At 39.3% G+C, this 288,358-nt stretch overlaps 1 protein-coding gene across 1 annotated transcript; it reads right to left on the bottom strand.

Moving 5' to 3' along the window:
• Positions 1–58,349: 58,349 nt before the first annotated feature.
• Positions 58,350–190,662, bottom strand: FIGN (fidgetin, microtubule severing factor). Its single transcript, XM_032234030.1, is given in 5 exon segments — positions 58,350–62,821; positions 62,823–62,889; positions 133,350–133,403; positions 188,868–189,064; positions 189,950–190,662. Coding segments are annotated over 4 exon segments (2,319 nt in total). The 5' UTR covers positions 188,893–189,064; positions 189,950–190,662; the 3' UTR covers positions 58,350–60,648.
• Between the last annotated feature and the right edge of the window lie 97,696 nt (positions 190,663–288,358).

Genomic DNA, 288,358 nt, shown 5'->3' with positions numbered 1-288,358 from the left:
CTGGAACCTCAAAGGGTCCATAAGTCGCCTGGGGCGGAACCACCTGGTCGGTTCCTCCTCCCTACGGTGGGGGTTTGGCCTCCGGAAGTCAAGCCTCAGTAGGCAGTGGTCTGACCACGACAGGGGTATGATCTCATTACCCCTCAGACCAAGATCACGCATCCACTGCTCTGAGAGGAATACGAGGTCGAGCATGTGACCCGCTGTATGAGTTGGGCCCCGGATTACCTGGGTCAAGCCCATGGCTGTCATGGAAGCCATGAACTCCTGCGCCCCGTCAGAGCGTTCACCGAGCGATGGCAGGTTAAAGTCCCCCAGAACTATAAGCCTGGGGAGCTCAACTGCCAGCTCGGCTACTGACTCGAGGAGCGAAGGGAGGGATGCTGCAACGCAGTTGGGAGGCAGGTACGTTAGCAGCAAACCCACTTGACCCTTGAGGTCCAACTTTATCAGCAGGGACTCACACCCGGCAAGCTCCGGAGCAGGGACCCTACGAGGTAACAGAGACTCCCGGATAATAATAGCCACACCGCACCCCTTCCCTGGGCTCTCGGCTGATGAAGCACCTGAAATCCCTCTGGGCACATCTCTACAAGGGGGACTCCTCCTTCTGTGCCCAGCCAGGTTTCAGTAATACATGCTGTATTAGCAATCACAGGCTGTGCTTCGCCCGACCAATTAGAACGCAGCACAGGCTGTTGCTGGGCTATAACACTACTGATTAGTAGAAACCCATTCAAAAAAAGCCCAGGGAGAGGCTTCCTGGGGGCGTGGCCTGTTGCCGAGGAGGGCTCCACCGAGCTCCTCAGAGATCTGGTCTGTATATCTAAATAACATCATAGATAGCACCCCTTTTTGGCTAAGAAAGGGGCAGGGAGGGTAGCTCCGTAGACTAGGGTCTATTCGTAAACCACAGCCTTTTTTCTTTTTTGGCTGTGGAAAGAGATTAGATCCAGCCGAAGCGGAGCGTTTATCTCCGGCCATTTCTTCTCAGCTGCCTTTTTTTTTTTTTGGCAGCCCCAGACAGGCTAGCCCCCCCCAGGACAAAACAAAGTTTTTTCAAGCTAGAATTGATACGGGCGGGTCCCACCCCTGTGAGATTTATGCTTTCATTACTATCGTAAATACCAGCACCATTCGTCTTAGAGACTTCTTTGTCTAAATAGACTTTAAAATGGCGATTTCTCTCCGTGGATGATTGATGTACTCAGCCGGTGTTATCTTCTTGCAGACCGCTCCTTAACAAAATAACTCTTCTTCTTTGGAAATAGAGGGGAGCGAAGCTCTGCTTACTTGCTTATTTATTATGCCACCCAAGTCAAAGAAGCGTCTTGCTACAAATGTGTCTAAAGAATGTAAAGAATTTTTATTGGAAACACAGCCTTTGTCTCCTACGCCCTCTACTGGAGAAATTTTAACACAGGAATATCTCTTTAAAATCTTTAATGCCTTTAAGCAAGAACTTAAGGAATTTGTATTGCAACTTTATGATGATCTAAAATCTAAAGTTAATCAAATGAAGGCGAATACGTTTGCAGCCGTGTCTGCCTTGTCAGATTACTCTGCTGAAATAGAGAACAAATTGGAAAGTCTGGAGAAGGCTAATTTTAATTTGACTACCAATATTCAAATTTTACAAGAAAAAATTAGAAATAACGAAGAACAGCTTATGATGCTAAATTTTGATAGGAAGGCATTTTCAATAAGAGTTAGAGGATTCCGTGAAAAGGAACAAGAGAATTTGAAACAGACTTTTGCTGAAGCCTTCAGCCATGCGCTGGGAAGCCCGGGACTTAACTTTGATTGGCAGATTCGGAAAATCTATCGCCAGAACTCATTGATAGCGGAACAGCGACAGCTCCCGAGGGACATAATTATACATTTCTCTACAAAAGAATCTAGAAACGCGATTGTGCAAAAGTTTTATAATAACAGTCTCCGAGTTGATGACCAAGACGTGATTGTCTTCAAAGATATACCTTTCCACATGTTGAAAGCAAGAAGGGAATATACTTTTTTAACTAAAGAGCTTAGGAGTCAACAGATTCGATACAGATGGGAGGCCCCTGCCGGCATCACGGTTACATTTGAGAATCAAAGATTTCGTCTTAACTCTGTTTCGGAGGCTCAAGATTTCTATTCTAGGATTCTGAAGGCGGGACTTCCTGACGCGCTTGGAAGAGAGGAGAGACAAGCGGAAGGAGAAAGCAAACGGCTGGCCATGCGGCTGCAAGATGGAGGGGGCAGCCCCTCCTCCCTCGGAGAAGCAGAAGAACGCAGATCGAGAATTTAGATACTTCAAAAGACTTCCTAAAGTTGAGGACTGAATGGGGGTTTGAGACCTCTCTCCGGTAGAAAAAGTGGACTAATTTTTATCAGAAGGGAAAGCTGGGTGAAACTACTTTGAGCTAGATTCTAAAGTAACGTTAGCATAAATTTGATAGTGGTTAAAAGAATGCGGAATGATCTATGTTGTTTAAACTTTGTTAGATGGGACTATTTTAAAATAGAAGGTTAACTGACTCTTGCTGAAAGTATTATTTAAATATGATCCATGCTATTTAACTTTTATTTGAAGGGAAAGTTGGTTGTAATAGTTCTGAGTTACTTTTCAAATAAACGTTAGTATAAATTTGATAGTGGTAAATATTAGACAAGCAAGAGATGAGGGTAAAATGCATGTGGAATGAACTACGTTATTTGTGGTAAATATCAGACAAGCAAGGGAAGAGGGCAAAATTTACGTTGTTTAAAGCTTATTAGAACAGGAAGCCGCTTGGGATTATTTTAAGATAACTGTAAAAAGAATGCGGAATGATTTATGTTGTTTAAACTTTGTTAGAAGCGACTACCTTAAAATAGAAGGTTAACTGATTCTTGCTGAAAGTATTATTGGAATATGTGGAATGATTCATGCTACAAATCGCTCTGAGTTATATTTTAAACAAATGGTAGTATAAATTTGATAGTGGTAAATATCAGACAAGTGGGGGATGAGGGTAAAATACATGTGGAATGAACTAAGTTATTTAAATCCTATTAGAAGGGGAAGTCGGTTGGAATTATCTTAAGATAGAAATTGATTCCTGTGTAAAGTAATATCTGATCTACGCTGCTTAACTTTACTAAGAAGGGGAAATCTGGTTAGATTATTTTGAATTACTGTTTGAAAAAGGGGTAAAGAAAGATCATTTACGCTGTTTAAATTTTACTAGAAGGGAAAGTTTGATTACTTGTCTGTAAAGTTATATTTGAATATATGGCATGAATCACGCTGCTTAGATCTTATTGGAAGGGATCATGAGGTTTAGGAAGGGAACGGGAGAGCCTACAGAAGGTCGGGGTAAATAGCAAAGAAGTAAGAGATGAGAATAAAATATAGATAGAATGATTTATACTATTTAAGCATAGATAAAGATGGGGGGCTGAGATCAACACAAAGAGTGGTTTCTTTTTTCTTTTTTCTCTTTTCCTCTTTTCTTTTTTTCCTTTTTTTTTTCTTTCTCTGCTTTTCTTTTTTTTTTTTTTTTTTTTTTGATATATTACTTTTATTTTTTTTAATTCATATGTATACAAGATATTTTAGATAGAAGGTAGTGCCAGGTGTGGGCCCTGGGAAGTCGGGAGGATTAGGGATGGGGATTGTGGGGGGTGGGGTGGGGGGGTGTTAACATAGTCTTAATAAGAACAAGAATGTATTTATATACGGTGGTCCTTTTTTTTTATTATTATTATTATTATTATTATTTTTTCCTTGGTTCATTTTACTTTTATCAGATCAAACAACATTCGAATAAAGGCATACACCAAGGAGGGAGGTAGAGGGAAGGAAGAGGGAGGAGTAAGGAAGGAGTAAGGGGAATGTAAGGAGTAAGGGGAATGTAAGGAGGGTGTCTGGGGAGTAAGGGGAAAGGTTTGAGGGGAAAGGGAAGTAGGAGGGGAGTGTTAGAGGGAGAAAGGAAAGTTGGAGGGGGTAGATGGGGTGTATGGAGGATGCAAGGGTTAGGTGGGGTTGTGAATGATGAGTTGTGTTTCCTTTTTACTTGTTCGTTTTATTCCCTTTTTTCTTTTCTTTTTTTTTTCTTTTCTTATAGTAAATACCCTGTATATAAATGATTGCAAATGGAATGTGAAAATTGAATAAAATATTTTATAAAAAAAAAAAAAAAAAAAAAAAAAAGCCCAGGGAGTGTGGCCAGTGGTGGGATTCATTTTTTTTTACTACCAGTTCTGTGGGCGTGGCTTGGTGGGAGTGGCTTGGTGGGAATGGCTTGGTGGGAATGGAAGGGGAAAGATACTGTAAAATCTCCATTCCCTCCCAATCAGCTGGGACTTGGGAGGCAGAGAATAGATGGGGGCGGGGCCAGTTAGAGGTGGGATTTACCAGTTCTCCAAACTACTCAAAATTTCCACTACCGGTTCTCCAGAACTGATCAGATCCTGCTGAATACTACCTCTGGTGCTGGCAGGCATTTCTAAACCAATGAGAAGGCTATGTGATTTTGGTAGTGAAACCCAAAGGTGTTTTTTTTTAAAGAGGCAACTGGCCTTTATGGATTTTCTTTGAAGGAGTATCAAGGAGAATAAATCCTTCCAATCTTTACCAAGGAATCCATCCAACCAGAGCTGAAGAAGCTTCTTGGATGAGAAGTGAAACGTCTTCAAACAAAAAAACCAGAAAATCCAGTAGCCTCTTGAAAAAAAAGCACCTTTGGAACAACCATGACCTGGTTGGCTGAGAATCTCCATAGACATTTGGCAGTGAAAAGTATTGAACACAGATCTAGGGTGAAATCAGTGGTGAGATTCAAACAATTTAACAACTGGTTCTCTGTGCTGATTTCTTCCAACAACCAGTTCACCAAACTGCTCAAAAAGTTAACAACCGGTTCTCCACAAGTGGTGCAAACTGGCTGAATCCCACCACTGGGTGAAATGCAAGTCGACTGTTAACATGGAGGCTCGGGAGTGACTTTTAACAATAGCAATAGCTCTTAGACTTACATACCGCTTCACAGTACTTTACAGCTCTCTCTAAGCAGTTTACAGAGACAGCATATTTCCCCCAACAATCTGGGTCCTCATTTTACCCATCTCGAAAGGATGGAAGGCTGAGTCAACCTTGAGCCAGTGAGAATCGAACTGCTGAACTTCTGGCACTGGCAGTCAGCAGAATTAGGGTGCAGTACTGCATTCTAACCACTGCACCACCACAACTTTTAGGCAATCAATATGCTTTGCTCCTGCCTATTGGGTTGTTGCTGATATTATTTGCCATACTTTTGAAGGAGGATATTTGCATGTTTGTACAAATAAGACATACATGGTTCTGTGAACCATATGACTGTATTAGGTGGTTTGTGTCAAAAGCTTTCACCTTAATACATTAAGCTGAGAACCCAGGGAAATCAGCGTGCATATAGCTCAAACTATATAATGTTAGGATTCTGCTTACATTTCTCAAAATCCAGTTTCTGGATTTGCCTCAGTAAAAACGGCTGCTGATGGAAACATGTGCCTTAAAATATTTGTTGGGCAAGAAAATAAAGCAATGTTTCATGCAGCCCATTTTCAACACCCAAATAAAGCACTCAGGTTTATATTTCTTAATTAAGTCCAAGTTGGTACATTATGTCTTGGAAGCGGGGAACTGTGGCTCAGTAATTGTGCTAACTGACAGTGTCAACTCTGTAGGAGATCAGATTATCTGTTAGCGAAGTAAAAGGGAAAGTTTCCTTGGAAAAAGGCCAGCTTCAGATGGTCTGTGTGCCTCTTTGTGTGTGTGTGTGTGTGTGTGTGTGCATGCACGTGCTTAAAGCCTTGGAAGTTACTGTAGCAATAGAAAAGATTAATAATTTGCACATGTGAGATTCTTGGCAAGCAGGATGCAGCTGTAAAGAATTAGCCCCTCTTGAGAAATGTAAAAACACCCAAGCAGCTGAGGAAAAGAAAAAAGAGAAAGGATAGGTTAGTAGAAAGTGAGGCTGGGCTAGTACAGATGTCCTGGAAGAGAAAATATGTAAAGTGGGTTTGGGGATTAGAATGCAACTGAAGCATGAACTCGGCCTCAATAATATTCTGGATGTGGATAAAAAGAACAACCAAAAGATGAAATAAACTGACTGGCTGTGATTCGGTCTTCAGAACTGTAAGAGTAAACATGTTCTACCTCAGCATTTCCTTGAGAAAGAGGGGCTCGGGCAGTGTGGCTTCCACTTAACATCAAACACCAAAGGCTTTACTTTGGAGAGGCTACAAAATGGCCTCCTGCCCTTCTTGAATACTTACAAGGCAGGTCAAGTCATTCTCAACGTACAACCACAGTTAGGACTAGAATTTTTGTCGCTAAGCAAGATGGTTGTTAAGTGAGTTGTGCCTGATTTTATGACCTTTTGGCCATGGTTGCTAAGTGAATCACTGCAATAGTTCAGTTAATCCTCCCTCCCCCCATTGATTTTGCTTGACAGAAGCCGGCCAGGAAAGTCGTGAATGGTGATCACATGACCCTAAGACATTCCAATTATCATGGATACATGGCGGTTGCCTGACTTTTGACTACATGACTGTAGTAAATACAGTGGTAGAATCACCAGTCTGTGGGCCCTGTTGTACATCGCTTTTTTTGACATCATTGTAATTTTGAATGGTCACTGAATGGAAAGTGAAGAGTTATTCAGAGTTTGTTCTTATTGAACTCTTCACTCAGAGAGACAAGTCCTCTGGTATATTTATGATTTATCATATGACTTATAATATTTATGATTAAGATTCCTGGCCATGATTAAAGAGCAAGTCATCTTGGTTCTGGTGTTGTCACAGAAGAATCTTGTGCACATTTATGTAAAACCAAGCCCCTTTCAAGAATGAGCTTTGTTGACAGGTTGACTGTGTGTGTCTGTGTGTGTGTGTGTGTGTGTGTGTGTGTGTGTAAAAGGGGAAGATAGTTTATTGCTTTTTCTTTTCTTTAGCACCCAGCCAGGATGGATCCTACATGTTAAATGTTAAATTTAATTGACTACTTTTTCCTCTTCTTTTGTACACTATTTCCTTTCTTTGTTGTTGTATTGCTTCATTTAAAAAAAAAAAAAGACTTTGGGCTGACTTTTTTTTCTTCTAGAGGCAGAGATAGCCCTGTTCCCAAACAGATCCCAAATCCTTGCTCACTCCTTGTAACACACTATAAGTGTTACAAGGAGGAACTCAGAAGAGATTTCTGATCTGATTGTGCAAAAAAATCCAGCTTGCACTCACACACGGCGAGAACTTTGCAGATCTCAAAGTTTAGGAATAAGAGAAGTCCTAGCTAATACACTTACGTGTGTTGTCATCATGCAAAAATTGAAGGGTGGTATTTGAATACTAACATCCTACATATTGGCATTATTATAACTGGGGATGGACACCTACGAGGCAAAGGTGTCCTCTTACCTTATTCAAGGATTATTCCTTGCCAAACATTAGTCTGAATTCTCCTTGTACTGCCTGGGACTCCTAGCTACACAGGATACTTTTGCTCTGCATCCTCCCTATATCCCTCATTGTACTGGGGAAATTCTCTCAAATTTCCAAACATGTCCATTAGTTAAAAGATTGGGAGATCCTAATTTATCTCAGAGAGCCAATTGAATGAAAGTTTGAAACACGTGCACACACACACACACACACACACACACAGAGGTCTTGCAAATGTATATATCAGAGAAGATGTCTAAAAATGCCTCTCTAGGCATGTATACACTCCTCTACTTGACATGACCCTGAAAATCCTCTCTTGATTCCATTGTGGCTCCAAGAAGGGCCTAACAGAGGTGTAATAGATTTTTCTTTAATTAGAAATGAAAGGAATTTAGACACATTGTTGAGGAGTCAGCATATCCAATTAAAGTGGAAGGAAACATTTGGTGTTCCCTTGAGATGGAGTGCAGGGAAGATCATTTGTGATTATGTCAGTTTCCTCATCTGATTAAAAACTGTTGGCAAACATATTTTAGAAGAAGTCTTTCAGAAACATGTATAACTACAGCCCTAGAGAGTAAATCGTCTCTTGAAGACATATAAGATTAGAAATCTTGTTTGAGTCAAATTTGATTCCAGGTAACTTCATCAATGTGTCTATTTAGGGCAGTATTTCTCAACCTTGGCGACTTTAAGTCCTGTGGACTTAAACTCCCAGAATTCCCTAGCCTGGCTGGGGGATTCTGGGAGTTGAAGTCCACAGGACTTAAAGTCACCAAGGTTGAGAAAAAGTGATTTAGGGATTTGTTTGGGGACTTTTAAAAAAATTCAACAATAAGGCAGTGGCTGGCTATTGCCTTATTCTAGGAACTCAGGGCTTCTTTATCTAGGATTTCTTGCTAATCTTCCACCTACGCACTAGTCAGGTCATCTGACCCTCTTTAGATTTTGAGGCCTGCTCAGTGCTGCCAACTACCTGGGGAATCAAGAGAGATTAATCAGTTGAAAAGTCAGAAGGCATTTCCAAAGAAATTCTTTGCCAATGTTTTAATCTTTTCTCCCATTCTGCGTGACGTCAACTGTCCTTGAATAGGCCTTCTTTGGCCATTTTACCCAAGTCATAATTGACCTGGAATCTTTTGCTGGAGGAGGGGGGGAAGCAGTCAACCTATTGACAAAGCTCATCCTTGAAATGGGCTTAGTTTTACATCAACATGCACAGGATTAGCTTAGCGAAATGGCACAGATTCTGCTGTGACGACACCAGAACCAAGATGACTTGCTCTTTAATCATGGCCAGGAACCTTAATCATAAATATTATAAGTCATGTGATAAATCATAAATATACCAGAGGATTTTTCTCTCTGAGTGAAGAGTTCAATACGAACAAACTCTGAATAATTCTTCACTTTTCATTCAGTGACGTGTGTATGTGTTTTTGTGTGTGTGTGTGTGTGTGTGAGAGAGAGAGAGAGGGAGGGAGAGAGAGAGAGAGAGAGAGAGAGAGAGAGAGAGAGAGAGAGAGAGAGAGAGAGAGAATGAATAACCTTAAGAATATATTCACTATATAATAATGATGAGGCCTGCAACTTGCCTACTGCTGGAGGCATCTCTGATAAGTTGATATTGGTGCCTCAAATCTGATGGTGGCATGATGCAAATTGGCATAAACAACTGGTTGGGTTATAATCAGTGAAATTCAGCAGGTTCTGACCGGTTCTGGAGAACAGGTAGCAGAAATTTTGAGTAGTTTGGAGAACTGGCAAATGCCACCTCTAGCTGGCCCCATAGTGGAGTGGGAATGGAAATTTTGCAGTATCCTTTCCCTACCATGCCCATGAAGCCACGCCCACAGAACCAGTAGTAAAAAAATGAATTCCACCATTGGTTATAGCTTAAGGTGACCAGATTTTCAGATTGGTAAAGAGGGACACCTTGACCGGGGGGGGGGGGGGGGGGGGCTTGATTAAAAATTTTATATGGAGCAACAAAAATTTTCATACAACGCAAAAATAGTGTTGTAATATTTTTTTATTTTAACATAACTACAATTTACAAATATAAATTGTAACTGTTGCCAAACATCAAACTATACCACCTTTCTTGCCACAGTTCTTAAGTCAATAACTGCAGCTGATAAGTTAGTAACATAAGTGAATCTGGTTTCCCCATTTGACTTTGTCAAAAGGTCACAAAAGGCAATTGCATGACCCCAGGACATTGAAACCATCATAAATACGAATCTGTTGCCAAACATCAAAATTTTGATCGCGTGACCATGAGGATGCTGCAACGGTTGCTAAGTGTGAAAATGGTTGCTAAGTGTGAAAAATGGTCATCAGTCACTTTTTTCAATGCCATTGTAACTTTGGTCACTATATCACCTTTCTTGCCACAGTTCTTAAGTGAATAACTGCAGCTGCTATTTTCTATTTTGGATAGAATCTTTTTTTAATTAAGACAATTTAAAAAAAGAATCCACACAGAATAAATTGAAGTAAAACATTTCAAACTATTCTACACAGAATAAATTTAAGTAAAACTATTTTTAAAAATTCTATGCACAATATATTTCAAAGTATTGTGCATAGAATTTTTAAAAATAGTTTCACTTCAATTTATTTTGGATAGAATCTTTTTTTAAATAGTCTAAGACAATTTAAAAAAAGAATCCACATAGAATAAAACTATTTTAAAAAATCCTATGCACAATAAATAAAATATTATTTTAAAATACATTAAAAAGTAAAAGAAAAAACCCAGCTCACTTACCAGCAGGCAGGCACTCCAAGTCAATCCAGAATGATGTAGATGTTAATGCAAAGAACTGAGCAAATTAAAATGGTGAAATTAGTCCCAGGGAAATATTTTTCAAAGAAACTTTGCCACCTTTTTTTCCACACGAGCCGACCTCCAACCTCCGTGCCCCTCCCCTCCGGGAAAGCCAGGAAGAAACAGTCACTACTTCTCTAGCCAAAGTATTTCCTGGAGCTCTATGGTACTGGGTCAACTTTTCTTATAAAAGGAGGTAAAAAAGGTGGGGGGGTTTTCCATTTTTTTGCTTTAACGTTTTAATATCTTCAATGAAAGCACTGAGACGTAGAGAGAGGTTAGACAGAGTGTCTTTTGTCTTGCCCTGGTTAGGCTTTCTTAAGCAAATCCACTGGGCTTTCAACATGAAGCCAGAAAATCGGGACTTTTTTAAAACGCCCCGGGACAAATTGTTAGAAATCGTGACTGTTCCACCAAAATCGGGACATCTGGTCACCTTATTATAGCTACTGAAAATTACCTACCTTCCACCTTCTTCATTCATAATATTGTAGCAGTTTTATAGAATCATAAGGCCACTCTAATATCTTCCCCACATCCTTCTTTTCCCCCTTGTAGATTAAAGATATCCAGCTCCTACTGACCCAGCTCATGCTTTCGTCATAGAGCTTAGTTTCCAGACCCCTCATCATTTTGATAGCCCTTTTCTAAACTTCTCCGATTTGTCATGGTCCTTTTTGCACTCTGGGGCACAGAGTTGTGTGCTAGATAAATGACCACTAACCAAGGCAGAGCATCACTTCCTGTGATCTGGACTCAATACGCATATGAATGCACCCAAAGATAGCATTTCCTGTTAAGCTGCCGTATCTCCCCTTTGACTTGGAATAAACAATGATACTTTTTCACACGTTTTACTGCCACATCTTCCCTATACTTGTGTCTTATATTTTTCCTATACAGATTCTTTATCATTTCCTATTAAATTCCATCCTACGCATTTCAGTTCAATGCTCCAGAGCTTTGTGAATCTTCTCTCTTTCATCTAAAATATTAACCATCTCTCCTAGTGTTGTATCACTTGAAAACTGTGATACTCTCTCATTTAAGTCATTAATAAAAATGTTGATACACAAACAGGGTCTAGGAGAAGACCACAAAGTATTTTCTTGATAATTCATTCCAAACTGAAGTGGAACCATTAATGAACATATTTGAGGAGAGATCAGTCAACCAAATGAGAATTAATCTAGCTCACATTTTATCAATTTATGGAAGAGAATATCACATTTGTTCCCTCAACTTATAACCAGTTGCTTAATAGTTGCTTGAAATTACAACAGGCCTGGAATGAGTGTTTTGCAGTCTGCAAAACACGTCTATCATTTATAAAATCTGCTGTTACCCCTCATTGTAATTTTGGGTACTTGGCAACCAGCTCACCTTAATTATTAGTTGCCCCATCCAATGGTCATGTGACCATGATTTTTCAGTCATTTGGAAGAATGGGTTTACATTTACAACCACAGTTGTAAAAGTCATTTGCTTAATGACCTTGGATTCAGTTAACCACTGTAGCAAAAAATCTCATAAAATCGGGTCTGTCATGGGGGTGCCTTGACTTGTGACCATAATGATTTATGACTGGAAATCTGATCACACCTGTGATTTTAAGTTAAGACTACCTGCAAACTACTCTGACAAATATCATATCACGGTATCCTATGTCTTTGGCCTTCCCACAATCTACTAACTTAGACATTCTATCAATAAGGTAGTAAGAATAATCTGGCATAATGTCTTTGTGACCAATCCATGCTAATTCCTATTAATTCTAACATGTCTAAGTGGTCATGAACTGCTGAATAATAAACTATATAAATTTTGATCAGTATAGGTGTCATAGGAAAATTCCAATAGGAAACAAAGACAACAACACAAGGAATAATTCTTACTTTAAGATCAGAGGTTGTATCTAATAATTTGGAACATTAGAAATGAATAGATATAAAAGATATAATAGCAATAATACACTGCATTAACAAATCATTGCAGTGGGCAAGTGAGAAATAGCAAGTCCTACAAGGATTGCTATAAATCAAAGAGCCGTGAGCTGATCTTGAACCCTATCTTTTATGCTGTTCTTCTAACCACATACATGTTTCACAACTTTGCTAACTGTCACTTTCCATGAACACCTGTGTACATTACTTTCAATTCCTCATTTCCAACAGTTTCATTTGTCCTGTTTTAAACGATTCCATAAAAGTGCATATTTTACAAAAAAAACATATTTCACAGTTAGCAACAGTTCAGCAGGATTACAAATATTTCTGGTAAATTTTGAAATCATCCTCGCAGAAAACGTTGGTTCAGATCTCTTTCTTTTGGGGCCTTCTATTATTCATAGGACTTATTGAATCTAATACATCAATAGGCTATATTTCTTGATTCTCATAAAGGCAATATGCTGGCAGGTCTGTAGATTCCTACAAAATTCTCCTTTTATCCCTCTTTGAGGGTGGAAATGATATATGCTCTTCTTCAGACCTCAATAGTCTTCCCGGTGTTCTCAACAATGACCAAGGAACGTCTCTACCACCACCTCTGGGTTCTTTTAGTAACCCAGAATATAAACCAACTGTATTGGAGACTTGAATTAATTTACCTTAGGTAGCAATAGCAATAGCACTTGGACTTATATTCTGCTTCATAGTGCTTTAACAGCCCTCTCTAAGTGGTTTACAGAGTCAGCCTCTTGGCCCCAACAATCTGGGTCCTCATTTTACCTACCTCGGAAGGATGGAAGGCTGAGTCAACCTTGAGCATGATGAGATTTGAACTGCCAAACTGCAATCAGCTGGCAGTCAGCAGAAGTAGCCTGCAGTACTGCACTCTAACCACTGCATCACCTCAGCTCTCTAGAGAAGCCATAAAGACTTGCTTCTCCTTGGCTATTCAAAATTGCTGTTCCCTCATTCCTCATTCCTTTCATGGCATAGTTTAAATCAGCTAGGGCTCAATTTTACTTCCAGGGGAGGAGAGACACAAAATAAGGAGTTAAGAAGCTCTCCCTTCTCGTTATTCCCTTTTACTGGATCACCAATTTCTCCCTGCCATGGGTCAATAATTTCTTTGGCTTTGCTTTTATTTCTAACATACCAAAAGAGCTCTCCCTTTTGTTATTTTTGATATCTCTCACAAGCCTCAGCTTTATTCTGAGCTTCAGCTTTTCAGACCCAATTCCTCCGGTGACGAAGACTATCTTGCATTCTTCTTTGGCTGAGCAGTCTCTCCTTTTCCCATTTTCTGAATGTCTCATTTTCTGTTCAGCATTTTAGAAAAACTCTACACCATGTATCCATACTGCTCTTTTTTTTTTAGATATCTCCCATTTCCCCCCACCCTCACCCTTCTTGTAAGGATTGCTAATGATTGCACCTTCAGTATCTCATTTTATAGACATTCCCATTCCTCCTGGACACTTCACAAAGTATTTTTATAAGACACACTATGCTGTTCTGTAGGATTATTTCTGAATGGATTGTAGCTATTGTTGTGGGGAAACACATGCAGAATTCTACAAATCTCTTGTTGCCTGAATTGTTGGCAGTATGCCTAATATTACAATCTTACACCTCGTTCTCGTCTTATTTTAACTCGTGTTCCTTGTGTCATCAATATACCTAGTATTGCATCATGCTCCTGGTGAAAGTTCCAAATAATCTTTCAAACACTACCATTGTGAAGAGAGTGATGAGCTGCCGATGATAATCCTCAGGGCCAGGTCGCCTAGCCAGGTATTCCATTTGCTTTCTTTTCAGTTAATGAATGGCAGCAGGTACCAGCAGAATGTGGGAATTTATTCGCTGAGTAGAACTGTGTTTAGGGTCCTAATCTCGTCTACGACGTGCAATTAGGATGTGTCTTTTGACATCGCCATGATGAATATTCAAATGTGAACCAGTAACCACTGTGGAACAGATGGGCAAATTCCTCCTTATCCACTAGTACGGAATAAAAAGCAGCCATGTCTCCTTTGCATAGCTGAGCAAGAAAAAAATAATAATGTTGGTAATTCTTGCATGCAATTAAACTCTGTATTTCTGCTTCAAATATCCGTTCGATGCCATGCAGAATGAAGCATTCCTAGTCCTGTAATCATGTGTTGTTTCCTTAAAGGGGAAAAATGAAGGGGGCTGGAATAGATTGGAAGTGCTGTCAGTTTGATTGGCAGTTTTTTTAAAGGAGCAGATATTTGTAAATGGTATGCAAACATAAAATGCCCAACACTTTCAATCAAAGCAGCATGAAAAGCATTGATGTTGTCTTAAAAAGCAATGCCCCCATTCAAAACAAGGATTCCCCTCCCCCATAGAAGACATTGGCCTTAAATGATTAGTATTTAATCGTCTTGTCTATTAGATTAGACAGATAAATAAACAGTTGTACGTTGTGCTTCACGAAGATTTGGATACGGAGATTACTTGTTGGCACCGTGCAGTACCTATTTTATTTTTCTCCCTCCTGCTCAGCTGCTCTTCTTAAGACCCAAGAGAGGAAGATAGTTTTGTAAAAGCTCTCTCATATCCTTTCAGCTCTTGAGACAGATAATCATCATAAAGTCACTTTCTTCAGCAGACAAAAAACTGTCACAAAACTGACCCCGTCACTTGCATCTTTAAATGTATCATATTTATTTATAAAGAAGAAGGCTGGAGAGAGAGAAAAAAACATCTTACCAGGTAAGAGAGAAAAAAAGGAAAGCACAAGAGGGACCACTTCATTCAAACACTTGTATATTCCCCAAAGTTTTATTATAAACTATAAAAATATACTCATATAGTTTAGAAAGCTATAATCAAGCTAACGCAATGCATTCACAAGCTAACGCAATACATTCAATTCTTAAAATGTCACTCTATACCAGGGTTGGTGAATCTTTTCATCACCAAGTGCCGAAATGGGAGCATGTGTGTGCACGCATGCTGGAAACCAGAAGAGCAGCCACCCCTTGCGCATGTGCACATCGGGAAGATGATCTTCCGGTTTCTGGTATGTGCGTTGGCCACCTGGTCTTCCAGTTTCTGGTGTGCATGCGCACGTGAAGACCAGCTGGCAAGTGCACATGCCCATGCCAGAAACTGGAAGATCATATTCCTGGCAGGCGCATGCCCACCAGGCGACTGCTCTTTTGGTTTCTGATGCTCCTGTGCTGACTAGCCGGCCGGTGCGCTGGAACTCAGAAGAGCAACGAGCGATGGCTCACATGCCCAGAGAGATGGCTGTGTGTGCCACTTCCGGTATGCGTGCCATAGGTTCACCATCACAGCTCTATACCATCCATAGCTCCAGATGCAGAATCTGGAGATTTCATTGTTTACTACTTTGGGTATATACTTATTTTTTATTTGCTAATATTTCCATGGAATATTATTGCAAGAAATACAGGCAGTCCCCACTTGCCAACAATAATGGGAACTCCATTGCTAAGTGATGTGGACGTCACACGATTGCACTGACTTACCATGGAAGTTCTGGAAGTCCCAATTGCCCTTATTAGGCAAATCCCATATGGTTGCCGCATCTTTCAGTCACATGATTGCCTTTGGTGACTTCTTGCAGCTTCTCCATTGCCTGTGCTTATATGAAGTTGTCTGTAAAATTTGCAAATGGTGATCAGTGGGATGCTGCAATGTTGTAATTGCGAGTTGGTGGCCAAGCACCTGACTTGTGATCACATGGCCCATAGAGAAGCTGTGATGGCCACAACTAAGAAGAAGACCTATTGTATGTGCCATTTGTTCATTGCTATTGTAATTTCGAATGATCACTGAATGAATGGATATTAAACAAAGACTATTTGTTGTTGCTAATTATTATAAAATAATACTACTATCATTCTCTTTCTTTCTCAATATAGAATAATAAGAGTTGGAAGGGACCTTGGAGGTCTTCTAGTCCACCTCCTTACTCAAGCAAGAAACCCCATACTATTTCAGACAAATGATATAGGTATATACAGTTGTATAGGTAATATACACTGGTAATAATATATACAGTTAATGTTTACTCTCACCCTCTTTCCATTATGCTTCTTTTTTTAATTCTAACTACTTCTGCTGAAAGGAAGGAGAGAAATATGTGTAAGTACATTGTATTTCTGTGTGGGACAGAATGGATTGAAGAATTAATCTTGTAAAATGAAGTACTCAACTTTACTAATGACAATAATTTTATTTGGGTTTATAGAAATAAAAAACCTAAAGCAACAGCCGCAGGTACCTTTTAACAAAAATGCTAGTCATTCAGAAATATATTATTTCTAAGTTAATTCTGCCATTTATTTCCAAATCTTATCACAAATGTGTAAATATTTCCTGTTCTTTAACATATATTTTGAAATGGAATTGGAAAACATTCATACTATGTAAAGGCACCTGATGTCTAACCACAGAACTAGAAGGAAAGATGGAAAGGAGGAAGAAAAATTTCAAAATAAGTTTTTCTTTAAAAAAAAGAACCTGTCAGGTAATGAAAAATGCTAGACTTGCAGAAGTTTTCAGAGTGACATTTTAATTTCATTAAGTTGTGACTAAAAATGAATCTGGATTTGCAGCAAATACATTATGTAAATATTAACCACTTAAGCAGAAATTATCCAAATTTTGTGATCACACTAATGACTTCTCCCATGTTAAGGGCCTTTTCAATATGTTTCTAAAATGCTAAGCAGAAAAAGGTAACAAAATTAAGCCATTACAGCATGAGTAGAACAGAGCACAGGAAACAGCTGAACATAAAGTAGAGAAAGAATTTGGAGGCAGAAATGTTCCTTCTTAAAAACAATCTAACCAGCTATGATCATGACAGGTAGAAGAGAAACCTTTTCTCCAGCCAAGGGCCTCTGAGATTTGCAAGAAGAGAGGAGTAGCGGCCATAAAGATATTTGTACACGAGATAGAGTGAAAATGGATTTAGTGAGCTCAAAGCTGTCTTGCTCTCAAAAGAACCTTGAGATAGTACTGTATCTCTGCTCATCTGGAGAAGCCATTGGTATTTTTTTTTAATCAAAGTACCTTTATTTAAAAATACAGGCCCTTCACCCCCATTATGGTTCCTGTAAGTTGACAAAAATGGTAACAGCATCCCACTGATGCACAGGAAGTGCTTGCCCTTGTTTGACTCCCATGTTTCCTCAAAGCAAGTCCTGTTCCTACAGTAGCTGGATATCTGTGCTCTGCTATGAAACTATGTGACTGGGCTTGATAAATTGACACTTACAGCTTGAAAATTAATGAGTAGTTACGATTGGCTTCTCCTCTCCCCTTGTCTCTCTCAGACTTGCCCCACAGAAGCCTTTCCTATCTTATTCCCTTCTCTCCCTCAGGCTGGCCCCATTATCTAAACTCCCAGCCCACAGGCCGGATGAGTCACGTGCTGGCCATGCCCATGCCCAAGTGGCAGTTGAAGTAGAGTTCTTTTCAGGTGGGGAGGGGGTGTAGAACGTCTAACTCCTTAGCATCAGAGCGTGTTAATATAATACTGTATAAAAAATACTAATGATCTGATGGTGATTTTGAAAAATCCTTTCTTAGCAAGCACCTAGAAGCCAAGAGGAACATCTATGCTGAATTTCAAGTTTGTAGGCTTTATGGTTCTGGAGATTTTGTGATGAGTGAGTGGATTTGGCTTTTATATATATATATAGATTTAGGTAAATTGAGAGGAGATTGGGGGTTCATGAACAAAAATGCAGACCTATTGGACTATGGCTGTGATCTCATGTTGTGGAACATTCTAGAAAGTCATATGGAATTCCAGGCAGTCATTTTTCTTCCATGTTTTGTTTTGTGTGGCATGTGTTTTATAGGTGTAGTTTGCCTGATTATGGCTTTCTTTTTTCTCCTGTATTTGTATTGTTTTTATTGTTTGCATGCTGCCTAGACTCTAGAAATTGTGGTGGGTTAAGTTACAAAAACTGTAAATCAACAAAAATTACAGAATATATTTTTCTTTTCATGAACTTTACCCTGAGAACCTGGTTACAGAGTGGTTTGCAAGCTATACAAGAAATAATAAATGAATGCATAAATGTATCTGGGCTTATCGCTCAGAATACAAATGTTGATGAGTCCACTTGAACCGACTTAAGTGGTACATGAGGATGTTATGAGACAACTTCCTCTGCTTTAAGCTCCCTGCAGCAAGAATAAAGTAATATGTTAAACATTTGGATTCACTAAATGATGCACACAGTATTTTTTATATATTTTCACAGATATCTGCTTTTGTAACCACTCAGACATCAAGGTGAACAAACGGCACAGACAGTGGGTCTTATGCAATGCATCTCCTTCAGATAAGGAATTTTTGAAGGCTGCTAGAAAAAGAGGCCATTTGGTTCATTAAGGGCCCAGTCTTAGAAAAACTGGGGTTCATAATCCACAACCAGAACTAGAATTGTTTATATGAGAGCAGCATTATGAACTGAAGCTAATTGTCACTCATATTGGAGTAAAGGAGCAGAAGTTTCAAAGGCTTGCAAAGATCTGTACATTCAGTTGAGAGAAGGAGATTTGAGCTATGTACTTACTGGCATACCTAATATCCTCAATATATGTGTGCAAGTAGAAACAGTTCTCATTTAGTGACTGCAATTGGGCCCAGCAGCTCAATATTAACTAAAACAGTCACTAAGTGAAACTATGTGTGCTATGATCTTACTTCAGCATTGCTTTGCTTTACAGGCCTGTGAAGGCAGGCATCGGTTGCAAAGTTACTTTTTCATCAATGGTTGCTAAACAAGGTGGTCACTAAACAAGGACTACCTGTAGTAGCAGCAACTGAATGTAGTGCTTGGAAATCTCATCAATCCTATGTGCCCAGTGACCAAGTAATCTTCCATAATCCAGTCCTGGATCTGGCAGAACAATATGACTAATTGGTTCACCGACAAAACCGTGAAGCCCTTTTCCACGCCGACATAACCATGGAGGGCAAATCCGCGCCGTCCGAAGCGCTAAGCAAAATGCTTTTACTAGCATTCAAAAGCTAACCCTAACCCTAACCCTAAATGTAACCCTAAATGTAACCCTAAACATAATGCTAAGCCTAAACCTAAACCTAACCCTAACCCTAACCCTTACCTTAACTTAAATCGGCTTTCTGCTGTTTTAAAGCGCCCTTCTGTCGCCGCGCTGTTGTCGCCGTGGTGATGACGTCGCAGTTTTAGCGACGCGGTGTTGTCGGCACGCTTTTGTCGGGCGCACTTTTGTCGGGTCACGGACTAATTGACTCCTTCTAAACTTCTATATCAAGAGCCAGACAAAATTCGTGCATCTATACCCACATATTTGAAAAACGCTGAAGAATTATTCTTACAGATTTATAGCTTTTGAGGTTGCCACATAACAGAGTAGAGCACTAGGCAGGGTTCCACTTTTTATTTTCAGATAGATTAGATGTGTTAAATCATCCATTCAGAGGGGCTGCCCAGGACTATATTGGTATTATTTAACATTTTGTGTGCGGGGATGCAAACTTGGCATTTCATGTTACATAGTCAAAGCTGCGCATTGCCAACCCAATGTAGCTAATGTCTATGGAGAATCTTAGCCATCCAGGTCAGGGTTGTCCCCAGGTGCTTTTTCAAGAGTCAGCTGGACTTTGTTTTTCCTTGAAGACGTTTCACTTCTCATCCAAGAAGCTTCTTCAGTTCTGAAGAAACTTAGTGAATCACAGAAGCACTGATATAAATAAGCAAGTGGGATTCCACATGATTTTCGATCTCTTGATTTGAATTCTGAAACCAAAGTGTTTGCCCACGTGGCCAAGGTTCAAATAAAACATTGCTGGTGCCACATCTTCCACTTGTAACACGTCAATTATTTGTGGTATTGAATTTACAACCAAATCACTATAGCTCCCCTCTCTCCCCATATATGTTAAAATGCCTTGCTTTTAAAAAAAAACAAATCTCAAAATATTTGGTCTCTTCCAGGGATGGGCTTCAAAAATTGCAGCAATGGGTTCGCTGCCCAGTTGTTGGGTGGGTGTGGCCTAGTCGGCCTCCTGCTCCATGGCCGACTGCGGGGGGCACGTTTTTCACCCTCCCAAGGCTCTGGAGGCTTTCCTCGAGTCTCCAGGAGGAGACTGCTTCCCCAGGGCTCCGGGGACCCTCCAGAGGCTGGCAACAGGCTCATTTCCAGACTTCCGGAACTTCCAGTAGGCTCGTTTCCCCCCCTCCCTGAGCTAGCCCTGCCCTTACCTGGCATGATGAATGGGCCATGTGGTGACTCCTGGGAGGGGAAGGGTGGTCTGGGAGGGGCAGAGCAGTGTGGGAGGGGAGGGGCAGTGCATGGTCAGCAAGGGGTGGCATCTGGGGGTTTACTGAACTGGGCAGAATCCTAGCTAGAGGATCACCTGAACCCATGTCAACCTCCAGCAGCCCACCCCTGGTCTCTTCCCTTTGTCCACATTTGAAGAGCTCTGTGGCTGTTGTGAAATCTCGAGTACAGTGGAGTGGAGTGGCAATCCATTATTCCAATCCACCATTCTCCATCCAATATTTGTAATTCTGTAACCTTTCTAAAATCTGGTTGAATTGTATGTGGTTCACAAAGGTGCTTTTTCAAATGGCAACCGGACAGTCTCTGTCTTTTCTTGAAGACATTTCGCTTCTCATCCAAGTTCAGAACTGAAGAAGCTTCTTGGATGAGAAGCGAAATGTCTCCAAGTTGCCATTTGAAAAAGCACCTTTGAGACAATGGTGACCTGGATAATTGAGAATCTCCATAGGCATTTGTTCCAGAGGTGGACTTCTGCCAGTGTTTCTGCCGGTTCGGTGCGCGCGCAATTTGGTCCGCACGCATGTGCAGTTGCCTATAAATAGGTCTGAGCATGCACATAACATTAAAAATGTCAAAAACAAAAAAAAACCATGCTGCAGCAACCAGGTCGAATCGGTTCAGGGGTGTGACAAGCCTGCTGTCCCTATCGGTTCGGCGACCCAGTCGCAATTTTCACTACCAGTTCGCCTGAACCGGTAGCAACCCACCTCTGATTTGGTCCATAATAACTTAACTTTTGGTACTTCTCCATTTCCAAACTCTATGTAAAGAAACCTATTGCTTGGACATAGCAACATTTAATAGAACACATTCTGCAAGCCATGACAGGAAATCATTATACAACATGAATTACATTAAAATGAATCTTTCTTTACTGGGACAATTTGTTTGCTTAATATGTTGATTTCCATGGATGAACACAAATGGATGGATTTTCTCATTTCCTAATAGCTGCTCCCTCCATAAACTATTGCCAGGGTTTTTTGTTTTTTTTTAGGAAATGTATTCTTCTTTTATGGCTTTTACAGCCACCCAATACGTTTTGCTGTTTCTTGGAGGTTTTAAATGAGGAGGGTGAAATATATTTATTTGCATTTAACCATACCAATATCTTTAGTATCATTTCTCCATTGCTATATTTTGCCCAGAGATATTCTTTTTAATACATCTTAACGGACTATAAACCCCAGGGGTGTCTCTCTCCTGCAATGTAATTAATTTTTATTGTATTGCAGACACTTCAGATTTGCTAACTTCTGTTTTCTGAAGGGAGAGAAACAGAGAAAACATAACACGCTTACTAATTAAGCAACTAAAATGGGAAAATAGTTCAGAATATTTTAGAGTTGGAAGGAATGTACCTATTTTCCCTTTCATTAGACCAGCTTTAACAATTAAAGTTTTTCCCCTTTAAAAAATGGGACGGAGGAAAGCAACATCTTAAATGGTGAATGTTTATAAAGATCCCTTGAAATATAAACTTGTGTTCACTGTTAAATGTGTTTTATATGTCCGAGAGAAGCAGACCAAATTCCACATTGTAATAGAAAAGTAGGTCCTTTCTGTGATCACAATGTCTTTTTAGTATTCAGCCCAAAGGATTCAGAAAAAGATTACATTTACCATAATTAACATATATGTAAATGGAGATCATGGCTATGAATGATAAATTTTCATAGCAATTTAAACCTTGTTCAAATTAATCAACCATACAGACACTTGATTAATGAAAGGCAGCATCACTTTAAAATGCAACATGTTAATATATATTTCTGTTATCACTGATCAAAGAATCTTTAACATAAACCAATTAAGCTCAGGGTTCAATCTACATTTTACTGGTTTAATTCCTACATAATTATAACAGAATCTGGGAGTGGAGGGAGCATTTTACCCTATTTCATATTTATCACTAAATTGACTTGTAAAGCAGAGACATGCAATGCCTTAATAAAATTTATTCCAAAAGTGTAGAATTGATACTGCCACCAAACCAACAGCTGAGAATTAAAGCAGCCTACAGTTTTTCTGGTGGGGTTTTTCTTTTTGCATTTTCAAATAAACTTTTTTTGAAAGGGGGGTGGCTATAGTTGCCAGACATTCGTTTACTATTTCTGAACCTTTAACAAGAACCCTGTGTGAATAACTTAAGCAGAAGGAAAATCTTTGTGTTTTAATTTCCATGCATAAGGTTATAAGGATATCTTTACTACAGGGTCAACACATAATAAAAATATAGATAAATACAGATCTAGCTATCTCATATCTAGTAAATCAGCAAAGTGGAATGCCACTGTGACAAAAAAAAGGAGGGGTTGGAGAGAATGAACAAGAACTCCCTGTCTGCCAATAGTAAGCAGAAAAGACAGTTTTGCAGTAAGAGTTCATTCCCTAAGGGATTCTCACAGGAATCCAGGAAAGTTCTTTGTTCTTCTAAGAGTCAACAGAGCGGAAGGTGTATTATGTTATGTCTTTCTTAAAGTTACTGGTGGGGTTCTCATCTTTTATAGAGTAGGGGAAAAAATCACATCTGAGAGACAGGCTTCCCAAGAGTCAAGAATACACAACTTTGTAGGCTTTGGGGAAGAACAATTCCATGCATTTAGTGTAGTCCCCATTCTATAAAGAACACTATTATTACCTAAGAGCTTAGAAGTGCTACTTCTAAATTTATTTGAGCTTTGTTTATTCCTCATAGCTGGGTGGGAATCAAAAAAGACTTGATTCCTGAAATAAGAATTCTATTCAGATGACATTCCTGCTGACAAGTCTACATCAGTGGTGGGATTCCAAAAAATTTACTAACCGGTTGTGTGAGCATAGCTTGGTGGGCATGGCATGGCATGGTTTGGTGGGCATGGAAGGGGAAGGATACTGTAAAATCTCCATTCTCTCCCCACTCCAGGGGAAGGATACTGCAAATTCCATATTTCCTCCTGATCAGCTGGGACTCCAGATGCAGAGAATAAATGGGGACACGGCCAGTCAGAGGTGGTATTTACTGGTTCTTCAAACTATTCAAAATTTCCACCACCAGTTCTCCAAAACTGGTCAGAACCTGCTGAATACCACTTCTGGTCTAGATAGAAAGGGAATCAGCAGAAATTGCCCCATGCTTTCCATCAGCAAGAGCATCTATTAGATTAAGCATCTACAATGAGTAGAAGGTTGTCCAAATTGTTGTACTGAATCACTTGGTTTAGGCCTCTGTACAAAAATTATATAATGTCCCTTAAGCAAAAATATAATGTTTTATATCTATTATTGGCTGTTAAAACTTAGAATTAATAACAAAATATCTTCTGTTCGAACTGTATATATATTCATTCCAAAAAAAAAAAAAAAATCAATGGAGATAACTTTATTTAACTTTATTATATGCCGCCCTTTTCCCTGAGGGACTCAGGGGCGGGCTCACAATCCAGATAAGATTTATATATCAGCCTATAAACCAAAGTTATCTGTGTGGATCTTCAAGCAGAGGTGGGTTCCTACCCAGTCGCACCAGTTCGGTAGAACCAGTTCGTCAAATCTACCGAAGTGGCTACAAGAGATTCCACCAGTGGACCCGGAAAGCAGGCCACACCTACAGAAGAGGTTCCAAAATTTTTTGAAACCCACCACTGACACACACACCACACACACCACACACCACAGAGAGAGACTCACAGAGAGAAAGAGAAGGGAAAGAAAGAGAAGAAAGAAGAAAGAAAGAAAGAAAAGAAGGAAAGTAAAGAAAGACAGAAAGAAAGAAAGAAAGAAAAAAAAGAACAGAAAAAGTGAGAGAGAGATGAAAGAAAAAATGAAAAAGGGACAGAGATACAAAAGGAAGGAAAGAGAGAGGGGGGGAGGGAGAAAAAAGAAAACACATGGCCGGCAAGCCACTCCCACCCAGGTCACATGGCTGGCAAGCCACTCCCCACAAGGAGGCCACACCACAGAGTAGGTTCGAAAATTTTTTGAAAACCCACCACTGTCTTCAAGTTAGGAAACATGTAAAATCAAAAATATTTCAGTGGGCCATATTGATTTGATTATTTCTTCTACATATGATCTCCATATACCATATATTATACACTATCATAGGAAGGAACAAAGTGTGCTGAAGTGTCATTTATTACTGTACTGACATAGAACCAATACAAGGTGAAAGCTATTTTTCAACTTTGATTGAGCTATATTGATATTAGTGAAAACATAAATGGCCCTGAAGAATGTGAGTGGGGAGGAATTGATGAGCAGATTGCAAGCCAGGCAGTTTTACATGAATAGAAATCCATCAACTTGTACTTATAGATGGTTGTTTTACTACTGTATCAAGGTAAATATGTTCAAACGCTGTAACAACTTTTGTCAGTTAATGGGGCACTCTTAGCCAATATGATCACCCGCAGTCATGAATATTTTTCTTCCTTAAGTCATAACTACAGAAAATCAAGCTCCACATTTAGAGGACCAATGGAATACACTCCAGCCTTTAGAAGACCATTTGCTGATCCAGGTTATCTAGAGTCTAGACTGAACACTATTGATTCATAAAGGGCAAAGGGTGGGTTCAGAGTCCAACAGAGTCTCTAGTAATATTATTTCTGTCTCTTCTAATCCTAGTATACAAGCCATAAGATGCTCTTTCAGAGTTCCTCCCTCCCTACTATATGAAATTTTTTAGCCAACTTCCTTACGTGAATCAAAATTGCTAGAGGTGAAAACGTGCAGATTCTGGACTTCAGAAGGCAACTTTTTAGATGTTTCTGCTGAGGCTCAATGGAGTAGAAAGATTTGCCTATTGGACCAAATAGGAGTAAATCAGGAGTTGTCAATGTTCATACCCGTGTTCTCCGAAAACAAGACAGGGTCTTATTTTCTTTTACCTCCGAAATAAGCGCTTGGCCTTATTTTCAGGGAGGCCTTATTATTTTTGAGGTGCAGGAGGCAGTGAGCATGATCACCACATGGGCTGCTGCTGTGTTGCAATGTTTTCAGGGAGGGCTTATTTTCAGGAGAGGGCTTATTTTTAGTGCATGAGTTCCAACAACCCGATTGGGCCTATTATCCAGAGAGGTCTTAATTTTGGAGAAGAACGGGGTAGTTCTCAATTGATTAAAATATAAGCCTCAATATTATTTTTTTATCATTGAACTCCCTGCCGATTGTCTTAAGACCATGCTTCCTAAGGTGGCTCATGTGCTTAGGATGCCTGAGTGGAGGCAAGCCCATGTTCTGAGTGCTGTTGTAGGGCAGGGTGAACTCCCCACTTTTACTCCAGCTTCTTCCAGGGACATGGAAGCAGCCCCCAACTGTACTTCCTTCAGGCAAGGATGATATCACTAATTCTTCCAACCTGGAAGTGCCTTGGTGCTTCCAACATGCGTGGGAAGTTATGTGTTTTAACACTAGACAAATATTTAATCATTGCAATATCATCACTTTAAAAAATAAGTATCACATATTCTCCATAATCTTAGTGTGTTTAAAAAATAACACAATTATTAGATTCCCATCCCTCTCCAAATATTTGCAAGTCTATTATTACTTGCCAGTAATATTAAATAGAACACTTGTTGAATCCATATTATGAATGATTCCTACTTGTATCTCATCTTCGCTCAAGATAAATAATCTAAAATTTCTTTCTTCTGTTTACCCATACCAAAACATCCTATGTAGGAAAATTTGGCAGAGAAAAACAGTGACTGGCCTCAAATCAACCACTTCCATGGTTGATTTGAACCTGGATCTCCCTAGACCTAATCCAACAACTTAACCTCTACATTATACTATACTCTATATTAATAATTATAAACTTGTCAATAATTTGCAACTCTTATTATTATATAGGTAGACCTCACTTAGCTAGTGCTTTGAGCAGCAAGTAATTTAAATTATGACAGCAATGAAAAAGTAACTTTGTGACCAATACCCACATTTATGACTTTTATAACACGTATTCACTATTTCAATCAGTTAATATGCATTGTCCTATGCCTCAGCCCGTTTTCCCCCCTCACAGAGGGGAATTTACCTAAATAAGCTACCTCTTCTTGAGCTGCTTTTCTCCACCACACAGTGCATCACTAAAAACTGTAAGTGAACAAATTCAGTTCTGGCTGCTGCCTCTAACTGATAAGACTTTAATCATTTTCATACCTTTGGATTTTGTTTGTCTCCTCAGTGACTCTCAGCTGCAAGCATACTAGGCAAAGCTGGTGATAGGCAGAGCTGGCACAATGGGAATACACATCGCTCCTTTCATGTGTATTCCCCATTTTGCTGGCTACTCTCTTCTAATCCCTTTCTCTCCAATAAATGTAAATACAATTATGAATTCCCTTACTCAGCGGGAAAAAGAAAAGTGAAGTAAAATCATAAGCACAGTCACAATTACATGCTTTTCCACTTAATTAGCAGGTCAGTTAATGACTATGCTACTAGTCCCAATTGTGATTGCTAAACAAGGGACAACATGGGCACCTGAAGGACACTGAAATTGCTTCCAACTTTGCAGAAAATGTCTATTTCGGATGGTAGGTTAGTGCACCTAGGAGTGTAGCTTCATCCTTTCTTCCACACAATGTCAAATGCAATTGAATTTAAACACCACCAACATGCATCACATATAACATTACTGTCACTATCTGCTAAGATTGCATGCAGGTCAGCCCACTGCAGCCAGCCCACTGCAGTGAAGGTGCTATGTTAAGATGGATAACTGATTAAAGCTCTACCATGAGTTCGTTCACAACTGATATTTGAATTGGGTTTTCTCAGTCTTTGGAGGGCTAGGGGAAATTTGAAATGTTGTTTTGTACATTCTCACCAAAATGGGTACCTGGGGAGGATCTTACCCAGTTGTAAATAGCTATGGTAGTGAATCTACTCTCAATTCCCTCTGGATTTCCTAACTTAAAACTAAGAACAATTATCAATTAATGCAATATGTGTAAGAAATATAGTCTTACTATATACTTTAGAATAATTTTCATACAATCTACTGAAGGAGCAGATGAATGTTTAGTTTTTTATGCCGACAGTGATAAAGTTGTACAATAACCTGAAGTTCACTAAAATCTCTGAAAATAACAGTCTTGGTTTGGAAAATCTTTGCTTTAACTTTAGAAAAAAAATTGAACATTTTTACGGATACAAGGTTCCTAGAACATTCATATAGTTCTTGTATGTGAACTTTCCATCTAAATTGAACTCCAATTGCTCAATAGTACAACACTAATCAAGAAGGTGACATCGCCCTATATGTAACTCATGTCATTTTTATAAACCTAAGTGAACAATTTAAAATTGCATCAGTATTCAAGATGGTTTTCTGAATAAACTCTCTGATATGTGCAGGATTATTCCCCCTCCTGTGATTAACAAGGATTAGCAAGCTTTGTTGGTGGCAAGAATGTTAATTGTGGATTTGGAAAACGTCTCTTTAAATATAGAAAATAAATAATATTGTAATAAGAATTAGGCTTTCTTTCTTTTTCTTTCTCTTCCCTCTATAATCACACAGAATACTAGTGAAAAATAGTCCATAAAAGCCTAATAAATCATGAGAATAATTGGTGTAAAGTCATAATACTGAAATATCTTATCTACAGGACCAATAATACTAACTTTCTTCATTTCCTGAAAGCTCTCCAGAACAATTCTGTCTCTAACCAGTTTCTTGCACCTTATTGTATGACAGGGGTGTCAAACTCGTTTCGTCATGTGACATATCGGGGACTTTTTTCCCCTTGCTAAACCGGGCAGGAGTGGGACCAGCATGTGATGCATCCGGTCATGGGCCATGAGTTTGCCACTCTTGGTATATGAGGCAGTATTGTAGTAAGCATCCCCATCCCTGAAAAAAAAAAAAAAATTAAAAAAAAAACACATTCATTTAATGGAAGGAAATTACTCAGATGCTTCTTATTTCCTCCTCGAGTCATTTTTTAATGTTGCCTTGTTACAATTTGTGTTGCATTTATTTATTTATCAGCAAAAATGCAACACACACAAACCCATACACACACCACACACACACATCCATCCATCCAACTTTTATTATTTTTACAAATAAGATGATGAACATATCCATCACACCTTTCTTCTCTTATTCCCCCCCCCATAACCAGAGGTGGGTTCCTATCAGTTCGGCCGAGTAGGTAGTAACTTGGCCTGCCACGCCCCCAAACCATTTCTCTCGGCAGTGCTGTAGGCGCCACCATCTTGTTTTTTGTTTCTGCACATGCGCAGAAGCATTTTTTAGTACTGTGCATGTGCACATAGCACACTTCAAGCACGCACGCACGCACGCCCCTGAGCAAACCAGCAATAGCAGCAGCCGGAACCCACCCTGCCCATAACAATTCACAATTCAATTTTTCGAGAGCTGTTTGGTTATTCCATGTGATCTTTTGCAGTGACGCGGTGAGGTTTATGGCTGGTGAGGCAGTCCTCTCCCCCGACACCCACTGACTAAACCTGGTTGGCCTCTCACGTGGCAGGTCTCCGTGGTGCTGAGCTTGTGAGTCCCTGGAGGAGCTGGGGGGCTGCAAGGGCTGCAGGCTGGACTGAAGCTGGAGGGACGCCCCTCTGCTGGGTAAGTCAGGCTGCCCTCTCTTCACTCAAACAAATTCTTTCTCAAACACACACACACACACACACACCACACACACACACACACACAAGTTGCACCAGGAGGATTGAATTCCTTTCCCTCCCTCTGACCCACACATACCTTTTCCAGCGGTTTCAGAGAGGATTTCAACTCTGCTCTTGCCTGCTATCATGAAAGAAAAAAATGTAAAAGGAAAAAGGCAAGAGCTGAGGTCAGGCTGGGCTAGTTGCTGTCAGAGTCACCCTCTGCTTAACTGTTTAAAAAAGCCTCTTAAAAAACGCCCTCTACAGGAGGAGGCAGGAGAACGACATGCCTCTTCTACGTCAGGAACTTTTCAGCTTTTAACCCTTGCTTAACTCTGCTCGAGTGATCATAAAGTCAGATTACATGAGGCACGTTGTCTCCTGCCTCCTCCTGTAGAGGGCGCTTTTTAGAGGCTTTTTTAAACAGTTAAGCACTAAGCAGAATCATCCATGGTGACTCTGGCAGCAACTAGCTCAGCCTTTTTCCTTTTACATTTTTTTTCTTGTCATGATGACAGTGGTGAGGCTCTACCTCCCCTGACTGCACGTCCCTGGTTTTTTGGTGCGCTGAAACAAAAAATGACCTCCCTTTTGTCATAGAATATCATGTTTCCTGACAATTTAGGTAACTATGTAAATAAGGCAATATCTCAAAATAAATGGCAATACTTATAAAATTAAAGTTTTATTACAATATTTTCATGAAAATCTTTTTTTGAACTGAAATGAGCTCACCTACACACACTGAACTCGATTCTTCTTCCTTGTGAGGCTCCTCTTGGTGCATTTATGCTTGTGAGTAGCATCTGGAATGTCTCTCTGAAGCATCCAACAGTAGTCTGCCATCATTGTAATGCTCCATTTTCCCTGGTATCTTTCCATCTCTTTAATGTCTTGGTGGAATTGTTCACCTTGTTCCTCACTCACAGCTCCCAAATTTTCAGGAAAGTAGTCAAGGTGGGACTGGAGGAAATGCACTTTCAAACTCATCAGGCACCCAAAGCTTGAAATGCTTTCAGCATTCTTCCGACGATCTTTTTGTAGTGAGGATCTTTGTTATTGCCTGTACGACTTCTTTCCACCCTTCTTTTTGAGGATCCGACATGGTATTGACAAACTCTTGATCAACATAAGCCTTCTAATGTCTGGTCCTTCAATTTTGCCTCCGACAGGCGTGGAAACTTGGTGACCATGTATTTGAAGCATTCTCCATCTCTTGGAAGTGATTTTACAAATTGCTTCATCAATCCCAATTTTATGTGGAGAGGTGGTAGAAGAACTTTATGGGAAGGTACCAAATTTCTCAGAGGACATTTTTTTCACCGACTGTTAGCACCCTCGGCTGCCAACTCTTCTTGGTCCAGTGATTTTGTCAGTCTCGACTGTACCATAGACACAGAAAACAAGAGTATTTGGTATATCCAGCTTGTTGCCCGAGCAGCATGCACAAGACCTTCAAATTCCCACACACTTGCCAACCATGGACTTCATATTTAAGTTTACGAAGAACCAATTCCAAGTTCTCGTAGGTTTCCTTCAAGTGTACGGAATGACCTACAGGTATGGAAGTGTAAAAACCGTTGTGGAGTAAAACTGCTTTGAGACTTCTTTTTGAAGAATCTATAAAAAGACGCCATTGCTCTGAATCATATTGGATTTTAAATTGGCCCTGTCAGATCTTCGACATCGATGCAAAAACCAACTTGTCTTCCTGGGCAAAGTAAGGAACGAACTCCTTTTCACGGTGTCTGAACCATGAAGATGACACTCCTGGCAACAATAAATTCCTGCTTTTCAGCCTTGATCTAAGTAACTCAGCGGCATCTTTGGGAAGATTCAAGTCTCTTACCAAATCATCATCCTCCTGAGAAAACAATTTTGGTCTTGTATCATCTTCAAAGTCAGAACTTGATTCGTCATCTGGTTCAGGTATGACTTCACCTTCATCAGAGCTAGGTATCTCTTTCAAGGTAGCAGGGGGCTTGGGTACTGGTATATCTATGGCATGGGGGATGGGACGAATTGCTGAGTGAAGATTGGGGTATGAAATAGAATGCTTCCATTGGAATTAAACCCTTTCACATTGCATGAACAAAAATAACAGTCATCACTATGGTTCTTTTGGTCTCGCCATACCATAGGAATCCCATAATGGAAATATTTTTCTTACCCTTGAACCAGTTTTGGAGGTCTTCAACACACCTTTACACACTTTATGAGGTGCCCAAACTTTATCTTGATCTCCAATTTTTAGTCCAAAGTATGCAACAGGGACATGCAGTCACTAGAGGCAGGGGAGGCGTTTTCCTCATGACTCACCAGTCATGAGGAAAAGGAAAGAATTTTAAAGATTTTTTTAAAAATAATTAAAGCCAAGGTAGTTGCTACCAGATTCACAGTGACTTGGAACAGTGCTTAGTGTTAACTATAGGAGGAAGCCAGAGAAATAGGGGCCTCCTGTGCATAAGCAATTTTTCGCCTTTTAAGAGTTAAGCAAGGGTTAACAAGGAAAAAATTTCATATGCAAAGGAGGCACGTGTTCTCTCGCCTCCTATAGAGGGCATTTTTAGAGGCTTTTTAGAGTTCTCTGGGAGCAACTAGCTCAGTCTGACTCAGAGTTCTGGCCTTTCATGAGGGCAGGGCAGGCAGAAGCAGAGTTGAAATCGTCTCTGAAACAGCTGGAAAAGGTGCGTGTGGGGAGGGAGGAGGAATTCAAAAAGTTTGATCGGAAGGCAGCAGGGAAGGGGGGTATGGCAGAGGAGCTGCTTTCAAGCCTTTGGAAAATATATCTAATCCAACTTCTGTGTTTGTTTTGTTTGAGAGTGAGTGAGTGAGAGAGGGATCCAATTTCTCTGTGTCCATGTGTCTGTTTGAGAGAGGGGGGAGGGAGGGAGAGAGGGAGGAAGGGGGGAGGGAGAAGAAAAAAATGGGAAAACTTATTTTGCAAGGGGGAAAAATGCTGTCGCTTTAAATCAGAACTGAGCATGCCTGGCTGTGGAATTCGGGAGTTGAAGTCCACAAGTCTAAAAAGTGCCTCACCAGCCATAAAGCTGACCGCACGTCACTGGTATGCAAAGTATACTTTTTTCACAAAGTCTGTAATATTCTGCTGTTGCTTCAACACTGTATATTCACCACAGATGAAACAGAAACTGTCTGGTGAATTAATACATTTTTGCGGAGCCAAAACATAACGGTTGAAGAATGACGAGCTAACATGAATTGCAATGAAAAAGTGTGAACAGCCTAGAGCCAAGATGATGATTCGTGCACAAGTGTGGCATGCAGGAGAGAGCAGCTCTGTGTCTGTACACGAGACGTCACAGTGCTGGCTACGCCCCCTGCACTGACCGGAGATGCTGCTATCTGCCCTGTGTCTCCCTCCCACTGGATTCTTCAGGAAAGATTAACGCCTTCTACTATTAGAAGCACAGACTTAAAACTTGCTTAGCTTATGTATATATGCTGACCATCAGATTTACAATGCTATATTTTTTTACATAAACCTTTAAGGTTTTTTTGCATTTTATATCTTAAATGCACTTATGTGAATTATTAATAGTAATTTGGACTTCAAATTTGGTTAAAAACCCATAATATTAAAAAATACCAAAAATTAAATTTGAAGACAATTTTGCATGTTGTGGCAAATCATGACATCTAGGAGTTTTTTCAATATTTTATTTGTTTTCAGCACACCAAAATACATGGAAATTAGATGAAAATAATCAAACAGCTTTTTAGTCACAGACCTGTGAAAGATGGGTTGGGCTACCTGTGGGCCACTTGTACAAGCTAAAGGTGTACTTACTAATAAATATGATGCTTGAGATTGGTGTTTTGACTTACAGCATCTAATGTTATTGAAATCCAAAAACCATCTATTTTCTTTAAAAAAAAATTCAAACACCAGATTGAGCAAAGAGCCTGGCAGTGCCAAGATCGGTGTCCATGTGCGCATAAATGAAAAAAATTAATACTGGGAATCACAGCATGAATCACTATATTACACAAATTGGCCATGCATAGAAGTACTCATTCTCATTTTTTTAAAATGAAAGTTGGAGTGGTGATGAAAAGGCAGCAACTCGTAAAACAATTGTAAAGCCGACAATAAAAAGAAACACACAAATGCCAAACAGTGGCAAAGATTTGACAAACTAAAATTTCCTCCTAAGAGAAAAGCTGTAATATGTTACAGCTTCACAATCCATCTTAACGGTGTCATTTAAGAATCTAATAAAGAGCTAACTTTTAAGATCCATGGCTACTTTGAAGCATCTTTTTCTATTTGTAAGCAATTTAGTTTTCTTTTAGGGGCTATTTGATTCTTGATTGCCTAGCCAGAAAGACCTGTATTAGCAGAAAGTTCTAGTAACCCTTGTAGAATCTGCAACTGAATGTATCTGTAATGAAGCTTTTGAAACAGAAATATGACAACTGTTTATACACAACCAGTCAAGACAATGATTCTTAGGGCAGTGACAACTTGGCTTGACACGCCCCAATGAAAACATACATTTTAATGATTCTCTGGATAAAAGACAGGTTCCCAAAAATGTTTTTGACAAAATTGGGGATATATATCAATTTCTAAGGTTTATACCTTAGTAAACACAAGCAGGAAAGGTGACTTAATTTCATTTTCATGAGATGACTTGAAAAATTCCGGTAGGTTGCAACATTTGGCAAGATGTCAGAAATGCTTTGTTCTTGCCTTTTTCCTAGGGCTGAGAGAGAGTGACTGGCCCAAGGTCACCCAGCTGGCTTCATGCCTAATGTGAGACTAGAATTCACTGACTTCTGGTTTCTGGTGCCTTAATCACTACCCCCAAACAGATCATGTATAATTGTTTATTATGGTTATTGGGCAGTCTAAAAATATATGAAATAAACACATTCTGCTTTCTCCGAGCAGCCCTGAAAAGTTGTTCTTTCCTAGCTCCATGATTGACTTGAAAATCATTGGAGAGGCTCCAGTAATTTTCAAGTCCAATATAGTTCTTTGCCCTGTTTTGACTGCTTGCTGAAACAGAGGAGTGTCTTTTGGGAAAGCAGCAAAAAGGAAGGGGGAAAAATGGGCTGTAAATGTCCTGTGTGACTGACCTTGCTATAATCAGCATGGCTTTAAAAAACCAAAAATAACAAAGCTTTTAAAAGTCCTGACATTTTTGTGGGAAGGGCGGGGTAGTGTGATTTAATCTTGAACATATCGAAAAATGGCTTTTGAACCTTTTGCAAATTTACCACTTTTGTCCTCTGAAATTATCTTTCCTTTCAAAAAAAGCACACTTGCTGACATGTTATCACATTGTTAGCAATTTACTCCAAACTGGTAAACTTTTAGCTATCTTACATTACTGACTTTAGTCCTAACTTTATTAAGCCAAGATCGGGAGTACACGTTTTAAAGTTTTCCTATACTTTACTACAAAGTCTCTTTCAATAAAGAATGGGGATGCCATATATGAATCTGCCCACAGAAGCAGAATAAATTTTACAAAGAAGAGGGGAGGAGGAAGGTGGGAGGAGTAAGAGAAGGAGAGGAAGGGTAAGGGTAAGGGTAAGAGGAAGAAAGAAGGAAGAAGACAGAAAGAAGAGAGAAGAGAAGAGAAGAGAAGAAGAAGAAGAAGAGAAGAAGAAGAAGAAGAGGAAGAAGAAAGAAAAGAAAAGAGGGAAGAGAGAAAAAAAAGAAGGAAGAAAGAAGAGAGGGAGAAAAAGAGAGAAGAGAAAGAAGAAGAAGGAAGAAGAAGAAGAAGAGAGAAAGAAAGAGAAGCAGAAAAAAAAGGAAGAAAAAAAAGAAAGAGAAAAGAAGAGAAGGAAGGAAGAAGAGAAGAAGAAGAAAGAAAGAAGAGAGAAGAAGAAGAAGAAGAAGAAGAAGAAGAAGAAGAAAGAAAGTTTGGCAATGTACTTGGTCTTCTTTGATGAGTAGGAATGACTAATAATTCTTGAAAATAATATGCTGTCTTTCTTAATAGCAATCCAGTTGCTTGGCCATCAACTCTTCTTCATTATGGACTTTGGGGTGTCTATTCTAACTTCTTTGCACACAGTTAACTTCATTCATAAGAAGGTACCTGGAACCATGTCCATTGGTTTTATAACACTGGTCTGTCTAACAGACCAACCAACTGGCTTAGATTAAGCAGAAATTGAAGGAACCTTGGATTATTATTGGCTTCTTATTCAGATGTGATGAACTCAGTCACTGTTACATTTGGAATACAGTGGTACCTCAATACTCAGCATTAATTGATCTTGGAAGGCATGACAGGTACTAAAAAGGACAAACCACATAACCACATAACTTAACATAACCCTTTGTTTCAAACTTTCTATCTGTCCCTTTTCCTATGTCAGTGACCTTTCCAACATGGCCTACTTCCTGTCCATTCCCCACAGCCACCCCTCTTCCCATAGCCACACATCGAGTAATGAACAAAGGCCAAGTACTCAGATAATATTTTCACGTCTAAATGTATCGGATACCAAATTCATCAAGTTTGAAGCAGTCAATAATTGAAGTACCACTGTAGTACTTCTGCTGGCTGTGTCTCATCAAAAGGTCAACTAAAATTACTGTAGCTAAGGCTGTTTCCCATGGATCAGGGATTCCTAATCTTTTTATCATTATACTTCTCTTTAGTGTAATCATAATGTACACACCTTCCAAAATCCAAACAGCCAAATGAGCACAAATGAACAATGAAAAAAAAAATGAAATTTTGGAAATGAGGGTTTATTGTAACATTGTACATCTAAATGATTCTTCACACCTCCCCTGGACTCTGTTTGCACCAAGGGAGAGGCACCTCCCATTTTTTGACACCTTGTTAGAGACAGAAACCAACTTCTAATCTACTGAATCAAGCAGGCATTCAAAACTTATCTTGGTAGGACCAGATATGGCCACCCTGAAGAAAATGGAAACTCTGGATACATGAACAGAAGCTGGCCGTGTGAAGAAGCCACCATCAATCCTCCTCAATAGGAGAAGACAGCACTGACAAGGCTGGGCCAGTGAAAGTGGCTGGGAAAGGATGTCTTCATTGGGAAACAATGATGAGGAAAATATCTGCAGAGCAGCCCCATTCTCAGCAAACCAACCACAAGGATGCCAGAGGAGGACTTGGGAGATCAACCAAGTTTATGCTGTGGGCTTTGATACAAGCTTGAAGTGGCCCAAAGCTCTGTTCAACTCAGTCAACCCAACTCAGCCAGAAGTGAAGGATCACAAGCAAACAATTATGGAGGTGTTTTGATATTTATTTTATCCCACTTTTATTATTTTTACAAATAACTCAAGATGGCAAACATCTCTCATGGTCCTTTCTTCTCCTATTTTCCCCAAACATCAATCTGTGGGTTGAGCTGAGAGATAGACCCACTGACCTAAAGTCACCCACTCAACTTTCATTCCTAAGGCAGAACTAGAACTCACAATCTCCCAGTTTCTAGCCTGATGCCTTTATCACTAGAACCAAACTGTCTCTCTTACTCACTGTTTGAAATGTCTGCCAGGGTACCAACCACTACTTGTTCTCTGGGTGCTGGTTGATCTGCCTCTGGTACTCAGTGAGCAGAAGACACGTGTCCTCCCATCTTAGCCCTCGGTGGGGAAGGGAGCGCGCACTCTGAAGAGTCACCCTGTGTCAGAGTAAGAGCATTGGAGTCAGCAAGTTGACCTGGAGAGCAGATGCTGACAAGTTGAGAAGCCCAAGTAGACACCATCAATAAGAGGTTGCAGTTTCATTGCCTTGCTGAACACAAAATTTGTGGCCACATGTAACGTGGATCACGGAAAGAATCCGCCCGCTGTTGCTAGACCATGCGTGTTTCCCACATTCATTGGATTAGTGTTTTTTTCCCCTTTTCTTCAAATGCTAGGGATGTATTGCTCACTAAAGGAACTCCAGTCCCCAGCAGTCTTGAATATAAAAGGCAAGTCTTCCCACTAATGAACAGTTTGTCTAGTGTCTTAACCTTATCAGCAGCTCTGAAGTGATAAAGGCTTAACTATTATGCACTGAAAGGTGTGTTAATTCTCAATCTTCATGCAGGGAAAAAGAGAGAGAGGCTTTTTTTTTTTGTCACATTGGACTCTACTGTTAAACTTTGCTGGCTGCTTACAGATTATCTCGCCTGCGCCATGGAGCAGACAGGGGAACCCGCTGGTGGATAAGCAGCAGGTGAAGCTTTTTCTAAGTCAGGACAAAAAAGATGCCGACTGCTTCGTAGGAAAAGAAGCATTTGAAAATTAATGAGACAGAACCGTCTCAGGACATTGGGTGGTTCAAGTGTGGGTGATGACGAAGCAGAGGGTTGGAAGATGAGGACGGGTGGGAGGGGGGGTGTAGAATAGAAGAATTCAGAAATGCTAAACAAATTAAACAGGGGAAGAAGAAGAAAAAACCACACAAGATAACATGACACAGTAAAGGGCTTCCTCTCTCTCGCCCCCATTTGCCTCCCAAAGTGCTGAGTTTAGGCCGAGTCTTTTGTCAGTCCTTTTGAATGAAGAACGTGGAGCTTGGCAGAGCTGTAAGAGGAAGACAATAAAAAGCTTGATCAGCTAATGCTTAAATATGGCTGAATGTTTGATGAGATGAAGATGTAATTTTGTCTTGCATTCCCCAAGGATCTGGATTAAATATGTCTACAGGGCCTAATCAAATAGCGAGCCACCGAACAACAGCCCCAACTGCATTTTTCATTCCACGCATGCCGTTTGCCTTCTCCCTTCACCGCCCACCCCCAACTTCTGTCCATTACTTATTCACTGGTTTGTCAGCACTGTGCATTATTAGCGCTCGAGAGATAAAACTTTAAGTGTTGCTCCCAATTAGCACAACAGTGACCATGCACCATGCTCTGTGCTTAATGCCTGCTCTCAGAGAGGAGCTGGTTGGAAGGTCTGAGGTGGAGGAGGGAAAAAAAATGAAACAGCTTAAGCATTCATTTTGAGTGGAGAGACAGCTCCTATTAACATTTAACAGCATTTGTGCAACTTGGTGCGGAGGTTATGATGCAAATGAGGAGGAATTAAAAGTGGCCAGGGGTTTGTCATTGATGGATTGCAGTCTGGCGGTGTTCACACTTCTGCCGTGTCCATCAGAAGCGATTACTGTGTAATTAAACCTTATTTCTCGACTCTTCAGCGCATAATTACTTTGTGAATGTAACCATCATCGGGAAAAAAAATGCTACCAAACCGCTTTAGCATTTAGTCTAGCAGTCATTTCCCCTTGCTTGTGTCAGATATAACCATCAGACAGTGCAAAAAGAACTGTCACTTTTAATAAGAGGCAAAAAATTAAATGAAACAGTATGCTTATTACAGGAAAATTAGGCGTTCAAGTGGTAGAGTCCTTTTCCTGTTATTTGCATTTATTCTCTTTTGTCCCTCGCACCAGAAGCTTCAGGCAATTTTCCCTCCCATTTAAATAGATCGCACATTTAAGGCTACTTAAGGAAAATTATCACTTTGCATATTTTAATTGTTGTGAAGAAAGTGAATAGAAGAGGTCTGCAGCTTGGACTCCGGAGTGGGTCAGATGCTCAACCGTCTGATCCTGCAGCTCCCCACTGTTCCACTAGAGATAACCCGACGGGTTCACAGCCAACCACTCGCATTTCATCAGCATGCAAATGGAGCTCCAAGCACTGTAAGAAGTGGGTCTTTGATATTTACAAACTAGCCGCTAATAACCAAAATGTAATTTGTTTGACATAACTTTAGATTCCCTTATCTGCCTTGCTTTAAAAAAAAAAAAAAGAAGAGGGAACCTTGATAAGTCCTTTAGCATTACGAAATCTGAGATATCATCCATTCAAACCGCAGCTTGCCCTATTAGGTCTGGCAGCATTGTGCTTAGGAAAATTGTATCAGCTACTGTCTTCCCTTTCCTTGCAGCGAGCCATCCCTTCCCTTCCATTTCAAATTCTTTTGTTTAATTTTCCCCTCCCACTTCCCCACTTTAATCAAATGAAATGAAATTCAAATACGATTAAAGCGAGAAACTCTTTCCATTTACCTGTAGAAACATATCTCCTAGTTTGATAGCACGCGCGCGCACACACACACACCACACACACACACACACACGGGATATTTCAGACATTACAGAAGAATATAATATTGCAATTTGCTCCTTCATGTTTCTGGCAAATAATTGGGGGTGGGGGCTGTGGGGAGGGAGAGATAGTCCTGTGTTATAGCACATCATGGAGCTGCAAACAGTCCAAGGATGGCACACATTTGGTTAATTATCAAGATAATGAAAAATTTCGAAGGAGATCTGATGAAAAATGTGATCCTATATTACCCAAATTGCTATTACATTTAATTAGATAGTATGGGGGGAAAATGCTCCCCAAGGTATCAATTTGTGTTAGACAAATTTTTAAATTTATCAAACCTTGTTATACCTGGTTTTTAAATTTTACCAAACTAGAACAACCAGCACACGCCACCAAAACCTAACCAACAAACTACTTTGCAGCCCGATGCCTTGAAGCATGTCAAGAGGAGAATTTGAATAGCTCAGCATCACTTGGCTAAATTACAAATAATTATGTGCTGCCTTTGGCTGGTCTACCTTTGTCTGCAGTTTCCAAACACTGGGCTGATTGAGCTCTTGATGTGCAGTACTCATGATGTGAGAAACTCAGGGCAATAGTTACGTCTTTACCAATGAAAATGCATCCATCAATCAACTGAAAAGTCACAAAAGAATTATTTCAGTACCTGCAAATTCTTAAGTAGGCAAAACTGTATTCATTTCTTTTTTATATATTTTTTTATTTTCATACAAATAACCACATGTATACCATTACATCATAATCAACACTATTTTGTAATATTCAATATTATATCAGTTCCTCTTACCATCAACCCCCAAAGACTATCATTTGCTCTTCTGCTTTCCATAGACGATATTTATACCCTATCTTGCCTCTTCTCGCTCTCCTCCTCCCTATCTCCTTTTCCCCTATCATCCTTCGCTTCTCTACCTCCCCTTCCTCTCTCCTTCTCTTCTCTCCTTTCCACTTTTCTCTCCTCTTCCCCCCACCCTCTCCTAACCCCTCTCTTCTTCCTCTTGTCTCCCTTCTCTCTTCCACTCTCTTCGTCTCGCTTGCATGGTGCATTCATTTCTTTATGTAATATATCTAAAGATATTCCTCATAGCAGACTTTAGCAGCAGATAAAAGCAATAGCACTTAAGACTTATATACTGCTTCATAGTGCTTTTACAACCCTCTCTATGAGGACCCAGATTGTTGGGGGCAATATGCTGACTCTCTGTAAACCGCTTAGAGAGGCCTGAAAGGCCTATGAAGCGGTATATAAGTCTACTGCTATTGCTATTGCTATTGCTCTAAGTGCTTTACAGAGTCCGCATATTGCCCTCAACAATCTGGGGTCCTCATTTTACCCATTTTGGAAGGATGGAAGCCTGAGTCAATTTTGAGCCAGGTCAGAATCAAACTTCTGGCAATGAGCAGTGAGTTAGCCTGCAATACTGTCTTCTAACCACAGCTCTAATACACATGGCTTGCAAACATTCCTATCATGAGCTCTGTCAGTTTCTTCTGCCACTTGTATATTTCTCTCTGCTACTTGTGTTATTTGGCCTTTTAAGTTCGATATTTCTCCACCAGATAGACTGAGAGCTAGAGACTTGTTTAAGGTTCCAACTTGAGATTCATGGAAAGCAGCCATTTAGACTGGAGTTTCTCATGCCTTGATTCAGGTAACAGTTGGCTTGAGGGAGCTGAATGAAGCATCCCAAAGTTTGGATGCAGTTCCTAGAGACCTCTCACTGCTGGGATCAAAATGTAATATTTAATAAGGTGGTAGAAAATTATTCGACACTGGAGAGTCATACATATTTACACTGTAGTTATAAGTAGTTATACTTAATTTGCTTTTAGCCAAAGACTTTTGCAATGGAGTAATCATATTACCTACATTTAATTTTAATTAAATGAAATCAAAATTAGGTTCTATTCTAGCCCCACCTTCTGCTTTTTCAACTGCAGTTCCTGGCTCACCAACCCAAAGTCGAGGGTGGCCCCTCAGCCCAGGAAAAGGTGTGCATCCCTGGTGTGTTCACTCTATTTTGAAGCCCCGTGTTTATCTTCTGCTTAACCCTACACTGGGAGAGGTTCCAGTTTTCATAGGTCACTTGAGAGAGAGAAGAAAGGTTCAGTCTCCAGAGAAGAGTCATGACCCCAACATTTTGGGCACCATGAACTGGTACCAGGGATGAAATCCAGCGGGTTCTGACAAGTTCTGGAGAACCGATAGTGGAAATTTTGAGTACAGAGAACTGGCACATGCCACCTCTGGCTGGCCCCAGAGTGGGGAGGGAATGCATATTTTGCAGTATCCTTCCCTGGAATGGGGAAGGATGCTGCAAAATATCCATTCCCAAGCCCACCAAGCCACACCACACCCACCAAGCCATGCCCACAGAACCGGTAGTAAAAAAATTTGAATTTCACCACTGACTGATACCATACAGAGAGGTTTTTCCATGGACTAGAGTGGGCATGGATTTGTGTGTGTCTGCATCCTGCAGATTAGGTTTTGTTTGTTTGGGTGGACATGCCCAGTACTGGTACATAGATTGGGTGCTGGCACACAGGCCGGGGTTGGGGACCCTTTTATATTAAGTCCAATTCATTATTTCAAACTTCTGACAATGGCAAGTGCTGAAACTCAGACAGAAAGGGTGATTCATAATTTGTGATCCTTTCTATCTGAGAATGTAATAGTAATAGTAATAGCACTTAGACTTATATACCACTTTACAGTGCTTTACAAGCCTTTTTAAGCGGTTTACAGAGATGGGCCCTGTCAAGATGCAGAGGCTGCAGGCTGAACATCCCCATCACATTTCCCACTTAGGGATCTCTCTTCAGATTTTAGCTGCAAGCCTTTCTATTTCTCCGGCCTGGGTTTTTTTATTGTTATGATCTGGCAGTATCAGCAGTATCATAAGCATTCCATATTTTCAATTCTGGATCAGCATCTCTCTGCAGCCTTTGGATGCTTCTCAATTCTCCACCTGTGGGATATGTGATACAGGTAGCCCTCGATTTACGGCAGTTCGTTGAGTGATTGTTTGAAGTTACAGCAGCACTGAAGAAAGTGACTTGCATCCATTTTTCACACTTATGACCACTGCAGCATCCCCATGGTTACACGATCAAACTCAGCTGCTTGGCAACCAACTCATATTTATGACGGTGGCAGTGCCTTGGGGTGGCGAGTGGTCATGAGATCAGCTTCTGCGATCTTCTGGCACGCAAAGTCAATGGGGAAACCAGACTCCCTTAAGAACCATGTTACTAATTTAACAACCACAGTGATTCCTTTGGAACGAGCTCCCCGTGGAGATTCGGACCCTCTCCACCCTTCAGGCCTTCCAGACGCCGTGAAGACCTGGCTGTCCCAGCAAGCCTGGGGTTGAGTTCCCCCCGCTACTCGAATTTGCTGTGTCTGTTGTGCTTTTAAACTGTTTGTATTGTTTGTTTGTCTTTGTCTCACTTTTTGTAATTTCCCCTCCCTTGGCTTTGTTCAGCCGCCCTGAGTCCCTTCGGGGAATAGGGCTGCCTATAAATTGAATAAAATCCAAATCCAAATCCAATTTAACAACTGTGGCAAGACAGGTTGTAAAATGAGGCAAAATTAACTTGTTTTATTTATTATTATTTTAGGAAATTTACATTGCTGCCTATTCTCACATGGTGACTCAAGGCTGCTTACAAGAATATAAAAGTTTCATATAAAAACAATAAAACTAATAGAAGAGAGAATCATATAATACATTAATATAATAATAAATTTGTAAATTAATATGATATAATAAAATAATCTCCCGCCCCGTGACAACACATCACATGAGCCATTTAATGGGCTCCATTCCGCTCTGTGTTCCCAAGGCCCTTAACAAATGTGCTGGACCTTCCCTTAAGGCCCTTTTACTTAGCAACAGAAATTTTGGGCTCCATTGTGGTCATAAGTCGAGGACTACCTGTACATTTACCTGTTCTCAGCAGATCAGAGCAGCAGCAGATCAGTAACCAGATGATGAGGGGATGCGCAGTCTGAAGCTGGCAGAGAGCAGTGTGCAGAGGAAGTGGTGTGCCCTAGTCTGACCTCCTCCTTAGCCTATAGCATGGACAATCACACAGCAGAAAAGGACCCAGGGCATCAATTTATCTTCTACAGGCTGCTTACCCATGCAAGATTTAAAGGAGATTGCTGACATGCATGGGAAGAAAAACAGGTCTGGGATTGTATCACCAATACTACCACAACGGTCCCCATTTTCATGAAATTTAATTGCTTGCCACTGGCCTCTTGCCAGTCCTGATATTCAGAGATACGGGAGTTGATCCAACATTAATATGGCTCCAAGACATCATATTATAGCTGTGTTCATGTGCATAAAAGAATCTAAAGAAATAAAGCACCGATGCTAGTTTTTCCATTAAGGAACATTTCACAATCTACTGTCCAAATATTTCATAAGTGCTACTGCTTCCAATGACAGATAAACCGTGGATTGTGAAAATTCACAACCTATAAAAAGATTCCAGGTAAATTGATCCCAATTCAAAACCAGGCATCTATGTACTTATTTAAAAAAACCTTTTTTTCTGAATAAATATAATAGCAATTGCCTTAGTTGTACATGTCTGGTAGAAACTTACATCCTTCTTGACCATTATATGACCTCACCCATCTCCCCCAGAAGACCAAAATTTGGGCTTTTTTTCACGATCCGCTAACCATTGCGCAAAGATCCTCATGAATCCTTTTCAATTGGCAACATTCTTCTGATTTTTGCCTTTTTTGTCCTCGACCAACAGCAAAAAGGAGCTTTAAATTGCTTTCTAGATTAAACTTAATGTTTTCCCTCTTCTGTCTATACTATTTTTGCTGTGGCCATTTGCTGTGGCTACAACATTTCCTCCACAACATGGCTGATGGTCAGGGTTGGAGACCGGCACTTTGGAACATGCAGGTCAGTCATTATCCGAGATTTCATGTGTGTTTGAAGGAATACTAGCTTGCCTTTTATTCATGACTCTAGTTTAGATCCGTAGTTAGGCCTAGAGTTTTCTGGAGAAACTACCAGTCCTGTGCTGTATAAAAATTCCATGAAACTGGAAACAGACCCTGATTTTCTTGTGTGGTGCTTGTGTGCCAAATTAGGATTTTTGCTATTTCTGCTGACAAAGGGTTCCGGACCCCTATACTCTGGGGGGGGCTGTACTCCATGTGTTACTCCATGATACTGTCAGCCATGAGGCCATAATAGCAATAGCAATAGCAGTTAGACTTACATACGGCTTCATAGGGCCTTCATCCCTCTCTAAGCGGTTTACAGAGTCAGCATATTGCCCCCAACAACAATCCGGGTCCTCATTTTACCCACCTCGGGAGGATGGAAGGCTGAGTCAACCCTGAGCCGGTGAGATTTGAACAGCCGAACTGCAGAACTGCAGTCAGCTGAAGTAGCCTGCAGTGCTGCATTTAACCACTGCGCCACCTCGGCTCTTCACTCAGCAAGCCATAATAATGTCATTCAACAGCATGTTCAATTACATGCCATTCCTATCATATCAATCGTGGCTAAATCCTAGTCAGAAATAACTTGCCTCTAAAACATAAACCCAGAGCAGGGATACTGGGCGAAACAGTAAAGGGGCCTGCTGATCGCCCCTCACAACTCCTCTGCTGTGCCTGTGACTTGTCAGTTGATCTGTTTTGAGGCACGGATCTAGCAATTTTCCAGAAGAACACTGGAACCACAAAAGACCATCTCCATCCCTTGGGCCTAGCACTGAGGAAACAGAAAAGACAGCTAAAATCTGTCCCAGGCAACCAGCTACACTTGCTCAACCTTCCTCCACCAGAGCCCTGCTGCTGCTGGTTTTGAGTACTGATAAAGCAAGGGTGTCAAACTCAATTTCACTGAGGGCTGCATCAGGGTTGTGTTAAATCTCAAAGTGTGTGTGTGTGTGTGTGGCCAGGGTGGGCATGGCCAGCTTGACGTCATTCATGTCAAGGGTATCTGTGGTGGCCTGAGCACTCGGCCAGCAAAAACAGGCTCCTGAGTTCCATTTCCGGCTGCGACGGTTTCCTGCAACCTTCTGCCAGCAAAACCCGAGCTCCATTTTTGCTAGCAGAGGCACCGCTGGCTGGTTCCTTGCTTTTTCCAGGGTGACCCTGCGGTCCAGACCTAAAACCCCGCAGACCAGATCTGGCCCACGGGCCTTAAGTTTGACACCCCTGTGATAGAGGATGACTGATGGGAGATGAAGTCAAAGTGGGGGAAACCACTCTTCATCTTCCCAAATTTGTCTTGGGTCAATTCTATAAGAGCAGCATCCAGGTGCCAGCCTCAGCATTCAGGGTAGAGCCATTTATTTTGGCATCCTTTTCTGATGACTCAAGGATTGATGGAATGCATATTGATAGAACTGTGAGGACAAGTGTATGAATAATTTAAAGGGTACAAAAGCAAATTTCTTCTGATTTTTAAATATGACAAATGGCATAGGGCACACTTTGTTCAGATCTGGTATGTCCTCTCTTGTCAAATATTTGCATTTTTAATGAAATACACACTTTTATTCCTTATTTCATAGTTCTTAATATAACATGGAATTTCTAATATTCATGTTGGTCACTCCATTATCAATTTGAGATCCCTCATGGTAACCCCTGCTTTGCTGAGACAAATTCAGTAATAACTAGTCTAAGTAATATTTGCATCTCATTTCTATCACACATACCATTGAGCTCTAAAGGGGATCCCATGCCTCTCCTACTTTCTCTAGCATTTTTCTTGTACAATAGCTTGTCTTCTTTTATAATTTACTACAGCTTCTGTGTACATCTTCTATCACAGTACATCTTTCACAGCATGGACGTAACGGTGTATCGCAGATCAGAGCCACATTAAGGTGGGATGGAAAAAGACTAAATTTCGCAAATAAATCCCTGAGGAATTGTCACTTGTGAGTTGTTGGTCTTCTAAAATTGGAAGAGGCGTCAGTTCTAAAGCAGACAAATACATGCTATGATGACTCATCTCTTTGTTAAGTGAGACTAAGGATGTGAGGTTTTCCAGACATCTTCAGTCTGAAATTTTGAATCTGCATAGACAATGCTTCTTTGACTGTGGTGAACCATCTAGCTTGCCATCTTCGAATCCAGACAGTGCCCCAATTGCACTTACCAGTGTATTATATCTAGCAGAAATTTAATCAGTGCTCCGTCCCTGGGCTTGCCTTTCACATTCTCCTGCCTTGCAATCTTGTTCAGTTTTCACTGATGGTAACTGCAAATGGTTTCATTACTGGAGATGAAAAATAACGACAGAACTATAGAATCAAGTACAAATTCTCCTAGCTGGTTCCATAGGAAGAAAGAAGAAGAAAAAAAAAACACCAAGAGAAACAAGTGAGAATGATGATGCAGTGCCAACCTCATTGGAAAAGAATAGGAACGAATTTGCATGTTTTATGAAGACAAATATTAATTTTGATTGCCCCATTCTTCTCTGATCTAAATTAGGCTTCAGAATGCGAGGCAGTATGTAGCTGCTGCCCCCAAGCCCCCCTTATATTGGTCTTTGATTGTAATAAAGATTGGTTTGAAATAACCACTGTGCTTGTTGTAGTTCTTTTCCGTTCTCTATTGATGATGGGTCCACATCTGTGGCAAAGACATGACATGATGGCTTTGCTAAATAAAGTTGCTGCTTTGAAGCAACCCTCAATGGGATCTCCATCTCTTCTTCTGCATCCGCACAGATTCCCCATATCTACTCTGACAGAGGTTGTGGGGGCTGAGGAGGACACACACATTCTACCAGCAAATAACACTCTAACAGCAGATTGATACACATGCACACAATCTTTTGTTTGGATCACCTAAATTTCATCAATCAGGTACAGGAAATAATCACATATAGAATTAGTACGATGGTATGTCCCGCATATCGTTCCTTCACCGAAATTGGCAAAATGGCTGTTTTAAAAGCTTAAAGTATCAAATGTTTAATTTTGGATAGGGAGACAGATTTTATAGTTTGTTTTGTTTTTACATTGCCCTTACTACCTTTGTTTTTAGCATTATTACATAGAGGATTAAAGGGGAAAAATACAAAAAACAAGTACAGGTTTAAAAGAATATAAAGAGTTAATACATTTTTTTAAAAGCCTGCTCAAATTCAGTAAAATATCGGCAGATAAATCTAAAATATCACAACTAAAATTTTCCACTATGCCATTAAGAACTTATAAGACACAATATATCCATTTAAAAAAATAAAATAAAACATGTTTGTACTAAACTTCAAAGATGAAATGATTAAAGAAAAAGAAGAAGAAACTATCAACGATGAACTCTTACTACTGTTAACTTCCCTGCCACCACTTTTTAACATATTTCACCGACATACCATGCAAATATCGTGCAAAGTTTTCTACTACCAACAGGACACATTCTAATCCCCTCTAAGCATTCTAAGCACATTCACTTCAAAGGCTGAGATGGTGCACATGTCAAAATTAGATCATTCAGAGAAATAGTAATCTAGTTCTAATGTTAAAATGTCTATGGAGATTCCCAGTCATCAGTGAAGAAAGAATTCACATTGGTTGAATTTCTAATGTTACTTCCACGACACTTGGACACTCTGGGATGCTGAATGTACTTCCCATGACAATTTGATGAAAAGTTGATGATTGTATGAGCATCCTCCATGTAATCTTTCAGCCTTACTGAATAACTGAGGAAGAAATATACTGTAACTTTTCAATATAATATGGAAAAAGCTCTACGTTAGATGATCCATAAACAGAAACTGAGATGTGCCAGGGCAGAGTGCTTTCAGCTGTGCCCCCTTACTTCTTGCCTGTCTTTTGGAAAAAGCTGGCAGACTTTGAACTCTGTGAACAAGTACCAGAAAGCTGTATTGATTTATCTTATCCACTGAACTCAAGGTGGAAAATATACTCACAGGATTCCAACCAGTCTCATGTCCATGCACTGATCAAACTGAAAGTGACTTAGCTTCATCAAAGTTGCTATTGTGTCTTCAAACAATTGCTAAACAACATAGTTTCTCTGTAAGGATGGCAGTTTCTTCTTACCTGTCTTTTTAAATTATTGCTTCTGGCCGATGCAAGGAAAAATAAAGTTGCAGCTATTTTGCACCTGGTTTCCCCAGGGGGTGAATGATCCTTAATGAATAAAGAGTTTATTGGTTGCCATTTTTCTCATTACTTAATAACAGAGCAATTGTAAAGAGTAAGACTTCAGCCAAATTTCTCCTTCCGGAAATTTTACAACTCACAGCAAAAGTGTAGTAGTCTTCCATCTGTCCAATTCTCATAAAGAAACAATAGATTGCCCTCCTTCCCTTGAAAACTATATTTATGGAATCTCAAAATAACCTTTGTATATGAAGAAGATCTTGATAAATAGTTGTTCTATCAGAAGAAAGAAGAAATACCGGCAATAATGTTAAAACAGTTGATCTGAAAGCATAGTAGAGAATACAGAAAATTATACAGGATATAATGAAGCCAGTTTTAAAAGGTATATCGGACAGTTCTTATGAATGACACCCGATATTAATCCACTTTTGAAGGCTTATTATTTAAAGGATTAAATTTTAAACCAAAGACAAATTGTATTTTAGGAACTGCATTTCAGAGTTGTTGTAACAAAGTCACATACCTTTACACAAATATATTCAGAAATTTGAACCAAGGGGGCAAGCATGGGCGATATATAACAATACATTTTTCCTAGTTGAAATATATACTATTGTCATTTGTACCATAGACAATGTAAAGAAAAATGCTTTATATAATAACACAAATGAGTCACTCCTTGAAGCAATATTTCTAGTTACCATCCTTCTGTTTCGTTCCAAAACCTAAGTGAAGGAATTCACATTAGTTGAATTGACTCATTCTAGTCAAGTATAACCTTGTTGAGGGTACATGGTTGATAACTGTTGCCTCTAAGTAGGCAGGTTATCACCTGTAACAGGATCAATGGTCATTGCTGGGTTATTGTCCCTACTTCAGTCAATGTGTTGGTATATAATGAAGTGATGGTGAAGATGATGCAGAAAGTTTGTTGTTATTCATACAGCATGCCTTAATTCACATTGTCTTTATGCACCATTCCTTATATATGTAGTTCAAGAATAGTGTAATTAACAGGGCAACAAGTAAGTTGCAGAAGCTGGCGGCAACAGCATCACAGTTATAGCTTTGGAACTGACCTAGGATTGTCCTATTCTGCTTAAAATATCCAAGGGTTAATTTCCCTTGAAGAAACAGACCAATGAATTTCTTCATTACCTGAATAGAAAACAACCTTTTCTTCCATTCTGTTGGAATAGCCAGTGGAACATGAATTTCAAAGTCCTTGGAATTTCTTGTATCTCCTCTAGAACCAATAAAGGTTTCTCGGATATCTTCTTCTTGTAAGCACTTGCCCATTAATGACAAAGTAAAATGGCTTTTTGGAAGCAAAATCTTGGCACCTTTAAAATAACAATTGAATGAATAAATTTCTCACACATTCATCAACATTGCAGATAGGTTCTGCTTTAGGATGAAATTGTCTTGGAAAATGGTAACTTTTGCCACATTTAAACTTTTAGGTGTCATCATATTTGATACCAGTTTTCTTTCAAGAAGAAAGACTAAAACTGATGTGACTGAGAAGAAACTGGTAAATTTAGAGAAAATCTGGGGCCAAATTGTTAAGTCCTGAGCCAAAAGAAAGTTTGCAAGGAATTTTAACTGTAAACTTGATATTGGGGAGTTCTGCATTACTTTAAATATACATATTCCACAGGACTGTAAATGCATCAAGTTTAAAACTATAACATGGACAAAACTATTTTGAAAACATTTTAGTTTTGTTCTCCAAATTGATTTAAATTGACTTCCCGAGATATTGAAAGAAGAAATAGATTCTCCTTCGTGAGTTAAAATTGCAAACAATTTGACACTAGCAAATTGGAGCGGCAATTCTGAGTTAAACTAGCAAGAATGTTCCAGAATAAAGCCGGAAATGATTCAGCAGTCTTGAGATCTGTTTCCTGATTAATTTGTTATTCTGCCCTTCTCAGAAACTAATCCATAGGTTTTCATTTATCTTCTAATGTTAGACACCAAGATGTTTATGGCGCTGAGATAGAAATTATGTGGATTTGACTTAGATGTGGTTCCTTTTGATTAACTTTACAAGAAATATCATGTATTTTGAGCCTGAAACCCAGTTTCTCAGCAAGGAAAGTTTTTTAGCACTGGTGGTTACAAGTGGAATTTCAAAATGTATTTCAGAATATGAGTTGGAGGGTGGCTTTTGATTTTGTTGTAAGGAATGCAACCCACTCACTGCAGTTTTCAAATGCTCATCCACAAATATTAAAGCTAAGACAACATATTAGGAAACAAACCAACGCTCCAAGTTCTTTCCTTTGTAAAGGTTTCAGAGCAATATTTCTTTGCCACTAATTTTAAGTGAAAAATAGCCCTGCCTGCCCCAGAACATATACAAAAGGCTCTTGCTTCTTCAATTCAGGTGCATTCTTCAGCACAAACAAGGAAAACACCTGGCCTATGGGTTCTACAAATTCTAAGCAGAGGCAATTTCTGGGAGCTAAATTCATTCCTGGATACAAAAGAGAGAGAGAGAGAGCCTCAATAATAGAACTTGTTTCTTTCTTTTTTCCTCTTGTGGCGAAAGCGTGGAGTCTTTGCATTGTCCTATTTTTATTGGCCTTGCAAGGATAAGATTCTGCCTTCCAATACAATGGCAAATTAAGCTTTAGTTATTAGTAATTTATGTACTTGCACTAATGTATTTGCTGCCTTGTATCTGTGTTTACAAACTCTCCAAAAAGAGAAAGCAACTCTCTTTCACCAAAGACAAGAGCGGGGAGGGGGCTCCTTCCCAATCACAAAATAGGGATTTCTAGTGGATGGTGGTGAGAGAAACCTTGCGCACTGATAGGTGCTAGGCTGCAAATAGTTCTTGTGTCGGCACGGTAACTGTGACTCCTGCTGTCAGAGAAGTGAAAAGAAAACCGCAGTCAGCAGCTATTCAGCAGCAAATCATTAATTAATTACATTTTAATGAACCTTAAGCAGCAACTGCAGGTGCCTTCAGAAGTTTATCAAAAATGAAGAATTGCCTTGTGTAAATCTGAAGTTGACTGGGGGGGGGGAACCCAAGTAAAGGTATGAGCCAATCTAGTGTAATTACCAGACGTTCCCTGCAACCTGGAATTTCAGCAATGCTGTTTGTTTTCGCTGCAAAACCTATGAAGATGGGAACTTTTAACATCTGTTTGGGTTTTTCCCCCCTCCTTGGGAAAGCCAATATTTTTCCTCTGTTAATCTGCTAAGTATGTAGATGAAAAGCACGTGGAAGTGCGGAAAAGACTCCAGATGTTAAATGGTCTCTAAACAGTGCAATTATTTACACAATAAAAACCTCTTCCGAGGAGTTAGGGTAGATCCCCCCCCCTATAAAAATATGTTGTGGTGTGTGTGTGTGTTTGTATGAGAGAGAGAGGGGGGAAGAAGGCAAGAGACTGGGAGGGTGGGAGCGGGAGAGAGAGGGTGAGACTCAAATAGATCCAACTTGCATCTAGTTTGAATCCAGTGAACATAATCAGGTGATATAGGAGTATTTTTTCCCTTGAACCCTCATAATGTAGGAGTGGGAGTCTCTTTAGTCTCCCCTATCCTCAGCACATCTTGTGCTGAATTACACAAGCTCTACATGACAGCAGTTGTAGAGGCTGAACTGAAAAAAGCTTTCCTGAATCCTCTGAAGATTCCTTTGTGTATCTTTGCAGAGAGAAAGATCATAAGTTTAACCCTAAGGAATAGGGATCAGGGTGTTTATTATCTTTTCTGTGCCATTCACAATATTCGGGTTTGCAAAACACTTAACAATACTGAAGGGGGGGATCTTTTGAATAGTTGCACTGGTGGATTTAAAATGTAGGCTGATTCAAAAGGTAGCTTTGGAAAATAAAAGATAGGAAGGTAAATAAAAAAACCCTTAAGTCTGCATATTTTTTTAAACTCAGAATTCTTTTATTTGAGGTATGCTTGTTCTTTTTCGTATTCCATGATAGTAGCATAGCCATATACAACAAATTTTACAATAGAGAAAACTTTTCATAAAAATATCTGCCTTGAACCACAACTTTATTTTAATTCTTCAATGATTACTACTGAAACTAGTTATTCTATATGAAAACTTAATTTCCCTGTGGTAGCAAGTATTTATGAAAAGGAATATTCAGTAGGGACAGTTAGTTACAATACTGAGCACTGATTTTTTTTTAATATTTCAGTGCTAACACCCAAGAAAATGAGATGCATGGATTACAATTGAAACTGTAACAATGAGGACAAAAAAGCATTTTCAGATCTCCAGGTTAATTGTACAGCAGCTTCCTACACACATATGATCAACCATATAATGATCCCATCAAAATAATAAAAAAAATTCCAAGCAGAAATGTCTCATTTACATTAATAATGTTCACAAATTATATGAATTCAGTTTGCAAGTGATGGATAATTTAAGCTTTCATCATCTAAAGCTTGTCATTTTTTTTCTTCCAAGAGAAATGGATCATTTCACTTTTTTTAAAAAAAACGAGTGCAGTAATATCACATTTAGTTTCAGAAGATGCAAAACAATGCACAACAAAAATGATTTCAAACTTGATGAATAGAGAAGCAAAAACAGAAGAATTCAAAGAAATATATACCATAGAAGTCTTTCTCTCCTTGCGAGAGGTCAAAATCTGGTCAAACCCAACACATTGTTTCAATTTAAGCAAATAAAATCAATATGGCCAGAAAGCAAAGTGCACCAAAATTTTAATTTAGTTGGGCTTTAACTGAAAGGGGAGGGGGGAGGGCTGTCCCAGACAAGGAGTATTATTTGATGAGAAATATGGCATCCCACACAGAAAACCAACAGAAATAATTCCCCCTACCTCTTAATCATTCCACTAGGCAATGGTACTTCTTCAGGGAACTGTAAAATAAAAGATCTGAGGCTACTTATTATTGAACCTTAAAGAACAGATTGTCAGGCATACCAAAAAAAAAATTCAAATGCATTTCTGCATTAACATCTGTGAATGTTGTGGATTGTCACAGTTCATTTGCTTTTTTGTAAAAAGATCCAGAATTTGCTGACAAGCAATTAGAAAAGTCCATGCATTGATTTGGGGGTATTTTACCCATTCAGTATTTTCTTACAAAAGGAAAGCAAAACCCAAATGATAAGAGACACAGAGAGAAATGCATTCTTCTCCTACAGTACTGTAATGCAAAGCTAGTGGAGACAAAGGGGAGGGGTAAATGATGCAAAAATAAATAATAAAATATAAAATACTTCATACAAAGTACTTCAAATGTGCCATCTGTGTACAATTACTTCCAAAAAACAAACATGTTTATAAAGCAGAATCAACAAAAAACTATTTGATTACAGAACATATGAGCACCTTCACTCTATGGGGCTAGTCCTGGGCACACTGTTGCACATGTCGGTAAACGGTAATGAACGTCAGACATGCGCAATTGTGTGCAGGATTGAAGTCCATATTTAAAAGTCCTTTGGGAAGTGCCTCTTTTTTATTTCTATTTTTGGTTTATGTTTAAACCTTGCACAGACTCTTACAAAATGCGTTGTGTTTCATTTTAGTACGCAGGAAGTGAGAAACTTACAGCCTTAACAGTGTGTGACACGTTTCTTTTTACATCACTGAAGATAAAAATAATCCTTAAGTACTATAATTTGTTTTGAGTTTTAAGAGCCAAGTTGGACCGCATGTCAGTTAACAGTAATAGATTGTAGCCAGATTGCCAATGCAATAATAATAATAATAACAATAATAATAATAATTCTTGCGTCTAACCATGTTTTCTTTCTCCCAAATCAGGGTGCCTACTAAAGGGGGATGTTCCTAGAGCAAGCCCCAAAGTGGGACACTGATCAAGATTTGCACAGTGCATGATTTCCTTTAAGTTCCCTTAAGCAATCTTGTGTTACAAGAGTACGATTAAAAGTCCATCAGTATGCCAAGTCCCCATGAATTATCTGCCCTGCCACACTCTGCTAATGCATCTTATCGTCCTGGTGGGTTAATACTATTCAGTGTAGTGACAGTCTTTCTGAGGTAGACTGTTCAAGTTCAAGGACACGTCTTTCTTACAAAATGCATGACATTCAAAAAAAGACAACAAATAAATACTACATGTACAATATGTAGTAATGAGGTAGAAATGGTTTCAAAGAACAATGTCTGAACACAACGCACACACACACACCCAAATGTGGTGGTGGGAATCTATGGAGACAAACAAAACTACTTGGGACTGCATGTAAGCCACAGGAACCATTTGGGGGCGAGGAAAGATGTACACAAGCAAAGTTTTGGTTGGGAAATATCTCCTCTTTGTGTATCGTGAGACCACAAGAAGGAATAGACTACATTCCCAACCTTTAGTGGAGAACAGAACCATCTTATAAATATTTAACATTCTATAGGACTGATTCATATACTCTCACAAAATTCGGTTGCAAGGCTGACTCACACTGCCGACATTTTATGTATCACTGAGACAGGGAGGTGAAATTTTTCTGCTTTCAGTCTAATTGTCTTTGACAATGGCGGTGCCTGGTGCTACACTTCTTGTGTTGCCTTGAAAAATAGGGAAAAGAATAGAAGCTTGTTCATTAAAGATACCAGTATCCCTGGTTGAAAAAAACCGTATCTGGCAGGTTCAAAATCGAATGTCAACCAAATCTTTGCAAAGGGGAAGGGTCAGTTCATGGACTGACTAGTCCCCAGGGCAGCAGCGTCTTTGGGTCTAGGAATATTACTAGCTCCGTGTTTACCGATGTGCTTTGAGTATAAATCTGCAAATGATTAAGGAAAAGGAAGCTTTCATCTTTTCCTTGAAAGAGAAAACAAAAACGGCTTCATATTATGTGTGTATGTCCATATAAAGATTATATAAACACATGCACGCATAACAAGATGAAAGGGTGTTACAGCTGTGAGAGATCTCATGTTGTTCTTTATGGCCATCTATCCACAGTTATATCCTTGGATTTTGGGGGGAAATGAATGGGAGATGCACAAGGGACTCTTAGTCTCAAAGGTATTTTTTCAGAGAGCACTTGGACTTTCATTTTTCCTGGTAAACATTTTGCTTCTCATCCAAGAAGCTTCATTGGTTCTGGCAGGATGGCGAGAGGAGAGGAAGGATCCTTCCATCCATTTCATTTCATTTCATTTCCTTTACTTTACTTTATTTGTATGCCGCCCTTTTCCCTGAGGTGACTCAGGGCGGCTCACAATTCGGGGGGAGGGAAGGACAAACAAGTTACAAACATTAAGACAATACATCATCCCCACTATCCTGCCGGAACTGATGGAACTTCTTGGATGAGAAGCGAAACATCTTCAAGAAGAAAGTCCAGTTGCCTCTTGAAAAATAACCTTTGAGATATAACCATGACCTGGATGACTGAGAATCTCCATAGACAGGGGAATCTTAGGCAATCACATCAATGGAACCTGTGCACATGACCCGCCTAAGGAAGGAAGCTTAAACTTTGAGAGGTTAGGTACATAGGGATAGTTCCACCAAAACAAATAGACTTGCACAGATGTTTCTGCAAAATTTACTCAATTCTAGCATGTATTTCTGAGATTTCACTTTCTAAAAGATGCTTTATATTTTTAGATTAGAATGAAACATATTATGGAACTTATAACTGTTCCTCTACTCAAAGTTGCACACAATTTCAGGCAGTAGAAACCTTTATTTGCAGCTTTTGACATGTAAACACATTACCATCTACCAACATCTGTTGGAATTAATTGGGGTTTTTACACTAGATTATCTCCTTTTGAAAATTGCCTAGCAAAGTATTATGCTAACCCATATAAAATGACCTTGTACTATTTGCAGAGCATAGCCCCTGGACAGATGAGCTAGCTTTCCCAGATGGTGCTTTGCCTATGTGTTTACTGGGAGGTTTTATTTTCTCCTTGATGGGTTTGAAATGCACAAGGAAAACCATTTTGCCCATCTATCTACATTTGAATAGAATACAAATTGACTAATACAGAAATATTTTGTAAAAAAATAAATAAAAAGTAAATAGCCCCAAACTGCCTTCACATTCCATTGATCAGCTCAGTCAGCAAATTTTTCACTACTATCCTTAATGGCCTAAATATTTTGGAGAGAAGCATGCTAGAAGTGAGGATTTCTTTATAAATATATAGAAAAGGTTACCGTGCCCTGATTTCAGTTGGCACTGTTAATTTGGTTGGCAGAAACCAGTCCCTTGCTTTTTCTTTTGTTATTACAATTGTTCATGTTACTACAGAAAAACGGGGGGGGGGGAGAGAGAGGGAGGGAGGGAGGGAGGAATGAGAATAAAGTCTTACCTAATAAAAAATTGTCTCAAGTAGAAAGGGAAGCATTCAATTATTCCTAGAATTTTCCAACCAACAATGAAGCCAAGCTATATGCCTTATTACGTCTTGCAGTGAAAGGAGAATTGAGCTGATGGAATTTTAGCCATCATAAAGATGTAATGGTGGAAAAGGCATAACAATTGATATTCTCCCTTTTATTAAAAATGTAGAATCTGCATCGTGTGGAATCTGTCCATACAACCTCATCATTTTATGCTCTACTCAGACAGAATCCTGAGTCCCAATTAAATGAAAGACAGGGCAGAACCATTTTACTCCTTCAGAATATTAGTATATTTCAGCCATCTCAAACTCCCTATCAAAAGCTACTCTTCTCATTGATAGAACAGCCAAATAACCCAGAAAGGAAATTCTTAGAAGGAGTTTTGATTGTAATGAAATGTGTATGGTTGCAATTCCATACAGGCCTAAATGTAGCAGCAGAAGGAACAAATGGTCTTATTTGTCTAAAAAGTGCAAAAAAAAATCTCAACAACACCCCGATGGCAAAAAAAGAGATAGTATTTGTAGCTCAGGGTTGAACCAGTGGGTTCTGAGTGAACCAGGCAAAGTCTGACTGATTCTATTTAACAGGGGATCTCCATTGGCAGAGAGCCGAGAGTGGGCTATAGCTTGCCTTAATTTTGTATAAGAGCTGTACAATAAACAACACTATTATTTTCATGTCAGGTAAAACATTACATTTCACTAGTTGTAGTTAATTACCATTTGGGAGAAAATGGCCCGATATTTTCAGCAGCAAATCCACAATATAAAATTCAAAGCATTTGGGAGAGGATAAACTCTTTGAAGTTTCTTAACCTCACAATTAAGTCTTTTATTTATGAGGCTCACTGGAAGAATCATTTGCTTTTTTCTCAAGTACACAGTGGAAAATGTGAGCTAAACTGAGCAACTGCTGATTCCAAAGCCAACTTAAACTGAAGTGCTACTGGGATTATTATATTGTAGCTATATACATGAATGTATTTGGTGTCACCTTAAAATTAGATAATTTTAGTTTTAAAGGATGTGTAGACAGAGGTGATGCAATTGTAAATTTAGTTTTTCAAAGCATGTTTGAACCTTTCAAATGGATGGCAGCACAATAGCATAATGTGATATCTAAAAGTCAGAAGATTGGTCAGCAATATGCATCAGAAAGCCATCTGCAAATCAATATGAATCTGGCGAAGGAGATTGTGGCTCTCCCCAAATGGAAAAGATACAATGGAAGAAATAGATGGGAGAGAGAAAAAACGGAAAAAGAAAAACCTTTGCTAATTGAAAATGCAAAGCATTTATTAAGACTTATTTTACTATATCCTTAGTGAAAGGCACTGTTTTACTTTTTAATGAACTCCTCTGTCTTTTAGATGCAACCCATAAGTTTAGAATGAACAAAAGGACTTCTAGAATGTGCATTTTGGTTTATTTGCTCAGTTTTTAGCCGTGAAAATTAGCATTTTAGCTGAAGAAACGCCAAGTGTAATAATTGGGCAGTGGCTTTAAAGACAAAATATAGGTGACTAATTGGTCTTTTTCTCATTAGAGCTCTTCAGTGCATTTATTTCATGGATTTGAAGGTACATTACATAAAAGTAACATTAAATGCCAATAATTTCTAATTGTTCTGCTGCCGTTTCTTTAAAGTAAACAAAAGATTACATGGGGGGAAAAAACCAGAGAGGGAAAGAGAAAAGGAGGGAGTGGGAGAGAGGAGAGGTTGCTCTCTGCTTGTGTGCTGCGAAGGTTTGAATTGCTCTACTGTTCAGCGACATTACAGCATCAGTCAGCTGTCATGAAAAGAATTGCTCATAAAAGCATTAAGGAATAAAAAAAGGGAGACAATGTGGAGCAGGGGCACAAATAGAGTAAAATGCCACACATCCTATCTAGCTTCTCTTTCCTGAAGGAAAACAGTCACCATTTCCCCTGGTTGGGCAAAGGGAGAAGAGGCAGAAGGATCCCCTTCCCAAGTCTCTTTTCTATTTGACTGCAATTCTCCACACACACACACACACACACACATTTACTTGGGAGAAAACCTCACCCTACACAAAGCTGGTTCTTTCCAAAGAAGCCTGTTTAGGATTATGTGTTACTAGGACCTTCCACAGCTCTGCATGCTAGTGGTAATCTGGCTTGTCCTGTTCTTTATGTGCCTCTCTAAGGGAAATAAAACAAAATCTGAGGTAGAAATAAAATGGTGGGCATTTTCCAGCTGGGCGAACTTCTAATGACCATGGAACAATCACATTAAAAACAAACAAACAAAAGGCATCAAGAAAACAGAGAGAGGCAACAACAGCACACATAAAACAAAGGGATAACTTTTCATTTGGTGGTGAAAATGCAAAGCAAAGAGGAAGAGATGCCATTTGAGGGTTCAATTTTGTCTCTTTTTTGTTGTTGTTTTGGTTTGTTTTGTTGCTCTCTTCTGCATTGCTGTACACAGCTCTGCAGCCCCCTAAGCTCTCTGTGACCTACAAGGATTCTGGGCTACTGATCCAATGGGGCAATCAAGATGCCTATAACCCTAGCTGAGATACAGAAGTTGAATCTTGTGGTCTAAGGTAATTTGCCTCTCAGAGTCCTAATCAGATATCGTCTCTGACTGTCCCAGATGATTTGATAATTCGACAGGGGGGACTTTTGTTTTTTATTGTCTGTGCACTCTCTACCGACTTGTCACAAAATTGTCAGGGACTAAGGACTTCCACACACAACTGCCTTGCTCCAATTTGATCCCCAATATTGGTTAAAAAGAAAGAAAGAAACGCTTCTTAAACACTGGGATACTCCTGTTGTATTTTCAAAGTTTTAAAGATTATCTTTTTAGCACGCTTCAGCTTGCTCCTTAATACATTCAAAATATTCTCCTTGTCATATTTTTTCCCAACCATTGAGGTAAACATACATATTTAAGATAAAGTAACATTGAAGCCTAGCCTATTAAATCTCAGCAGTACATAGTGCTTTCAACACATTCCTTTGAGGTACTGTACAAATCACAATCACTTTCCTGAGTTTTTTTTCTTTTTTTTCTTCTTTTTTTTTTGCAGACAGAACAATAAACGAAACAAACCGCGGAAATTAAAGTCCAGATTACCGTTACCCTGTTTTACCTGTTCTTAGTTTAATACCGCAGAACAGACAGGATTGAGGAATACTGTTGCTTTTAGACTAGCCAAAATAGGAGGGAGGGGGGAAAATAAAAAAAGCAAAACTAAACCAAAGTCACACCTGGTTCTCTGTCACAACACAACTGTTCATGTCTTTAGTCCCATAACATTTTGAAGTTAAAGCTCTTTATATTAGCACATGCCACCAATGTAATTGTGAGGCAAACAAAAAGGAAAGGAAGGAAGGAAAAAATAAAGCACCACTTTAGGCACTTGAAAGCAACTAAATCTCAAAAACAGCAGAATGAATCAACACACAGGGTTCATGTCCTTCTTTCAAAAAAAAAAAAAAAATCAACCCCTCCACGATGAGAGTGTGTTGTCTAGTCTGAACGGAATGGAAGGGGACATCAACATCCTATCATCATCTGTGGCTCCGCAGATCAACAGCTCTCTCCTCGGATGCACTATTCCTTCAAGCCTAAACCTGGCTCTTTAGATGCAACGGGATCATTTTCCCACCCCCACCCCCTGTACCCTTCCGTAATGTCAACACCGCTGAAAAAGGGGTTCCGTGCCCTAGGTAACAGGTTTGTGTGTACATATGTGTGTGCGCGCACCAACATTCATTACATTTTTTTTGTTTTTGTTTTGTTTCACCATTTTTGTTTTTTTTTTTGTTTGTTTGTTTTTTGTTTTTTTTAAAAAAGAGAGACGGCTTGTCACTGACTGCAGCCAAACATTTTGTTCCATTCGACGTATGTGTCGAGCTCCTTTGGAGAGATGCTAGGCTGTATTTTGCAAAACGCCTTGTCGAAGTCTTGGTACGTAACAGGCCTCAACTGACTGGGCATAAGGGCCGAAAGGTCTGTGGCTGGCATGGCATGGAGGGGCCCCACGACGGCTTCCTGACACAAATGAGCCACGTCGAGTCCAGAGAAGCCTTCTGTACGCTGGACTAGCAGTGCAACCTCCTTGTCGCTGAGGCAGTAATTGTGCTGTGAAAGCAGCTGTACTACTATCTGGTGCCTGGCTGTGCTGTCAGGAAGTGGGATTAAGAGTCGTTTCATGAAGTACCTTCGAAGAGACTCGTCTATTTCTTCCGGTTTACTGGTGGCGCAGATGACTACTATTTGGTCCTCAGCGGAAGTGAGCACGGTGTCCAGCTGCATAAGGAACTCGGTCCTCATCCGACAGACCGGACTGTGCTCTTCACTCACTTGGGATGAAAGGAGCATATCAATGTCACTAACAAAAATCACCGAGGGCTGTCGGCACCTTGCCACCAGGAAGGAAGCGTGAACAATTTTTTCTCCTTCTCCCAACCACTTTGTGGCAAGAACAGAACCTGTGAGTTTGAAAAATGTGGCACCTAGTTGGGTAGCTATACATCTCCCCAGTAATGTTTTGCCTGTGCCCCGCGGTCCAAATAAGAGGATGCTCCGAGGTAGAGCAGTCAGCCCGTTAAATGCATCTGACCTCAATACTGGCCATAAAACCTCCTCTTTAATAACAGCCTTCACCAAATCTAGTCCAGCAATGTCATTCCAGTCTACAGGTGGCCCTTGGCTGATAATCTCATTGGTCACAAGATCCATGAGGTGCGCATCGGTGTTCTTCAGTTGCTCGTCCACAGAGTGGTTGGATGAGGTAGCTCCACGAAGTCCCGGGCCTTGCATTGGATGAGGAAGAAGCTGCCTATGTTCTTCGCCGTGTTCGTTCATGACGGGAGAGCTATATTTCCCAAAGGGCTCACTTGCTCGGGAGCTGAGGGAATTTTTAGCAGAACTATAGGAAGGGGGCGTCAGAGCCCGACCAGACTGGTTAAATTTCCTTTGCTGCTCGGAAGCCATGATTTGTTTGGTTGGCTTAAAGGCCAAGGAGGAGGATTCAGCGCTTCGGTCAAAGCCATTCCCTCTGCTGGCATTGGAAATGCTGTTGTCAGGCATCCTGTACATGGGGCTTTGTGTAGATCTCTGTTGGCCATAGTTGTAATTTCCATAGCTGGAGTCCATTTCTCCTTGCCCTGCCATATAGAAAGCTTTTCTCTTGAGAGAAGTTGCTGAGCTATTGGTCAGGGCTGACGGCGCAATGGGCGTTAAGCCATGACTCTGGTAGGTGTACCCAGGTACTGTGGTGGGGGGGAGAGTTGGGGCAGGGATACCTGAAGGTAGATAGGCTGAAGGAGGTGGTGCTCCACCAGGGCTGTAGCCAGGCCCAACAGCACTTTGAGGGGGATAACTTGCTGGAGGGTAGCTATAACTGGAAAGGTTAGATGTCCCATTGTAGCCTGGTACTAGGGCTGGTGGTGGTGGTGGAGGAGGAGGTGGCTGTAAAAGCCCAGAGCTATGCAAAGGAGAGGGATGTGAAGGAAGTGCAGGTGCTGGCTGGCCACTGTAACTTGTATGCAGGTATGATCCGTTATACCCTGCGGCATATTCCTGAGATGGGAGCCCTGAATGCAGACTGGGGACTGTATGACTTCCGCACGTACTACTTGAATAACTAGGTTCCGTCAGGTTGCTAGCCACCCCAGGTGAGCTCCCTATACTGGCAGAGACATCCGCCGGAGGGAGGGCAGTACTTACTCCAGCTTTGCTGGCGGTAATAACATCTGGGACACAGTTCATAGGATAAACACTCTCAGAGTTCAGAGAAGACTGCCAGGGCTCACTTTCGCTTTTGCGACCATTCACCAGCCCTGATGGAGGCTCCACATAGTTACCCAGGATGGGGCGTTCGGCTGGCCCTTCCAAAATGCCGGAATACTTTTCTGCATATTTCTTTAGCAGATTTGAGGCTGTGAGAGCAGAGATGTCATCGTTCGCCCAGGCATACTGATAGGTACGCTGAAGATGGCCACGGTAAGCTTCTACCTTGTGGGCGGGAGAGCGGGGTCGAAGTGATGTCAAAGTGCTGCTCTGGCCACTGGGCATGTTCTGGCGTCCACTGCATCTTCAAGCCTGAGGGGTTTGGGAGGGAGGAAAAGCAAAATTAGCAATTAGATGAAAAAAAGACAAGTGCAACGATATCTGAGCGTATCAACTCTCGATTTCTTCATTTATATGCAGAATTGTGAGGTTGAAATCAACAGATCACATGCAAATTATCTATCAAAAGAAGAAAAAAGACTACTGCCAGTGATTCATTTTCTTGAAGAAGAAGGGGGGGGGAAGGATACAGCCACCCTTCTAACGTGTTTCTCTAACTTGGAAGGGAGAGAGAGAGAGTCGAAGAAATTATTTTATTCAGCTGGATTTGTTTTAAAAGGTCGCACATGGACCTTCTTCCTATCCCAAGCATGGACCTGCTATTAGATAATATCTTCTTTGATATCTAAAGCATACCATCTTCCCTTATTGCACTTTTAAATTTTAATGGAGGAGGGGGGAAAAAAACTTTCCATAAGCTACAGCTGACAAATCACATCTAGGATACCTTTCTTTGGTACTGAACTCCTAGTTAGCACAGTATAATGCACCCTGCGCAGAACAATATGACACAGGCATAGCAGGTCACTCCATAATCCAACTCTCATCTAAAGTGGTCCATGACAGTTTCAAATCTGCTTCGTGGAGTGCAGCAAAGCAATCTCCCAGGCAGCGCTCCATTGCTTTCATCACACAAAGCCTACAACTCAGTATGAATTACAACGGATTGCTCTCTGCGTTAAGAGTCCTGTTGTAGAGGCTCTGGAAGGAAACAGGCAAAGGTGGGCGGGTGGGGTGGAAAGAGCAAAGCCCAGAAACACTTGTCTATCTTCTTTCTCCTTCCATTCTCTTCCAATTCCCTCCAAACCGATAGGGAATGGGAAGAGGGGCAGGAGAAAAGAGAAATAAATGTTAAGTAAATTATTAAAAGTTTTTTTTTTGGGGGGGGAGGCACAATGGGACAAAGTTCAGGCATCAGAATTTCATTTTTTAATGTGTGTCATTTCCCAGGAAAAAAGTGGCAATAAAGTTTATCATCTTATCTTATCTTATCTTACCATCTCTAGACTTGTTCAGCCTAATCTTCACTCTTTCCTTCCTTTTCTCCTCCCTTCCATCCTTCCTTTGATATTACTTGGAGCAGATGCTCAGATAAAAAGGCTTGTTATACATCAAACATGGATGGCAGAGTTTCTCTGATAAATTACTACTATCTTTCGTTTACAGCCTAATACGCTTCCTATTTTGCGCTGCTTCTTCTTCTTCCTTTAGCTCTTCTTTGCCCGATTCCAGCATCTTGGCAGGACTGTCTTAGCCCTGCTGAGCTAGACCGAACACATACAGTTTGGCAACAGAGTGGCATGTTTATTCCCTGCTGAATCCCTATTCCTTGTTTGCACATCCGCTGCACCAGACACAGGAAGTTAATTAGCAGCATGATGCTGTGCTAATTGTGTTAATTTACAAGGTTTTAGTCAAAAGAATCATGCCAGGGCTGGCACTGCTGTCAGGCTTCCGGCTTAATGATTAAGAATACTGAAAACAAGGTGGGAAGAATTGCAGTAATTACACAATAATTAATAGAGCAACGGGATTAATTTGTAAATATATTTTATTGCAATAGCGCTGATATGAATTTGGATTATTTAAACTGGAGGCTGTTGACAAGATTCACATAGGTATGCTTTCTCACTTAATCCAATGATTTAATAACATAACTTAAGCCCAATACTAAAAGTTTTACATTGTGTGAGAATATGAAGCTTGAATCCTCAGCTTAGTCAAAAAGATGGGACTCGAGCAATATGTTTATCAGGTTCGTGAAAGCTATATTTTCACAATTTTAATTAAACATAACTTATAGAAGCATCAAATTTCATTAAGAAATTGTTGGCAGTTTCTTCACAATATTTCACATTACGTTGGAAACAGAAAAAACAGAAGCAGGGTATTTATTAAATGTAGGAGGGGAATGAAAGAGACACGAATATATTAACCTCATAGTTCTTTCCTTTATGCTTACATCTTTGGAATTTTAAGTTTTCAGAAATTATAAAGTCAGCCTATTGCCCCCAACAATCTGGCTCCTCATTTTATCGACCTTGTAAGCATGGAAGACTGAGTCAACTTTGAGCCAGTGAGACTCAAACTGCCATACTGCTGGCACCCAGCAGTCAGCAGAATTAGCCTACAATACTGCATTCCAACTACTATGACACCACAATAGTTGTGTGGTGCAGTGACTTGATACTGTCCTATAGAATTTCCTGATAAAGTATATTTCATGGTTCTGTTGTGTTGTACATCATCCAGGCACTAAATCAACAGAGTGTGTCCAAACTATGGAACTACTTGAAAGCTGGCATGAAATTTTGACTGCTTTCCATGAAGCACAATGATGCCTATCTAGCCCACAAAGTTCCACTTTTGCTTCATCAGTCTATATATGTTACTCCAGGAGCTTTGGGGCAAACTTGAGATGAACAATAATATTTTAATGAACAATGATTTCTGTAGGAGATGACTAAGCTAAACCTGAGGAAGGGGGTCAAACACGTCATGTTAGGAGTCCCTTCATGGCCGCAAGAGTTCTAAGTTCAGCCCACCTTGAATTCCTTTCTATTCTTAACTCTCATGCATTTCCCTAATGGCCAGATTCTTGTAGACAACTTAAGCTTGCAATAAATATTTATACTCATTTGAACTGCCTGAATCTCCTGATTTCCTGGGCGCTTGACATTAATCTAAGGAATTCAAGGTGGGCTAGACTTAATATTTTTTGTGGGCACGAAGGGATTCCTGACTTATAACACATTTGACCTCTCTCTCCCTTGGATTCAGTCTGGTCATATCCTACATCTTGTGCCTTTTTAACTTTCCTTGAAACTTATTTTTACCCAGAAATTTTTGGTGGTTGAGTCTTCAACATAAACTTAAGCTAAAGCAAAAGTGATGCAGAACACTATTACAGAGGCAGAGGTGGTATTTAGCCAGTTCTGACAGGTTCTGGAGAACCGGCAGTGGAAATTTTGAGTAGTTCGAATAACCAGCAAATAGGCTGGCCCCACCCCCGCTGCCTCCCAGCTGATCTTCTTTTGTTGCCCTGAACAGGAGAACAGAGCTGGAAAGCAGGTTAGTGGGGTAGGGAGGGAATAGGGATTTTGCAGTATTCTTCCCCTGCCATGCCCCACAAATCAATGTCCACAGAACCGGTAGTAAAAATTTTTGAATCCTACCACTGCGCTGGGCCTTCTTATATTTTCTAGATTATTTTAATCCCCTGCAGTTGGGGTGATTTTGACAGAACAACAACTTTGGGGAAAGTTCTTTGCTATCTTCTCCATCTTTGAACTGGTGGAGCCTCACAACTGTAGAATTGTTTTTGTAACTTTATATGGATTGAGGGGCATTAAAAAAATCTCATTTTGTGGAAATGATACAGATTTATAAATTCCTTGAATTTGGAGAATTATTACTTTTTTACACCAGTATACTGCAAATTGATTTATTTGTGTAATAAGTGAAACAATCAGCAAGTTTTGGTGCTTTTCATTTGGTCAGATTTTCTATCAGTTGGGCCTATAGAAAGCTCTGGTTACATTCAGGGGTAAAGATCTACAAATATTCAGGAAATGTGAAAGAGGACAAATACTTTTTCTTCAAACTTTTTGTTATTCTGCAGTTCATTTTTTTTAAAGCCATACAGGAGCTAATAAGTATACTGCAGTAGAGTGACTGAAGTCCTGCAACGTTTAATGGGCTGTTACAATGTATAAAGATCTGAATGCACAGAAAAATTATGAAGACAGACATAAAATATTACATATTATCACCTATCTGGCACTTTAAAATTTCCAAACTGTTCCACATTCATCATCTTGGAGTAATGTATAACACAGTTATACATATACTGCATTTCAGGTAAAATCTGAATTCACAGCTCAGTCCCTAGATAACAAGTGTGGGTTAATAGAGCACCTGTAAGGTGTGGCCCTGGGTTTGTGGACATTTATCCTGGTGCTTGGGGGGGGGGGGGCTGTTCCGCACCTGACCGTTTTTTTTTACATTAAAACATTATTTAAAAGTACTTCTTAGGATGCACCTGATAAATCTGATGGGTGGCTGAAGTTGCGCTTTGTGACTGCCTACCCAAAGCAAGACCACGTTAATTAAAGAAGGGGAGGGTGGCCAACATCTGATATGCCAAGGCTTTGTCAGTAGGCCTGTTCTGTGTATAGGAAAGGCCCATAGTAGCCATTTGTAGTGACACTTGTAATATACTTTTAAATTTTCAAGTGTGAGTACAAGGGCAAAAAAACTGGGGATCTCTGAAATGTCTTCTAACAGAAAAGCTATGAGCATACACAAATTGGGTGTTTGTAAGTGTGCGCAGATGTATGCTTTATCCATGTCTATAGCTATCTTGTATTCTTGCACAATTGACAAGACCCAGCCTGTTGTGCTCTTTGCGCCACCATATTGACTTCAGCTTGCAATCTCTGATCACTCTGTTTCCTGTTATATATAGGAATATATAGGACAGAAGAGTGTGAACGACATGGTAAACTCCTTGTCTTCTACCGCTGTATTCCCTGCATAAAGAGTAGGGTAATTCAATAGGCTTTTTTGAATATTTTAATAGGGTAAGAATTAGAAGCACTTACTGGCATTACCCACACTCCATAGCAGTCTGTGGCAACAATTTTAGTTATGTTAATGGAGCTTGATTGTATCTGATATTCTTTTACACACAGGAAAATGCAAAATGAACAAAGATTAGAGGATATAAATGAATGGCGGGAAAGCGGCATGCAAATATTAATTTAATGACTAATTTGGTGTAAAATAGCCCCATCTTTCTCTGTCTCCCTCTCTCTCACACACACACTCACATAAACATACAATTTATAATGCTAAAATATGTATTATAAAGTATCTAGTTTCTTAAAACTGATCCTTGAAAAATAAGTCAGGTTTTCATTGTATTCATCCTCTGGCATAAATGTTCACATGCATCAAAACTATTTATTTGGCATAATTACTAGATAGTCCATTGGTTTCAGATTGCTATCCGAGCTGTGGGTCTGCTCTCTGCACAATAATTGAAAGTTTATTTATTGACGCACGCTAAGTACTAGCACATTTAACAAAGGTTGTAAAAGGCAGCACTTCAGAAGTTATAATATGAATTTAAGAGGAAGAGCCTGTTCTCCTAAACTAAAGTGTAAACTTTTCCTCTACCAGTCGCACTAATTAGCTGTATTTGAAAGTTAATGTTTAATTACAAAATCATTCTCTGTTTTAAGTGGTTTTATTCCAGCATCTGCAGCTGCACCAAGGCTGGCAGATCAAAGATGAAAAAGAAGGAATATTGTGGGATAAAGCTGTCATGGTCTGAAAAAAGTTGGCAAGCTGCATAATTATTATTTAGAAAGCAGTAATAGTAACTGTGCTCTGCTCTCAAGCAATTTGTACTGAAACAGAGATCAGTGCATCTAAATTTATATCAGTAAATTAATATTTGACATCTGACATGGGTAGTTTTATTAGTATATCTCGGTTTGTGATAACAGATTAAAAAAATACTAAAGACTTAAATCCAGGAAATAGCCTCTCCAAGAATGAATATGTTCAGTTTTGAATGCAGAAAACTCTAAATTGATTTACAGATGATAACATTAGCATATGTAAATGATTCTAGAAAAAGCTTTCTTGTACAAATCAGGGTCCATTTTTATTTTTTTTGTTGTGTAAATTAAAATAATCAGAATTGCTTCAAATCAGCCTTTTTTTTCCTTCTAGGTTTTTTCACCATTTCATTATCTATAATTCAAAAGGGGGGAAAAAAGATGTCATTTCAGAATATTTTATGGAATTTGCACAAATACCATATGCAGAGATATGCTGGAAGCTTCATAAATGTGCCCTGTCCCCAGCTTTGAATTACCTCTAAACTTGTCAAGGCTGAAGAAGATACATTTTAGAATTATAACACACATGGGCCTCTATTCGGCAAATGCAGATGGACAGTATCTAACACAAAAATAATCCAAACTGTTCAAAATTTAATGAATGTCTAAAGAGCAAAGTAATTTGGAAATCAGTCTTCTTAATCAGACAGTGAGAACTCAAGATTTTTTTTTTGTTGCTTTCTTTTGTTTTAAATGGTTTAGTAGAAATTAGTACAATTGTTGAGTTCCTTATATAACCACCTATGCTATTTCTCGGTGCTTTTATTCCAACTTGTGCGATCAAAGGGATTAATTGCTTTTCAGATTAACAATTAAGACAAATATATTAAGATTGGCCACTCTAGTAGCAAAAGAAGACAAAACAAAAAAACTCGTCTTTCCTCTAGAAAGAAGAAAATGGAGGAAGCATACAAAAGCCCAGAAAAGAGTTGAAAAATCTTGAACCCTTTCAATGCGAAGACGTACTGCTTCTCCCCTCTCCCCCGCTTCTTCTCACGAACATTAGTTCGGTATGAATCGAGGCAAAAAGAAACAATTGTCTCCCCATCTGTGTTAATTTTATGTCCTTGCCATTGTACTGTCAAAGAATTCAACATTATATTCTGTTCATTTTAGGCTGTAAATAAGTGCTGTGCTAAATAGGGCTGGTCTACTGAATTAAAGGGCAAAGAGCTAAAGCTGTAAGTGAGACATGCATCCGATTATCCATTAGAAGCAGACTGATGGCAGCTTTGCCTGTGCATATTCCTTGCCAAAGCCACTGGCCTTGTCCCTTGCTCCCCACCATATGTACAAGTGCTCATTTCCAGTAATGCCCTTAAACAAAAATCAGTAATTGGAAATTTCACATCTAGTCACTTATCCGTCGTATGCAAAACCAACATCTTTTGTAGGTAGTTGGTGTTTTCTCCTTCCATTTTGAGATGTAAATATTACCGTTTCTTCTTCTTCTTCTTTTTTTTCTTTTGCAAAAGTTACCTTCCTACTTTATGTACTTAGATTTGTTTTTTCATTTTTAAAGTAGAAAAGAAGCAGAGAAATAGAAGCAATCACTCAGCAAGGACATACTGGCCCAAAGACACTTGATGAAATAGGGACCTCCACTCCCACAAACGACCACAATACTACTGTATATCTTTTTTTCCATGAAGTCTATCAAGCCACTGGATATAGAGAGGTAAAAGTCAGCAGTGCAAACCATTAGCTTTAAGTAATATAAAAGACAGGGGAAAAAATCAACTACGTATACAATTGGAATTAGTTAATTCACATTCATTTCAATTTGCATTAAATCCACATGAAATATGGGAATGGGGACTTTTTTATATATTCCCCCCTGCTACCATAAATTAAAAGGAAAAAGAAATGTGATAAGAAAAGTACAAAATCATTAAAAAAAACACCTCAAGATCCATGTGAAGTTAGAACAACCAACTCTGAATCCTGAGCCCTTCAAAAATATCTCAAGTCGGCGTCAACCTTAAATTCATATTTACTAAAAACAGAATATTACATTGATTATTGCAACAGCATAGCCTTTGTTCTTTCAGGCAGTTCTATTCTCCCAGTTTTTCAAGTGCTAGGAGCCATCTAGGACTAAGCATTTAGAACATGGACTATAATAATTAGTTTGAAGTGATTGAATACAGGCACCTGATACCACATCAGAGGCGAAACATCCATCAACTCGGATGAGATCCCAGTGCTCAAAGATGTCAAGTGCTCTCAAGTGTTTGGCTTCATTGAGCTGAAGGTGCTCAATATCTTTAAGAATCAGATCCTTAATAGAGACCATTTTGATTTGCAGTTCTGCAATTTTAAAAAGACAGACTACACAAGCCATTTCTGCACACATATATTCATGTATAAATATACATCTATTTTATAGATGTATATGAGAAACTGATACTGTTTCCCGTAATCTGTAAACTTCATTTTAAGAATAAGGAAGGATTAGATTTTATTATTTCAAAAGACTAGAGTTAACACTCATACTGCCTGTTAGAAAGCACAGCACAGCAGATAACAAAGGGCTTTTGAGCATTACTGGGACCCATAAATGCCTCTTTGGCATCTGCCAGACTGCCTTTTACTTTTGATTTTTAAAGTAGACTTTTTAAAATAATTCAAGCATTCTTAAGTGTTTGGCTTCCTTGAGCTGAAGATGCTCAAGGACAAACTAGCATTATTTTATCTACATGAATGTATCTCAATATAATTCTAAGGTAAGAAGTATTTTGATAGACGCAGAATAGTACTTTATTTAGAACAGTTCTACAAACTCGGAAAAGATAGGACGGAAAGACAGAAAGCATCCTTGGGTAATAAGGATGGGCCTAAGAGAAGTAGGAAAGAGAAATGCTTTCTAATAATGTGGAGCTTCATGGGTAGCATGAGTATTACAATGGCTTAGAGGTACCCATGAACAAATGGTACCCTAAAGGCCATTTTCTACTTTCAAATATCCTTGTGGCTATTGGGCCTAAAAGAAGCAAGAAGTCAGCTATGCTTTTAGATTGGTCTTTGGCCAGCACCTATGTGTGGTCAATAATAACAGCTTAAATGAACTTGAAATGTCAGAGACAGGAAGAATAATGTAAAATCTGTGTATTTAAATGGTTAATATCAAGACGACCAATAATGATGGTGATGGTGATGATGCAACAATTCTGCTACTGCAACTATTCTGCTCACAGAAGAAATTAAAAGGAGGATGCAAAAGTAGACAGAGTAGCTGTTTAAAAGCCAAACTGCTACGCAAGCTACTGGATCATCCTTCACAGATTTGTCTTTCTGTTTTCTTACAGTCCTTCATTGCAGAGAGAATCTTTGCATCATGGATATTGAGGAAATATTAAACCTTATGTTCTCCATTACTAAATAGTGTAACTTATATATCATAACAACATACTGAACCTTTGGAAACTTATTAGAGGATCATTTCTAAACCTATAGATTTCCAATTACCTAACTTTAATATGGTTACACTATGCAATTGTTCTTTTTAAATCACACCTCGTGACTTTCAATAACAGCAAATACCTCTTACCTTCATTCTCTCCCCAGCAATGTTCTCCTCATTTGGATACTTAGTTTCTAACGTTTATGAAGGTGTTTTTGTCTTAACTTATTTAGCGAGAACTGCTAAACCTCTCATACTAGCAAAAATTGATATCAAAGTTTAACGAATCAACTAAGGAACAAGGAACTAAGTTAGAAATGCATCATTCATCCTACTGTTTTGTTTATTATGAGAATAAAATCATATAATAAAATCAACTTTTTTGATTGAAATTGATTACAAAAGGACAACTCAATTAGAATTCTCTGCAGTGGTACCTCAAGTTCTCAATATAAAGTTCCTATCCAGATGTTTTCAGCTGTGGATTTACAGTAGTTTGTTATCAGTGTTTGCTGCATATAACATTGGGATTATTTCCTGTTCAATTTACCAATAAGGTTGACTTTCTTGTGCAAAAAGCCCCTCAAATAATACAATCCATTCATATTTAAGCACTTTTGTTCCTGCTGATTTTTTTTTGGGGGGGGGGGGGGCGTAGTATTAAAAATATGCTGAGCATGACACACTGAAATCAATAGGGCTCAGAAGAGTTAATTTTGATCAAACATATTTGAACTTTAAGGATTTTTAAAGATGAATATCAACTGAAGCCAGAATTTTTCCTTTTTGGATTGATGGATAAACAGATAGAGGAAAAAAAGCTTGGAAGACAATTCCAATATACGATTACTGTGCCACAATTATCAAATGCACAAAGATGGAATGATTCAACATTACCCACCATGGGGGAAATGGTTGGCAAAATTGATAGAACTGACTGAGATGAAAAACGGGTTAAAAGAAAGGACAATATCTACATTTATTAGTGACTTTTTTGCATTAACATGATTCATGGTTTTGATGATTAGACAGGATAGATTATAGAAAGAAGAGAATCATGATGTAAATTAGAGAAGGTTAAAATATAATTATATTTAAATTGCTATGAAGAACATTGTCATAGCTTTCATATCTACTTTTTTTCTACTTGCTTTTCTTCTTTTTCTTCATTTTTAGCTTTTTCTGTTCTTTCTTTTTCTGTTCTCTGTTTTAAACAATTTGTTTTAATTCTTGTTATTGCTTTTTCTGTTATATCTGTTCTAATTACTTTGTATTAATTCTTGTTATTGCTTTTAATAATATGTATATGAAACAATCCACAGTAAGTGAAAATAAATTCCTCCTCTCCATGATTGGATGAGGCCAGACAATTAAAATATGTAACATATGCATTACAGACAAAATATTATTTCAATATTCATTAAATAATGCTAACAGTATATAAGAAACAATATGAAAAAATGATTTATGGTATTCCATAGATAGTTCTGTTACATGCCAGTGTTTTCAGCCAAAATGGAAATTAGATTGAAATTCAATCATTTCCAGAAACTATTTCATTAATCTTGAGTTTTACTACTAATTCTTATTAATGACATTTGACTTCTGCCATGGTAAAGGTCAGTGTTTACTAGTCAATTATGTAAATAGGGATGAAATTTGGTAATGTGCCAGAGACACTTATAGTGCAATTTTGTATATGTCTGCTCAGATATACAGGTCCTCACTGAATTCCAAAGCTGATATGTGACTATGTCACTGCATATTTAGTTGCTTTTGCAGAATTATGTTCAGAGATAAAAATGCTTGAGCATTTTCACTTGTCTAGAAGCAAAAGAACAATATTCAAGCAAAAAAAAAAAAGTAGAAGTCCTATTGGTCCATAAGGAAAAAAAAATATCTCAATCTACTTTTCTAGTTTATTTAACAAATCATGAATACTTAACAGAACCACAGAACAGCTACAGAATGCCGATCATTCTGTGGTTTTTCATTAACTTTTTTTTAAAAAAACTTCGCATAACTGTGTTTATAGATTTGTAGAAGAACCTACAGCTTTCCAAACATATTTGCTTAATCTTTGCATTCAAAGATTAAAGTCTCTGTCCTTCCTTCTGCTTTTTGTCTATAAGAAAATTGGTCTTTGTTGATAAGGTTCAACAATCTGTTCAAGTAGTGTCAATTTTAATACCTGCTAGGGACCGATGCACATGTGAACGCTCTTCATGAATCCAAGAAGTTTCTATACGGTGATCTCATTACTCTCGTCTTGTCATCTATTTCTTAGGAGGCCAAGTTACTCTCTTTTATTACCATCCCACCAAAGCCTTCTATTTAATGAGGAGAGAGAAAAACCAGAAGCTTCTTGGGCTTTTATTGGCAAGCAGATCTGCTGGTAACAGACTGCTGAATAAGGCAATGTTTTTTTTTTTCTTAAGTCCTAGGAACTATTAACACTAGGTTAATCAGCAACGTTTTCATTTTTTCCGCACTGTGCTGCTTCAAGAATAGTCCTCCTCCTTTTTTTTTTTCAAAAAATTTAAAACACTGCAACAAGCAGATGAATATCAATTGCCTGCTTTTAATCCTGAAGATTCCACATGCAGGAGCACACAGAAAAAATGTATATTTGATAAGTTCAGCAGGGTTAATTCTAGAGGCTTCTCTGCACTGGTGTGTTCTCTTGAAGTACATGAAGTCAAAGAACAATCTGGAAAGTTTAAAATAAGTGGTAGTCAATCACCGAGTAACACTTACGTATCACTGCGCAGATTTAGAGGCCAATATGCAACACAACAACTGCAATAAAACCTATGTTTTCCTTTCACTTTTCCACTTCTAATGTTTTAACTAGCCCATCAGGCTATGCAGCTACTCCATTTGAATTAAAGTATGTCATTACTACTAAACGAAAAGAGAGTATATATAGTTTATAATCTAATACTTTCAGGGGGGATTCTTTTTGGAAAATGGAAAAGGGCTTTGCAAAATCTTTGGGTTATTTACACATTTTGATATAATTTGGTAATTCATATATTAATTTTTAATGCAATTGTACAAAGCTGTTACATTTCAGGTTTGGAGAGAAATATTCTACAGCCCTGTCTGGGTGACATGGTGCATTAATTCAATGTCCTTCACTCCTAGGACCTGCGTATAATTTAGTTCAGCCTGAAGAAAATAACTTTGATCCGAGAGAGCTGTGGGGGGAAAGAAAACTACATATGAAATGAGGTTTTCTGGGTTTAGGGTGGTTTCTTATATACAAGGTGATGTATGGAGATAAACTGCTTTGGCATGCTACTGATGTAGTGTAGGATTAAGAGCATAATGGTTTTAATAGACTAAATACACACATACATAGTTTATTCCCTTGGCTACTACCTCTTTCCCACTATCCCACATATTATATAAAATACGCCTCTTCAGAGTTCACACACACACACATATCAGGGGTAGGTTCTAGCCAGCGTTACTGCTGGTTTACTCGTGGGCGTGCTCTGCGCATGTGTGCGCTAAATGTGCACATGCATAGTTCCATAGAAATTGTTCTGCACATGCGCAGAACTAAAACAAGATGGCAGCAGTGAGTGCAGCGACCAGGAAACTGGTTTGGAGACGTGGCCAGCCTGGATCACTGCCATTTCTGCGGCACAGGCTGGCATGCTTCTATCGGTTCAGCCAAATTGGGCTGAACCAGTAGGAACCTCCTGCCCCCCCCCCTCTCTCTCACACACACACCTCATGAATAGAAATATATTTTTGCAGTATTGTATAAAAATGCATGGATTATGAAACATAATTGTCAGAATAATAAGTACAGTTAATCACATAGCACTCCCAAAGACAATGTTGCCTAAATTAATCTGATATAGCACTAATTTTTATTAAATTAAAAGGGCAAGGGGAATCTAGAATTAGTTGTTTATAGATCCAGCCTTCTTTTCTTCCTACAATGTATTGTCTCCTCGTTGTGACAAGAGATGAGTAAACAAAGTGACACACTAGAACATGGGGGTAAAATTAGCATTCCGTTTGCTGAAATCTTTCAACTATGCAGTCCATCAACATGTTTCCTTGCCTGTTCTGCCAATGAAAGGTTTTGAAATAAAATAGTTTGAGGAAGGAATTTGAAACTGCTATCACAGATCATGTACATTTTTTTCCTACCCATAAAAACACACACGACAAACAATTGTAAGCCAGTAAACTGTTAAAAGAAACTGAAAAAAGCCTGGAGGAAGATAGCCATTTTTGAAACTTTCTGAAACTTCTAAGGGTATATGCAAATGAATGCATTCCATACATTCAGACATCACATACCATTGCCTTCATAGTCTATTATTTACCATGAAACCTAAACTCATCCATTATATTGGCATATATATACTTGAGCAGAAATATTTAAACTAGTACTAAAAACTAAACTAGTTTTTTCAAGGGGCAAAAACCTGAGACACTGAGCACCCAATAAGTCTACCTGTTTTTGATTTTAAAAAATCATTTCCCAAAAATTTGTATTTATTTTTCCTTCCACGCACTCTGTTTCAAATCAACTAATTAAGATAATATCTACAATTATATATGCTTACCATAAAGTTGGACATCTGCCAATACAAACAGTGAAATGATTCAATTTAAGTAGCACACTTCAATAAGTTCGGGAATATCTTGAATTTAGCAAGATAAAAAAAATAGTAGCTGGTTTGTGTATCTATAATTGAGTAGATCCAGTTTTACTATCTATCTGCATTATATTAACAGATGTTGGGTTTCTGCAAATTGTCAAGGTACATATGTATAACATAGTATCATGTAATTAATTTATCTCAATCATTCACATTATTTTTTTCAAAGAATGGTCTGAATATTCATTTATCATGCAATAAATTGCCAAGTATTCTTTGTGATATTGGTATCTCCATATTATCATGGTTGAGATTTCCCTCTCACTAAAGGTAAACAGTATTTAACCAATCCAAATTGTTTTAAGCCCTCATCAAAAGGATGTTGTGATGCTTGCTTGTTTTAAGCTGTATGGCCTTTCATACAGTCTGGAATACATTTAATGAACCAGTAGCTGGTCTTTAATGTATTTTCTATCTTGTATCGCAGCAAATTCCAGAACATTACATTCTCATTGTTCGCAATTGTTCTCTAATCTTTAATAATGTTGGTTTCTACATTCACAGCATCATATTTCACCAGCTTTCACTCCACAAAGGAGCAATATACATACATACATACATACATACATACATACATACACACACACACACACACACATATACACACATATACACACACATATATATATACATGCATACATGCATACATACATATATACATACATACATACATAAGCATCAGAGATCTCAACCTGTAAAACAAGAACTTCTATCACTTCACACAGATTCATTAAAATCTTGCCAGCGTAACAACTAAACAGCAACTGTGACAGCTAAATACTTAAGGACTTAACCACATTTCCCTCACCCACCCTGTCTCTCCAGCCTTATTTTCCGTAATAATGTTCAAGGCATGATTTAATAGAGAGACAGTCATTAAATACAGTTAACACATTTTAACGCCCAAGCTAAGCTTAGAAATGAATGAATATTTACTTAAGCATCCTAACATAATCAGCTTAGGTAGTTTAAAACAATTTTGCAAGGGGGCTGATTTTAAAAGTTGAATGGTTCTATTTACCTTGACAAATCAGAAAACCTTAATAGCTAGGATAAAAGAAAAAAAAAACCCGACTGAGATGCAAAGTGTGCTAATTAACAAATGTATACATTTTTAAATGCCATTTGCAATGAAAGCCCCTTTCAATTATAGCTATCTCTTAAAACAAAAAGCAGAGAATACATCAACATACATGTGTATATATCTAGCAATGTATAATCATATCATGTCTCAGAAAGCTTTAGCAGGTTTAGAGCCCACAGAATTATGCTCTGTCCCTTTTGTTTTCTATGTCAATCGGGCAGCTTCTTTCTATTCATTACTGAACTGTGGAAAGGAAACACAGAGGTAGTGTTTTCCTTTTAAACCATGTAATGCCTTATACCCAGATTTAAAAAGGGGGGGGGGAGTTGCTTTTTTTTTTTTTTTTTTTTGCCTGGTAGACAAGCTGTCGTAATTGAAACGAAGTCTAATCAGACTCATTACTGTTTTCAGCAATTTGCACCACCAAAGATGCTTATTAGGTAACAGTGTTTAATAAACCGCTCTTTAGAAAACTACCAATAATGAGCTCTTAACAGCCAATCTTTAGCAGGAATGTAATGTGAAAAGTGTTCCTAGCACTGAATAGATTTTCACATTAGTAGTGTCATAATTAAGCTGGAGGAATTGGTGACTGCAGTGTTAGATTTATTGCAATCTAATCTATATAGTCCTTCAGCCTCCAACACTACATTTGAAAAGGCAATCCTTATATTTAACCAAAATTATAGTTAATATTTCCACAGCAGATTTTAAAAAGCATCTCAACCTTTCCTAATGCTCACTCAAAACACGATTTAGGAAAGAGGCTGAAATTATAGATGAGATTCAAAAGGCAGTTTTGTACATGTTCGACATGGAATTTTAAAAGTTATTATTTTAACATTTAGCCAACTCTGCTTAGCCTGTTGGCTTGTACCCTGAATTCCAAAGAAAATGGATAATATAAAAATAATTTATTATATTTATCATACATCCTTACATTTTGCAAATTTTTTGCGAGCAATTCCTTAAATATTATTAATTCTAATAATAAGCATCACCCAACAGCCACTTTGGTAATATTTAAGTAACATGCCAAGGTATATTAAGCAGAGGTGGGTTCCTAATTTTTTTACTACCGGTTTTGGCGCGTGCATACGCAGAAGTGTCCGGGTGGGTGGGCGGAGCGACCCGTTGCCACTACTATCGGTTCAGCCAATCCGGGTCAAACCGACAGCAACCCCCTTCTGATATTAATTCATAAAAACACAACTATTAGTGACATTTTTAAGTTTCAAAAGCACCACAAATATTCAGCAAGTATTTCATACAAATACTTATAAATCAACTTTTTTTAAAAGGATCAACAGTGTAAACTGATAATTTTTTAAAAAAAATATGAGTACATATATTGTTCTAACATACTAGGTCCTCTCAAACTATAACCTAGAAATAGATTGATGACCGTATGTATTCTAAATCTGAAAATCAATTTTAAAGGATACTAATATTATTTAGTTTATCTCACAATTATTTCAAACTGACAAAAATGCTCAAAAAAATACATAAAGCTAAACCCAGGTTTTTATTAATGATACATGCCATACCCCACAAACAGTTTTGACGTGAACTGCAGAAAATCTACTGATCTTTAAGCATAAGGAAGATGTTTTGTTAAGTGTTATCAAAAACAATGGGAACAAAGCTAGGAATACGCTATTCATTAGTTATGACAAGCAATATCAATTACTGCAAGATAGATTTTTATTAATCAGAGTGGGAATTTGACAGGATAGTTAAAATATATTTAATAATCTTTGGTGCACTTTTGATATGGGCCACAAAAGCACCCAAATTCTAAAACATCCCATTCCATCCATTTAAATAAAGTGTTCTTAAAGTGTTGACAGGGGACAACCCAACAGAGTCAAACAAATAAATATTTTCAAAGTCTCAGTTTTAATTGCTAATACAGTAAATATCAATAATATAATTTACATAAACCAAAACTGTTGAGCTCCTCGGTCACTTTAAAGAATGAAAAAGGGTCCTGAGAATAAAATGTTTAAGAATCAACTGATCTGAAGGAAAGAGAGAACTTAGAAGAGATAGTCTCCTATTCTACCCAGCTTCTAAGCAGGTGATACATTCCTCTATCAGATAGCTCCATAATTAACAGTGGTCCAATGAGGCCACTAGATAATGTTTTCATTTATTTATTGTTCTCTTTATGCTGAATGCAATAAATGTCAGTTAAATAGGAAAAGTAGCTCCTAATAAATGATTAACTTTGGCGAATAAAGTACAGGTACTTACAATAGTTTATTTAGTGACTGAAATTACAATGGCACTAAAAAAAGGTGACTTATGACCATTGCAGCATCCCTGTGGTCATGTGATCACAATTCAGATGCTTGGCAACTGACTCATATCTACGATAGTTACAATCAGAGGTGGTATTCACCAGATTCTGACCAATTCTGGAGAACCTGTAGTGGAAATTTTGAGTAGTTCGGAGAACCGGTAAATACCACCTCTGACTGGCCCCGCCCCCATCTATTCTCTGCCTCCTGAGTCCCAGCTGATCAGGTGGAAATGGGGATTTTGCAGTAACTTTCCCCTGTAGTGGGGAGGGAATGGGAATTTTGCAATATCCTTCCCCTGGAGTGGGGAGGGAATGGAGATTTTACAGTATCCTTCCCCTGCTACGCCCACCAAGCCACGCTCACTAAGCCATGACCACAGAACCAGTAGTAAAAAAAAATTAAATCCCACCACGGGTTGTAAAATGATGCAAAGCTCACTTAACAAATGTCTCACTTAGCAACAGAAATTTTGAGATCAATTATAGTCATAAGTCAAGGACTACCTCTAAACGTAGAATCTCTCTCAAGTAGAGCTAGAGTTTTGGACATGTTCCTGGAAATCCAATGGAATGATGTCCTTCTCCTGGAATATTTAGTCTACTAGCTTGAGATTTTTGATGATCTCATATGAAAAAATCAGTTCCAATCCTGTTTGTTTGTTTGTTTTACATTGACCAAGTTTGACTACATGTTGCCATTATCTGTAATTAATAATTATATGTTCTAAGGAGCAAATAAATCTTAATATTGACAATTTATATAACCACTGCAGGATATACATTAAATATTGGGAGGAGAAATGGGAGACAGTGCTTTATACCATGGTGTAGTCTTAATTATAAACATATTCCAGAAAATAGAGTTAATTTGAACATATATACATCTGTCAATTAACCTCTGTCCTAATATTGCAGGAAGAATTAAAGATTGTGCTACTGGTCAGGATAGCCAAAGTATTATCAATGAAATAATTACAGTACTAAAGTAAGCCAACATGTTTGATAGTTGTTTGTATAACTATAAAAATCTGACACACTTTATACCTATTATTAAGAAATATTGACAAATAATATGAATATTAGATTTTTCAATACATTTAAGAAATAAATAACCATAAGAGACCATCCTTTAGAAAACTCCTAGGCAATGTTTATCACAGTGGATGAAATATTTTTTAAAAAAAATTATACATTAGCATACATTTTTGTTTAGCATCATTAAAGTCACAGAAGACATAAGGCTCTCCGCATTGAAGGAATTGGAGTTGGCTACTGGATTGCCTTAAACAACATCACATAATCTAGTTGATGAAACTCGCCTCTATATCTGTATTACAGGAACTTTTCCCCTTTCTATTTTATCACCTTGACTGCCCTCTATTTCAAACTTGCAGCAAAGCAAAGAAAGTGAGATGAGGGAGGAAGGGAGGGAGGGAGGGAGAGGGAGAGAGAGGGAGAGAGAGGGAGGGAGGGATAAAAAATTGAATGAGAAAGCAGTTGAATAAGAGAAAAAAAGCACCGAAGATTAATTTTGTACTTTACATACATAATATAAAAATCACACAAGGATTACAAGATCTGATTTATAACAAAACATTCATACACATCATGTGTGTATATTCTGAGTCTGATTGTACTATACAGTGCTTTTTAAAAATTGTAGAAGTGAACTGGGAAGAGATTTGGAGTAGTAGCAAGATCTGGGAAAATGAAGACTGAAGGCGGCTTATATTTAATGTAGTACATCACCACTTTATCTCAAAAGAGGTAATTCCCAGTTACATAATTAATGTTCAAAAATGCTAATCAGCTTCGGATATATATTGAAGAATATCATTACTACAAGTGTGATTAAATGTTTAATGCTTAATTGGCAAAATACCATATTGTTCAGATATCAGATTTTATGGCATTACTGATATTTAACATTATAATTTTTTTATTATGCTGTTTTGCATCATTCGCTTTTATCTCTCTGAGAATGTAGGTACAGTACAGAGTGAAAGTAAAAACGATGTCCCCGTAACATACTGTAGCATGCATCAAGGTGTCATCCCACTACATATTGGCTTCATACTAATTTCAAACTTGCATCATTTTGCAATTACATAATTCATGTCATCTACGTGTTGCCTCATAATGCATGCAATGTCACTTACATTCTTGAAGATGTTCATATATGAGAAGAACTATACTAAGAACATGACAGAAGATCTCAGCTAATAAATACTACAAGTCACAAGAGTTAATACTCTCTTGTCCATTCTTGTCTAGATGGCTGCTCACAGATAGCTTTGAAGCAAGGGTGAGAAATCTATGATCTACAGGATTCTAGTGAACTGTAATTCTCAATTGCTCAATGGGGTTGGGCTATTTGACCAATTAACATTAACAACATGTTTGTTAGGTGGAGGTGTAGTTTTTTTTGTTCCATCCCAATTTCACTGAATACATATGAATTTCTTTTATAATATTTTATTTCAATTAAAGAGATTGCTGCCAGTTATCTGCCTTGGTTATATTCAGATGACTCATTATAGCATAAATTGGAAATAATTTGGATAGTTGATAAAAAAAATAAAAAAGCACGTTAAGAGGGAAATGTTTTTTGCCTCTGTCTCTATTTGTCGCCAGTCTAACATTTTTATGATGTACGTCCTAGGGATTTATCATAAACAAAGACTTTTCTGTTTTAATAAACTTTTATACATGTTTAAGGTTATTATTTGTACAGATAAAAATATCCCTACAAAAGGACTGAAATAGGTGGCATATCTTGACTGGACTGAAGAGAGATGTGTGTGATATTACAAATAGTTGGAGGGCATGGGCTGATATTTAAAAAGATAAGGTTGCAGCTAGGTAGCTTTGATGAGCTACTTTATGTTGAGGATAACTAGTTATGACATTTCTTTAAAAAGGTCTGAATTGCTGAGAAGTGCCTTAAACACATGGTTAAAAACTGCTACTTTGCACGACTGCCTTAAGAAAGGCACTTTAAGAGACTTTTATCTTTTAATTTAATGTTTTTCAGTCATGCTAGAATGCTTAAAAACATTTTAAAAAGTAGTGTGCATGTTTTAGATCAACTACAAAGCAGCCTGTTAAAAACCCCTAACCTATAACTTGTTATATTTGTGGTGATATAATAACTAACAAGGCTCTACTGCCTTACAAACTAAGCATTCTAGCAGAACAGAATTAACTTACAAATGACAACTGTACATTTCATTACGAGTTGGCCTTTATGTGGTACTCTATTCAACAGATTGGGGAAGGAACAAGTATATGCTGTCCAAAACCCTTCACATGAAATAGGAGATAAACCTGTATAACTTGTACGTAAGCTCTTTCAAAAGTTGCTTCCCAAATGGTAGAATGCTGGCTTGTCTTGAAGGTTCAACTTGGTGTTGAACCTTCAAGAAAACGCTTCACTTTGTCCATAATCAGAGGGCCTATGGAGGCCCTTAAGTGTTCAAAAGGACACACTGCTTCAAGGCTTTGAGTAATGGGCTTAGTCAGGTGCTCCATTCAACCCTCCCTTCCTAGCAGTTTTGCACAGCTCTTGTACATTGATGTACAATCTGCAAATGCCAAACTCCTGTTGAAACCAAGAGGAGTCTTTTCAATGGAGCTCTGGTTGTCCTGCTCCATTTCCACCCAAATTCGAAACATTTATTGCCCTTAGAGAAGTGTTGGTGAAACCTTTTGGCACTGAGTGGTGAAACTGGAGCACATGCACATGCGGAAAGCACCAGAAACCGGAAGAGCAGCTCCCTAGTGCGTACACGCAGGAGTCTTGAAAACTGGAAGAGCAGTTTTGAGCTTTCAGTTTCCGCATGCACGCCAGTCACCTGATCTTCCGGCTTCTGACATGCATGTGCATGCAAAGGACAGCTGGCTGGTGCACATGTGCGTGCTGTAAATCAGAAGCTCAGCTTCCCAGAGCGCACATGCAAGCCAGGGAGCTGCTCTTCCTGTTTCTGGTGCTCCCACGCACATGAAGACCAGCTGGCCAGCGCGCATGTGAGCAATGGGCGTCGGCTGGCATACCTAAAGAGATGGCTCTGTGTGTCACTTCCGGCATGAGTGCCATAAGTTCTCCATCACGGTCTTAGAGTGTTTCGGATTAGGGCAGTTAACACCTTTACATGTTAGTTTTGAAATAGAACTCCAGTGAAATCTGTGGATGCTCTTTTCAAGTGAGTATTTTTGTCAAGGACTACTTTTTAAGCGGCCTGGGCTAAAACGATTGGACTGAGTCAGAGAACATCCTTCGTGCCCAGAAATGTCTGCTTTCGTTTCCATGTTTCTTCTTTACAAAAAGACCCTGTGTCAATTTTAAAACTTCTCACAACAGATCTGCCTAGATACTTATCTGCAACAAAGGGAATGAAAATGAAATAAAGAATAATTTTCTGTGTTGACTCCATGCATTTAAGATTTAATGGCAGCCTACGCCTTTTCAGTGATTCTCCTGGAGAAGAGATAATGTACGTGAAGAGGCACAAAATTGTAGGTTTAGTCATGTCAAAACTTGATATGTGCCAAAATAGAGATCTGAGGTGTCAGCAACTGCAAAATAAGTGACAAGTGTTAAACTACTCAACAGAAGTAAATTTTGTAATTATTTACCTTTCTGTGGCTATATCAGTGTGTGCTAATTTGTGGCATACACCCATGGTTAAAAGCATGCCAGACACTAAAATCAAATCTCTTTGCTCTCTGTAATTCAGGCACATGCTAATAGTGTCTTGTCATTCACTGGGAGATTATGTTTGGCTGGGTGGTTGTATGTGGGGGATGAATAATAAAACTGAAGTGCCACAAAGTGCTATGCAAGTAAACAAAGCCCTGGCAGTGAGGGCACTAGCTTAATATGTTGGGAGCTCCAATGCCTAGCTGCTGCAAATGGACAACATTAATTCGAATCCTGGCACCGCTGGCCATGCTGAGATTTCTCTCTTCTCAATAGGGGTTTGTTCTTTAAAGTATTGCTCCCTGAAGGGAGCGCAAAACCAGAGAAAGGATTTCCAACAGCCCAGCACAGATGAATGGCTGTGTCGATGGTGAATATTGGTTAAGCTTTGAAATAGGGAATCCTGCAGTGGTCTCTCAGCTTCATACCCCCACCGGTGATTGCCACTGTGGACTTCAAATGTTGCAGCAGCCTTTAGGGGACAGGCCATAAATGAAAAAACATCAATAAACTGGTTTCATTAAAAAAAAAGGAGAAATAATAATAATAAGGGCATTTTTCTGACTCTGTACTTGGAGCATTTCCCTGGATAATTTGATAAGGGATGTTCATCTTAAGGGGGATGTCTAGGCATTCGTACATTTTGCATGAGACTCAGTGGTTCTTACCTAGTCTCTGTACTAATTAGTAATGAAACAATTTAATGTGCTCCCCTCCTCTCTGGGGTGGTAACCACACAATCATTTTAGTCATGTGGCTGTTTTTGCTACATTATCTCCTGTGACTTATTCATTTATTTTCTTATTAGCTTGTCTGAAATATATATAAAAAATAAAGCAAGCAGGCAAGCAGTGGCAATTTTCCTTTATAGTAGATTGTTTAATCCAACAGCAAGATTATGGCAACAAAATATCCTTTCCCTTTTGGCATATTTCATGGTTAGCTTTTTTCCAGTTTTCAATCAATCACTTGGTGGCACGATATAATTTCCTAATCATTACTAATATTCATGCTTTTATCACTGTTAAACTAACTAGTGTACAAAATTCAGTAAGACAGAAGTCTAATTATTTAAATATGGTGCAACACAGCGCTTCTATGTGGCCTTTTTATGAGCTTTTCTGTTTTAAAACACTGATATTACAAAACAGAAAATAATATGTAAACATTCTCATACACCTCCAAGTAAATAGAGCTCGCTTTTTCCGTTTTTAATAATGATAACATTTGCTTGTTTTAATATCGAATTGAAATTCTTCCAATTTGCATTCAGGTAGTTCCATAAGGTAGATAGCCAGAACAGGCATTTTAAGGATTACTAAAATATTATCTGCTGAAGCTCTAATGTGATGGACAACTAAGAGCTGGTTAACTGGTTATAAGGAGGACGAGAGATCACTTTCAAAGTTCATATAGTTAACTATATTTTATATATATTTTATTCCACTTTATAATACTAAATACTAAAATACTATATAATACTATAATACTAAAATATATCTACATACTATAAGTGGTAAAAATAATAAAAATAAAAATGCCAGAAAATACCAGAAAAAAATTCTAATAAATCAAAAGCATATTTTTCTCTTCCCTATTTCTACTGCTTATTAACGGATACCGTGGGAACTTACACTGCACCCATTCCTAATACAATCTATGCATGCTAGAGACCATGCTAGCCTTTTGCAGCAAAATTATATATATATATATGTATTGTATGTATGTATGTATGTATGTATGTATGTATGTGTATATATATATATATATATATATATATATATATATATATATATATATATATACACACACACACACACACACACACACACACATATATATATTCTTATACAACTTATTATCACTTTTGTTTCTGCAAATCAGAGTTAAATCCGCAGATTGAATTTTCTTCTTCTTCTTGGTCTGAAATTCTAAGCCATTTCAACTTCTCTATAAAGCCAAAGTTTCTATAACAAATAATGAGCTAACAAACAAATAATAGCAATATCACTTAGACTTACATACTGTTTCACAGTGCTTTACAGCCCTCTCTAAGCGGTTTAAAGAGTTAGGTCATTGCTCCCAACAATCTGGGTCCTCATTTTACCCACCTCGGAAGATGGAAGGACGAGTCAACCTTGAGCCTGGTGAGAATCAAACTACTGGCTGTGGGCCTGCAATACTGCATTCTAACAACTGTGCCACTGTGGCTCTTCATTCAATAATTTTGCAGGAAAATTTTAAGAATTGTTCTGTATCTCTTTGGGAAAGATATAAATGGATGACATTCCCTTAGCTAGAAATAATTTATTTTGGAGGAACACCAAGAATTATTGGGGGTTACACAAGAACACAATAATACAACAAATGGGAGCTCGTTAAAAATCTGTGGTCCTCTTTTGGGTAGCGGTAATGGTGGTTTTTAGAAAGTTTACTTAAAATAGAGCCTTTTTCCTACACACATACATGCAAAACATTCTGAATGGCTGGGTTCAGATACTCCATACACCCATCAAAATATTGGTGTTTTCTTCAGCCACAGTTAGGGTTGGAGATTGTGGGCAAAAGTAAAGTGAATGGCAGCTTAGGAAAGATTTTTAAAAAAGTACTGGGAAAGTCAGGAATGAATGGGATGTCTGGGTATACCCTCCCTGCATTCAAGCATGTACTGGTAGGCCTTGGAGTTCTAGACAATCACTTAAATATGAGCCAGCAATTTGCTGCAGCCATCTGAAAAAGCCAATGCAGGCTGCATTAATCGGGAGATAGCATGAAGATCATGTGAAGTGTTAGTATCACTTTATAACGCCTTGGTAAGATTACACTTGGAACATTGCATCCAGTTTTGGTTGCCACAATAAAAAAAAAGATGTTGAAACACTAGAAAGAGTGCAGAAAAGATCAACAAAGGGTTGAGGGGACTGGAAGCAAAAACATATGAAGAATGGTTGCAGGAATTGGGAATGTGTAGTTTAATGAAAAGAAGGAGTAACATGATAGCAGTGTTCCCATATCTCAGGAGCTGCCACAAAGAAGAGGGAGGTCAAGCTAATCTCCAAAGGAGCTGAAGGCAGGACAAGAAGCAATGGATGGAAACTAATCAAGAAGATAACCAACTAATAACTAAGGAGAAATTTCCTGACAGAACAATTAATCAATGGAACAACTGGCCTCCAGAAGTTGTTGTGGTGCTCCATCACTGGAAGTTTTAAAGAAGAGATTGGACAACCATTTGTCTGAAATGGTATAGGGTTTCCTGCCTGAGTGGGGGGTTGGACTAGATGACTTCTAAGCTTGCTTCCAACTCTGTTATTCTGTTATTACTGAAATCATGGAGAAGATTGGTGGATAGGGTGGCAGACTGGCCATGTGGATGATGACAGAAACAAGTGAAGAGGCATTGAACTTGCTCTCTTTGTCTAGAAAGACTCCCCTGAGAAAATGTCTTGGCTGAAACCGAGAACCAAGATGCTCCAGCTTTCCCTCTGGCTGAACTGTTACCTGCCTAGAACAGTCCAGTGAAACATCGGAGCCATAGTGCAGATTTCGTGCTTAATGCACATTATTGTTTCTCAAGCTGACCCTGCTGTAGAACCAAACACATTTTCTGTTTCAAGCACACTTCTATTTGTAAACTAATTTATTGGTAGAAAAGAAAAAAAATGCTTCCCGAAAAATCTATTTAAGTGGCCATTTTGGGATTTCTGGGCTACAAAATAGCCCAGAAATTGGCAGCAGTCTTCATGGGATATAAAAGTTGTCCACGCTGATTTAAATAGTTTAATGCCACCTTCCTATATTTCCTTTTGCCACTCTAGCTAGAAATTACTATATGGGATTATACAGTATATTTACAGAGAATTTAGTTGGGAAGAGCTGAGTTTGGAGAGGGTTATAACTTCACTTTCTTGGAAAATGTTGTCGCAATGTGATTTTATACCAAAAATCCAGGGGGCATCAGGAACAGAATGTTAGAGAACAGCATATCTGAATTAATATCCTGATACAATTCATGTAATTTTGAGATTAAATTGAACATCTCCATGTTTTTTTTTTTTGTCAGAAACCACCCTGGAAAGTAAACATGGTAGATCAAATGCTTACCAAAATGGGGAGTTTGTTTTTAACTACATTTCCAAAAACATGTGATTATTGTCATCCTTACAGAAGGCATTTCATATAGTAAGGGGTGCTTCATACAGACTCACAGTTTCATTCTGCAAAAAGATTAAGCCTGACTTAAAAGGATTTTGCTCTACTAACTTTAATCTTTCAACACTTTGTTGCCTAATGCTGGACCATGCTCAATTCTAAACCGGTAATACTAAAGTGTTGTATTCTTAATTCATATGTGTGTTCAGCTGGGAAGTATAAGCCTTCTTTTTCTAGCTGATTCCAAGATCTAACACAGGGGTGTCAAATTCAATTTCATAGAGGGATGCATCAGGGTTGTGTTTGACCTGGGGAGAGGGCTGGGAGGGTGTGGCCAGGGTAGCCATCACCAGTTCCACATCACTCATCAAGTCTCTGTTTTCCGCCTTGATGGCCTCCTGCAACCCTCTGCCAGTGAAAATGGAGCTGGGGAGGCCACCCTGAACTAACAGAACCAGGTTCAAACAGATGAATATCAGCTTAGCCTAATATTAGTGACTGAACTTCATAGCTGCCCCCATTAAAAAGATAGCTGTTACAAGTCTATAAAACAGAATGCAAACCACTGTGGCTGCAGATAGTTTCCTAACCTGGGTTTAAGTATCTGAAGGATAAGTAAAAGAGGCAATTGATAGCGTCACTCTTAAGAGAGGACACAGAGGGACATCAAAAAACGTGTTGCGAAAACATATATAGTTTAGGACCATCTTCGTTGACTGCCTTTCATCAATCAACCTGGTCCTTTCCAAATATGTTGCAATTACAGTTTCATGCTGGTAAATGCAACCCATCAGGAGATGCCAGATTGAAGGTAGTACACAAGTAGGGAAGGATTCAAGGCCAGACCAAGAATGATTTTTGGAAGATCTCTCCTTCTCTTCCCCTCACAGTGGCTAGAATATAACAATGAAAGCCACCTGCATTTATTTGAATGCAGAAGGATCCCCCTCAGTGGGTACTGAACCGGTAGTGGTTTGGCAGCCTGAGTCTCTGGAATCGGCAGCGATCCAGGCCTGCCATGCCCCCAAAGTGGTACTCTGCACTGCCATCTTGGTTTTTGCTTCTGCACATGCAATTTTTATTGCACTGTGCATGCGCATGCAATGCGCATCAAGAGTGAATGCGGGGCACAGCCATGAGCAAACTGGCAGTAGCGACTGCCGGAACCCATCCCGATCCCCCTGACTCTCAGAACGCATATTCTAAAACTAGATTAGGATGATTCTGGCAGTAGCCAGAATATTTTTGGAGTTTGTTTTCCACATCTCTGGAAGCTGCCCAGGTTGGGAAACACTGGTGCGAAGTGTTCTCCTCTCCTTGCTTAGAGAACAATTCAGGAAAATTCAAATGAATTGCTTACATGTGTTTCCTACTTCCTCTTCAAATAGCTTGACAGCCTTTGCTTAAGTGTCACAAAACCTCAGTCATTAACTGTAGCAGTGCACAGATGGAACAGTATTTGCTCTGCCATTGGCATTCAATTAGGATGATGCCAGCTCTAAACATTAAGCCAGTTAAACTATGCTTTAGGCAAAGCAAAGCCCATAATTAGAGCTTGTAAATTATCACTTGGAATCCTAATTTATCTGGGTGTAATATAAGGTACATATTAGGCATCTGTGTGTGAATCTGTGCGTCCATACGTGCACTTAAAAACACACACAAGGAGCAGGAGTAGAGACGTATTTCACAATAAGTGGCACAAAGGAATCCGAAATAGATATGCAAATTCAAACCTGGGCTTCTTGACTATGGTTCAGGCTTAGAATTCAAAGACTTTAAAAGGCTAGAAATTCTGTACAAACCAGCTGCTTTTAGAAAAGTGAATATTGTACAGCAAATGAGTGTTGGGGTCCAGGTAAGGGCTGGACCATGTTTCCCCCAAAATAAGACAGGGTCTTATTTTCTTTTGGCTGCCGAAATAACGATTTGGGCTTATTTTCGGGAAGGTCTTATTATTTTTGAGGTGCAAGAGGTGGCGAGCATGGTCACCTCATGGCTGCTGATGTGTTGCAATATTTTCAGGGAGGGCTTGTTTTAGCGCATGCACTCAAAAGCCTGATTGGGCTTATTATCCGAGGAGGTCTTATTTTCAGGGAAACAGCATTGGGGATATTAAAAAAAAAAAACAGCAAATGTTATCAGCAATAATGTTTATGCGGAAAACCGAATTCTATTTTGGGGGCCAAATAGTCCAGTCTAGCATACGCTCTCCTGAGCTCAGGATCCAAATTACTATCAATGAGTAACTGCAACAGTGTTTGATTAAAGGAAGGGACACAGATTCAGTCCTGAGAAGGTGCAGATCAATTTCAAACACATGCAGCATTCAGTCTATTCTAGACAGGGCTACAGTCCCTCTTAAAGAGTGAATTTGCAATCTAGGGATGCTGACTGATCTATTACTCGATCGGAACCTCGAGAGACTTCAGCAGCTGACAGCACATCTCATATAAATTGTATTTATACATCTATTAAATATTTAACTTATTTAAATAGCCACCTATCTAACTATAAAGATTCTGGGTGGATAAAAGCAACAATGGTAATCCATAGCATTAAAAATGGCATTAGAAGGAAAGAGCAAAAGTAGTCAAGGCTCTTTAAAATAAAAAAAACCCTCACAAGAGCAACAATAGATCGTCCTGCACCCACATCAGAGCTCCATTCGCACTCTGGCCCCAGTGTCTGGAGAAATAGCCAGGCGTTTACAGAAGGCTAGCAGGACTGGGGCTATCCATAACTCAGAGGGGAGGCTACTCTACAAAACAGGTGTCCTGACAAGAAGACATGCTTCTAGGAACCCATCGAATGAGACCGCTTCACTGATGAGACTCAGTGGTGGGATGGGCAATCATCAGAGAAAGCAGCTCCACAAGTAATATGGTCTCATGCTGTGTAAAATATTTAGAGGTGACTACCAGCACCTTGAATTGCACTCAGAGCCAGTTCAACAAGCTGTCAGGCCTGGAAGCCAACTTTTGCATAGGGCCTTCCAGCCTGCCACATTCAATGCTGTGGGAAAATGGGAGGGAGGATTATATGGAGTATGGGACATACACAGTTAAAACAACATTCCTTTCTGAAAGAGTCAAGGCCATCTTGCCCTGCAACTGCGATGAGGTAACTGGGAGGCATCTCCAGTTGGGATGGTGACTGATTGGGCCATGTGACAGACATGAGGGTGCTGGGCAGGGGCTTGGACTTTCATTTGGATGGGGGGAAACTGGAAGCTTTTGGATTCAGGTTTTCTCAGACGTGCCAATATGACATTTCTAATAAAATGGAACTTTGAGGAAGTTCAAGCCTCAGAGTCTTCTTTTGTTGGGGTCTTGGAACCCGGACACAAGCGACAGTGGTATATGAGCATACTGCCAAGTATCTATCAAAGTTAGTCCTCAACCTACGACCACAATCGAGTCCCAAATATATGTTGCTAAGTGAGAAATTTGTTAATTAGGTTTTGCCCCATTTTATGACTTTTCTTGCCATAGTTGTTAAATGAATCACTGTAGTTATTAAATTAGTAACACAGTTGTTAAGTGAATCTGACTTCCTCATGGACTTTGCTTGTCAGAGGATTGCAAAAGGTGATCATATGACCCCCAGGACACTGCAATAGTCAAAAGTACGAAACAGTTGCCAAGCATCTGAATTTTGATCACATGATCGTGGGGATGCTACAAAAGTTCTAATGTGAAAAACAGTTGTAAGTCATTTTTTTCAGTGCCACTGTAACTTTGAATGTTCACTAAACAAACTGTTGTAAGTCGAGAACTACCTGCTGCATTCTGGATTAGCTGAAGCTTCAAAATACCCTTCAAGGATAGCCTCACATACAGCGTATTGAAACAATGCGTGTGACACGCTGACACGCTGTGTGAAGGCTTTCCTAGCTTCAGCTGCAACTTGATCTTGGAGGGGACCATCAGAGTGGGCACCAACTCTGCCTGGGGGAGTGTTACCCTATTCACAGTTAATGATGTTAAAAATAACTAGCTACAAGCTACAGCCTTTCAGTCTTGCCTGGGTTGAGCTGAAAGTCAGTTCCTCCCCATACAGACCTGCACGGCCTCCAGGCAATGGGGAACCACCTCAGTGACATTCCTTGGATGGCCTGGGGCAGAGATACACGATTGTGTGTCCTCAGCATACAGATGGCACTTATCTCTGGGTCAAAGGAAGACTTCGCCCAGCAGTTTCATGTAGATATGAAATAATGGGAGAAAGAGTTGAGCCCGGGACATCCTGTAAAGATTGGAACTGTTCCCTCCTATTAACAGGGACTAGGAGCCAACCTTGAAGGAAGGAACAGAACCACTGAATAAATGCACCTCCTGACTTCCCCCTTGACCCAGAAGGATGCTGTTATCAGTGGCATCAGAACCTGCTGAGATATAAAGGAGATCCCATCTGGATATAACCACTCCCATACCCAGCTCACCAGAGGTAATCCAAAAAGACGATTGATGCCACTCGGTTACAGGTAATTCTTGACTTACAACAGTTAGGGACCGTTTGAAGTTACAAGAGACATTATAAAAGTTGACTTATAACTGTTTTTCACTATTACGAGCATCCTTATGGTCGTGTGATCAAAATTCAGTGCTGGGCCACTGACTCATATTTATGACACTTGCAGTATCTTGGAAGTCACGTGGTCAACTTTTGCGACCTTTTGACAAGCAAAGTCAATGGGGAAGCCAGATTAAACTTAACAACTGTGTCACTATCTGTAGTTGATTCACTTAACAACTGTGGAAAGAAAGGCCATAACATGAGGCAAAATTCACTTAGATTATTTGATCATATTACGTCTGGGTTCTTTCAAGTGAACACTCTTCCATTTTGTTTCTAGATTCCATTTAGATTGCTATCTTTATTTAGGACAATTCTAAACAGTTTGGGATACCTGAAAAGATTGTCTTTTCATTTGAAGATTGAAACATGAACAATTGTGTAATCTGTCTAAATCTTGAGGCAGCCAAATTATCATTCCTTTTACTCCTCAGTTTTGGAACAATCTTATCAAAGAGGTTTGTCTGATGCCAGTCTTGTAGTTTTCAACAGCGCAGAAAACCTTGCCTGTCCATCCCAACTCTTTTAAATACCTTGGCCAGAATGTTTAATTTCAATTTCTTATTTGGGGTGCTTACTTATACATGTAGTCCTTGCTTAATGACCTCTTATGGAGCAACCATTCAAATGTAAGACTGGTCTTCAAAGTTCTGGCCATTCTCGTGTTCCCATGGTCATGTGATTGCAATCGGGGGGCTCTGTGACTGGCTCAAAATTATAACATTAAAACAGGTATGTGACCACCATTTGCAAGCTTCACTGATGAACTCTGACAAGCAAAGTCAACAGGGGAAGCCAGTAGGAAGTCACCAATGGTCATTATGTGACACCATACTTAACAATAGCAGAATATTTGTTTAACATTGGTGACTGGAATTACTGGAACTGCCATCACTAAGTGGCCTAGTCAGGAACCTCATTGCTTTACGACTACAATACTTAGTAATGGAAATTCGTTAAGTGAGGACTATCTGTATTGTCACATTTTATATTACTTTGAACTTATTTGCTTTGTGTTCTATTTTGTATGTACTTTGTGTATAGGTATGTCTCTCTCCCCATCTCTCCCCCTATTCCTGTGTGTATGTGTGTGTGTCTCTCTCTCTTTCTCTGTATGTATACATACACACACACACACACACACACACACACACACACGGGTTTATATATGTTTGCTTATTTAAAGCAACCCAAGAACATTAATGTGGAGCAGCATGCAAATGTCACGATCGGGCAAAGAAAACACAGCTTAATTTGTTTTCACCCATATTTATACACATCATTAGTATATGCGTTAATGTCACTATTCTGCAAAAATATTTTTCATCCTGGAAAATCATTCAGCAAACCATTCAAACTGCTGACTGACCAAAACAATAACGGCCCTTCTTTGTGGCATTTAGCCGGTCTATGTAGGAATACAATGAGCCTGATTTTATTCCAAAAATTCAGTTTGAAAACTATCCTGTTCCCTAAAGCAATCCCCAATACTCCTTAAGAAGCTATAGGGATGGGGGGGGGGGGGGGAATCAGATTACACTTAACCAAGTTGTGTAGATGTTATGAGACTGTAACTTCTAAAAATAACTTGGTAAGTCAATTCAAGTAAACGTCAAATCAAGATCTCACCTTCGATATAATCCAGTACTTGTGTGTTATGTAATTCAGCTTTCAAATCATCAAACTGACATCGTTGAATAAAAATAAAAATAAAAAGCTTGCACACAAAAAGACTTATGTACTTTCAATGGATTTCTGCCTCACAAGTTTATCCCATCCTATTATGTCTGGCATTTGTTAGAGCTATTACATTATGCTGCATTTTAGAATGCCTCAGGCTGGATAAAATGATAATAAATCATATGAATAAATATGCTCGCCAGCTACATTAATAAAGAGTCGCAATGGGAAGGTAGATTTTGATATTATTCTTCCCCTCCTAATGCAACATTCAAGAAGCAAACGTGTAGTACCTAGTTAGATATTCTTGCAAATGAAAGGACAAAGGAAAAGGGACGTTATAATTTCCAGAATATTTCCGCCTCTTGAGTTGTTTTCAAAAACAGCCACGTCTTGCCACAATGAAACATTTATTGTAACAAAATTGAGAGTTAGTTTGGAGTGATAGCTAATAATTTGCCTGAGGCTAGCCAGTAGGAATTGGAACCAATAGCCAATATTCTTTTCCACTACCATCAAACTGGGTCCTTGCTGACATGTAACTACTGAAAGCCAGACATAATGACCAAAATAACAACTAAACAATGCCTCAGGGAAAGCCCTTATTAAATAGTGGTTGGGAAACCTAATCAGTTAAGTTCCAGGTAAAGCGGTATTCACAACAATCTCAATTATTTAAAATAATATATACTTGGCACACATGCACATGGCATTCCAGCTAAGTTATTTAAAAAAAAATTATCACAGATATCTATATCGATGTCTGTGGAGCAAAAAGAGGATCCTTATGCACGGAATTAAGAAACTGAGTTTTTATGTTATTACTTCAAACCCTGATAGCAGCTACATACCTAATCACAAAACATACATTGAACACAATTCATCCGTATTGGTTGTCCCTGTAGAATTGTTTCCATAACATTACGATTTTACTGATCTGTATATTTATAGACAGTTCAGATTTCTTTTTTGCTGAAATCTCATTGGTAATAAAATCTAAGTAACATGGGGCCGAATTGAATCCCAGAGCTTTTGGTGGAGATGAAATCTTCAAGAATCTTCCAATGCTGAAAAATTTTAAATGTATCTCTTCATAGTTAAAGGAAATTGTAATTGCAGAAAAGTTTTTCTTTAAGCTTTGCCAAGAGTAAAAGAAAAATCCACATATTATGAAGAAAGGACTTTTTTCTGATCATAATATTCAGGTGCCTGGAATGTTTTAAGTTCCTCACCTGAGTTTCTCTCACCTGCATATCTTGCAATTGAGTCTCTCTCTTTTTTTTGAAAGAAAACAAACAAAATATTGCTGCCCAAAACTGGATTACTGTTATAATGGAGCACCTGACAATGCCTATACTGTATATACTCGAGTATAAGCCTAGTTTTTCAGCCCACTTTTTGGGCTGAAAAAAGCCGCCTCGGCTTATACTCGAGTCAGTGAAAAATTTGCCCGAAATGGAGGAGAAAAAGGGGCGGGGCCATGCCGCTGGGTGACACTCGTGAATGGCCCAGTGCCCCTGTGAGTTTCCCCTCCCTCTGTGTCAGTTTGCCGCGCAGCGCGCACCGCACCATCCCCCCTCCTCACGTTCTAATGTAATGCAGGGCTGTCTTACGATTCCCCTTCCTCCCCCTCCTGCCGCTCTGCAACAATGTCCCACCTCCTCCTTGTTATGGCAAGCAGCCACATAGCGATGTCCCACCTCCTCTGGTACAGTGATCCAATGATAGGAATCACTGTGCCGTGTGTCATAGGAGGCGGGACATCGCTCCCGCGGCTGCACGGGACATCATCATCACAGCGGGACATCAGCATCATGAGGTGAGTGAAGTATTTCATTGAATACACCGCTAGTTTACTGTTTTTCTTTGAAATAAATATTCAAAAACATTATTGGTATCTATTTTTATTTTTGAAATTTACCGGTAGCTGCTGCATTTCCCACCCTAGGCTTATACTCGAGTCAATAACTTTTCCAGTTTTTTGTGGTAAAATTAGGTGCCTCGGCTTATATTCGGGTCGGCCTATACTCGAGTATATACGGTAATAGAATTTGCAATCCTTTGCTTGTCACTCTCATTTTGATCTAGATCCACATAAGAGGCACTGAAAGTCCTCTGCTGTGTATCCCAAATCTAGAAACCTGAGTGCAGTTGTAACAGCTGGTAAGGAAGAAGGATAAACAAGATTGCTATAGACACTTTCCCAGATCAGATTTGATTTTAGAAGGACGGTCACTAACAATGCTTGGAATTCATTTATAACACAGAGAGAATCTAGGAAACGGCTGCCCTATTCCTTCTATATTTTTTTATCTTGCACTGAACTCCAGCACTGCCTTCAAGGAACAACTGCTGAAAACTATTCCAATTCTATACAGATAGTCCTTGACTTACGACCACAATTGAACCCGACATTTCCGTTGCCAAGTGACGATTCTTAAATGAGCTTTGCCTCATTATATCATCCTTCTTGCCACAGATATTAAGTGAATCACTGCACTTGTTAAGCTGGTTGTTAAGTGAATCTGGCTTCTCCATTGAGTTTGCTTGTCAGAAGTATCAAAAGGTGATCACATGACACACACACACACACGGGACACTGCAACTGTCATAAATGTGAACCAGTTGCCAAGCCTCCAGATTTCGATCACGTGACCACAGAGATGCTACTACAACAGCCCTAAGGGTGAAGAACAATCGTAAGCTACTCTTTTCAGCCCTGTCGTAACTTTGAGCGGTAACTAAACGAACTGTTGTAAATCAAGGACTACCTGTAGCACAAAGCTTCTAAGAGGCCACGTTTCCCAAAATCAAAGATAAACTGCTAATGTCACGTTGCAGATGATCAAGTTTGGGGTGTGAACCTGGCATCAGAAGGAAGAAATAACAGAGACGGCGCAGAAGGTACGAGGGAAAGGGGGGGAATGAATGACAGAGCACGCACAACCAGACTGGAAAGAGCTGAGATAGCAATCCATATAGACCTCGACTATCAGGATTGGCACTGGCACCGCCTTCTGCTTTTCAACTAGAAGTCCCCAGGCCAAAGAAATGAGAGATGTTTCACCTCCCTAAATCCATCTCAGAAACACAACCTCATGATGCAGCGGGTAATTTCTGAAAGCAAGGGACTCCCGCTTCATACTTTGAGTTTGCTGAGAGGTGCTTATTTTTTTTTACTTCCCTCGAGGCTGAGTGGCAAGGTAGCTATGAAGCTAACAGGGGATTATGTTATTATGCATAACAGATTCATGAAAAGTGAGATTTGGTGAATGGCTTGGGGAAAGTGAAGTTTGAATGAGAAATAAAGGGGTGGGGTGGGGTGGGGGTGTTTGAGAAATGTGACTTTCCCTAGCATCTGCAGGTGCTGAAGTGGTGCCAAGATGACCTGGGATCAGGCTGACTTTGCATTTCTAGGTGGCCAGAAGGTGGCACATTTGATTTCAGACAGTTGACTTCTAGGCAGAAATTGGCATCTGCAAACTCTTAATGGGTTTTCAGCTCAGATAGTATCCTAGATTCTGGTCCCGATAGTTATGTTAACTGCATTGAACATATTGATTGGATGGGGTACAAGCAAAGGTGGTATTCATCAGATTCTCACCAGTTCTGGAGAACCGATAGAGGAAATTTTGAGTAGTTTGGAGAATGGGTAAATACCACCTCTGACTGGCCCTGCCCCCATCTATTCTCTGCCTCCCGAGTCCCAGCTGATTGGGAGGGAATGGAGATTTTACAGTATCCTTTCCCTGCCATGCCCACTAAGCCACGCCCACAGGACTGGTAGTAAAAAAAAATTGAATCCCACCACTCGGTACAATATATTCTTGGGTGTGGCTGCTATAGACTTCAGCCACACGGTAACGGATTTTGTTCATGCCATTAAGTGGTCCTCGTGCAACCAAGCTGACACTATATTCTCATTTTCAAGAAAATGTAAGTCTAGCTTAGAACAACGAGAACCTCTCTCTGAGCTAAGGAGAAAGCTAGGGCAATCTACTTCCAATTTTTTTTTCCAAAGACCACTTCAAAGACTAAGTCCATGCAGTCACCAGTAATCAAGACTGACTCAAAAGCTAGTAACAACACTGGTCCGTAATAACCATGGATATGGCTTAGATTTTAATATATGAAAAGGAATTGTGATTATAGAAAAAATAGTTTTGTCAGTGCAAAGCATGGCAGCACTATACTGTAAGCTACAGATAAATTGCAGGGGAATTCCTCTTCTGTGTGTATGACAAACACTGGCTGAAGGCTAAGCTCAATCAGTTTTCCAACAGTCAGGTGACTGAAAGTATGTTTAAATACTAGGTCCGTGATGGCGAATCTATGGCACAGGTGCCAAAGGTGGCACAGCGCCCTCTCTGAAGGTATGTGAGCCGTCGCCCCAGTTCAGCTCCGCCGTGCATGCACACATGCCTCCCACTGGCCAGCTGGTCTTCGGGTCTCTGCATTGCAAGCATGGGGGTGGGTCACATACACGGGTGCATTGCATTTTGGGGGTTCAGGCACGAGCGCGCATTTGCACATGCAAACACATGCTTTGGGCATTCAGTCTGTAAAAGGTTAGCCATCACTGTACTAGCTCATTCATCAAGGTATGGTATTCATTTGTTCACATTGGTTGGAATAGGGGCTTCCCTATTCTGTTTCGTTATTACAATTATAATAACTTGCCTATGTCCACAAAACCTCACAAATATACTATATTCTTTGATTAAAAAACAATCTAGAAACACTAGCAAAATAAATCTCCTGCAAAATAGTCTACGAAAAACAACAACAACAAAGGAAAAACTTAAGGAGTGGCAGCAATATCACAGATATAAATAAACAAAAATACAAACTCAAGCAAGCCACAAAACTAGCTAAAACAACAACGAACAAAATGTTTTAAAGGTTCCATTGAAAGTTAACTGAATATATAATATGAGCAAGAAATTGCACGAATTTGGGAAGCTCCTATTTACACACATAGCTGTATCCAGCTGTGTTGTCATCTCTATTCTGTAGTAAAAGACAGTTCTGGCTATTGAAGCCCTCTCTACTAAATTATAATGCTCTGCTTTTCAAATGGAAAATAACATTTTCTAGAATGAGTGATCCTTCAGCTGTGCCAGGAAAAGGTGTCAGACTTCACTTCTTCCTCTACCTCCAAACTTCCACTAGATATTTCTTCAGCAAACCACATTTTCCCCCAATGAATTTGGGGAAAGATGCTGAACACTGAATCTTGTAAAGGACATTTTTGACCAGAGGTAATGTTCTGAAAAAATGTGAAGAAGCATCTGAAAAGACGTTCGCACACATGCATACCTGAAAGAAAGCAGTATCACTATTGCAATTCACTAATGTGAATGAGAGATGGAGTTTATGAATGTTCTGGTGATACTTTAGCCCAAATTTCTGAATGGTTTCTCCCAGATTTTAATGTAGATGTTAATATAGGGTACAAATTTTGACACTGGTTACTAATGAAGTAGAACCTATGGTGAAACTAAACAGCCCATCCCACACAACTAGGAACTTGAATATATCATGCCAGAATATATTTTTTTCTTTTCTTGGTTCAATCATGAATGATTCTTGGAGGCTGGCTGGAGAAGTCCCTGAAATTTTCTTGGCAATGTTTTTCAGAACTGAATGTCTTCTTTCTAGGGCTGAGAGAAACTGACTAGTCCAAGACCACCCAGTCAGTTTTGTGCCCAACATGGGATCAAAGCTTCTACTTTCTAGACCAGTGATGGCTAACATTTTTGCATGCCAAAAGCAGGGGTAGCGGGGAGGGATCACATAGAATTGTGAGTGTGGGCATGCACGGACATGACCCACACACACTCCCCCCACTTTTGGCGTGCAATGGCATGGTGGACCCATTTTTCGTCCTCCCCAGGCTCAAGAGGCTTTCTAGGACTCTGGGGAAAGCAAAAACGGCCTTCTCCATCCCTCCGGAGGCGCTCCGGAGGCTGGAAATGGCCCGTTTTCTGATTTCCGGGTTGCCTGTTGGGCCGTTTTTCTCCCTCCGGAAGCTTCAGGAGGTTTCCCTGAAGCTTTCAGAGGGCAAAAAACAGCCCAACACGCAAACCATAAGTCTGTTCCTGAACTTCTGGTTTGTGCATTGGGCAGTTTTTCACCCTCCTGAGGCTTTAGAAGGCTTCCCTTAAGCCTCCGGAGGGCAAAAAATGTCCGAAAATCAAGGCTGAAATCAGCTGGCCAGCATGCGCATGGACGTGGGAGCTGACAGGGCAATGCCTCGCGTGCCCTCAGAAATGGCTCTGCGTGCCACCTGTGGAATGTGTGTCATAGGGTTCACCATCACAGTTCTAGACTAACACTTTTTACACTGGCTATAGCAGTAGACTTAATTCTGAGTTGCTTTCATGAGTTTTTCTAGAAGCATATTATGGGAAGAGTATTGAAGAAGTGAAAGAGTATTGAAAAAGGTGAAAACAAAAACCAATCAATCCTTATTACCCACATTCACCATCTAGTCTATAATGTAAATTACACATCCGAACGGTGCAACAGTTCTCTCATAAGATGACCACGCATAACTTATATTAAATTTAAAACATCATTCATTTAGAACTGCCTGAATTCAGGTACGATCAGCCGCCAAAACAAAGAACCACATGGGAGTTACTTATGAGCAGTTTTCTTATTATTTCTCACATACAGAAATCTTGCCAAATTAAAGCAACTATTTGCATTACTATAAATATATTCTGGGAATCACTAATGAGGAGCCATTTTAACTCTCTTCCTTCTGATCAATTATTCCTTATACTTTGCTCTCTGAAATGCAACCCCTCTATCCAGACTACATTCCATCACAGGTGTCTACCTTCCTTCCAGGATTTTGCTGGAAAATTTCTTGGCCAAGAAGGGTGGGCAGTGTTGCAAAAAGATGTTAGCAGTCCTTCATTCTTCAAATAAATCGTTCAAATTCCCAGATTTTTTAAGTTAATATCCAAGATAAACGACAAGCCATAATTTTTGCCTTATTCATCTTAGTTTCCAACAAAATTGCTGTATCTAAGATGAAACTAATGCAAGAGATATTTATCTACAAAACGTAGTGCGAATTGGTCAGAGACCTTTCACTAATTGATTCCATAAAACAATATGCAAATGATTCTTCACATAAAAAAAAATCCACTGGTGGCACTCCTCTGATGTAATAGTGGTAGATATGAGTTCTTCATCATTACTGTCACTACTGCTATGTCAAAAAGTTGTGGTTTTTTAAAACTACAATGGATAAACACTCATCATGAATCTTCTACCAGCAGTATAATAGATTTTGATGGACCCATTTCACTTTGTGCAATCCCTGGAAAACCAGACATGTAGTACCTGTAAGAGTTAATGGATATAATAAATATAATATAATATAATATAATATAATATAATATAATATAATATAATATAATATAATATAATATAATATAATATAATATAATATAATATAATATATATAATATAATAATATAATATAATAAATATAATATAATATAATAAATATAATATAATAAATATAATATGAGCAACTCCTTTAAGTTACAGAAAAAAATATCACATGATATAAGAAACCACAAACTACTTCTGTTAAGTAAGTACTTTTTGCTTTTAGCTGCAAGAATGACTTATCTATATGTCCTCTTTTGAATCAGCAATGTAGACATAAGCTAGGGGACTTCAAGCTAGTCCATTTCTCTCAATCCAATTCACTTCACAGGATTGTTATTGTGGGGAAAAATAGATGAGGGAAGAGTGTTAATTATGTTTGCCTCCTTCAGCTATTTATAAAAACAATAAAGGTAGGATAAGAAATGAACAAACAAAAATAATAAAAGCAGAGTAGACTTAGAGTGAATGATTCTTCTCAGGAATGGGAAATATAAACTAACTGTATATAAAGTAATTTTAACCAAACTTTTTTAGCAATAAACAGGAAACCATCTATTGGTAATATATGGAATTCCAAGCAGAAGGACTATTTTATTCATAACTCAGTTAGATAATACTTATTTCCTGCTTGATTGATTGATGGCTAAATTCACACTTAAGTGTTTCATAAATGAAAGACGTTTCTAAATTTTGAATTCCAATCTTGAAAATAATTGTTTATCATTTTGCTTATATGCAGAGAAAGCAGCTTTTCTCTGTATGAACTTTAAGACTGTGATAATGATCCAAATGGTTGCCTCTGTCCTTTAAGGACACTGGCAATTATTGTCATCATTCTTCTTGCTGGCAGTTCAAGTTGCTTAAAACTTTGATAATGATTACTTGACTGCATTTAAATGAAGGTCATTTATCCTTCCATTTCCTACTCATATAGTGCCTTTCCATTCAATGTGCCTCAAGGCCCCTATCAAAATACACTAATCAGTATACAAAATTATATTGAAGCAAATAACCTTGTCACAAATGCCATTATGCAGTGAAAGCTAAATAAAAAAATAATAGCTTTCATCTCTGTATTTAAAATATATATACCTCCACTTAATGTCAAGCATTTCAAGAATGAAGGAATACAGCTGATAAATGGAGATTTCACAGTCTATTTTAGGATAAAAATATTACCATATCAGAATGTTCATTTGGCCAAAAAATATTGGAGGCATTTGAGAAAGTACATTTGGTGGTGCTATAATGCCAAAAATATAGCAATTGCAAATGAATGGAATAGAATGGAATAACAGAATTGGAAGGGACCTTGGAGGTCTTCTAGTCCAACCCCCTGCTTAGGCAGGAAACCCTATACCACTTCAGACAAATGGTTATCCAGCATCTTCTTAAATATTTCCAGTGTTGGAGCATTTACAACAGTGGTGGGTTGCAGGCGGTATGCCCTGGTATGGGCATACCGGTGCCTGCTGGGAGCACCGGGTACCGTTCTGGTATGGTGCTCCAGAGGGCCCACCTGCCTGCCCAGCTCCTTACCTGTATTTGAGCTCTTCGGCGCTTCTGCGCACAGAGCGTACGGTACCTGCGCGACACTCCGCCAAGCAACTGGAGCGTCGCGGAGGCATCACGGAGGCATCGCAAGGGTAAGGATGAATGCGCATGCTGCACATATGTGCTGCGCACGTGGATGTGTGGGACACCGGGCCCCATTGCACTGTACCAGTTGCAATGGGATCCGGAACCCACCACTGATTTACAACTTCTGGAGGCAAGTTGTTCCACTGATGAATTGTTCTAACTGTCAGGAAATTTCTCCTTATTTCTAAATTGTTTCCCTCCTTGATTAGTTTCCACCCATTACTTTTTCTCCTGCCCTCAGGTAATTTGGGGAATAGTTTGACTCCCTCTTCTTTGTGGCAGTCCCTGAGATTTTGGAACGCTGCTATCATGTCATAATACCCTTTTCATTAAACTAGACATACACAGTTCCTGCAATCGTTCTTTATGTTTTAGCCTCCAGTCCCCTAATGGCTTCTAACAACTTATCAAACTGAACAGCCAACTAGACTGATCAACGAATCTAGTCTATCCTGATAAAAAAATAGTTTGAATATTTTAAGGAGCACAACTTACTGCAAACTGTAATTATTTCATTCAGTTGGCTCATCCAAAAAGTATGATATTTCTTAACACAATTACGGGCAGTGCACATATTTGACCAAACTCAACAGTGGCTCAGACAAATGCATTTACTTCTACTTCCACTTTATAAAGATTTCATAAAAGATATATCTGGGGCCCCTGGTTTTGGGGATTTCCCAACTTTTGTCTTGGATGGGGTTGCATTTCCTCACTGAAGAGTGGTGTAAAATTTGGAGGGTATCGTGGACTTCCCATTTAGATTGGAGGGTGGAAGATGGTGACACTCTGGAGTCTCCGGAGGCTGATGATAAATTATTTTTAACAAGTAGTTTTTATTATAGCAGATTCTGGCATGAACTCACAGAATGATCCAAAAACATCAGCCTTAGGTCAAGGTTCCATCACACATATGTGCTAGTCATTCCTGATTCTAGGGGGCGGTGCTCATCTCTCTTTCAAAGCGAAGAGCCAGAGCTGTCCGAAGACATCTCCGTGGTCATGTGGCCAGCATGACTAAATGCCAAACATGCACGGAACACTGTTACCTTCCCACCAAAGTGGTTTCTATTTTTCTACTTGCATTTTTACATGCTTTCGAACTGCTAGGTTGGCAGAAGCTGGGACAAGTAATGGGAGCTCACTCTGTTATGTGGCACTAGGGATTCAAACCTCTGAACTGCTGACCTTTCTAATCAACAAGCTCAGCATCTTAGCCACTGAGCCACTGCATCCCCTTAGAACCGATATTTAACATTATATTCCTGTTTGCTTTACAGTATTTAAGCATAATAGAGTGTATATGTCCATGTCTGTTTAAGTAGAAGTAGAAGTATAATCTTTATTGTCATTGTACTTAAATACAACGAAATTGGTTTTAACCTCACTGGTGCAAAATTATAACAGAAACGAAAAAAGAAAGAAAAAGAAAAAAAAAACTAGTGTGTGCATGGAGTGATTGTGGTTGTATTTAAAAGTCTCACAGCCCCAGGATAGAAACTATCTCTAAACCTGTTTGTTTGGCTGGCTATACTTTGATGCCTTCTGCCTGATGGTAGAAGTGCAAAGAGACACTGACCAGGGTGTGAATCATATCTGAGTATCTTCCTTACTCTGCTAAAGCAGCAAGATCTGGCGATGTCATCCAGTGGTGTCAGAGGGCAACCAATGGTTTCTTGTGCCTTCCTGTCCGCAGCTGTTAAACCAGCATACCATACTGTAATACAATATGTGAGGACACTTTCTGTGGTGGAACGATAGAAAGAGGTCATCAGCCATTGTTCCACCTGATTTTTTCGCAGAACTCTAAGGAAATGAAGTCTCTGTTGGGCCTTTCCAATCACCAGAGACGTGTTGTTTTTCCAGGTGAGATCTTGACTAATAAGCACTCCCAAGAATTTAAAAGAGGAAACCCTCTTCACACAGCCCCCTCGATATGCAGTGGGGCAGGTTCCTCTCTGTGCTTCCGGAAATCTAATTCCATCTCCTTTGTCTTACTAGTATTTCGATGTAAGTTGTTTCTTGAGCACCAAGAAATATATGTTCATATTCCCAACTGCAACAGGCACAGTTTCGGGGCTTTTCAAATATAATGGAACTAATATTGCTCATTAGAAACACAGTCCTTTTGCAAGAATAGGTTAAAAGTGAATAAATACATTAAGAAAAAGAAACCTGACAAGTTAGCTGAGAACTTCAGTCATATAATTATTGCCTATCCAGGTCTAGCCACATCAAATCCTCTGTAATTGTTAGAGGGGATTCTTCATCATTACAGCCAAGTGTCATATTGAATATCATCAGTAATTTCTACTTATATAATGTTAAATAGACCACAAATTAATTTTAGCTATTTGCTCATATGGAAACTAAAAGTTTAAAGAAAAATAATATGCAGATAGCTGGAAAAAGCAAAGACTGACAGACTAAGTAAAGGGGAAAACCAGATTATGTAATTAGAAAAATACAAAAGTGTCTAACAATCACTGTAATTGTAATTAATTGTAATTTAATAAATTTATATGCCGCCCAATCCTGTAGGACTCCGGGCGGCTTACAAAAACAAGACTAAGAAGATAAAAAGTTAAAAATAAAGAGAGAGGAAACAAATTTAAAAGCAACGTAACATACACTCAATCTTGGTGGGGCCGGACCTCATTCGTGAGGTCAACAGCCCCAGGCCTGCTGGAATAGCTAGGTTTTAGTGGTTTTTCGGAAGGCCGAGAGAGTGGGAAGGGTCCCACTGGAACCTCAGAATGAATTGGGAAGGTTTATTTGAAAATTACAGGTAGTTCTTGACTTACAACAGTTTGTTTAGTGACTGTTTGAAGTTACACCAGGACTGAGAAAAGTGAGCTATGATCGTTTTTCACATTTACGACCACTGCTGCATCCCCATGGTCTCATGATCAAAATTCATACCCTTGGCAACTGACTCATATTTATGGCGGTTGCAGTACCCCAAGGTCAAGTGATCATCTTTTGCGACCTTCTGAGAAGCAAAGTCAATGGGGAAGCTACTTAACAACCATGTTACTAACTTAACAGCAGCAATGATTTGCTTAACAACTGCAGCAAGAAAGGCTGTCAATAGGGCAAAATTCACTTAGCAATGGAAATTTTGGGCTCAATTCTGGTCGTTTTAAGTCGAGACTACCTACATTCTATTCTCACTTTATATTTTAAAATAAGTTTTAGCAATCAATTAAAGACTATGCACTTTACAAACTGATGTTGGAAATAGAACAGAATAGAATAACAGAGTTGGAAGGGAGCTTGAAGGTCTTCTAGTCCAACCCTCTGCTTAGACAGGAAACCCTACACCACTTCAGAGAAATGGCTATCCAATATCTTCTTAAAAACTTCCAGTGTTGGAGCATTCACAACTTTTGGAGACAAATTGTTCCACTGATGAATGGATCAGGAATGTCAGGAAATTCCTCCTTAGTTCTAAGTTGCTTCTCTCCTTGATTAGTTTCCATCCATTAAAATAGAAGTGGCTCTATTTAGATCCAAAGGTATGGCCGTCCAAATCACCAAATACAAATCCTACTGTATATTCTATTTCCCTTTGAAGCCATGAAATATGAGCAATTGTATTTTCTTTGCCGTTTCAAAACAGATGCACTGAATTCTGGTGAGGGGAAAAGTTGACATGGGCTCAGATATCACCCCCCCCCCCCCCAATCACTGAGAGGAAAAGTGCTGTGAAGTCATTTGGAATATGAGCCACAGAAAATAGTACTTCCAGGAAGAGAGTGACCACTAACATTAACCGGTTCAAACTGTTTCAGTAATATGTCAAGTGTCTGGCCTGCTCCCCTGTCAAGATTTAGTCACCATTAACTCAGAATTAATTAGTTCCACTTTAACATGGAAGTTGAGTTTTTAGCTGGCAAAAAGTCAAGTACGGGACCAGGCTACCAGTAATCCAAAGATTAGAGATATTATCCTCCTCTGAAAAATTGCCTAAGCAGCACTAGGCTAGAGGATGAGTGATGCACCCCCTGCTACTTTATTGTCCTTAGTGAATAAGGCTACAGGGCAACAAGAAAAGTGTATTTGTGCACACGTGTTTGTGCATATGCTTCAGGGGAGAAGATGAGAAGCATAAATAAGATGTTAGGATTCCAAGTAACACCCCCAACGAAAGAAGACTCTGAGGCTTGGGTTTCCTCAAAGTTCCATTTTATTAGTGATGTCATATTGGCACATTTGGGAAAACCCGAATCTGAAAGTTTGCAGGTTTTCCCTACCCAAAAGAAAGTCCAAGCCCTTGCCTAGAACCCACAAGTCTATCACAGGATCCAATTGGGCACCATCCAAAACTGGAGATTCCTCCCAGTCACACCATCACAGCTGCAGGGCAAGGTGTCCTTAACTCTCTGAGAAAAGAATGTTATTTTGAATATATATCACCCATGCTCTATATAATCCTCCCTCCCACTTTCCCACAGCAGAAAATGTGGCAGTCCTGAAGGCCCAATGTAAAAGATGGCTTCCAGGTCTGACAAAAGAATAAATATGGTGCTAATAAAATTTATCTCCAAATGCGTCACTCTTAAACGGAATCATAATGTGCATCTCTAAACTAGAACCTTCTGCCAGTCACGATTCCTGTGTTGATTTTCCTGTCTATTTTTGCTGAAAGACGAGGAGTTCACTCCTGTCTAATTTACTTCTGCTTAAACACACACAAACACACACACACACACACACACACACACACAAACACGGAGTGAAAGCCCACTGGCACATTTTTTTTCCTTTTAGTCGCATGCATTACATCTAAATCTATATATAAAATCCATAGTGTAGTTAAGTTGCAAATTGGTTTGAAGTGGCTTTACATAAGTGACATAATTAATGAGAACAGAAATGTAAATATCTGCATATGTATAGTGCAGGTGGGATTTGCTCCCTAAGCAAGGGAAGAGAGATGGTAAGAGTTAGAAAAAGGAAGAAAAGCCTTCTTCTGGTCATGCTTGAAGAATTAAAAATGAAAAACCAAAAAAGACAGGAGGCTGCGCATCTGGTATATTGCGTTCTGATATGAAAACATGCTGCTACATTCATCCAGTGGGTACAAAGTTGTAGCAATGCTTGAAGAAAATAAAGCTAACTAGAAACAGCAATTGGTCCTACTTCAGCTCATAAGAGACAATAAACGTGTACAATCAAATATAATCCAATGCCAGAGAGCATCAGGAGATGATCAAGAAAGTAGGTTGTCAAAAGGAAGACAAAAAGGAAAGAGGACAAGAGTGACCAACAGAAAGTATTCTGCATTTCTGAAAGTCAGAAACAGCTTTCAGGCCCACATAGAAATTGCTGGCTTTGGGCCTTCGTGGAAAGAAAAAGTGACCATTATGGACAAAAAACAGGATGATGGGTCACTGAAAAAGAGAGATGATATAGTTTTACCTGGAAGAAATGAAATGTTGTGAGAACTGGTGACTAACTAATGCAAGAAACTAAAGCAAATGCATAATGACAATTTTCATTGATTTGTGAAACATTCTTATGAAGGCTCAAGGATGTGACAAAATAGCAATAGTACTTATACTTATATACTGTTTCATAGTGCTTTACAGCCCTCTCTAAGCAGTTTATAGAGTCAGCATATTGGCCCCCAACAATCTGGGTCATTTTACTGACCTCAGAAAGATGGAAGGCTGAGTCAATCTTGAGCCGGTCAGGATTGAACTGCTGGCAGTCAGCAGAATTAGCCTGCAATACTGCATTCTAAACACTGTGACACCAGGGCTCTTAAAATCATGTCTAAAGCTTAGCAAGTCCACTAACAGTTATCTTTTCTAGCTACCCCATTTTCCCCAAAATAAGACCTCCCTGGATAATAAGCCCAAGCAGACTTTTGAGTGCATGCTTTCAAATAAGCCCTCCCCTGAAAATAAGCCCTCCTCAAAAATATTGCAACACAGAAGCAGCCATGAGGTGACCACGCTCGCCACATCCTGCGCCTCAAAAATAATAAGACCGTCCCGAAAATAAGGCCAAGCGTTTATTTCGGAAGGCAAAAGAAAATAAGACCCTGTCTTATTTTAGAGGAAACACAGTAGGACATGCAGAAACAAATTAGATAGCAACAATATACAATTGTTAACTTTAAAGATTTAAGAAGGAAGCTGTAGTAATTAAGAGTTCAAATAATCTTCTCATTCCTCTTTCAAGTCCACAGAAGATGACTGCAAATAGAAGTAGATTGACTACACAAATAGTGTTGATGAGTATAATTTAGTCCTATAGTTTGAATTATCTCCATAATGAACATGAACTATTAGCATGGGGTATATCTTACAAGAATTTGTAAAAATGCATTCAACCAAAGTTTAGCATGTTTCCATGCATGTGTGTACAAGAAATTTATTGGTCAAAATGAGTTAAAGCCAGAAATGAATGCTAACAACAAAAACCAAAAAGATTAAGAATGTTTAGAATGTAATGAAAACATGTGTGATCGGCTTAATGAAGACAGCAATTAATAAAGAAAAGGCAAAGCTACTCAATCCCCTTTTTTGGTTCACCCCCCAAAAAACTGTATCAATTCCACCAGGAAATTACAAAAAAGCAAAACGAAGGATCAGAATTGAAGCAAGACAGACACATGTTGAGTAAAGGAAAAAGAGAAAATATAGTTTATAAAAGTCCTGTTGGAAATAGGTCATTAGTGAAAAGCAAATCTGAGCTATAGCTTCAGGGATCCTGTTGGACATACATTGTCTGGACATTTTTCAATTAGGTTTCAAGCTAGGTTACATTATGGAGACAGCATTTCTTGCACTTGTTGATGACCTGCAGTGGAGCCAGGATGGGGGAGAGTGTCTACGATTGTGCTCCTTGATCTCTTAGAAACTTTCTATACTAATCATGGTATTCTTTTGGACCAGTTGTGTGGTTTGGGGGGGTGGGGCAAAATGGTAGTCCTCTTTTTTTGTGTGTGGTTAGTTTCAATCAGTGTTAATAGGGGGAGAGATCAAGTCCATGGTCCAACACCTATGGCAAATTAATAGAGCTCAATGCTTTCACCCGTTCTGTTTTAATGTCCACATGATACTACTAGTTGGAACCCCACTAGTTCAGGGTCAGGAATCATCCATGCATTGATGATAACCAACCCGTGTGTGTGTGTGTGTGTGTGTGTGTGTGTGTGTGTGTGTGTGTGTGTATAGATAGATAGATAGATATAGATATATATCTCCGCACCACTTGACTTCCATCAGGCTGCACCAAGGTGGCGCAGTACTTAGAGTGCAGTAATGCAGGCTACTACAACTGACTGCTAGGTGCAGTTTGGCAGGTCGAATCTCACCAGGTTCAAGGTTGATTCAGCCTTCAATCATTCCGAGGTGGGTAAAATGAGAACCCAGGTTGTTGGGGTCAAGAGGCTGACTCTGTAAACCACTTAGAGAGGGCTGTAAAAGCACTATGAAGCGGTATATAAATCTAAGTGCTATTACTATCTCTGAGAAAAAGTGTCTCTTAGCAGAAAAGAAGCTGACTTGTTCTCGCCTTGTGTTCATTGTGGTCTGTGAGAATCACCTTGGGAGACAGGAGGAAGAGACAAAAGAGAAGTGTTTTTAGATTGAGCCGAGGTGGCGCAGTGGTTAGATTGCTGTACTGCAGGCTACTTCAGCTGACTGTAGTTCTGCAGTTCGGCTGTTCAAATCTCACCGGCTCAAGGTTGACTCAGCCTTCCATCCTTCCGAGGTGGGTGAAATGAGGACCCAGACTGTGGGGGCGATATGCTGACTCTGTAAACCGCTTAGAGAGGGCTGAAAGCCCTATGAAGCGGTATATAAGTCTAACTGCTATACCTATTGCTATAGATTGGAAGATTAGCACCAGCCCTTCAAGGTAATCCAGACAAGAAGCACAAATTGTGAGTACCAACGCTACCTTTATTTAAGGTTATAGTAAAAAATCTTGCAAGTCTCAAACCATTTCCCCCTTCCCTGACTTTTATTTTCCAGAAAACTAAGAGGAGTCCCTTCTGAGATGCTTCCCAGGCCTTCTGTGGGCTGAGATATCTTTTGCACGACTGTTGTCAAGGCGATGTTTTTCTCTCCTGTCTTCCAAGATTATTCTCACAGACCATTACACCTTGCTTCAAGGATAGTTGGAGATTCCTGTTGGCATGCTTATTGCACAAATGAAGGATATTTCTTGCCATACCAATAAATGTAGATGAACCTGTCCTTTTTAAATTACTTCATATGTGTGTGTCTGCATTTGTATTTGTATTTGTTCACATACAAACTAATTAATTGCCCCTTTCAGTTCAGAAATGCGGGGAATTCCATGGTACTGAAACAAGCAGGAGGTCAAAACCCTTGCTTTGTCCAACAGCCTTAATGGTCAAGGATGTTGTAGAGCAGTGTTTGGATGATGAATGTATTCCTAACTAGCAACCAGTAATAGTTAAAGGAACATCTACAATGAGAGGTAATAATTTTGCTGAAGGCAAACAAGTCTACACTGTGATAAGCTAACTTAGATAAAATATGGGAGACTTGTGATTTGCTTTCTCGGTATTTTTCTTTTGTTAGAGCATCCATAAAAGAAAGGTTACTCATTTTACCTTGTCAGCCCACAGCATCCTCCTGATCTAAACCACACATACATGAAAAAATACATCCAAGTTCTGGATGAGAACTATCTGTCTGGGAAGATCTGTTGATTACACCGAGAGGTTGAGGGAGAAAGAAGACTATCAGATTGTTGTTGCTATTTTTATTAACTCTGCAAAAAGGCACTGTAAAAGAAATCTGTCATTCCAGAAACATGCAATTTGAAGAGCATGTATACAATATGAAGTGTTAGCTGATGAAAATAGTAGCTGGTGTACCTCAGGATTTCTCAATGCCTTCATTTTTGGAGATAAAAAAGATAGATTTTTATTTTTTTATGCCTTTATTAAAAATAAAGTTTCTTTTTTTTTTGTATTCATTGTTCATTTGAAGTTTTTTGGTATATGGATTTTTAGGGGAGCTATGTACATTAAAATTGCACTAGAAGATGTGATGGCAAAAGGTTTAGGAACATATTGTCTACATTTTGAAAATACAGTAAGCTCCAAAACGTTGCCAAGTGATTTCCTCTGATCCCTATTGCAAAATTATTTGCTAGTTTCCAGTGTTCTTCTTTAGGACAGGCTCAAAAACGTTTCCTAGATATTAAGGAGAGAACTGTAATTGATAGCAAAGTACTTGCTTTAAATACATGAATTTCAGAATTTAACTCTTGGCCATTCTAGGCAGGATTCGAAAAAACTTGGTTTGAAACTCTGGCAAACCATTGCAGGTGAATGTGGTGAATATTGAACTAATTAGATAAAGAAATAGAACCGTTTTCTTGACAAATCTCAGGAAGTTCTCAAAACTGTAAACATTTAGTGTTACAGTCAATCAATCAATCAATCAAATCCAGTACATTCTTTAGAATGTTGGTCTGTGTCTCTATTACAGGATATGATATCAGACAACACAGCTGGCATGCAAGAAAAATGTGTTCTGCAGATGCTCATGGAAGCCGTTGATTCTAGTAAAGTCCTTCCTGCTGGACAGGTTAAAGGAAATGCAACCTAAAGGATCATAAAGAGGACCAAAGATTTTATGTTCACATCTGGTTTAGACAGATATTCTGGTAGCTGAGGCAACTTCTTCCAGATTAAATTTGACTGAAGATTTAGTAATTGTTTGATATAGCTAAACATATTTCATTATATCATCAAAGTTTTTTAATTATTATATATGTATTTTTTTAAAAAAAAAAAAAACCTTTGGATACTTTAACAAAGCAAATGTCAATCAGCTTTGTGAAAACACAATATATGGAAGAGATAACGAAGGGTATTGCCCGTAATTGGTAGCAGTCATTCTTCTACCATAAAGCATTGTTAAGCTCTTACAATATAGATAGAGCAGAAAAATGAAGGCAGGTTTGAAAGTAGAAAGAGCAAAAGCAATCCTGCAGAGTTATTATTTTAAATTGCAAGGCCAAAGGCTCGAAGGGTAAAGGTTTTTGTGATCTGAACTCCTAATTTCAAGTTGGGAAGGTGCAGCAACAGGTAAAAAATAAAATAAAAAGAGCGTTTTGTGCTATGTGGAATTATGAATAGAGGCGATAAGAAACTTTTTTTTTTTTTACAATGGTTCCCCCAAAGTGAAAACACTGTTCAAGCTCATCCTATAGAAAATGGCAATCTGGAAAGTATAAGAAGTTGACTAGATAAACTATTTAGCAAGATTTTCTTCACATAGGCACTTGAAGAAAAATTCATCATGTAGAGGTGGCATACTTGACTGAAGGTCCTGGAAGATAGGGAATCAGAATTGGGATCTTGCACTCTTCCTTTCAACATGAAAACAATTCTTCTGACATAAGAAGTAACATTGAATTTAGGCACATTTAACTTAGCAAAGGGGGACCTAATCTAAACTTCTAAATGTGACTTACTAGCCATTATTTAGGAAAATGAAAAGAAAATGAAGATCTGCTACCTCCTTAGCTTCAGTTATTTGATATTTATGGTATCATATTGATATCACGTTAGAATAGTAAACCTTTTAATAGAGAATGTTCTAGAGGTTTTAAAATGTATTGTACCTTTTTTAATAATATAAACTATTTTGGGGGATTTTTGCCTTGAAAAGGCTGCATGGTCCATTTTAAAAGTGCATATAAGTAAGCAATATCATCATGCCCTGCTATTATGAGAAACCTTGCCCCTCCATACAACACACACATATTTCAAGACAGGGGTGGGTTCCGGCTTCTTCTACTGCCAGTTCGCTTAGGGAGGCTCTTCGGGCTACGCATGCATGCACAGTAGGTAAAAAAAATGCTTCTGTGCATGTGCAGAAGCAAAAAACAAATCGCTGCCGATAGAACCGTTTTGGGGGCGTGGCCGGCCAAGTTACTACCTACTTGGCTAAACTGGTCCAAACCAGTAGGAACCCACCTCTGGCTCAAGAGAATACTCAGGTAACTATGCATGTGACAATTGGCCAATCATTGATCAGGTACTTGGTCAGATCACTTTTCCAATCCAAGATGTCTTTTAGGGAACGCTAATCACTGAAAAAATATCTTCTTTGGATGAAGAAAATTCAAAATTCAAAATTCAATCCCTTTATTACAGGATTCTACTTTAATAGAAGAAAGAATGAAGTAATGGAGCAAGAGTTTAATTGAGAGACAAAGGATTAATGACAAGCAGAATATGACCTAGTAGAAAGTGTATTCATGAATTTCTACAAAATATGAAGTATGATTGTCTTGGTGTTACTTATTGAAAATTTTAAGCCACACCTTCATCCAGAATTGATTCTAGTAATCAAAGCATACATTCAATACTCAAATATGAGGTGCACAATATCACAGGACTGAGGAGAAGAACCAGTGTTTAAGACAACTGAAGTGCAAATAATGTTAAATGCTTGTGTGAACAGAAAACGTGAAGCTGTTAATAAAAAGAAAAGAGGAGTAACTGATTGATAGACAAGAAAGAATTGAGTGCTTCACCAACAGAATTACTCAAAACTCTCTAGATTAGAACACAGAGAGAGCAAACTGTTATCATAACATACTTTTTGTATAGATATCTAATGATCAATCAGAAGACACTGACAGGTTTATATGATAGGCTCATATCATATTCCTCTAGACAAGGGTGTTGAACATGTAGCCCACAAGTTACATGCAACCCTGGAAAGCTGGTAATACAGCCCAAGATAATAATAAATAAAATATAAAGAAAGGAAGGTTATTTATTTTTATACATTAACTATATTATATATTTTATATGTGGCCCAAGATAATTTCTCTTCACTCAGTTCAGCCAAGGCAAACCAATTGTTGGACACAAATGCTCTAAATCAGTGGGCCCCAGCCTTTCGGAGACAGGGACCGGTTCCCTGGAGAGGGGGTTTTCCGTGGACTGGGGGGGGGGAGGCGTTGTTTCACATTTTGCCTTCTGTCACATCAGCCTGGTTCCTGGCAGGCTGTGGATTGATGCCGGCCTGGGGGTGGGGATCCCTGCTCTAGAGCCTCTGATCTGAAATAATTTACAATATAAGGCAACAACATAATGTAATGGTTGAAAACAGAAAATTGATTATCAGCATCAAATGTGAACTACTACTCTCATCAGATCTAAGAATGTGCTTAGAGGGAATGGTGGCAGAGTAACATGGATGGATCAATGATATGATTCTGTTGATGATAACCTGTTGTGTTCCTACTGAATTCTAATTATTGATCTGCTTACATATTTTTATATACCTCATATAAATGTTCTTCCAGGAAGACTGAGATAACTGGCTCCTTTGGATGGCAAGCATCCTAAATGAATTTCCCCTCCCCATAATAACAGGCAACAATTAAAATGTTATAAGCATCCATTGACATGGGGTATGAGATTTAATTCAGGTATGTAAGATCAACTTCTTGATATGGAATTATGTGAAGTTTTGTCTAGATCAAGCAAACTTATGCAACCTATACACTTCAATCTTTTCCACATCAGGAGTAAAACTTTCTGAGAACAGAACTATGGAAAGAGTGTGTTTGCACAAAATCGGAAGTGTCTTTGCACAAGTACGATTTACTCAGTGCCACTTCAAAAAACGCTCCACACCACAAGGAATGTGTAAAACAGGTCTTAAAAAATGCAGTTGTTGCCAAGGCAATGCTTCTAATTACTAGCAAAGCTATATAGCTAGAGTTTTGTCAGCTTTGTTTAGAACACAGAAGATGGGCAAAACAAATCAAGATGTAGTAACAGGGGAGCTAAAAATATTGGTTTGCAAACAGACTTCATTTCACTTTGGCCAAAAATAGTACCCACTTTTTTTTTAACAGCAAAGGAATCTGTGCTCCATAAAGAAATAGCACTGATAGTACTAGCCTTTTCCTCTAGGCATGCTGCAAAGCTCCCTTTTTCCCAGAGGTCCTAAAAATATGAACTGTGGCTCCTGTATAACAGTCCAGAAAATAATTGATCATTTGCCAGTGTCCTGTTAGAGAGTTACATACTCCTGGGACCCGCTTTCAATTTCACACCATTTTGACTTTCTGGACAGTATGGGTTAATTTCTGAGAGAAAAGACGTTATATACTTCAGCTGCTGCAACAATTGTAGTTTTATGTACCTTGTGTACATGGCGTTTGTCTATGAAAATTACAGGAACAAAAGCCACTAGAAATGAGTTTGGGTTTTACTATAACAAGAAAAGATGAATAAACCAAGGTTACTTTATGAAGGGAAGTCATCCTTTCATCCACCAGATGGAAATCACAACATTTTTCTGAACAGATCATTTTTGGTTTTTTTTAATTGAAATTGGGAAAGAATAAGGGACCAAAACATTTTAAAACAGTTCCTCCATGTGAAGATGGGTTCAGAAAAGGCTTGGCAATGACCTCTGAGTCTTACTCGACACATTTGTAAAGAGTGTTAGAGAAGGATAGTTATTCTTCTTCTAATTTCAGGGTGCATTTGAAATTCAAGGATGGGCAGTGCATTTATCTTAACACTTATGGACAAAAAATAATGCAAGAGGACAAAGACTTTCAGTTCTACAAATCCTTAAGAAGATGTTTTGTATCTGTGTATCAATGTAACCTCAAACAATTAAATATAAATGTTTATTCCTAACTGGAAAAGGGTTTTTTTTTCTATAGGTGTTTCCTAACTCTATGGAAGGTGGTATTTACTATTTCAAAAAGGTCAGACAGGGATGGGGGGCAGAGAGAATACATATCCTCATCTGATAATGTGGGGAAACCCAGAGGCACTCTCACAATTTGAAGGAAGGGCAGACAAGAATGAAAGGACTCCACAGACAATCTATATGCACACAATATGAGGCTTTCATTAACAAGGATATAGATTCAATAAAGAACAAGCTGAATAATCACAAGATGGAGAAAAAAACCTGATCCAAGCATTAATAATACCATTAGTATTCATTGGAATAACATTGATTTTAATGAATTTATTTCACAGCATTGTTGCTGCCCTATGTACTTTTTAAACTTTTCCATTATAGGTTTAACAGTCATTAAGATACAGGCTTTAACTTTTCTTTTTTTTTCTTTCTTTTTGAACAAAAAAAGCAGAGGAAAAAAGATTAAGTATTTTATAATTATTTCAATTACAATCAAATCTGTTCTAGTAAAATTAACATAGCAAAGAAGCTTAAACAAACAAGAAACATATATCTTTTAAAATTGAGTACTCTAAAATGCATTTTCCGTTCTTTTCCAGTAAATATATGACAATATTAGTTATATCAAAACTCTTACTTCACCTATGACATTTTTAATTAAATTAATAATAACAGAAAATAGAATCATCTGCTATAAAATTACTAGTACTATAATAAACCAACATACAAAATAGGCAGTATTCTATACAAATAAATGAATGTTATTGTGCTCAAAAGTGCTCATATACTGTATTTTTTTTTCAAAGTTCAAATAATTTGTGAATAATATTTTTCCTTAAAATAAAAATAACTTCACTTGACACTAGGGTAGGAATCATTCTAGTTTTCCACATGCTTAAGAAATTTCAAAAGTGTCCTGGACCTGTCATTAGAGAGAACCAGATACTTAATATCATGTGGTGCCTAAAGGAAGGTAACAAAGAAAGAATCAGGGGTGTCAGCCAACCTCCTTTGCAGTTAAAAAGAACAAAAGGAATGGAGAAAATGGCAATATTCCTTTCATTCAACAGAGCTGAAAGTATTTCAGAATAAACACAGCATATTGACACTTTTTAAGAAAGTGGAAGGGTTAAGGTTCATAGTAGCACCAACTTTCAACAGCATCAACATCCCCTTATGCTTCTAGATTTAGTGGTTTTATGGGTGGCTGAAACAATACTTGAAAAGTTGAGAGCCATCCTTCCATCCTTCCTTCTCTCTTTTTCTCCCAGGACTTGTAGCATGTTGCAGAAAACATGAAATAATTTGGCTGGAAGTTTCTGTAACCTATTCCTAAATTGTATTTCCCAGTTTTGTGTAAACTGGTTGCAAGAGATGGAGGACACTTCTTAAAAGATAATTTAGATTTAACACTGGAATATCCATTAAATGTGCAATAAAAAGTCAATTGCATCTCTCCAGGCCAGAGGTACTCAAAACCTGTCTATGGTACTCAAATCCCGGGAAAAACTAAAGCTGTGTGGTCCTCTGAAGGTGGGATGCATCACTTAGCAATAGCAATAGCAGTTAGACTTATATACCGCTTCATAGGGCTTTCAGCCCTCTCTAAGCGGTTTACAGAGTCAGCATATTGCCCCCAACAATCCAGGTCCTCATTTTACCCACCTCGGAAGGATGGAAGGCTAAGTGAACCCTGAGCCGGTGAGATTTGAACAGCCGAACTGCTGAACTGCAGTCAGCTGAAGTAGCCTGCAGTGCTGCATTTAACCACTGCGCCACTTCTGCCTCTCCTTCTAGAAATTCAGATATTGGCCCCTTCTATTTTGTCCTTTTCTGTAAGAGGGAACATTCAGAATGAGCCATTCTTGACAGATGATTCCCCTAGGGCAGTGATGGCAAACCTTTTTGTAAAGGTGTGCCAAAATTATGTGTGTGAGCGCTATCGCACGCACGTATCCACACCCACAATTCAATGCACACTGGCCACCTGATCTTGTGCACGCAACCCCTGTGCATGTGCGCACAACTCCCCACCACCACCCCGCATGCACATGGGGGAGTTTTTGCCTTCCCCAGTCTCCAGAGGATTCCCTGAAGCCTGGGGAGGGCAAAAACGGCGTGGTACCCGGAACTTGGAAAAAATCATTTCTGAACTTCCGGTTGGCCTCGTTCCCCCCCCCCCGATGCTTCCCTAATGCAAAAACGGTCTTCCCTAGCCCTCCGGAAGGCCGAAAATCAGCTGGCTGGCACATGCATGCATGCAGGAGCTGACGGCTTGCATGCTGGCAAGTGCCATAGGGTTGCCATCACAGCCTTGGGGGATGTCTGCAGCAATTCTCTCTTATTGGGCAAACTTTGGCATTGGACCAACTTGGGGACACCACAGTAAAGCTACACTGTTCTAGACATAAAGGTATTTCCTTCTTACATTTCAGCATTTGTTTTTGCCTTATATCAGACATGCAAGTGATGCAAAAGTACCCAGCAGTTTACGCTTTAAAAAAGAAAAGAAAAGAGGACTCGGAATTACATTGTCTAATGGAAACCTATGCATCCTTCATGGCTGTATTCTTATTTTCTGTGAAAAGTGGGAAAAGAGGTCTCTCTGCATTTCAGAGCAAAATATTTCCCAGTTGTTCTCACAGCAGGTGGCAGCAACAGGCCAATCAGTGACGGATCTAAAGGATAGGTAGAGTCAGTTCCGATGGGAGAGGAGATGCCACCAGGAAATCCTAGTCTATAGGCCCAAGGGAGAAATCAGAACCATTTTGGAAAACAGACTTTTTCTAAGAAGATTGCAAAGAAGTATCCACACCAAACCACAAATCAACTCCTCTGTTTGAGGAAGTCTGTCTTTTATTTCCAAGTTTCTTATTCTCGTTAATTTATTAGCCTCTTCAGTTTCAGATTTATGTTCAGAAGTAGTAAACTTCTTTTTGAAAACAAAACGCTTTGTCCCTCTTCTGAACTGAGGCAGCTTCAGAAATAGTATACTCAGCTCTTACTTGGTTAAATGCCACTTGTGCTAAGATAGACAAAGAATACACTATTTTCCAGCTCTGGAAGTAAGGAAGCAGCCTTCAAACTTTATATTAAGTGACAATTTAGGGTTATGTTCAGGAGAGGAGACAAGTATCTTTCTTCTCCTTTCAACACACAGTGGGAAATAAATTTGTCTACAAATTAACCTCACCCTATATAGCAATAGTAATTGCACTTAGACTTATATACCACTTCACTGTGCTTTACAGCCCTCTCTAAGTGCTTTACAGAATCAGCATATTGACCCCAACAATCTGTAATATATATATACATCAGAGATTGGTTCCTATCAGTTTGGACCGGTTCGGCCAAGTAGGTAGTAACTCAGCCTGTCATGCCTCTGAACTGGTTCTCTCAGCGGCGCCATCTTGTTTTTTGCTTCTGCGCCTACGCAGAAACATTTTTTAGTACTGTACAGACGCACACAGTGTGTCCCTGAGCAAACGGGCAGTAGCAACAGCCGGAACCCATCCCCTGATATACATATACACAAACCATCGTGGTTTTTGTATTGAAATATTATTCAAGTTGTTCAATTCTATATATAATTGATCACAAACAAGTACTGGAGCAGGCAATATAGCAATCTGAATCTTTAGCAGCGAGTTAGCTTTAGTGTTCAGTCTGATTTAACCATATGTTTAGGAAGCAAGGGGTGCTCAAAATAATACATGAGCTATGAGAAGTTTTTAACTACCAATCTGCCTGTATCATATACACTTGTTTAAACGTCTGGAGGATGTTTGACCTTAAATCCATTTTAAATATATAAACTGCAAGTGCTGGGGCCAGGTATATGGGCCTAGAACAGTGTTTCTCAACCTTGGCGACTTTAAGTCCTGTGGACTTCAATTCCCAGAATCCCCCAGCCAGCACAGCTGGCTGGGGAATTCTGGGAGTTGAAGTCCATAGGACTTAAAGTCGCCAAGGTTGAGAAACACTGGCCTAGAAAGATGGAATTCCTTTGCAGTGATCTCCTCCACTTATGCTTAGTTGGGAAAGAAAATCTAGAGAAGGGCCTAAGAATATCATCATGGAGGATACACAAGTTTGCATAAGGTCAGATAACATTGTTTTGTAAGAACAAAATCGATCCAGTTTTACGGCTGTCCCAAAAAGTCCAGGACACAAGAAACATCACACCAGAGGTAAATTCATTAAACTAATCGGTCTGCCTAGGCTTCACTGAGCTGCTGCAAAGTCATAGGAGCACATCGAAGAAATTAACTTAGACAGCCGCTACCTTGCTAGCAATCGTTCAGAAATGCCTGCCAAATAAACTGAGGCCCCACCGAATCAAGTCAACAGCTTCCAGCTGCATTTCGGTAATTCTGAGGAAGTCCTTGTTGTCAAGCTATTTCCTGGATGAGTCTCCAAGCCTGTTGTTACAGAGGAGCTGCTTCCCTCTGTCCCAGCCAGTTTAAGGGTAGTAAAAACTGAATGTTCTGAATGTTCTCATTTTCTCTCTTCCTCCCCCCCTTTTTTTTTTTTTTTTTTTGTCCTTTTGTGTTGGGTCTATTTTTCCTCCCCCGTTTGTTATTAAAGTTCTCTTCCTGCCTAAAGAGCAGCCTTTAAATGCTTTTCATAAAGACAGATTCTAAACTGTAAATGAATGTATTGTAAATGGGCAGCACAAGCGGCACCAGGACAGATGGAGCGCGCGGATGTTAGGGAAACAGAAAAATGAGACAGAACTATTCAGCAGCGGATGCCAAGGGATGCAAAAGGAGAGATAAATGGTGCAGGCATGATGGGCACCGTTCTTGTTGGCCTCCACTTGTGTGCTCTCGAAGTATAATTTTTCCTTGTGCAGTTTGGCAAGAAGCATGCTTGGAATGCTGCAGTGGTACCTGCTGGTCTTTAAATGAAGAGGGTACGCCATGGTAGTAATACCCAAGTACCATTATGAGATACTGAGGAGGGACAGCTTCCTAAAGGTTGAATATATTAGCTCAGTAGAATACAACAGCAGAGTTTACAGTGTTTCCTAAAAAGACTGTAATTGGCTTATCGAGGATCCTGGGAAAGTCCAGATAGAAAAGGTCAGCAGCAATGTATATTTGTACAATACTGAGGATGCATTATCTTCTCAGCTGGCATGGCATGGCATATAATTTTACACAACACGCTATACCAGCATGCGGTAACTAAGAAAGACAGTGATCACAGCTCTCTGAAATCTCCAGATCTATCACTTGCCATCTCTGTAAATGGCCTCTGGATGCACATCAGTACACATTTATGCGAGTTAGTTAAACTTCCCAGCAATATACAGCAAATAATAAAGATACCTCAGACTGAAGATAAATAACAGTGCTGCATACACTTCAAAAATGATTGGAAGTACTGCTTCTGGCTTCAAACAAGTGCTTCCTATAAGAAGAAGAAGTGCTTCTGGCTTAATATCACCTCTCTGCTATTCCTTAAAGCAGCTTTTCTTTTTCTAGATGTCAACATGAGTGAGAAAAGTCACTGATTTAAGAGGCAGATTAAAACAGATTCCTTAAAGCAGCTGCAACTTTTTTTTATTTGTACACAACCTTAGGGGGGAGGAATAAGAGCTGCTTTAAGACTTCATATAGATTGTTGTTATTCTTTGCAACCCAACAGAATGTTGGCTCAGGTAGTTACTGTGAATCGGTCGTCCCATACTACAGCTCTTCAATGATGGAACAGAACAGGGTTAAGTTTGACCAGGGTGGCAAAATATCTTAATGGGCATTCGGCTCTGGGTTGTGCGACTGGAAAAGAGGATGGAGAAAATTAAGTATGGAGCAGATGGCAGCCTTCCAAGTCACTGCCCAACTCTCTATCTTGGGAAGCGTAAGAGACTTTTCCCCCCAAAATTTTTCTCATCAGCCCACAGCCAGATGCAACTCATTTTCCAACTCACTCTTTCTTTCCTTGGCTTTTTTAACCATACCAAATTCAGTTTCATTCTATTTGGGTTTTAGAGCATTATCCTGCTGATGAAGTCCAAGATCTTTTATATAATTACTTCCATCGGTATAGAAGGAATAACAACAACATCAGTAAAAAGAAAGCTGGGCCGTAAGTTATTAATTGTGTGTCGCCAGAAGAGTGGTTTGTGGAAAATCACCATTGAAAAAGACTTGAATTCAAAGGTAAACTCACTGGCAGAATGCATGCATTCTTAGCAGATGGCACAAGCTCAATCCATGGCATTTCTGGTTAAAAGCAAAAGAAAGCAAATGACAGGAAGCTCTGTTAAGTCCAAGACTTCAAGAAATCTAGCTCCTGGGTTGGATGGCCAAACTGTGGTCAGGTACTAGATAGTTTCCCCATGTTTCTAAGCAAGTTGAATAGCAAGAAAATAAAAGTGGGGCAAGCTATCAAACCTAGGTTTCAAAATTAGAACCAGATCAAATCAAACACTATTTTGAAAGGGGATCTCATTCAAAATGGAACTAGACCTGAATCTATTAATCCTCAGGCGGTAACACAGAGATTATACCAAATCACTACATGTAAATTCTTTTAGATCACAGTCACAAAAAATGACAGTGGTTTCCAAGTCATACTTTTATATTGCATCAGACTAAGTATGTTATCATTTCTTGAATGAATGCATTTCTGCTAAAAGAGATACCTCACAGATAAAAAGTAAAGGTAAAGGTTCCCCTCGGACATATGTGCTAGTCGTTCCCAACTCTAGGGGGCGGTGCTCATCTCCATTTCAAAGCTGAAGAAGTCTCCGTGGTCATGTGGCTGGCATGGCTAAAAGCTGATGGTGCACAGAACACTGTTGCCTTCCCACCAAAAGTGGTCCCTATTTTTCGACTTGCATTTTTACATGCTTTCAAACTGCTAGGTTGGCAGAAGCTGGGCCAAGTAACGGGAGCTCACTCCGTTACGCAGCACTAGGGATTCAAACCGCCGAACTGCCAACCTTTCCGATCGACAATCTCACAGATATGTAAAGTTAAAATAACTGGGATTTGATCATATCTCTTATATTTCACCTGCCCCTACTGAAAAATTTATAAAGCACATCTTTTTCGGCAATACAATAGCAATACCACTTAGACTTATATACCACTTTACAGTGCTTTACAGCCCTCTCAAAGCAGTTTAAACAGTCACCATCTTGCCCCCAACAATCTGGGTCCTCATTTTACCGACCTCAGATGAAAGGCTGAGTCAATCTTGAGCCTGGTGAGAATCGAACTGCTGATACAATACCAGTATTACTGACAATGGGCTAGCAACAGCTGTCCACCTCAAAATGTCAAGGATTAAACCTGGAAGCTGCTCCATGTATGGCATGCATTTATTTTCATTCACTCCTGGGCTCTAATAAATATTGCTACCTTTCTATATATTTCTGAAAAGTGCACGAACACGCACACGCACCTGTCTTAATTTGAGAAAAAGTCTCTCCAATTAATGGAGTCCCAGACTGAAGTTTATATCGAGCCGGCCGTTTCAGTCTATTGGAGCTCTCTGCCCATAGAGCAACAGTTCATGGTTTGCCTCATTCATTTGGCCTCCTAGAGCCAGCTCATCTGCAGCATTCCGGCTTCTCCGGTTCCTGCACACACACAGGTTAGAGGAAATGTTGCTGATCATCAGCAAAACGGCGAAACTGCCTATACATAAAATGTTAAGGTAGAGTAATTTCTCATAGCTGTAGTAAGGGCAAACTGACAGGATCTTTTCAAAAACAGTCTGTGCAAGGATGCTGGTGGACAGAATGCACATTTAGAAAAAAACCACAGGATCTCCAGATAGGTGAGCTGTTATGCTTGAATGGATGTTATGTGTATTTTGATAAAGACTGAATACAGTAGTCTTTCTCCCTGAATAAACATGTTAATCAGCACAGAAAGGCCATGAAACAAAAGCCAGGCATTCTAAAATAGAACAGTGGTATGTTAATTCATAACGCAGAATTGTTCCATCATCACAAATTATTGTTATATTGACTCGCTAAATGCAGCTTTGTTCGATAGGGTCAGGCAGAGGCTATGCAGCGGGATTCAGCAGCATTGCCTAGAATTCTAGACATGGTCCATTTGCTCTTTGTCTCAACGTTCAAATATGGAAAAAGGTAATACAGGTAGTCCTCAACTTCCATCTAGTGACCGTTCAAAATTGCAGCAGCACTGAAAAAAGTGGCGACTGTTTTTCACATTTAGCAGTTATAGCAATAGCAGTTAGACTTATATACCGCTTCATAGGGCTTTCAGCCCTCTCTAAGCGGTTTACAGAGTCAGCATATTGCCCCCAACAACAATCCGGGTCCTCATTTTACCCACCTCGGAAGGATGGAAGGCTGAGTCAACCCTGAGCCGGTGAGATTTGAACAGCCGAACTGCAGAACTGCAGTCAGCTGAAGTAGCCTGCAGTGCTGCATTTAACCACTGCGCCACCTCGGCTCTTTTACGACTGAAGTACGTCCCCATGGTCATGTGATCAAAATTCAAGATGCTTGGCAGCTACTTCATACTTATGATGATTGCAGTGTCCCAGGATCATGTGATCCCTTTTTGCGACTTTCTGACAAGCAAAGTCAATGGAAAATCCAGATTCACTTAACAACCATGATACTAACTTAACAACTGTGGTGATTCACTTACAACTGTGGCAAGAAAGGTCATAAAATGAGGCAAAATTCACAACAATTGTCTCAGTTAGCAACAGAAACATTTAAGCACAATTGTGGTCGTAAGCCAAGGATTACCTGTATTTCCCAATGGGAAAAGAAGAAAAACAACTAGATCAGATTCTAGAGAAGTGGACTCCGCAAAATTTGAGTCATGTTCCTTATAACTGGATTTGTTTTATTTTAAGTTCTAGTAGCTTAAGTATTTTGTGAAAAATGTGCTAAAATTTGCTGCAGAAAATGTTACAGTGGAGAACTTCCTTGCAACATTCAGATGATTTGAAAGACTGAATTAATTTTGGGGACATCCAAAGCTGGAATGGGACATGAACCCACTTCAGGGAAAATCTTTCCAAGTAACCTGGTCAAGATCTGAGATACAAAAACCAATAAACTAATTTGCATACAAAACCAATAAACTAATTTGGAAAATCATGTTAGGATTATTTCTAAATAAATGGAATGTGGTTTCAAATAGTGGAAAAGAACAGTTGTGATGCTTTGAGGGAAGACAGTTTATTGGGGGGGGGTGTTCTTTTCTCTCCCTTTGTAAAATTACCACATCCTGCTGCCTCCGCCTGTGTTCACTATTAAGACTGTGCATTAAGATAATATACAGTTCCCTTATTTTCAGTTCAGTGCCCAAAGTATCCTAATCTACTCAAAGAGAATGGCAACAATAATAAAAACAAACAAACATCTGCACATCTTTATTATTTGTTTCTCTGATCAGCTGGAAGGCATCAACTCCACAGCTTGGTGTCAAAAACAGACTGGAGGAGGACTGCATGCAAAACAACCAGTCATTCACCTTTCTTTTCTTCCTCTTTGTTTTTTTGTCTTCCCGGATACTGTTGGGAGTGAGAAAAGCAATTCGATGCATCAGGATGTTCCCTCCCTCCTTCCTACATCCAGAAACTTGGTCCATTGTACAGTTCGGAACTCTTTGTTTTCTTTGGCTGGGCAGACAACCGTGGGTGTAAAATAGGGTTTTTGTGTAGTGCTCAGCACTCTTTCCTCTACTTTGCACTCAGTTAATTAGCCTCTTTCCCTTATTTTGTCTTTGGGGGGGAAAAGACTTTCTACCGATATTAACAGGGGGAAAAGGGGTTAAAATGTGCTTATATTGTTGTGAACATCTGATCTTTCAACTTTTGGGCAATAAGGATAGTTTATATGTTTGTCTTTAGCTGTTTCTACTGGAGTCCTTTTTTTAAAAACAAACAAAGGAAACATTTGGAACTATACGCTCTGTTGGAACCATTGTGTCATTTTGCCAATTCTCCAGGATCTGTTGTCTCTTTCCATCTATACAAGTTTACATATTTATGTCAGAGGTGCAAGGGAGTTTTAAAAAATGGCAAGGTAGAATGTCCAATATGCAAGTGAAGTCCTACCCCCTTTACATGTGTAAAGGTAAAGATTCCCCTTGCACATATGTGCTAGTCGGTCCCGACTCTAGGGGGGGCAGTGCTCATCTCCGTTTCTAAACCGAAGACATCTCCGTGGTCAGGTGGCCTGCATGACTAAATGCCAAAGGTGCACAGAACACTGTTACCTTCCCACTAAAAGTGGTCCCTATTTTTCTACTTGTATTTTTACATGCTTTCAAGCTACTATGTTGGCAGAAGCTGGGACAAAAAACGGGAACTCACTCCATTAAGCGGTGCTAGGGATTCGAACCACCGAACTGCTGACCTTTCTGATTGACAAGCTCAACCATTACATGTGTACAACAAACTTTAAAAAGTATGGAGTTTGGGTCACAGAGTTGTAGCCATCTTGACTTTTTTAAAGCCCGTACTGTGGCTACCATATGTCTTCCATTTGTCATTGAGAACTGCAATGTTGGTTCCTGAATTAATATAGTTCATTGGCTTTTGATTTTCTTGAAACAGCATCTGGATTGTTTGGGTCACATATTCATTTAAAAAAAAAATACTTAGCCTGCGAGAGCATGTCCTTATATTGATTTAAGGATTAAAGAGATAAATTTTATTTGGTGAAAATGTATTTTCTCATTCCAAATCTAAGACCAGAACACTATCCTCTTGATGTAATGACTTAAAGAAATATACAATGTTCAAAGGACACATAAGAAATAATTATTTTTTAATTTGGGATTCAGCCATGATGTTTTGCATCATCAGGCAAGTGGCCACTTGTACTATTCTTCCAAGCACTGAGTTGTTTTGGCACTTGAGGCAGAAAATGCAGAAGAATGTCCTCTCTTTAGCAATAAAAATGCAACAATGAAATATTAAATAATTAACTATGTGTTATTACATTCTGACAATATAGGGTTACCCCATTAGAGCTTAGTAAGAAAACTGACTTTTTATTAACTTTAAAAAGTAAAATATCTGAAAATATTACATTTCAATTCTTTATATATTAGCATATTATTGTAGTAAACTTAAAACTTAATAAATTGGCTATCTTAATGCATTCTTCAAAACATTTTTGACAGTAAACTTTCTAGGAAAAACGTGCTTGTTTTTCTATCTCACCTGATCTTCAATAAAACTTTTCACTGGCTACGATTCTAAGAGAAATATTATTAAAATCACTCAGAATACCTGAAGGCAACAGGTATAAAGCTTTACCAACTTTTTGTTGCAAATGTTGCAATTGCCAGAATTCTAAAATTCAGACTTATCATGTACCAAATGTTTTAACACATTAATTTAACAGATTGTGGAGTCTCCTTGGCCTCAACTGGAATGCATAGATCCCAGAGATGTTAGACAGAATGTATTAAAACTGCAGGCAAGCAAGAACATTTAACATAATGCTAGTCAGGATAGCTTTAGCATCCATCATATCACCCATTGAGTGCAATTTATTTGGGAAGTGAACAACAATCAACGGTGCCATTCCAATCCCTACCACCAGGGAAAGCATGGCCTTAAACAGCCCTTCTGCTAATTTTTTCGACTGAATGTGGCTGTTGAGATTGTAAATAACCCACATGAATGGACCCTGCAGACACATTTTATCGTAAATTCATGCAGACAAATTTATATCGCAGTGCCATCACCAGAGTCCAATTCTAAATTAAGTTTTGATTGGCACTTAATTTCTAGACTTCAGAGCCATGACTTGCCTAATGTCTTGTGCAAAAGGAGAAAGGGAGGGGGGTATCCTTTTATCCAGGGAAATGCGTAAGCCTACCAAAGGGCCACACTTTTCTTGGAATTTATTTTAGTTTGCTGATGCATTTTTTCTGTTTCAGAAATGTAATGTGGGAGGTGCTCAGAATAGAACGCATGCCCCTTATCTCCAGGAGAGCCATTACATGGACAGAAACTCTGAGGGATCATGATACTAAGCATCATAAATGTAATAATTAAAAAGGTAAAGGTTCCCCTCGCACATATGTGCAACTCTAGGGGGCCGTGCTCATTTCCGTTTCAAAGCCGAAGAGCCAGCGCTGTCCAAATATGTCTCCATGGTCATGTGGCCGGCATGACTAAACGCCAAAGGCACACGAAACGCTATTACCTTCCCACCAAAGTAGTCCCTATTTTGGCAGAAGCTGGGACAAGTAACAGGACCTCATCTGTTACATGGCACTAGGGATTCGAACTGCTGAACTGCCAGTCTTTCTGATCGAAAAGCTCAGTGTCTTAGCCACTGAGCCCCCACATCCCTATGTAACAATTCTTATGGTTGAATACAGACTGTATATATCTCTACAAGCAATGGAAACTGAACTCTTCTTGGTAGAGTCCATAGTCACAGGCTGCATTAAGCCAGAGTGTGTTTCTGGTATAGTATGAAACCACAGCTAATTGTGGCATTACTTTAATAAGTTATTAGGAACACAGGAAAATCCTCGTTTCTGTTTTCCTAAGAACAAATCCACAAAATCTTCCCTTATTCATAAAGTGGTGACTTATCAAATTCAATTTTCCCACCTATTCAGGTAGCCTTTGACTTATAACAAAGGAGCCCAAAATTTCTGTGGCTAAGTGAAACATTGGTAAGTGAGTTTTGCCCCATTTTATGACTTTCCAGAGTTGTCAAGTGAATCACTGCAGCTGTTAAGTTAGTAACCTGGTTGTTAAGTGAATCTGGCTTCCCCATTGACTTTGCTTGTCAGAAGGTCGCAAACGCTGATCTCATGATCCCGGGACATTGCAACTGTCCTAAATATGAGCCAGCTACCAAGCATCCAAATTTTGTTTATGTGAGCATGGGATGCTGCAGTGGTCATATGTTTGAAAAATGGTCATAAGTCACTTTTTCCAATGTCATTGTAGCTTTGGGGGGTCACTAAATGGACTGTTGTAAGTCGAGGACTATCTGTATTTCCACAAAACATGACAGAGCTTATACTGGGAGGTGAAATGATTAATTTTCAGATGCAAAGAAGGTTGAAGATACTCAACACTACTCTAAGTCTTCTTATTCAACAATGGAAAGAACCGCCATCCAGGAATTTTTATACTGCTTCATAGTGCTTTTACAGCTCTCTCTAAGTGGTTTAAAGAATCAGCCTATTGCCCCCAACAATCTGGGTCCTCATTTTACCCACCTCGAAAGGATGGAAGGCTGAGTCAACCTTCAGCCTGGTGAGATTTGAATTGTCGAACTGCAGCTAGCAGTCAGCTGAGGTAGCCTGCAGTATTGCATCCTAACCACTGCACCACCTTGGCTATTATTATTATTATTATACAATTGTATCACAGTGGCCAGTTGTTTCGCCGGATTTGGCATTGGTTACTAGTCGGGCCCCACCCAGGGGCCTAGGACGTTGTAACGTATTTTTGTAATATACGTGCAGATCCAAGCAGTGTGGCTTTTTGCATTTGACTGATGGTGATTTTGTCAATTTTTAACTGTTTTAAATGTAATTCCAGTGCTTTTGGAATAACACCCAGTGTGCCAATTACCACTGGAATTACCACTGCTGGTTTGTGCCATAGTCGTTGAATTTCAATTTTTAAGTCCTGGTATTTTGCGATTTTTTCATGTTCCTTCTCAGCGACCCTGCTATCACCTGGTATTGCGATGTCTATGATTGTGACCTTATTTTTCTCAACCAGTGTGATGTCTGGTGTATTATGCGGCAGTATTTTGTCCATTTGTATACGGAAATCCCACAAGATCTTGACCATCTGATTTTCGGTGACTTTTTCAGGCTGATGTTCCCACCAGTTTGTTGCTGTTTTAATATTATAATTTTTGCACAAATTCCAATGGATCATTTGTGCTACTGAATTGTGCCACAATTTATAATCAGTCTGTGCGATTTTTTTTACAGCAGCTGAGTATGTGATCAACAGTTTCATCAGCTTCTTTGCAAAGTCTGCATTTGGCATCATCAGAGGATTTTTCGATTATTATTATTATTATTATTATTATTATTATTATTATTATTATTATATCAAGAAGCATTCACGGGCATGTTATTGCATGGCTGGTGCAACCATGATGGTAGGGTTGAGCAACTTGGCACCCTCCATCCAGATGTGCTGCACTGTAGCTGGCATTATTCCTAACAAGCACACTTGTTGAAACTGCTGACTAAACTGATAAGGCATTGGGAGTTAAATATCTGGAGTAGGAAGGAAGAGCTTCTGAGGAGGATTGCATTAATCACCAACTTCAGTTCAGGGACGATTTATTCACTGGGAATGTGTGCTCCAATGTTGTATCCAAAGTTAGAACAGCAGATAAAAACAATGAAAAAAAGCCAATAGTCTGGTAGGCACTGCTCATGAGGGTTTCCCTTGTTGGCTTAGCAAATGATAACTTGCATGCATTAGAACACTCACCCCATGTTAATTACCCCCCATCGGGCTTTCATGCACCCCAGCAGCAGTGGAAAACACAACACAACACAACCAAAAATCATTCATGTATGAAAATAATAATAATACTGGAAGACATATTTCAGAAAAAGATGAATTTGTAAATTTGCTCATAAATGACAGTCAGTCACCTCCTAATAAAAGTATTATATCCCTGCCCCTTTGGGGTTTTATCTATTGGATTAACATAGCTTCAGTGATTTTTTTATATCATAAAATACATATTGCTATCTAAAAGCAACACTATCCTCCTGGCAATATTTTCCTCCCAAGTACTTAATGTTTATACAATATTGTTCTGAGTAGGTTATGGGATTAGTCAAATGACTATTATAAATAATAATCTCTTTCAAGAAGAGGCTAATATGCTAATGACAACTTAAGATGCCCACTGTGACTCCAACTCTAATTGTTCCATCAGCTCTAAGCCTAACCCAAACTCATTGCCCTGCTTCTCAGGCAGAAGAGGTATTCCCCAAATTCTTAAGAGGGGAATATCAGCCCTCCTCCCACTCAATCAAGTATAAAGGTAAAGGTTCCCCTCACACATATGTGCTAGTCATTCCTGACTCTAGGGGACAGTGCTCATCTCCATTTCAAAGCCAAAGAGCCAGAGCCATCTCAGTGGTCATGTGGCCAGCATGACTAAATGCCAAAGGTGCATGGAATGCTGTTACCTTCCCACCAAAGGTGGTTCTTCTTTTTCTACTTGCATTTTTACATGCTTTCGAACTGCTAGGTTGGCAGAAGCTGGGACAAGTAACGGGAGCTCACTCCATTGCGTGAGGAATTCGAACCACCAAACTGCTGACCTTTCTGATTGACAAGCTCAGCGTCTTAGCATCTGAGCTACCACATCCCTCATTTACACAATTCGTTACTCCTATCTGATATTTATATTAGATATTTATATTAGACCAAATTGGTCCATTCCATACACACATTATGTGCATGTTTGCAGGATTTCACCACCACCACATCCCCATCTAATATTCTTCTCTTTTCTGAAGTGACTTCCTACTATCGTTTTCCCTCCTGTAATATCCATGCCATATTTACCCAAAAGACCTTTTCACACTACATGAAACTGAGCAAATATTAAAAAAATGATATCATGAGAAAATGCATAGAATCTCTGCATAATAACCACAATCCTAAGAATAGTGACAGTGATTGCAATGGGAGAGATATAAGTATGTACCTCTTTCGTTGCCCCATAACCCGCTCTGTAAGAGATAGATTTCTTCCAGAGTTGCTGAAAGGATAAGAGCACTGGTCAAGTTTACAGAAAATTGATTTCCAGCTTGCAAATAACAATGACAAGTTCATTCAAAAATTGCAGAGCTCACACTGGCTTTGGCTGAAGCTATACAAATGCATATGGATTTTCATATCTTTTGCTGTAAGTACATATGTTTAATATTTGTGCTGGCCAAAATACATGGCAAAGAGTTTAAGGATGATCATTTTTACCACCTTTGGTTTCTTATTTCAAATTATATTGCTTTTATCCATGGAACTGGCACTATGTTTTTTTAAAATAAAGATTTAATAGTAAACCCCAATTGTTCCTTTGGTGAACAGTTTCCAGAAAGCCTATAAGTTAACTTGTTTTTAATGGTTCAAGAAAAAAAAAACACCCACAACCATCTTTGCTATTATTTTTTCCATTATAATCATTGAATATTGGAAGTTAAACAGTGCTTTATTCTGGTAATTTATGTGCAATATGTATCAATGGTAATTTTAAGCATTCACAACAGATGGAAAGCAGATATATTAAATAAATACTGAAAAATAATGTGGGTAATGTCAGCATTTGATAGTAACCTAAAAACAATCACTGGAGAAAACAATTTAATTATTAAAATGAAGCCAAATCTACTTACAAGCTATGTAACTTGCATTCAGAGAACTTAGCATTCTTTTTAAACTCTTTGTTTTTATTTATTGTGACTTAGCTCTTTTTCTGCAGAAGGCATCTTTTCCATAAAAGTTATTAATCTACTATTTCAATGAAGCACTATAGTGATACAGGCAGTCCTCGCTAACTGACCACTCGTTCAGTAACCATTCAAAGATACAACATCACTGAACAATGAAACTTACATCCTATTGTCAAAAGATGCAGTTGCCACAGCATCCCGTAATGATGTAATTGCTATTTGTGACCTTCACACCTGGCAACAATTGTAGCCAGAACTCAGATCACAAGCCAGTGCCATTATACAATGTTACACTTTATGACATCATTTAGCAACGGAGCTGCCAGTCTCTATTGTAGTCAGTAAGTGAGGACCTATCTGTAGATAGAACTCCTCTCTATATTCTTTGATATACTGAGTACTTGCAGTTCCAGTAGAACACTTGCTACTGTAAATAAGATGAGGAGAAAATAGGGAGAGGTAAGACCATCAATAAGTATTGAAATAGGAATGGGTATTATTTTACTAGAATCTTAACCCAAAGAGCTTTTCACAAGGAAGCAATGCAAAGCTGTGTGTAAATACAGTATGAAAGAAAATAAAATTCATACTTAATCCTCAAGAAAAAGAAGCCAATAGCAAATGGCAGAAGGACAATACAAAAATACTGGTTCGCCTGAATCAGTAGCTTTTTTTTACTACAGGGTTGGGGGAACCGGTCGAAACTGGTAGCATTTCACCCCTGCATATAAACTTCATGCAAGTTATTTTATTTTGAGGCACTTTCAGGCACAATGTTATGCTGAACCAAATTTCTAGTATATAAACTCAGGATGCAGCAGTGGCAAAATAGTACATAGGGAATTCTTGATTATCAATTGCCTGTTCAAAGCCAATGTTCTAAAGTTATGAGTGTACTGAAAAAGGAGATTTACCCTTAGAACGTGTGGCTGCTGTAGAATCCCTGCCATTGCATGATCGCAATTTGGGTGCTTGGCAACCAGTGCACATTTACAATGGTCACAGCATCCTGAGGTCATGTGATTTCCCTATGTGACCTTCACAACCAGCCTTCCAATAAACTGGAAGTTGCAAGTCACAGTCACATGACACTATGCTTAACAACTGCTGGTGATTTGATTAACAGCCACAGCCAGAACTGACATCATAAGTCAGTATGGTCATGTGACATTTCATTTTACATCGCTTAGAAAATAAGACCTCCCCCGATAATAAGCCCAATAGGGCTTTTGAGCTAAAATAAGCCCTTCCCCCAAAATAAGCTCTCCCTGAAAATATCACAACAGCAGCAGCCATGAGGTGACCATGCTCGCTGCCTCCTGCACCTCAAAAATAATAAGAGCTCCCCGAAAATAAGGTCACGCACTTATTTCGGTGGGTCAAAAGAAAATAAGACCCTGACTTATTTTGGGGGGAGCACGTTACATATAGCTAATTTAAAGAAATGACACCCTAGGAAATGTATGAAGGTTTGTCTGCCGTGGCTGTTGGTTAGAAATTTTCTAGGCCAACATTTCTCTTAGCAACTTTAAGACACATGGACTTCAACTCCAAGAACTATAAGGCACATGGACTGCAACTCCAAGAAATCTACATCTCTTACAGTTGGCAAGGTTGAGAAACATTGTTCTACCTAGGCAATTGAATCAGGATCACAAACGTCAAGTGAAAGCTCTCATTTTGGACTGTGTGTGGGATATTTTGCATTCTGAAGTGCAAGCAGGAATCTACACCTAGATTGCCTCTTTTGGCAATCACGTTTCACTGTGTTGGCATCCTACTGTTGCATCCTACTGTTAACCAGAGTAGTTCATTGCAAATGGCTCCATTCTTTGGAGTGGGCTAATCAGGCTCGCCCTGCATTTGATGATGCCCTGATCTTAGAAAGTCCAAGTGCTTCTTCCCCCTTTCAACCCAAACCTGGAGGTAGGACATGTATCAGTTTGTGTTGCATCTGACTAGCTAAGTCTCCTTATGATTGTATACGTGCACTCTGCAGGCAAGGGCAAAGGAATCCCACAGGTATAAACGTTGAGAGAAGGCAATCTTTTTCACCCATTTCTTAATCAGTTTCTGGCAGTCTGTTTCTCCTCCCCATTTGTTTCTGGCTCAGGGAGTGGTGCGATGGCCTAGAGGTGGAGCTCTCGCCTTACAATCAGGAGGCTGTGAGTTCGATCCTAGGTAGAGGCAGATATTTCTCTCTCTGGACACACTGAGAATATACCTGCTGAATAAAACTCCTCATTGGCAACAGGCCATAAAAACACTCTGCTAGCTCCATTCAGTTGTCCAGACTCCAACCCGCAAGGGACTATGGGGTCCTTAAAAGAAGAAGATGATGGTTTGTGGCTCAACACCCATTCTGAACAGTTAAGAGACTTAGAATAAAATGGATTAATTCGCTGATAAACTAAACAATATTTCATTTAGTGGTTCATTATATATAAAATTATGTAAAGCAGCAAGAATTTATGGATCTAGTGTCATCCAGGCACTGCTATTTATTCCATGTATGGACTGCAGAACAGGGTCAATTTTTTCACTAAGCTACTGGGATCAATGGTAAGAAAGGACTCATTAGAATGTAAACGCCACTGAATCAGATACCTAGAACAAGATATAAACTACATTGTCTTGGTTGCACACAGCCCAGGCGGCAGAACAGCGTGAATTTATGCCAGAAAAGGCCAGCTGTCAAAAAATTGGCTAAATGTCCTTCTGTTTCAGACATTAGCTTATAAAGAAATTAAGGATTCGGTTAAACTAATTCACTTTTAGACGAGCTTGCCATCGTAAGGCTGACAGTATTCCAGTAGCTCAATAGTAGAGACACAGAGACTGTCAATGATCCTGCAAGCAATTAACTTTCTTCCAGCTCCTCAAAACTGCATTATGTAGAAAGGGAGATGGGAGTCTTACTCAGGCTTTTCAGGAAGTGCCAAAACACAATGATGCCACGTGTCATAAGCTTTATCTGATTGCCAAAAATGATAATGGGACAAAAGGATGAGCGGCTGGGTGGGTAAGTTGAACAGGGCAGGGCACAATCAGCTCAATAATTTTGCATTTTGTACCAACAGCAACAAAAATACCCAGAGAGTCACTAGGCTCAATTATACTAGATCTAATGAGTACTGATGTGTGGAATGAGCTAATGTTTCACTTACTGGGTAAATAAAATGGGTAGTAAGTATTATGATAGCTACTGCTTCAATTAGGCAAAAGCCTGTTAATATCTAAATTCACATTTATTTTTTAAAAATGGACCTTTAGCGCTATGGAGACTGGTATTATTTTTTTAATGAGGAGAAGTCTTTGTGCAAGTCACAAGTTCACCACTCTGATATGGAGAGATTGTGTTGATTCTAAGTCCCACTACTTGAACAGGTAGTTGATGGAACCATTTAATATTACTGTATTTTTCAGAGTATAAGACACACCTTTTTCTCCCAAAAAGAGGGTGAAAATCTGGGTGCATCTTATACACTGAATACATCATTTTTGGCCTCCTGAAAGCCCACCCCCTTCGCAAAATTGGACGTGCATAGGCTTTGGGAGACCTGCAAAGTGCTCCTGGGGGCTGGGGAGGGCAAAATTGAGCGAAAAACGGGCCATTTTTTGAACGAACTTAGCCAGACTGAAAGCTCTTGAATGGAATATGCAATGAGTGGCCTTGGTTATTTCTCCCCCCCCCCTCCTCTTCTGTTATGGTTTTTATGGGATGTTGCTTTAGCTGCTTTGTTTTTATGGTTCTAAATATCTGTAAGCCACACAAAGTCACTTTATGGGTTGGAAGGCCACAACTATAAACCAGTCAAATAAGCCATAGAGGGAAAAACTCTGCATATTAGGCCAATTCCTGACAGTAATAAACACCATTTATTGCTATCAATTGGATTTCAGTGGGTGCAATCCTGAAAGATCTGGGTGCTCAGTTTCAGTAGAATTTATTTATGTTCATTGACTTTATACACCCATGCACCTGTGCATACTTAAGAAAAGATCTCTCTTACTAAAATAAGCTGGAAATCTATTATGGATAGATAAACTCCAAACATGAAAAAGAAACTGTGATGTCAGTGAAACAAATACCAAATCACTACATTTCAGTGTGTGGCCTCACAGTTCTTTTATTTACGGATACATATTTTGGTGTGAGGGAAAGGAGGCAAGTAATTGATGGCCTAGTCCAAATGATATTTACATTGCACGCAGCTAATATTGTTTGCACAAAGTAAGAATTATCTGCCCAGATCACTGCTACCTTGTGGATTTTTTAACGTTCTTTGGGGAGTGTGTGTATGTTTTTATAAAGAACATTCACGAAACTATATTAGAGGTGCCTGACGTCTATTAATGTTACATTCTTTGACATCCAGTCAATGAAAGATAAAAGATAGCATTAACTTTTCACAGGGGAGCAAAATGAACATGTTAAAAGAAATGAGCAGATGATGTGCAGTGCAAGGTGACCCAGTCGACTTTTAATAGAGTACCAAAATATAATCAAATAAAACCTATGATCTTTAGACTGGAAAAATGGTGAGCCAGGAAGGCAAACACAATTTTTAAATCGGCAAAGACCCACTGAAATAAATCATGCATACGCTGTGCATGCTGCTGAGTCTGCTACAACCACTTGATCCTTGCAAGGGCATCGGTGCTGAAAGGGTGAGCTTGAGTCAGGGTGAGCTAAGCTTTTCTCAGAACTCCTCAGACTACACAAAAAGTAAGGAGTGTCAACGCAAACAATAGGATGCCTACAAAGTCAGGTTGCATTTCCCATATCCCCCTCCAACTGTTGCATTCATGATAGGCCAAATAGCCAAACTGATCAACTGCCACCATGGAAGGAGGAATGGTCCTCTTTTGGTTCACTTTGACTGAACATTCTTGAGTCCGTTGGGCCCTTAGCTTAGTTTAACACGGGTGCTGCATTTTTCTGCCGCAATAGCAAGATGTATTGCATTGTTTAAAACACAACAAAATAACAAAGACAAAACGTGATCCTAGAGGTAAGCAGTAAACAGTAACAGAGTTGAAAGGGACCTTAGAGGTCATCTAGTCCAACCCCCTGCTCACGCAGGAGACCTGTACTCGGGATTCAAACCACCGAAGTGCCGATCTTTCTGATTGTGTCTTAGCCACTGAGCCACCTAGTCAGGTCAAAGGCATCAGTAAATGAACCGTAATATGGCAGGATTGAGAATCAATTGAGTGTCTCAGGGAGAAGATAAAGGGGAACTGAAGAGAAGGGACAAGTTGTATATGACAGACAATCTGTAATATATGCCATAGAGTAGCCTATGAGTATCAGTATCCCAAAAATGAAATATTGATGCTAGTACAGTTAGTCCTCAATTTATGACCACAATGCAGCCCAAACTTTATGTTGTAAAGTGAGAGAATAGTTAAGTGAATTTTGTCCCATTTTACGACTTTTCTTGGCACAGTTGTTATCTGAATCATTGCAGTTCTTAAATTAGCAACACCGTTGTTAAGTGAATCTGGTTTCTCCGTTGACTTTGCTTGCCACATGACTCTGTGAGATTACATGACTCTGGGACACTGCAACAGTCATAAATGTGAGTCAGTTGTCAAACATCTGGATGTAAATCATATGACCATGGAAATGCTGCAACAGTCACAAGTGTGAAAAAGTCACATTTTTCAGTGCCATTGTAACTTCAAATGCTCACTAAATGAACTGTTGTAAGTCGAGGACTGCCTGTACTGAAATATGTGAAAGCCTAGTTTGCTGTTTGTATGTTCCTTAGTTTAGGCCAGGGGTCTCCAACCTTGGCAACTTTAAGACTTGTGGACTTCAACTCTCAGAATTCCTCAGCCAACAAAGCTTAAAAGTTGCCAAGGTTGGAGATCCCTGGTTTAGGCAACAAATTGGCTTGGGCAAGAACTGCAAATCAGGTTGAAATCAAAGAGTTGGAAGAGATCTCAAGCAACAATGAATCCTCACCCCACCCCAAGGAGGAAATTAACTACTTACTGGGGGGGGGGGGTCCACACCTGGCAACATTAAGACTTATGGACTTCAGTTCCCAGAATTCTCAGCCAGCCAGACTCCCTGACTTACTGCATCCCTACTAAGTAGCCATCCAGCTTCAATTTTGAACCTCAAAGGACAGAGATATTCCTTGACCTTCAAAGGCAATGGGTTGCTCTGTAAAGGATTCAGGACTGCTAGTCCCGTTACTGCTGATCAAGGTTTGCAATCAGATTTGCAATCAGGGATGAACAGGCAGAGGGCATGAGGATTGGAAGTGGAAATCCATATATTTTGAAGCCAGCTACTTGTGAGGTCTGGACTTTCATCGTGTCCTCCATGGCTTTACTGTAAACTACTACTAACTGCTTCTTGTAGAAAATCCTGGAACTCCAGTTACCTTTTTTCAGTAACTCCTAGTAGTGTCAAAGACTTGGAGTGGCAGAAAGAGGTGGAAAGAGCGCTACTCAGGAAAGGAGCAATACATTCCTCTTGCTTTTACCCTCTTTCCAAGTGTTTCTGCCTTAGCTTTTAACAAAACAGGCAAAGTTCATTTGAAATTACAGAACTCTGCAGATGGGTCAAAAACCATTGCCATATGGAAACCGGTTTCTCAAAGAGTATTCAGAGCTAGTATTTAAAATGTCTGCAGGCAAGCGAACTGCTTCTGTTATGAAGGGATTATCATTCCCATCAATTAGGTTTAAAGCAATATCACTTTGTCTAAGAATTATCCTTTCCACAATCACAACATAGCTCACCTTCTTTTGAGTCAGCCAAACAGTTCCAGAATACTGTGACTCTCTCAGGGCTCCAACATCACTGCGTCTAGTTGTTAATATGTACTCATTTTTCACCTATCTGATTTCTGCGCCGTTCTGTTTTGAGACTAATTTGCTTTGGAAGCAGCGATGCACAAACTATCAGCATGACAGTAGCCGTAATAAAACGAATGGGGATGTATATTCCTACCTACACTACTAGACAAATGAAGTAACTGTACCTGCGCCATGCATTGTTTGGTGTCCACTGTTTTAAAAGTGCATCTGTTTGCCTATCCATGCTCTTTGAATGCTACACTTGCACCCAAACTCTACCCTAGCACTCTTCATCAGTTATAAGCACTGATTATAAATTTCTATAATTTCAGTATCCTTGGGAATTCAGAGCATTGTAACCTAAATTCAAGTGGACAACAAGTTAGGCACAGCAAGAGGGATAACCTTGGTCGTAAAAGAGATTACATGCATAGTGCATGCATAGTGGTCTCTCTTAGTGCAGATTCCACTAAGAACTTCTCAAGGATCTTGGGAGGGAGGGAGCATGCCAAAAATTACGGCACATGTTCACCGTATGAAATATTCAGAATCTGACAACTCCAGTTACATTGATCCAGAAGCAGTTGATGCCTGAAAACTCCTTCTGAGATCCAGAAATCTACTGCCAGTCGCAGAGGAAATAGTATAACTGATAAAGACATGCTCTAATTCAGCTTTCCAAATTCCTCATCACTTCTGTGTAACACTTTGGCAGGAATAAGTAAGCAGAAAGTGATCAAGATTCTAATCAATCCACTGCTCTGGAAAGGGGAAATAAAACACCACATGACAACTTGATGGTAAAGCAGCTAGTTAAGTGGAGGTGTGTGTGTGTAAAAGGATCTGAAGGTACAGGGTGACTAAAGAGCTCAGCTAAGCAGAATAAAATATAGTGTTGAAATTGCACACCAAAGATATCTTGAGACTGTGTTAAAGCTTCAAACACTTCTTAACCTCTTCAACCAAACTCATGCTACCAAGAATATAAGTTAATAGACTGAAAAAGTTATATTTGAATGGAAAAATCTGCATCTTTATATAATAGAATGGTAATAAAATCCCACACCAATTATCCGATTCTTATGCTCAAAGTAGACATATTCTTTCATGCCTTAATTTTATGTTTTTTCTTTGCCCCACACTATAAAAGCACCAACATAATTATGCCTTCCAAGGTTGAATAAGGTCCCTGAAAAGCTACTCAAGTTATTATTTGACTCTCTTTTTATTTCTAGAATTTAGGTTATATGGTTTCAGATTTTTTTTCTTTTTCTTTTTTAGCAAAATAAATGCATGGCTAGTTTTAGCATTTGTTATAATTGTGTAAAAAAAAAAAACCAAGTTTCCTAATAAATGAAACATGGAAAACAAGGTTAAATGCATTAATCTCTAATTTGCATGTGCATGCAATGCAAGTATTTCTCATTTTGCTTAGTTTAAACATATAAAAAACATGGTTTATAATTCTAAAATAAGCAATTAAAAATGGGGCATAATTTTTGTGATGAATATTATTTAAAGTATTTCTAAGTCACCTTTAGATGAAAACTGATCTAAGGCAGATTACATACGATAAAAGAATTAAAAAATTATTAAAATCAGTATTAAAATAATCAGAGCAGAAGTGTTACACATTCTTTTAATTGCTAAATTCCAGTTGTAACCAGATCCCTGGACATAATTCAGTGAAAACCTTAGGTAGACAAATGGATCTTTAGAACTTTCTTAAAAGGATGACAATAATGTTTAAAATTGTTTGCCTTTACTTTATGCATTGCATTTTTTCTTTAACTTATGTTTCTAAAGTCCTTTGGCTTTCCATTTTCAAATATATACTGAACTATCCTTTCATTGTTTCGTGGCAGTAACGATTTGGGAGCTCTTTTAAAAATCAGTTAATTATATCCATATCATGATACAGTATGAAAAAAAATTACAATTGTAGATTTGTAGATTTTATTAATATTTGTAGGCCGCCCTTTTCCCTGAGGGGACTCAGGGCGGCTCACATAAAATCGGGGAAGGGGAATACAGACATTAAGATAAGACATATAATAAAATAGTAAACAACATACATTCATCATTTGGGAGGGGAACTATCCTTGTCCCCAGGCCTGACGGGCGAGCCAGTTCTTCAAGGCTGTGCGGAAGGCCTGGACGGTGGCGAGGGTGCGAATCTCTACGGGGAGCTCGTTCCAAATCTATGGTTCATTCTTATTTCAACTTACAAAGCATGCCCAACTACTTTAATTCCCATTTTACAGTCCTGGAAATGTGATCCCAGAATAAAATGACCCAGTCAACATGGATAAATCCAAATTAAGAACTCATTCCAATCTCTTTACTGTCATTCAACTTTTTACCTAAAGTCTGCTATTAATGTGTTTCATGCATTGTCACTAAGACAGACATATTGGGGTCCTCCAGGGCAGACTCTTCCTTGCCTTTCCAGCCCCTCTTTAAATAGCAATAGCACTTAGACTTATATACCGCTTCACAGTGCTTTGCAGTCCTCTTTAAAAAGTTTACAGAATCAGCATATTGCCACTACCAATCTGGGTTCTCATTTTACCCACCTCGGAAGATGGAAGGCTGAATCAACTTTGAGCCGGTGAGAATCGAACTGCTGAACTGCTGGCAGTCAGTGATCAGCAGAAGTAGCCTGGAGTACTGCATTCTAACCACTGTGCCACCGCGACTCTTATGAACAAGGTGAGCCTTGAAAAACGTGGCGCCAAATGCTTAAAGAAGATCTTAAGGTTATTAACATCCCTGGAGATGCTGCCAAAAATCAAAACTGTGGAAAAACTTGCTGCCCACCAGACATGATGATGATGATTAGACCACAATCTGGATGAACCACCACTGGCAAAAGAATGAGTGAGTACTAGTACTCCTCGACTTATGACTGTAATTGAGCCTGAAATTAGGATCATAAATCATTACAGTTTTAAGTCAAAGCACCATGTGACCAGATCTGTTTTTTCAAAATTTTGGCAGCAGTCATTTGGCAGTGAATCAATTTTCCCCAATGGGCATTTTTGGGTGGAAACCAAAAGTAAACATAGAAACCAGCAAAAAAATGTCGGAAATCAGTCACATGACCACAACATACTGCAATCAGCTTGGCGCTGCTCCCCAAGCGCCTAAAATGTGATCTCATCACTGCAGGAGGAGGTTGCAGCTGTCATAACTCTGCAAATGGGCCACGAATAGCAATAGCAATAGCAATAGCAGTAGACTTATATACCGCTTCATAGGCCTTTCAGGCCTCTCTAAGCGGTTTACAGAGAGTCAGCATATTGCCCCCAACAATCTGGGTCCTCATTTTACCCACCTCGGAAGGATGGAAGGCTGAGTCAACCCTGAGCCGGTGAGATTTGAACCGCTGACCTGCTGATCTAGCAGTAGCCTGCAGTGCTGCATTTAACCACTGCGCCACCTTGGCTCTTGGGAAGGCTAGGGAAGGCACTGTAATTTTGAATGGTCATTAAGCAACCGGTCACAAGTCGAGGAATAGAGTATCTACTTCCTGTCAGTGAAACTCAGAAATCTGCCTTCCCTCTAATAATTACGATCCAACTAAATGAGCCACAGATCATGATGTTGGGTACCACAGCCTACTGATTTCAATTAGTTTTAATCATTTAAAAAGTTATGTACATATTGCTTCTACAGATAAAAATGACAGAATATTAATGCCTTTTGGAAAAATTACAATGGAAATGTGTTATAACTGTAAATTGGGAAGTTAAGTCCCCAATTTCAACTGCTAGGCTACATCTGCCTTTTAAAGTGATTGAGACAGATGTCAGCTGGCATTGCCAGATGTCTTATTTTCTTTATGTCTCCAAGCAATCTAACATTACACTCTCTGATTAGTCAATGATAGGATAGAAACATTTGTATGGATTTATGCCAGCTATGGAAGAAGACAGAAGGAACTTCTTACGAAGGTACAAAACTCAAAATTAGATTGAAGGACCGAATTCAATCTCTATGCTCTACTAGATTGGAGCAAAAATTTCCCCAGCAAGCACTACTTAGCTGCTGTATAAATGATTTCCTTAAGATGTTATTTGGTAGATTCAAATATTAACTGTATTTCTAAGTATGAGTAGGTCAGCAGGAATCCCTTCAACCAATGGATTATCATGTTTGCAACAGTATTTCAGGTGCTAGATATAACTTAAGCATCTGAAAATCTCTGCCGAGTATTCTGACGCCTAGAGAATTACATTTCCCTGTTGCAATGCATTTAATATGGAAATATAGTGTTCTAACAGCCAGACACGTTTGAGGCAAATGAATTTTCAAACATTAATCAGGGTGAATAAAAATACCCAGCAGGCCAATAATCAAACAGCATTTCCAGGTCTTGACCAAAACCTTAAGCATGCAGCATTTAGTCACAGGATTGTATCCAGACTAAGTCAAGCACATCAATTGAAGCTCGGCAAGACTAAATTTAGTCACATTGATTTTAAGGGGTCTATTCTAGAAACAACGATGTATCTGCCATGCTGGTGTGCCACCATTTTATTGGCAGAGCATCGACCCTGAACGTGAGAGTATCCAGATTGAGCCCCACATACCCAATATATTAATGAAGAATCCTGTGTGCATCTTAAAATCTATGGAGATCTTAGTAATCCAGGTCATGGTTGTCCCAAAGGTGCTTTGTTGTAACTGAAGAAGCTTCTTGGATGAGAAGCAAAACATCTTCATGGAAAAACAAAGGAAGTCCAGTTGCAATTATAAAACACTTTTGGGATGTCTGCATTTTAGTAATTTCTAGTGATAAATCCCAGATGCCCTTTCAGGAAAAACATCTGAACAAGGAACCCGTGACAATGTATTTCTATTGAGAAAGATGTTCTAGTGTCCCTGCATCGTCTGGCACCAGGATGGTTTTCACTTACCTTTCCTACCGGTTCGCATATGTGAGCATGCATGTCCATGCATGCGCTCTGCCTAAAAAAGGACCCAAATGGGATGCCGTAGAGCTGGGGCAGGTGGGCAAGGCAACCCACAATTTCCGCTACCGGTTCAGGAAAACTGGTCAGAACCAGCAGAATACCACCTCTGCCTGCCACCCTCTTTAGTCAGGGTTTGTTGACCACAGTGATAATTTCACCAATGTGGAAGGAGATTGTTGCCGACCAACTCTCCCATTCAATGTAGGATGGTAAGAAGCACAGCGAGTGGAAAAAAAGTGGGGACAGGGAGACTGTCCTAGGCAATTTTATCCATCAACCGCCTTTTCTAATGGAATATTTTTTTAAAAGTACATTCTAGAATACAGAAAATGCCTATTTCGAGGAAATTCTAAATTATCATGAATTTCTGGCATTGAAAATATTAAAGAGAAAAATAAATGCCCAATCCACCTAGGGACACTACAGAACTTAAAGTAGGTACCGTGTTTTCCCGAAAATACATGTCCTGATAATAAGACCATGCCACATTTTTTCGGGTGGGCAAAAATGTAAGCCCTCCCCCGAAAATAAGTCCCCTGGACAACCTCCCCCACCAGCCAGGCAAACTGCCAATCATCGACCTAGCGGTATCTCAAAGGCGCCAAGCCGCAGGGACGAGGTGGGGGAGCAAAGGGTCACATTGCTTGGTGCCTTCAGGATACCGCTAGGTCGGTGAGTGGCGGTCTGCCCAACTGGAGAGGGGGGTTTCCGGGCGGTTGCTCTCTTGCAAGCGGGCTCCCGAAGAGCCCGGCACAGCCTCAGGGTCGAATGGCTGAATTGCACTATCGCAGCAGCACTACACAGCAGCCATGAGGTGACCACGCTCACAAGCAGCCGCCCGACAAACCCCCTTTCCAGCCAGGCACAGCGCCATTCACTGACCTAGAGGTATCACCAAGCCATGGGATCGCTTGTTCACCACCCTCCAGCTTCCGCGGCTTGGTGTCTTCAGAATGTCCCTAGGTCAGTGAATGGGGCTCTGCATGGCTGGAGAAGGGAGTTACTTGAGTGGTTTTTCTGCTCCCCGCTCGCACACCTCCCATCCTCACCCTTGCCTAACTCTCCCTGCAGAGCCAGGGCATCTCCGCTGCCACTGCCACATGACTTTTTCTACGGCTTCCAAAGCATGGAGGTAGGATGCCGAGTCTTTCGGAAGTTTCCACTCTGGGAATACGCTCTATGATTGTACGCTCTGCCTCAGCCAGACCACAACCATAGAGCATACTCCCAGAGCGGACGCTGCCGAAAGACTCGGCTGTGGATCTCTGGAGTTTGGAAGCCGTAGAATAGGTTATCCTCGGAGCGCCGCAGCGGCACACTGGCCCTGCAGGGAGAGCTGGGCCAGGACATGGTGAGGTTGGGAAGTATACCAGCTGGGGACAGAACAGGCGCTCGCGCAACCTCCCTTTCCAGCCCAGCAGAGCGCCATGCACTGACCTAAGGGTATCCCGAGTGCGTCAAGCCACGGGAACTGGGGGGAGGGCAGAGCACCACACAGCTTAGCGCCTTTGGGATATCCGTGAGTGGTGCTCTGCCTGGCTGAAAAGGGGGGTTGCCGGGTGGCTACTCGTGAGCGTGGTCACCTCATGGCTGGTATGTTGCGCTGCTGCGACAGCGAAACACAGCCATTTGCCCCTGAGGCTGTGCCTGGCTCTTCAGGCGCCCGCTCACAAGAAAGCAGCCACCCGACAATCCCAAAACAATAACCACCCCGATAATAAGACCCAATCAATATTTGGGGGGGTCAAAAGAAAATGAGACCCTGTCTTATTTTCGAGAAAACACAGTAGCTCTTGACTTATGACCATTGATTTAATGACCTTTCAAAGTATGACAATGCTGAAAAACAGCAGCTTATGACTGGTCCTCTCATTCACAATGGTCGCAACATCCCTGTGGTCATGTTGCTTGGCAACCGTCATGTATTTATGATAGTTGCAGCATCCCAGGTGATCATGTGATCACCATTTCCAGCCTTCCCAGGAGGGGTAGGTTCCTGCCGGCATTACTACCAGTTTGACACCCAAAAAAATTAGTGTGTGTGTGTGTGTGTGCATGCTTTGTTCTGTGCATGTGCACATTTGCACTTAAAAAGGTCGGCACATGCGCACATTAAAAAAAGAAAAAAATTACATTTTTTCAATGAAGATTGTTCTGTGCATGTGCAGAACAGAAAATCAAGATGGCGGCCCCAAGGATAGAACTGGTTCTGTCACGTGTCCGGACAAGTTACTACCCTGTTTTCCTGAAAACAAGACCTCCCCGGATAACAAGCCCAATCAGGCTTTAGAGAGCATGTGATAAAATAAGCCCTCCCCTGAAAATAAGCTCTCCCCAAAAATATTGCAACACAGCAGCAGCCATAAGGTGACCACGCTCGCCACCTTCCGCACCCCAAAAATAATAAGACCTCCCCGAAAATAAGGCCAAGTGCTTTTTTGGGGGGTCAAAAGAAAATAACACCCTCTCTTATTTTCGAGGAATCACGGTACCTATTCGACCAAACCGGGCCGAACCAGTAGGAACCCACTTCTGCTTCCCAGGGGGTTTCTGAAAAGCAAACTGAAAGGGGAAAGCTGAGTTCACTTAATGATCACAACTAAAAGATTATAGAATTGGGAATGGCTCATTTAACAGCCACATTGCTTAACAATGGAAGTTCTGGTCCATTATGGTTGCAAGTTGAGGACTACTGTAATGTATGATCCACCGAAGTGCCCAATGTGTATTATTCAATAAATATACTGGTCACCCTACACAGGTAGGCAATCTGTTAAAACCTATCTGGGTCTGGAGTTATAAGCAGACTAAAAAGACAAAATATATACATTAAATACCTTCATTTTCCCAGGCACATGAACTAGATGTAAAGTTGCATTAAAACAGTTGCATTCACAAAGGCCAAATTGGATTTTTTACACTTCTCTTGCTAATATAGTTACATGGCCAATACAATAATGTAAGGCTATTGTAGTCTGAAAACTTTCTTTCTTCAGATATATGCAGGTCAGAGAGAGAGAACACAATGCTTTCAGTATACATCATTCAAACGTTCATTGATGTGTCAACAAAATTTCTTGAAATGACTATAGGTAGTCCTCAATTTACAACAGTTCACTTAGTGACCCTTCAAAGTTTCAATGGCACTAAAACAGCGACGTATGACCATTTTTCACTGTAACTGTGAAAAATGGTCATCCCCAAATCCCCATGTTCATGTGCTTTGCAATTGTAATGTCCCAGCCTTATGTGAGTCCCTTTTGTGACATTCTGGCAAGCCAAGTTAATTGGGAAGCAGATTCACTTAACAACCTTGTTACTAACTTTACAACTGCAGTGATTCACTTAACAAGAAAAGCCGTAAAATGGAGCAAAACTCATTTAACGAATTTCTCACTTCACAATAGAAATTATGGGCTCAATTGTGGTCACAAGTCGAGGACTACCTGTAGCCCTAGTTCAGAAAATCAGCAGATCATAGTTGAAGACCACGTGTATTACAAACTAATAATAACACATTCCGTCTCCTTTAGATTAATATAAATTCATAGTTTTTACATATAAGCCACTCTGAATTCAGTGCTCTTGTAAGGAAAGATAAATACGACAAAAGCCGCCATGCCGCAAAAGCCTGAAACTCTTAATGCATCCAATTTTTGCACTTGGTGATTGTTCAGATGGTATTACATCTTAATGGATTCCTTTTTAAAGAACTAGATTGTGATTAATTGCAGTGCATGATTATGTACATGAAAAGGATTGGTTTGAACCTTTGCCCTAACCGTACGCCAGGGTAAAAGGAAGTTATAAAAAGGTGATGATTTAATAGTTTTACTGAAATAAAACGGTGACATCTTAGTAGACACAAACAATCCTATTTTTGTGTTAAATGAGCAGTAATTTACCGCCTAGAGTAAATGCAAGTCATGTACCACAAATCAAACAAGTTTCTGAAGGGATTTTTTTTTAAAACTCTTGGCAATATTTTCCCTTTTCAATTCAGTTGAAAAGGCTAAACTAGAACCAATCTAGACCATTAGTTGCAAATCCATCCCTTGTTCCCTTCTCATTTGATAGTCCAGCTAAACTATCTTACAAAACTATTGGCAGTTTTTAGTTTGGGACCAGGGGAGAGGTGGGTAAATTTAACCAGGGTCTAAAAACCCAGGAAGGCGTAGCCAAGGCTGCAAATGTATTATCGTAAGGGCAATGAAATGAGATTAAAATCATGCTTGCGGAAATTCAGAAAGTCATCAGTAGCTTTGCATAACTCCAGCTCTTCTGGTTTTGTTAGAATACAATAACAGTAAAGCGAAAGATGCAGCATTTTTCAACAGAGTTGCTGGTCAAGTTCTCCTTTAAACAAAGAGAATATATTTGTGTAGCTTCAGCAATACAAATAATGACATGCTCTCCCACAGAGGGAGGGAGAGATAGTTTGCTGGAAGGGATATAGAAGATAATAATCAGGGACATGGATCCCAGGGAGAATGAGAGCCAATTGTGCTTGTGAAATCTGAAAGCTCTAAAGATGTGACTGACTGTCAGATAGATGAGGCTAAATCTCAATGTATGATTTAGCTACATCACATATGGCATCATTTGCTAATTTAAAATGGGTTGTTAATGAGTGTTCATAGGAAAGAAGGGAGGGAGGGAGGGAGGGAGGGAGGGAAAGAAGGAAGGAAGGAAGGAAGGAAGGATTATGCTGTTGAAATAAAGAAAGTGGATGGTAACTAGAAGTGAACTTTCCCAGAACTGAATCAATGAATTTCACTGATTTTATTGACTGACTGATTTGAACTCCATTTTTCATAAAGTATTTTAATAGATAAACACAGCACTTCTTTCTCCTATTTTCCCCATAGAAACTACACTATGAAATAGGCCAGGCTGAGAAAGTCACTCAGTGAGCTTCCATAGCTGAAAGTGAACAGAAACATGAGAGTCTTTATTCCTAATAAACCATCTACCCCAGGGGTGTCAAACCCACAGCCCATGGGTCGGATATGTCTCGTACTGGCCACGCCCATACACAGTTTAGTGAAAGGGGCGAAAGTCCTGATACATCATGTGGCACCACATTATGTTTGCCTATAAATTGTAAAGGTGTTTTGTACAACATTCTTTACTACATGGTACAAAACACTGTACAATATGTACAGTATCAGATGTAACAGTATCTATGTACTGTATGTCCCACACATAGGAGGAAAGTGGGCAGATTTTATTTTTTATAGTGGAATAAAAACAGTTTCCTGGTTCTGGTTGGGAAAATAAAACAGGACAACGGCGTCAGAAAAAGAGTGTAATATTGATAGTACAAAAGCCTACAAATGGTTAGTGGCTCTAATCCAAAGTTTACATGCATTTGAAGTGGTTTTGGAAAATTAGTGTTAAAATGTATAGAAGGGATAAAGGATCTATGGCTCCTGCTGACTTACAGCTCTCGCTGTAGGCCCTGCTGACTGACCTTGTTGAGACTTATACCTCTACCCAGAACACTATAAATCTCTCTCATCTCTCCCACACAGAAAACCTGAAGACATTCAAGAAACAGGTATATTTATGGTATTCATTATTTTGTTTTTAAAAATGTGCCCGTATTTGTTCAAAACATTTTAGTCAAAGATGAATGAAATAGAAAATGCAGGACATGTTAAACCTACTGCATTTATTGAGACCATTGGTATTGCTTTGCAAAGGACACGTGTTCCAAACTTTTTATGAGACTGCATCTGAATTACAAAACTTTATTGAGCTAAATACTCAGATCATCTTTATTGGGGGAAGAAATTTTCTTTCCCTGGTTTTGAGGATGCAGTGGTCAGAATTTGCATGAATCTGATGTGCAGATATTATAGTAGGGAAATATGTAAGTTACTCCTGTGGTAGATACCCCAAGTGTGGATCACAACTGCACGTCACTTAGCCACAGCCAATTTATGTACAAAAAGCAGATGTCTCTTTCCACAAATTGATCATTTTATAAGACAGAGACAGAAGGGAACTGTTGTTATTTAAGCATATGTGGAATTGGAAAGCTGATTATTGCATCTTTTAGTTATTTCTAGAAAATCACTTAGATATTTATCACAAATAAGACTACAGTACAACACAAAAGCACTCAGGGTTGCATGCTGAAAAGGGAAAGCATCATTAGATCCTGTTCCACACTTAAATTTCAGAGCTAAACAAAACTCTATTGCTCCCCATGGGCCCAACCTGGAGCTAACTGAAATGAGTACAGATGTAACTTTCTAGCAGTATTCTTACTCATTTTAAGACCTGAAGGTCTATGTAATTTGGAAGGTACCTCAATCAATGCTTACCACATTTATCTAATACATATTGCAAAAGCAAGCATATCCTTTTAAAATGGGATGCAGCTTATTGAAATAATCTGGATAATCAGTTTGACCAAGTGAAATATTCTTTAAACTCCTTGGTTCTTTCCTCAATATCATGATACCAAATGAACTTTTGATTATATACACCCAAATAATTTACCATCCCAAAATATAGCTCGTTTTTGTGAAAAACAAGCGCAAGAGGAAGGACATGGCATTTGGAAGAGCTGCCTTCAAAAGCAGTGAAAAGTAAGTGGAATCTCACTGTTTTATTGGCAGTAATAAGAAAACCAAACAATCAACCCAACGTCATCAAAATAATTTGCCTGACATCATGGATGGCAAAGTCAGCCATGACCATTCACAAATTATTATTTTGATCCAGTTGTTAAGAGAGAATTACAGCAAAACCTGCACTTTCCACAGCTATTAAAGCACTGACCCTAGAAGAACACTCTTTTGTGCTGAACTTTTTTTTTATATCAGGGAGACTATTAATCAGGTGCCAGTTCTACCGATGTGCTTTATATAGTTGACCCCTACCAGTGCCTTAATTACCAGGTATTAAATGCTAATTAGGATTCTCTGCATTAAAGTTTAATTTCTAAAAAAATAATAATAATGTAAAATCTAAAAAGTATTACATTCCTTTGTTGTTGCTACCACATGGATGCAAGAGGATGGAGCAATTTGCTATTGACAAGCAGGAAAGGAGCAGGTCATTTCACAAGGATAGTGTGGACAAAGGTGAACTGGGCAACTGATGAAAATCGGTGGTCAAGACGAAATAGCAATCTCTGAGAGAAAGAGTAATAAAGTTCCTGGAATGAAGCAATGCAGCTTTTAAAGTGAACTGTCATAAGTAGGAAATGGATTTCAGAGTAATTAAAACCAGGACTGAACTAACCATTAGTCTAAATATACTATGGTACAGGATTCGGAGGAAGGTAGGGGAGGTTTCATACAATAGTACAAAGCCAGCAAATGATCTTCCTAACAAGAGCAAACTAACAGATAGAATTAACAACAAAAGAAGACCGCATACTTGCATGTATCCACACTGCAGCTTAGCATATGCTTGCAAATTAATACATTAAACACTACATTGGGAAGAACATTCCTAGCATTACTGAATTCTGCAACCAGGAGATTAAAACATGAAAGGATCTGGAAAGCCACCTATCAAATCGCCTTGCCAAACTTCAAATTTTTACTTTGGATGATATGGCCAGAGAAGCGAGGGGCTGGAAATAATTATCAGCTGCCCCCAGTGGGTCATTACATAGGGAGATCCCACATTTCTACGGAAGCAGCCCACCAAATAGGGAACAGACTTCAGCTCAGTTGTCCACCTGCAGGAGGGATATGGAATCCTTCTCTCGATTCCCTCTTAGTAATGATTGAATGGGGTAAGAGAAAGACAAGATTTGTTTTTAAAAAAGGCTCCAAATTAAATATATTTAGATAGGTAGAAACGTTTCAGTCCAGGAAAAAGAAATAAAATCTCAGCCCTTTTTATTCCTCATTAAAACAACACTTTCGAGGACTATTTATAATATAGTTCCTCTTAGCTGGAAAAAAAAAAGAATCAGTAAGAATCCTACTTAGATTAAGGCAAACCATTTCAAAATGGGATGAGCAGCCGCCGAAAAGATTATAACCAGAGCGAACAGAACTATGAATCAGCAGCGGAAGAAACTGAATGCAGCAGCTAACATTACCCAGCCCCCAACACTCTCACACATCCTGCACAAATTATGTTAATTATATTAACTAAAATATGCAAATTAGCTGTGGCCCTTTACATTTCCCAAGGTGACTCTCCATGCTGAATACACTGCATATTTGATGCACTAAAGGATGCTGATTGGATAGGCAACTATTTTTTATCTGCTGGAACGTACATAATTTTAACATTATTCCAAATACATTGTTTTTCCAAATAAACTGCGTTCAAATAATGTTGTTCATTTTCAAAAAGAAAAGAAACCTGAAGTAAGATATAGCTAATTTTTCACATTTGGCATATGCAACAAAATTGTGTCTAAATATAGGAGAGATACTCGGTGTGTGTATGCATATGTTTGTGCATGTGTGCATGTGTGTGCATGTGAGTGAAAAAAAGAATGTTTACATCTTGAATTCTGTTTCAAATATCTGAAGAGATACGTTTTCACGTCTGAATTAAACCAAAGAAATCAGATATGATTAAAAAATGCCACCGATTATATCTATCTCTTGTGCAAAACTACCTTCTGAAAAGCACACTGCTGATTAATTAAGACTGCAGTTCTGTACAGACATAGGATCAATGAAAAGAAATAGCAATGAATTATATTCAGAATGTTAGCAAACATACACAGTATTCTCAGTAATAGATAAATATTTGGAGATAGATTTTTAAAAGCCAAATTGAATCCATGCCTCACTATTCCAGAAACAAATATCTCAGCAGTTAAATATACAATCTTAATACAGGAAAATATTTTACGTTATAAATGGGCAGTTTTGCTCATTTTAAAACTAAATGGCAGCATATTTGTTTAAGTATGAAGTATACATTCTGCCAGGGGAATGCAATAAAAAAATATAAAAAGCTGTCCAAATGATCACAATAACATAAAATGGCCTACAGTTTAATCCTTTAAAAACAACAACAAATGAACACAGGAACAGCAACTGATTCACTGAGGGAAAACTATCTGTGGAACAGTTCCTTCATGAAAACATTAGGTGAGTGGGAAGGCCTGGAACCTGCATAAGATGGGAGCTGGAGTACACAATACCAAATGCTGGAGGGTTTTTTTTTTTCCTTCCAGGTGAGTAGAAATAATACATATCTCCATACTTCCTAAAATTTCAAGATCTAACAAAGTAATTTTGCAAAATGAAGATTTAAGATTGCTATATTTTATAAATTCAAAAATATTCCGCCAAAACTCCCCTCCTACAGTGTGATTAGAATAAATATCTGTTCTATACTGAATAACAGAGTTCTAACATCTTCATCATGTCATAGATAATTCAAAATTGTGCATGTTCAAGTACAGTGTACTTCTCTTCCTGAGCTAATAGGCCAACAGATGATGCTGAAAGCAAGGCCAAACATTTGTAGATTGTTTAACTGTGAAAACACTCACAGAGATGACTAAGCCTCAAAGGCTACGCTAGTGTAAAAAAAAAAGTGTGCGTGTCTGTGTCTGTAGTGGGGGAGGAGGTGATACTGCAGCATGCAAGGATCTGTTCCCAGTTCTCCTTGCTTCAGGAAACAATGAAAGCAATCAAAATATATAGATGGCATTCCAATTCTGTTCAAATGCCAAAAGGTAAAAAACACACTACTCAGAAGTATGTGAATTTGAGTTGCATCTCACAGCACAAGCTACTATGTTTGATGGCAGGACAATATTCTTATGGTCAACCCTCATCCTTTTGATCAGCTATAAAAGCTTGAGACAAGGCAGGAGCCAGACAGCTCCCATATGCTTTTTTTAACAGGCTGATGTCAAGCTTGATGTGCAATGGCAATTTTATTTTTCTTAAATAAAATGTTGTACTTGACAATACTAGAACCTCTATCTATAACAGCCACATGGAATCAAGGAGCATTATAGATGACCCATTTTAGTATCTGAGTTCAGATTTTATAACCCTGGTTGTTTTCATAGAGGAATTGGCCACATTCATTAGAATTATTACACTGCATTTTTAGATGAAGTTCAAAATATTCCATCCATATATATCCCTCCCCTTTCCTCTTTCATATCACGCCCACAATAAAATAAGCTTTATAAATATTTTTTTCTCTCTCCAAAGGATGTAACATTTCATTCTTATCTCTCTTCAGAGCAGGAAGGGAGTTGCCATATTTCCTCAAAGAAAATTCAATTACCATGACTAGTGTACATTAGTCGTTTTTAGAATTCTGATTGAGTTTAATACTGTTTCATGTTGCATCAAAGTACAAAATCAATACCATTTGTCCAACATAGAGGGAAAATGCAATCTATAAACTGCTCTTATTGAGTAATTAAACACCTATTATTGTCACAAGAAGGGAGAAATGAATTTGGTAAAATAAATTCTCACAAGAAAACACTGTGGTGATTAATACCTCCCCACGCATTAAATAAAAATGACTGCCTTTTGTACAGGACTGCTAGCAGAAGAACCGAAATGAGAGAAGGAGTTGCCAATACCACAATAACAGGCTAACCTTGAACTGAACTCCTTTCCTCAAGAAATTAAATGCTATAGCAGGACGTTAAATCCCTCCACTTAGAGCTCATTTGTGTTCCTTGTAACCTGCAGTTCCTGAAGGGGGGAAAAACTCATTATCTTCAAAAGGAGAATCCTTGTATAATTTCTTTACAAATGTGCATATTGTTTCTCCCCAAAAAAAGTATTTCACATTAGAAGGATAAGAGTATTAGCAGCATAAGCAAGCAGGAAGCATAAAAGAGAGAAAGAAAGACTTGCACATTATCTCAGAGATACCTTTTCTGCTTTCTGGACATTCAAATCCAGCCTGCACAGCATTTAGAAGGAAATGGGATTGTGAATAGGGATTAAAGAAAATGTAGCTTTATGGCAAAAATTTAATTGGTCAGATTGATGTTAAATACTGAGATTTCTTTGTTAGTATAGGCCTATATTCTGGACACATAAAGGCCCTCCCTCAATATTTACCCCAATGCCTGCCTTTCTATCTCTATTTATGTCTTCCCTTGCACTGTTACACTAGGAACAACTGCTCAGTGCAAAAGATGAATGTAAGGATGCAACACTTGTAAAGGGTAACCCTATTTCACAAGTGTGATGGGACACAAAAAAGAGGGAGGGAGGGTGAAAGGCCGCTGAAGCAATAACTGCTCACTGAATTACCATTAAATGGTAAGATTTATAATCCAATGTACAGTAAGTGCATATCTAATGGCGTTTGTCCTCTAAAGGAATATAAAGTAGATTTTCAAGCATGTGGAGATATATAGATATTAGCCTATATATGTATATATATATGTACAGACACACACACACACACACACACACACAAACACACACACACACACACACACACAGAGGCTAATAGTCATTCCTTGCTTCATTTTATTTAAAAACTTTGAGGAAAAAGGAGGTCACTATAACCATTAAAATGTATATATACAATATAATTTAGACTCTGGAGTTGTAAATAAGCTTTTCTCCCACTGGAATTTAAAAAAAAAAATCAATGGATTTCATAGGCAGGATTTAAAACCTAAATTAAGAGAATGATAAATATGGTCTACATGCTTGGACTTGTATTTTGCGTTCACGTGTTTAGCTGATCCATTCTTCATGCAAAGTGAAAAGGCAGCTTTATGTTGTCAAGTAAAAATTTCTCGTTCAGAGGAATCATTAATAAAATGAGATGTGATAGCATCCAGTATCTTTTATATCGCTATTGAGAAAAGTTTCTCTGATCCACCCCAACCTCAAAATTGTGTTGTTTTTATAAAACAGAGTTAATCTTTATGATCAGAACTTTACATTTTTATTAATGTTTAGATTCATGAAATAATAGCACTGTGAAGTGGCATTCACCTTCAAACACTTGGGGCTGCTTTCTGGTAACAAACAGCCTTTGCTACCATTCATGTTAGTGAGATAATTAATATAAAAAGATTCAATTTTGGAGACAACTGGATGAGCATTTAGTGCTGTGCAACCCCTACTGATTTTAAAATGGTATGGTTTTCAACGCACAAACTTATTGAAATTAAATACAATGGGATGACAGTAGAATCTCCTAAAAGGAAACCCATTATAGTTTGGGCAATCCCATTTCGGGGTTTTCAGATTCATTCTTCCTAACCCTTCATCAGGTAATCCTAAATAAAAATGTGCTCCTAAAATTAAATGAAGAAAAATGTGGTTGTTGTTGTTGTCATTTTAAGGTGACACTGGGTCGGATAGAAATTACCCAAAATAAAAATCACATCACCCTTTCTCAATTCTCAATTGAGTTCTCAATTCAAAATGGCCTGGCTACAATGGTTCATTTTTTCTGAGTTATTTGGGTTCCTTAAACTCATTGTCAGAGTACAGGTAGTCCTTGACTTATGACAACCGAGCCCAAAATTTATGTCTGCTAAGCAAGATATTTGTTAACTGTGTTTTTCCCATTTTACGACCTTTCTTGTGAGAGTTGTTAAATGAATCAGTGCAGTTGTTAAGTTGGTAACATGGTTGTTAAGTGAATCTGGTTTCCCCATTGACTTTGCTTGTCAGAAAGTCGCAAAAGATGATCACATGACCCCGGGACACTGCCACCGTCATAAATATGAACCGGTTGCCAAGCATTTTAATTTTGATCACATGACCATGGAGGTGCTGGAATAGTCATAAGTGTGAAAAATGGCCATAAGTCATATTTTCCAATGCCACTGTAATTTTGAATGGTCACTAAATGAACTGTTGTAAGTAGAGGATTATCTGTACTCCCAAGCAGATTTGTGAAAGCAGATATGGAAGACATAGAAAAAAGATGCTGAATTTTCATCCTCTGTTTTGTTCAAGAAGTAGTTTGGAGCAAGCAATTAATAACACTTGCTCAGGAGTAGAATTATATTTCAGAACGCTTCAGAAATACTGCCTGCTTTGTACTTTTCTGAACAAAGTTTAGTAAAAAGTGACATACTGGCAATAAAAGAATAAGTAATTGGGTTAACCAAGCCTTTTGGGCTAGAAATGCCTAAACGAATAGGAGAATCTCTCCATTCTGAGGAAGATCATGTGATCCCTTCTTCACCGTGTTTACTGTTATGATGATTCATTCAATTCTTATACAAATCTATTCTTAAGCTGTGGGTTCAACATGGAAAAGCCAGGATTTGAAGAATTTAAGATTTAAAAATTCTCTTCCCCCCCCCCCCCTCTCTCCTTCCCTCTCTCCCTCCCTCTGACATAAAGAATATTACAGCAGTGCAGGAAGGCCGTTCTTTGCTATCTGATTAGTTTGTTTCAGAGGTGATAAAATTAATGGATTGGTTCAATTCATGGGCGATGCCTTATTGTGGGAAGCAGGCAAGTAGATTAAAGAAGCAAGAGGGTCTTAAAGAAGAAAGCACCTTCGCTGCAACAGGAGCTAATTGTCAGGTGATACATTTAGCAAAACAAGAGGTGTTTCTGGCATTACATACCATCACAAGGCTGAGGTTTTTCACCCTGCTGCTTTCCCCAGGCAAGCTGATTTGCTAACAAAGTGGTCAGTTCAGCAGTCCCTCAGAATCTCCGTAGGTTCACTGCCAGCTGCTTTGCCAAGCAGAGACGCACAAGCACCATTTTCCAATCTGATTACACGGCTTCTTATTCCAGCAACCTTAAACCTTCATGGCAGTCATCATTTCCCCCTCCCCTTTTCTTTAACAAAGCAAAAGAGCTGATAAGCTTACAGAATTTCATAATCGATGGTTGGCAATCAGCCAACCAGCCAGCTTCATTCACAACATAAAACTCTTATAATGCAACAGTACAGAAAAAGGAAAAGGAGAAAAAAGATATTTTATTGCCCCGTGCTTCAGCGTGTTTGCTCAAAAGTCAGTCCCTGTCAACAATACATTTATAATCAAAGCATCGCTTTTTCCAGTGAAGGGAAAACAGGAGAGATTGTTTGGGGCAGAGCGGGAAGATATTGCATAATTTTAATTTAAAGAAATCAGTTGTTTTTAAATATGTACACTCATTTCCCTGCTTCAGTTCCATTTAACAGCAACAGACAAGAAATATTTATTCACATACAGTGCATACTTTAAGATTAGGTTATAACCTTTAAAATAATCAGTGTAGCCTCAAGAGCTGGCCCACACCGGTGTAAATGAAATTAAATATTTTTACACCGAATTAAATATCTTAAATAAAAACTATTTGGGGAGAGAATTAGCTTAAAATAGATTCATTTCTAGAAAGGGTTTTAAAAAGAGTTTTAAAATGATTCAGCTTTTATTCTGTTATCTAGCTACCTTAAAAAAAATACCCACAGGAACCAAAATATTTGAAGATGTATAATACGAAGCATTCCCCCTTGCCCAATCCAAATGGAAAGACAACGAAGACAATGAATTCCTTACAAAGATTGTAAAATGTCATTAAGATAAACCATGAATGTACATGATTTGTGATTAATGTTTTCTGCCAGTGATTGCAACTGATCTGTTATAGGTAAAGGAGCAAGACAAAAAGTAAACCAAGAGAAAGTGAAGGCATTGCTGTAAGCAAAAATTAAACCAGCTTCAATATTATCTCAAAAATCAACCAGAGTGAAATAAGAAAAGGAAGCAATACTTTCACTTAGCTTTCCTTAATGCATATTTAATAGAAGGCATGGAGGAAGGGGGAGGAATGCAGAATTTGGGAGGGGGGTTGATAGAGAGTAAGGAAATGTACAACTAAACTGGTGAAATGGGACAGAACTCTAGATTACCAGCAAATTGATTCTCCGTATCTTAGAATCATCCCAGTTCTGCCTTGGGATGTGAACGTGCATAGAGTTGTGGGGACATTTAGGAATTGAGGAAGGGTTATTCTCTAAAATCAGGAGAGGAGAAAGATAGATAATGACTGTCATATATTTTAAGCAGTGGACATGCTGCTGACTCAGGAATGGACACTGACAGACACCAATGTCTCAGACCAGCTTGTTCCTAGTGGGAGTTGTTTAGGGCACTAGTGCTGACAGGTACATGCAGAAGTCTTGGGGAAATAGAATATATATGCATGGTGTGCATTTTATATCTCTCTGTATAGGTAGCAACAAAGAAGATAACTTATACCAGGTATGTGTGAATGAATAGGGAAGGGAACTGGACACCTTTTAATTCCGATAGAGTTTGTGCTAAGTGTTCATTTGTAATGTGCGCTTGCAGCCTTTCGCCTCAGACATTTAAGTCCGATATCCCGGGAAACGTGCATATATTATGCACACATGTAATTTGCATATATGTAGTATCATGCATAAAATGATGGCCAATTTAAAATGCCATTCTCTAATTTATATGCAAATTTTACCCCTAGTAAAATAAAAACATATTTTAAAAGCAGCTTATAATGCTAACACATTATTCCCATGAATGATTCTCAGTAAACTACATATGCTGACTCCATGGCTCCTTTTTTTATTATTAAATGATTTATTGGTTGGAGAACAAACCCACTTAAACTACAGTGGTCCACATGAATCAGTAAATTTTCATGTTTCTAATTAAAATGTAAACAGTGTAATGAAGACATCAAGTTTTTAGGCAAATGTCTCTGCCGGTGCCACTTGGGGTATGGTAATTACTGGAGCAGATCTATGGATGCTCCTGAATCCTCTACAAGTCCAGATTAAAACCATTACTGCTAAACCTTTCTTTTGCACCAGGGAATTGTGTGCTCCAGCCTATTCCCAGTTTGCTTACACAGGCAAATGTGCACTCCTTACTTTTAACTGGCAAAGTACAGGGATGGGAGTTTACCATACTAATGACATCTGTGATGTTAAAAGGAGATTGCCATTACTTCCTGACTTCAACATGCAATTCATTTATAGATTTCAGCGGTTATGTTCATAAAATATAGAATATATTCAATGCATGCTTCTGTTACAAAAGAAATCCAGTAAGAGGATTCTGTCCAAAACACATTAACAGGAATAGGTAATATTTAAAGAAACCTAGTTTTTCTTAAAGGTTTTTTTTTGTAATCTAATTACATTCTTTGATATACATTTTCAGAACATGATTCTGTGCCTAATTACATAAACACATTACAATGAGTAGGTTAATGCACAGATAGTTAGCTTCCACCTAGACTTTTTTTATTATTATTAAATAGGTATTTTTAAAAGAGAAAATATGAACTGCACAATCTGCCCTGCCTCTACAGGGCCCTCTTCTTGGACTGAAAAAGCTCTTACAGTTTGCAGTCCTGCCAGCCTAGAGGATGGGTGTTGTAGTCTAATACACCTGGACAATGCCAGGTTAAGGAAAGCTTGATACAGGCACTCCTGTTTTAAACATGGCACCTATTTGGAATGCAACTAAAACCGCTTATATGTTTCTATTTCACGCTGTATTGGATATTTGTCAGAATTTATCTTAAGGCAAGGGTCCTCTCCTGTGTATATCCAAGGAATGCAAGCCTCATCTGCTCACAATTAGCAGACCTTGTCTAATGCAGCAGCTCTCTCCTCAGCCCCCACATACAGTACTGAACAAACAGAGCTTTGTAAAAAAAGAAAAGATTAAAAATAACCCTCTATGCATACCTATGTTTGCTGTTAAGCACTTAAATAGATGTCATGCCTATTTTGTTTATTCTATTTATGAAGCCATCTTTTTCTTCCCCACGGTATTGAATCAACCTAAAACAGCAGCCACTAAAGCCAAATACTACACAAGGGTTTTAGCACATAGATAGACAATTTAGACCCCAATTTGTATATCTATTTTTTTACATTATTGCTAAAAAAGAATGTCCATTTTACTAACCTGGTTATGAAAATAAGTGCCATAACAAATGCATGTGTGTGGGGAGAGAGATTTTACAGCATTGTTAAAGCAATGTACATTCTCCATTAATAACATCTGAATACAGAATTCACAACCACAAAGTGTAAAAGTCTCACAATAAAGCAAAAAATGTCTTAAACGTGTTATACAAGGATTTTTGCATGAATAGTCTTTCTAACAATTTTAAGATTTCGTTAGACAAATGGAATCCTGAACGGCAGTGTTTCATAGCATTGAGAGAAGTGTAAATACTTAATGATTTAAAACAAATGATGTTTCATTTAGCTAAATGTTAAAAATATTTTTTTAAAAAAATCCTGGTATTCTATTCTCCAGCAGGTAGCTTAAGATAATATGAGTACTTTATATTTTCCACCTCCAAAGCCTAAATTAATCAGGTCTTTATTTTTATTTTTGTTTTAATGCAGGCAATGAGAATTTGGAGTTCATTCAAGGTATTTCATTAGCAGCTTATTCATTTAACATAAACATTCCAGCCTTTTCAAAGCTTTAACCTTTTGTGAAATGTGAATGAATACTTTAAACAAGGAGATTAATAAAAAAAAAGGATGTTCCAATTCCAAGCATGGCATGCTGTGTATTTTGAAATTTGTCTATGCCAGATGCTGTCAGTCAGAACAAAAAACTGTCCAAGCAGACAATCTGTGTGTCTGAATGTTGATCATGTTGGAAAGTGAAAAAAAAAGGAAAAGAAAAAAGGAAAGGGGGGAATGTTTGTGTCAAGGATTCATGGTCCTTCATCTTTGCAGTAGAGCAAACACGTCTCTCAGTACAGCGACAGACAGCTGCTTCCACTTTCTAATGTGCCCTAACTTAGATCACTGAAAGAATTGTCAGCACTCAGAGAAACACACAAAGATAACACAGCCAGCTGCCAAGGGGGTGGGGGGGTGGGAGAGAAAACCAGAACAGCTCAGAAGAAATGGGATTTGTTCCATTTGCATGATGCTGGCTCCCTTGGGCCCCTTTCTTTCAAATCCACAGCACAAAAGACAACACTTAACATATTTGCTTAAAGATGACAACCTCACGTTGATTTCATTTGGATGTAACAGTGTCAGGATTACAGATATGAGAATATATTATACCTGTAACGGAGACTGACAAATGTATCCATCAGTAGAACTGTCGGATTCATCTGCTTATACAGCCATTTTGCCTTCCCAAGGGGTCTATCTAAGTACTAACTTTGGAAGACTGAAGGTCTAATTTTATTACACCACATTTCAACCCACTAAACAATATTATTTCTAAAATAGATCATTTTTATTGGAAGTCTCCCTGATGAAACATCTAGTAGACACCAGAGAATTTATGGACCAGCAGGATGCTTTCAACTCAATACACAGCCAATTTTAAGCAACTTACTTTCTGCGTTAACAAAATGTAAGATCAAAAATGATCAGAATCACTTTCTGAGGAAAAAAATTAAAAAGAAACTACCTATATTAATATTGAAAGCTCTAAACCATTCAGAACCTTGCATTGAATTATTACAAAGACAGTCCATTCACGAGCACATCAAGCAACAGCATCTGTGCTCCTTAAATGAATAAGTACCACTTTATTCCTGCATTTATCTCGCTAGTACCTAAACACTTCAGTGGTTTGTGGTGGCAGCATGAGGAGTGATAACTAATTACCACACTGGCATATTTTGGGGGCTGCCAATAGTTGACTGCCTTTTCTGTTAAGGAATTTCTTCATTCATATCTTAGCCCTGTTCACAGATTTAAAACCAAAACAGACCATTCACAAAAGACATGGCTGTGAAAATGCTGGTGTCAACAGACATGTACATTATTTCTGCAGTTTGCCTTTGTGTATCATTTTAAAGATATACATGGCACAGGCAGTTTTTGATCAAATTAAACAATTAGGCCCAGGTTTCACTCCATTGCTAAATGCATTACTTTAAATAGGGTATACGCAGGCCCATTCTCCTGCCTCCCTCTCCTCCTTTCTCTTCCTTCTTTCCCTTCAACCCCTCCCACTACACAAAGTGACTAGGCATAATGAAATGCTGGCTGCAGGCCTTTGTCCAGAGGAACTCTAAACTGCTTGTTGCTATTTGCCAGCAGAGAAGAACAACTGCATCATAATTCACTAGATTGAGGACGTTTTGTAAAATGGAGTTAACTGCTGTTCATGGAATTTCATCCTTGCAGTTGGTTACTAATCATTATCTTCAATTTGTTTGGTTTCGTGAAAGAAAGGGAGAGAACGCAGGAGTAAAATATATGACAAGGTGGGGGAAAGGGTGAGTGTGTGCTGGATTAGAAGAAAGCAGCCCTGGAAATAGCCTCATAGAGCCAAGACTGCCACACACACATGGATAGCCTTGTTCCTCCTCTCAGATTTCTAAAGAACCCTGGTTGGAAATCTTCAGCCTTAAAATCTGAGCTAACTGATACTTTAAAAAAAGAATCCACTGTGCTTTATTTTGGAAAAGGGATGACAGAGGCTCCAAAAAACCAAAATCATCCCTCTTCACATTTGCCATCGTTCAAGCCCAACCCAGTCTTTCTCCATTCATAAGTGAAGCAATTGTCTGAGTGGGAAAGGAAAATAAAGCATTTAGAGACAAATGCATACAGACAGAAACTGAACTGAGAATATGGAGAAGGCAAATATTGGAGCCTACAAAACACCTGGAGTTTTAAAGGCAAGGTACAACCTAATCCAGAAGTGGCTACTTAATTATACAATTGATCCATACACCTCTTACTTCAACTAATTATATATTAGTTGTTATATATATTAAATGTTATTTTAAAAGAAAACGAAAAGCAAATGTCAGGAAGTGTGACTGTGTTTCAATATCACTGCAGTACACCAGAGTGGGGTGGGGTGGAAGAGAAAGACCATCTTCTCTAACACTTCTCTAGAAAACAATGGGAGGATTTCTATTTCAAGGATAAACACTTAAAAAAAACCATTTAAATTCAAACCAAAGCACTATGCTACAAAAGGTGTGGTCATCAAACTATCATGTTTGAGAGCATCCTTAAAGCATCCTTTGAACAGTGCCATGATTAAATCGCTTCACTTTTTTTTACAATAAAGAAACACATTTAATAATGTTGTTCAAAAGGCATCAACAGAATCATTGCCCGTCCTTATAAGCATACTTATTAGCATTTCATTCTAGAGAGCTGATTCATTTGATTCTGTTGCCACATTATCGTAGCTGCCATCAGAAGTATTCAGACATGCCTTCCTTCTAAGCAGCATTAAGGAGGCTGTGAAGACCCCTCTTGGTTTAAAAGCGGCTGCCCTTCTTCACAGCAAAAAAAAAGCCTAGACAGAAAAGCTGTAACAAGCCATCTATTCAACAGGGTGGCTTAGAACGATTAAGGATTTGGACTTTTAGATAAGGGTAGGAGACACTGTCGATCATCTAGTGGGCAGAACCTTAATTTCCTCACTGGATTATATTTCTGGATTTATTTAATAATTAAAACATTGCCAAGCCAGTATACAATTTCTTCTGGTAGACCAATAGGGTCCTTTTGCAGGTCACCCGAAGATTCCCAAAAGGGCATGATCGTGAGAAATATTCAGTGATAGCCCCCTTCCTTCCAACAAACATTTTATCTGTTGATATGGACTTCATTCCTAACCATCCTAGCTATAGATAGCCTTACTATCTTCTAAAGAATTAAAACTAGCAACAAGCAACCTTCATGGCAAGGAATTTCACAAATTTATTGAAAACAATCTGTTTTGTTTTTCCTGAATATTGCTGAATCAAGAAAGATAATAAGAGAGAGACAAAAATGACATTTCCAAGCAAGCATGAACACAGCAAACTAATAATTCTTATGCTTGACACTCAATTTATATATTCTTCAAGTAGAATATAACAAGCCAAAAATGGGACTTAATTAACAACATATCTCAAGCATTATTTAGTCTGAGACCTAAAGCTATGAGGGGAAAAAATCATGCCAAGGAAAACCATTTTTCTCTGAAACACCAGATCAATGGACCATTGTTTTGCCTTGTCTGTTCCACAATATCATTGCAATGTTTGTAGTTTGAATTAAGAATTTCAGATAATAGTTTAATTCTTTACAAGTCAGAATATCACAAGAAAACAATGTGCAAGATAATTATCTATATCTACATATATCGGTGTATATATAGAGAGAGAGTCCAGATGGAAAAAAATAATCTCAGTTCTCCATTAAAAAAAAATTCACTCTCCAACATTATAACTTTTACTTTCTTCTTGGCTCTCACCATTTGTACTCAGGTAAACACACAGGGATTTTCACATACAGTGATTTCCACAGCAACAAAATCTTTTTGTGTCTTAAGACTAACAATGTTCTATGGACTGAAGTAGTAAATCCACTTTCAAGAAGAATGAAGCACACTATATCTGACCCCACCCTCCCAAAGCTAAATACAGAGAAACAGCAGAAAAGCTTCTGTTTGTCATTTAACTCCTCCTGTCCCAAATCCCCTTTTTTGGGTGAGTGGGGGGAGAGAAGCTTAAAGCTCAACTGTGAAAGTTTAACACATTTCCTTTGTCCAAACCAAGCCAATCATTAGCCTACTCTGTAATTTCTAACCAACCTTTTCACCGTGTAAAAAAATAGTCTTCTCTGGAATACATTTTTCTCTGTAGCATTTCTGTTAGTCTTTCCCATAAAAAGTTCAGGTCAGTGGAAGAATGCAGGTAGTCCTCACTTGCCAACTGCTCATTCAAACTTACAACATTACTAAAAAAGGAGATTTATGATCGGCCCGCAAAGTTGCAGCCATTGCAGCATCCCCGTGGTCACATGATCATTATTACCCAGTGCTTGGCAACCAACACACATTTACAAAAATCGCAGCATCCTGCAGTCACATTGTCGCCATTTGCAACCTTCGCAGCCGGTTTCTCACAATGGGGAAGTCGGCAGGAAGTCGCAAATCATGATCTCGGGACATTGTACATAATGACTGCAGTGGGATCTGATAGTTTAAATTGGGTGTAGCTATGTAATATTTCATTTTACAACCACTAGTGACAGAGTGGTTGATGCTACTATCAATCGGTGAGAACCATGTGTACTGGAAAGTATCTTATGTATGACAAGCCACCCAGAGTTGCTTTGATAATGAGATGGGTGGCATATAAATTTAATAAATAAATACTGTAAATACTTGCAATGTTCCTGCTCCAACCAAACATAACATCACCGCTGACAAAAGTCATTTGCTGTATCATTCAAACAGTGACCTCTGCCCAATGTTTCTTTTTTCTCCAATTTCTTATAAGCCCCACCACACAACAAAGCTATTAAGTGTCTATACCACACCTTTTCTGAGAAGGCAGAGAAAATTATATTCTTAAACATCTTCCTCCAGGGAAATAACATGTCTTGGATCCATCTTCTCATTTTCCTTGTCTACCTTCTTCTAGAGTACAGGTGTCAAATTTGCAGCGTCACATTGCCATCACATGACGTTTTGCAATGTTTTGCAAAACATGACGTTTTGCGATTCAAGGAGCTGGGGTGGGCGTGGCCTGCGCATGATGCATCCGGCCCTTGGGCGGCCAGTATGGCACCCCTGTTCTAGACCTTCATGAATAGATCCACAGTAGCTCATACAGTGAATGAGAAAATATACAGCTACTTGAAAAGAAATAGATATGCCTTCTGAAAAAGTCCTGGATTTTCACTCAAGTAGAAATAAAAATAATGCCTACTGTCAGAGAAAGCGCCCTTGGGATGCTATACTAAAAATGCACACCCATGAACCATCAAGATTAAATTACAGTATCATTAAAAAAAGAATGTATCTTCAATACTTAACTGAAGTTTGCACAGAAAGGCTGCATATTGCGGGCATGGAATAATTTCATGTTATTAAACTGACAAAGAAAGTAGCCTAGCAAGGACTTGACTACATTACATTATTTATAAACTTGTTGCAATTATGAAGCTCTCAATTTCAATCATAAACTAGTTGCAGGAAAGTAATTTTCCGTAATTCTCCACTAACAAACCAATCCATCCATCTGTTCTCACTTTGGCAGCAGCTGTTTACATGGACAAGATAACAGGCCTTCTCAGTGGCAGCCCCCACACTTTCAAACTTTTTCTCTCCAGAAGACTGTAACACTCCCTCTCTTGTAGTTTTTAGCAGAGAACCAAAGGCTGTTTTATTCCACTCAGCTCATTTGAATGTTGCTTGTGTCCACTGGGATTGATTGGCTTTTGTACATTTACTCGCAGCACTATACTGCTTTAGTCATTCTACATCCACAGACTTTTAACTAGGATAGGTGAGCGATGGCGCATTTACGACACACGCGTCAAAGGTGACACACTAAGATGTTTTGGATGATATGTCAGCATTCACCAACACCCGACAACAACTATTCTTGAAAGCACAGCCTGTTCTTGCATTATTCTCAATGGCTGTGGAAACCGCTCAAAAATGGACTGGGATCTGGTGTGACTTCCGAAGCCTCCAAAAATCTCACAAGAATAGGGTGTGCTTTCCTGTAATTTTTGGAGTCTGCAGAGGCCACAAGAGCATTCTCCAAAGCTGCTTCACGAATGAAGACCTTTTGGGACCCAGAGTAGTTCTGGGTACACCGCCGGGCCCTGCCACGCCTTGAGGAATTGTGTGAGGCAGCCTTTTTGAATGGCAGTGATGGCCCTAGGGACGAAGTTGAGATATGGACCTCAACTTTTAGGCCCAGTCTTGGTGATGCTGCCGAGTACCACTCCTACTCTTCAGGTGGCCTAGATGTGGGGGAAAGAAAGAAATGTTTCTCTTTTACTCAGGTTGTGTGACACACTAGGAGAGTCAAGTTAGGCATTTTCTGAATTTGTGACACACTGAGCCAAAAAAGTTTACCATCACTGGAATAGGCTGTAAAAATGTAAAATTTAAAACCAAAGCAAATTACAGTAGCTAGTAACCGAAGATCAGTTCATACAAATATGAACTTGCCTCCCCACCACCACCACCACACACAAACATACAAAAACAGGCAGAGTAACAGATAAGAATTTAAGCCTGAAGTAGTCTTGTTCAAAAACAGTTTCTAGGGTTTCCTAGGAAGAATTTACCACCTACAGGCCTCATTTGAAAACCGCTACCTCATCAGTATTTTTAGGAAGGACCAAATGAAAGCAAACAAGCCAGTTTTCTAAAGTAACAATTACTAAATGGCCATTTTAATGGCCTCAACATAGCGGCATCGTTAAAGCCTCTTGTATATAAACACTTCTGATATGAACTACTTTATGTTTTGTTGTATATTACTCTATTGATATAGCTGCTCTGAATTATGTCATACCCACCCTTAAACCAGCACATGTACGAATTGCATTTTTTTAAAAAATAAAATCTAGAATTTTAAGCCAAGGGGCGCAGGTAGAAAAAAATATAAGACATTTACAAGAGCTAGATGAGCTGGGCAATTTTTTTTCAGCCCCGGGGTCATATGCAATGCTCACTGTTGAATTGGCAGCCGAACACTTGCACAGACAGGAAGAGAAACAAAAGCCTGACCAATAATCTCAGGCCATCTAGGATTTTGAGAAGAGAAAAATTTAAATCTCTCGTTTTCCCACTGACTTACTTATGCTGGAGCCGATTTTCTAAAAGATCCTATTTTCTTTCCAAAAGGTATTTATTTATTTATCTAATTAATTATCATATTTCCCCAAAAATGAGAGCTCTCGATAATAAGCCCAATTGGGCTTTTGAGCACATGCAGTAAAATAAGCCCTCCCCTGAAAATAAGCCCTCCCTGGAAATATTGGAACACAGCAGCAGCCATGAGGTGACCACACTCGCTGCACCTAAAAAATAATAAAGCCAAGGGCTATCTTATTTGGGGGGAAACACAGTAATTAATTTGTTTGTTTGCGGCCTGTCTTGCCACAAAGCCATTCTATTCCTACTCATGACCACAACATCCACTCAGCCCTAAATCTAGGATTGATTGATTGACTGATTAAATTTGTTTCCTGCCAATCTCGCCACAAATCAACTCTATTCCTACTCATGACCACAACATCCACTCAGCCCTAAAGCTAGGATTTTCCAGCTGTGATTTTGAAATTCTGAACATTGCAGGACGAGATCAATTTTCTGCATAGCTAGCAGGGACTCCAATATCCATATGGTCGAAAGGAGCAGGATGTCCTGGGTACCTGCAAGGGTCCCAGATTTCTTATCTCAGGCCTAGGTGGGTCTTCATATATTGCCCCCATTTGGTGCCCGGAAAGTTTATCATGGGAGGGTGTTCCCTAATAAAGTGCTACAATTTTTTTAAAAAACCTGATACAGGTAGTCCTCAACTTACAACTGCTTGCTTAACGACCATTCAAAGTTACAACCAACCCAACCCTGGATTTGAAGTTCCAATGGTCAGACCCCCTCCGCTGCCATATGACTGAACTGTGTTTCCAAGGCAGCCCCACAGGCCAGATCTAAGTACCCCGTGGGCCAGATCCAGCCCACATGCCTTGAGTTTGACATCCCTGAGCATCATCAACCACAAATATGTGTTGTGTCTTATTTATAAATTATAGTTGGCCATACCTCCTTCTCTTCTTTCAATTATTGCATAACATCTGCTTTATTTATTGATTCATTCATTGATTCATTCATTCAAATGATCTCTAGTCATTCTGTTAATCATCTTGCTCACCATACACAGCCATTTGCTCAAGTTTCTATACCATGAAAACACACAACCATTCGAAGCTATTTTGCAGAAAGGAGCAGTAAAAAAAAAACCAACTATAGCCTGGACAGAGGGCTTCCCCACATGTCTGTCCATTGACTCAGAGGTGACTCGGTCTACCTTTGGAAGTGTTTCTTCTTCAGCTGGAGCACTGATTCATGACCCATAGCGTGTCTATCAGTTGGGAAGCAAGGAAGGGAAATTAGTTGGTGGCACGAGCTGGCTCTTTGCCTGGAGCTCCAATTTGACACATTAATCAGATTTTAGTTTAATGTTTGCACCTGGAATTTAACACAGTATCAGGAAATCTGTATGGCTTGGAAGATAAGGTAATTTTTTTTTCATCTATTGATTGTTAACCATTACAAAGAGAGATGCACACATATCTTCTTGTAAAGACTCTTCTCTTAGTGAGACTCTTATTATGGCATATTACCAAAGACAAAGGGCTAGTTTACAAAAGGAAACTATAGGACAACTGGTCCACAAACTGAACCAAGTTATTCTCCAAAGTATGTCTTTTTAGATGCTGATAAAACAAATAGAGCTGCTTTGTCCTGCTTGGCTGAAGCCCTTTCTCTCCTGCAAAGCCAAACAATAACACAGGCTACATTTCCATTTCATTTAGTCTTAAGTAAATTTATTTAATCAACAAACAAATCCTGACTTTATAATGTTCCGACTTAGGTGTGACTATTACATTCAGTGGGGTCTACTCATAAATACAGATACACAGAATTACTGGGTTTTTTTTTTTAGTTTATCCTGCCCCATTTCAAAGACAATGTTGAAGGAGAGAGCTTGGAACAAACATATCTGGTTACGGAGCTGTCAAAGTACAATAATGAATGTAATGCTACCCAATGTCGGTGAAGGCCAGTCACATTTAACAAATGCACGGAAGCTATGCCTACTGATCATAGATGAATTTTTTAGGCTTGGAGGCAACATACTGTTTAAAATGACTTGCTAGAAAAGCAAACAGCAGGAGAGCATTGTTGCTGTCAAACCCCAATTATGTGCGTCTTAAGTTTGCTCTTTTACAAGACTAGATGAACATCACTTATAAGGTTAGACTATATTTGTGTATGTGGCAGTGAATCACATGTCAGGACTACCTTAAAACAATGTTGTAAGATTAAAATGAAAAATGTACCTAATTCTTTGGAAAATATATTTAAACCAAGACTCAAAGGGGGGGGGGAATGTATAAAAGTGTTGTAGTAGTACATTTTAATGTACATTTTAATGGGAATGGAGCTACATATCATTCATAATTAAGATTTTTTTTTAAAATGTCCATATAAATAATGTGGAGGTTCATGTTTAATAGCCCTTCTATATAAATACATATTCACAGAATTTTCAAATACTATATTTTTTGGAGTATAAGACACTCTTGACCTACCTTTTTTGAGGAGGAAAACAAGAAAAAAAATCTGCCTCTGCCTAACAGATTCATCTGTATTCATCTGACTAGCGTCCTTGCAGCAAACAGACTGGTCAGTTTCAGCACATTATTGCAGCCTGATTTAGTACGAACAGCTGATTAGCGGTTGGATCAGTCTCCCGGAAAACTGCCAATCAGCTGTTCCAGGCTACGGGGATCGCCAGAGCCCATCAGTGCCTCCACGCATCGCGTTTTTGGCCTCCACGTGTCACGATTTTGGCCTCCGCTCCATTTTAGACCCATTCCAGGCTGCCAGTATCGCCAAAGAACATCGCCGCTGATCGCCGCCTCGTGCATTGCGTTTTCGGCCTCAATGTGTCACGTTTTCGGCTTCAGTAACATTCGATGTATAAGACGCACCACAATTTTCACCCACTTTTAGAGGGGGGAAGTGTCTCTTATACTCTGAAAAGTATGGTATATGGTTTGGGAAATACATATACAGAACATGGAAGAGTAAGCTAAAAGTGTGTATATGCACATAAACACCCTTCCAAAAAATGAGTTCTGCAATTTACACTATGTAAATGGTAGACTTTAGTCTCTCAATCCCAAATCAAGTTAATGCTGGAATAGGGCTTTGTTATCATTACAATGGCATTTTTCCACTTATTCTGAATTATTCAAAGTGCAGCCTTAGTACATTCTTTCAAATTAAATGACTCACTAGAAATGCTTGCTATATAAAACACTGATTGACCACCTACGAAACACCATTCTAGCTTCTGAGATCCAATATCCCTCCTTTCAAAGGCTTGCAACAAAAAATTAACTAATGTCGCTCTGCAGATTTCAAAGATAATTTGAAAAAAAATAAGTGTTTTGGGCCCTCTGCCAGTTTAGCACTTCTCTGCTACTCATTAAGAACCCACGGGTTCTGTAAGAACTTGATGGGGTGCCATTACAGATTTAAGGCAAAGAAAAATAAATGTTCATTCAGTCAATTTTCTTTCACTAAAACTTTGCATTTTGCTCAGAGGTTCCACAGCTAAAAAAACAAAACAAAAACTAAACTAAGATTTTGTGGGTTTAAAATGTTTTAAAACTCCTTCAACTAAGTAAGCCATTTCTTTCCCAGGCTTCTGAATGAGCCTAAAAATACTATGGCTACATTAAGATTCCCAAGAATTTCAATATGTTAATTTTTTAAAGCAAGCAGTAGTATTTTTTTTCCAGACTAGATAGGTAATCAAAAAAGTAATGGGCTTCTTTAACAAATAGCAGAGAATTGCTGAAATTCTTCTAAGTCTGAAGTACTTTTTTCAAACTTTTCTAAACAGCCCTAGCAACAAACCTTTTTGAATTTATCTTATATATCATAAACTTACATACATTTACAGTGGGGATGGCTTAGGAAACTGCAGCCTTAAGGGCACATGAGGTGTCTCAATCTGATTTCATGGAATCCTTTCCAAGCAATTTTAGATCTCTGGCCAAAGCAAATGTAAGACTGCTGAGAAGAGTGGAAAAACAACACCTATAAACGTATCTGTGTTCTTTCTTTAAAAGGAAAAGAAGGAAATATCAGGAAAGAAAAGAGAAAGTGGACTAGAAAACTTAGAAAGATGGTCTATGGTCATGATGGTGAACCTATGGCACATGTGCCACAGGTGGCACACGGAGCTCTTTCTGCAGGCACGCGAGCTGTCACCCAGCTCAGTTCCACCACTCATGTGTGCGTTCTTCCTGTCAGCCAGCTGATTTTGAGGCCTCTGCCACACATGCAAGAGATGTGCACTCATGCGTAGGGGGCAGGGGGGGTCAGCGCCCATCCATGCCCCATTTTTTGTCCCTGGAGACTTCAGGGAGGCCTGCTAGGTCCCAATGGGGCATGGGGAGGGTGGTGCGTGCAGGGGGAACATGAAGGGGGGTCTCCAGGCATGCATAGTGTGGCCGGGTGCACGGGGGGTGTCACATGTGCACACCTTCTGCACACGAGGACAAAAGGGTTAGCCATCACTGGTCTATGGGCAATCCTAACAAGCATTTGATTTAGGTACCACACACTGAGATCTTTGGTTCTGACCATAGAGCCACAATGCCTGCAACAGAGTACCTCTGAAAAACATGGTCCAAGAGAGAATGGGGAAATATTTTACTCAAACTTAAGATGGAGCTACTCTTCCCCAAAAGGTTGTTTTACAAATGACCCTAGAATCGCTCAACCTCGGGGAGGGGGCGTATTGAAGTCTCAGATGTATTTTTATAGGAACATTATTGGATTTTCTTTAATGGAGCCACAACTGATTTAAATGAGTTTTTCACAATAGGGTCTTTTAATTTTCTAATTCACAGGTTGTCCTTGACTTATAACCAAATTGGGACTAGTAAATCGATGTGGTCATAAAGCCAATCATCATGTGACTGGAGCTGATTTTGCAATCATTTGTACCATGGTCATTAAGAGAAGCACATAGTTGTTAAGTGAACCACATGGTTGTTAAGAGAATCCAGCTTCTCTGATGGAATTTGCTTGTTGAAAACAGGCTGAACAGGTCGCAAATTGTGATCACATGACTGCAAGATGCTGTAATCAATAACTATGAGCTGGTTGCCAAGCACTCAAATTGCAATCACACAATTGTGGAGTGGAGTCAAACCTTTGAGGATGGGTCATAAATAACGTCCTTCAAAGCTGTTCTAACTTTGAACCATTGTTAAACAAATGGTCATAAGTCAAGGACAACTTGTACTTGTATAAAGCATACCAAAGTGCAAAGAGTATAGCAAAATGGAAATGAAAATGAGTTGAAACAATTTTATGACATTTCATAGAACTTTTAAAAATCAAATAAATCCCATCTCTCAGTATACTACTGTTTATTCTAGGCTGTTCCAAAGAAACACCTGGTCAAGTGGTCAAGCAACAATGTATACAGGTAGTCCTTGACTTATGTCCATAATTGAGCCCAAATTTTTGTTGCTAACGATGACAGTTGTTAAGTGAATTGTGTCTCATTTTACAACCTTTATTGTCACACTTGTTAAGTGAATCACTGCAGTTGTTAAGTTAATAGCACAGTTGTTAAGTGAATCTGGTTTCCCCCTTTGTTGTCAAAAGATGATCAAATTGTTGTCAAAAGATGATCAAGTGACCACAGGACATTGCAAGCCTGAATCAGTTGCCAAGTGTCTAAATTTTGATCATGTGACTATGGGGAAGCTGCAATGGTCATAAGTGCGAAAAACAGTGTTAAGTCACTTTTTTCAGTGCTGTGGTAACTTCAAACTGTCACTAAATCAACTATTGTAAGTCAAGGACTGCTTGTATAGCTATAGCATATTGGATGAATTTGTATCTGTGTATGAACAAAAATCATAAATAATTCATGCCATTTATTAAATCTAGAAGAATGTAGAGGAAACAAAATAGAAAGATGAAGTGTCGGATATTGTACGCTGTATTTTTCAGGACATCCCCTGAAAAGAACTGAAAATTTCCAGTAACATTTTATATTAACATAAACAGGAATGAATTATAAGGATAAGTATGAACAATTAACAAAACTTAATTTTTTCAAGTTATTTTTTTAAACTCAGCTCCATTGTAAAGCAGGACACTATATAATGTATACAATATTCCAGCATTTGGTAAGGCCTAGATTGATTCTGAAGGATTCAGGTAACATTTTCTTTAAAAGGAGTAATTTTTAGGTCTTTTGGTCACATCGGTGTATAATAAACCTCCACACCATATTAAATTTAAAAAGAAGCAACTGGCCCATAGCTTTATTTTTGTTGCTTGTGATTTTCAAGCCTCTTGTTTCAAATATGCTACACTTTAGTGCAAATGTCAGTAAGATAATAAAACAAAACAGATTGAAATTGCCCATTTGTTACTTAGCAGTAGTTTAAAAACTGCTTGAAAACCATGACGTGTTGCCTCTCTGTATTCTGAAAGATTTAATCCCACATGCAGCAAATACACAGAAGTCCAGATCCCACCATACTGCTACACATACTATATTACATCTTCCAATCTGTGCCTGAAGTTGAACGGTTTTATACTGGAGGCTGCATATGTCTGCCATAGAGAGCGGGGACTTCACATGCTGAAGCTTCTCACATAACCGACCCGCTCTCCAAGGACGCAGCAAATCAACGTTAAAATCAATAGCCAGCACATGATAACTCTAAACCTCTGCATATAAACTTACAATTACATACGAATTATAATAATCAAGTCACAAAAGTTACTAAACCACATGAGCCAGCTACAGCTATATTCCCAAAGGCATATTCATATTATCACCTCATCTTATCTTCACAACAACACTCTAGAATAGTGGGTGAGTGAGTGAGTGAGTGAGTGAGTGAGTGAGTGAGTGAGTGAGTGAGAGAGAGAGAGAGAGAGAGAGAGAATCACCCACTGAAATAAGAGAACTAATGTTCAAGCTGGAGTTCCATAATCTTAAATTCTTAATCACTCATATACATTCTGCATCACTAGTGTAGTATAAGAAGATGTTTAAAAAACGTTTTTGCTTAAATCAACATTCCTACTATAAGCACTCTCCAGATCTGTGGTACTATAAACACTACTATCCATGCGCCGCCTAAGGATCTGTAGCCTGACATATCCCGATGGGGGAATTCTGGTATAAATAGAAAAGAAAAAAAATCTTTTCAAGTTATTATTTATGATTCTCCCTGAAAGCCAAAAAAGTTCTACTTTCCATCAAGGAAGAAATGCCCCCAAACTCCTAGGGCCCATTTATCCTGCCAGATTTGGAAAAATGATTATTGCTTTAATAACAATCAAGACATATTTGTACAACTGTAACACATTTTCTGTGCTTAAATGTTTGTAAAGATAATTAAAAAGTAAACCAGAAATTAGACTCAGTTCCCATATGGCCACCCTTATGTTAGCTTTGCCCTCCACAAATCTATTTAACATAGCATGATTACATGTATGTACTCATATGTATTATCCCAAATTGGACAACAATCTTATGTTTCCTCAAGGGACACTGTACATTTGAGATGTATGTATGTATGTATGTATGTATATGTGTGTATGTGTATGTATGTATGTGTGTATATGTGTGTGTGTGTGTGTGTGTGTGTATGTATGTATGTATGTATGTATATATATATATATATATATATATATATATATATATATATATATATATATATATATTTGTTTTCATTTAAAATAAAAAACGGGGAAAAGCTTAACCATTTCACCTCATATACTGTTGAGTTAATACTCATTAACATGAGGTTATTATGTTATGTTTAGTATATGGTTAAAAATAATTGTTGTATTCCTTTGTCTAAGCGAAGTCATTTTTCCCCAGTTGAATTTGTACCGAGATGCACATTCAGCAAGATTTAGTGTCAGTCCCATTTGAAAAAGGAAGTTTCAGAGAGCAAAGTAACATTATAAGAAGCAGCCCGATTGTCAGAGCCATACTCTGCTTTCTGAGATAAAGAGGAAAACACCTCTGCCTTAAATTTATCCAGGCTTAATTTTTCTTTTTCTCATCATGGAGCCAGAGTCGTAAAGGAGGAAAAAGTCATCTTCTGAAATATATCCTATTCAGCTAAGAGAGGCAACTCAGGCCCCACCCTATTTGAAATCTGGGCTGTTTTCAAGCTGCGCATCGCAAGGGACACTTTTTATGCACGTTAAATCAGCAAAGAAAAATACCGTCCAGCTTTTCCATCTGAGGCTGCAATTGTAGGAGTCCTGTTTTAAAATAAATCCCAGTAAATTCCAGCAAATGTTACTAAGAAATAAAGATACACGGAGAGGGCATTAAGTGATACTGCAAAATGCAGGACTAACTCCCAGACACCAACTCCCAGACAAGTGGAAATAAGGCAGTAGCTTAGCTCATAGCTTATAAAATACAGTAGTATAGTTGGGACACGGCTATGCAATCACTAAGCTTTCTTATTTGAAAATTTAACAGACAAATTAAGGAACCACATTTTGAAGTGTTTAGAACTGCAGGGAAAATAATATGTAAATACTTGCCATATGCATTTAATTTGCCATTTAATTTACCATTAAATATTTGCAAACTACACAGCATTTCCCCTGGAGAAGAAAACAATTCTACTGTTCCTGTTTGTAGAGCGTAGAAAATATCAGTGCAGGTTTTTTACTTCAATAGCATTTTTCTTTGTTGCTGCTTGTATGGTTACAGTATATTATTACTACCGCTATTATTTAAAATGTTAAGTTGCCAAATTTGCAAATAATTGGAAATGATCAGGAGAAGAGAGATGCAGAAGATAGGAAAAGTTGCAAAAACTGCAAACATATCCCTACTGGTCTCTCCCTCGATTTCAACTTGCACAAATCCAAGTTTATGGAACCTCTTATTGCATCTCATAAATGCAGAACCAAAATGTCCCCATAACGATGGCTCTATTCACTGTGCATACTCCTTAAAAATAGACATAAATGGACAATGGGAACCCAAGATGCTTTCAATTTATTGTAGGCTTATATCGCTGGGCATGACAAAGGGACACACAGAAAAATACAAGCCCAAAGCTCACAAGGGAAAAAAAATGAAGATACAAAAAAAAAAAAAAAACCGTTTTTCAAAGATAACCCAATCCCTCCCTTCTTCTGATCCACTGCACAGACATAGGCCCAAACCTGTCCAGAGTAAAGTCCTTTAAACGTCTGTGCAAATGGTGATTTAATACAGTCCATTTCTTCCTTCCACAATAAAAGCATGCAGCAAGTATCAACACTGAAGCATTCACTCACTGACAGCAGCCTATGCAACCCTTCTCCTATGAATAAGGGAGCATGCTGTCCATGCACAGAGCTGCTGCTAGTTGGGTGAGCAAAGATATGGTGAGCTGTACTCTAATCTAGTGTTTCACATGAGTCAGTGGAGTATGGACTAAGACTGTTGGGACTTCCACTGAAATCCTCATTCAGCAACTTGAGCCCACTCCCCATCTGGATTCTTTAAAACAGGGGTGTCAAACTCAAGGCCTGTAGGCCAGATCTGGCTCGCGGGGTCTTAGTTCTGTTCCTGGGGCCTCCCTGAAACAGTGAAGGACCGGCTCACAGTGCCTTTGCCAGTGGAACAGACCTCATGTGGGCTCCGTTTTCGAGGCTGTATTTGATGACAGAGTGCTCAGGCCACCACAGATACCCTCGACACGAGTGACGTTGAACTGGCAACACCCACCCCGGCCCCCTGAGATTCAACACAACCCTGATGCAGCCCTCAATGAAATTGAGTTTGACACCTCGGCTTTAAAAGAACAGCAGCATTTTCAAAGAAACTATAGTTTTAATAGCCATGTTTTTATACCTAAAAGAGAAAAAAATGTAATCTTGGGAGGGGGGGGATAGTATTATGCCATGTGTAATAGTGTATGCCATGAACAAATCAAATGCAAAGGTCTAGAAAGAATTCTAGAAATAGAACTGCATCCCACTATGTCTGTCACTGATGGAAAGCCATGAGCTACCAAGCAGATTTCTTAGAACTAGAGAAGCCCAGAGAAACATTTGGGGGATGTGGAGGGCGAGAAATGAGAGCAAGTCCACTCATTCAATGTTGCAGGCAGCTGACTGTCATTCATTTTGCTAGAATCCATTCAAGAAAATTAGTTGAAACCTTGCAAAACTCTCTTTTGCCATTGAAAATAGCCCAGCCTCTAAAAATGTTGCTTTGCACAATACCTTTTAGTATAGTACATGTAGTAATACAAACTTCTCTCTAAGCCAAACTTAACCAACAAAGTCAGACTATCCTTTATGGAAATGTGGCCAACACAAACAGCACACAGAAAAAAACCCAGTCCATGGAAAACAGCTTCAGCTTAAAACAACATCACTGACAAGTACTTTCCTTTCTATGGCTTCCTTTTATACTTATGAGATAATGAGCCAGTTAAATCTAAGCCATATGACAGCAAAGGAATTCAGGAGAAGTGAAGAAACAATAACAACAACAGCATCAACCACAAAAGAAGGGGTAGTTTATTTAGCATCATACCTTGCACATACCAGAAGACAGCGTATCATTATTAAGAATTCAAAATAACTGAGTTAAACAAAAGACTCCATGATGCTTCTTGTTATTTCATTTCTTCATCCATTGCTTCAAATCTAGATTTCTTCTCTACATTCAGTTCACTTGTTCCAGGGTAATTCTTATAGCATGATAAATTACCACCGGGGCTAAAGCAAAGAGATTATTATGTTGGTGGTGAGGCAGGTTTAAATCTTCACTAAATTGTCATTTTTCTGAAGAAAACTATCTACAAACCCTTTGGTGGGAAAATACAAAATATTTCCAATGTAATGTCCATATTTATGTGCTGCCTTGTTAAACACACCACCTTTTATGTCTAATTTCCTAATCCACAGACTATGTAGCTGGCTTTCAACTGAACTACAGCATTGTGTTACTCTGTCTTTTCTCCCTATAACAGGGATATTATGTCTCCATACAGTTGTCCTGTTTTCTTCTGGCTCTGCTGCTGCATGTTTAAAATTGACTTGCTGTGGAAAGAAAGCAAGTTTCCAAGAAGTAGGAAATCTGTTTGAAAAATTAATCTGTAAAGATTTTCCTTCTAGATTTCTGTACGTTCTTGCTGCTCAAAGAGAGAGGGAGGCCAAAGAATTATAACCGTCCTTCAAATACATGCTTACTCAGAAGCTGCCCTTACCTGAATTCAGTAGGATTTCTTGAGGTTTAATCAAACACAGGATAGCAACTTTTGTGAACTAAAGGTACGATCCATTATTACTCCACCAAAAACAGTAGGGCTTGCTGCTGAATAAACGCAGGATGAAGAAAAATATTGTATTTGTTTTGAACAGATATAATAATGCCTGCAGTGAAATAGTGGAATATAAAAACCTTCCTTGCATGCACCCTCTCTCTCTATTATGGGAAACTGATTTATTTCTTCCAGCTACTTGCTAAGTATCTCACTTAGGCTGTTGCAGGTGCATATGGTAGAAGTATATCCATCCATTAAGCCCAATGTCAAGGAAAGTTTGTTTCTAAAGCTCTTTATATAGAATGAGACTCGCAAATGCCAACAAGACATTTAAACTAGGATCATTTCTTCTGCCTTCTTAGAAACAATCCTGTAAGTACCTGAGTGCTCAAATACATGAAAGAACCAGGTTGCCTCTTTTGATATCTCTCCCCTCCATGGAGCCTTTCTTGTCGGAAGGCAGAAATTTCTTTTGAAAATAAATGGCATCCCTTCCAATGTGTTCAGATTATTTCCTGGGTGCCAGAGTTATCCCTCAAAAAGGTTGCTTGATATTTAATTCACTTCAACTATCGCAATAATATTTTAGAGAGCAAACCTTATTTCTGCAGCGCCAACTTTATGAGTTTCTCTGTGGCAAAAGGCAATTCCATTGGTGAGAACTGGGATTGAGAAAAGAGAAACGAAATAATGGCCAGAAAATAGGAACAGCACTACACTTTCTTCACATCAATAAGCATACGCGTGATTGCACGCTAGAGTACACAAAAGGACTCATAGGTGTCAGTGTTGGTAGAAAAAAAATAAGGTCTACAGCAGTCTGTTTCTAGACCAATTTTTCCAAAAATGCAATCACTAAACTCAACAGCCTGTGCCCTCAAGTAAGCAAATTTTCAGATAACCACAGCCTTGTACCTGAATTTACAACTGGCCTTTAAAGATTCTTTCAAATTGTTCCAGAACAATTTCAAATAACAAAAGCAATTTGCAGAAATGTGAAATTCTGATTGGAATCATTACTGAATCATTTTTATCTTAAATTTCATTAAAGCAAAGGAAAGAGATGCTTGGACAACGCGCATGGGCTCATACTTCTCATGAACCTATACGGGTTGCAAGCTTGCACAAGGTTAGGTGTTTTAATGATAATTAAATTATTTAGATTTAACTATATCGATGTAGGTGATATCTTTAAAGTCTAAATTAAACACTTTTTAAAAAATGTTCATCATGCACAAAAATACAGGAACAGGAAAAATTCTGCTTAATACTGCGTAATATTTAATAGAAAAATAAGTCTAATCTAGCATCTTTGAAAACAGTTTCAGCAAACATGCTACTACAAACAGTTAAACATAAACTGATTGAAGTATAGAAGAAACTAAATTATATTGTTCAAACAAGCCATTGCTCAATCTGCAATTCGGACCGGGGGTAGACAAACACAGATAGACTACTTCAGATAAATCGAGGAAGGAAGCCATGTTATGTGCGCGTTTATGCACACAAACTCACTGAAGTAATAAACCGTCCTAAGACCACACAAGAGATACTCTATGACCAATAAGTCATTTCTCTGCTGAGGGAAATATATTGCGTCCTTTTGTAAGAACACTTTTACAATACTGGATTCACGTTATATGAATATCTACCATGGCATTTGAATGGGCTGCATTAGCTTCAGTAAAGCTACGCATATGACCTGATTATTGAATAAAAAGAATGATAAACAGCAGTGACTGATTATTTGAGAAGTCCTCTATTAAAAACTACTTTCCGCAAAAGATGCAAAACACTGTTATTATTCCTGCATTTCAAAGTTTCCACTTTAAATACAATTTATCCTCAAAAGAAAACATGAAACGTATGGCTGGAACCATGATTGATATTGCTGGAGCAAACTGTAACCCAAAATATCTTGTTCCCAAATGCCCTGCAAAAGCAGATTGTTTTGATGAGGCAGAGAAATTTGGCTCACATTATAACAAGAACAACTGTTATGCCGGTGCTGTTTTTGTAGTTGTGCTGTTGTATTTCCTACAAATATCTCTTAATATTCTTAATATTCTTAATATCTCTTCTTTTATTGGAGAAACCAAACTAAGTTGCTTTGGGGGAAGATTTTTTTACTCTCCTTGATTAAATCAACAGGTATTTAGACTTTTATCATTGTACTCTCGAATCATTTACTACTTCTGCTGGAGTTAGAATGATAGCTCCAGGTTTTTAATTTAGTTTAAGCTTTGTGGTCATGAAATATTACAATATTCCCTGCATGGAATAATATACCTATTACACATTTACTCGTGTAATAGAGTCAAGTTTTATTCTTTCTTTTCCTCCCTCTCTTTATTTGTGAAAAACAAATTAGGTGTTTGTTTATATTTAGTAGCAATATGAATGCAAATAATTCAGTTCTTATGCAGAAATTGTGATCTGAGCATTGTCATTAGGTACACATATTTACATACATCCACACACCTTTTAATGTATAGCCTAATGATATACGGAAATCTATAAACTAGAATGGAGTTTATTATGTACAAACTGTATCTTTAGGGCTTTTATTCTTTTTAATTATGCTAATCCAATATTTTAGGAATAAACTCAATTTAACTAAAATAAACTAATTTCTGACTAGACAGTTAGAACATTGCACTCTTAATTGAATACAGCGTTGTTTGCTTGGATCTAAAAGAAACTATATTCCATGTAAGATTTATTGCAAGAGAAACACAGAATCGCACTTCACCACAAAAAGAACCCAAAACTTAACAATAGTAATTATACAAAGTATAATTTTTACAGCTTAAAAAAAGGGAAAGAAAATATAGCATTAAAAAAGAGAAAAAACATATATATTCAATAAGAAATTAAATTACACTGAATCCAGGCAGGCTTACTTCCAGGGAAGATGCCACTATCATGGCTAAAATATTTGATTATCAGAGTGTAATTATTAATTGGTAAGGAGAAAAAAAACATTTGATAGACCTTCTTTAGCCTTTTAAAAGGCAATTGGTCTTAATAACTACATGCAAATTACTGTTTTGCTTTCTTTCAGAATAAAAGAAATATTAACTGACAAGCAATCAATAGATTCAAAGTTACTCTGCTATCATGAACTTCCACTGATTTGTGCAGCTTCTGATTCACAAAAGAAGAGAAAGGGGGAAAAGAAAGAGAAAGCTGGCTATTCCAAATTAAAGGTTATTATTTGTTTCTATTGCTTTGCTCATTAATGATGGGGGATAGCTAGCAAATACGCTGGTGCCCCGATGAAATGGTTCATTGTGCCTATTGACGGCAAAAATGCTCCATTACTTCACAAAATGCCCAGATAACACATTTTCTCCCATTAAAATCATTATTAAATTCCAGTTAATTAAAAAAAAGCATGTCAATACATCTACCGCAATTTTGAAGATACTTAAAACGCAAAGAAAATGTTGTCTTTTGTTTGTTTTCAGGTCTTGCTGTTTTGTAATAAGAATGCATTTTAATTGCATTATTAATTGAAGGCAAAGCAACATATTTATCTGATCTAGTAACACTAGATTAGACAAGTGGATTAAAAACAACTTGCAAGAGAGTTTCCTACGTACAGCTATCATGCTGGTTTTGTATCATTAAAATGGCTCCTAAACAAGCAGATTAGCTGATTAATTGATGATTAAGACTGCAGGAAGATCAGTCATTACATGGAGAAACTCCTTGCATGCACACACAGAGCTAACTAATTGACAGCTACACATGAATTGCAACAACCAGCCTCCGAAAGCATTATTGTAAAAATAAGATACAAATACTTGCCGCAGCCTCCCTAGTTCCCCCCACCCCTCAACCCCACACACCCCTTCCCCAACATGTTTTAGACACAAGCGTTAGCTGCTTCTTTTAAGTTCAAGTTGGGCTGTCTAGAATCTGCATGGTTACACGTGCGTGCATGTGAGTGGGTGGAAGAAGCAGTAGGACTACATATAAAAGTCAGCATCTGAGCATAAAGATATAACCTTGCTGCTTCTCCATGAAGTTCATAGAATATATACCCTGTCATAAATTGAGCTTCCATACCAAATGTCTGCTCTTTGAAAGAACTTGGAGAAAAGTTCCTTCGTTGTATTGATCTGATGACTAAGGGTTCACAGCTACCGTTTTTATGTCCTGTTAGGTCTGCCTGAACAGTCCTGAAGTCATTGCTTATTATCCAGAGGTAAACACCAATTTGTCTGCTGTAAAACTGATACAAATCCCACTCTTATTCCAATAGAGCCCTTTTGTCATATAATCGCTTTGGTGGAGGGTGGAGAAGGGGGAGGAGTGATGACCGTCCACATGAGATTACACAGCAGCCACTTTTTGCCAAGAAGGATCATACAATAAATTTTCCTACGGCACTGCCTCTAAAGCAGACCCGATTCACTAATAAACATCAATATCGAAACTTCCTATTAGGATTTGTACAACTCAACAGTGGAGATTACAATAGTCCTTATTTCACAGTTACCAAAAAAAGGGGGGTAAAGAAAAATCTCCAGAATAAATCTGTTTGAAGGAACTTTTCAACAGATTTTTTTTTGCCTTGGAAAGAAAACCGACAACTTTTCTGGAAGTTCACTTTCCATGTAGTTTTGAAAATAATGCTATGTCCGGAGTTAAAACAATAGCAATGGGATTCCTGATCTAAATAACCTGTAATGAAGCTTCCTACCTATAGTAAGAATTCCCTTGTGCATTTGTCAAGATACTATACAAAGGTGTCTTTAACAGGCTGTCTGATTTGGTATACAACAGTGACATTATTTCCTGGCAAGCTCAACTGACTAGAGAAGATTTATCAGAAATCAGAAATCATCTATCTAAACCTTGCCATCCCCACCTGGAAAGCACCTTAAAGATGATTAGTGATGTTATTAAAAACAATAGAAAAAAAATCTGGGCCATTAACAAATTAAAATAACAGGTGCAATACATTTTTACTATAAAAATATAACGGGGGATAGTAGATGCATCTTTATCTTAAGAAGCTCAACATCACAACTGTAAGAAGAGAATGTGCTAGTTGTTTTTTAAGGAGAGGGGGCAATCTGTTTTACTACAGCTTTCCCTGCACTAGAATACTTTTTTTTTAAAGCCAAAAAAGGAGGAACATTTTAAGGCAGCTTTCCCAACTTTCCCCCCCACCACACAATATATTGTGACAAGTGGCTGTTTGATAGATGTTCTCCTTGATAAACGACTTGTTCAAAAGAGACACAGTAGCTTTCATTTCCTGACCAGAACACACTTTTAATTTGCACCAGCAGAATTGCTGGAGTGTGACTGGCTCCTGGATATTTGCCTCTGACAGCCCCCCCCCCACCTCAACAAAACAAAAATAAGCATGAAGCACATCTGCAGACAATGATCACCACCACATATTACATTTGTTAGCTATGTGGACTCTCTTCCTCGCCCCCGCCCCCACCACCTTGCCTCCAGGATGGGTGCAATTTCTGAACCACTCTGCAAGTTAAGTTATTCTACTAGGAAACTGAGAAGCAGGGATGTGGATGGGGTGAGAAAAGCATGCAAGGGGGGGGGGGTACACATATGCCGTACAATATATACAAAACTGGGGAGCCCAGGCATGATTACTACCTATTACTACTGTTAGAATCATCTTCCTCATCCTCCTTCTCCATAAACTGCATTTAAACAGTGGCAACGATTCACCCCATCCAATTTCAGCTCTCAACATACTATCCAATTCCCGATTTAAAATTTATAAATGTAATACCCTCATCACAAGCAGCAGGTCCAATCTGCTGTGAATATATATTACAGCTTTAACATCACAGAGGGAAATCTCCCATCTGGCAATCACATTCTCTCCAACAGCTCTAGGAAAGAGGGGGGGTGTATGAGAGAGAAAGCTGTGTCTTTCTGCTCCCCCCTTTCTCACTCTCCTCCCATTTAAAATGAGTCAGGGCTGATTATTTGCATCTAAAATAAACCCTACTGTATTGATCATCTCAAAGCCAACAAATTCCAAATTATAGATAGATAGATAGATAGATAGATAGATAGATAGATAGATAGATAGATAGATAGATAGATAGATAGATACTTTCTATTGTGATAGCAGTTCTGTTTTACTCTATTGGAAATATACAGAAAGCTTCATCATCCGCTTATGGGCATGGCCGATTGGGCAACTATTTCTGAACTGAATGCAGAGCTCAGGGTTGTGCCGTTATCAAAAATCAATGGCCAACTCTGTCCATGCTCCAGCCAACAGCCTGACCGATGCCCATGAGTTTCTACCCTAATCCTTATTTGTTTCTAATTTAAAAGCAGATACATTCTTGGCCTTTCCCCCTTGGCACAAATTCCCAAACTTATAAACAAAATACTAATCTGCTGATATGGTTTCCTGGGCTTCTACCAATGGCCTTGTGTACATTGCCCAGGACAGGTATATTCCAATTCTCCCCGTTTCATCAGGCATGCCTACCATGACCCTTAATAAAAAAATACAATATCTTCTTAGAATAATTGTTCAGGTCTCCTATAACATCTGATGGTTGTTCCATTTGCACAGCACAGCAATGACAAGCCGCCAGATGGAAAACAGGATAGAAAATATACAGGCCGTTATTAAACTGGAAGACTGAGAAGGGGGGGGGCTGTTTGCAGGAAACAGAGGCATTTATTAGAAGATCCCTAGAAAGGATTTTATTATCCTCATCTAAAACCCAGTGGAAAAAAATGGAAAAGGGGGAGACCTCAATTGAAAAAACAATAACTACACTTGAAAAATAAACAGGAAACCATAGCGGCATAAGGAAGGCTTAGCTGGGTCTCTCCTCCCTCCTCCTTTTACAGTGAGCAAGTTGACTAATTTACATCCTATTTGAGTGTACATGGTGCCCTGCTAGTAACATATAACTTTAGCTTTATGACAGAACAAAAGTAACAGTCTGTTCAAAGCAGAAAATTAGAAATAAAACAAGGCAGTGCACACCCACATATTCACACACACCTTATTTATACACCTAAGGCTTTATCCTTAGTTAATAATACCTTGTTACAGGGATCTTCAGCGACATGCAAAGTACTCCGAAATGTTCGTCATGCTCTTTTAAAAACAAAAGGAACACTGTCCGTAGTACAACAATAACAACAAAAGTAAACGAGATTCCCAAACAGACCTACCATAAACACTGGTGCTACTGATCATTTCTTGCTGGCAGCACAAAAAAGCTGAATTGGAATTTTTTTTTCCTCTCCTCCTCTCCTTCTTCTCACAAGCAGGAATTCCAAAGGTTGCTTTTCATGAATGCCACTTTTCCTCTCCGCTATCAAATGTCACTGCCTTGAAACGTGGGCCTTTTCTCAGGTATTCATTTAACCTACATGCATATAATTAAGAGGGAAAGCAACATCAACAAAAAGGGAATCTCAGATCAGAGGAGAAGAAAGAAAGGGGGGGAGAGAGAGACAGAGAGAGAGAGAGAGAGAGAGAGAGAGAGAGCACATGACCAGCAATACAAGTCCATGTCAATTTCACTCACTCCCATTGAAACTAGCAAGAGCTCCAGGGAAGATAGTAATAGGATCAGTAGGTTGTATATACCAGTAAATTATACATCTTCCTCTCAGTTCCAAGCCAACAATACGCCCACCATGCCATGCCTCCCCCCCTCAATGATGAGGTGCTTAAATTTTTCTGCATCAGCTTCTCACATACATTCACACACACACACCCCTCAACCTTAACTTTCCCCATCCTTATTTACACTGATTTGCTTAAAAGTTAGTTCCTCCAATTTGCACTTAGCCGCTTCGCCTAGAACTTGAAAAATAAATAGAGCAATACTCCCCCATTTTAAGTGAAAGTGGCTTAATTAGGAGAAGGGAGCGCAATTAATCTCTCAATCCCGAATTCTTACTCTCTCTGCCCTCCCCCCCCCACCACTATTGTTAGCAACGATGAAGGGGAAAGCCCTACGCTGCGATTGTATCGCTTTACTTTCCACACCGCGCTTTAAAACAAGGGGGGAAAGAATATGGGGGGGGGGGCATACGAAAGAATTAAACCCAGACTTGGCGATTTGCGATGTATCTCTCTATCTGTCTAAAGCCATACATTTTTATTATAAAAGCTGGGGGGGATTTAGAGCGTCCGCGCGCCCGCTCGGGATACATTTAAAATTGTATGAAAAATTTAAAGAGAACGGGCGGAGGGGAAAAGCAGGAGGGAGAGAAAGGGAAGCGAGTCAAGGGAAGGGTCTTACCTGGAGGGTCGGGCACAATCGATTCTTTGCGGCGCGCTGATGAACTGGGGCTGGGGTTAAGCGCAGACGCCTCCGATTTGAAACCATTCCAAGTTTTTGAAGGGAAGACCGACTGCAGCCTCTGCCATGTTGGAATTTCAAACCCAAAACAGCTGCTTTGCAAAGAGCCACCATGCCAGCAGCTGAACGCCTGCGCAGAGCGCCGCCGAGCCAAATTCAAATCACTTTCACACTAAAGAGCCAAAGATCAGTTTGCAAAAAAGGGGGGGAGGAGGAGGAGGAGGGAGTTGGAGTAAGGAAGAAAAAAAAAAAAGAGAGAGAGAGAGAGAGAGAGAGAGAGGGACGCACCAGATTCAGGAGCGAAAGAGGCTCTCAATGGCCGCGCTGCCGCTGTTTGCCTCCGCGCCGCCACCGCCGCCGCGCAAGGCCCCTGGCTGCACAGGTCAGGTTACACGGCAGGGGCTGCCGCTTGCAAGGAAACATGCGAACACCGCCTGGAGGTGGCCGGGAGGTCATGGCAGAGCCAGCCAGGAAACTCGCCCTCCCTTTCCGCGGCTCCAAGAGGGCGAGCGGCCACTGAGAGAGTCGGGATGCCCGGTCCCAGCTTCGCCTCCGGCTCCTGCAGCGACAGAGAGAGACTTCGCGGAGCTCGGGCGGCTTCCCTGCTGCCGGGGTACCTCCATATCCCCCAGTCCCATCCCCCCCACCTCCCGCGCCAGAGAAGGCACACAAGCGGCGGAGAGGCGAGCGAGCGCCTCTGGCTTCCCCTCCCCCCCCCCGCCCCGCCACCCACCACCCCTTTGCGAGAAGCGGCAGCGGCGGCGCCTTCGCTCCAGCCCCTACCGCGTCTCGGAAGCACGGACGGCGCTGCGCATCCCCGCGCTCTCTCCTCGGACTCACTTAGAGAGACTTTGGGAGGCCGGGAGGAGCCGGAGAACCGGGACGGCAAAGGGGGTTGGAGTGGGGGAGACTGGGGAAGAGCGCGAGCGCGAACTTGAGAGAAAAAAGAGACAGGCTCGCCCGAACCCGGGACTTGCCCGCCGCTGTGCGCGGGAGGAAAAGTCACCCGGTCTTACACCCCTTCCACGGGGAGGACGGTGTGTCTGTGTGTGGGAAAAGGGGTATCTTTCGACCCAGGTAAGGGAAGGTGAGGAGAAGGCATGGCAAACCTGGACGTGGGCCAGCGAGCGGTAGGGAGGACGAGGCGAAGTGTGAATAAATGCGTTCGAGCGGCTTGTTTTTCTTCGATTACGTGTATGTGTGTGTGTATGTATGTATGTGTGTATATATATATATATATATATATATATATATATATATATATATATATATATATATATATATATATACACACATACATACATACATACATACATACATACATACATACATATATATATATATATATATATATATATATATTTCTTGTCGTGCCGCTCGTTTTCTTGACATTTTAACGGCACCGTCCTGAACGCATCCGCACCCCCTTTTATATCTAAAAAGGAGAAAAAAACTCCCCCCTCCTAAACATTAAAAAAAGTTGACCTCTTTTCCTTCAAACCTTAGGAATTCACCACGGCTTTATTTTGGGGAGAGCATGCCTACATCCCCCTCATCAAACTCCGAGGGCCTCTCTTTTAAACGATCCTTTTTAGAACTTGCTACAGATTTCCTGGCAGGGGAGGGGGGGAAGCCTCTGGTGATATCTAAAGATTAGCATTAATTATGGCGTGCGCTTTCGAGGAATTTCATCTGATCCACCAATTATCCTAATTTACAGGTGTATATAGTTAATTGTTTCTCTCCGTATTTGATCTCCCTTCCGATCTCACTATTTGCATTTCCCATCCCAAGCCGTAATGTGACCTGTAACTCTGGATAACATTTCAGGCATGTGAGGAATTCTGATACACAAAAGCTTATGCCACAATAAATCGTTTTGTCTTCCTGTAAGATAGACCTCCTCAATGAATGTCATAGATCTTCTCCAGCATATGAAACCACTTAGAACTTAGTATATGTGAGAAGATAAAACCCAAATGCATTTACTAAATAGCAGGTCCCATTCTGTGCTTTAAGTGCCTCTTAGTAAATATCTATGAGTTTATGGTATGAGTCTGCTCTCCTCAATAGGGTTGTTTAGAAGTAAATCCATGTCCTTTTAGTAGAACTTGCAAAAATATCCAAACCTTTGGCTATAGCTCAATGTTACCTATTGGTTGAGGGTGCACAACACAAAAGCCAGTAATTGTTCTAACAACGTCTTATTGAATAAAAACACATTAACTAGGTACACACAATATGCTCATCTTTCATCTATGGTTTGCAAACAAATATTTAGGTACAATGTATGAACCTGACAATTATGCCCTTAGTATGGATCACTATTCCTGTCTATAAAATGGGATCTATCTTTGAGTCAAATAATAGTCTCTCATCTTGTATAAATAAGTATTAACCCACAGATTGAGCGATGGGATGAATATTAGTTAACATTAGAATGGCAGTCTTTGCATTGTTCACTTCCATAGAAACATTCCCAGCAGCTTTAAGCATTAAGTGTTTGGGAACAACTAACTAGCCTGCTACAAGTTTGTTAGAGTAATATGATTTGATGCGACATCCTTTGCAATGCAGGCAATGATTCATAGCCTCACGAATAGCTGCCACTGTGATCTACTGTATTTTGAGATGTAAAGATACATACATTAATGTGTTTGACAGATTTAAAAATCTGAGCAATTAATTAATGCAGTAGATAAATAACTGCTTTCCAAATGTTTCAAATGCTAATTCCCAGCAGCCAATCCATTCAGCATAGCTGACAACAAAGGTTCTTGGGAATTGTAGTTGTTGTTTCCAGAGGTATTGGATTGCTTACTTCATTGTTTCTCCAAGCTAGGCAATTTCAGAGGTGTGGAGCAGCATGGCTGTTGCTGAGATCAGGTAGCTGAAGTCTTGGAGTTACCAAGCTTCAAAGTCTTGGAGTTACCAAGCTTCAAAGGCACTGGTGTCTGCTACTTCTGCTAAAATAAGCTTGCTGGCAAATTTTATCAATGCTTGTTAAACAGAAGAAGACTTTCTCTGAAATTTTCTCCCAAATATACATCTTGGGACTTGTCATGCATCATTGATGCATGTAATAGTGAAAGGGGTCTGAATATTTACCTCTGTGTCAATGCATTTGATTCTTTCCAGAAGCGTCACTTTCATTGCAACCTCTCAATATAATATCCAGTTCATCTTGGTTTTTAGCCTAAAAGTATAAAATATAAAATATTATTGAAAGGTTCTGTTTAAATGACACTGAACCCAAACTAGTCGATCATGCTTTAATTTAAGTGTATTATGTTTAGCTTATAGAGCAAACAGATTTGGACTACAAATATATATAAGGCCAATAGATGGCAGTAAATCATTTTTAGAGTTTTTCTGAATCTCTATGGAGCCTTCTAGTGGGTATACAGAGTTTCACAGCCTGGATCAGCTCTATCCGCTTCCCTCCATCTAAAAATGACTACTTTCTAGCACTTGGTCATTAAAGGAGGCTTAGATGGTACAATATCAATGGAAAATGTTTTAAAACCTTGTTAGTCATCTGCATGTTGAGTACGTAAAGTACTCCGGTGAACTTCATCAGAAGTTGCACACCCAAAATGGAGTGACTTTACTTGTTCTACCTAATGCCCCAGCAACTCCCAACATGCAGACCCCAGCAAATGCCCAGGGTTACTTTAGTTCTTGAGCCCAAAGTGGTTTACCATATTTGTTACACAGCGCATTGATTTCCCTAGATATAAAATGTAATCTTGAGTTGGAAAAAAAAGGTAGAGGAGAATTAGTACAGTGACTCTATAAAAAGAGATTTTAATTATGGAGTAGGTGCATTTAAATTGCACATACAATCCACACAGTATTCAGTTCTATCTGTGTAATCATCTTTAAAACATTGTTTTTTTAAATTAAACTTGAAAAGACTATGCTGCCTGAAAATACATTTCTGGAAAATGTCTTTTATCAGCTATAATCGGGTTTTCAAGCTTTGGTACTGATAAATGCTTTTAAATACTTCTAATGCCTTTTAGAGAGCTCTGTTGTGCCTCTAAGGCAGTCATTCTCAACCTTGAAATGTTGAGAATTCAATTCCCATGCTTTGTGGATTCTGGAAGATGAAGATCCAGAACTTCAAGAAAGCACTAGAATAGGAAGGCTGTTCTAGATGGATAATGATCCTAGCCCAGGAGTTCTTAAGGCCTTGCTACTCCTAAGAACACTAGAAACTCAAGTGTTGTAACTTCTGAAGTACAGATCACAGGTGGGAAGATGGAATTTAGCAGTTGGAATTAATATTTCATTGCCTGGAGTCTACAGACTTCATAGATCAGCTCCTCCTCCTTTGGACCCTACTTTTGGAAGTGGTCACCATCAAGGAGGATGGCTTCATGGTTATATAACAATACCCCATAATGTTTCCTCATATTCCTAGCCATTGGGACAGATGACTGGAGAGAGTCCCATTCAATCCTGTTATTTCACTTATGAAATGTCTTCAGTGAGGTTTTGCCTGATGTCAACTTGGAAATGAGTTTTTTATTCATTCAGTTATTTCAAGGTGGAATTATAGAATCTTACAGCATTGTTCAACCTGTGGATTTTCTTTTCTTAATCCTGTGGGAATTACAAAGTATTAATTTTAGTGCATGTCAAATTGGGAAATGTTCAATAGACGAGACTCCTCCAGATGCTGTTTCTAACAATTACCCATACCAAATAAATCTGTAAGGCAATTCACTGAGGCAAATCAAAGCCATTTTACACTTTGCCTATAACTTCTGGATGCTTTAGAATATCTTTACATATGCTGGGATCTCTTGATTGGCGAATTTTGGGGACTAGCCTAAAGTCATGAAGAAATCAGCAAGTAGAGAAGGCTGAAAAGAGCAGGCACATCCTCTTACTATCTGAGCACTTTTCTCCATCAATTCTGCTGGGCAGTTATCCAATGCTCTGCCACTGAATATGGTGCACCAATATACTATCTTTGCAATTATAATGCTGTTATTTTTTCATATGGATGCTATTTTGGTTTATTATAGATTATTTAGTTTATTATAGCTCTTATATGGCAGCACATTGGTTAGAATGCAGTATCGCAGGATGATTCTGCTGACTGTCAGTAGTTCTATCCTGATGGGGCTCAAGGTTGACTCAGGCTTCCATCCTTCCAAGGTTCTATCCTTCTAATCTGCCAGATTGTTGGGGGCAATATGTTGACTTTGTAAACTGCTTCGAAAGCACTATGAAGGGGTATAAAAGTCTAAGTGCTATTGCTATCTATATCAGGGGTGTCAAACTCATGGCATCATGGCATCACATGATGTATCATAATTTTTTCCCCTTTGGGTGTGGGCGTGGCCAGCGCGTGACGCATTCAGCCCACGGGCCACGAGTTTGACAGCCCTGCTATAGATTAATGTCAGGATTGATTGGACATATAGTAAAGGCATAAAGTGCATTCATTTCTTTCCTCTCCATCCTCCATAGGTGTGAACAGTACTTTCATTCTGTCAGGTGATCCACCTGAAGGACAGATATGAAGAAGCTCTAATCGTTACTAATCTCTATGTGCTTTTCAGTGCAGGAAGAGCAGAAGGACATGTCTACAGACCATTATCTATTTCCCTACCATGTTGACCTATATTGAACTTTAAACATATCTAAGATCATTCTGACACTGTATGATATAATTCAAAGCTGTTCACTTTTGCGCTGACATGCTGTTTGTCAGAATGAAATTCTGCCAATGTAGCAATAATGTTTTTCATTAATTGACGGCATTTGGCCACCGTAGAATGAACACTGTTATATCTAAAAGTTAATGCAGGGCAGTGGCTACCCTTTGAAGTACAGTATTTTTAAGAGTATAAGACTCATTGAAGTATAAGATGCACCAAGGTTTTGAAGAGGCAAATTTAAAAAAAGGTTTTTGCACTCTGCAAACCTCCCAAAAATGGCCCGTTTTTCATGAAAACTGGCCTTTTTTTTTCAAAAGGCATGAATAGCCCTTAGGAGGCTTGTAGAGTGCTCCTGGGGACTAGGGGGGCAGAATTGAGGAAAAAAACTGGCCGTTTTTTTGCCTGTTTCTGCCCTCCCCAGCCCCCAGGAGCTCTCTGAAAGCCTCCTACAAGCTATGCACGGCCATTTGGGTGAAGGGGCGGGGTTTCAGGAGGCAAAAAATGCTGTATTCAGGGTATAAGACGCACCCAGATTTTCAGCCTCTTTTAAGGGAAAAAGGTGTGTCTTATACAGTGAAAAATACGATAGTCCACAACACTTCTTACTTCAACTCACCAAATAAGAGGTCAATTTTAAGTTGCAACACCTCAGTGTTCTTACTTGAGTAACTTGGGAAAATCAGTATTGGCTATCAGAAAAATGTCATACAGTATAAGTTTAAGAGCCTAATTGAATGCATATTTGCTTAGAACCAAGTCAAATAAATTTATGTCTAGGGCTCTGTTGTATGCTACCCAGAACCACTCTTAGTGAGATGAGCAGCTATATAAATTTTATAAATAAATAAGGCCTGTTAGTATTTTGTAATGGGGCCCAGATTGAATTATGATTCATTTTCCATTTAATTTTATATGTAAGATATAAACACCTCTCTTACTGATTTATGGTAAAATATAACAAAGGACGGTAAAGCAAGAACTACATAGAGGAAAACTAATTGTTCAACACAATTCCTTTCTGCGCTAATTCCCTAAATGGGAGGTATCACTTAGCAATCTTTTACACGTTGCCAATACAATACATTCTGCAATAAATTTCATAAAATTACAATTTATTTTAAAGCTCATCATTTCTAATTCTATTTTCATAAGATGATTTGATGCATGAGTCTTTTCATTTCAAAGGCCTGCTAATCGTCTTCACAAAAGAATTTATTCAGGTCCTTGACCTTCACCTGATATAACTGCATCATATTATCAGAATTAAAGATGTTTTAAGTGATGCTCAGTTTTATCAAGGTGAGGGGGGGGGAGTCAAAGACCCAAACCATGAGCTCCAAATTTAGTGATGATTTCAGCCTCATTGCAACAAACTTTGATAGGATATAACAGAACTGTGCAAAGTTTGAAGGGGATGTTTTGATTTGAAGGAGATTCAGATAAATTGCACCTTGAAATTGATTTCAGATGTTCGATCACATAAAGTGCTTTCAAATCATTTCAGACTTATTCAAAGACTATTTGATGGACTTCCTGTTGCTCTCTGACTTGAGACATTGTAGCTTTCACTTAGTATACAGGCTAAATTGAACAAGGTTGACCAGCATGATGAACACCATGCCACTGACATATGTAGCTGGCCAAATACTTTGATCACCTCTGGAAATCTTGCCTATTGCAACAGGTGTTTGTGTGGCATGTTCCTGCCAGAATTGGTTTAGGAACATTCAGATAGGAGAGAGATAGGATTCTTTAGCTTCAAATGCCTTACTATTTGTTTAATCCATAGTATAGTTCCTATTAGTCTTGGTATCTTGCCTGAATCAGGTCTTCAGCAATTTAACTCCGGTCTCTCTCTCCCTCTCTCCATCTCTCTCCATCTCTCTTTCTTTCTCTCTCTCTCATACACACACACACACACACACACACACACACAGAGAGAGAGAGAGAGAGAGAGAATGAGAGAGAGAGAGAGATGGAGCTTAATATCACTTGTCTGCTCTGTCTGATACTGAGCATGTCTTCTTCATGCATGAGTCTAATGAAATAATAGGCTTTTCTTTATACAATATTATATAAGCCGTAATAACCTATGTGCTACTACTGCTCTAAAAATATTGCTCAAGCAGCATAGAAAATACAATTCTTTTAAAAAGGCTGTTTATCTATAAGCTGTGCTGACAAGTATGTAAATTAAGAAATAAAAGTTGCCAGAAGGTGATATTACTATCTGTTGGTATTATTCAATCAAAACTGTGAAATCAGAATAGAATAGACTAGATAGATGATAGAATAGCATAGCAATAGCATTCTATCATCTATCTATTCAACCTATCTATTCTGATTTCACAGTTTTGAATATATAATAATTGCATAGCATAGCAAAGGAATAGAATGGAATAGAATACTTTATTTGGCCAAGTGTGATTAGACACTCAAAGAATTTGACTCCAGTGCATAAGCTCTCAATGTACATGCAAAACAACAGAGTAATAATAATCCTAATAATAAAATCATAGCTGCCAAGTATGATTAATGTGAAATCACAGCTGCCAATTCTTTAGGTGGTATTGGCTTTCACATGCATCAAGTTCTTCCCAAGAACCTAGAATATTGTGATGTTTTGGCACAGTATATATATGTAGATCCTTTTGTAATTGACAGCTGTAAATTTTGTGAACGAATATATTTTCTAAGTGCTCTCCAAGATTTTTTTGACTGGTGTGCCAATAACTACTGGCACCATTATTATTGTTAACTCACATTTTCCCCAGTTGGAAAGGTCTTTTTTTTTTAAATTAAAAGGTGGCAATTTCTACTTTAGTTCAGAACAACTTCTCAATAGGCAAATATTGCTGTGCTTTCTGTTTTGCATCCCTGTTATCTCCGCCTTCAAGAAAAGTGCAAGAGAAATGGTTCAGATAAAGTATGTTGCATGAAAGAATTGAAGCCATGTCCTTTATAAGGGTAATGTTCTTTATAGCAGGTTCCACAAACCACAGACCGCTACCAGTTCATGACAGGTGGGTTGCTCCCAGTTCAGCCCAGATCAGGTGAACCAGTAGTGGCAGTGGTAGAAGGCTCTGCCCACCCGCCCGGATGCTTCTGCCCATGAACAGAAGTGGCACACGCACGCGAGCATGAGGAAACTGGTAGCCCCGGGATTTGAAACCCACACCTGGTTCATGACCTGTTAGGAACCGGGCCACACAAGTGAGTGAAACTTCATCTGCAGATGCACGGGATCTAGGTTGTGGAAGAAACCATCCCCGCCCCCACTGCTCCTTGTGTTCCACAAAACCGGCCCCTGGTGTCAGAAAAGTTGGGGGACCCTACTACTTCATAGGGTCTACAATCTCTGCTATTTTGTAAGTAGACACAAAAAATATAGTACTATTTGTACATTGCCAAAAAGAAAATTAATTGGAAATCAGAGCTTAGTTAGTTCTGTGGGGCAGATTTACAGGAAATGAATATTTTTAACTGGGGTCATTTTTGGTATTGTTTCACAATATCTTTTTTCCAGAGGAGAAAAAGAATCTGACAATCAGCTTTTATTTATTAAAAGTTTAATAAGTAGCTTAATAAATATGTATTTATAACTATCATAAGTCATCCAAGGGTGATAGGTGGTTACAAAATATGAAATATAAACGAATAATGTTTAGCTTGAAATGGAGGAAAAGTATATAACTAATGGTTACCATGTACAGAATGCTACCCCTTATTGCATGTTATTCATGACTTTGCATAGGTTCAGATTTTCAAATGATGCAGTGTTTAGCTAATACCGTAATTCCAAAAGTCACAATTCATCACAAATGCTAAGTTTTGGTTGGTGGCATCTGATGTAGCTTTGCTTTATAAGATGTGTTGTTGTTTTCTCCTGCCTCTGCCTTCTCAGGATCTGTTTCTAAAGGCAGAATAGAAAGGAATATGGATAAAGTCCTATTATAGTTATAAGGATGCAGCCTATTAATTTCACTGGGTTCAAGCAGATTTAACTCTTCACTGGATCCTGGGCAAAGAGTGCCTTAAACAAAAGTAAAAATCATCTCACCAGAAATTATAGAGCCTTTCCAAATAAAATATTATAGCAAATATACATCAGCTGGTTAGGATTTTGAGCATAAAGTGGGTTTTCAGAGTATACTTGTTAATTCCATTGAATTTGCATTGTATTATGAGGTCTGTTGTTGTTTGGGATTAATGTGCAAATTATTAATCTCTCTAGCACTGGATTTAAAATTAAACAAAGTAATAATTAGTTTGCCCCCATCATTTTGCTGTCCACAGGGAAATATAGGTCATAAAACTCAAGAATCCATTAAAATTCTTCCTTCCTTCCTTCTTCCCTCCCTCCCTTCTTTCTTTCCCTTTCCCTTTCCCTTTTGTTTTCATTTTCTTTTTCTTTCTTGTTACAAGAAAGAGCTATATCAATGCAGAAATTCCAAAATGAGTGATAGTTAGGCAGAATAAATAGTGTTGGGAATCCTGGCTAACTCGTTCCAGTGTTTTGTGTGTGTGTGTGTGTGTGTGTGTGTGTGTGTGTGTGTGTGTGTACCCAGTAGCTCAGTGGCTAAGACTCTGAGCTTCTCAATCAGAAAGGTCGGCAGTTTGGCAGTTTGAATCCCTAGCGCTGCATAACGGAGTGAGCTCCCATTACTTGTTCCGCTTCTGCCAATCTAGCAGCTCAGAAGCACATAAAAATGCAAGTAGAAAAATAGGGACTACCTTTGATGGGAAGGGAACAGTGTTCCATGCACCTTCAGCGTTTAGTTATGCTGGAGAGGAGTGTATGTATATGTACAGAATTTGGAGATTATATATATTTATTTATCAGTACAAATACTACACACACACACACACACACACACATATACACATACACACACACATACATACATACATACATATACATACAGAATTTTAAAAACAAAATGCATTGTTCTTGGGTACTATTGCAACTGTTGCAACTGAATGATGAAAAAGAGGTTGATAAATGTATATGAAATTTGTTCCTATCTTACAGGCTTTGAGGATAGGGAAGACCAGGCTAGAAGATGCAAACATATGGAGATACTTAATGTCTCCTTGGGTTGAAATCCCAATAGACTGCATGCCCCCTCCCTTGCTGTTCTTAGCCGTAAGGCCGGGGGGTGGGGGGAGAATCACTGCAGTCGATACTCATATGATTCAAATCCAGGAGTAGTTTCTGGATTCTAACCTCCCTCTTCTTCCTCCCCCCACCCAAAAAAAGGGGAAGTTGAATTCTGATAATGCAATCTTGAAATCGCAGTTGAGGAGTTTAGAAGCACACTGAAAGCCCAGGACTTGGTATCTAAAGCTAGTGCCCAGATAGATGATTGCTGGCAGTTTTAATAATTCAAGCTGAGAAACTGGTCTTGTCAATCCCCTGTGCCTGATTTCCAGGTAAACTGGCGAGATTAAGTATTCATCAGTTATCAAAACTGGCCATATTTTCTTACTTAAAGTGTAGCCCTGCACACCATCTCCATGAGCAAAATATATCTATTTTCTCACTTAAACAAAGAACACTGCATAATAATGCCTTATATCTCTGACTATTACACTATATACCACTACTCAAATACATATAATACATATTTACAAAGAGAAAGGAAAAAGAGGTAGAGAATGTAGGAGAATATAGATTCATCAATTCTGGTGGTATGTGGATGTATATGTACACACACACTTGCACACACGCTTTTAAAGCTGGGCTTTTTTGGTAATAAACGCCACTGATACAAAGTTGCTAATGATAATTATAGAAGTGATGCTGATTTAGTCATTTCAAGAAAGCCATAGAGGCATAATTAGTGTCTGAATGGCCTCAATATTGCATTATTAGGAGGCGAGGGTGAAACTTGAAATGGGAACATCAAGGCTGATAGAAGAGAAAACATGAAATACATACATAATTCATTCCAAGATATTATGATAAAGGTTTATAACCAGAAACAATAATTTGCAGAAAGCATTTCGTGTATTGAGCTGACGGCTGCAGTCAATTGGTCAACCTGTTTAAGATCAAACAGCATTCTCCACTATTCTCAGTGGTATCTTTGTAATAAAGTAACAGCAAACAGACAATGTTTGCTTCTGGTCAGTTTTAAAGAATGCTCAGTTTATCAGTCAAGACTTTAATCTCAAGCTTCATAGAGTACAAAAAGAACATTGATCCTACTGTGTTGTCTTTTAGGCCACAAGGCATGAACATTTTTACATTCACTTGTCACAGGGAAAACAAAGAATATAATACTCTTGAGTACAACTAATATCAAAATTATACTTCATGTCTTTTCCCATCTCTCTACAGTATCTCTCTCCTTCTTTCCTTCCTTTCTTCCTCCCTTCTTTCGTTCTTCCCTTCCTTCTAAAACAAAGAAAGAAGAAAGAAAAAAGGAAGAGAAAGAAAGATAAAGAAAGAGGGGAAGAAAAAGAAAGAAAAAGAGGGAAGAGGAAGGGAGTTATCCAAGCCATTCCCATGGTTAATACAATACAAATACTATAGGTTTAGGTTTATTAGATTTATATGCCACCCTTCTCCCAAGGACTCAGGGCAGCGTACAACATTAAAAGAAACACATAATACAAAAGTTTAAAAAAAATTAAATAGAATATCCCAAACCAAATTAAAATTGACAATGACATTTTTTAAAAAAAAATTCAAATTAAAATTAACAGTGATCAATAATTTATTTTGTTTTGTCCAGGCCAGGCTGGCTTGCTGGAAAAGCCAACTTTTTAGGGCGCGTCGGAAGGACCGGAGGTCGGGAATTATACGAAGTTCCGTGGGCAGCTCATTCCAGAGGTTTCTTCTCCAGTTTCTTCAGCATAGCATTAGAACTGCATTGCCACCAGAGGAGCTCAGCTCTTTGGTTTGGCAATTGCCATTGTGGTATAGCTTATAGAAGCCTTGAGCCTGGGCACATTTTCAATAGTATCTAGAGCAAGGTGCCAAATTCGATTTCATTGAGGGCTGCATCAGGGTTGTGTGTGACCTTGGGGGGCCGGAGTGGAGATGGCCAGCTCAACATCACTCATGTCGGGGATGCCTGTGATGGCCCAAGTGGTCTGGCAACAAAAATGGGCTCCAAAGCTCCGTTTTTGGCTGCAAAAGCCTCCTGCAACCTCTGCCAGTGAAAATGGAGCTTGGGAGGGCCACCCTCTCAAGCTCCATTTGTGCTGGCAGAGGCACTATGGACCGATCCTTTGCTGTTTCCAGGGCAGCCCTGCGGGCCAGACCTAAGCTGGGCCTTGATTTTGATACCCCTGATCTAGAGGTCAACCAACCATGTCTGATCTGCCTCAGTGTGCTTGGAAATTAGCCAAGATATGTTTCCTCCCTTCTTCGAAGACGTTAAAAAGTAGCACAGCTGACTTCTGATCCCAAGCTTTATAAGACATAAGCTCTTAAAAATGAGACTCTTGACTTATGCTATATAAATGATGCAATCCATTATTACCTTGGTAATAAATAGACTCTTTTTTACTACAGTGAATATTGAAATGAGGACTATGAATTACTCACTTCTGGATGAAATCTTCCCTTAAACGAAGCACCAAGTTAGATATGAAGCATTTTATCTTGAGAGCCAGCTCGGTGCAGAGGCTACAGTGCTGGACTAAAAACCAGAAACCATAAATTCCAATCTTTCCTTGAGCATAGACACTGGTTGGATGACTTATGGCCAGTTACTCTCTTAACCCCACCAACTCACATGGTGCTTGTGTGGAAAAATAGAGGTGAGAACCCATATCCCATCTAGATTACTGGACACCTTGGAAAGATTCAAATGTAAAGGTGGTGGGCCCCCTTGCAAGCACATTAAAACCCCTAAGCCTTCTAAGCCACTCATAAAAGAAGAGTTAAAATTATTATTATTATTTCTGATTTCCTCCCAGAGTACATTTGTTTTCCGGGCATTTCCTACAGCCAAATTAAAAAGCACCTTCAGAGAGCTAAATTGAAATGGCCAGAAACATCTATTTGAGATGAGGGACATCTGCATGTAATTGGCTTGGACTTCTCCTCCCAAAAGTAGATATTTTATTCTTTATTTGTTTATTCAGCTTACATGGCTGCCCTTGGGTGACAAATTATTAGCTCATATAATGTTGTAGAATAGCGATATGCCTCAGCCTGCCCTTAGAACTTGAATATAACGATAACCAGGAAATAATCAGGATGCAATGTTTGATTCAGATTGACTAAAAGAATGTTTACCCCATTATACATTTCAGAAGGTACAGATCAAAAGATGTTGCGGTTACAAGCGTTGGGATAAGTGCAGCCGTTGTCAAAATCATTATGGTCTGAAACAAAAATTGCAGGGAAATGTTCTTCATCAGCATTATTTAACCTCACGGAAGGTTCACAAGAGATTTTAGGGTCCATATAGCAATAGCAATAGCAGTAGACTTATATACCGCTTCATAGGCCTTTCAGGCCTCTCTAAGCGGTTTACAGAGAGTCAGCATATTGCCCCCAACAATCTGGGTCCTCATTTTACCCACCTCGGAAGGATGGAAGGCTGAGTCAACCCTGAGCCGGTGAGATTTGAACCGCTGAACTGCTGATCTAGCAGTAGCCTGCAGTGCTGCATTTAACCACTGCGCCACCTTGGCGCAGTTGGTGTGCCCTCCAAGAAAGAGATGGAAATGCGTGGGGTAGGAGTTCAGGAGGAATAAGTTGGGCTACTACGAGGGCTCCTTCACCCTTGCTATCTATTGCTTGAAGCATATTGTCCACTGTGCCCCAAATAACTCTTGTCTTCCCTTCCTGGTTGTATCTCCAAGGTCTTTTATTCATGCATGCAGATCAGAGGTGGGTTGCTGCCAGTTTGGTCCAGTTCGGCCAAACCGGTAGTAGAATTCAGGCCTGGGTCTCAGAACCGGCAGTGATCTAGGCCTGACATGCTACCGAACTGGTTCTCCGGTGTCTTCTGCCCTTGCCAGCATGCACAGATCAATTTTTAGTCAAATGCGCATGTGCAAGCAATGCACAGCTGGCATGTGTGTGAACGAAGTGAGTTCAGGAACTAACTGGTTCAAGAACCCACCATAAAGACATATTATTAAATAGATATAAATGATGCAATGGAATATTGGTATATATATGAATCAAAGGAATAACAATTGTAGTTGAATATAGGATGTACAATGATAACAACATATCGATGTATATTTGATGGATAATCTGTGACTTTATATACAACTGAAAGTGGGGATGCACAAGTACAAAATGTTGGAGATTTTTTTCATATTGCAAGAACAATATAATGTGATACTAGAAAGACATATTATTACTAAATAGACTAATAATGACGCAATGGAATGTTGGTATATACATGAATCTAATGTCTAGAATATTTGTTTAAAATGAAGGAATAACGATTGTAAACTGAACACATGATCTATAATGATAATAACGTACCTATGTGTACTTGATGGACAATCTATGATTTTATATATAATTGAAAGCAGTGATGCACAAATGCTTGTAAACAAACAACAAGCTATATGTATATATAATTGATGATGGTTTTATGTTTCATGTTTTGTTTGTCTTTGTTGGTGTAAAAAAAAACTTTTATACAAAAAAAAAAAAAACAACCCACCCCTGATCCCTTTCTGATGGCATCATCACTATCTGGCACCACATAGGCCAATGCCTAGGTCTTTATGTTTCTTACATCAATCAAACAACTTCACTTTATGTGCTAGAACCTAGCTACGTACAGAGAAACAGTGACAAAATGTCTCTGAAGCCCAGACAATTATCATTTATTTTTTTATTTTTTTACGTGGCAATGGATATTCTTCAAAATAAAATGGGAGCTCAAGGGTATTGCGTGATTATTTCCTAACTCTTCTGAGAAGCTATGATCTGCCTTACTCTCAGAAGCCGTCTAAAAGAAATATGTCAAATTTGAGGATAACAGCCATTCCCTCATGCAAATTTTATACTCGGTATCAAGCAGATGTGATCTCTAGTAATGAAATCTATGTGTATAAGGCTTAATTTGATTGTACCTATCTCAGGAGGATCTTGAGATGAGGGGAAAATATCAAACTTGCAGCACAGGCTGCATTTTGTGAGCCATCCTTATAAACTTATATATGCTTGGCAACTGTCTCCTATTTTAAACTGCAATGTTGCCTGGTGCCTACGTGGGCATAATGCCACTGTAACAGATGGGCATTAGTATAATTCTGCCAGAGTACTGGGACACATTTTTAGGGGTCCAGAAACCCATTAATACCTGCAAGGAATACAGCATTTATGATTAAAGAGCTCCAATGCTCTCTTCTAAAACTTATGAAATGGCACAATTGCGTAGGCCTTAGGATGCAAGAATTCTTTGAATTCAGAGATAGAACTTGGAAAAGGGTGGCTGTTGTTATTGTCAATTTTTACTTCTCATCTGTCAGGCTGAATCTCACTAGTCTCGTTCATGTCTCTACAACCGGAGGTTTCAAGACCACATCCAGGCCTCCAAAGCCTGGCTGCAGCACCCAGAGCCTTTACACATGTTGCTGTCAAAGAGATTAATTGTTTTAATGTGACAGAAGGTGACAATCATTAATAATAAGCAGAGTAATTAGGCTAAACATATGTAATTTTTAATTAACTCTTTCCTGGTTTTGTCTAATCCTGAGAGCCAGGACGTCACTCCATCCAAAAGGGTGAGTCCAGCCTCTGGACTAATTAAGGGCCATTTCGAAGATACCACAAAGTTGAGTACATCTCAAATTGTACTCCATGCCCACTTATTTAGGAGCATATCCAAATTTAATGACTTTATCTTGAGCACACAGGTATGCATCATACAAGTAGCATCATCACAGGAGTCTACCAAAAGTTTGGTTATACATCTAATATGTAGTGTCATATCAGTATCGGTCAGGGGTGTCCAATTTGACAACTTTAAGACTTGTGGACTTCAACTGGCTGGCTGAGGAATTCTGGGAATTGACGTACGCAAGTCATAAAACTGCCAAGTTTGGAGACCCCTTATCAGTGGTAGGATTCAAATTTTTTTACTACCGGTTCTGTGGGTGTAACTTGGTGGGCATTGCGTGGCTTGGTGGGCATGACAGGGGAAGGATACTGTAATACCTCCATTCTCTCCCCACTCCAGGGAAAGGATACTGCAAAATCCCCATTCCCTCCTAATCAGCTGGGACTCGAGAGGCAGAGAATAGATGGGGGCAGGGCCAGCCAGAGGTGGTATTTACCGGTTCTCCGAACTATTCAAAATTTCCGCTACTGGTTCTCCAGAACTGGTCAGAACATATGCTGAATACCATCTCTGCTCCTTATGTAGGTCCATATGTTGGATGTTCAAATCTTTTACTTGAACAGACAAATTTCTTCTGTTCGTGGAAGAGGCTGTAATCTAGAAGGAGCTTCTGTTGAAGAGCCTTCTCCAACCAACTGTGTCCTCCAGATCTGCTAAACTTCAACTTCACTAAGAATCTGAGAGCATCAGATCTTAGACAGAATGAGGGGAGGTAATTTTATGGATTTTTTTCTAAGGTCACCCTGTCTAAAATAGATGTTTTTAGGGATGCAAAGAGCAGTAGAAGGAAGAAATTGGCAAAAATTACTTCACTATTGCCAAGAGGGGAGCTGAATTTCTATAGATGAAACACTATTTAAGACCCAAATCCTATGCCAGTTTATTGTTTTCTGTCTCAAATTGGGATTAGACAAATGCTTGCTATTTGTCTACCCTGTGGTTTACTTGGCCAAAATTTACAGAACTTGCTGTTTGCAAAGTCATTACTGCTATTTCACAATTCTATTGTAATTCCCATCTCTAGAATTTGCATCAATGGTTCTTCAGTCATAGATGCTGTATTCCCCCTGGGCAGAGGCATTTGAAGGGCTGAGGTTTCTGTCAAAATGATGCAAGCAGCAATGCACTGTTGCAATGAAAACTTTGCCCCTTTTGTACATGCATGTGACATCACAACACAGATACAAAAGAGGTGGAGCCTGTGCCACAAAGGTGTGCTGATGCTTATATCCTGCGTCCGCTGTCAATAATCCTAGCAGAGATGTTTTGTTGACCACTATCCAGATTAGCAACATAAGATGTGGCTACAAACTACTGGGCTATCCCAAAGGGAATTCTTTCTGTCTAAGCATTGTGAAAAATTCATGCCCTATTTCCCTGAAAATAAGACCTCCCTGGATAATAGGTCCAATCAGGCTTTTGAGCGCATGCACTAAAATAAGCCCTCCCCTGAAAACAAGCCCTCTCAGAAAATATTTAAACGCATGTGCAGCTGGTCCCCGCCATTTCCCCTGGTTGCTTTCCACACAAACAACACGAGGCCAGAGGGGGGGAAAGGGGGCAAACATGCCCCACGCACCCCACACAGCCTTACTTAATTGCTGCTCCTGGAACCCTAGCCACCGCGCCCCTTCTCTCACTCTAATGGCCTCTGTAAAAAGAGTGGCAGGCCCAGCAACGCGCCTCTCACCATCCTGCCGCAGCAGCACAACACAATAGCAGCCATGAGGTGACCATGCTCGCCGCTTCTTGTACCTCAAAAATAATGCCTCCCTGAAAATAAGGCCAAGCACTTATTTCTGGGGTCAAAAGAAAATAAAACCCTGTCTTATTTTCAGGGAAACATGATGGTCTTCAAATGGCAGGATTTTATGGTGGCTTTCCAGACTCATTGATTATTATTTGGGGTGGGTGGGTGCAGAGAGTCAAGGGTTCCATCTTGAAACAAGTAGCAGCAGCACTCCTGTCTCTAAATAGATCAGGAGGAAAATGAATTATCCTAATACCTAATTGCATTTTGAGAATGGACAAAGAAAGAAATGAGACAGATAAAAGGAGACAAGTCAGTCACGATGAAAGCTAAGTTTAATGTTAAGTGACAGTGTGTATTTTTCTCTACATGTTTTCATGTGGATGGTTAGATTTTTAGCAAAAAATATATATAACTTTACCTTCCCTCTATACAGTGCAAAGAGAGATGCAACATTCAGCATCCAGGGATGTCTATACTCATTTCTGGGTTTCCACCACAGGAAGGAGGCAATCTCATAATACAAGAAAGCCTTTTGCAATTCCTTGTTGTTCTGCAGTTGTCATAAGGAGACCCCGCCACGTTTCCCTTCAGTAGAAAAAAGGCATAGTTGATACAAGTAGACGTCTAACGCATTTATCTGTTTATGGAGAAAAACTAGATTGATGACTCACCATCCTGTATGATGATTGGAGACGTTTCCGTCATAGGGCAAAGTGAAGTGGATACTTCTGATAGTGGATGCTAATAGTCAAGAAATAGAGACAAAATGTTGGGAAAAATCTGGGTATGTCACTTGGTCTTCACCCTTTAAAAAATTGTTCTAGTGCCAGAGTCCCCCCAAGATTCAAATAATTTAGCTGTGTCCCAAAGGTGCTTTTTCAAAAGGCAAATGGGCTTTGTTTATTCCTGAAGATGTTTCACTTCTCATCCAAGAAGCTTCTTCAGCAACTGAAAGAGCTTCTTGGATGAGATCTGAAACATCTTCAAAGAGAAACCAGAAAGTCCAGTTGCCTTTTGAAAAAGCACCTTTGGGACATCCATGACCTGGATGCCTAAGAATCTCCATAGGCATTTAACTTGGCTATGCTTATTGGAAAGAATGAAAGGTTCATCTGGGATTTCTTGGCTTCCAGCTTTAAATTCTCCCATCTGACAAAGGCAATGACAAACCATTGACAGAAGTTTCCACTGACCTATCCAGCAAGTTGGCTATCCCTTCCATAGCATATGCGTACTGTTCACCTATGTTTTCAATCTACATGTACTTATTCATATTTAACATGCTCACCAAGTGTTGCTTGGCTATCTCACTTGGGCAATATGGATTGCTTTATCCCATTTTGAGAGAGGCCATCTTACATTGTGGTATACGGTACCACTTGGGAAAACAAATCTGTGGCCTTCAATAGATGACTTGTGATGTGTCCTGTAAATGGTGCGGGGGGGGGGGGACATGTGTGTCAAGTAACTCCTTTCACTGTTGTTAATCTCTGTGTGCCACATTGAATTTGGACTCTTTTCTTCCAGCTTTATTAAGCATGATGACTTTTGCTGATTTCCACAATCTGAAATGTACCCATTATATTTGCAAAAAAAGTCAAAACCGAGGCTGAGTTCTAATGCAGTTGTAATTTTATCCATGCAACAAATACAGTAAGTTTTTAATTGACTGACTATTCTAAAATTGAACAAACATTGTGAATTTCTGGTTTGGGTGAACCGGTAGCGGCAGCTGCTGGAGGTTGCAAACGTAATGGAGGCCCTGACATAATGCGCAACCTTCTGCGCGCTCCCATTTGTGAACCAGTAGCAAAGGTAAGTGAATCCCACCATTGGTGTGTATGCATGTTTGGGAACAAAAAAAAATGAGGGGGGGGAAGGTTTTCTGAGCCACGGGATGTCTCTTTATAAGATGCATAATCCTGAATGTGCAATTTTGTAAACTGCCTCTATTGTTTTAGAGGTTGATCTAGCCCTCCGTAACTCCCTTGCAGCTTTATTGACATACTCTTTTTTCTATTTTGTGTAAGAGTTTTAAATCCAGTGATAAGTCATTTAAGCTTTCTTTAGAGAGAATTCGCAATGCTGCTTCCAGGCACATGGCAGTGATTGGAGCCATATACATATATATATAGCTTTCAGCTAGTACACTGCAGCTACTCATAAATGCATTTGCCTTGGAGGCATAAAATCAGAGTAGTTATTTGTATTACACAGAAATGACCATGGCTACAGAAGAATTTACATAATAAATACATCTGCCTTCCATACGCCATATGCAACTCTTTAAATGTGTATGGGCTATGGAGGGCAGAAGGCACAAACATGCAGAAATAGATGTGGATTTCAAGCCAACCTGAACAATTTATTCAAATTATTCTGCCCCCCCCCCCCTTGAGCTCCTCCGCTATCCACTCCTTTCAGTGTATTTGGAAATAATCCACAGCCTGTAACACTTGAATGGTGTCTAAGTTTATGAATGAGATATTGATAACAAATAAAAATATTTTTTTAAAAAAGAAAATAAAATCCACACCCCCAAACCCATTTGCACATTGCAGATTTTGAATTATTCTTGGATTTCGAAGAGACTGAAATCAGGCAATTCTATGTCCCTTTGGTGCATATGCTAAACAGCTCATTGTGGGAGGGGGGTTGTTTTGTTTTTTAAAGCTACAAAACAATACCATAAAGTACTACAGCATCACAAGATAGTTTTTAAATGATCCTGACATCCCATATCCTTTTACTTTCTCCTTTGATATAACCACTCACCCTTTTAACAGTTGAAGTCCCCTCAGGATATCATAATGTGAAAGCAAATGGAAAACAGAAAGGTGTTTAAAATGTGCCCAGTTTATCTGGACATTAAGAGATTATGTGTCAGTCAATTCTGGTAAATGAGCCTTCTTTCTGATGTTCATATGAAGGCCGCTGCATCAAAGGTTCTCCTGCTTAATTCTAGACTTCCCTTCTGGGTCAAGGATGCTTAGCCTTGGGGGCTACAACCAGGGGTGGGATTCAGCCAGTTCGCACCCGTTCGGGCAAACCGGATGTTAATTTTGCATCCGGTTTTCCGAACCGGTTGTTGCAAGGACCAGCTGGCCCCTCCCATGCTGCCATGCACCTCCCAGGAGTCTCCATGTGGCCTGTTCATCATGGCAGGTAAGTGCAGGGCCCACACAGAGGCTCTGGGAGGGCAAAAAATAAGCCTTCTGAAAGTTCAGAAACAGTTCCATTTCAGGCCTCTGGAAGGCCTCCGGAGCCCGGGGGAGGCTGTTTTTGCCTTCTTGGAGGCTCAGCAAAGCCTCCGGAGCATGGGGCAAGGGAAAACACTCCCCCTGCACACCATGGTGCAGGAGGCCAAGTAAGCCACGCCCACCATGGCCATGCCCACACACAACTGGGCAAAGAACCCCTTACTAAAAATTTTCAATTCCATCACTGTCCACAACAATTCGCCATGGCCAACTCATTGCTGTCAACCTATCATGGCCAACTTACCATGAGACAACTTGTCATGGCCAACTCACTGAGGGACAAGAGTTACGCTAGTATCAAAAAAATAGTGTAATAGAAACATTAAAGAAAGGATACCAAAGGAGGAGCAAAATAAACTGTAAAATGACATTTTTAATTATTTTAAATAATTAAATTGTATTGTTGAATTGTCTTGCAGCGAGTTGGGCTGTGGCAAGCTGTCCCACTCTGCTGCCTTACCCCTTCCGAAACCTGAACAATGTGGGAACAGTTCCTCTGTGTGGATTCTGCCCAGAGTGATTATGGATTGAATGTGTACTGAGCAGAAGTACCTATGGAGATTCTCAGTCATCCGAGTCATAATTTTCTCAAAGGTGCTTTTTAAAAGAGGCAACTGGACTTTCTGGTTTTTCTTTGAAGACATTTCACTTCTCATCCAAGAAGCTTCTTCAGCTCTTTTAGAGAGTCGTTGAGGCCACCTGGAAGTTTATCTGTGTTGTCAGGGTCACCTGAGTAGTACAAATGGGTGTGGAGCCTTCTTGGAACTCTTGAAAGGATTGTGTTGTAGACTGCAGATAGTTGATTTTTATCTCGCCTCCTCTGCTGAGAGAGGGCTGCTTAATTTTGACATAGCAGGCCTCTTTGACCCCTTCTTTCAAATCAGTGGTCCTTTCTGTCCAAAATGTCTTTTGCTGTCTTCAAAATAGTGGCCTTTGTCTTTTAAAAACAGATGGACTGCTGAATATTGTCCTGGCAGGTTTGCGCTCCTATGTTGTGCCATACATTTATGAAGTAGTTGTTTTGTTTCCCCAATGTACAGAACTGGACATGGCTCACTGCATTGTTCTGTGTATACCACATTGCTCAGTTTGTATCTGGGTGTTTTATCCTTGGGGCGGACAAGCTTCTGCCTTAGTGTATTCTTGGGTTTCAAGTGTACACATGTGTTGTGTTGACTGAAGATTCTCCTGAGCATTGCCAATATTCCTGCAGTGTATTTTGTACTAAGGCCAATGCATAATCCATCCAACCCATAACTTCATAGAGCTCAGCAAAACAACCTGAGTAGAGTTAAATACTAAACATTCTTAAAGAAGGGCTGAGATGAATGTCATGCTCAGTGTCCCAACTTTTCTTTATCCTTAGACTCACGCATTAGCCTTAGGAGAAGGAAACCATTTAAGGCACTCCCTGCATGATAGGTGGTGGCAGCAAAAGATATTAACAGCAACCCATACATATAAAGGTTAATTTCTTGGCACAGTCATTCCCATGATTAGGAGATATCCAATCCAAGCTTGTTGCTGAATGATATTTTCAATCCTAGCCATCAAAAATATTTGCTAAACGAAATGAGTGACAGTACTATATAAAGGGGGAGGGGGACCAGAATAACAATAATACAGTTGGAAAAGATCTTGGAGGTCTTCCAGTCCAACCCCCTCCTCAGGTTGGAAACCTTATACCAATGGTTGGCCAATCACTTCTTAAAACTTTCCAGTGTTGGAGCGCCCATAGCTTCTGGAAGCAAGTCTTTCCACTGATTAATTGTTCTAACTATCAGGAGGCCCACATCTACTTTTTAAATCTAATTATCTCAACCTATTGTCCCCACAATGCTCGTCCCTCTCATTTGAGAAAACATTCCTTTTATTTCCAACAATCTCACCCCTCCGTGACATGAAGCAGTGGTCACAGTTCCAGAACAACAGACATTTTTCTTTGCAATAGAATCTTAGGAACCAAAGGAATTGTATTTCACTGGAAGATTTTTTTTAAGAGGTTGTATTTCTGGAACTGAATTTTCCAGTTGATAGAATAAAAAAAATTAAACTTCATTGCTTATATTGACCAGGGAGCTTTCATGTTGTCAGTTAGATCTCTTTATGTCAATTTAAAGGCCTCTTGTGCTGAAAGAAAGCTTCTCCATATTTCTGATTTATCACAAGCTTCTTTCAAATAACATACTTGAACCGACAGCCTCAATCTCAGGAGCAAGTTTCTGTTAATTAACATTCCCTAGAAGGTACATTGAAACTCAGTCTGTCTGATGGGAATTGAATTAAGTCCACGAGATGGCTAAAAAAGGAACACTGGCTTCACACATCACACTAAGCCAGAGTTGTTCAGTGCTGTTTTCACTTCAAACAATCACTAAACAAACTGTTGTAAGTCAAGGACTACCTATACTAGAAGACTTTTTAATGGACAATAGTCTGTTAATGGTCTTCTTTCTTCTGAGCTCAATAGTTTTGCCAATGTTCAATGTAATACATTCTCCTGTTCTACATAATAGAGACCTTAGATATATTTTCATCTTGCCCCATTCTAAGCTGTTAAAATTATTATTTCTGATCTTCTCCAGAATGCAAGCCAAAGCATGTACATGACTTAAGTTTTCCAGGTATTTCCTACAGCCAAATTAAAAAAAGAAATGCCTTCAAGAGACCTAAATTAAATGGCCCAAAACATCTATTTCAGAGATCAGGGATATCTGTGTATGCAAGGAATTGTCCAAGTATATATTGTATCTATCTATCTATCTATCTATCTATCTATCTATCTATCTATCTATCTATCTATCTATCTATCTATCTATCTATCATCTATCATCTATCTACCCATATATCCATCCAGTTTATATGGTCAATAGAGTCAATGAGTGACTCTAAGTGGCAAACAGAATTAAAATAAAAGCAATATTTTAGTAGACCATTGAACGTTATAGAATATATTGCATGTATTCAGACTGCCCTAAAAACTTGGATATAAGTATAACCAGGAAATAATCAGGCTGCAAGGCTTAATCTGTCATTCTTGTCTTATCTGGGATGTCTTAAGTCAACAAGAGAAAGTAGCATTCCTTTGGGAAGATGTGGTGCCATGTTACCTTTGTGTCTGAGAGTGACTGACTACAAAAGTGCAAATCCTATGTAATGCACACATTACGGTGAAAGTATGACAAGAGTTTCTGATTTTTAATTTAATAGTATGTGTTGCCTTGCCATAGGAAGAGAGAGAGAATGCCGGGTCTTGAGAATACAAGCAATGCAAGGATGTAAGGAATTAACCCAAACCAGAAAGACAGAAGGATCACATGAAAAGATTGTACTATCTCACATCAATCTATGGAAACTTCTCATAAATCAGTCAAAACCTCCCCACTGCCTACTATTTAGTTTTGGATTAGGCAATTGGACTCAAACAATTGTAGAGTGTAGATGATGCAAAAAAAAAAAAAGCACGTTAAAAATTTATAGGATCACTTGTTGGAGCAAAAATGTGTATATTTTTGAATAGCACCAAACTTTTTGATCATTTAATGGAAGATTCTGATTTATTTCAAAGTTGACATGATCAAACATTAAACTTAGCCTATGAAATAATATCTTCTGAACCATTTTTTAGTCATTAAACTGCCAGTCTGTTAGCTGATGCATGAGGATGGCACCAAAGTAAAATTACCATTCAATGTTGCCAGATTGCTAAATTGAATCTAGTGGCCTCCGTACTCTATTGGTGCAGCAAGTTTTTTTTTTAAGTACCTGTCTAGTACTTTTAGCATATTCAGATCAGACAAGATGCTTTAGAATACTCCAACATGAATTCACTGTCATGAGTTTTAAACTGTAAATAACTGTCCTGACTTTGACTTGGTTACACTGTTAATGTGTCATAGGTTATAAACCTTGATTTATTGATTATGAATAAGGGGTGGGTTGCTGCTGGTTTTACTACTGATTCGCAACCCGTGGCCATGCCAAACGTGTGCGCGTGCATGGACTGTTCAATGGACATTGCTCTGCACGCACAGTCACTAAAATCCAACATGGCGGCAACATCAGCGATGGCCAGGGAACTGGATCGGGAGAACCAGAAGCAACCCAGGCCTGAATTCCACTACCGGTTCGGCCGAACCTGGCTGAACCAGCAGCAACCCACCTCTGTTAGGAATGATATGAGAATCTAGCTGTTCTGTCAATGAACTCAATTAGCCCAATTACTGTACTTAAGAAACCATTAAGAAAAAATATCTGCCTCAGATATGCTCTATAAGAACTGCATTTCCCAGAATCCAATTCTAGAATTCCACTTGGATAACTAAATGGTATTGCATTGGATAAAGCCGACATGAAAGAATTACTTGCAGTGGTTTTAGTAAAGCCTCAGACATGTTCTTTGCCAACAGAGAAGACCGAGAGAGAATAAGATAATATGAACAGAGTTCTCTGCGAGTGGGCCTCTCCTATGGAGGCATGGAGGGTGATGGCCTATTTCTCAAATTTGTGTGTATCTTTTCCTTTCCTTTCAAAGCCAAGGGAAAGGAATCTGTCTTTTATATCAAGCACCGGGGGAACACAATAACTTAAGATGCTGGCTCAGTTTTCTCTTGGTTTCAAATAAAGAACTAAACAATGCATTAAGACGTTGGATGATGAGTGAGGCAAAAACATCTCCTTGCTGTGAAGATACAGCTAGTTTGTTAGGGTCTGTCAAGGCCAGAAAGGAATTTCTTACCGTTTTACATTGTCAGGGGCATGCAGAGTAACAAGACCAGCCGTGCAATATGAATATGTTGCTAGCTATGACGGGTCATTTGAAACTCTAGAGTGCCAAGTCGTTTATTCAATTCCAGACCAAGTTTTCTTTCTTATTTCTTCAGCATGGAGTATGGCCCACTTGCACTACTTCTGAGTATCTTTTTCACATCCCTAATTTTATCACCTTTCCCCTTAAGATTTCCTAAGAAAAGAACACTGAAAGCCACCCTTTTTACCAGGTACACCATAACATTATGCTCAGCTTTAATTCTCCCACTGTCGACATTTTAAGAATGCCTCACTCACTCACGTTTAGTTTTCTTTGAATTAATTCATTGGAAACCTCCTGGCTTTGTGTCATATCTGAGTTAATGTACAAGTATATACCTAGCTAGTTGGCAGCATCTAGCCAAATTTGGGTGATCTCCAAAAATAAAGAGGGTTGGATGTGGTTTGCACTTGGATGAGGAATCATCAAGTCCCAGAATCACAGAACAAGGAAGCTATTAAAAAAAATCCAGTGAGAAGGCAATGGAAAACCATAGAGGCATCTTTAGAATACAGCATTTTCATCAAAATGACAAAGGTAGCCTTGTGCCATTCCAATAAAAGCCAAATTCCCTTTGGGTCCCTGTGGATGCCTTTGCAAAACTTCTCTTGTATTGTTGATCCAAAAAATATACTTGAATATTTCCAAGAAGCTACCACAAATCCTGCCCACCTAGCAGTTCAAAAACCTGCAAATGTGAGTAGATTAATTAACTTCGGTGGGGAGGTCACAGCATTCTGTGTGCTTTGGCATATAAGTCATGCTGGCCACATGACCATGAAAAATGTCTTCAGACAATGCTGGCTCCCTCAGCCAAAAAATGGAGATGAGTACCATCTCCTAGAGCCGGACAGAGTTGGACAGTTACCTTTACCACAAGTAAAATCATTGAGCATATTTGGAGATTTACAATGTCAGTACTCCAACAAATATCCTGAAGTATAATGAGCAGACCCTGCATTTTTGGGAATAGGCTAGGGAGGAGGAAGAGGAGGAGGAGGGGAGGTTATAGGTTATAGGTTTATTTCATTTATATGCCGCCCTATTCCCGGAGGGACTCAGGGCGGCTAACAAACCCAGGGGAGGGGGGTAATATAAACAAGGCAAAAACAACAAACAGGATACAGAGAAAATTTAAAAACAATCAACAGTCACACAATTCGAGCAGGGAAGGGAACTCATCAACCCCAGGCCTGCCGGAACAGCCAGGTTTTAACGCCTTTACGGAAAGCCTGAAGGGAGGTGAGGGTCCGGATCTCTGCGGGGAGTTCATTCCAAAGGGCTGGATCAACCACAGAGAAGGCCCTCCTCCGGGTGGTCGCCAATCGGCATTGGCCGGTAGATGGAATCCAGAGGAGGCCTAATCTGTGGGATCTGATGGGTCTTTGGGAGGTAATTGGCAGCAGGCAGTCTCTCAAGTACCCAGGCCCAATACCATGAAGGGCTTTATAAGTGACGACTAGCACCTTGAAGCGTATCCGGAGACCAATAGGCAGCCAGTGCAGCTCGTGGAGGATAGGTGTAACGTGGGTGTACCGAGGTGCACCCACAATCGCTCGCGCGGCTGCATTCTGGACAAGCTGAAGTCTCCGAATGCTCTTCAGGGGCTTCCCCATGTAGAGCGAGGAGGAGGAATAGGAATAGTAATGGTATTGGATTTGAGAGAGATGCCCAATGGGCCATTTTTCACTTTGATGGTTTCGATGATCTCCTATACTTCGTTTAGCCAGGTGGGAGAATAAAAGACAGATCCTTTTCCTGAACTTTTTCTGATTATTTCTCTTAGTTAATCAAAAGCTAGCCCTTCATATTTTTCCCCCAGAGGGGAATCTGCTGAGCTAAACTTGTGCAATGAGTTTAACCCACTTCAGCAGTTCTTGTTAGATGACTCCCAGGGTCGGAAAGGACCTTTGGAGGATGCCAAGCATCCTCTCAATCCCCAAACAATGCTGCTGTTTACTGGCATTATTCCATCCATGTTTATCAGAGATGTTACAAATTTGTGACCTCTTTAAAAGAAAAACTGACAGTAAGGCATTCCTTTCACAGCAACTATATTCATAGCTGCCATCTACCGCAGTCAGTCAAACTAAATAAACCACCAAGAACTCCAGGCTAGAAATGAGCTATTTGTGGATTTCATTACTATGCTCCCTTTGAGATCGGATATTGGAAAGTGAGATATCTTTGCCACTAGTTGGTTTCCAACTGGTGTTGATGATGGCTGAAAAGAACCTGCATCATTTTTTTTAATTATTTTTTGGGGGAAGTGATGGAATTAGGATGAGAGGTTTCAGGCACTAAAACAGTTTTTTATTTGGGTTTTCCAGAAAGCAGTAGTACAAATGCACAGGATAATTCTCCTTTCATGGTTAGACACTTTATTCCATGTCTTATTATTTGCCCAGAATAATTTGGCCAGAATTATCCATTCTCATTTATATCTCTCTGCAGCTAAAGGTGCATAATCTGCAGCCTTTCAAAGATTTTAGTGTAGATTCTCAGACTCTCATAAGTTATCCAAGTTGCCACTGTAGGAAGTTAGCACCCACCCGTCTCCTAGAAAAATGAAATATCCTGGGAAATATTGAAAAGGCAGAATATTATATTTCCCTGGATGTGAAAAGGGAGAAATATGTTTTTAAAGACAAAGTAGCTGCAGCTTCCTCCCCCTGCCCCGCTTTGTCAATGAGTCATTAAAGCCTGGGCTAGTCTATTCTACATAACAAAGACCCCACTTCATATCCAGGTGATGGGATTATGGCATGATACTATTAGCCAGTGACGTGCAGTGAGGTTTATGGCTGGTGAGGCAGTCCTCTCTCCTGACAGCCCACTGTCTAAAGCGCTTTCTTTCTTTTGTCCACCTGAGCTCTGACAGGCAGGAGAAAGAAAGCGGCAGCCCACCAGCTCGCTTTTTTTTGCCGGCCTCTGTGTCCGCGGCTGCCGCGGACATAGAGACGGGCAAAAGAAAGTGCCAGCCGGTCAGCCTGCCTGAGCTGCCCACCTCTGGGCAAAAGAAAGCGCCAGCCCACCAGCTTGCTTTCTTTGCCAGCTTCTATGTCTGCGGCTGTCACAAAAGAAAGAAAGCGGCAAAAGAAAGAAAGCGCCAGCCTGCTAGCCTGCCTGAGCTGCAAATTGAGAGAGAGTTTGTTTGAGTGAAGAAACAAAAACATGGATACACACACACACACACACACACACACAAATTACTTACAATTACTTACAAATTACATTAATTTTGAATTCCTCCCCTTCCCTCCAACCCACATACCATTTCCAGCTGTTTCACAGAGGATTTCAACTCTGCTCTTGCCTGCCTTCATAAAAATGTAAAAGGAAAAAGCCAAGAGCTGCTGAGGTCAGGATGGGCTAGCTGCTGCCAGAGTCCCCAATGGATGACTCTGCTTAACTGTTTAAAAAAGCCTCTAAAAAACACACTCTACAGGAGGAGGCAAGAGAACGACGTGCCTCATCTACATAAGGAATTTTTCGGCTTTTTAACCCTTGCTTAACTCTGCTCGAGTGATCATAAAGTCAGACTAAATGAAGCACGTGGTTCTCCTGAAGGCAACAGTAGTTTACCCAGCTTAATTGGGGATAAAAGTAAAATCTTAAGAGTCCCAAAGTTGCTTTTTCAAGAGGCAAGTGGACTTTCTGGTTTTTCTCTGAAGATATTTCGCTTCTCATCCAAGAAGCTTCTTCAGCTCTGACTGGACTTCCCCACCATCCAGTCAGAGCTGAAGAAGCTTCCTAGATGAGAAGCAAAACATCTTCAAAGAAAAACCAGAAAGTCCAGTTGCCTCTTGAAATAGCACCTTTGGGACAATCATGACCTGGATGACTGACAATCTCCATAGACATAAAATCCTACAACAGACAGCGGTTGCTTCAGAACATTAAGTATAAAGTGCATTCCTTTTGGAAGGGAGAGGAAAGGCTATTCATTTCTTTATCTGCATTCTCCATAGGCATATCCAGTTCATATCCATCCAACATCAATCTGCATCAACACTATTGAGCTAGATGGACCCAGGGCCTCATTCGAGATAAGGCCATGTTTTACGTTCCTATTTGGTGTTCCAAATTGTGTCGCTTGCAAAAGCAGCCCAGGACTGAGGTCTTAGGCCACGGGTGTCCAAACATTTTGCAAGGAGTGCCAGATTTGGTGAGGTGAAAATGTGTGGGGCTGACCATTCAGCCTGACATTATTTGAGCCATTAACATTAATGTGCGGTGAAGGGAAAAAAAATGCCAGCTGGCATGGATGAGTGACAGGTTGAGCAGGCAGGTAGAAGAGGCCACGGGCCACTCAAAATTTGAAAACGGGCTGCAATTGGCCCCAGGGCCAGACTTTGGACATGCCTGTCTTAGGCAACCTCATCTGGAATGGTGTCAGAATTATATTTCTTAGAAATTGAGAGGACTGTCAAATAAAGACAATTTTGGCTGACCTTCAATAGCCATGAAGTTGGCCCTTTATTTTAGATGCCGATTTATGGTAAGTGTCTTTAAAAAATCAAGCTTTAGATCTGTTTTCTCAAAACTAAGTCCCAATGAATCCAATAACATTTACTCCAGGGGTGGACTGCTGGGGGTTCGCAGGGGTTTGGGAGAACCTCTAGCTAAGATTCTGTGCAGTTTGGAGAACCCCCAAATCCCACTCCTGGCTGGCCCTGCCCACCCCTCTCCTCTCAGGAGTCCCCACGCGGCCCGTTTTGGATGCAGGTAAGCGCAGGGCGTGCACGGAGGCTTGGGGAGGCCGAAAAACAGGCCTACCGGAAGTTCGGGAAGGCCAGAAATGGGGCATCTGAAGCCTGGGGAGGTCGTTTTCACCCTCCTGGAGGCTCAAGGAAAGCCTCCTGAGCCCGGGGAGGGAAAAACACCCCCTCCCCACCGTGGTGCAGGAGGCCGACCATGGCCACACCCACCCAGCAACCGGGCAGAGAACCCCTTGCTAAAAAATTTGAAGCCCTCTCCCTGATTTACTCCCTGGTAAAGCATGCAGTTATAGATAGAGAAAGCAGCTTTCAAAACATCTTAAGCTAGGCGTACTTAGAAAGAAGCCTTATTTGAGCCCAGAGAGATTTAGTATCAAAGAAATAGGTATGGTTTCTCCTAAGTGCATTTTTCTTGGAAATAAGTCCCACTGTATTCAGTGAGGCACATGGCCGGCTGTATTTATGCAGCCTTGCAGCTTCAAAAACCACTCTGTTATTCCAATTTGCAATAGGAGAGACTTCATCCCTTGTTCCACACCGCTTTTGCTGCTTTTTTAAAAAAGAAATATTTTGCAGCCGGGCTAAAGGGAGGCATTCCTCATGCTGCAAATGTCCCCAGGAAGCGTGTGAGCTGAGTAACAATACAGGCACAATGCATTGTGTCACCTAGCAATATATCATGGTGTAAAACAAGATTAATGACATCAGCCATGTATAGGGAACAGGATTTGCACTAATATGAGAAATGTAATCATTGGAAGGCATGGGAAGGAAAAGGCTAGAGCAAAATCCAGGGTCATTTAAGCCAGTGAGAGGAAAAGAGACAACTTCAAAAGTACATGTGAATTCTCTACCAAGATATTCAGCACTTTGCAAACTAGCAAAAAAAAAAGAAAAAAAAAAGATAGAAAGCCTGCTAGGTATTTCTGTAGACTTCAGAGATGAGGGATCTTCAAGGATTTTCCCAAGTGAGACCAGCTAGCGTTGCAGTGTTTATTTTCTTTCTTTTTCTTTAAACCCCAAATTGGTTAAGTGATAACTATATCTGAGTTCATGCTGTTTACAAAGGCTGCTGCACTGACCAATGGAAGGCTGCTACAATGGGACAACAAGACATGCAGACTATGCTGATGCCACAAGTTTGACACAGAGAAGCCAAACGTCAACTGAGCATCATAAGATGCCACTAAGAACAATGGTTGCTAGATGCATCCTGCAAAGCCACCATGGCACCCCACAGTGAGGGTGGGGATTCAGAGCTGGTACTGCTCTTTCCATCCCTAAAAAAGTCTATTTTAGACAGGATGACCTTAGAAAAAATCCATAATATGACCTCCTCTCATTCTGTCTAACGTCTGATGCCCTCAGATTCTTAGTGAAGTTGAAGTTTAGCAGATCTGGAGGACACAGTTGGTTGGTCAAGGCTCTTCAACAGAAGCTCCTTCTAGACCACAGTCTCTTCCACGAACAGAAAAAATTCATCTGTTCAAGTAAAAGATTTGAACATCCAACATCTGGACCTACATAAGGAGCAGAGGTGGTATTTAGCAGGTTCTGACCAGTTCTGGAGAACCGGTAGCAGAAACTTGAATAGTTTGGCGAACTGGTAAATGCCACCTCTGGCTGGCCCCACCTCTATCTATTCTCTGCCTCCCGAGTCCCAGCTGATCTGGAGGAATGGGGATTTTACAGTATTCTTCCCCTGCCATGCCCACCAAGCCACGTCCACCAACCACACCACGCCCACCAAGCCACACCCATAGAACTGGTAGTAAAAAAAAATTGAATCCCATCACTGGCCAGGTTGGTTTTGAAAAGCTAGTTTTGCATAAATATTACAATCTACAGGTGATCCTCAGTTTACAACCGGTAGTTTAGTAATCCCCTCAAATCTACTTACAACCCAGTTCCAGAGTTGTGACAACTACACACATACCTGTGGTCATTGGCTGGTTGCCAGCAAAAAACTCCCATAGTAAAACATTGATTTTCTCAATAGCAATAGCAGTTAGCAATAGCAGTTAGCAATAGCAGTTAGCAATAGTATGACTGCCATGCTCATTTAATGACCACCACATGAATTTAATGACCTTGGTGTTTGCTTAACAGCTGTTGCAAAAATGTCATAAAATTGAGTCATCTTACCTGGATGCCTTGACTTACTACTGTCATGGCTTAAAATGGAAATTCCAGGCTCATTATTGTCGTAAATTGAGGACTACCTATTTACAACTGGATATTGGCTCCAATAATGTGGGTCCTAACTAAGGAGCTAAAAATCACAGAGGTATCATTAAAATATATGCCAATCCATTAAAAATTATGTGCCAATCTTTTGCAAAATTAGCAGTGTTTAAATCCAGTTCAGTTTGAACTTCTATATATCTGGTGAATTCATTTGGAAATTATAATTGATATTGCAATTGATAACCACCACATGAATTTAATGACCTTGGTGTTTGCTTAACAGCTGTTGCAAAAATGTCATAAAATTGAGTCAGCTTACCTGGATGCCTTGACTTACTACTGTCATGGCTTAAGATGGAAATTCCAGGCTCATTATTGTCGTAAATTGAGGACTACCTATATACAACTGGATATTGGCTCCAATAATGTGGGTCCTAACTAAAGACCTAAAAATCACAGAGGTATCATTAAAATATATGCCAATCCATTAAAAATTATGTGCCAATCTTTTGCAAAATTAGCAGTGTTTAAATCCAGTTCAGTTTGAACTTCTATATATCTGGTGAATTCATTTGGAAATTATAATTGATATGTCAATTGATATTTTTTTTCTCCATAATCTTTCAAGCACAATTGGTGGATAATAATATTTTTTTATTTTCTTCCTTTTTAAAAAAAAATCAATTTAATTGTTTCCAACTTCAATGGAACACATTTTTGCAATTCTGTCACACATTGCTGATATTTTCTGAACAATTTTACTACAGTCACTAATGAGATGGTCTACAGCTTAATTAGTATGCTGGTGATGATAATGATGACAATGTTTGAATCATGTTGCCTAATATTGTTACATGTTTGTTTCTCATAACAATTCTTTAAAGAGAGATAAGAAATAAGAAGTCATACATACAACATTGCACATAATCTCTCAAATTTCTAAACTTTGCGTTTCTAATCCTCAAATTAATTTACATGAAATAAACAGTGTTGCAAACCAGGAATTAATGATCCTCAGTACCAAATTCTATTAATGATATTGATTCCTATTTATGAGGATCAAAATTAACTTCTGAGTTTTTCCCCCTTGCTTCTTATTCCATTTAGCTTTGTTACCACAAGTATATAATCCCTTATTTTCATACAGACATACAGTATTTCTGTTGTTTCCATTATTAGGTGAATTATACATCTCAATAGGATTTGGGCACCAACCACTGAAAAACATCCACAGATATTATTTGGAAAAACAAATTGAGTGTGTATTCTTCATGCAGCTGTAATACAGAAATTGTTGACTGCAAAATACTCAACCCTGATAGATAGGATCACTGCCTGACACAAAATTAGTGTGCTTAAGGGCTCGACATATAACTATGTTTTTGAGCTCTGCCATACTATCACCTATTCAGTTTGAGAAGCAAGTGCTAACCAATGGCACTTTCAAATGCATTTTATATGCTATTAGTACGTCTCTCCAATCTGGAGCTCCAGGAAAATCAGTGGAGAATGAGAGGAAATAACTTTTGTAAATCAGAGGCTTTGCAGAAACTCTGCAGAAGGGAACAGGTCTGTGGGAGTGGTAGCTTGCCTGTGTTGCCACCAATTTCTCTACCGCAAGAAGAACAAGCTGGGAACATAGAGTTCAGAGCAAGTAAACCTACGGACATGTGCATATCAATCATGCTTGAAGCACAAGTGGCTGGGGGACAACTCACTTCTTCTCCAAGAGCTTAAAGAACAGACTGTTGGGAAGTTTGATGCACACCAGTAAAAGCCCACTGTCAACACCAGCACAAGCTCTACCTGAACAAACCAATCCAAAGTTCTTACCTGAGACACAAATGACCAGGGTCAAATTATCATATTTTGGGTACCTTAAGATCCATCTCCCTTGAGAAGCAGTAATGCTGGAAAAGGTGGAAGGGATGAGAAAAAGAGGATGGCCAGTAGCAGTGGGTTGCTATTGGGTGGGTTGCTCCCAGTTCGGCCTGGATCAGACGAACCAGTAGTTGCAGTGGTGGGAGGCTCCATCCACCCACCCGGATGATTCTGGCCATGCAGATAAGAGCAGTGCTTGGTGCACCACTGAAAGACACGAAGAACCAGGTTGGGGATGGATCATCCTGGAAAAAAGTCTATATCATTTTTAAGAATCAACACCAACCTGATATATAATCACCAACTCCATATAATCAATCCATCCTTCCATTAAATTAAGCTGAAGAAAATATCTCATGAGCCTACAGTGAAGGAATTGATCTGTCCCATGAAATTCAGTTCCATCTGCCCACAGTTGTTCAACTTAGCAGTGCTCATTGTTAACATGCACACACACTCACACACAGCTCTTTTCACTCTAATCAGAGTCAAAGGGATTTAAAATTACAATACTAGCCAAGGACAAGTTGTCTTCAATGTCCATTCAGAGACTGAATGTTTTAAGGCTCTGAGATCAGGGAGGGCTGACAGCTTGGCACACTAAGTGTATTACAGCAGCAATTTATATAGTTTTATATTTATATTCAGTAATAGCAACATCAAGATTCAGCCCTCTCCATCCCTAACAAAGGAACTGAGGAGAAATAAAAAAAACACATTCACTTAGATGGCAATACTTAAATATTATGAAATTGGGAATAATGGTATTAAAGATACACTTTTGTTCCTGCTGGATCTGGTCTTGGAAGTTTAGCTACAGTAGAGATAACTAAGGGACATGGTGGCTCAGTGGCTAAGGCCCTGAGCTTGTCAATTGAAAGGTCGGCAGTTCGAATCCCTAGCTCTGCATAATGGAGTGAGCTCCCATTACTTGTCCCAGCTTCTGCCAAACTAGCAGTTCAAAAGCATGTAAAAAATGCAAGTAGAAAAATAGAGACCACCTTTGGTGGGAAGGTAACAGCATTCCGTGCACCTTCGGCGTTTAGTCATGCCAGCCACATGACCATGGAGACGTCTTTGGATAGCACTGGTTCTTCGGCTTTGAAACAGAGATGAGCACTGCCCTCTAGAGTCGGGAACAACTAGCTCGTATGTGCGAGAGGAATCTTTACCTTTACCTAGAGTTAACTTGCCATATAAAAACAGTCTGTAAGTTAGATAATGGCCACATAACTAATAATATAATGAAGCAAATTTGGTTATCAAGCTGTTGATATGCAAGATTGACATGTTGCTTTCTTTGGGCTATGGATATATTCCATTCCTTGTACACAAGTTTGTTGGTTCTTTTTATGCTGAATCTAAATATGATTCCTAAATAGGAGGCATTTTAAGTGGAGTTTCATTTAATAGAAAGTCTCAGGGGGAAGGAAACTCCTTTGATTCCAAACCAGTCAATGCTGATTATTTGCTCACTTTCACTTAATAAACAAGGGCCCAATTACTAGGAAAGGTAATCGCTTGCAAGCCCCATTGAAATTAATGGGATGTCAATAAATCATAACTAGCTTGAATACTAATTTCACAGTGAGCTCCACATAAGAAGGATTTCAGGAGCTCCAGAGAAGGAAGCAAGCACCACTTCAGGGCTTCCTCCAGCTGAAAGTTGTTAAATGGACAAAGTCAAGGTGGATGGAGGGAGGAATCCATAGGAGATGAAATAATGAAATTCATTATTTGGGTTTTTAATTTTTTCCCTTCCAAATACTATATTATTTGTGTGCATTTAAGGACAGCTTATGTTTGTTTCAGTGTGTTTTACTGACTATGTATTCCTGTGTCTGCCTGCCTGCCTGTCTGCCTCCCTCCCTGCCTACCTACCTACCTACCTACCTACCTACCTACCTACCTACCTACCTACCTACCTACCTACCTACCTACCTACCTACCTACTATCTATCTATCTATCTATCTATCTATCTATCTATCTATCTATCTATCTATCTATCTATCTATCTATCTATCTATCTATCCTTCTAGATATTAGCCCCCGTCCCTTTCATTCGTGTCCAGTTGCCTGGAGAAGTTCCTGTAGTTTCTTGGCAAGGTTTTTCATAAGTGGTTTGCCAGTTCCTCCTTCTTAGGGCTGAAAGAAAATGAGTGGCCACAAAGCCAGCTGGCTTTGTATCTAAGATAGAACTAGAACTCACGGTCTCCTGGTTTTCTAATTTGTTGCCTTAGCCACTACACCAAACCAGCTCTTAACTATCTCAATAGTTAAGCCATGTATGTATTCATTAATTATACATATTTATTATTTATTTGTTAAATTTAACTGCTACCCATCTTGCCACAAGGAGAGATCATATATGCTAACACCTTTAAATACAGAATGTTCAATTTCTGTTCTAATATGTATTACTCTTACAGAAACATCACCAATGTTGCATTTATAGTGCTTATACTGTTTTGGCCGGCAGGGTGCTGCAGGAGGCGTGCGTCCCACCTCCCCTCCTTCCCCCAGCTGGCCCACGGAGGAGAACTACAATGCTGATCTGGCTGTCAAAGAAATCCAGTTTGACACCCCTGCCTTAGAGAATTCTGGGTCATGCACACCAGTGGTGGGATTCCAAATCTTTTCCTACCGGTTCTATGAGAGAGTGCTTCACGCGTGTGCTCGTGCATGTGCACAGCACTCCAAAACCACCCTCGGTGTCAGCGCTGGTAAGCTGAGCTGTTTTTTTTTAAGCTCAGCTGAGGCACAGCAATCCACTCTACTGCGCAAATCAGGTGAGCTTATAAACAAGGGAATATAGGACAGGGAACAGTGGGCATGGGAGAGCGGGGCCAACCATAGGTGGTATTTGCCGGTTCTCCAAACTACTCAAAATTTCTGCTACCAGTTCGCCCGAACCAGTCCGAACCAGCTGAATATCACCTCTGATACACACCCTTTCTGGAACAATCAGACACCCATATTCATAGATTTGGTTCAACTGCAGGTGCACCTATCTCAATAGTGTTCCTAACCTGAATTAAAACCAATGAAATAGATTTACATTGAAAGTGTGCCAATTTTCTGTAGGTTTTGGCAAAAGTGGCTCTGCCAACTTTAGAATGGGGCAGGGAAAGGAAAAGTCTTTGAAACTTCTGTGGACAGGAGAGGTTTCTCTTTGAGCTTTGAGATCAATTGCCATTCTCTTCTCCAGCCCTTTGGTAGCAATCTGTCATTGAATTGAACTCTCACCAGCCAAGCCATTGTTGATAGCAAAGTGTTGGTATCTGAGCAACTGTTTACTTTGTCCTCCTACTGGGTTCCTCCAATCGGTAAATTGTGTGATCACCTTATCTGTTTTTCTGATAATTTCACATAACATTGATGAAACTTGTTATCTTATTCAGTCTAGCAGAAATAGAGATGCATTGGAGTTTAATGTCCTCTCTTCTTTCTTCCCCCACTTCTCTTCTTTTTTTATTATCAAGACAAATTGATTTGCTTGCTGCTCAAGGCTGTCTGATAATTTGTTCATTGTTTCGGTCTTTGCACGCCACCACATCTACCCATGGGCATAAGGCACGAAGTGATCCAAGCTACTGAGGACTTCTTAAATTAAGCAACTGAGATTTGGAAAATGAGTAACACTGCTCTGAAACTATGTCAGTAAAGTTTCACAAAACAGAGATTTAAAAGGCAAAAAAGGATCCCAGGAGTAATATAGTGTGGTGTTAGCATGATTACCAATTGCCTCATCGTTCCATTTCTGAAACCTATATGCCATTGGTAAAATACAAAGAATCTCACTCGCCATCTTCAGGCTGGTGTTTTGGGCTTAAAGCGTGATCGGAGCTGCCGTCCCTCTTTAAGCCCAAAACACCAGCCTGAAGATGGCAAGTGAGACCTCGCTGAAACGTTGCCAAGACAATCTCAATCTTACATGGGAAAAGACCCGAATACAACAAGACCAGCATACCTTGTGAAAATCTACAAATTAGATAGATAGATAGATAGATAGATAGATAGATGATAGATAGATAGATAGATAGATAGATAGATAGATAGATAGATAGATAGATGATAGATAGATGTATAGGTATAGATATAGATATAGATATAGATAGATATAGATATAGATATAGATATAGATATAGATATAGATATAGATATAGATATAGATATAGATATAGATATAGATATAGATATAGATATAGATATAGATATAGATATAGATATAGATATAGATATAGATATAGATATAGATATACTGTAGATAGATAGATAGATAGATAGATAGATAGATAGATAGATAGGTAGGTAGGTAGGTAGGTAGGTAGGTAGGTAGATAGATAGATAGATAGATAGATAGATAGATAGATAGATAGATAGATAGATAGATAGATAGATAGATATACACACACACAAACACACACACACACACACACACACACACACACACACACACAGAGTATATATATATATATATATACACTAAGCCACAATTTAGTGGCTAATACAACTGCCTGATATGTAATACAGTCCAGGTTCGATTCCCAGTAAGGGTATGGTTAGCTGATGAGAGCTAAATAGCTTGAAATAGATCTATAAATGTAACAAAGGCAACATGAAAAATGGCTTTCTGCCTGGATGGCTCCTAGGGTGAGCCAAAAGACAGAAAAGTGAAGCAGTATGTTCCCTCCCATATTTGAGCATACCAGGGGTTGTGACACAATACATACCTATTCCCCTGGTTTAGCTGATAAAGGAGGAGAGCCTGTGGCTTAGTGGCTAATACAACTGCCTGATTATTAATACAGCCCAGGTTCGATTCCGAGTAAGGATATGGCTAGCTTATGAGAGCTGAATAGCTTGAAATAGATCTATACTAGTCTCCCTTTATTTATTTATCAGCACAAATGCAACACAAATGTAACAAAGGCAACATAAAAATGGCTTTCTGCCTGGGTGGCTCCTAGGGTGAGCAAAAAGACAGAAAAAAGAAGCAGTATGCTCCCTCCCATATTTGGGCATACCAGGGGTTGTGACACAATACAGACATAGACATAGACATATATTGTGTACACACACACATGCATGCATGCACACACACACAAACACACACACACACACACACACACATCTTGTGGCCCAGCAGGATGCGTTTGAGCTGCTGATGGACTCGGATAGCGAGGAACCCTATGAGTCTGCTATGGAAGATGTGGAGAACCCTGGGCAGGGTTCAGACTCAGAGCAGGGACCAGAGAGGCTGGTTGGCCACCAGGAAGCGCCTGAGGTGTGGAGCAGTGGGGAGGACTCAAGGCAGTTTGTTCCTGACGCCAGGCAAAGCAGGGCCGGAGAAATGGAAGCAGCAGCTGCGGAGGCAGACTCATAAGAGATAATCAAGCCCAGGTGGTTGTGGCTTGGCCCCTCCCAAGAGAGTATATAAGTGAGAAATTGGGAGGGGTCCTTTTGCAGGACACAACCATTCGTAACAGTCTTGAGAAACTCTTGTCTGGTCTGTTTTGTATTTCCATTCTGTTTCGTTTGGGTTGCTGGCAACCCTTCTTGCATGAGAGTGTCTGTCTGGGCTTTCAGCCAATGGAGTTGTAATTCCGGTAATTAAAGAGTGGCAAATAGCCAAGCTGGTGTCTGCGTTATTCACACGCCTATATATATATATATGTTGTATTTGTGCTGATAAATAAATAAAGGGAGACTAGTATAGATTTATTTCAAGCTATTTAGCTCTCATCAGCTAGCCATACCCTTACTGGGATTAGAACCTGTGCTGTATTGCATCTTAGGCAGATGTGTTAACCATTAAGCCACAGAGTTGTTCTCCTTATATATATACATACGTGTGTGTATGTGTTTGTGTGTGTGTGTGTGTGTGTGTGTGTGTTGTATATGTATAAATGGCTGTGTGTGTGTGTATATTCCAGCATAACTCTGGAACGCCTTGAAAAATTTCAACCAAACTTGGTGCACAGATAACATACTCTCTGGGAAAAAATACTGTGGGGGGTAAGAACACTCCTAACTCCTTGGTGTGTGTGCTCTGTTAAGATACAGCCTGTTGTGCCTTAAAATGGCTTCTACTGTACTGTCATAAAATGGCACAATATTCCACAAGGGGGCTCCCTCTGGTAAGGCCAACATTGGAGATTACACTTGGTCCTGACATTCCCCCCTCCTATAAATAAATACCCAGGCAATGCCAGGTTATCAGCTAGTATATTATAATTCATGCAGGTGTGATGTGCTAATAACTTCCAGTCTATCAAACCAGGCAACAGGTCTGTTTCTACTTCACAGCCAGGTTGTCCTCTCTGGCCAGCTTGTGAACAGCTGCTATTCTGTCTATGCTGCAGTTGTTAAAAAAGTGTACGGTGCTTGCTTTTAAAACTTGAATGCTTTGGGATCTAAATACTTAAAGGACATGCCACCCAGTGGTGGGTTGCCAATTTTTCTACTACAGGTTTGGGAGTGTGATGCTTCTGCGCATGCGCAGAAGCATCCGAGTAGGTAGGCGGAATCTCCCACCACTGCTACTATCAGTTCGCCCTATCCAGGCCGAACTGGGAGCAACCCACCTCTAGTCACACAATTCAGAGGCCTTCCTCATGTCTTTGCATGAACTGAGATGCACTGGGTTGCCTGCAGATAAAGAGCCTTCTTAGGAATATCTGAGATTCTCAGTCATCCAGGTCATAATTGTCTCAACGGTGTTTTTTCTTCAAAAGGCAAGTGCACTGTTTTTTTCTTTGAGGAAGGAGGAGAAAGCATTTTGCTTCTCATCAGAACCGATGAAGCTGTTTGGATGAGAAGCAAAATGTTTTCTTCTTCCTCCTCAAAGAAAAAAACCAGTTCAGATGCTGCCTTTTGAAGAAAAAAACAACACCTTTGAGGCCTTCTTAGGAATGCTGTCACCCTTCTTTGAATCCCAGTCAAAGTTATCTGTTGTCAAAGCAGTTGGCTTTTTCACATATATTAAATATCTCCAAATCTTGTGACTGTTTTAGCTGCTTCTTACTATTATTTATTTTTATAAATTAAACTTCATTCTGATTTTATGACAGTGTCAAATGCATGAGAGCACAGCTGAAAGATTTCTCTATAAATTCCTGAAATGAAACAAATTGCTTTGTCTTCTCATTTTACGGAACATCACAGTTATGTTCAAATGTTGAATGTTCATTCTGGTTTTTAAAAAAATCAATTTTATTAATACATCTTTATTTTAAGGGCACTAGAAAAAAGCCAGATTTAACAAAGGAGCCTAAAGAAAATTGAAACCAATAACTGGAAATTTTTTTGATGAGGATGATGAGGATGAGGATGATGAGGATGAGGATGAGGATGATGATGATGATTATCACAACAACAGAATTGTATCACAGCGGCCAGTTATTTCGACAGATTTGGCATTAATTACTAGTCGGCCCACTCAGGGGCCTAGGACGTCGTAACGTATTTTCGTAATATGCGTGCAGATCCAAGCAGTGCGGCTTTTTACATTTGACTGATGGTAATTTTGTCAATTTTTAACTGTTTTAAATATAATTCCAGTGCTTTTATTTATTTAATAGCACCCAGTGTGCTGATTACCACTGGAATTACCACTGCTGGTTTGTGCCATAATCATTGGATTTCGATTTTTAAGTCGGTTTGTTGGCTGGTCCACTTGTAGCCCACTTGTCGACAGATGTCCAGGGACCTCAACATCCGCCGCGGCCCTTGTTAACCCGCGCGATAACCGATGCGGTGTAGAATTTTTATTCGTTTCTTTCACCATATTGTATGGGTTGGCGGGGTTTTTTTGGGGCCAGGTTGCCAACCTGACCCTAACCCTCCTCCTTCCTCATCCAGGCTTGGGACCGGCAATGGCGGAGTTGTTGTTGTTGTTGTTGTTGTTATTATACAATTGTATCACAGCGGCCAGTTGTTTCGCCGGATTTGGCATTGGTTACTAGTCGGGCCCCACCCAGGGGCCTAGGACGTCGTAACGTATTTTCGCAATATGCGTGCAGATCCAAGCAGTGCGGCTTTTTGCATTTGACTGATGGTGATTTTGTCAATTTTTAACTGTTTTAAATGTAATTCCAGTGCTTTTGGAATAGCACCCAGTGTGCCAATTACCACTGGAATTACCACTGCTGGTTTGTGCCATAGTCGTTGAATTTCGATTTTTAAGTCCTGGTATCTTGCGATTTTTTCATGTTCCTTCTCGGCGACCCTGCTATCACCTGGTATTGCGATGTCTATGATTGTGACCCTATTTTTCTCAACCAGTGTGATGTCTGGTGTATTATGCGCCAGTATTTTGTCGGTTTGTATACGGAAATCCCACAAGATCTTGACCATCTGATTTTCGGTGACTCTTTCAGGCTGATGTTCCCACCAGTTTGTTGCTGTTTTAATATTATAATTTTTGCACAAATTCCAATGGATCATTTGTGCTACTGAATTGTGCCGCAATTTATAATCAGTCTGCGCGATTTTTTTACAGCAGCTGAGTATGTGATCAACAGTTTCGTCAGCTTCTTTGCAAAGTCTGCATTTGGCATCATCAGAGGATTTTTCGATTTTGGCCTTAATGGCATTTGTGCGGATAGCTTGTTCTTGCGCAGCCAGGATTAGTGACTCTGTTTCTTTCTTTAATGTACCTGTTTTTAACCATAACCAAGTTTGTTCCCTGTCCACTTTATCTTTTATTTTTTCCAGAAATTGACCATGCAGTGCTTTGTTCTGCCAACTCTCCATTCTTGATTTTATCACATCTTTTCTGTATTCTTGTTTTGTCTGTTGGGCCTTCAGTAGATTTTTGTTCTTTACTTCGATTAATAGATGTTCTTGACTTTCTTTTAAATAATCAGCCAGTGCATGTTTTTCTTCTTCAACTGTTTGCTTCACTTGTAATAATACTCTGCCACCTGATTTTCGGGGCAGGTACAGTCTATCAGTATCACCACGTGGATGTAAACTGTAGTGCATTGTCATTAGTTTCCTGGTTTTTCGGTCCAAAAGGTCCAAATCAGCTTGTGTCCAGTTAACTATGCCAGCTGTGTATCTTATAACTGGTATTGCCCAGGTATTTATGGCCTTGATTGTATTTCCACCATTCAATTTAGATTTCAAAATTTTCCTAACTCTGTTGGTGTACTCTCCTCTGATAATAGTTTTTACTTCTCCATGCTTGATGTTATCCAACTGCAGGATGCCTAAGTATTTGTAGGCTTCATTTTCTTTGCATTTAATTAATTGGCCATTGGGCATTTCAATTCCCTCACATGCAGTGATTTTGCCCCTTTTTATGGATACAGTGGCGCATTTTTCCATGCCAAACTGCATTGAAATATCGGTGCTGAATACTCGGACTGTATTTGTCAATGATTGGATTTCTATTTCTGACTTTCCATAGAGTTTCAAATCATCCATATATAGTAAATGCGAAATTTTTTCAGCTTTTTTGGCTGTTTGGTAGCCTAATTTCATTTTTTTTAAGATTACTGATAGTGGGATCATTGCGATGATGAAGAGAAGAGGTGAAAGTGAATCACCCTGGAAAATTCCTCGCTTGATATTAACCATTCCGTAGCTCTCATTCCCTACTGCCAACTCAGTTCTCCATTGTTTCATTGCCTTTTCAGTAAAGGATGTAATATTTTTGCTAATGCCAGTTGTTTCTAAGCATTTTATGATCCAACTATGTGGCAGTGAGTCAAATGCCTTTTTGTAATCAATCCAGACCATATTCAAGTTCGTTTTTCTGTTCTTACAATTTTCTAATATCATTTTATCAATTAGAAGCTGATCTTTTGTGCCCCTGCTCCTTCTTTTGTTGCCTTTTTGCTCTACTGGCAAGATGTTGTTTGTTTCCAAATAATCCATCATGTTATCTGCAATAATGCCTGTGAGTAATTTGAAGGTTGTTGGCAAGCATGTTATTGGTCTATAGTTTTCAGGTGTTGTTCCTTTAGTTGGATCTTTCTGAATCAAGTATGTTTTTCCAGTTGTCAACCATTCATCAATTTGGCCCTTTTGTAAAATTTCATTCAGTTGCCTGGCCAATATTGCATGTAAACTGGTCAGATATTTGAGCCAGAAACCATGTAATTGGTCCTTTCCAGGTGATGTCCAATTCTTTACCTTTTTAACTCGATTTTTGACCATCTCAGTTGTTATTTCTAATACTTGCATTTGTTTGTTGCCAATGCTTTTCTCAAAGTCATGTATCCACTTTGCTTCCTTGTTGTAGTCCTTTGCATTTTCCCACAATTCTTTCCAGAATTCAACTGTGGCCTGTTTTTCTGGTTTTTCACTTTTGGTGTCACCATTTACATTAAGACTTTGATAAAAACGCCGTTGGTCTGATCGAAATTGCTGATTTTGTTTATATTGGATGATTCGTGCCTCATATCTTTCAATTTTTCTAGCTGTTGCTGTTATCTGCTGTTTTACAATCTCTACAGCTTCATTGATGTTTCTTGTATCCAATCTATATCTCCTGATTAGCCGATCTATGATTTTGTTGTTTTTAAGCCGTTGCTCATGCATGTTCTTTAAGTTACTAGCATCTGCCCTTAATTTTTTGATTTTTTGTTCTAGACGGATTTTCCACTTTGGCTTTGATGCTTTTTCTGTTGTGTGACTAGGTACTTTAATTTTAATGCCTAGTTCATTAGTGACTATTACAGCTGCGCTGTACATTAACTGGTTTGTTTCCAAGATGGATCCCGGTTCAATTGTTGAAAACACTGCATTAACCATTTTCATGATAGGGGCCAAAATTTTCTTAGGCACAGTTTTTAGTGATGGTAAACGTTGCCTTTCCTCATTAAGCAGAAAATGCTCCATGATCTTATCCTTCAATTCTTTTTGTTTTTGAGTTAGTTCATCAGTTGGTTATTATCAGTTATTATTATTATTATTATTATTATTATTATTATTATTATTATGTTAATCTTTGGTGAGATTCACAGCCTTTGGGGTGGTTGTTAGCTCAACAGCTCGAGTCCTAACCAAGGACCTAGGAACTGTTAAGGTAACGTTGGAGGATATAAACTGTTCCAAGTGGTTTTTTGTAGAATCAGATTGTTCAAGTCTGATAAATTTAAAATTTCCAAATAGCGAGGTAGCCCTTTAGGTATTGCTCCAAGGGCTCCAATTACAATCGGGACAACACACGATTTCCTTTTCCACAGTCGCTCAACTTCAATTTGCAAGTCCCGGTACTTTGTGATTTTTTCTTGCTGTTTATCTTCAATTCGTGCATCTCCAGGTATTACAATGTCAATGAACCATACTTTTTTTCCCCAACTATTGTTATGTTAGGTGTGTTGTGGACCAAGGGTCTGTCAGTCTGAATTCTGAAGTCCCACAAGATCTTGACTTTCTCATTCTCTAAAACCTTCTTAACCTGACGTTCCCAAGTGGTTTTTGCTGTACTCAAATCCAAACTTTTGGCACTTTTGGCTATTGATGTTACCCCCCAAGAACGGACCAGATATTCCATCTCTTAGCCTGGGGGGGCGAAACCCTTCACCCCTCAGAGAGGGTCCGCAACTTGGGTGTCCTCCTGGATCCTCAGCTGACATTAGTATACCACCTGTCGGCTGTGACCAGGGGGGCTTTTGCCCAGGTTCGCCTGATGCACCAGTTGTGGCCCTACCTGGACCGGGAGGCACTTCAAATGGTCACTCATGCTCTCATCACTGCTAGGCTTGATTACTGTAATGCGCTTTACTTGGGGCTGCCCCTGAAGAGTGTTCGGAGACTACAATTGGTCCAGAATGTGGCCGCGCGAGCAATATCGGATGTACCTAGGTACACCCATGTCACACCTATTCTCCACGAGCTGCACTGGCTTCCCATTGGTCTCCAAACGTGATTCAAGGTACTGGTTATCCCCTTTAAAGCCCTACATGGCTTGAGACCTGAATACCTATTGGACTGCCTCCTGCCACATACCTCCCAATGACCTATAAGATCTTACAGATTGGGCCTCCTTCGGGTAGCGTCGACCGGGCAATGCCGGTTGGCGACTACCCTGGGGAGGTCTTTCTCTGTAGCTGCCCCGGCCCTGTGGAATGATCTTCCCGCAGAGATCCGGACCCTTCCCACTCTCTCGGCCTTCCATAAAGCCACTAAAACCTGGCTGTTCCGGCAGGCCTGGGGCTGTTGACCACAAAATACGGTCCAGCCCCACTTAGAACGAAGTGGATGGTGTGTTTTTTAAATCTATCTTTTCTTTCCTTCTCTTCTTTTTGATTTATTTGTATTGCTAGCCGCCCGGAGTCCTACGAGATTGGGCGGCATATAAATGTTATTAAACTTTAAACTTTAACAATTTCCAGTGAATGATCTTAGCAACGCGGTCATGGCATTGTAGGTAGTCAGTTTGTGAAATTTTGCTGCACCCACTGATCACGTGGTTGACTGTCTCATCTTTCTCATTACAGAAGCAACATTTGCTGTTGGTGGTAACATGTTGAATTTTTGCCTTCATGTAGTTTGTTGCTAAGGCTTGTTCTTGAGCTGCCAAAATAAAGCCTTCTGTTTCTTTTTTCAGTGCTCCTGATCTTAACCAGTTCCAAGTTAGCTTTTGGTCAGCTTTGCCTTCAATACTTTTCAAGTATTGGCTATGCATAGCTTTGTTTTTCCAATTTTCAGCTCGCTTTTCAATTACTTCTTTCTTATATTCAGCTTTTGACTTAGTTATCTTTAAAAGGCCTCCTTTATTTACTTCCTTAATCATTGGTTCTTCACTTTTCTGGATGTAATCATTCAAGCTGTGTTTTTCTTCTTCCACAGTCTGTTTTACTTGTAGGAGTCCTCGACCACCCTCTGCTCTTGGTAGATATAATCGGTCAACATCACTTTTAGGGTGCAAAGCATGATTCATTGTCATAAGCTTCCTTGTTTTTCTGTCCAAATTGTCCAACTCCATCTGGGTCCACTCAATTATTCCTGCAGAGTATCAAATCACAGGTATAGCTCAGGTATTTATAGCCTTTATTATGTTTCCTCCATTCAATTTGGACTTTAATATCTTGCAAATTCGTTGAATGTACTTGGCTGAAATTAATTCCTTGACTTTATTATGCATTAAGTCAGAGGCCTCTAAAATCCCCAAGTACTTATAGCCTTCTTCTGGTTTTACTGCCTTTATCATTTCTTCATTCTCAAGTTCTATTCCATCATCTTCTATGACCTTGCCTGCTTTGGTTGCCATTGTTGCACATTTGTCAATTCCAACCTGCATACCAATGTTTTGGCTAAATTCTTTTGTGCTTTCAATTAATAAATTCAGTTCAGCTTTTGTTTTACCAAACAGCTTCAAATCATCCATGTACACCAAGTACAAAATTTTCAGTCCTTTCTTTGCAAGTTCCTATCCACAGTTCATCTTCTTCAAAATGATTGTCAGTGGTAGCATTGAGAGTATAAAAAGTAGGGGTGAAAGGGAATCACCCTGGAAAATGCCTCATTTAATTTCAACTTCACCCAGTTCTTCTTCATTAGCTATAAGCTTCATTTTCCAGAGGTTCATTGAAGTTTCCATGAATTTTTGTATGTTGCTGCTGATGCCAAAGATTTTCAGGCATTTCTTGATCCAGCTATGGGGAACTGAATCAAATGCTTTCTTATAGTCTATCCAAGCCATGAACAGGTTGGTTCGTCTTTTCTTTGAATTCTTTAGGATTAGCTTGTCAATCAGCAGTTGGTCCTTTGTTCCTCTTGAATTTTTGCAGCATCCTTTCTGTTCTACAGGAAGCAAGTTATTTCTTTCCAAGTATCCCTAAATTTGGTTTGCAATGATACCAGTAAGGAGCTTGTATGTTGTTGGCAAACAGGTGATTGGCCTATAGTTTCCAAGGTCCATTCCTTTTTCTTTATCTTTTTGGATCAAAAATGTCCTTTCAGTTGTCATCCATTCAACATTTTCAGGTGTTTTTAAGATCTGGTTCATTTGGCCTGCCAAACTTTTGTGCACACTTGTAGGTGCCTTCAACCAAAAGCCATGTAACTCATCTAGTCCAGGTGCACTCCAGTTCTTCACTTTTCTTGATTGTCTTTGCACCATTTCTTTTGTTATTTTCACATCTTCCATTTTATGCACTTTAATAGAATCCTCAATCTGTTCGATCCATTTTGCATTTCTGTTGTGCTTCTTGTTGTTTTTCCACAAATTCTTCCAGAATTTCAGAGCTTTTTCTTTATCAGGCTTTTCATTTGTTGTTACTCCATCTCCACTTTCTAAGCTTTTATAAAACTGGTGCTGATTTGTTCTGAACTGTGAGTTTTCCTTGAACTGAGTTACTCGGTTTTCATACCTTTTAATCTTTTCAGCAACGGCAACAACCCTCTTCTTCAGCTCTTCAATTACTAATGCAATCTCTTTATTCTCCAAATCGTATCTTACTTCCAGGCTGCTTTTGACCTGCTTGTTCTTTAACTGATCTTGCCTTAGGTTCTTCAAGTTGCTCAAGAATTGATCTTCAATTTCAACCGAATTTTCCATTTAGGCTTCCTTGCCTCTTTGGTTCTTTTGTATTTTCAAACCCAATTCTTTGGTGGTTATGAAGACTGCTGCATTCATCAGCTGGTTTGTTTCAGCTAATGTAGTGGTTTGAATGGTTTGCACAGCATCATTGACCTATTTTAGTACCTTTCTCAATTCTTTCCAGTTCACTTGGTTCAGCTTTGGCAAACGTGTTCTTTCGGCATCTTCCATTTGATGCTATATTTTCTCAACTAATTGACCAATATCTGTTGGGGTTTGTTCTTCAGTGTTTTCTTGTTCTTTATCTTCATCCATTTCAGAATCCTCTTCCTCCCTTTCTTCCTCAGTTTGCTTTTGATCATTCTTGATGTTACTCTTCTTTGTTGGTATACTCAGACCATTAGTTGTTTTCTCTTCGATTCCTATTAATTCTGCTGTAGTGAAAAATTTGTGGCTTAGCATTACATGTCGTTGGTCCATTAGCCTTTGTTCACTGATATCACAGTCCGTGTGGTTCACTTTCCAAATCTGATACATTCATTTTTGAAATCCACGTTTTGCTGGCTCAGACTGATAGTAAGCTTTGATAATAGAGTTGTTTTCTTCCCTAGTCCAGATTTTTTGAATGTCCAGGAGCCATAGCATCCAACGGAACCCTTGTTAATCCGGGCGATGGTTCAGATGGCATAAATTATATTATTATTATTCGCAACAACAGAATTGTATCACAGCGGCCAGTTGTTTCACCGGATTTGGCATTGATTACTAGTCGGGCCCCACCCAGGGGCCTAGGACATCGTAATGTATTTTCGTAATATGCGTGCAATATTATTATTATTATTATTGTTGTTGGTAGTAGTAGTAGTAGTAGTAGTAGTAGTAGTAGTAGTAGTAGTAGTATTGGAGTTTTCCATAACCACATCTCCTTCTGCTATGCTGGGATTTCAGTTGCTATTATTCCCAATCATGCTGACAAAGAAATGATGGGAGTTGTAACTCAGGGGCTGCAGATTGGAGAAAACAGCACCGCTGAGTTAGATTAACAGTGAAACTAGACATTGTAGAGGTGTAAATAAATAGGGGCTCACATGAAAAGTATAAATCAATTCCACGTGCACTCAGGTAAAAGGGCCATGTGATTGTAGATCTGCTTTATTAGAGGCTGCGCTCATGAAGAGAGCACTTCTCATATTCAAATGAAGATGTTTCTGAGTTTCTTTCTGACATTATTTGTTGATCAGGGACTGAAGATGAGACTGTATGTAAATACCAAGTCCCCACTTGGAGCTCTCACATCATCAGACATTCCTACAGGGGAGGGGGTGGGAGAAAGAGAGAGGGGGGTGGAGAGCATGCATTTATATAAATATGTATATATCACATACTTCTCCATCAAAACAAAAACATCAAGTTATATCCCCAAGTGATACAATTATTTTTAGATCTCACCACTGAAATTGTGTCTCTTAGTAGGGAAAGAGGCGATAATTACCAGAGAAATCTGAAAAAGAATTTTTCAGTGCTTTTCCCTCCCTTCCTCTGTCCATTTCCTAGCAGACTGCCAAAGTTCATGGGACCACAATATAAATCTGAATGTCCCTAATTCCTTAAAACATTCCAGTGAGTTTGCCGCTCTTAAATAACAATTTGCTGCCAACTGAGGCTGAAAAAGGGATATTCAGAATTTTACTAGGCAGTATGGAAGCTCCAAAAGGGGTTTCACACTGTGACATAGAAGAGAGGGGTGAATGAAATAAGCAGAAAGTTCAGAGATGAGGATTATGATGACAACGACAGCAATGGGAGTTTTGCGAATTTGTTCTGATAATTTTGGTTGGGCTGCGATTCTTGTTTAGTTTTGTGAGGCAATTTTGACAATTGCGAAAGGAATTTCAGGTTGCAAGTTCTGTTTTCCCTTCAAGATACATTTTGGAGAAAATCGATAATCTCTCCAATGGCAGCTGGGAAAAATAGATGCTTGTTAATTGCAAGCTTTGCTTTACCAGAATGATTTAAGATCACTGTAAGCCCCAGCAATAGGGTTAAGGCAGCTACTAAAACAGAATCAACTAGTTCTTCATTATTTTAGCTAAACTGGTTTCATGGCTACGGTTCCTTCTTTTTGTCCTGTCACATTTAAGAGTTCTGCCACAGGAGACTGGCTTGAAAGCCTTGAAACTCTTACTTTGAAGGGACCTAGCTGACTTAAAAAGGATTGCTCCGGTGAAAATATCATGAGGACTGCAGCCTTTGTGGTGGTGTAAGCCCTGTAATCAGACTTGTCAATGCTATGGCAGTCAGCCTATGCTGAGGGAGTTTGTCTGAGCTCTGTCCTTCTTCTGGTCCTTTGTTGATAGCTTAATAGTATCCTTGCCGAGACATTTCCCAATTTGCCGGCAGATTTACATAACAGTGGAAAGCTTCAACGCTGTGCATAGAAGAGCAGGAAATACGGTCCCCTTGAGTAAAAAGTAGTAAGTTGTATTCAAGCATTTATTGACTTTTTATTTTTGGAGTGTAATAATTGATTGTAATCTTGGCATAAAATGCTATGTTCTTGGGGAGGAAAACTGGAGGGGCAATCCCTCTATTTTGCAAGTTGCTAGTGATTAATGTTTCTTTGTTTCTGAATGAAGAATGTGTTGATAGAGGCAGTTTAGAGGCATTTATTTTAAGTTACAGAAATAAAAAAATGAAGAGTCTGATTAAATATCAGATGAAAGGAGAAAGGAAGGTCTCATCTGAGCAACATCTGGGGAAGGCAGCCTTTGTCAACAACAGATCCTCCACTATTGTTGGTTTGTAATTCCCATTATCCCCAACTAGGATGATGGAACTTGTCAAGATCTGGCTTTGCCAATTGGTATGGGGGTTAAGGAATGATATACAACCCAAGGAGGTGACTGGTGACTTTGGCTTTTAAAAAAATTAAAGATATTTTTTAAAAAATATTTTAACTCTGTTGTAATTATGCTTTTATTCCACTTTTTACATTTTTATTGTAAATCAGCTAATCATTTGGTGAGAGGGGCAGTATAGAAATATGATAATGTTCTGACTTTCCAAAATCATGAAGCCGACTCATCATCCTTTTATTTTGGTTAAAGAGAATTCCTCTCCAGCAAAGTCCCAGCAAACAGTCTTTCAAAAGATTTCACAACTACATACCTATATCAGGCCAAGAGTTGTCAGGCCAATATCTTTCAAATGCCACGCTGTAGCAGCAATTAGTTGACAAGAAGTCAGGAACAGATCTTCACCCTAATGAATTCATCCAATTGTCTCCTGCAAACTCCACCCCCATTTTCACTTCTCTTTATTCCCTATGGGAGGGGCCATTCACCATCCACCTGTGCCTTTACTCCCAAGTCGGCCCTTGTTCCTTAGCTGTTCCCTTCTCCTGGCAGCTCTGCACATGCACACATTGGAACAGCCTCCAGCTGTTCTTCTGCCCCACTGATCTCTGACTCCGAAGGCAGCTAACAACTGTCAGATGGCCCTGGCCCCATTTCTTCCTCTGATGCAGACCCCTCATCAGAGCCTTCCCCAGACTCCAGGACTGCCCCATGTTCCTCCCCAACCTCCTCAGTGTCTGAGTCTGCCACCACTTCCGCTGGCTGCTGGCAGGCCACAACAGCTAAAGAAATAAATCCACATGTGAATAACATTTGTGATTCTAAGGCCTGGAGAAGGTCTGATCTAAGTACTTTGGCTGATTTATAAAGACAAAAAAGGCTCAATTAGGTTTTTTCATGTCATCTATCATCTAACAGCTTATTTTTTTTGGGGGGAGGGCTTATTTTAGTGCATGCGCTCAAAAGTCTGATTGGGCTTATTATCCAGGGAGATCTTATTTTCAGGGAAACAGGGTACAAAGCATGGTTGGTAAGACAAAAATCTTATTTAAAACTGGTTATTATCATGGTCATCTTGAAGTGTGGGAAAGAGAAGCATGGATTGCAAAACATTACCAAGGCAGAACACCTGTACATTCATCTTTTATCAAGAAAGTGGCTAGCTACCTCTCCTTAGCATCAGCCAATGATTAGTAAAATGATTGAGAAATTATTATAGATAGAATATATTCTATTCTAATAAACTTCAGAGGTAAATCCTGTGTTAAAGTCAATTTACCCAGTGGGCAAGATTTCTCGAATTCCCTTTTCTCCTATCTAATAAAGTTTGTTAAAGAAGACTAAATTTTCTGGTTTTTAGCTGAGCTGAAACTGGCTGCTAAGATTTATGATCTTACTTCAGCTTTCTTTTACTTCCCATACCTGCAAAGGACTAGTTGTCAAGTTACTTTTTTGTCACTCTTAATGGCAAATGGTCACTAAGCCAGGCAATCACTAAACAAGGACTATCTCATTCCAATTCTACACAAGGCAGTAATGAAATTCTATTAATCACATTTATGTAATTTTTGATATTGACTAGAAAGAAAATGGAACAAAATAGCAACATTACCAAGGAACTGGTCGGTTTGCATTATTTTTCCTCACCATTGACTCTGTTGTATTTATGCTTTTATTCCACTTTTTATGTTTTTGTTGTAAGTCACCCAGAGTCATTTATTGAGAGGGGCAGTTTAGAAATATGATAAATATATAAATTCACATGTGAATAACATTTGTGATTCCAAGGGTGAGAAAGTCTGATCTAAGTACTTTGACTGATTTATAAAGAAAAAAGACTCAATTGTTTTTTTGTGTCATCTATTATCTATTTTACTAAAGCTGAAATGATGTGCCATCATTGTTAGCAATCCTGTTATCAATCCTGTGCCATCATTATCAATCCTCACATTTGTGCCCTTATTTGACCCATCATTTTGGACCCACTTTCCATAACCCGATGCTCTTCAGATGAGTTGGACTTATTCCCATATAGTTTCCAGCTTCATGTCCTTTAGTCATGAGCCCGGGAGATATGGGAATTGAAGTCTAGTACAACTAGAAGGCTCTTTGTTCATTTTGCTGCTGTGCCTGGGATATCTCAACTGGGAATCAGGAGACCAAATGAAATAAAAGAGACAGAAAAAGAAAGAAGAAAATGATCTCCTTGAGCACAGCAGCCAGCTCTATTTTAGCATTATATAGCACAGCAGGATAAGAGGGGATAGAAAAAGAAAGCATCATCTATAAAATCTAAATATATTTGGAAGATTATTTTTTCATACTGCCTTGTCAGGAATTTCAGAGGATGTAGATACACTCCACTAGTCTGTTTATTATCAACATTTGTATATTGCTCCTCACTCTTTAAGATTTCAGGATGGTTGTTAATGTATGCCAAATTCAGAATGATATAAAAATACAATAATTAAAATAGAACAAAACATCCTAATCTACTCCACCATCTATCTCTGATAAATGACAATATGTTAAGATGAAAGGCTAAAAGGCTATAAATTAGGTTCGTGTTGCATCTCCAGAGGAAGCATATCCATAGTCATAATGAATTCTGACCAAAATTTTCCAACATCATGGAATTGTTTCTTTTTCAACATGATCTTTCAGATAGGAAGTGAGCCACCATATAATTAAGCCTGGATTTTCCAAGACCTCAGGTAAACAAATTAATAGGCAATTGGTTAGACAGTATCAGAGAAAAACATTTCAGTCTATGTTGAGTCTGCATCAGAGGTGGGTTCCTACCAGTTCACACCTGTTCGGTAGAACCGGTTCGTGAAATCTACCGAACCGGTTAGAAGAGGTTCCACCAGTGGATCCGGAAAGCAGGCCACACCTACAGAAGAGGTTCCAAAAATTTTTGAAACCCACCACTGGTCTGCATAATATATGCAGGTGGACGAACCTGAAGAATGATTCCTCCCAACACATCCACTCAGTTCTTTTGTTACATTCCAGGACACATCTCCAAAGTACCTGAAGGCAAGGACAAGAAGCAATGGATGGAAACTAATCAAGGAGAGAAGCCATTTAGAACTAAGAAGAAATCTCCTGACAGAACAATTAATCAATGGAGCAACTTTCCTCCAGACTTTATGGGTGCTCCAGCACTGGAGATTTGTAAGAAGAGATTGGACAACCATTTGTCTGAACTGATCTCCTGCCTGAGCAGGGGGTTGGACTAGAAGACCTCCAAAGTCCCTTCCAATTCTGTATTCTGTTACATCTATAGCACTGAGCCCTAAGATCAGGGGTGAAATTCAGCAGCTTCTGACAGGTTCTGGAGAGCCTGTAGCAGAAATTTTGAGTAGTTTGGAGAACTGGTAAATACCATCTCTGGCTGGCCCCAGAGTGTGGTGGGAATGGAGATTTTGCAGTATCCTTCCCCTGCCATGCCCACCAAGCCATGCCCACAGAACCGGTAGTAAAAAAAATTTGAATTTCACCACTGCCTAAGATATATGAAGCAGTAATATGACAACTGCCTCTGAGTTTATGCAAAGTTGAGGATAATTCACCACAACTATAAGATTAAGAAGTAACATGTTAAATAAATATAATAAATCCAGAGATTGAAATATTTAGGAGCACCATATTGTCTGCTGGCTGATGACGCACCCAGACAATGTTCAGATTGAATGAATAACATATTCTATTCTACCCAGATTTTTTTCATTTGATTCCAGACTTTTGTTTTGCTTTTTGATTATTGTTGAAGGCATTTCCTGCAACTACTATTCTATCTATTATGTTTATTTTATATAGTGATATATTTTTATCTGGTCTTGTGATGGGTTGGGCATCTTAATGATGGGTAATTGGCATTGCTTATTGCAGTCCCCTCCCCATGAGTGTGTTAGATATATGAAGCATAATAAATTATTTGTGATCTTGAGAAAGAAGAGAAGCAGCATACCCAAACAGTTGCTTTCTTTCCTTAATTTGCCGTCGACAGACAATACTGAACAATTCGCTGCTTTTCATTGCGTCTACTAGGAAGGTGCCAAGAAGCTGGCAAATGCCTGAGAATGTAGGCCAAGCATGCAAAGCTTAGTTTTAGAGACAGCTCTCATAAAATGCTTGTGCATTCAGTGCACATTCATTAATGTTTCATTCTTTTCATTATCAGCCAAACTTTGACAGCACAATGCAAGAATTGTAATAGGCAAACCCTAAATCATGCATTTGGGATCCCATCCCCTAATCTTGTCTTTGCATGGTCCTAGACAGTAAATATGTTCTTGAAGGAATTCAGACAGAAAATTAAGGGACGTGCATAAGTGCACCGGCGTGCCTAACGTCCCTGTCCTACTGTCTCCATTTATTCATATTCATTTACTGTGTTCATACTTACATTTATACTTATACCTGTTATCTTTTACGTGTTTGACAAACTAACTAAATAAAAATAAGTAAAACTGCTTTGTTTTTAGAGCGTTGCATATGGAATGAAACCCAAACATAATCAAACTTCAATATCATAGTTGGACTGTACTGATTGCATAGCTATACAATGGCTTCTCCAGAACTTGGACTCCTTAAATTATTATTTTTAAAATATTTTTTCCTTGTTATAATAAATTTATGATTGTACGGAAAATGAAGTCTCTTGGGCAACTCATCACCAGATTTCCATGGATGATATGTCCATTCACATCAAGCTGTGAATAACCTGCCTGGCCAATAGACAGGAGGCGAGCATTATAATACAGAAGGGATATACTTCCCAATGATTACCATAGCCAGGTTGACCAATTATGTCTAATCCCTTACTGGACTAGGGCAAAATATTTATTGCATTAAAGAAGTTGGGATGGAGTTCTTAGATACACTGACAAAAAGAGATTAGCAAAATCCGATCATTTTGAATGTCTTATGGTGTGCATTTCAAACCAAGGTCAGAGGATAATCATTGTCATCTTATTTAGCTTGCCATCTTTCCTTATCTCAACCAGGGGCTGCATCAGAGATGGGCTCCTACCAGTTTGGACTGGTTCGGCTGAACCGGTAGAGATATGGCAGCCTGGGTTGCTGCAACTGGCAGTGACCCAGGTCTGCCATGCCCCCAAACTGGTTCTCCAGTTGCCTGCATCACCATCTTGTTTTTGAGTTCTGTGCATGCGCAGAACAATTTTAATTGAACTGCACATGCACACACTCAAAGTATGCGCATGAGAGAACTGGCAGTAAAGCCGGCCAGAACCCACCCTTGGCTGCATCCTACGGTAGTTAAATAAATTCTGCAACTGTATATATTGTGCAGATACAGTAATGAAAATCAATGAAGGGCGATACCAAAGAAACAGATGGAAGTGCTTCTACATGTAAGTGCATTATTTAAAATGTGGAGTTCTCTCCTGCATAATACAGTGATGGTTGCTGACTCTGACAACTTTAAAAGTAGATTAGACAAATTCATGATGATAAGGATATAAATAGCTGCTGGCTATACATTTGAATGCCATGAGCAGAGGATGCTGTTATGCTTACGTTGTCCTTGTAATCTTCCCATAGGCATCTTGTTCACTGTGAAAGCAGAGAAGCAGGACTAAACAGATGTGAGGTCTGATCCAGCATAGTCTTAATTTCCTTCAATCCTTTAATGAATCCCCCAACACATTGACACAGATCACACACACATTTAGAGAATAAGAATCCAATTCCCATTGAAGAAAAGTAGGAATGAGACATTAAGATTTCTACAATTACAATCCCTAGTTAAAAAACATCAAAAAGGAACCAGAAGTAATAAGATTCTATCATTACAGCCACTCACAATAAAAACATTCTTACCCTTCCTAGTGGAGTTGATTCCTAGTTCGATCCACCTGGTGGGGCTGATATCAATCCTTTCTGCTTGTTTTAGATAAACTACCGTACATATTGCCATTCTGGTAACAAATCTGGCATATTTCTGGCAAGGTCATCTGTGTATGTTTGCATCTGTTTATCTTGCATTGTTTATAGAGAGATGTTCATTGATATAAAATCCAGGAAATAGCAATAGCAGTTAGACTTATATACCGCTTCATAGGGCTTTCAGCCCTCTCTAAGCGGTTTACAGAGTCAGCATATTGCCCCACAGTCTGGGTCCTCATTTCACCCACCTCGGAAGGATGGAAGGCTGAGTTAACCTTGAGCCGGTGAGATTTGAACTGCTGAACTGCAGATAACAGTCAGCTGAAGTGGCCTGCAGTACTGCACCCTAACCACTGCACCACCTCGGCTATCATTCTGTATTAACTATTGCTTGAACCAGAGGTGGGTTGCTCCCAGTTTGGCCTGGTTCTGCTGAACTGGTAGTGGCGGCAGCAGGATGCTCCGCCCATCCACCCGGATACCTCTGCTCATGCACAGAAGCATCGTGTGCATGAGCGAACTGGTAGTAAAACTAGTACAAATCCACCACTGATTTGAACATCATGGAGCCGGATTGGCCCAGTGGTTAGAATACAGTACTGCAGGCTACCGTATTTTTTGGCGTATAAGACACCTTTTTCCCTCAAAAAAGAGGGTGAAAATCTGGATGCGTCTTATACACTGAATACAGTGTTTTTGGCCTACCGAAACCCCACTGCTTTGCAAAAATGGATGTGCAGAGAGTTTGGGAAGCTTGCAAAGTGCTCCTGGGGGCTGGGGAGGGCAAAAATGAGCAAAAATGGGCCCTCATGAGGACTCTACAAGCCTCCCAAAGCTCTGCATGCAAAAAATCAGCCATACAGAGGGTTTGGAAGGCATGTAGAGTGCAAAAACTTAAAAAAAAATTACCTCTTCAAAATCATGGTATGTCTTATACTCCAGTGCACCTTATAGTCCTAAAAATATGGTAATTCTCCTGATTGCCAACTGCCAAAGGTTCAGCAGTTCGATTCTCACCAACTCAAGGTTGGCTCAGCCTTCCATCCTTACGAGGTCAATAAAATGAGGACCCAGACTGTTGGGGGTAGTATGCTGACTATGTAAACTGCTCAGAGAGTGCTGTAAAGCACTATAAAGTGGTATATAGGTCTAAGTGCTATTGCCATTGCTATAAACATTTCTGTCTGCCTCCAATTCGTTTTTTTCTTGGTGGTAGAGAATAGGGTTCTTTTAGTGCAAAGATGTGAGCAATTACAAATTAAACATAAATGTTATTAGTAAGCCCATACCACATGGATGTATCTATAGCCAGGTACGCAGATAGCTTCATCTCAAGGCTTATCCAGTGTGATGTGTTATTCATTTCTAATATGTTTGTGACTTAGAAATATCTATCCAAGCTATTAAAGAGATTCAGTGTCTGTGGTTGGCATTCAAAGTAATGGGGTAATATAACTGATTGGCACTGCTGTAATTACACCTAGATAAGTATTCATTTATTGGCAAAATAGTTTCTTACACAGACCTGACAGATTCCTTCCAAAATTACAGCCTTAGGACTCTATTATCTTGCTGTGCTTTTCATTAAATTGTGTAAATCCATGCAAAATCCAGCTAAGCAATTGTCTCAATCACATCTCGTGACACTGAATCCTGCGAATCAATGGTAAATTTTAAAGCTCTTTCAGTTTTACTCTTTTGATCCATTTTAATCCTTCGGGATTCTGTTCCATTCAACTTAACCCAGTCCATATTTATTGTTTCCACTTCAATTCTTCCAGGTATTTTTGCTTATGTTTTATTTGTCCAGACCAGCCTTCCTGTGCCTAACAAAGGCTACCTATATGCTTGAAAGAGCTACACCTTTACTATCTGGCAGCATAGAATGCAATGAAATATCTATGATTTATTTTTATTTATATAAAATGCAAGAATGCAGCATTGTATTAACTTTTAGGTACCCGTATTTTTCAGAGTATAAGATGCACCTTCCCCCCCTAAAAGAGGGTGAAAATTTGGGTGTGTCTTATACACTGAATGCAGCCCCACCCACCCACCGTCCCCCTCCCTTTGGCCTCTGCTTCCCAGCAATTTACCTCCTTGCAACAAATGGGGAAAATGGGGCTTGCGGAGGCAGCAATAGGCTATGGCAATCCCTGCAGCCTGAAACAGCTGATGAGCTGGAGGCCCATGCTGAAATTGAAAGCGAAACTTGCTGTTTGCCGGGAGGCAGAGGCAGATTTCTTTTTCTTGTGCTAATCACGCTTTTTGCTGTTTGCTGCAAGGAGGTAAGTCAATAATAATAAATGCCTAGAGAACGTTCAAATTATTAGACTTATTTTTTAAAGATTGCTTTATTATTGTTCTAGACAACTTAACAAAATGAAGAAGCTTTTTAAAATAAATGCTTGATCTGAAGAGGCCCGGTGCTATTGTATCTTCTTTTAAATAGCAGAGAATAACCATGCTTCCAGAAAGGACATCAATTTTAACAGCATCTATAAAAAGTATAGTCTGAAATGTAACACCACAAACAGTGTATATCGTCTGTACTGTTTGCTCTTTTTTTGCAAGGAGGCAAATTGCTGAGAGGCAGAGGCAGATTTCCCCCCCTTATTTTCCTTCCCAAAAGCTAGGTAGGTCTTATACTTCAGAGCATCTTATACTCTGAAAAATACGGTAATACTTTACAACCCTAGAACAGCTAGAAAAATGGCATATTATTCATTTTTGCTTAACCAGTCTGACACCCTGATCCTTAGAAAATAGAATTAAATGGTCTCCTCAGTTTTAGAACCACAAGAACAGCCTCACTATTACAATTAGTTAGCTAGTTTAGATTCTTTTGGGTAAAAGAAAAGCATTGGTGTTGTATTGTATCCTTTAAATATTTCTTTTATTTACAACAGGGGTGGAAAGCCAATGGTCCCGCAGTTGATGCTGAAGTACAACTCTTAGAAGACTCACCGTGACAAGACAGTTCTAGTGCTAAGTAGAACTTTTAGAAGATTTGTTCACCCTGATTCACAATATCATTCAGATTTATTAGAAGACATTTTTGATGATTTAGTTCTCAATACAATTTCCCCAGAACAGCCTCCTACCCCTCTGCCAAGTTTCCTTTCAGTTTGTAATTAATTTCAACTAGACTTTCAGCTTTCCCATTCAAAGTCCAGTTCCTTTCTATTCCCAAAGGCTCACAGCTATGGAGAACACGTCCAAACTCTTATCTCCTACAAATTGATTGATCATTCAATAAACTGTCACCAAACCCAGACTTTCCTAATCTGGTGCCCTCTGGAGGCATTAGTACTATGGTTTCCATTTTTTTTACTATCTGTTTGCTTGTGCATGTGCGCTCGTGATGCTTCTGCGCATGTGCAGAAGCGGCCGGGCAGGTGAATGGAGCCTTCCACTGCTTCCACTACCAGTTCGCCCAATCTGGGCCAAAGAAGGTGCAACCCACCTCTGTACAGTTCCCATAAACTATAATCACCAGAACTCCTAGATAGAACCAGGTTGAGGAAGTCTGTGCTCATTTCCAGCTTATGTGTTCACACCAGATATTTTTAGATATTCAGCCCTGCTCGCCTTAAATTAGGGATAAGTTAGGAGAATTGACTAGGAAACCCAGGGAATAATATTACCCTCAGACAATTTTTTCAAATGGCCAATATCATGTATATAATCAAAGATTTACAACATGTCTCTACTGAGGATAGATGGAGTTATCCAGACACAGTTAACTATCCATTCAATCTTTTGTTGGAAAACTTTGCTCTTTGAATTTATTTTGGATAACCCATTTCCACTTGATGTAACCCATGCTGATGTAACTTATATGGGGAAATGGGGTCAAGAGCTAGGGAATGGTCAAATAAGACACAGCATAGCTTGCCACTGAACAATAGATGGGGCAAGAGGCTCAGAAGAAACCCTCACTAGTTTCTTGGGCTGTAAAGGAGACAGTGGGAGAATTGTACTTTCAGACTTCCAACCTCTGTAATGTAGAATAGGATAGGATGGGATAGGATAGGACAGGACAGGATAGGATAGAATTCTTTATTGGCCAAGTGTGATTGGACACACAAAGAATTTGTCTTTGGTGCATATGCTCTCAGTATACATAAAAAGACAAGATACATTCATCAAGGATCATAAGGTACAACACTTAATTATAGTCATAGAGTACAAATAAGCAATCAGGAAACAATCAATATCAATATAAATTGTAAGGATACAAGCAACAAAGTTACAGTCCTGCAGTCATAAGTGGGAGGAGATGGGTGATAGGAACGATGAAAGGACTAATAAGTAATAGTAATGCAACCTTAGTGAATGGTTTGACAGTGGTGAGCGAATTATTTGTTTAGCAGAATGATGGCATTCAGGGAAAGAACTGTTCTTGTGTCTAGTTGTCTTGGTGTGCAGTGCTCTATAGCGTCATTTTGATTGATATATATATATATATATATATATATATATATATATATATATATATATTTATGCTGATAAATAAATAAAGGGAGACTAGTATAGATCTATTTCAAGCTATTTAGCTCTCATCAGCTAGCCACACCCTTGTTGGGAATCGAACCTGTGCTCTATTGCCTCTTAGGCAGATGTGTTAACCATGAGCTACAGAGCTCGACTCCTTATCAGCCAGCCAGGGTGAGAGGTATATACCTCTCACCCTGGAGGAGGAGGGTGAGGAGAGAGGAGAGGTGTGACCTTCCTCCCATATTTGGGCATACCAGGGGTTGTGACTTTAAATATATTATATTATATATTTATATTATGTATCTTTATAATAAAGTAGCATTAACTCATCTGATCTTGTTTCCTGACTGGTCTACCTCAGAAGGCTGATAATAGTACAACTAAATCCCACTTGAGTCTTTAAAACAGCTTAAGTGAATAGGAAGCATTACAGGAGCACTCGGTATTGTTTTGAATGTCATTCTCACAAGAACATAATAACAGAAATTATTAATGCAATGCTAATAATACATCAGTATGTCTTTTGTGCTCTTCATTTTTCAGCGTTCCTACAGTAGACATTCAGCTTTATTGGCTCAATAAAGCAAAAGCTGTACAAAAAAAAAAGTGCTAAGGAAGAAAGTATTCGAGGCAATCAAATACCAATATGGAGTGAAGAGATCCTGAAAACACTTAACAAAACAATCCACTACTGGTCTACTTAAATGTAAGCCTCTTCGGTCCTGGGGGAGTGAATTTCAAGACTGTGTGTATAGGAGGGCATCCTTAAATATAATCAGCAGCTCTGTTAGAATTCCAATGTTGAGCTTTCCTTCCCCTATTTAAGCATACCTCTCTTTGAAGCCTCTCCTTAAAGCAGAGTTAAAGACTTAACCAAATGTTCAGAAAATTAAGCCAGGACAGAAAATAGGAAGAATATCTTTTCTCTCTGTACTTTATCGTGCTGATCAGTAATAATTATGAAAGTAAAATGGATGAAGGTGCAATTCAGTACTGAGGACCCTAAAATTAGGGCACGATAGGAGGTAAATTGTGATAATCTCAAAATGATTTCCTGTTCATTAAAAAAATCTTCATGTGTGTCAGGGGTGGTTTGCTGTACCAGTTGGCCGCCAGGCCACTTCTATTCGCAGATGAAAAGGGTGAGGCTGTCAGGTTGCTTCTTTCGTGGACCAGCTGCGCATGTGCTCAAATAGGGCCAAATTTTTAGGGTAGGGCGTAATTTTAACGTATGCGCACAAAACAGTGCTGGCCCTTCTTTTTGGGGTGGGTCGTGTTTTAGGAGAAACACGGAAGAGACCTTCAGGATGACAAGTTTGAAAATGCCAGGCAAGTTTCACCTGGTGACTTCAGTCCTGAATGAAAGAGAATTTTAACCATAAGCTTAAGAGAGTATTTATATATTCATAAAAGTGATCCACATTATAAACTGTCATTGTAGCTTTTACTGGATGCTTATGTCCACAACAATCTAAAACAGTCGTGTATCTGGAATGTTCTCATCTAGAAAAACCTCAATTTCTAAATTCTCTCCCCCCCCCTGGATAATAAACCCAATCAGGCTTTTGAGCGCATGCGCTGAAATAAGCCCTTCCTCAAAGATAAGCTCTCCCTGAAAATATTTCAACACAGCAGCAGCCATGAGGTGACCACGCTCACCGCTTCCTGCACCTCAAAAATAATAAGACCTCCCTGAAAATAAGGCCAAGTGCTCATTTGGGGGGGTGTCAAAAGAAAATAAGACCCTGTCTTATTTTGGGGAAAATATGGTAGTTTTAATACAACATTTAACTATATAAAACACAAACATCCATTCCCCCCACTCTCTCTTATATAAGACTATACATACAAATTTGTGTGTGGGCATAATAGTTAGGTGCTCAGATCTTCTTTTCTATTTCAGCTGTATAATGAACTACATAGGCTCATAGTTACTTTTAAGTGTGAGATGGGCAGCTTATAAATTACATAAATAAAATAATAAATCTCTATATGTAGATCTGAATGTAAAGAGATAAAGAGGCCTCACAGTACATCTTCCCCAGATTTGAGAGCAGGCTCTCATACACACACAAACACACACACACACACACACACAGAGCAACAGTGACCACTCCCACTTCATTTCACACATAGTCTGTGAATGGCAGTAAAAAAAGGAATCAGGGGATATTTCAGCTCAGCAAAAACTGCTCACCATTGCCTAACTTCCTAGAACCTCCTAAGAAGGGCCTTCTGTTATAATAATTTAATGGCACTGATATAACCAGTAGTTGGAGAAGTGGTGGGTTTCTGCCTGGTCAGACTGGTAGTTGTGATCACTGGCTGAGTTCACCCACCAGCCCCTGTGCTATCCTTTCTATATATAACTAACTTTCTGGCTCATTCCCCCTGCCCATGTTGGCCAGCTGAGTTCCGTGCCATGCCTGCTGTACACATTGGAGCTGCCTGAGTTGATTAGCTGCATATTTGAAGCTCCATTTCAGCCCCGAAGAGGCGCATGTGAGCGAAGCTAGCGCAAGCTCACAACCAGCAAATCAGTTGTTTAGATATGTGCAGCCCACCTCTAACTTGGAGTTTTACACACTTGCAAAATACTAAAAAATAAGTGTTCCTCAGTTCTGAATAGAATGAAAAGTACCACGTGATAAAGCCCCAAAATTACCCTTAAGAGTCACAAGAAATCTTTGATAGTCTTCATTCTAGGCGGAGCTACCCAGCCAGCTTTGCAAGATAATGTAAACGCAAGTTTTTTCAAAGCAGTCCCCTAAGTTAACGTATTGTATCTCCGAGGGGTAGCTTTTTGCCTGCTTGACTCCATTTGACATTAATAGAAGTTTCACAGCTAAATCCTGGTGCTCTAATCTGACAAATTTATCCAAATGGAAAATTGCACTCCACACGCCTTCATACAGGAAGGGGTGGGGGTGGGGACATGTTTTGCTGTGTAGCCGCACATGCGCCGCTAATCAGCATTTAACATGGAGATCCTATTTCATGCTTTAAATCTCCAAAGTCAAGCAGAAAAAAAGTCAGTTCAATCTGAACTGTAGAGCCGGTTGCGCTATTCATTGTAAAGAAATTAGCCCCTTCCTATTCATAAGCCATTCAGAAAATGATCTTTGATTTCTGGGAATGTAATTGTTATTCATAAGATCCATCAAATGGTCTGAAAATGATTTCTAGGTTATGGGTTGTTCAAGGGCTTCTTTTCCACAATTTTCTACAGTGTTGCATACTATGAATCCCAAAGTGCAGCTCCTATTATCTCTTCCTTTAAAACTTGCAGGCTTTTAAAAAATGTAAAGTATAAAAAGAGCGCACCACAATTTGCTAGGAGATTCCACTTTCTATGCGTAACTGAGAACGATTCTCTTATGCATGGTTAGAGAAAGACGCTGTTGAGCCTCCCATCTGGAATGTTATAATTGCTCATCCCAAATCCAAATCTTGGTTCCAAAGCTGTCTAAAACTTTATTGATGTGCGATGAACATAGCGTGTTCAGTATACTGACCGAATCAACCTAGGCAGACATTAATAAGCACCATCAAGTAATCATCTACATGTTGATCATAACCTTGTTCTTCTATTCAAACCAAAGTATCATACACAGTCAGATGCAGGGATAAAGTATGCAGGACCTATCTGCTCTAAGTGGAGAAGCACATTCAGAAGAGATGGTCCATCACATAAGCTTAACTGCTGTCAAAAGCCTCAGAGAGATTCAGGCAATGAAACTGCCTTGAATGCTGTTGTTTATTAGATTACTGGACACTTAAGTCGGGTATTAATGGAATAGATCCAAGCAATTATGTCTGGGAAGAATTGTGCAAATAGCTCACAGTGGAGCTCAGATGGTACTAGAGCAGGGGCGTCAAACTCAAGGCCCAGGGGCCAAATGTGGGGTGCTTAGATCTGGCCCGCGGTGCCTCTACCAGCAAAAATGTAGATCAGGGCCCTCCCGAGCTCAGTGTTTGCTGGCAGAGGGTTGCAGGAGGCTGTCACAGCTGACAATTGGGGCTTGCGAGGGCCACAGGGGGGGAGGTAAGCTCCATTTTCGCTGGCATAGGGTTGCAGGAGGCCATTGCAGCCAAAAATGGAGCTCAGGAGCCTGTTTTTGCTGGCAGAGTGCCATCACAAGTGTCACCGACATGAGTGATGTTGATCTGGCCATAGCCACCCTGGCCATGCCCACAACCCGGATGCAGCCCTCATGAAATCGAGTTTGACACCTCTGTACTAGGAACCCACCTCTGGAGGAAGAAGAGAGAGACCCACATACACACAGAGAGAGGGAGGGAGATGGAGAGAGAGGGAGGGAGGGAGGGGTAGGGGAGTGAGAGGGGAAGGGAAGTGGAGACAGAGAGAGGAAGTGAGGGACGGAGGGAAGGGGAGACAGAGAGAGGGAGGGAGGGACGGAGGGAAAGAGAGAGAGAGAGAGACCCACCATCAGCCAAAAACGAAGCTTCAACTGACTGAAGTAAATGAATTTAGGCCCACCTAGGGTGGAGTTATAGCTGCAGCTTCTCCCGTTGATTCATATTTCTTCTCCAAGCTAAAAATAAAGCCTTTTATAACTGAAGCCTCTCCTTTGAGCTTCCATCCCTCAGGACAGCCTCACTGAACTGCCTGGAGGGGCTTTTGTGAACAGAGAACTCAGTAAATGTGATCACAACATACTTTACCGCATGAGGTGAGTCCCAAAGGAATCGCCCCCATGAAATTCCTAAACACCAAGGAAAGGTAAAGCTGCCTGTCTAATCTATGGAAATGGAACTCTCAGGCATCCTCAAACAGAAATTTGAAAGAACAAACTCAGCTTCAAAGGACAACTTTCCTCTCCCTCCCCCCTCTTTCTCCACAAAGAAGGGGGAAGGAAGACTTTGACGAGATTATTCTCTCCCCCCCCCCCTAAATTTCATACATAGTAATTACCAACTATCCTAAGCACCCAGATTACTTAGCATAAATTGTCAAAGTAAATTGGCTATTCTTTCAACATTGATAAATTATTCTTCTATTGTGGACGCTGGCTTGATCATTCAAATACAGTAATTTTCATTTATTTAATGTCTTCAACAATTTTGGAGTAACTACTGTGCCTTTTTTTTAAAGAAACCCATTACGTCCTTGTTATTGTATGGCAAACTGGTCCATCCAGGTTTAAAACAAGATAATCAATGAGCGGGAGGCGGAGGTCATATTGAAAGAAACTCTAAAGACGACAGGCTGAGGAGCAAAATTAAATAAGTGTTATCCCTAGGCAAATTTTTGTCACTTGATTAAAATTTCACAATAGGGTGGAACTGAATCTGAGAGGTCAGATATAACCATTTCCAATGTTACTGAAGAAAGCCTCTTAGCCTGCCTTGGTTTTCTATTGTCCTACATAACACTAATGGTTTTCTCCCCACAAGAGAAAGAACATTGAGTGAAGTACCATAAAAAGCCAGCTTTCCATAAAAAAACCAATACAGTGATAACTCAAAATGCACTTAAGATCTAAGTATCCATATCTATTCATGCACACAGAAATCCACACATATGTAAACTTTATGATTGATTTCAACTTTATGATTGAAATCTAATCATCTTTTTCCTATATCTATCTATCTATCTATCTATCTATCTATCTATCTATCTATCTATCTATCTATCTATCTATCTATCTATCTATCTCTATATCATCTAACTATCTAATCTATCTCCTCTCTGTACTTGTTTAAATTATGTTTCCACAGGTAGGGTGGCTGGTGACATTTCACTCCCAGCCCCCATCTGTACATTTAAATAAGAATATGGAAATTTCCCCAAAAAATCTATGTACTCTTGTCTTATGATGCATTTGCCTTTTCAACAATTGGCAAACAATAAGCCTAACAATATGCTGCAAGGAAGATTATTTATGGCTAAATAGTTCAGAATATGCACTTTTACTTTGGAGTGTTGTTTCATATTTTTCATAATAACAACACCCAAAAATACTCGGTTATAGGAAAAAGGAAGTCTTCAGCTAGTAATCTTGGATATCAAAACATCAAGACTTGAGCCAAGCCAGGGAACAAAATTCATTATCCTAACCAAGAATGTTAAGAATGTTAAACACATATGCACAACAGATATACAAAAGGAACATATAAAATTGTGTACAAAGGATCATATGAAAGATTGGGCACAAAAAAAATCTTTATAAAATATAATATACTGTACATTATATTATACATATAATACATATAACATACACATTATATAAGTAAGTATATTATATTTTATAAAGGTTTTTTGTGCCCAGCCTTTCATATGAATATACAAATTATACTCGTGTATAGAGATACAAATATAAATTACATCAATATAAGAGAAGAGTGGGCTAAATTAATTAATTAAAACTTTAGGGGATTTTTGAAAAAGACAGCTAGACAAAGTGGACTAAGAACCTGTGAAACTAATGCAGATCATACAAAAACTGATTCCAAATTGATGATATGCTAGTGGTCACCTTTAAACCATCTTTTTTTGTGATTGACCACAATTAATTTGGTTCCACTTTTCATAAAAACGAAATAATAGTTGCTTTCGCTAGCTCTGCTGCATCTTGTCTATGGATCATTCATGTCCCAAAGATGAAAAGTCGGTGTTAGTGGGGGGGCAGAGATCGTCCCCTAGGCCCCTAACATATGGGGTGCCTCAGGGCTCGGTCTTATCCCCCCTACTATTCAACATCTACATGAAACCGCTGGGAGAGATCATCCGCAGGCACGGGATCAGATACCATCAATATGCGGACGATACCCAGTTGTATCTGTCCGCCCCGTGCCAACTCAATGAAGCGGCAGACGTGATGAACCGAGGCCTTGAGGCCGTTATGGACTGCTCAACCCAGAAAAGACCGAGTGGCTGTTGTGCTTCCCTCCCAAAGATTCGATCAATATTCCATCACTCAGGCTGGGGGGTCAAATTCTATACCCCTCAGAGAGGGTTCGCAACTTGGGAGTCCTCCTGGATCCACAGCTATCGTTTGACCACCACCTGACGGCTGTGACCAGGGGGGCATTCGCCCAGGTTCGCCTGGTGCGCCAGTTGCGACCCTACCTGAATCGGGAGGCTCTCACAACAGTCACTCGGGCCCTTGTGACCTCTAGGCTGGAATACTGCAATGTGCTCTACATGGGGCTGCCCTTGAAGAGCATCCGGCGACTTCAGCTAGTACAGAACGTGGCCGCGCGAGCGATTGTGGGTGCACCTCGGTTCACCCACATAACACCTATCCTCCGCGAGCTGCGCTGGCTACCTGTCGATCTCCGGATGCGCTTCAAGGTGCTATTAGTCACCCATAAAGCCCTGCATGGTAGTGGATCTGGGTACTTGAGAGACCGCCTTCTGCCAATTACCTCCCTGCGACCAATTCGATCTCATAGATTGGGCCTCCTCCGTATTCCATCGGCCAGCCAGTGCCGGCTGGCAACTACAAGGAGGAGGGCCTTCTCAGTAGTAGCCCCGACCCTTTGGAACGAGCTCCCCGTGGAGATTCGTACCCTCTCCACCGTCCAGGCCTTCCGCACAGCCCTTAAGAACTGGCTAGCCCGTCAGGCCTGGGGATAAGGATAGCCGCCCCTCCCGAATGATGAATGTATGTTGCTTATTACTTTTATTATATGTGTCTATGTCATTGTTTGTGTTCCCCCTCCCTGATTTTATGTGAGCCGCCCTGAGTCCCCTCAGGGAAAAGGGCGGCCTACAAATGTTAATAAAATCTAAAATCTAAATCTAAATCAAAGATACTTTTTTCCAAAAGTCAGCTCGACTTTTTTAGTTAGTTAGAAAGTTAGTTAGAACTGAAGAAGCTTCTTGGATGAGAAGTGAAGCATTTCCAAAGAAAAAACCCCAAGAAAGTCCATTTGCCTTCTGGAAAAAGCATCTTTGGGACAACCTGGTGTCACTTCTTTTAAATAATGAATAACTTACACCATGTGGAACAATATTTTTCAGAAATATTAAGTGTTTCAAATGTTTTGGACTAGGATCATTAGGACTGGAATTCCTACCATTCCTCACAATTAGTCATACAGTAATTGTTGAAGTCAAGCCAAAAATGGAGGTTAGCTTCCCTGATATATTTCTTGTGATTTATCATCATTCCTAAACCCATCAGGTGTTTGTGATGGTATTTGGCAAGGTACAGGAAAAAAGGAAGTCTTCGGTCCACAAACCTAACTGATCTACCATGTTGGCCCATCTGACTTGTGATTTCTGTCTCCTGAAATCCAATCCTCCTCCAAACCTTTCTGCCTCCTGCTTTTAAAGCCAGGATATCCAACCTTGGCAACTTTAAGACTTGTGGACTTCAACTCCCAGAATTCCTCAGCCAGTCCACAAGTCTCAAAGTTGCCAAGATTGGACACTCCTGTTTTAGAGTACGAGCCCTGCTTGTAGGAAGCACAACTAGAATACAGTTCTGTGTTCTGGCAAGTCATGTCTACTTCAAAGAGAAAATCTGCAGAATGAAGAAAATTGACAAGAAAACTATGACTGGACACCTGAAAGTTTAGCTTTGCAAAGAGAGAGAAAAACGTTTCAAAGCATGCATACCATTTTAAAAGAGTTGCTTTCTTGGACCAGGATCCTCTCATTGGTGAGATGAATTGAGTAAAGTGACCCTATTCTCTACTGAAGGAATAGTTACAATATTAAAGGAAGGTAGGGAAACCTGGATTCACTTATTAGGCTTTGAACAGTTTCTTCTCAGTCTAATCCAGCAATTTCAAGACAGTTTTGAGTGTGAAAGAGGGAAGAACAACCATATACACCATAGTGTGCTCTTTGAAGAGAGGAGAAAATAAAATAAAAATCATAAATATGGAAATGATCTAATTAGTCTATGCATGTGGTTGATGCGATCTAGCTCATTGATTTACCATCCTATATGATTGAATACCTTGAGTTATTAGCAGAGTTGGTCACCACTAATAGCTGTAGTGATATCAACACTAGCTACTAATATCTGCAGATGTCTATATGATCTGAGATTTCAGCCCATATTATGAGCTGTAATTCTTATACTGGAAGGAAAGAGAAAGAGAAAATGACCAGAGGCATAGTGGATAGACTCAGTTACAATGGCAATGCGTGCATTATTGGAAGACCTAGACGAACAGGTTAAGGAAAGATCCTATTGGAGAAAATCTATGCAGTTGCTAAGATTCATCATCACCAATATGATGGCGCACAGTCAAAATCAATAAAATATTTATACAATGAAGTCCCATGGAAAGGGCATATTGATGGAGCAATATTGCCCCAAAAAGTTGGGTGGTTTTCAATAGTATACATAACCCTCAACTTACAACCACAGTTGGGACTGGAATTTCAGTTGCAAAGCGATGCAATTGTTATCAAGTGAGCCATCCCATGATTGAACCAAGCCCCGAATTATGATCACATAAGCACAGGGATGGTTGTGACTATTGTAACTTCCAGGACAGGTCATAAATCACTTTGTCCTGGGAGTTGAAGTCTGCTGTCCTAAGATCAAACCATTGTTAAATGAATGTTGTAACTCAGGAACTACCTGTAGGTTCTGCAGAAAGAACTTTGCCATGAAAGCCAAGGAAAGGTTGATCATCTAAGGGGTGGGTTTCAGCCGGTTCGGACCGGTTTGGGTGAACCAGTAGCTCCAATGATCAGCTGAGAACAAACCAGTTCGCTCTGACAATCAGGTGGGCCCTCCCTCCTTCCCTTGCGCTTTACTTACCTATATCCTCTCAGCTGATTAGCGCAGCAGAGCAGATTGCCGCGCCTCAGCTGTGTTACTCCCCAAGCAGAAACATTGAAGGCAAGTTTTGGTAAAGCTGCACATGCGCATGCACCTAAAAACATGTGATCAATGAAGGATCCCACCACTGATCATCATAATATATTTTTCAACACACGCACACTCTTTGTAGAACTTTGTAGACCTTCTGCCACACAAACGGATTACAACAAAAATAAAAAGAATGCACTTTTTTTTGGTACTTTGGAATTTAAAAAACAAAACCTCAATTGGATCACAAGAGTTTCAACATAATGAAACCCCCTAGAAGCACAATTAAAAGATCCAGAGCTTGATGTAGTCAAAAAAAGAAACTGCTTTGTCTAGCCTCATCTTGATGACCTTGTTTTATTTCTGCTTGAATCTGGACTATCATATAGAAGAAACCATAACTTTGGGCTTCTTCAGTTGAAGGAGGGCAACTATGAAGCCCCGAAGGATTGTGAGCAGTCTCCTTTTTCAAACCTGTCAGAAAAAGAGCCTAAAAGTGAGTGGCAACCTATTAAGGTTACACAATGAAGACAAACACAGCAGCTGTGTTGCCAGAGTTCTGATCTATGTGTAAATGCTTTTTGATTAAAAAAAAGGCATTTAATAAGTCTCTTATCATTAATTTAACATTAGGACAGATAAGTGGCAAATATTCTGTATCACAGTTCTGCTCTCCAGAAAAATTAATTTGGTTTACCCCTTCTGTTCCCACTCTGCCAAACCCAGCTTTTGAAAACAGGTTTGTATTTTCTGCGTTGTGAGACGGCCTATTTCCATTTGTCAATTGGAGTGTATTAAAAGGTTATTAAGCTCTTCCATATTCAGAGCAAGCTGAGGGGAGGGAGTAAGATGGTGTGTGTGTGTGTGTGTGTGTGTGTGTGTGTGTGGAGAATAATGGAAAAACTTTGTTAAAATGTTAGGCAGCGGTTAATATAGTTATCATTATTGTGCCCTTTATATCTACATTACAATTTTGTCACTGGCTCAATATAATATCGGGAAATTCCCTTAAAATAAAAACTAGCGAGTGTGTTATGAAATTACAGCCAGGACAGATGGCCAGATCCTGTCACTGGAAATAAAAGTAATGTTATAAGTGTATAACTCCATTGGGGAAATTGAGTACCATAATAAAGTAGACTTCCACTTTCCGCAATGAAATTCAATGACTGTTGAGGAGTTTAGGGTTTAGAAAATTGAAAAATGAAACCTTTGGTTTTTCGCTGCTGTTTGATGATGTGTAGCAAGTCCCTTTATGGACTGAGGCTAACATCCAAATAGTAACAAGCTTGCAGTGAATAGAGCCCACAGAGGATAAGCTACTAAATCTTGCAATAAAAGCTGTGTGATTTACAGTAAATTCCAGAGGGCTGACAGCACCACAGCTGAGGGCATAAACACTTCTTTCATGACTGAGGCTTCAGTCAGCTCTGTCTGCTGTGAAGTACAATTGAGCAGTGAGGCGTGCTGCTTACCAGCAATGACTTTGATAAATAACTAGGAAGTCCCACTGTTGGCTTAAAACTAGAAGTTGTTCAGTTGCAATTCTGCATTTGTCCTGCTTTAATGGGTATGGAAGTGGCTTTAGCTGTAATCTGTCAGTGATTGATTAGGCCTTCCCGAATCCCTTCTCCGTTCAGTTTGCAGCTCCCCAGCTGGCCACGGTTAAAAAAACCAAAATTGGTACATATCTGATTGCCCTCTTATGAGGCAAGTAAACACCCTTAATTCTGCTCAAGTGAGTGTGAGTTAAACGGCCACCGCTGATAAATTGTGGACAACAAGGCGATGCGTCTGAACAATTTAGCGCATCCGCATGTGCCTGGCTTTTGCTGCAGTTTAAAATTCCAATCAGCCAAAGGTATTTTATGTACGGGCCAAGAGGCCAACAATGGTGGAGAATATTGAGGATGACATAGGAGCTTTCCTTGGGTAAACTGGTTGGGGGCATTCATTAAATACACCAGCCAAGTCAGATCTGGGAGAAGACCAAAATGACGAGGCCTATTTATTTATATATTAATATTAATCTCTGGCTCGAATGTTTTTGGAATATCATCCACTCTGGGCTTGGGAAGGAAAAAGCAGTTTACAGTTGGTATAATTGGTCATCTGTGAGCTGCGTTTGGCTGAGCTACCGTGATGTCCTGGCATATTAATAAACATTCCAATGTTGTTAAGCACAAGGTGTCGGCAACGAAATGCTGACAAAGGAATTTTTTTTTTTAAATGAGAAATCAATTCGGATTGGAGAAAACTTGATCAGGATTCTACAAGCATACAGGATTATGCTGTAGAAAGGCAGGGATAAGGATGCTATTTAAGCAAGAAAGTTCCCAGTTGTTCAAGGCAGAGGAAAGAAATCTCCAAAGATGGAAGAACTGAAAAACAAGTTTCTCCATATAGATTTGAATTGCTTTGGTGATGGAAGCAGCTATTAAACTAGTGCAATAAACAAATTAGTCAATGATCTGATGGAAGGTGAGCCGTAGAGCACAGGTGTCAAACTCGCAGAATCACGCTGCTGTCATGTGACATATGGTGACATTTTCCCTTCGCGGAGCTGAGGTGGGTGTGGCCTGCGTGTGACACATCCGGCTCATGGGCCACCAGTTTGATGCCCCTACCTTAGAGGAAGAATATATGGAGAATATGTGTAACATAAAAACGGTTCATATGTTACTCCCAATAATCTCTCAGAAGGCAACTACATGCTGTAGTACTACATACAGGAACTACTACACAGAAGAGCGAGATGAGTTTTTCATTCTGAAATTGCCTCTTCTTTTTTTTTTCTCCATTCCATTTTATCCTTTTCTTCCTTTTGGACAATCAGTTCTGATTTTGACTTTTATTGTCAAAGCTGACCAGTTCTTGTGGCCTATATCCTTCAAATTGTTCCATTGTTCTTTTGGGATTGTTTACAGTGACAAGACAGGGGGGGAAAAACATTGGAGAAAAGAGAATGGATGTGTTCTTATTCTTGTTTTGTACATATATGTGTGTCATATAGCATCTACTCCTAATAGGGGGATTTATGCAATGTTGGCAAGTAAGGTAGTTTCTAGATTAGAGAGCCTAGCTTGTATTGAATTGCATGAACCCACCTAGGGTAAAATTAGGTTTTGGTTGAACTTCTGGAATATTGGCCCAAACTGACCAACTTTATCTTACCATTTGCAGGAAATGTAGTACATGACACAGATATAATTAACGAGATTAGCCCAATCTCTACCTTTCCATATTACAAAACTTTTTTTTTCTGCTTTTAAAATTAAATCCATCAAGGATTTACAAAACAGTGTGATTATATAGAGTGGAATTGGAGGGGAGGGATGGGTTGAGCAAGTTAAGATGTATTAAAAATGGTGCAGTGATTTGATTATTATCACTGTCTTTTTTTTATTATCACCTTCATTCCCTCCTTTCTCCCTTTTGGGGAATCTTCTGCCATTAGCATACATCTCAGAGAGTTGAAAATCTGAAAGCTCTCTGTAAGGCCTATTGAAAACAACCAGTTTAGAAATCTAGCTAGTGGCATTAAAAATAATGCTAGTACAAACAGTATGGAGTTTCCAGGCATTTGATCTGCCTTTCCACATGATCCTATCTATATTTTTGTTTGATTCTCCCCACCCACTACCCCTCACTATTGTTCTCACTGGATCAGCAATCTTCCTGTGCAACAGCCTTCCAGTGGTGTGCGAGTGTATTTGAGGCTCACCTGTGTAAAGAAATGTAACAATAATCTCTTCCTCCAAATGAAATAAGGGATGGGATTGTTCTCTAAGTCTTTTGAAAGGGAATGCTGTGCGGTGATGCAGTGTCTTGCTCCACAGGTAGATCAGCTGTAGTTTTTGGGCTGTTGTTTATCCTGCAGATACCGCCAATTCATTTAATTAGATGAGGGTACTTCTGTAGGGAGAGAGTCAACCTATTCTCCAAAGCACCTAAGGGTAGGACAAGAAGCAATGGGTGGAAACTAATCAAGAAGAGAAGCAACTTAGAACTAAGGAGAAATTTCCTGACAGTTAGAAAAATTAATCAGTGGAACAACTTGCCTCCAGAAGTTGTCAATGCTCCAACACTGGAAGTCTTTAAGAAGAGATTGGACAACCATTTCTCTGAAATGGTATAGGATTTCCCAGCTTGAACAGGGGGCTGGACTAGAAGACCTCCAAGGTCGTTTCCAACTCTGTTATTCTGTATATTTACTCTCCTCATACAGTTCGTAGTATTATAATAAATATCTGCCATCCCTTCTTTAATAATTGTTAGATCTGTAAATGTAGAAGAAATAAGGATTAGAATAAAGTATATTTTCAACGTAAATAATTTTTCCCAAGGTTTTCATTCATTGCCCTGGTAGTTTCCTGGTATTAGAATTCAATTACTATTTCCTAAACACCAATACTTGGAAAATCTATCTGGACATCCCTTGCTAATTATCTATTTCAATAAGCCAAATTAAAAGTAAGGAGATGAATCTCCTTTAAATGTAGGACAGGGTAAAAGCAGAATATGAATAGTGGCAAAGCATGGGCTTTGTATCCAATGGTCTCACTTGACATCAGTCAATATTCTGTACTGCTAGGAGACCCCCTGCATCTACATCCAACTACCAACCATATCTTTGTCCTGAGATCAGGCACAAAACATCAATCCAAGTAGCAAGCCATATTCCAAAGCTATTGCCAGCCTCTCCCGATGTTTAAAGCATATTAACAAATCTATCAGTCTCCCCAGCAGAGCCTGGCAGGGCTTCCAGCACACTCAGCATTGCACAGCGTGGCAGACCGTGGCTCAGTTTGGTTGGGAGGCTTGAACTTGGCTGCAAGCCCCTCAGGCATACAACAAGATAAGCATCTTTACTGCAAACCACAAGGAAGCCATTTGGTTTATCTCCATCAGAGTGAAGCTGCAGATTTCCCCTTACACACCGAGCAGTTGAAACCCACGGACTTGACTTCCCACTATTGTCCAATGGCATATTTGCTGTGTGCTTCATGGCCTTGGAACTGCACAGTTGCTTGCTTGTTTAGTTTGTATGGCTGCCCAGTCACCATGCATCCTTGGAAAGCTGGTGCACAATTGAAAATATCAACGGAATATCTCAACAAAAATTAAATGACATTTTTCTTGGGGATGCTTATAGATCTGTATCAAATAAAGCCCTCAAAACAGGTCCAACCAAAAAAGAAGAACCAGGTTTTGAACACCTTATGAAGGGTCAATAGACTTGGAGTCATCCAGATAGCAGAGAGTACAGATTGCACAATACAGGCCCAATAATGGAAAAACCATGCCTCCTGGCTCTCATTTCCAGGAAAGTCTCGCAAATTGTCGTACCTGCCTAAAGGCATAATGGCTGTATAAGCTCTCACAGCCAGGAGTTTGATCCTGACAGGCTCAAGGTTGACTCAGCCTTCCATCCTTCCAAGGTCAGTAAAAGGAGGACCTGATTGTTGTGGGCAATATGCTGACTCTGTAAACGGCTCAGGGAGTGCTGTAAAGCTCTATGGAGCTGTATATAAGTCCAAGTGGTGTTGCTGTTACTATTGCTATAAGCTGAGGTAATGCTCCGAACTCTGCAAGGTGGGTTGGGTTGAGCAATATCCAAGTTTCCCACAGTGCCTCCAGTTGAATTCAACCCTGATATATCAGGGGTTAATGATGTCTTTGCATAAATTATAGCGAGAGCTTTCTTCTAACATTATATGTGAATGAGGACAGCCAACCTCACTTAATATCTGGTTTAAATCTAGATTTGAAGTACAGCCAGATTGCCACCATAGCTGAATCACTAGAAACAAGTCTAGAGTCCCTCTGCTAAAGACATTTGAAAATTAGCATTGCACAATCTTAAAAATAATAATAATAAAATATTTATAGTTTATCCTCACCCCTAATATAGGTATTTGATTCCATGCTCTCTCTCTATTTAGAATGCAATGAAACTAACCCATTTCTTCCTTTTCCATTGTCTGGCTGTAGCACTATCCTACTAACACCTTGATTTCCCTAAAGTCCTCCTCTCAATAGCCTTCTCAAGAATCATCTAGAGACTCTCTGGAAAAATGAGGAAGGAGGGAAGACACCAGTGCTATCAGAGAAGTAGAGAGAGAAAAAGTAGGAGGGAAAAAGATAGGGTGGGGAACTGGGGAAAGAGAAATGAGAGCCTCAGTTTTACCAGCCACTATAGATAATAAAAAAATGATAGATAGATAGATAGATAGATAGATAGATAGATAGATAGGTAGGTAGGTAGGTAGGTAGGTAGGTAGGTAGGTAGGTAGATAGATAGATAGATAGATAGATAGATAGATAGATAGATAGATAGATAGATAGATAGATAGATAGATAGATGATAGATAGATGATGGATGATGAATGAATGGATGGATGATAGGCAAACAGATTCTCCTAGTTGATGTTGTTGATGATAAGGCCATTTTGTCCAAGCAAATTCCAACAAAAATGAACTCTTCCCAGGCAAAGATGATAGATAGATAGATAGATAGATAGATAGATAGATAGATAGATAGATAGATAGATAGATAGATGATAGATAGATAGACAGACAGACAGACAGACAGACAGACAGACAATAGATAGATAATAGATAGATGAGAGACAGAAAGAGAGATTGAGACCGACACACACACACACACACACACACACACACACACACACACAAAGAGACAGGAAGAGAAAGAGAGAGATCACTATGGATGTCTGCAGGGAGGGCAGCAGAAGTGCAAAATAAATGACAACATATATGCAGCTGATGCAAATTACGTAAGTGGTGTCATTTGTTTGATGACTTTATGATAAATAGGATGGCTTGTTTAGGAAGCTTATGTCATTTACCTTCTTTTTTGTAAGCTCCTGATATGAGCAGACATCAATGGGAGAGCTGTATGAGGAAGATAGTTTTGGAAATTCTTGCTTGAAAGCCATCAATCGAACGTAAGAAGAACATTTGGTACATTCTGTGTCACAAGAAATTGGTGACAGGAACACAAGGGCATCCAGCTAATTCAAATTACTGCACTGGCCTTTTTATTTTTTTCTCTTTAACACAGAAGTTAATAAATACCAACGAGAAAAGATAAAAGAGTTTCCATAAAAGTGTATTGCGGGGTTAGCTTCGTGCCTCTTTCTTTGGGATGGTATTTTAATATCACTTTAAGGCTTTTTGGTCTTCTCTTAATTGGAGCAACCATTTAATCAGTCTGACAGACTGTCCGCTGATAAGCCAATTAACAGGCTTCTACTGTCATCATAAAAAAAAAGCCCACACCACCATCTCTCTAATAATAAATTATAATTGTTGTGTGCTTCAGCCTGGAGATCTTTTCTTGCTTTAACCAAACGTAGAAGCTCTTGCTCCATCTTACAACCAATAGAAAATCTAAACAAGAAAAAGCAAAGCAAAAAAAGAAAGAAAACCACAATCTTTAACATTAATCATTTTCCTGCCTCTGGCTAATTTTGATGAGATTTAGAGCGCAATTCCTCAGGCCTTCCTACTGAAAAAGACAATTCCTGATCTCATTAGGATTTCTTTCCAGAACAGGTCAGTTTTGCAAGATTGCAGCAACAGGGTCTTTCCTGGTATACAATGGGATGCAAATCCTTCCCTGTGATATTTCTAAGCTGAGCACTTTTGTTGCTCTTCTGGAAGATGTTCCCAAATGTCCCCTTTTATCACAATCTCCCAAATAGCCTGAGGAGGAGGTGGGGGGGGGGAATCACAGCTCTTTGTTTCATTCAAATAAACTCTTCTGTGACTAACAAGGGTAAGTTTGAATATATTTTTAATGCAGTGGTGGGATTCAATTTTTTTTACTACCGATTGTGTGGGCGTGGCTTGATGGGCTTGGCTTGGCTTGGTGGGCATCTTGGTGGGTGTGGCAGGGGAAGGATACTGTAAAATCTCCATTCCCAACCCACTCCAGCGGAAGGTTACTACAAAATCCCCATTTCCTCCCCATCCAGCGGTAGGTCACTGCAAAGTCCCCATTCCCCCCCCCCCGATCAGCTGGGACTCAGGCGGCAGAGAATAGATGGGGGTGGGGCCAGCCAGAGGTGGCATTTACCGGTTCTCTGAACTACACCAAATTTCTTGTACCAGTTCTCCAGAACTGGTCAGAACCTGCTAAATACCACCTCTGCTTTAATGTAAGAAACATTTAAAAAATTAACATTTCTCCAAAATCAATTGATATGGTGATTGACAGATTGGTATTTGGGTTGAGTTAATTCATCTAAAATATTTCTGAACACAGTTCAGACAGTTCCCTGCATACTGGATGGAAATAGATGATGATCATTACTTAATTAATAAAGAACAAGGGCTGACTCTCACCGCCTCCCACCCTGCTTCTATCCAAGTGAGTCATGGAAAAAGTAGGTTTTTCCCTAATGGAAAAACAAGGCCTGGAGCCAATCTGAAACCTGATCAGTTTCATTCTAGACCATTCAAGGTGTCAAACTCATGGAGCCACGTTGGCATCATGGGACGTATTGTGACTCCCCCCCTTCGCTAAACTGAGGGTGGGCGTGGCCAGCCTGTGATGTATCTGGCTCACAGGCCACGAGTTTGACACCCCTGTTCTAGACTATTTAGCCCAGTCCTTGCAACATCTGAATTAAGCCAGATCATTTGAAATAGATTTTGCCACACCTTTATTGCATGTGCCCTGTACATAGTGGTGTCGGAGCTACCCAACAAAGAGGACCGTTTAAATGCACAAAAACCAAACCAGTAGCTTTTCACGAATTGTGTCTGAAATGAGATCACTTTGGAACATTGAGAAAAAAATGTAATACCTGATATCACATTTAAACTCATTGATAAGTGGTTTAAAATGCAAGTCACATTTAGCAGCAATATTCCTCAAGGTTCCCAATCTTTATTAATATTATACCTAAGAAGCTCAGCTCCTCTATCATCTAACCAAAGAGAGAGAGAGTTGCCACAGAAAACGTAAGTGGGAATAACAGGAAGATAGAAAACAAACAATAAATATGTCACACCATGCCAAAAAAGTTAGCCCACCGAATCCGAATAGAAAAAATCCAGACTCCCACTAGATGGCAGCAAAGCATCAAAGCAAAGCATTGAATTATCGATGACAGTCATCTGGGTTTGTGTCCCCAAGACTGGAATAGATTTTTTTTTGTAAATCCACCCTGATTCAAAGCAACTGAATTGGTTTGAGGCTATTCCACCCCCTCCACCATCGCCACATCGTAGACCTGTACCCTGAGAAATAAGGCTGGTGGAAAAGCTTTCAATTGCTTTGCGCTGTGGAGGGGAGACCCAGCTCGTGTCACTCAACTTTCCTGTCTTGATAGCAGCAAGAGATGGTGAAGAGAAGCAGAAGCCTAGAGAGCTTGTTTGTCGTAGCCAGGAGAGAGGTCATTAAGGAGACCCCGAGGAATACTACTACAGTTATTAATTAGGGCTTAAGGGCCTAGTCCTGTAAAGCGCGCCGTTGTATGGTTTGGTGAGGTGGCAAGAGCTTAAGTCACAAGAGGCTGGTTACCTGAATCAGGACCGACTGTCTTAATAAAAAGACTGGGTGCATTATTTGGGGAGGCAGATGGGATTTAAATGAATCTAATAATGATTTTCAACTGATGTAAAAAAGAAATCCAGTAAAACTAGCCATGGAGGGAAACAATTGCTTGGTATAGATTCACACCACCAAGGATATGATTAGTTACCTAGAAGACTAGTTAGATCCCGATTGTCTCCAGCATGATAAACTAGATCTCATCTCCTCTATTCCAGCGGCCTACCATTTAGTTAATTTCTACTTTTGAAAGTTGAATTTCTTTACTTTTTAGTATTAGTCATGTATTACAAGAATTAACATAAAGGTGATAATGCATGATCTTTATATGCGTCCTATTAAAATGAAGCTATTTTTAATACTTTTAAGAGGCCTATCAGAAAACACAATTTATATCCTCAAAGTATATTTTGTCAGATTCAAGTATAATTTTTGCATTCATATTCTTTTATGAATTTTAATGGAGACACTTAAATTGTAATTATTCCTCTCAGCTCAAACGCAGGTAACAAATGGAATTCAATCAGTGTTTGCGCATAATGACCATCATTAAGAGAGAAATAATAATGACATTCTCTCTGCATTAAACTTGCAGACTCTTTACACAATGATCTGAATACCATTATTGATCTCCATGGAGATATGCAATTGTCACCTATTCTGCATAATATCTGAATGTTAAATACATTTGTTGGAACAAATATTTTAATGAATATAGTCAGTTCCACTTAATTAACTATCTGATAACTGAATATTTTACTTAATAATTCAATGTGGAACATCAAAATTGTCCTTTAAAAAAACCCAGATACACTCGGTATTAAAGGAATATAGATGTACATAACAATGTAAAGAATTTCCCCTGAATTTCTTTAAGGTTTCTGTATGAGAGCATCAACTAGCTATTTAAATAGTACTTGCTTTCCTTTTCTGCTTTATTCTGTCCTTTTAGAAGCTTGCAAGGGAAATCCGCGTCAATATCTAAGTAACAATTTCATGTATGTTGCCCCGCTAGCATATAATTGTAGGATTGGTCAAGTGGGATTGGTTGATGTATTCATTCTGAGCAGGAAATTGCTCGGTTTTATACTTTCCATGTTGTTATATGGCTTTGTTAACCCATGTTTAGTAACAAAAATGAAGCAGGAATCTAGAGTATCTTTTCTCGTTCTTATGAAGTCAAACCTGCTAGCTTGGAAGATACGTTTGTTTTCAAAGGGTGATCTGTACCATCCGTTTTAAAAATGTGATTATGTGAAACTAATTAACAGAAGAAAAGTATAAATACTTATCCCAGTATTATCGAAATAATATATAATAACATCTAATAATCATGGCGATACAAAATGTAATATAAAAAAAGGAAGAAAGAGCTAGAATAATAGTGGTAAAGAATGTCCCTCTAACTGTAATGATATTGCTCAAATTCTCCTGTCAAAACAAAAACAATCATAATACAAATGTTAAGTTTCTAATACAAATTCTGTTTTGGAAGCAAAGTGTTTGTTCAATTTATATTTCACAGAAGCCAAAAATCTATTTTGGACAGGAGATGAATGAGATGGGTAAGGAAATAATGATCATATAATTATCCCTTCTAAAAAGTTAATTTTAATCAACTATTGCTTCTATTTTTACATGATGTCATTGCAATAATTGATCTCCAATAAGGGCTTTAGAGGTACCACCATTCCGAGGACAGTGATGTAACTACATCCCTATTAATATGAAAAAGCTATTTCCTGTTCCATCTGTTTAATAAAATCTCCCTCATTCAGGAAAGATACATTCAGGGGTCATTTAAATAATGCATTCAAATGTTATAAAATAAAGGAATACACTTCATTGCTAGTTTGAAATTGTAATAGCTGTATCATATGCTTTGATTTTAAATCAAAGAATGAAGTATCAGGAAATAATCATGTTGAAAAACAATTTCTACGTTCAGATGGAAGGAAAACATATTCACATTGGAAAGATTAATACAATGCCAAATATCCATTCAAATCTATACATACTTGTACTCTTGCAAAATGTTATGAATCCAAGAATATAATTTGGGAGCTGGAATGGTGAAACTTTGAAAAGAATCAGAAATTTCATTAAAATGATACCAAACCACTGCATTGTCCACAGATTAGGAATACAGATGTTAAAGACAATTAGGCATTTATTCCGAGAATCTGTGTTAGACCATATCAATTCAGGAATTGTAAACTAAGTGCAACAGTAAGTATTAAAGGTAACCAAGTCAATCAGATATTTCATTTCCCTCCTTAAAAAAAACAACAACAACTCAGGGATGAAATCCAGCAGGTTCTGACAGGTTCTAGAGAACTGGTAGCGGAAATTTTGAGTAGTTCAGAGAACCGGCAAATGCCATCTCTGGCTGGACCCAGAGTGGGGTGGGAATGGAGATTTTGCAGTATCCTTCCTCTGCCACACCCACCAAGCCACACCATGCCCACCAAGCACGCCCACAGAACCGATAGTGAAAATTTTGAATTTCACCACTGCAACAACCCTAGGTAACACCTGTATATGCTTAGCTGGAGATCCCAGTCCTTGAACAGTTCATATTAGCGTGGGGTATTATTAATACCATACAGTGGTGAAATTCAAATATTTTACTACCGGTTCTGTGGGCGTGGCTTGGTGGGTGTGGCAGGGGAAGGATACTGCAAAATCCACATTCCCTCCCCATTCTGGAGCCAGCCAGAGGTGGCATTTGTTGGTTCTCCAAACAACTTAAAATGTCTGCTACCGGTTCTCCAGAACCTGTCAGAACCTGCTGAATTTCACCCCAATACCATATTTTGCATATCTATCCATGCCGTATCCATATGCTTAGCTGGAGATCCCAGTCCTTGAACATTTCATATTACAGTGGATATTTTAACTAGGTATTATTAATATTAAAAACAGTGAGCAAGGAATAGGCATCTTGCATATCTATCCATACCAAAACCTGTCCCAAGTCCTGCCATTACAATAGTCAGAAAAAAATAAAATAAAGGATCATTTAATAATACTCTTCTGCAATCACAAAGGAGCAGCATTTGTATGTATCATCTGGAAAATAGAAATTCCAGCATCATATACCCATTTCTATTGTTAGGTGTGCTCTCAGGGATTTGAACAAAAAATGCCTCAGCCAAGATTGCTTCACGATTTCATACCAAAATACTGAACAGATTCTGTCCTCTGGGCAAAACAAAGCCTCTTTTCATTAGGGATAGGATATTCAGGTAATATCAGCTTTAGAAATTTTATTCCGTGTTGGGAAAGAGAAGAAGGAAATGCCATTTGTTGTCTCCCTTCTCGCCCCAATCCCTCCCACGACACCCACACATTATATTACATCCACAGATTATCCAGTTGTGCTGCTAGACAGGATTCTGTAGCCCACATAAAGATAATTATAGAATCACTATCCAATGCATAGTCATAATGAGGTGGACATTGATAGGTAGGCCAGCTTTCTGAAGAACATGACAATAAGGTGCTTCTGGATTTCTATTCAAATTTTAAATTTAAAAATCGGTTATGTGTGACAAAGTCGGTCGAGGCTTCCATAACTACCAGTTATACTAGAGTAGCAATTCCAGAGTGGGCAAGAACCACATCAGAATACGGTATGTAGGTCAGAATTGTTGCATGGATGAAACCTGATCCTAATCATGGGACAAAAAGACCCCAGGATTTCAGACATTGTATAAAGGTATTGTACAATTAATGATATGTCAATGTCTTTGATACTTCTGATCAAGAGTGGAAGAAAGAAAAGGAATGAAGGGAAAGAAGATAAGACGGGAAAGGAGGAGAGGGGATAGGGGAGGGGAGGAGATGAGAGAGGAGAGGGGGAGGGGAGAGGAGGGTGGAAAGGGAAGGGGAGGAGAGATGGGAGGGGAGAGGATAGGGGAGGAGATGGGAGAGGGGAAGGGGGAGAGCAGCAGAGGGGAGAGGAAGGGAAGGGGAAAGAAGAGTAGGGGAGGCAAGAGTAGGTTAGAGGAGAGGTTTTTCTTGCAACTAAAATAACCCTGTTTAAAATGCAGAAGAGTTTAGCATCCTGGTCTCTGTGCCGAAAGGCCAAATTGGACTATGGGGGGCATCTAGTGATTATAATTATACATTCCGTATGTACAAACAGAGTTACCATATTTTATTTTCCATTATGTTTTCCATTTCTTTGGGGATTAACATTTATAACACATCTGGAGAGTAGACTTAATATCAGGTTTAAAAAGAAAAAAGAAACAAAAAATATAAGCCCTCAGAGTTTTGCATAATCCCCGACCACCGGTCCTTCCGACGCGCCCTAAAATGTTGGCTTTTCCAGCAATCTGGCCTGGCCTGAATAGAATAAAATATAGGATTAATTTGGCTGTTAATTGTAATTGAATTTTTAAAATTTTATTGCAAATATCAATTGGGGGTTTTGGGATACTTTATTTAATGTCCCTTTTAATTTTTGTAATATGTGTTTTCTTTTATGTTGTACGCCTCCCTGTGTCCTTGGTAGAAGGGTGGCATATGAATCCAATAAACCTATAACCAACCTACAACTTAAACAAAGAGCACTTGACAGCTTTTGCTATAATGTAAATCACTACATAAACCTTTTTTCCCAGACTATCATATAATACAGAGATTGGCAACACAGAGCTTGTGGGCTGGGCACTGTATCCCTTTGGACCTTGGTGACATTTGGGGAATGAAATAGTAAATATTTTTTTTAAACCCAAATGATTGACGTCTCATGAGATGACGGTGTTCTCATCTGAAATGGTATGATATTTTGAACAACAGCAGCAACAACAACAACAAAAAATTCTTGTGCAATTCGGTGACTTTCTGAGATTCTGGTCATAATTATTAACACCATCAATCACCATATTTCTACCAGTGGTGGGATTCAGCCGGTTTGCACCGGTTTGGGCAAGCTGGTTGTTAAATTACCCACCCCACCCACCCGCCCTTACTATCAAAGTGGATCCTGGGTGCTGCGCTGCAATGGTGAAATGGGCAACAGAGCGGCCAGCGCGAAGGAAGGAAATGTCCACTTTCCCTCTTTCTTTTTCCTGCTCTTCCTCCTTCCCTCATGCATGCCACTCTGTTGGCCATTTCACCATTGCAGCGCAGCACCCACGATCCATTTTGATAGCGGGGAATGGGGTGTAATTTAACAACCAATTCTCTCAGGGTCTGCCTCCCACGACAGTGATCCTGACCCTGGGCAAACCAGTTGTTAAATTATTTGAATCCCACCACTGATTTCTACTACTACGGCTACTACCGGTATATTATATATACTTTATTCATTAAACATGAAACTCAGTCGACTGAACATTGGAAAATGCATCACAAATACCATTGACTGGTGCTAATGGTTGATATGGGTTGCTGCCAGCGTCCTAGGTATCAACCAAGTACCTTCTTAAGATGTGCAATGTTCCTAGTAGTGCAGTTTTTTGCAGTTCCCCTGGTGTTATTGCAGGAAGCTGCAATTTCATGGTGTATTTTATAGAATTCTTGGACATGGTACCAAGTGCCCCAATGACAATGAGTATCATTGTTACATGTTTCATTTTCATTTCTCGGTGTTTTTCCTTCCACACTTGCATCATTCTTTTTTGAAATACTCTGGCTGTTGGTCCTGCCTGATAGTAACATTTGATGATTTCTTGATTTTCTTCAGTTGTCCAAGTTTTGCGCTTTTGTTCTGGTCGCTTTACAGTTGCACGCCCTGGTTCTCTAGCAGTAACCACTGAGCCCTGTAGCCCATTTTTTTTTATAGATGTCCCGGAGCCATAGCATCTAATGTGGCCCTTGCTCACCCAGGCGATGACTTATTATTATCATGTTAATCTTTGGTGAGATTCACAGCCTTTGGGGCTGGTTGGTAGCTCAACAGCTTGAGTCCTAACCAAGGATCTAGGAACTGTTAAGGTAACGTCAGAGGATATAAGCTGTTCCAAGTAGGGTGGTTTTTTGTAGAATCAAAATGTTCAAGTCTGATGAATTTAAAATTTCCAAATAGCAAGGTAGCCCTTTAGGTATTGCTCCAAGGGCTCCAATTATTTTATGTAAGCTGCCCTGAGTCCCCTCAGGGAAAAGGGCGGCCTATAAATACTAATAAAATCCTAAATCCTAAATTACAATCAGGACAACACACAATTTCTTTTTCCACAGTCGCTCAACTTCAGTTTGCAAGTCTTGGTACTTTGTGATTTTTTTTCTTGCTGTTTATCTTCAATTCATGCATCTCCAGGTATTGCAATGTCAATGACCATACTTTTTTCTTTTCAACTATTGTTAAGTCAGGTGTGTTGTGGGCCAAGTGCCTGTCAGTCTGAATTCTGAAGTCCCAAAAGATCTTGACTTTCTCATTCTCTAAAACCTTCTGAACCTGATGTTCCCAGTGGTTTTTGCTGTACTCAAATCCAAACTTTTGGCACAATTTCCAGTGAATGATCTTAGCAACAGGGTCATGGCGTTGTAGGTAGTCAGTTTGTAAAATTTTGCTGTATCCCCTGATCAAGTGGTCGACTGTTTCGTCTTTCTCATTACAGAGGCAACATTTGCTGTTGGTAATCTGGGTGGTAACATGTTGAATTTTTGCCTTCATGTAGTTTGTGGCTAAGGCTTGTTCTTGAGCTGCCAAAATAAAGCCTTCTGTTTCTTTTTTCAGTGCTCCTGATATTAACCAGTTCCAAGTTAGCTTTTGGTCAGCTTTGCCTTCAATACTTTTCAAGTATTGGCTATGCATAGCTTTGTTTTTCCAATTTTCAGCTCGCTTCTCAATTACTTCTTTCTATATTCAGCTTTGACTTAGTTGTCTTTAAAAGGCCTCCTTTATTTACTTCCTCAATCATTGGTTCTTCACTTTTCTAGATGTAATCATTCAAGCTGTGTTTTTCTTCTTCCACAGTCTGTTTTACTTGTAGGAGGGCTCGGCCACCCTCTGCTCTTGGTAGATATAATCAGTCAACATCACTTTTAGGGTGCAAAGCATGATTCATTGTCATAAGCTTCCTTGGTTTTCTGTCCAAATTGTCCAACTCCATCTGGGTCCAGTCAATTATTCCTGCAGAGTATCGAATCATAGGTATAGCCCAGGTATTTATGGCTTTTATGATGCTTCCTCCATTCATTTAATGGAGGACTTTAATATCTTGTGAATTCGTCGAATGTACTTGGCTGAAGTTAATTCCTTGACTTTATTATGCATTAAGTCAGAGGCCTCTAAAATCCCCAAGTACTTGTAGCCTTCTTCTGGTTTTACTGCCTTTATCATTTCTTCATTCTCAAGTTCTATTCCATCATCTTCTATGACCTTGCCTGCTTTGGTTGCCATTGTTGCACATTTGTCAATTCCTAACTGCATACCAATGTTTTGGCTAAATTCTTTTGTGCTTTCAATTAAAAAATTCAGTTCAGCTTTTGTTTTACCAAACAGCTTCAAATCATCCATGTACACCAAGTGTGAAATTTTAGTCCTTTCTTTGCAAGTTCTTTTCCATAGTTCATCTTCTTCAAATGATTGTCAGTGGTAGCTTTGAGAGTATAAAAAGTAGGGGTGAAAGGGAATCGCCCTGGAAAATGCCCCGTTTCATTTCAACTTCACCCAGTACTTCTTCAATAGCTATAAGCTTTGTTTTCCAGAGGTTCATTGAAATTTCCATGAATTTTTGTATGTTGCTGCTGATGCCAAAGATTTTCAGGCATTTTTTGATTCAGTTATGGGGAACTGAATCAAATGCTTTCCTATAGTCTATCCAAGCCATGAACAGGTTGGTTCGTCTTTTCTTTGAATTCTTTAGGATTAGTTTGTCAATCAGCAATTGGTCCTTTGTTCCTCTTGAATTTTTGCAGCATCCTTTCTGTTCTACAGGAAGCAAGTTATTTCTTTCCAAGTATCCCTAAATTTGGTTTGCAATGATACCAGTAAGGAGCTTGTATGTTGTTGGCAAACAGATGATAGGCCTATAGTTTTCAGGATCCTTTCCTTTTTATCCTCAATCTGTTTGATCCATTTTGCATTTCTGTTGTGCTTCTTGTTGTTTTCCCACAAATTCTTCCAGAATTTCAGAGCTTTCTCTTTATCAGGCTTTTCATTTGTTGTTACTCCATCTCCACTTTCTAAGCTCTTATAAAACTGGTGCTGATTTGCTCTGAACTGTGAGTTTTCTTTGAATTGAGTTACTCAGTTTTCATATCTTTTAATCTGTTCAGCAATGGCAACAACCCTCTGCTTCAGCTCTTCAATTACTATCGCAATCTCTTTATTCTCCAAATTGTATCTTGCTTCCAGGCTGCTTTTGACCTGCTTGTTCTTTAGTTGACCTTGCCTTAGGTTCTTCAAGTTGCTCAAGTCTCCACGAAATTTTTTGATCTTCAATTCCAAACAAATTTTCCATTTAGGCTTCCTCTTCTTGCCTCTTTGGTTCTTTTGTATTTTCAAACCCAATTCTTTGGTGGTTCTTTGGTGGAAGGCTACTGCATACATCAGCTGGTTTGTTTCAGCTAATGTAGTGGTTTGAATGGTTTTCACAACCTCGTTGACCTTTTTTAGTACCTTTCTCAATTCTTTCCGGTTCACTTGGTTCACCTTTGGCAAACGTGTTCTTTCAGCATCTTCCATTTGATGCTTTATTTTCTCAGCTAATTGAGCAATATCTGTTGGTGTTTGTTCTTCAGTGCTTCCTTGTTCTTTATCTTCATCCATTTCAGCATCCTCTTCCTCCCTTTTGTCCTCGGTTTGCTTTTGAGTCTGCAAATCATTCTTGATGTTACTCTTCTTTGTTGGTATACTCAGACCATTAGTAGCTTTCTCTTTGATTCCTATTAATTCTGCTGTAGTGAAAAATTTGTGGTTAGAATTACATGTCGTTGGTCCATTAGCCTTTGTTCACTGATATCACAGTCCGTGTGGTTCACCTTCCAAATCTGATACATTCGTTTTTGAAATCCACGTTTTGCTGGCTCAGACTGATAGTAAGCTTTCATAATAGAGATGTTTTCTTCCCTAGTCCAGATTTTTCAGTAGTAGTGTAGTCTCAAGCAGCCTAGTTCAATTTAAAGAAGACTTTCCTTTGGCTAGGTGCTGATCTAAATGAATCTAACCCACAGATAAGAAGGTACTTGTAGGCTAAAAGCATCAGAAATATTTTGTCTTGGATAGAAAATGAATGGAGGGATAGTCCACTGAGTATCGTTTATTCCCTTGCTGAAAAACACTCTTAGGATTCACCATGTATAGCAATGGGACAATTTCCACTTTCTTCAGTATTATATCTGATGTTACTTTTCCTATTTCTCTATGCCATTTGACAAGATCCTTTTTCTAAGTATTTCCTCAACACATAAGAAACACCCTGACTTTTATCTTGGCATAAAATTAGGTGATTATAAATGATTTGAAAAGCTAAGATGCCATTTTGGTCATTTAAAATAAAATAAAATTGTAGTAACAATAGCAGCAACAGCAATAGTGTTGATGTTTATGTTTATTATAGCCGAAGATCCATTAGATATCAAAGCAAATGACAGAATTTATTACATTAAATGATACAAGAAAAATAAATTGTTAAATCCAACACTGATGATTTGTTAACAATATACGGCGGGGAGGGGGGAAATCAGCTATTGAGTAGTTGTGTCCTATTTTGATACCATCAAAAATCTAGTTGTTGTAAGGATCTATGTCAGACAGCAAGAACTTCAGAATAATTACAGCTACCTGGTATAATTTTTTTAATATAAGCCAGCCAAAGTCTGGGAAGACTCTGTATAAGCATTGTCAATTCTACCTCTTCATTTTGAAAATGTTAGAGAAATTAATTTATTAGGACATTGGGGGTGGGAGTGGGTGCGACATAATGTAACAACTGGTTCGCCTAGCACCAGAAAAGTGAGCGCTCGCTCATGCTCGCTTTGCTCACGCACACACCATCCACCCTTGTGTGCAGCCATCTGCGCATGCACACGGCTCCAAAAACACAATGATATATGACCAAAATAACCCCTGGATGGGCTCAGGTCCACCCGCTCATCAGAACTACTGGTTCACCCAAACCAGTCTAAACCAGCAGCAGCCCACCACTGGGGGGGCGGGTTTTAAGATCCTCAGGGCAAATGTCACAAAAAGATAGTGGGAAGGCTCTCCATATTTATAACAATGAATAATCTGCATCAACAAGGATCCTGATCAGTGGTGGGTTGCCAATTTTGTTACTACCGGTTCGGGCACGCTTGCAACACTTCTGCACATGCACTGAAATGTCCACCACTGCTATTACTGATTCAGCCTATCCGGGCTGAACTGGCAGCAACCCACCACTGATCCTGATGTAGTTAAGGGACTGCCACAGAAATCAGGAAACTCCGAATTCTAGTCAATCAAATGAATAAAATACTCAAATAAATAAATGAATGAATCCGGACTGAAAATTACTATAGATAGTCCTTAACTTACAAATGGTTGCTTAGCAACCATTCAAAATTATGATGTAAAATCGGGTCCAGACACATGATGGCCTGCTTAACAACTGCAACAATTTAGGACTATAAATCCAGCCATAATTATGGTCATAAGTCGAGGATGATTTAAGGGGAACCCCCCCCCATAAACCATAGTTAATTCCTGATTTTGCAAATGTTAAGATCCAAATGATTCCTGAAAAGTCAATGATTCTGAGTAAGAATGGAAATAAAGAACACAGTTGCATGAAATAGCTGGCGTACACTGTTAATCATCTGAAAATCTCACTTGCTCTACTTTCCATTTAAATGGGTTGGTGTGTCTCAGGCATTATGCACCAAAGATACTGATGGAAGCCCCAATACGCTCTCCAACTTTTCTTCTAAGATACCTTTGGCAAAAGAAGCAGACTAGACGCCCATCAGAAACACTCTAAATCAGGGGTGTCAAACTCAAGGCCTGTGGGCCAAATCTGGACAATGGGGTGCTTAGCTCTGGCCTTCAGGGCTGACCTGAAACAGCAAAGGGCTGCCCACCAGACCTCCTGAGTTCGGTTTTCACTGGCAAAGGGTTGCGGGAGGCCATCACAGCCAAAAATGGAGCTCAGGAGCCCGTTTCCTCTGGTGGAGTGCTCGGGCCACTACAGGTGCCCCCAACACAAGTGGTGTCAAGCTGGCCATGCCCACCCTGGCCACACCCACCTCAGCCTCCCAAGGTCAAACACAACCCTGATGCGGCCCTCATGAAATCGAGTTTGACACCCCTGTTCTAAGATATCTTTGGCAAAAGAAGCAGACTAAACACCCATCAGAAACATTCTTAATCTTGTGGTGGTGCAAGCTGCAAAAAATTTTTAAAAAATGAATTGCCATGCTGTTAAAATACTTAGTTGGGATATTTGAAGAAGAGCTCTTGTGGAATGGAGAATGAGACGACTTTGGAAAGACTAAGATTCTCCGGGCTAGCAGGAGGATGTTATTTATCACAGGCTACTTAATCAGTCTCATTTCGTGCCATACCCAGGCTGGGTGGCACTGCTAGCATTTGTATATCTATATGCTTGATCACTTTCTTTATATTGTATACCGTGTCTATGACATTCTGTAGATGAATGCAGAGTATGTTTACTCTACTAGCGCTCGATCATTATCTTGGGTGAACAGCCAATGTACCACCTCCTCCATACTCATTATTATGGTGGCTGAATACCAGCAATTGATCACGCTCCTGGCTCTGTTCAACAGCTCTTTGGGTGGGAATAGTGCTGTATCTATTCGCTTTGTGATGGCAGTAAAGTATAGGGGGATGGGGAATCAACAATCTTATTTTTTGCTGTTGCTTATTTATTTTTTCATTTATTATGGTTTTATTTATTATATAAAATACAAAGAAGAGAAGAAAAAATAGGAAATTAAGCGAAGGAAGGGGAGCGAGAAAAGGGTGGTGTGAGATACAAGGGGAAAGAGAGAAAGAAAGAAAAGGCGACATTGATTTCTAACTCCTTTTAGCACAGTACAAGATAAACACACTCCCACCTCGACTTTTTTGCTTTTGCACATTAATATATAACTAGCCATTCCTATAATCGCAAATCTTTCTGATCAACAAAACCAAAGTCAAAGGTTTTTTTCCTTCGCAAGCACAAAATCCAGATGTAATATCCAAATAAAAACATATTTTCCTCTTTGAACATTATAATCAATTTAACCAATTCTCCTGCTTTATCATCCGGGCTACAGAAATAATGTGCATTTCAATTTGCACCTAATAATCTTTGTGAACTGTCACCATTTTTATTTACAAAATTCATTGCATTCTTTTAAATTTTTTGACCTAACTGAAAAAAAGGGAAAAACCCCTAATTTTTTCACCCTTTTTTTCCTTCAAAGTACTAAAGTTAAAAAAACAACTTTTTTAAAAATCAAAACTTTCTAATACTTCTTTTTCTGTTGCTTATTGAGAAGGAAAGAGTTAACTCCACACACACACGCACACATGCACACGAACGCGCACACACACACACACACACACACACACACACATTTTATTCACCTACACAAAATGGGGATAGGAATAGAATACTGATTATCTGTATAGTGTAGTCTGAAAATGTTGATGAACTATTGACTTAATCCCATGAAAAATGTGACACACCCGAATATTTTTTGGGAATGAGCTGCAGCGCCTCCATATGAGGCCTTTGCTTTATTCAATGTGGTTCTTGGCTGTCTAATCAAACAATGTTGACTATTTCAAGAAAAAACTCAGGTATTTTTTTCTGACTCTAAGCTGATTTCAAACTAGAATGAAGCTAGTGTTTTCTGTTGCAATGGGGATATCTGCATTACTCCCTTAAACAGAAGGGAGTATTTAACTGCTGTGGAGGTTGATGCTGGTTAGCTTGTGAACCAGCTAAAGAAAATATTGTCCAGATTGGATTGTTTCAGTAGTTGATTTGTCAGGTTGAATACATCCAGGCTTCCTACTCCATAATTAACCTGCCACTGTTCTCGATTTTCTACTCCTGCAAAACAATTGCAAAATGCTTTTCTTCCTGTAGGTAGGAAAATATATAGATATGGATATATAGCTATTGTACATATATCTGCATGCATGTATCTTTATCTATGTTATATGTGCCATATGCACACACATGTACACCTAAAATGTATATATACTAAGTGAAAGCATCAAAATAGACATACACGCAGACACAACAAGCCTCTAACATCTTCTAGCACTTCCTTAATCACTAACTCTGTAATAGAACAGCTGATATAATACTTTTCGATCATACAGAAAGTTGTTGATTGGAAACACAGCATAATTTTTTTTTTCTCTATGCTTTCCATTTTTTCCCTTAAAAAATAACTACAATGGGGTACCTAGGGAAAACAGTATGTTCCATCTCATAATTTGGTAGACCAGGTTGCCCTAACCAAAAACAATCTTTCCCCTGGTGTAGTTGACAAAGGGAGGAGAGCCTGTGGCTTAGAGGTTAATACATCTACCTAATATGCAAGTAGACCTATCCCAAAAGGGATAGGTCTATACTAGTCTCCCTTTATTTCTTTGTCAGTAAAACATAAACATTCAACAATGGAGTTTCATTTTCCCCATCATTTGATGTAAAAGAGGATAAAACACTTTTTCTTCAAGTGGTTGTGGATAAAGTATAAGTATAAAGGGATGCCTTCTATCCCTGGCATCCAAAACTAATCGCTGAGATGGGAGTGGAAATGAATTTGTCCCTTGTCTAGCGCTTAACAGATTGACAGAATTGGAAGGGACTTATTGGTCATCTAGTCTAACCCCCTGCCCAAGTAGGAGACCCTACACCATTTCTGACAAATGGCAGTCCAGTCTCTTCCTGAAAGCCTCTAGGGTTGAAGCTCCCACAACTTCTGAAGGCAACTTCTGTGCCACTGGTTTATTGCTCTCATGGTCAGAAAATTTCTCATTTCCAGGTTGCAGGCAGCCTTTCCTACTATCAATGGGAACTTCTTTCTGGGATGAAGTGAGCACATGGCAGCGGCTCATGCTTTTGCAGGTAGTCCTCGCTTACCGACTGCTCAAATTACTGACTGAAATTACCACAGTCTACTAAGTAAGAATTCTTTAAAGCTTGCCGAGTTGACATGTAAATTGATATAACACTTGTATAAAGTTATTACAACAGTGTAAAAGAAACAAAACCATTTTGCGACCAATCTTCACATTTATGGTGGCTGCAGCATCCCCGCAGTCCCATGATCACTATTTGTGTGCTTCCCAACTGGCTTGTGACAAGCAGAGTTCATTAGAAAATGTGGAAGGAAAATCACAATCACAGGAAATTTTGTTTAATGATCGAATGGGAAGGGATGTAGTAAGTCCATTGCAGTTATGTGGTTTTCTGCTTAGTGACCATGTAATAGTGTGGTTGCTAAGTGAGAACTTTCTGTATAAATAACAACATGAAGCAAAGTGGCCCTGGTTCCCCCCCTCTTTTTTTAATAAACAGCTATATTTGTATAAATTCTCTCTTATAACAACATGGATGCATGATAGAGACACCCCAATTTCTTTCATTTAATCACAGGAGATTAAGGCTGTTGACTGAGAAAAAGCCAGAACTTTTATCATTCAAAATACGCCCACCCAGATCAGGACAAGTGGAAGCAGCGGATTTCAAGGTCTGCACTGGCATTCCCACAACTCATTGCATAGCAGAGATCCAACCGAAACACACTCCCCATTGGGCGTGCCTTGTGAACACATCTCCCACTTCCAAGGTTCTGCCAAACCTCTTGCTCTGCCTTTTGTAAGCGTGAGGGGTGAGTGGTGATGCCATTGCTGATGATAGTGTTCAAGGAAGAAATGTATTTACTAAATTGAATTTTGAATGGGATAGCAAAGAGATTGCCAAAGGCAAGGCTGATATAATCCTCGCCGCTTAGTTCATGTAGTTGCATACAGGCGAAACAACCATATCATTTACGGCAGAAGAAAAGAGTAAAAGGAATCACAAGACAGAAGATTTATTAGTGCTCACATTTAATGTTATTGTAGCCCAGTGTAACTGTGTGTTAGAGCAGGTCCAATCACTTTCATTTATCATAAAACACAAATGGAAAAGAAAACAACTCTGGAAACTTGGGGATTGTTTGCTTTCTGCATTTTTGGGGAGTTTTTTGTTGTCGTTTTATAAGGGAATATATACTTGATAACTTGACTTGGCTATTTGTCATTTAATGGTTTATAATGCCAAGATTGTACGGGATGCCATCTTTATTGTAACTATTTTCTGTGGCTAGCAGCAATCCCAGTACCCACCAAAATTACAGTATATAAAGCCAGGGAAAAAGCAAAGCTAAAATGCATAGTGCAATTTTTACAACATGATTACACCATATTAAAGCTGCAGGAAATAATAATAAAAAAGAAAACCTAAAATCGGTTTTTATCTCCGCTTTTCCTATAACCTTATCTCATCAAACTACGGTAAGCATATTCCTTGCCCTTACTCTTTTAAACCCAGTGTTGCTTCTGTACCGGCGTCCCTTCCCAATTATTTCAGATTTTTAAAGTTAATATTGAAAAGGCATAAGTCACATCTGGGAAAGGAGAAATAAATGAATGCATATGTACTTAAGCCTATAAGCATTTAGTAGCTGTCCTGCTATTGCAAACAGTTCTGAAGCTCTGGTAAAATGCTAACTTTTTCTCAATTCAATTCAATTTATTACATCATAGACCAGAACAAATGAAAACACTCAGTAAATATACAATTAAAAATTATAGTATAAAATAATAAATAACAGTGAGTGAGTGAGTGAGTGTGTGTGTGTTTTCCAGCTTAACTCTGGAACGCCTGGAGCAATTTCAACCAAACTTGGTACATAAATGACTTACTCTCTGGAGAAAAATACTGTGGGGGTAAGACATCCCTAACACCCCTCAGGATGTGTGTTCTGTTAAGATACAGCCTGTTGTGCCAAACTGCCATACTGGCTTCTACTGTACAGCGCAGCAGTGGCGTTGCCATGGTAACAGCTTCACTGTACTCCATAAGGCGGCTCCCTCTGGTAAGAGGGAAAAATCCAACAT

Source organism: Thamnophis elegans, chromosome 1, assembly GCF_009769535.1.
Source record: "Thamnophis elegans isolate rThaEle1 chromosome 1, rThaEle1.pri, whole genome shotgun sequence".
NCBI classification, from domain to species: Eukaryota; Metazoa; Chordata; class Lepidosauria; order Squamata; family Colubridae; genus Thamnophis; species Thamnophis elegans.
The sequence above is the reverse complement of the archived record's forward strand: the minus strand, read 5'-3'. Positions and strand labels throughout refer to the sequence as shown.